Consider the following 288,358-nt stretch of genomic DNA (forward strand, 5'->3'; position numbering starts at 1 on the left):
CTGATTCCGGTGCTCCCCCTCCCCTGCCAACCCAACAACCCTGAAGGCACTGGCCCATGGGATCCCTGGAGCCAGCCATGTGCCCTGTTCTCAAGGTGCTCAGGGCAGGGCTTGTCATGGGGACGATCAGGAAACCCTGGCTGCCAGGAGTCTCACTCCCAGCCAGACCCCGGTCACAACGCAAGCTCCTGGGCCCAGAGGCTTCTGGACTGCATTCCGCTCCTGCCTTCCGACTTCCCTTTAACCTAGCGTGCTCACACTGCGTCTCTTTCGCAAAGAAAAATAAAAGGAAGAAAAGAACTTACTTTCAAGTCATCGATATTTTGTGCAACAGCTCTGCAGGGTATCAATAAACTTTTCCAAAGCTGTAAATGTGTAAACTTCTAAAGCAGTAAAGCTGTAAAATCTTGTTATTGGACCTTCATTGCATTTTATATTTTGGGCAGCTGATTCTAAACTCCAGAAAACAATAGGAAGGCTGGTCGACACTGCGTGGTTGGAGGGTGGGAAGGAGAAACTTTGCTGACCAAGAAACCAGCTGAACCGTAGGAGGTTGGACCCAGATGGACCAGTGGACTTTGCACATGGCTGAAATCTGTCTCACCAAGAGGGAGGCAGGTGTGGGCTCCAAATTAGTTTTATCTGGATGGAAACCAGTCTGCCCAGCATAGTGGTAACCTAAACAACCAGGCAAATAACGCTGGAAATGAAAGAAATGTGGAACCAGTCAGCTCATGGCAGATGAGGTGTGCCCAGTGTGCTGGTTTTCTGTGGCCCTCCAGGAGGTAGAGGCTGCTGGGGGAAACGTGGTTTGGATGGAATGCAAGCTTCAGCTGCTTCTCATGTGACATCACCTGTTCTCACGGGGAGCTAATGAACACCATGGCTTATTTGAGCAAAGACGAAGTCTGGTCCCAACCTCCCCGAGCCATTCCTCAGACATGGCTCTGCAGGGATGTTTGGCTGTGGGGACCTTGCCCTCTTTCTGCCATATCCCTCAGAGGCACAATTGGGATGAACCGGGGGCAGGGGCTTCTTCCCCTGGAGACTCCTGCAAACTCCTGCAAGGGCGTGAGGACTTGTGGGGAAATCCTTAATGAGGACTCTTCCCTGTCATCAGGTGGGCGATGGCTGTGTCTTAGCTCAGAGCCCTTGTCTTTGGTGGCCAACTCTGGGGTGCCCAGGGCATGGGGGCCGGGAGCCTGGGGCTGGGAGGGGTAGGACAGTGATGGAACTCGGAGTCTGGCAGCTCCTGATGTGGGAACCCAGGTCATTACGTTTTCTCTCCATTTCTACATGTTTGAGAAATTCTATCATGAAAATCCTCCAAGGCCCTCACTCCTCCCAGGCCGATGTCCCATTGAGTAAATCAAAGAGTTGTCCAGAAAAATTAAGGAAAAAGGTTTCAGATGCAATCATGACCTAGTCTAGGTCTTCTGCAGGTCAAGGTCAATCGCTGACCTTCAGAGTGTCAGCCTCACATCCCCGGGGTCCGGGTTTCCAAGTCTGGGTCTGCGTGAAGCCTTAGGCCTCCGTGCACTGGGCGCACCTGGGTCCGGCTCCCGAGTCTGGGTCTCCGTGCAGCCTTAGGCCTCCGTGCGCTGGGCGCACCTGGGTCCGGCTCCTGAGTCTGGGTCTGCGTGCAGCCTTAGGCCTCCCTGCACTGGGCGCAGCCGTTTCTTGCTCATGGGCCAGGGTGAGTTATTGCTCACCCAGCTAATCACGGCCTGATTAATACTCCAAGCTCAGTTAGTTCCCGAGTTAAGGAACCTAGAGGTAGTCAGAGCCCACTGGAAATGCAGCCTCTCCAAATCCAGGCCCACGTAAATCTCCAGTGCTCAGCCTGGGGGGCGTCCCCTCCCCTCCCTTTTGCTTTGCTCCTAAATGTCCTCTCTGTTGGTGCATCATAGCTGAAAAGGTGATCAGTTTATGAAACACCTACAGAGATAAGCAGGCTTCCTCTACTTCTGTGCATTCAACAAGGCCTCTTGAAATGACCTTGTTTTCTTCCCCCATTGACACTTGGAGGAGGCTAGAAGACAGCGCCCACCTTGCAGTTCCCACCGGGATGCAGTTCCCACCGGGATGCAGTTCCCACCGGGATGCAGTTCCCACCGGGATGCAGTTCCCACTGGGATGTCCACCTGGGCCTCTGTGCAATGTCTGGCTGGCCCTTTCCAAAGCAGCTCCACATGGAGCTCAGGATGCAGAGCCGAGGACAATGGCAGAAGCGGGGGCCTGGGCTGCCCCCAAATTCTGCCTAGGATGGCCCTTCCACCCCTCTGCAACCCACTTCTGCCCGTGATGGCCCCTCCACCCCTCTGCACCCCAGTTCTGCCCGTGAGGGTCACTCCAATTCTCCGGACTGCTTCTACAGAGCCAGGGGATGGACTAAACAAACTAAGACAAAAAGCTTCTCCGCAGGCCCCGCATCATGAGTCAGGTGAGGGAGTATTTCCTAAAGGCCTTGCAGGAAAAGGCAGGGAGAAGCCGGGCAGTCTGGCTCTGGGGGGAGCTCTGGAGAGCAGGCTTGGGTGGAGGTTGGACAGAAAGGTGGGGTCTCCCCTGTTCTGGCCCGGGGAGGGCAGGAAGGGACCAGCAACTCGTATGGCCCGGGGTGGGGCTGGGATTGATCTGCAGAACCAGGCATCGCAAATGAGCAGCCAGGGGCAGACCTGTTGGTGGGCCAGGTGCTGAGCTTTCTAAGCAGCAGGTACAAGCTCTCTGTCCTTGCACTGTTTCTCTGACACAGAAGAAGTCTGAGAGCTGTCGTGCGGGACAGGCTGTGTGAGTTAGGACTCCCCCACGGAGGCTGCACCTTTGGGAGTGGTGAGCAGGGATCTATTTCAGGAGGCTGAGCCTGTGCCACTGCTGAGGAGGCTGGTTCCACGATCTAGGTGCAGCTGGCATCACTGGGGCCAGGAGGCACAGGGCAGGCAGTGATGGGGGAAGACAGAGGGGAGTGGACAAAAGACCCCCTGGGATGCATCCATCTCTTTACAACTCCAGGCCTGCAGCCTGGACGACACAGCTGTGCTGTGTAGATGCAGACACTCTCATCCCGGAGTGGAGCAGGTGCCTGGCCCGGAGGACAGGTACATTGATGCATGGAACCAGGGCAGCCAGGAGGCAGGACTGGCTATGGCAGGTGCCCACAGGGTGAGCAAGGAAGTCTATGGGAAGGAGCTGGCACCCAAAATGGGAGATGGCACCCAAGAGCCCAAGGGGGACCCAAGGACAGGACAGCTCTAACCTTGCTCTCTGGGCAGGCACCCCCATTTTTGCCTTGGAGTGAGACTGAGTCCTGCCGGGGAGGAGGCAGTGCCTGCTGCTGGGAGGGTGCTGGGTGGGGATAGGGTGGGCAGGGATTCTGGGCCCCGTGAAGCCACCCACCTCCATGCAGTTAGAGAGCCTTTCGGAGCCACGCTGTACCCAGTCTGCTTGTGCAGCTGTGCCTGAGAAGTACTCTGAAGCCCTCAGTATTTTCATGTAAATATGTCTCTAGCCTCACGCTAAAACCACAGATGATCGTGAAGGTGAACACGGCTAAGAGGCTGATTTTTTTTCTGAAGATATTTTCATTATTTGATAAGGATTTAAACAGATTTTAACTACCTCCCTGGATAGTTCTTTCTAAATGTTTTAATTATAAGACCTTCCTGGCTTAATATGTTATATGCTGCATAATCAGGTTATATATTTTATATCCTATCTCAGCCTGAAAAATAAGAAAATAGGATTATAATAATACCGCTGCAGGGGCAATTAAATGCAGCAATCACGGTGTGAAGACAGTCCCCTCTCCTCTCCACTCAGGATGGCTGAAGCTGGCTCCCCATCCCCCATCCCCTCCACAGGGCCTGGGTACCAGCCACGCCTGAAGAAGCCCAGAGCCCAGGGTCCTTCCCTGGTTCCGTACATCAGTATACCTGTCCTCTGGGCCAGGCACCTGCTCTGCTCTGGGATGAGAGCGTCAGCATCCACGCAGCTCAGCTGTATTCTCCGGGTTGCAGTCTTGGAGGCAGAAAGAGACAGATGCATCCCAAGGGTCCCAGCTCCTCATCCCAGCACCTGGGGCACCTTTTGTCCACTCCCCACTGTCTTCCCCCATCACTGCCCACCCTGTGCCTCCTGGCCCCAGTGGTGCCAGCTGCACCTAGACTGTGGAACCAGAGTCCCGGTCCCTTCCTGAGTGATGATGACATGCTGGGGGACAAGATTTCCATGTAGTCCCCAGCACTGCCCAGAGCCCAGGTCCCATCCCAGGTAAAGATGATGACCCCCTTGGGGGACGAGTTTTCCACGCGGTGCCCAGCACTGTCCAGAGCCCGGGTCCTTTCCCAGGTGATGGTGATGCCTCGGAGGACAAGCTTTCCAAGTGGTGACCAGCACTGCCCAGAGCCTGGTTCCCTTCTCAGGTAATGATGATGACCCCTTGGGGGACAAGATTTCCACGTGGTGCACAGCACTGCAGAGCCCATTCTGTGCCAGCCATCTCCACAGGAAACTCCTCACCCTGCTCCTGCAGCCTCCTTAACATGGGCACCCTTCCCAGTGGGAGAAGAATCTGAGCTTCCAAAAGTTTAAAGAACGTACCCCAGCACCCCTGAGAACCACCAGTGCTCTCTGACCCCACAGCCTCCACTTCTAAACAACTCTGACTCATCCGTGGGCTCTGGGGGAAAATTGAGGTTTAACATAGGTGGTTCTGGGCGAGTCGCTTCTCCTGTCTAAGCCTCAGCGGGGCATATGAACGGCCCCCAGAGCATCATAAACGCTGGAGGAGAGGACTGATGGCTGTGGATGGACACAGCTGGTGCCTGTGCATAGGAAGCTGTCTCTGGGGATTGCACCTCTCCTATTATTGTTGTGGGGCCGAGAGCAGTGGCTGGATGTGCGGCTCCTCGAGGCAGCCTGTCTGTGTCTTAGCCTGAGCAATCGCTGCCTCTCTGTGTCTCATTCCGCCTGTATATACAATGGGGCAGTCCCCTTGACTGTGCCACTGGTGTGCATGAGGATGACCTAAGTTAACACCTTGATCGCTTCGAGAACCGCCGGGCAGAGGGCCGGCCTTTGCACTGCTGAGCTGCATCACTGCTGGTGTCCCACTGCCACAGGCTGGACAGGCCGAGCTAGGACGGCCCAGTGCTCACGTCTGCCAAGCTAGGACGGCCCAGTGCTCACGTCTGCCAAGCTAGGACGGCCCAGTGCTCACGTCTGCCGAGCTAGGACGGCCCAGTGCTCACGTCTGCCGAGCTAGGACGGCCCAGTGCTCACGTCTGCCGAGCTAGGACGGCCCAGTGCTCACGTCTGCCGAGCTAGGACGGCCCAGTGCTCACGTCTGCCGAGCTAGGACGGCCCAGTGCTCACGTCTGCCGAGCTAGGACGGCCCAGTGCTCACGTCTGCCGAGCTAGGACGGCCCAGTGCTCACGTCTGCCGAGCTAGGACGGCCCAGTGCTCACGTCTGCCGAGCTAGGAGGGCCCAGTGCTCACGTCTGCTGAGCTAGGAGGGCCCACTGCTCACGTCTGCTGAGCTAGGAGGGCCCAGTGCTCACGTCTGCTGAGCTAGGAGGGCCCAGTGCTCACGTCTGCTGAGCTAGGACGGCCCAGTGCTCATGTCTGCTTTGGCTCTACTTTATACTCTTCAAGGGCAGGAGCCAAGTCAGCTCCATGTCTGACCCCAGAACATAACAGGCTCTGGCATTGGTCAGTGCTCAGTATCTGTTGTGCTGAATCGCCATGTGCAACCCCGTTGTTTGACCATCACAGATGGAGATGAGGTGGAGGCAGGGAATCCAGGCAGCCAAGTGACCCCACTGGAGTCCAGGCAGCCAGGTGACCTCTCCTGGATTCCAGGCAGCCAAGTGACCCCACCTGGACAGCAGTTCCCTTGGTTGTCACCCTGGGTCTGCTGTCCCGCCTTTCTGATAAATTGTCTAGGCTGTTGAAGTCCCAGTTGGCGGAGGAAGAGTGGATGGAATGAGCCAGGATGAGGCGCAATTTACTGCCAGGCTGCGAGCGCCCACAGCTGTGGAGCAAGGGCAGAGCAAACTTCATTCCGCTTCCAAGGCACTGAGCTATGTCGACACATTCATAGCGGAACGGTTGGGGCCTTTATGGGCCATTTCCATTTCTAAAATATGGTGTAAGTTGCAAAGTGATGATGCAAATGGCAAGAGATATTTACTATGTGTAGGACTGCAATGAATATTTCTTTTATGTCCTAAATAAAACCCCAAAATTGTGAGTGTTTTGTGGGCCTCTTTTATGTCTTCCCATTATGGTCCTCGTCTTGTGATTTAGCCAAAATTTGGTGGCAGTGAACATGAGCTACAATGGAGCTATCTCTGACCCTGAGCACAGCCATGCACAGAGCTTGTCTTTCTGCCAGTGTCCTGGAGGGAGCCCCACCCAAGAGAAACAGAAAACAGTCAGGACAGAGACGGGCGGCACCTCAACATACAGGGAAACAGCCACCGAATGCAATAGGCTGATTTCCGCCCTTAGAATCCACAAGTAGATGAGGACTCCTGTTCTCATATCTCAGAGGGCAGTGTATTATATAAAAGATGAAGTAGGCAAAGACGGCGCATTCACAAATACATTGGAATCAAGAGAGCATTTCAATTCCGTTAGCCTGAGCTACAAAAAATTGAGGGTGCAGATCTCTGACTTTGTTATTAAATGTGCATTTTGGAGAAGTGGAGGGAGTTGAAATGGTAGTAAAAATGATTCATTTCTCAGCACACTTTGCCAGAAGGTGATTTATTTTAAAAAGCATATGGACGCCCACATTTCTCCACTTCTCAGGCAGAATTAGAGGACTGAAATGGAGAGATCTGTCTCGGATGGACGTGGAGATGAATCAAGTAAAATCACCCACTGAAGCCAACGCTGCACTCTTTCTAAAAGTCTAGAGAAAGAATTTGTCCTCTGATGGGAAAAATCATCCAGTTTGTTTCCGTTTCCTTGACTTCTAACTGCTTGGGGTAGAGATTATCTCCCCAAATGATGCCAGGCAGGCCCAAGACCGGGTTCCCCAGAAATGAGTCATGGACAGGAGTTTACGGAATTGACACATCCAGGTAGGGTTGCTGGAGATTCAGAAATGTGGAGGCTCTCATGCATTCTGTCTGTGATATAAACCCTCATGCCAGCCTCCCAGGGGAGGGTCTGCCTGAATAGGAGCCACTGGGGGTGGTATGTAGAGAGAGGCAGGCTATTTTAGAGCAATGGGGCTGTTCAGAGACACACACACAGTGCATGCACATACACACACATGTGCACTTACACACCCACACCCACATATGGTGCATGTTCACACACGTGCGCGCACACATACACACATCAGCAGGGAAGGGCTCAGCCCCTGTGGCTCCATACTGCTTTTCTGGGCCCCAGCTCAGTTCCGGGAGCTCTCCCATCAGGCTGGGGATGCAGAGTGCTTGATCCCAAGCCCTGCCCTCAAAGGCACATAAACCCAAGAGGACATTCTTTTCTTGCTAGTCCAACAAAAGTATTTCTGGAATAAAAAGTTCTGTTTAGAACGTCTTCTTGCTCCAACTGGCCAATCCGACCCCTGCCACCTTTTTTCCTTAGACAATCTTGGCTTGCAATCCTGGTGGGCAGAGGAGATAGGGCTGGATCCTAGTTCCAGCAGAGAGGGTGGGATGCTGGAGCAGGTGGCAGAAATGTCATAGTTTGGCCCCAAGCCTGTGTGCAGTGAGCTTCCTTCTTTACAGACAACCACCTCACAGGAAATGTGCCAGGTCATAAGAGCAGAGAAAAAGCCAAAACCAGAAAACAAGCATCGCTCTGAGTGAACATTCTCCGCCTGATCTGAGCGAGGCATGCATTCTCGGTGGGCGGGACAGTCGGTGCTTATGTAGTTGCTACAGACCTCTGAGTGGAAGTCTTGCTGTGACCCCTGTGTCTGGAACTCCAGCAGAGGGGTGCACTCACATGAGCACACATTCTGCAATGGGAGAAGCTCTGCCCAGGAGTGAACTGAGCTCAAGGCCAAGGCCAACGTTCCTTGTTTCATCTTCTCCCAGCAGATGGAGGCTGGAAAGGCTCTGGAGGAGACAGGGCTTGGATTGGGCAGCAGGAAGAGATTCCAGCATTGGGGGAGTATTCAGACCCTTCTTGACCTTGACGGTCAGCAGGGTCTCTCAGCCTGGCAGGTCCACAGGGCATCCCAGTGTCAGTGGCCCCCACACTGGGGCACCAGTCTTTGGTGGCCTTGCAGGGCAAGAGCTGGAGTGAGGCTTGCTGGGCGGACAGGACTGGGAGTGTGGAACACAATGCCTGAGTCTCTGTGCCTCTGATACAGGCAGATGTGGTGGGCACACTGGGCTCCTGGCCTGCATAGCAGGAGGGTCATCTGGGCTGTTCCAACAAGCTTAGTGGCAATTCGTGAAAATGAGAAATCTGACCACGGCTACTTTTTTCTTATTTTCCTTTCCTCTCTACCCCAATTCTGTCAAAAATTTTAAAACAGCAAATGGCCAAGTTCAGTGGCCAAAGAGCAACCCAGCCACCTGTCCCCAGACTGGCCAGTTCCTGCCAGGGTGCCCGGCTGGAGCCTGCAGTCAGGACCTCCCAACCAACGGGAAGGGCACCTCTCTGCCTGAGGTCAGAAGCTGCTGGAAAATCTATGCTGTCCCCAAGACGGAGTCCCTGCAGGCTGCCCAGTATGGGTCAGGACAGGGCAGGTGGAGGAGGACTGGCCAGTGTAGAAGGCAGCATAGGTTAGGGCGGGGCAGGTGGAAGTATAGAAGGCAGCACTCACCTGGCTGGAGGCTGGACTTGTGGTCATAGGGCCCCCGGCCTGAGGCTTTGCCTGATGGATGCTGCTCCCTTTGCCTGGTGGGAGCTCTGAGCTGCTCTGAATGAGGGCATCTGGGATGCTGGGAGTGAAAACCAGTGGCCGGACACAGAGCTTCTCCGTGAGTAGTGGCGGGATTGTGGCCCAAGGCCGGAGGGGTGGCAGGTGGGGCGGCAGGGAGAGGACTGCGTCCTGTGTCAGGCTGATCTCTACAAAGGAAACCCCCTTTTCCACTCTTGGGACACCTCAGATTCCCCCATCGTACCAGCCCAGGGATAAATCCAGGACGGCCACATGGAAAACAGCAGCCCTGTAGTTTAGGCTCAGCCTGCCCATGTAGGAACACTCGTCTTACCCCTAAGCCCCATCTCAGCTCCTCCTCCAAATTCTGGGAGCCTGGAGAATACCCGCTATCATTTCAGCCTTTTCTAAAAGTGTCTGCTTTGGTTTCAGAGACCGGCTGCCAAGAGTTCAGTGGGCATAGGTGCTGCAGGCGCAGCGTCTGTCTGTGTTTGGGCAGGCTGCCCACTGACCTGGGCAGAATAGAGAGGAAGTTGCTATTCAGCTGCTCATTTATGGAACAGCTTCATATCGGCACAGTCTCTGTTTGTGGATTATTCTAGCAGTGCCCAGAGCAAAATGCCTGCACCAGGCTTTGAAGGGAATGAGTTGGCAAAGTCATCTGATTACCAACTTTTATGTGTGGAGGAGATATGCCGGCAGAGCAAGAGAGCAGCTGTTTTCATTTGTGGTTTGCAAACCAAGGTCGCGGCGGGTTGAGAGTATTTGGACGAGGTGACTGGGCTGGAAGTAATTCATCATTTCAGGATGGCCTGGGCCCTTGCTGCACATTCACATGCTGCCCAACACACACTGCATTGGAAAACCCCAGTGACTGTGTGCTAAGTCGATGGAGAGATGGTACACAGCTAACTGGCTTTACAATTCCCATCCCGCTCCAGACAGGGGTTTGTTAGATCGGGAATTAGGCTGTGTGGTGTCCATCTGGCCACACATTCCCCACTCAGGCAATTGATCCATTCAATCACCCATGTGCCCTCTCTTGCTGAAGAGGTTGCTGACATCCCAACCACAGGGAATAGATCCTGTGTAATGGGATGCAGGGCAGGGGCCAAACGCGAGAATGACCCCACGACTGCTCCCCAAACTCAACATGACATGAACTTGGATGGGATGGATCAGAGACGAGATGGTCCAGGTCACTGTTGAGAGAAAGGTTAGTGACCTGCAGGACTCGGTTCCAATGAGGCAGGAGGTGCTCGTGTATCTAAGGAGAGAGGCACCAATGAGAACGGGAAGAGGGAGCTTTGAAAAATAAGGGAGAAAATAGGGCAATTGTCCACAGTGCTGACTGAACTGCTGATTGGGGAACAGAACTGGCTCAACGGCCCTGAGGACATGGGCTCGTGGGAAGGGCCACCCGCACGGTAGAGACGAACGTCCCAGACTTCAGCTTCCTCTGCAATGACTGGAGACTCACAGGAGGTGTTGTCTCTGCTCTGAGCTCTGCTTGCCAAAGAGCCTCTGGGTGGGCCTTGTCTTCTCGTGAGGGTCTGCCCCTAGAAGCCTGAGCAGCCGTCGGTCAGGGCAAACCCTCTGCTTCCCAGGCCACCGGCCTCGTCATCGGAAAGGAAGCAGTCAGATTGTACATTGGCTCTGAGTGCAGTGTGGTGGGACATATCCCCGGAGAGCCAGAGCCACTCTCAGGAGGCAGCTGCATTACGGTCCCCTGCCTGCCTGTCCAGCTAGGGGCCAGACCCCCATCAATTCAACTCCCCTGGGAGAGACACTGGCAGAGGTGACTGGGGTCTCCAGGGGACTCACCTCTGCAGTGCAATGGGCAGTGCTCCACCTGATTTCCTTCTCTATGCCTTGGGAGAAGCTGAAGAGGATCCTCGTGTCTGCCATACCTGCTGGGCTATTCCAGACACGCTTCTGTATCACGCTCGCCAGCGCCCTCTAAGAGGCAGAGCTGTGAGTGCACCCAACGCGCAGATGGGGAGACGGTGGCTCAGACAAGCTGTTGCAGCTCAGGCTCTCCAGCCCCAGGACCAACAGCGGAAACTACCAGGCCTTTACCAGAGCCATGCGAGGCCCTGGGCAGACCAGAGCAGCTCAGGATGATGTGAGCTGGCCCCTCACCTCCAGGAGGGAGGTCTGATGATGGCATTTTGTCTGAGGTGCCCGTACCATCACTCAGGCTCGTCATGAGGATGGGCCGCAGCTCCCAGGGGTGTGCCAGAGCAATTGTCTCAGCCGGTGAGTCAAGGGAGGAGGAGATTCGTGCGCAAAGGCCTGGAGACGCTGTTTGCCCGGCAGCCACGTACAGGAGCCTGCGTCCCGGCCTCTGCTCCCCTCGTGATCCTCATCTCGAATCATGTGATTTGCAGTGGCCTGAGCGCGTCCCCCAAAAACTCACGTGTGAAACCAAACCCCAAGGTAATCATGTGAGGAGGTGATTAAGAAATGAGGGTGGAGCCTTCAGGAATGGGATCAGTGTCTTATCAGACAGGCCCCAGAGAGCTCCCTCGCTCCCTCTGCCCTGTGGGGACACAGCCAGGAGGGCCCTGTCTTTGAGGAAGGGGCCCTCACCAGACGCCAACTCTGCTGGTGCCTTGATCTTCGACTTCTAGACTCCAGAACCGTGAGAATTAAAGTCCTGTGGTTTTAAGCACCCCGGGGTAGGGTAAGGGGTAACAGCAGCCTGGAGCACTGTGCACTTGTCCGTCTGGTTTCCGCCTGCCTCCCCAGGTCCAAGTTCCCCGAAAGCAAGACCCACGCCATCCTGTTTCCTGCTGGAGCCTCTGTGTTGGCGACAGTGCCCGGCATATCTTAGGAACTCATCAGTATTTGTTGAACAAATGAAGGAATGTGACACTTACTATATTGTCTCGCTCTCCATGACGTACATTGAAGGGATTTTGAGAAGCCCCTGGTTGGCCTGTGTCACGTCTCAGCTGTTCAGCATGGGTCCCGTGCCTTTCAGAGGCAGAGCACCAAAGATGCAGCCGACCAGACGCACCCTGAGGGAATGGCTGCTGCTGGCAGTTCCCTGGGCAGATCTTGTTACTGTCCTCAGAGCCTCAGTGTGAGCAGCCCCCTCTGCCTGGAAGGCTCTGCTCCTGAGTTCCCCCAGCTCAGCCTCAGGACTTGTCTGTCCCCCTCACTCTCCCCACTTGCTCCCCTCCCACAGTCCCCCTGCACACTCCCAGGCAGCATGTGCCACCCTGTGTGTCAGTGGCTTGATGATCTCTGAGCTGCTTGAAGACCAGGCTTCCGAGGCTCCCTTCCAGCAGTGCCCGGCCCAGGAGACGCAGAGCACACGTCAAAGGAATAAAGGAATGAGCGCCTGCAGGAAGGGACATTACTTCTCACAAAGCCACAGCCCCGAGTGCCCTGGGAGAGGCCCAGGGTCCAGCGCAGGGTGTGGTTTGCGCATCTGGAGTCAAACAGACTTCTGTGCAAGTTCTGGCTGTGTACCTATTACCCAGACTTTGGACAAATTGCTCACTCTTTCTAAACTTCAGAGTCTTCTGTGAAGTGAGAGTGGCAATAGGATTTCCCTCAAAGGACTGCTGAGAGGACAAAATGAGTCAAGGAAGAAAGGACTGAGCTCCACACTGGTCTGGAATGAGCATTTGCTCAATTACTCACTATGATTAGTATCCGGATTATTTACAGATCAAGGGTCATGGTCATTTGGAAATAGGAGCATGTTCCACTTACAATGACTGTGCACCAATCACCTGCAAACAGTGGCTTAAAACAATGACCCCTTTGATTTTGCTGCTGGGTGTGCGCTTTGGGCAGGGCTCAGTGTGGAGTTGGTGTCCGCCCAGCTCAGTGTCAGAAGGTGCCTTCAAGGGCTGGGAGCTGGGCTCCTAGGAGTCTCCCGCACTAGCTCATGTCGCCTGAGGCCTCAGCTGGGGCCTCTCCATGCAGCCAGGGCTTCCTCACACTATGGTGGCTCCCACAGGAGAATGTCCTGGGCAAGGAGCAGCCAGGCAGAGGCTGCCTCCTTTCAGAGCCTGGCCTGGCAAGTCACATGCATCCTCCTCGTGCTCTCTGGTTGAAAGAAGTCACCAGTCCCTGCTGGATTCACGGGGAGGGAACCCAGACCCCACCCTTTGTCATGGCCATGGCAAGGGGAGCACGTGGGCTGTGGGGTATGTCCATGTGTCTCTGTAAAGCATGCAGCGGTGAGGGGGGAGCACAGCCTGCACTGTGTGGATAGACACTGCTGGTCCTATGCCTGGAGAAGCCACCGGAGCCCCAGAAGAGGCTATTTCCACATGGCTTCCACTCCCTCACCTCCAATACAATAAATACGCATGATTTTAAGATCCCCAAATGATTTCTAAGTGTAATGCAATTTTTAAAGATTGAGTCTTGGAAAATAGAGCTTGGAGGCAGGAATGGATTCAATTGAAGACAAAATCCCTAAAACTGTATGGAAACAATTCTCTGTTTGCTCTGAATTCTGCTCTCCCGAGCAGCTGTCTGAATCCCTGTTTTCTGTGCCCCCTCACCCCACTGCTGTCCTCTGTCCCCCACTGTCCCTGTTCTCATGGGGACGGCCCTACCTCCTCATTGCCTGTGCCCAAGAGCACAGTGACTTTACAAATGCCGATCTTCAAGGGTCTCCTCATGTTGGCAGGCTCGCCAAGGGCACGACTTCATTATGCTGACAGCATTTGACAAATAGGAGTTTTTCACCTGCAACACGCTTCACGTTCTTAATGGAGAAAAGACAAGCAAAAAAAAAAAAAAGAAAGAAAAGAAAAGAAAAAGCAAGTATTTTGGGGGCAATACAATTTCCTCTTATTATTGTTAATGGATTGTTTGAAGCAGATCATTTGAACAAAGCAACAAGAAAATAAACAGTAGCAACAATAAACATTTAGTAAGAAAACGAACAGAACACTGAGTGAACCACGAGAAAGAAATGCGTCCTGACCACCTGTGAAGAAACGGCAGGGGCGTGAGTCCACGCAGGCTCATCCATCTTCATCACGCCACACTCCTCCTCTGGTCATGACTGCTCAAGGCCAGGAAGGCCCAGGGCCCCCTCATCCTCCCTGTGGGGGCCTCCCCACAGAGCAGGGGGTGCCGGGGAGCGGGTGACGGGCAAGGGGCATGCTCTGACGTGCGGAGGGGCTGGCAGATCTGGCGGCACCAGGAGGAGCTGAGAACTCCCAGGCAGAGAGAGGTGGCCGGGATGGGGACCGGGTGGGCAGAGAACCCCTGAGCTGAGACCCCAGGGGCAAGTCCGAGAGAAGGGCAGAGTCTGAGAGGAGGATGAAGGAGGAGCGAGGGGAGGGTGGCAGGGGTTAGTGAAAGGCAAAGGCCCCAGGAAGGTGAGAGGTGGGTGGGCCCAGCCAGCCGACAGCCGCAGGAAGCTCTTGGGCTCTGGAGCTTGGAGGGAAGCTTCTGTCCCGTGACTAGGGCCAGCGACTGCCTCTCCTTCCGCTCTCTTGCTGGTCCTAAGTGGGATTCAGTGATTTCTGATGGACACTCTAATAGAATATTTTAGATTCCTGCTAAATCCTAAGAGGTTATTATCAAGATCATCCAAGTTATGTTAGTGGCATTTAAAATGAAAGTGTAACATGGAAAAATGAAATTATAACCTAATACTGTTTTTCTATAATATCTTAAATACATACTGAAACTAAAAAGGTTACTTATATCTACAGCCCCCAAAGTAGGAAACCATTGGAAATGCACTCCCTATAGACACCACGTGGGGTTTCAGAGCTCGTTTTCTCCCTGAACACGTCCCTAATTACACCCGCGTTCCGCCTTCATCTCCACGGCATTGCGATGGGCCCACAGATGGGCGTGCAGGTAGATACAACCATAAGCATGGAGATAGCTCCATCACTCAGGTAGCCAAGACTTTCAATCATTTAAGTCTCTTAGATTCATAATCATGGCTGTATGAACTAACATACAAGGCCCCCGAATATTTGGATGAAAAGCAAAAATACCTGGGAGTTTTCCTCCAGCCCGGGGGCACTCGTGAATCCCCAAGCACTGACAGAGATGGATCCTTCCGCGTTCATGAAAACAGCTAGAATGGCGCCCTCCCCGTGCGCTCACGCTGACGTCATTTCCGGTGTGCCTGTGTCTCGTCCTGAGCATTCGATAATTACCATCTGGGCGACAATGGAAATGATGGCGGGGAAGGGGTCACGGCACTGACGGCCCACAGATGGCCACTCGCTAGAGGTGACGGAGGAGGGCTTACCAGGGTGTGACCCCGAACACTGGAGCCGAGCTGAGGGAAGTCAGGGAGGGCAGAGTGCCTGGGAAAAGCCACCGCAGATGCTGCTTCTGGCCCAGGCCTGAAGGAGCGGGAAAGGCCGCTGTTGCCAAAGTCCATGTGAGCTGTGGCTGTAGGAACAGCTCCCTGACCAGAGCTGTGGCCTTGGGCAAAGGAATCAATGTGGGCAGGCAGCAGGGGAGAGGGGGAACTGACACCCCAAACTCTCTCCCCGCCCCCCTGCCCCACTGTTTCCTGCTGCTGCCTCCCATTGACAGAACCAGCCAAGAGCAGGAAGGAAGAGGGCCCAGAGCCACGACGTGGGAGACTTGGGGGCCACAGGGCGGGGCAGAATCCCCTGGGAGAGGATCTTTGGGGACGAATAGAAACTATAGTGCTCGGGCCCCTCACCCCGCAGCGCACTCACAGGCATTGGTGAGGATGGGCCCCCGCCCCAACGTGGGAGAATCCATGGAGGCGACACCGCACGGTCCCCAGCAGAGACCCGGGGCAGTGGACCGAGTGAGATAACGGGGGAGAGGAAGGGGGAGACGTGATCCACGGAAAAGCTCAGCTGCTCGGGTCTTATTTCCAGAGACAGCCATAAGCCCTCAGACAAGAATCACTGCTTCCACCTCCGTCTCAGGCTCCTTTTACCCAAAACCACGTGATGGGTGAGCCAAGCTTGCTTTTCTGTGGGTTCCAAGTCTTCTCCACTCCTGACTTTCTGAGTTGATGAGTTTCCTGCTGACCAGTGCCAAGCATTGAGTGGTACTGAAGATGCCCAGCAAATCCCCCAGGGTCCAGTCATGGTTCTCCGAGTCCTCATTATGTGGAAGTGGGAGAACTCGCCCCAGCCAGTAGAGCGGCCACCTTCTCCACCTCCTGCTTCAGAGCCAGGAGGGGTCCGCATAGCAGGAAGCTGCCACAGCCTCCAATTGAACAGAACCAAGATGGTGAGCGAACTCTGCCCTTGGGCAACAGGCTGTTCACACTCACCAGCTCGGGGCTGTGGGGATGGACATAAAGATTCCCTAAGGAAGTTACTGAGTCGAATGACCGAAGGGGCCACTCCCACCTCCCCTCGTTGCACCTGGTTCCAGGGGAGATGCAGCCTCTTGCAGGCTGCTGGGCTCAGGCGGGCACCATAACCTGCAGGCACCAGACCCTCAGGCGGCACTGCATCCAGGCCATCGCAGGTCATTCCAGACTTTATCAAGGCAACTGCTGTGGGGGGGGGCACATGGGAACACCACTGAGTCGGGTGGCTCTGAGCTGACTGTTGCAACGGCTTTCACTTGCAATGAATCCCTTGGTCAACAAGACATCCTGCAGGCAGCCCTGGAGATGGAGGCCATCCTGCAGGAATCCGGTCGTGATCATGGTAGAAGTGCTTCAGGCCGGGAAGGAACATCTGCCTCTGGGGAGGTAATCGAATGAGAAGAAATTGCTTCCTCATTAATGAGACAATTCCACGTGATCAACCCAGCAAAGGGGCCATCGATGAGACTGAACATTGGCCTTTAGTGGCAGTAGCTCCACCCCCTCCCTGAGCAATTCTCCCAAAGCCCATGCAGACCCTGCATCCCTGCCCTGTGGTCACTTTGAAGTTGGCCCAGTGGGTAAGAATCAGGGTAGTGAGGGAAAGACACGGGCTGATGGCCCAGGACCATTGTCTTCTCCCCTGGTATTAGAGCGTGCCTGGTGAAGGGGGTCTCCCAAGCACATGGGAGCTGAAGATCACCGCACTCTGCACCCATCCCAACAATTCCCAGATCTCCTCATCTCTTGCTTGAAGTAGACACTCAGTAAACCCAGCCCATAAGCTGGTGCTCCCCTTTCACAGACAGGAGGGTAAGGTTTACAAAGTGGTGGCTTCTACAGCCAGAGGCCACTCACTGAGACTCCTCCTTCACAATGGCCCTCAGTACCACTCCGGACCAGGCCATGACTGGTGTCTGGAGCCAGCAGAGCTGGGGGCTCCCCCATGAGTCCTAGCAAGCACCTTCCCTCCTCTGTCAGCAGGGGACCAGGAGCTCAGCAGGAGGCAGCACTGTGGGCAGGGGCGGGGCTGGGACCAGGAGCTCAGCAGGAGGCAGCACTGTGGGCAGGGGCGGGGCTGGGACCAGGAGCTCAGCAGGAGGCAGCACTGTGGGCAGGGGCGGGGCTGGGACCAGGAGCTCAGCAGGAGGCAGCACTGTGGGCAGGGGTGGGGCTGGGACCAGGAGTTGAGTCCCCCTGGACTGGTCAGGGCCTGCTTTGCCCATGCTGTGTCCACTCTAAGTGAAACGCTGCTGTGCACCTGTGGTTTCGTGTAGGGTGGATCCGACAGCAGTCCGGGGGCCACGCAGGTTGTAGTCCCTGGGTATTCTGTGCTCGGGTTGTCAGCCTGTACCAGGGCAAGAAGCCAGCAGCAGCGGCTTTGCAAATGGATCACAGTGGGTGGCAGGAGAGGGCACTGCCTTCCTGCAAAACCCACAGGGTCTCCAGAAGCTCCTCCCTTTCAGTCCTGCAGCCCCGCCCTAACAGGTGCCAGCAGCACTCAGCGCCTGCAGCTTCCCCCACCCTGACATCCCTCCCTGGTGGCTCTGGGCAGAGTCCTCCTAATGAGACACACTTACTGTCCGCAGCACCCCAGGGTGGGGTTTCCAGCAAGTCCCATTGCACAGCATTTCAATTACACGTCTCCTTGCGCCAAGCCACAGCTATGCCTTCTTCAAAGGGGTGCAGCCCTCCGCCCTGGTGGGGAGGCCTTTTCCTTGGATGCTCTCTGGAGCCCTGGGGGCGCTGGCTGCTGCTGTCACCTGCTATCCCTATGCTATTCAGTGATCTGAACTCAGCAGCCTCCAGACTCCCGTCCCCTGGGGTAGTCATCCATTACTAAATAGATCTCTGTTCAAATCACAGGGAGGTCTCCCTTTCCTGACAGCCCCTCACTGATCCACAATCGGCACTTGCTCCTCCGGAGTCTGGCTCTGACAGCACCGTCACAGGTCCTTCCAACTCCACAGGTCACGGCCAGGTAGGAGGGCAGCTCGCGTCAAAAATGGCCTGAGCTGAGCGACGGCCCTGAAACCCCCAGGGGCCACCCAACACGGAAGGTGAGGTGTTAACAGCGACAGTGTCGGGACCAGGGCTGATCTCAGTGGAGAGTGGATCCCACCTTGCCCAATTACATCCTAATAAGTGTGGAAAAAAGTGTTCTCATGGGAACTAATTAAGAAGAAGGTAGATGAGGAGGCTGTGTCACTGTTTACTAGGGGACAAAGACATTGTATTTGAACAGAGAACTCCATAAATCTTGAAATAAATGAATGGATGTTTAATAGTTTAAGGAATGCAATTAATTAGTGAAGGTTTTGCCAAACGTGGTTCCACCCAGGACTACTAAGTATGTTGAAAAGTGAGATTTTGTGTGAGTGGCATTTTCACGGCCCTTATTGCAATCATCGGGATTTTTTTTCTCCCTGAATCTTTCAAAACTGGGTATCTTTAGTTGAAACACAATGTTGCTGCTTAAGATCATGAGGAATGTCTTAGTCACACACACACACACACACACACACACTGGTTTAAAATATTTATTGATTAAAAAAAATTAAAAATTTTTTATACAAAGGTGATGAGAAAAAATCTCATGCAAACTCTGGGCATACAATAAAAATAACTCAAATATTAATATGATGATTTTGTACAAAATAATTCTTTTGAAGTAGGACCGGTGGCAACCAGCACGGCTCCCTGCTCCAGGCCGGGACGCCCCTCTGGGAGGAACGCGCGGCCACCCTTGGAAACCTGTAAGTGATCCACGGTCCAGGTGTGGGATGCTCACAGTTGTCACTATGATGAATGATGAAAACCCTATTGCTGCTACTCAGAAACGAGACTGAGACCTAGGGACAGAGTAAGGAATTCCTCAACACTTCGGGAATCCTGGAGGAACGAAGTAATTCACAAAGGTTTTCAGAAAAGTTTTCGCCAATCGTCTTAGGTGATGACACAAATGCGTTGAGATTGTTACAGAGGCTCCCGTTCCTGCTTCCCCACAGTCCTGCAGTGGATTGATAATTTGTGTATATTACAAGTAATTTGCATAATTAAAACAATTAAGGGATCGACGTATCATGGTGATTAGAAATGCATCAAACTCTGAATGTACAAAAGAGAGAGCTTCAATATGAAACAGTAATCCTCTGAGAACGAAGACCCCGCAGTGCCGGTGCCCGCTGGGCCGTGCAGGTCTCGGCCGCCCCACGCCCGTGTCGTCTCCACCGTGACCCCCTCGCCCCCGGCACGCCCAGGGTCAACCCCCGGGCTTATTGCATTTTTTCACAAACTCATCTCATTTTCCGCAGCCTTAGTCTGTTTTCCTTGTCCCGTTTCTTAAGAATAAGTATGAATTGGTTGAAAAAATGCTCCTGGTCCTTTCTTTTTTGAACAAGTCGGAACCTCTGATCCTGGCCGTATTTCTCTGCAAACTCCTTAAACGTGGTCCTGAAAAAGAAAGAGTTTCCTGAGACACCTTCCAGAGAGCAACTCTGGCCTCCCCAGAGATCCTGCAGCAGCACTGCCTGAGCAAGCATCCAGCCCTTCCACCAGGCCTGGCCGTGGGTGGCAGGGCACCCGGTGGGTGAGTGGCTCTGGCCAGCCGTGCCTGCTCCTCACCCAGGTCCTGCAGGGCCCTGACCCACCCTCACTTGCAGGACCCCCTTGTCTCTCCTCTGAGTGGTCTCCGGAAATGAGCGGCCCCCACCAGCCTCCTCAGCCGTCTCATGCAGCTGTCACTCCCCCAGCCGCCCCGATCACAGCTTTGCTTGCCAGGTCTCCTCCGCCCCTCCCTTGCTGCCACCAGGCTCTGCCTGCCACGGTCTTTCTTACACTGTTCCCTCTGCCTGGTACACCCTTCCCTTGTTTCTTCCCCCAGTTAGAGCTGCTCATGATGAGAAACCAGGCCAGGGCGTCTTCTTTGGGAAACTCGCCCTATCTAGAGGCTCAGAGAACTGTGGCTCCATCACAGCCCTCTTCACAGTGGTGATCTTGTTAAACCTCACTTGCGGAACTGGACTCCCACATTCGAATGGGGGAGACATTATCTGCTTCGTTCTCCAATAAACGCCCTGAATGTCCAGCCCAGTGCCTGGCAAGTAGTGAGCCCCAAACACTGATGGAGCGAATCAGAGCTGCCAGGCCAGGTGGTGCCCCCTAAGAAAATGCGAGCGACCCAGCCTAAAGCAGCAAGGCTGTTCTCAAGGCTACGGCAGCTTAGAGGGCAAAACAGGATGCGCCTCTGCTGTGACCAACTGACCTTCACAGGCACCGGGCCCTGCAACTTCCTGTTCTCTTAGCCTTGAACTTGAAGCCAGGGACAGGGACAGAGGTAGAGGGGCCAAGGCCTGGAGCCGCTGGCCTATGCAGACGCACTTGCTTGTCCAGTGACAGTCGGGCAGGGCCTGGCCTGGGCAGTGTGCTCCAGGGTGCATGGAAAATGTGGACATTCTTTGTCCGGGGGATTCTTCTTATTCCCTCCCACTTCTCCTTACAGAGAATTTTATACTTCCTTGCAGACGCGGAATTATTGTGTTAAATTATTATAACTTAATAGCTTCTGAAATATACAAACAACAAGATTACGCTGACATGGCTGCTAGAAGACAAGACAATTAGCAGACTCATGCTCATTTCTGTCATTGAACAATTCGTCTCATTCCTTCCCCAAGGCGCTGCCGCTGCCGTTTTCCTGCTCTCCGTCTGTGGGGGTGCTTGTTTACACATCTCTCGCAAGAAAAGCGCTTCTCTCTGGCTTCCCTCTTCCTCCCTCCCTCCCTCCTGCCCTCTCCCCTGCCTTCCCTTCCTCCTCCCTCCCTCCCTCCTGCCCTCTCCCCTGCCTTCCCTTCCTCCTTCCTTCTCTCCCTCCTGCCCTCTCCCCTGCCTTCCCTTCCTCCTTCCTTCTCTCCCTCCTGCCCTCTCCCCTGCCTTCCCTTCCTCCTTCCTTCTCTCCCTCCTGCCCTCTCCCCTGCCTTCCCTTCCTCCTTCCTTCTCTCCCTCCTGCCCTCTCCCCTGCCTTCCCTTCCTCCTTCCTTCTCTCCCTCCTGCCCTCTCCCCTGCCTTCCCTTCCTCCTTCCTTCTCTCCCTCCTGCCCTCTCCCCTGCCTTCCCTTCCTCCTTCCTTCTCTCCCTCCTGCCCTCTCCCCTGCCTTCCCTTCCTCCTTCCTCTCCCTCCTGCCCTCTCCCCTGCCTTCCCTTCCTCCTTCCTTCTCTCCCTCCTGCCCTCTCCCCTGCCTTCCCTTCCTCCTTCCTTCTCTCCCTCCTGCCCTCTCCCCTGCCTTCCCTTCCTCCTTCCTTCTCTCCCTCCCTCCTTTTCTCCCGGTTCCTTTCTTCCTTCTCTCCCTCCTTCCCCCTTCCTTCCTTTACTGATGTAACCACCTTGGTGTACCTTGGCTAAGCCACACTCCACCCCTGACCTGCGGGGGATGAGTCAAACGGTCAGACTTGCCTGGGCTTGTTCCACGCTCCCCTGGCTAGACAGGCGTCTACACATTCTCAGTTAGGGGCTGGAGAGGGGCAGCTGCTAGACAGGCCCTATTCTGGGCCTCTCTGAAAAGAAGTGTCCCTGAAAAGAAAGGGACCCTCCTGCTTCCGTGGCCACCGAGCCATGCCAAGGGGCAGCACCGGCTTTCTGCTGATGCTGACGAGCTGTGGTGTGAACTCACGAAGGTCAGCTGATTCACAGGCCCTGGATCTCTGCGCTCCCTCTGCTAAGTGGGACTCGGGCCAGCCTGCCATGGAGGAGGCGGCTGCTGCAGCTTTCAGGAAGGAACACTGGGTGGCCAACCCCACCTGGCTAGGACCCAGTCCCTGGTAGCTGCTCTCCTCAGAGGCGGGCAGGGCTGGGGCTAGGGGCTGTCGAGGAGTGTTCTGGACTGTCCCGTCGCCACCATTCCCACAGGCTGCTTAGGACCAAGGCTGAGACGGGCGACCAGGATGGGACTGTATGGCTGCAGGAGGCTACATAGCCTCAGGAGGCTGCTTCTAGGAGGCCCACGTCGCCTGCATGGGGACGCGCCTGGCTCTCCAGCATGTGGTCATTTGAATTGTACATGTTTCACTAGGATGCCTACAGAAAAGTATACAGAAGATCTGGAAAAAGTTTTTGAAATGTCGAAAACTTAGCTACTTTTAAAATAAAAAAAATAGCTTTATAATTATCAAAGCAATATATCCCAGTGTAAATTTTAAAATAATTTGCTACATTATAGTAAGCATCTTATCTCTATGTGCCCTATAACATTATGTTGTATAGTTTAAATATACACAATAAAATTTATTTTAAAAAATAGCAGGCAATTAACTCTCATTTTAAAAAGAGTCAGTTTAACTCCCTTCTAATTTCTACCACTCGTTTTCCTTCTGTGTGCGTGTATGTGTGTATGTCATCTTTTTTAAATGGCTCAATGCATTCCGAATATTTTTTCCGTTGTCTTCATGATGTATTCATGGGAAGGGGAGTATGTGGCTTATTGCTGCTAGTTTATCAATAGAGAGAGAATGCTGGCCAGATGTCTTTAACAGTAATGACGGTCTCAATAGCAGTAATGACAGCTACCACTTTCGGAGCTCCTCCTGCCTGCCAGGCACCGTCGGGGTCCCTCCCTGCAACCCCTCACGCCATCCTCCTCGTCACTTTCTGAGGTGTGTGTGGTCATCCTCCCATTTGGAGGAGGGCTCAGAAGCACAGGAAGGTCCGATACTTACCCTATGGCCGGGAGAAGATGGGCCAGGGCCAGGGCCAGGCTGTGAACCAAGGCAGACAAGGGGCTCCAGCACCTTTCCTGAGCCCTTGCCTCCTCCGCCTCTGTCCCATGGCTCCCTGGTGGGTGGACACAGCTAGGCCATGGCTAGAACCCAGCATTCTCATGACTGCTTTAACAATGGAAAATCACAAGTTGCAGGCAACGGGACACACATTTCCTTGTCTACATTAGCACTTGTGATAAAGATAATTCATGCTGTTTTTTTCCCTATTCAGAAAGTACCTGTCCTTAGGATAGCTAGAGAAGTTTTATGAGGATTTTGTAACTAGCACTAACTTAGGTCACCTAATTCTTGATCAACCAAATCACAGGTCAAACAAAGGGGGCCTATGCCTTCATAGAAAGCATCAATTAATGTCCATTTAAAAACCGATGCGGGCCAGGCGCGGTGGCTCATGCCTGTAATCCCAGCACTTTGGGAGGCCAAGGCGGGTGGATCACAAGATCAGGAGATCCAGACCATCCTGGCTAACACGGTGAAACCCCGTCTCTACTTCTCTACTAAAAATACAAAAATTAGCCGGGCGTGGTGGCGGGCACCTGTAGTCCCAGCTACTTGGCATGTACCCAGGAGGCGGAGCTTGCAGTGAGCCAAGATTGCATCATTGCACTCCAGCCTGGGCCACAGAGCGACTCCATCTCAAAAAAAAAAAAAGAAAGAAAAAACTGATTCTGGCTGGGCATGGTGTCTCACGCCTGTAATCCAAGCACTTTGGGAGGTCGAGGTGGGTGGATCACCTGAGGTCAGGAGTTCAAGACCAGCCTGGTCAACATGGTGAAACCCCATCTCTACTAAAAATACAAAAATTAGCTGTGCATGGTAGTGGGTGCCTGTTATCCCAGCTACTTGGGAGGCTGAAGCAGGGAGAATTGCTTTAACCCTGGAGGCAAAGGTTACAGTGAACCAAGATCGTGCCATTGCACTACAGCCTGGGTGACAGAGCGAGGGTCTGTCTCAAAAAAAAAAAAAAAAAAAAAAAGAAACAAACAAAAAACTGATGCTGCATCTTCCAGTCTAAAATAAAAATACATTGTTAACCATTTTTATGCTTACGAAACTTACAGTTTTATAGTTCTAAAAGTAGTACATGTTCATTACTTTTTATTTATTTCTTTATTTTTTGAGACGGAGACTCACTCTGTCGCCCAGGTTGGAGTGCAGTGGTGCGATCAAGGCTCACTGCAAGCTCCGCCTCCCAGGTTTACACCATTCTCCTGCCTCAGTCTCCCAAGCAGCTGGGACTACAGGCACCCACCACCACGCCTGGCTAATTTTTTGTATTTTTAGTAGAGACGGGGTTTCAACGTGTTAGCCAGGATGGTCTCGATCTCCTGACCTCGTGATCCACCTGCCTTGGCCTCCCAAAGTGCTGGGATTACGGGCGTGAGCCACCGCGCCCGGCCCATGTTCATTACTTTTTAAAGATCAGTCAATTAAAGCTAATTTTTAAGAAAGAGTTAAGCTTATGTATTCTTCCAATGTCTAACATCTATTTTCTTGTAAGTGTGTCTTATTTCATGGAAATAATGCCTCATTTATTATTTTAGTAAGTTTTGGCAACCTAGTTAACTCAGTTCACTTGTCCGGTGTATCAAATCTTCATTTTACTCTGGGACCGACTGTGAAGACATCTGGAGCCAAGGGGTGTGGTAGGGGTTATGGCGTTGTTGCTTGTGGTCAGTTTTGCATTGTTGCTTCTTGATCATTAGATCAGAAACTAGACCTCATCTCATGAGTGCTCACGTATTGATTGGTTATCTGGGTCAGTCAGGGCTGCTGACGTTTGAAATGCATGCAGGGTAGGAATAAAATGGTTGTGATGCATTTGGTTAGCAAATAGCCCACTTTCCCAGGACTGATGAGAGGGACATTTGGAAGCTCGGGACAGGCAGCATGATAGAGGGGAGCCAGGCTGGTCTCACCGGCAGGTCTTCAAAGCTCACACTTTCGTGTCTGTGGAAGGCTGGGTTACACGATTTAACAAAAACAAACCTGAAGAGTCCTCTTGTCACTGGTAAGTTCCCAGCCCCAGAAATCATCCGGTATATTTCTCTCTCCATACCTGGGAGACACTTTAGATTCCTCTAGAAGTTTCTTGAATTCTTCTTTGGCTAGCAGCAATTTACTTTTCTTTTCCTTGTATTCTTCTTTTATTCTTGTCTTGACAAACTGTTCAAATATCTTAAAACACAGATACAGAAGAAAAACATCATGAAATTGCATATCAGAAATGAAATCTTGTATTCCAAGCACAACATGAGAAAGCAGCAAGAATCTATGGCAAAAGCTGTTCTTGTTTACAGCTGCTGGAGTTATGAGCAACAGCCTTTCAGCATAGCTCTCAAGGATCCAAGCAGTCTGAATAATTAAACCTGGGTGCCCACACGGCCCGGCGTTTCTCTACATGCAGGCGCCATTTCTGGGTCAAACGTGAAGCAGCCCTGCTGGAGAAACCCGGAGAATGACTTGGCTGCCCTCTCTGCAGGCGTCTGGAACCAAGTGGCGGTTTGGAACCCGTGCTGTAGGCTGCAGTGGTCCTCACTGTGCCCTCTGAGCAGCATCTGTAACGCGTGGCCTCCCACTGTCTCATCACGGCCGGTGGCACCAGAACACAGCAGAGCACTTAGTTCGTGCTAGTCACTTCCTAGGGTGACGTAATTGACATTCGAGTCTCCCAAAAATGACCTTAACTTGTGGAAAGAAAGTAAATTCTGCATCTCTGATCCCCACTTGTGAACCTGGGCGTCTGGTGCCTTGGGGAGGACTCAGGGTGCATAAGTGGTCTCTTCTGAGGAGGTCACAGGATGCCAGGCTGCCTGGGTCATCAGTGTGGAAACAACTGGCCAGGAGGCCTGACCCTCAGGCACTGGGCACTCTCCTGTCTGACCAGAAATGCATCTCAAATGCTGCCCCAAACAGGAAAACCCTGCTCCTCAATGGGAGGAACACACACATCAGCTGGCAGGCAATTCTGGGCAAGGCCCCAGGGCACTTCTCCTGGAACCTGGCAGCCCGCATAACGAGATGCAATCTCTTTGTGACAGGCCACAGAACCTCTTCTCTGTCAGGGTAAGATAGATCATTGTTCTAACCAGCGAAAAATGGTCATTTATAGACTACGGAGTCAAAGAGGGACAAAGTTCTTTCATTCCTAATGCTACCCCAAACTCAAGAACGTTAAAAATAAACTGAAGATAAGTGTTTACGCAAACATAAATAAAAATATCAAGAGAAAGTCCACATAGGATCCTATCAGGCCAATAAATAGCAACTGTGCACCAATCCAACCAACGGCCAGGCAGATCCTAGAATGTGACCGAGGACCAAGCAGGCAGCTTCTTCTACACTCATGCCAAGTGAGTGGGGATGAGAAAGCAAGGGTGGGCAGGTGAAAGCCTCGACCCCAGCACGGCTCAGCCCCTTCTCCGGAGCGGCTCTCTTCCCACTTTGTCTTATTGTTTCAGATTCCATGTCAGCAGTGGCAAACCTTTACAGGATTATGAATACAAAATGCCACTGGTCCCCTGAAGATACAGCAGCAAAATGAAACATCCACAAATATGACTTAAATTGAGAATATGTGCATGTATATGTAAGTAAGAATATGATTGGCTTCTTTTTTCTTTTCTTTCTTTCTTTTTTTTTTTTTTTTTTTTTGAGGCAGAGTCTTGCTCTATTGCCCAGGCTGGAGTGCAATGGCATCATCTTGGCTTACTGCAACCTCTGCCTCCTGGGTTCAAGCAATTCTCCTGCCTCAGCCTCCCAAGTAGCTGGGACTATAGGTGTGTGCCACCATGCCCAGCTAATTTTTTTTGTACTTTTAGTAGAGACAGGGTTTCACCATGTTGGCCAGCCTGGTTGCGAACTCCTGACCTCAGGTGATCCACCTGCCTCAGCCTTCCAAAGTGCTGGGATTACAGGTGTGAGCCACCACGCCAAGCCATAATTGGCTTCTTATACCTTCAAGGCAAATAGCAATGTAAGTTCTTAGTTATCTTACATTTAACTAATAAAAAATTAATGCAGGGTTGTTATCCAAATAAAAGCATGTGGCTCCATCATTAGCTAGAGTTTTGCTCTATTAATTTTAGACCTAGAGAGAAAGCCTGGCTGGCTGTGGGGTCAGGGCTCTTCAGAAACGCCTGCTTCTCTCTCTGCCTAGAACCATTTCTCCATCTCATCAAATGCTTCTCTCTTTCCTCTCCCTTTGCTCTGTTACTTTATTTTATGCTGCTATAATTTAACATCGCAGGTTTTGTTTTTCATCCTTAACAAATTATACCAGCTTTATCCAAAGTGGAGCATGACTTTTCAAAAGAGATTCCATTGGCTGTTATATCATTGCTGTATGTTCTAGCGCAAAAAAACAAAACACTATTTGTTGCCATAGAAACAGGCCTGATTCACACTCCCTCGACCCTGATTCTGTGTAGGATCACCCTCTTCTCCTGTGCAGCTCCCCCGGCAGAGGAAGGGCTGTGATTTTCACACCAGGGGCCTTAGCTTTCCCCATGAAAACGCTGTGTGACACCAGGTCCTGTACAGATTCTATGTCTGATACTTCTAACCCAATTTCTTCCTAAATAGGACTGTGGTCTTTGGATGGGGTCCAGCTATGATTTCTTTCCATCCCACTCCTCATACGAGCTGCCAGGCTCCCCTTTGATGAGCTTGCAGGCACTTCTTCTGAGCGCTCTCTGGACCCTCCAGTGCACTGGCTACGGCGTGGCCTGCTTCCTCCTCTTTCCCACTGGACCTTCTGCGACCAAGCTGCAGGACGTTAGGACAGGCCCACAGTTTCCTCTGGGTGATGTCACAGGGACGTTTAAAGGTTTTTCCCAGGCCATGGGTACTTAGCATGAGCTATATTCTCATCTCATCTATTTGCAGAGGACCAGCCCAGGCAGGCCCAACTCCATCAGGGTTGGCATCTGCTGTCTCTGACGATGGCCTGAGGAAGGTCCAGCCTCACAGTGCTCCCTTGGATGAGCCCTGGGTGGGATGCCCATGTCCCCCAGACATCAGGGGACCAGCGCTGCCCTGCCCACGAACCACGTCCATCCAGCAAGCAGACTGGGCCCCTGTGTTCCCAGCTGTTCTAAGAGATGTGCCGTAGCATGTAAACGAGAACATTTGGAAGGGGCTTGATCATAAGTTGGAATTTTCTTTTTGCGGTGAGAATGATCTTACTTATTCAATGTTTTTTAAAGGGACTAACGGCCTCAAAAGGTATCCATGGCACAGAGAGAGAACAACTGGCAACAGCAAACAAGTCAGTGGTGGCACACGTGGCACGTGGCACACGTGGCACGTGGCACACGTGGCACATGCCACGCACGCCACACACAACCCACACGCCACACACAGCACACATGCCACACACGCCACACACGCCCCAGATGTACTGATGATTTTAGACACTGCCCGGTTTATGGCTCCTGCCTATGCCCTCCAGTGATTCTGTCACATAAAATCACAGGCTCCTTGTTATGCTTTTCCATAGCTGATTTTTTTTTTTTTTTTTTTTGAGATGGAGTTTTGCTCTTGTTGCCCAGGCTGGAGTGCAGTGGCGTGATCTCGGCTCACTGCAACCTCTGCCTCCCGGGTTCAAGTGATTCTCCTGCCTCAGCCACCTGAGTAACTGGGATTACAAGCAAGCACCACTACACTTGGCTAATTTTTGGCATTTTTAGTAAAGACAGGGTTTTGCCATGTTGTCCAGGCTGGTCTGGAACTCCTGACCTCAGATGATCCGCCCACCTCGGCCTCCCAAAGGGCTGGGATTACAGGCATGAGCCATCGTGCCCAGCCCATAGCTGAAATTTTTGATTTTTAAAATTGCAACAAAAGGGTGAAATATGACCAGTTATTAATGTCTATGGTTTTCCTTTGCTATAGGAAAAAATTATATAACACCCAAACTCAGCTAACTCTATTGTAGCATTTTTTGAGGCTGTGGTGACACATTTCACATATTTTAAAATATTTCTTTATAGAAAATGAAACTCAGCTAGAAGACAATAAAATACTATTAATTCCAAGTTCTTGAAAGGTTCAAGTTCTGTATTCCAAGGCAGTCAATCCCGGGAACACGTCACACTGCCTGGCCTACCCCTGAGCCTGCTCCAGGGAGAGGGTCCAGTTCCAGTGAGCAGAGTGGTGGCTCGAGGGCTGGGAACGGGAGTGAGGACAGAGCGGGAGTTGGTTACAACGAGCAACGTGGGTCCATGTGACTGAGACTCTGTGGGTTCGTGGTTCACTGACACCATCTCAGGCATTTGCTTAAAGGGATTTTATGAGCAGAGGACAGAATTGAAAATAAAATGGCAATTCCCATACCCTCCGTCTGGGGCTTTATCAGACTCTGCTGGTGTGAGAAATCCAGTGGACACCAACATGGGGGCCCCTGGTCACAGAACCCCTCCTCCCCTAATTAACTCTGGCTCTTCTGTTTTCAGCGGCTCTTCTTGATAGCTCCCCTTCCACGTGCATCATTTCTGAACTCAAAGGGCAAAGAGAGGGCAAGATGTGACCGCACACATGGAGTCTAACTGGGGCAGGGAAGTCCGGACCTTCCAGAGTCTATCTCAGGGCCCTTCTCAGACGCGATCCACGGGCCACACAGACCCAGGCTGTGCCCGCTGATGCTGTCAGACCATCGGTCCCTCTCCCAGCAACAACAGGCCCCTCCTGTGAGCCAACACCATCTGTCCCTCGTCTGTTTGATATGGAAAGCAGTGTTGGCTCAGGGACCTACTTTGTGAAAAGCTGGGGCAGAGCCCTGGCAAGTCTCTCCTTAAAATAGCCCCCAGAGAACCCCCTCTAATCAATTCCATGTTTTCTGGGTGGCGTTTTGTAGAACTCCACCCTTCACTGTGCTGCTCGTGTTCTCTGGACCACTCCTATTTCATCACTATTATTGTCAACCTGAAGAACAAGCAGAAAGAGGCTCTCTGAAATGAAATGGATACCTATTTGGGAAGAGAGCGTTGCAACGGGAATACACATGCCATCGTAAATGACAAGAATATTCAGGGAGGGCGTTGCAACGGGAATACACATGCCATCGTAAATGACAAGAATATTCAGGGAGGTAAAAAAAAAAAGACAATAATTTTTAAGGAAAAATAAATGAGAGGATTAAATCATTGTTTTGACATAATTATCTTTGGCTACAGAGATCCATAACAGGACGAGGCCAGTCTGAGGATGGACAGGCAGTTGTTGGGCAGGTGTCCTTGCAGAAGTGCTTTTTGTGTGTATAAGGTTGTGATGAGCCAGGTGCGGTGGCTCACGCCTGTAATCCCAACACTTTGGGAGCCCAAGGTGGAAGGATTGCTTGAGCCTAGGAGTTCAAGATGAGCCTGGGGAATATACAGCAACCACATCTCTACAAAAAGTACAAAAATTAGCCAGGCGTGGTGGCTGGAGCCTGTAGTCCCAGCTACTCAGGAGGCTGAGGTGGGAGGATGGCTTGAGCCCAGGAAGTGGAGGTTGCAGTGAGCCAAGATTGCACCACTGTACTCCAGCCTGGGCAACAGAGTCAGATCCTGTCTAAAATAAAATGAAATAAAATAAAATGAAAGGTTTTGATGGCCTTGTGTGCAAGACTGTGGTTCTTGTAGAGTCTTTTTAGTTATCAGGTATACAAGTATGAGAACCCTCTCTTCATGGCCTTCCTCCATTCTATTTGTTAGGGGTTTCTTAACATTAGTGACTTCATTTTGATTCTGACAACTTTCATATTATATAAGATTTTAAGCATATAAAACCTTAAGGTCTTATGTAAGACCACCTCTTTCACTATCTTTAATAATACCTTAAGTATTTCATATTTTTAACATACGATTTATAGTCATTTGGAATGAGGGTCAATGTTCCTAAAATTTACACGTTCATCTTTAAAAGTATTTGTCTTCCAGGGTCATAACCAAATACTGAGGTAAGAATAATGACCAGAATAACCTTCCTCAGTCCCTCTAACTCTTTTGTTCACAAGCTCGCAAGCCACTGGCCAAATTTACAACATGGGTGTCTGTTATTCAGCAATGAAAAGCTCCCCAGATCCAGGATGCAACAGTCGCTTTCATGCCATGTCTCTGCAGTCAAAGTGCCTTCCCACCCCGTTACCTGCTTTCGTTCCTCAGAGTTGAGCAGGAGATAGCGTGGGTCAAACACGATTTTGTGTAATTCTTTCTCCCAGGTAGAAAATGCTGATACCTAAAGAAAGATATTCAATAGAGTTGCTGTTAGCGTCTAATGCTAAGCCTGAAGCCGCACTGAAATGATCCACAGTTAAAAACAAATGAACAACAAAAACCAGCATTAAAGTACAATAGATTCCGTGATGTGGTGCAGTATAAGTGTTAGACATGTCAGACGCTCCAAGAAAACCAATACCTAGAACATCAGAAAATTTAATTTCTAGACTCATGACTATTTCTTTCTTGGGTATCTTTCAGGGGTGTGCCCCCCGATCTGAAACCCCAATTATACCTGTGGAGGCATGGCATTCTGGAACACCCCATTTCAAAAGGGGAAATTATATTTGTAAAAATTTTCAGAACCCCTACAGACCATAACAAAGAGTAATGTCTTGAAAACAGGCTGAGTTTAGTTGATTTGTAATCAAAGTTTAACCTCTTTTAGGTAGGTCATTTTAAAAATAAATTATTTTGTTTGCAATAGTTTTAGACATACTAAAAATTTGCAAGAATATTACAGAAAGTTACCATATACTCATACCCAGTTTCTCCCGTTGTTAACGTACTAGTAGGCTAGATTCGTCACCACTAACCATGACGCATTATTACTAACAATAGTCTGCATTTATTCAGATTTCTTTAGGTTTTACCCAATTTTCCATTTCTGCCCAGGACCTCATCACATTTGGCTGCCATATCTCCTTGGACTCCTCTTGGCTGTGACAGGGTCTCAGATGGCCCTTGCCGTTGATGACCTTGATGGTTTGAGGAGCCCTGGTCAGGTGCATTGCAGGACACTCCTCAGTTGGGATTTGTCTGAGGTTTCCCTCGTAAATAGCCTGGGGTTATGGGTTTGGGGAGGAAGACCACACAGGTAAATGCCATTCTCATCATGTCATAACAAGGGTACACACACTGCTGACATGACTCTTCACTGACAGTGGTGGCCGTGGTCGGCTGGCTGAGGTCTCCCCACTGTGAAGTCCCCCTCTCCATGCTGTCCTCTCTGGAAGGACATCGCCATGCACAGCCCACACTTAGGGGTACGGGTTGTGCTCCACTTCCGAGGAGAAGTAGCTACATGAGTGACTGGGAAATGTCCTGGGGGGGATACTCCTCCAGGCCTCCACATTACTTATGTACTCAATCTTTTATTTATATTGCTACGGACTCATGGATATTTAGCCCATGCTCAGGCTGGACTCCAGTCATGAGTGACTGGGAAATGTTCTGGGGGCGGGAGGTGATGGAATACTCGTTCATGCCTCCACGTTACTTATGTACTCATCCTTGTATTTATATTGCTATGGACTCATGGATATTTAGCCCATGCTAGGGCTGGACTCCAGTCATGAGTGACTGGGAAATGTTCCGGAGGGGGGTGGGAATACTCGTTCATGCCTCCACATTACTTATGTACTCAATCTTTTATTTATATTGCTATGGACTCATGGATACTCAGCCCATGCTTGGGCTGGACTCCAGTGTGACTTTGCTTCTTTTCCTGCTCAGCTTCTTTGAGGTTGGCCTTGGCGAGCTCCCGTGGTGGGTTCCTGGCTCCTGTGTGCCTCTGACAGGTGCTCATCACTTGGCTTTTTGGGCATCTCCTTCATTTCTGCTACTAAAGATGCTCCAGGCTTATCTTCTGCATGTCCCGCCTTTGCCCTTGAATCAGTCAATTCTCCAAGAAGCCCTGGCTCCTTTCCTAGAACGGTGTTAGAAACCAAGATCCGGGCACTGGTGTGTTCATTGCTAGTGAGGTGGTGTTGCTTCTAGACTCTCTCAGCTGACAAAGCAAGGGAATGTTTAAGCCATTTAGAACATAAATGCATTCATTTAAAAACATGGACTATGTATTCACTGTGCCTTGGGCCCTAAGCTGGGTGTTGAGGATCTTGAGAAAATAAATCAAGGAAGCCCATGGTCTAAGGTAGTGCCGGTCTAGGAGCTAACAGACTCTTGAGATGGCACTAGGGCCATGGCGGAGACAGACCTGGACACTAGTGGGACCCAGCAAAGACCCACAGCAGCCTAGGGAGGCGGCTTCCAGAGTGCTGTGACTTTGGAACATGAATACTCCTCAGGGTTTACAAAGGAGCCTTGGGGGGTATTCCAGGACCAGCTGGTGGTGGGGACAAAGGCTGGGTCATGAACTATGGGGAATGCAGGAATTGCAAGAGGTTGAACATGCCTGGGGGTGCCAGAGCCCATGAAGGTGCAGGGAAGAGGCAGCAGAGACAGAGGCTGAAGTGTAGGGCAGTCTTGGATGTGGTTAGGAGACTGAGCATTGTCTTGAGAGACAGGAGAGAAGAAAATTCAGATGGGGCCTGCGTTTGAGGAAGGCCACCCTGGGATCTGGGCAGATGAATACCTGGGCAGGGTCAGGGAGGGGAAGGTAATTGAAAGTTTACAAAAACAAAACCCCATTCACATTCTTAAAATATTCTTCATAGAGGTACTATTTCAATAAACACATGCTTTATTTGTATATTATAAGAGATGAATTTTCTTCACTGGCAATTTCTATCTTTAACTGTCAAATTTAAGCCTTTTCTGTAATACCCACGAGCTCTTTTATTGGGTGGGATGACCCAGGGTCCAGCCAGGATTCTCCTCCACAGAGTGAGAACCCGGTGAAGCATAGCTGGGACTCAGGGCAAGGTGGCAACTCTGGGAGCATCTCCAGACAGAATGGATCCCTTTAGCTTCGACTGAGTGCCATTGCTGGGACTCAGGGCGAGGTGGCAACTCTGGGAGGGTCTCCAGGCAGAATGGATCCCTTTAGCTTCGACTGAGTGCACCTGCTCCCGGGAGCGGGTCTCCAGGCAGAATTGATCCCTTTAGCTTTGACTAGTGCACCTGCCCCCAGGAGCATCTGGGGCTGTTAGAGAAGCTATGGGCAGCCTCCACTCAGCCCAATCAGATGGCACACACCCACCTCACGGGGACCTGTGCACAGCCCGATGGTCCCAGCTCTGCAGGGAGAGAGGATTAGACCCTGTGTGGCATAACGACACCAGTTTCTGGAAAATGTTGGAGTTCTAGAAGTATAATAAAATAATTTTTCAATGAATGATGTGTAGTTTTTGCCCCCGAAGGGATTTATAATCTCTATAGAAGGTCAGATAAGCCATCTCTACAATGATTACAACTCATAATGATAAAACCAACTGTGTCATGTCAGGGACAGTTCAGGGAAGGGTGAGAGCACAGTGGCTGGGACCCGGGATGGAGGTGGGGGCTGAAGTGAAGGCTGCACAGCCATGTGTGAAACAGGGTCTTTCCCTGCCCTCCAGGTGGGCGCAGGACTTCTCCCAAAGGGTCCTGACAGCTGTGGGGACAAGGAGTCCTATGAACTGCTCCTGAGGGAAGCCTGTCATTCCCGAGCCTGCGTGAAACACTTACGATGCCCAGAGAGTACGTTCCATGGGGCCACGATTGCACACATGTGTGTGACTATACACACACACATAAGCAAACACACCACACAAACATCCACAGAGGTGCATGTACACATGCAGGTGCACACACATGCAAACACATGAACACACCCAGGACACGCTAAGATATACATACGCAGGCACACATGTACACATGCACATGTACATAGTTGCACAAATGCACACATACGCACAAAGATGCACACATTGATACACACATGCACATGTGTGCCTACACACACACACACACACACACACAGAGTAACACTACCACCACCAAGGAAGTCCAACATTGTAGAACAACCAGGGGAAGAAAGCCCGTCAACTGAGTAGACAGCAAGCTGCGTATCTCTTTTAAGTCCGTCTGTGTCGTGGGACTGTTCTCTAAGTGGCCGTGGACAAACCCGGCTCTCCCTGTTTCCAGCTGGTACCTGTCCAGAATGACTGGAATGCACTGGGAATGCAACAGACTGAGAACAGCCAGGCTTTGTTTGGGCCCCACCCCAGAAATAAGACATCCTTCAAGCTTTAGCCCAGCGTTTCACAGGACCCCAGGGTAGAAAACCCACTGTGGGCTGCTTTCTGGGATCCCTCGGTTACAGCGAAGGGTAGATGAGACTCTGTCCCCTCCTTGCAGCTTTCCTGGGCCTGGGGGACTGGTTCACAAAGCACCCTCATCTTCTACCACCCTTGCTTCCTGTCTGCGGGGAATAAACGCACTTCAGATGATTTGCTGCTCATCTTCTACCACCCTTGCTTCCTGTCTGTGGGGAATAAACCCACTTCAGATGATTTGCTGTGTGCGTGGGTGTTCTGTCTCAGCAGCCTCACACAGGCGGCTGACCGGTGCCCAGTGAATCTCCTTCACATCTTAGTTTCTATTGCTGCATAAGCAACGCCTTCAAACTCAGCGGGTCACAAGCACCACCTCGGATCACTCCATGGGCTGTGTGGGTCCTGAGTCCAGAATGGAGGCATTGGGCTCCTCAGCCCAGATCCCACTGGGCTGAGATGAGGTGCCGGCAGGGGCTTTGCTCTCGTCTGGTGCTTGGGGTCCTCTTCCAAGCTCACTGGATGTTGCGAGAATTCAGGTCTTGTGGTTGCAGGGCTGAAGCTTTCCATGTCTTCAGCCAGCTAAGAGCCAATCTTGGCTCCAAGCGGCTGCCTGCAGGTCCTTGCCCCAGGGCCCCCACAGTGGGGCAGCTTCTTCAAGCCAGTGAGAGAATCTCCCCCTGGCTAAGGCAGAGTCTTAGACAACACAGTGCAACATCGCCACGGGTGTGACATGGGCCCCGTCCACGCTCAAGGAGAGGACCACCCAGGATGAGCACAGTGTTGTCGGGGGGGGTGGTGGAGGGTGGTGCTTAGAACCCCATCTGCCCAGCACGTCCCCGAGACCAGGACACGCTGTTCCTCTCTCAGCAGAGATCTCTCTCTCTCCTCTTGCCTAACACTTCTTTGATTCTTTGGCATTTTATATGTGACTTGATCCTTAAAGACCTGAATTCTTCTGTAAACTTCAGACCCTTTCCTGCAGAAGTTTGTGATCCACCCCCTTCCTCACCCCGCTGTACATCGTCACATCACGCCCTGACGAACAGTGACAGTGATCCTGGTGCCCGTCTCAGCACGCCTGTTGTCTGTCCCCCTGTGGATGACGTGGCTGTGTCTGTGACTGTGGCCGTGTCTGTGACCGTGGCCGTGTCTGTGACCGTGGCTGGGTCTGTGACCGTGACCGTGTCTGTGACTGTGGCTGTGTCTGTGTCTGTGGCTGTGTCTGTGAATGCTGGAGCCGCCTCAGTGGGAGAACAACAGGGTCTTGTTCTGTCTCCCCGGCTGGAGTGAGAGTGTTTGACTCTGTCCGAGGACCGCGTTGCGGGTCCCTCACTGCACATTCTCATCTGATCGCTGTTTCAGGACTGTCCCTCCGCCCTGTCTGAATCACGAGAGTGGGAACTGGAGGTCACCTGGGCTGGGCTGGAGTTGTGCCCTTTCTTCCACTCTCAGCCTCCTGCAGCGGGACTCTCCTCTCTCCCTGGGCACGCCGGCCGGAGATCCTCTGTTCCCTCATTAGTGTCTGGGTTGCAATCGATTCCCTCCCATTTCCACAGTGGAAGAAGCCAGAGCTGGTTGTTAGAAACGCAGGTGCCAGAAGGAGCTGCAGAGGAGGCGGTGTGGATGCAGGCCAGGGCGGCAGTTTCCAAACTCGGCAGATGCCTCATTAAAATGGACATCGCCCAAGCATCACTCTGCAGATAGTGGCCGGCTGGCAGCAGGTGTCCTTGACTGCAGGTCGCGTGTGGCACTGTCCCAGCCCGCAGGCATCTCGCTGGAGAGTGGACAGGCACCGGGAGTCTGAGGTTCAGGAAGGGAAACTGCACCTTCTTCACAGCCAAGGGAACTGGACTGTCCCTTTCACAGCTGTTTTCAACATCCTCTCAGTGATAAGGACGTGGTCTGGAGAACCCGAAAGTGTTTTCCAGATCAAGTGGCAAGATGCAGACCACGCGGGCAAAGCATTTGGTCATGGTCATCTGGTTCTGAGACAGACACAACTGTCTCCTAACCACCCTCCTCCCTGCCGTGTCACCTCCCTCAACTCACACCCTCTAAAACTTCTCCTCCTTGAGGCCTCAGGTGAGTCCACAATTCAGCTGAGTGCCTGTGGCCCTGGTGGTCTCACCCCAGCTCCCTCCCAGCATTAAGGGGGCAGCTTCTCTGGCCAGCTGAGCTATGAGCGGCTCCCAGGAGCCCCAGGTTTCCCTGAGCACCCACACCAGCTTGAGCAGACTCTCAGCAGGGAAGAGACCCCAAAGCACGGCCCGAGCCCAGCACTGTCCACGCCTCCTGCTGTGGATGGGCCAGGGTGAGCTCCTGCCTGAAACGGGGCACCTCAGACCTGGGAAGGCAGCCAAGACCTTGGGCATGAAGAAAAAGGTCACCATTTATAAAACAACGCCAGGGAAAACTAGATCTAACTTCAGTCCCGGCTTCACCAAAAGCCTCTCTGGAGACTGAGAAACTCATCGTGCATTGTTCCAGTGGATGCGTCAGCCCTGAGAAAAGGGGGTTCAATTCAAGTAAAGTGGCTGAGAGCTTGAGGATGGCTCAGCCACATGTGGGATGCCGAAGTCCTGGAGGTGCCCCATGCGTGTGATGGCTCCCGGAGGTTATCACGGACAGGACAGGACTGGATTGGCAGGGAACCTCCGACAGAAGCAGAATGCTGCCTTCCATCTCTAAAACCAAAAAAAGGCTCTTTCAAGTAATTTTCAATCCCCGGATCATGGAAAAGGCCAGCGATCCTGATGACCAGAGAAAAGGGCGAAAGCTGGCAAAAGGATGGCATCTGCCGAGTCCTGAACTGGAGGATAAAGCCCCAGCCTCGAGAGGGCCTCAGATCAGGGGCGCAGTCCACGGCCTCTCCAAGGAAAGCTGGAGCCATGCCCGCTCCGACCCTGATGCTGGGGCTGGGCTTAGCCGGGCACACTCACGTGCATCTGCAGAAACGTGTGTCTGTCTGTCTGCACCGTCCGCCCCCACCCACCCTCATGGCTCCCTGCTGTGGTCCTCAGGGTGTCCCAGGGATAGCAGCTGCAGTCTCTGCCCCTCAAGGAAAGCTGGGTCATACAGGGCCCCCAAACATGGCGAACTTCCATCTCAAACACAAACCTGGTTACTTTTGCGAAAGTCCTGGAAGCTAATGTTTTGACCAAATTTGACTGTTAAACAAAATGTATTTATTTACTTTTACTTCCTTGTACCTTAAAATGGCCATAATAGACCGGGAGCATGAAGTGTTAATCGAATTAGAGGTGATTTTTCCTTCTGGCTTTTATGAGTGCAAACGTCCTAAGGAAGGAAGCAATCTGTCACAATTACCCTCTCTCGCTCGATGACCCTGCAGCTGGACCTTTGAAATACGGTCATGATTTCCTCGCACAGCCTGCCCTTCCCCTCGTCCATGCCCCGTGGGCAGAGGACAGGCTGCGATTAGTTATCTTGGGCCCTGCATGGAATTCACTCATGTAAATAATGAATAAAGCTCCTAGGTAACACTATATTTTTTCATGTTGTGTTGAAAACACAAGAAGGCAGATAGACAAGCCAGACTGCTCCAAGGTGTTGAGGGCGGCCTGCCCTTGCAGCTGCCAAATAAGACACCGGCAGCCGAAAGGCATCTCCAGGTCCCTTGGTCCCTAGTCATGGGCCCTGCCCCCCAGCCTCTCTTCTCAGCACAGGCTGCAGGCTGCTTGGCCAGTGTCAGGACCCTCCCTCCCTTCCTGCCATCTTCATCTCTCCTGTTTCTTCCTGCCTCCCCTGGTCTCAGGAAAATTGACCAAAGGCCTCCGCTGGGGCTGTAGAAGTTCAAGACCCCTGAGAGTGGGGGAATGGGTCTGGCCACACGGCACTCCCAGTGGCCACATGAAGAGGGTTCAAAAATCTCCCTGGGGCCTGAGCCCAGGGTCTCTGCTTCCAGGGCTGGGGGCTGACGATTGGGCCACGCCCCTGTCCCCAAGCTCTGTCCAGATTTGCCCGCGCTATTTCTCCAGCTCTGACTCCCACACTGTCCTGGAGATGCCTGTCTGGATCTGCAGCCCACCCGGCCCCTCCTGGGCCCAGATGCCCCAACCTACCCCCAGCGGACTCCTTCCCAGGACTCTCTCCCCCTGTCCCCCAGGCCCCCACTGTGCCTCCCACAAGCCCTAATGATGATGCCAGCTGCATGTGGACAGACTTCATTTTTGAGAAACTGCCTGGCTATTCTTCCCTTTCAACCTGTCCCACTCTGCGGCCCTCTTCTCCTGGCCTCTGGACTTTGCCTGCTCGCAGGGATGGGGAACACTCCTGGAGCCTGCGGCTGTGGCTGCTCCAGAGTCCCCGACCGTCAAAAACGCGGCAGCCCAGGGCGGAATGACCGGGCTCCCACCTCATCCTTGAAGATGAGGCCGTTGCCTTACGCTCAGATCCCTAAAGAAACAGTATGGCAACGGCCCGGCTGCAGGCATTTGTTTGGAAGGTGATTCCAGGCAGTCCTGGGAACGGACACATGGAAGGAGACGAGCTAGTAATGGAGGGTGGGCCGTGGGGTGAGGAAGGTGCCCAAATTTGCCGAGCGGTAACCTTACCAAGAACTGGGAAGCAGGGTTTTCACCTACTAACCCGAGGACTGGGAAGCAGGGTTTTCACCTACTAACCCAAGGACTGGGAAGCAGGGTTTTTACCTACTAACCCAAGGACTGGGAAGCAGGGTTTTCACCTACTGACCCCCGTCCCTCCTCGGTTGAGGGTCGCCCTTGTGGTGTTCAATCCCTAGCGTTTAGAGGTGGGAGTGGCCAGCACAGGCAGAGTTCCCGTGAGTCCAGGTGGCCCCGGGTGGACCCGGGTAACTGTGGGTGAGCGTGGATGGGAGGCTGGGCCTGCAGGCGAGGCCTCCTTCTGCATCCCTGCGTTACCCTACCTCGTGGCACATCAATGCCTACTCCCATCTTCAGTGCTCAGAGTATTTTACCAGCTTTTTGTTTTCATTTTTGGTGAATAAATGCAATTTTACACGGTTATCCCACAATATAGCCAGCTGATTTCACTTACTTTTGAGGGTTACTTTCACATTAAGCATAATTATAATCCCATTCCAGAAATTAGAGCGGGCAGTGCCAACTCCCCAAAGGCACCTTCAAGGATGCTGTCCCCACAGGCACCTCCCCTTCCCTGGCGGCCAGCCTAGCCCTTTCTGTGCATGCGTGCCCTGGCCGAAGGCTGGTGAAGCTCCTGGGAGGCAGAGCTGCCTGTGTCTGAGGGGAGGGAAGGGCACCAGATGTTACTCATCCGGGGAGATGGACAGGGCAAGGCTGCCCTTCCTTCTGCCTGGGACTGTAGAGGCCTCTGTCTGGTTTGTACCCACTCACCCCACAGCCTCGCTGTCAACACCCATCTTAGCGCAAGGAGAAATCGTCACAGCGAAGCCTGCAGGAACCCTGCTCTGTGAATCCCTCACTCCATCGCAGACGTGGTACCAGGGCTCTCCTGTGTAGCCCACCACAGTGCCAGCCAGGGTCCCCGAGGCTGGGCATTGCTGGGAAGCTGGCCCAGGATCACCTGCAAAGGGACCCCTGAAAAGGACCAGGACAGCCCCTGAGTCCCTAAGTCAAAATAGAGTGTTCTCAAAAGGGCTTTCTCTCCTGGCCCCTGGGTGAGCATCACCTGCTTGTGAGAGATACTTTACAGAAGGAAAATGTTCTCAATAAAATGTCTCTAATGTGTTTACCTAAGCAGCAGGATTAAATTAATAACCTGCTGTTCAATTAAACTTGCTCCTGATGGACTAAAGTTTTAAAAGAAAGCTTCTTTGGGATTTGTACTAGCAAGGAAAAACACAATAAAACAAAACAAAAAACAAACCTTCTGCTGAACCATCATTTACATGCCACAAAACCACAAAACCTTCATCCCGCTGCCCCAGGGCACAATCCCCATGGCAGGGCCCAAACTCTGCCCTTTTTAAACTACTAAAAACCGCAGGGTCTGCCCTTCATCACTCCACAAGTACATGAATTTCTGAACTGAAGTATTGAACAAATGCAATAAAAAATCTTATTAATCACTCAGTCCATGAAAAAGTGACCTTTCTATGCCTCATTGTTAAGCAGCTAGAAACCTTATGGGTTTAGCTATCAAATTCTCCTCAGCCTGAGCAAATCTGCCAGCATATTTTACAAAGCTGAAAAGTCATAAATGGTGGCACTGCTTTATAATATTAGCAGTAAATTTGGATTGATCTTTTCTACTCATGAGGTCTGTGTATGTGGGCCTCTCCTGAAAATCCTCATAAGACACGGAACTAGGCTTCACCCTAGTCCCTTTCTCTCGGGGTAAACACACAACCTGGTGGTTACCGCTTCACGTTCAGATGATTTTGCTGATTCCTGTATAATAACCTGAGAAGAAAAAGTTGAAACGAATCACCCACCCTAAACGGGGTAAAAAGGCCCTGAAAATCTCATTAGTAAAATCTCTCAACCAAGGCCATTTAGAGAAATTCAAGAGGCCATGTAAACTGAGTCTGATAGCATCCCTGCCCGGGAAGGGAAGGCCGGCCTCTCACGCAGGTAGGTTAGTTTAAAACTGTGTTGGTAAATTGGGCCTGGCTCATTTCCAAAACAAAGAGATGAAAAACTTGGACGTTAGTAAGATAAAAGGAATGTTTATTCCTCTTTCCCAAATGTTCACGATGCCATCATGTTTCAGCAAACACGAGTCATGTCTCCTGCCCGATAATCCAACCAGGCCAGCCTGGCCAGGCCTATCCAGAAACTCAGAATTACGGCCATTTCCACAAGGGCCGTGCAGTCCGAGGGACACAGCAGTAAGGACCGGGAAACTGCCTGCACGTGGACCCGTGGGTCACAAAACGGCCTCTCCTGCCTCTCGCCCAATGACACCCCTGAACCTGACCCTGCTCCCAGGCAGGGCTCTCCTAGAAGGTGGCTATTTTGGTAAGACACTGCCGCCAGGGCATGTGCCGATATAGGCAAGTTTCCTGTGAGAGGGCCGCCTAGTCACTGGCTGGACACTTGGACATCAGGCCATCCACCAGGATAAAGAAGAGTCCGTGAAGGCACACGGTGATCACCCGGCGGCACCTCCCCTGGAGCCCCTCGGGGCAGGGCTAGAGCTTTTCACCACTCTGCAGAGACCAAGTTAGGAGAAACTACAACAAAGACCCTCATGCCAAGAGCAGGAGGAGGGCAGGAAGCCCCGGGGGCAGAAGAGGGAGGGACTAAAGTCTTGTTTTCAAACAAAATTTGAGCCTAGTAAAAATAGCTTTTAAAGTAACATTTTTTGAAAAACAAACCAACACCCAGGCGTCCACATCGCGCCAGGGCCAGATCCACACGCGCGCGTCCACATCGCGCCAGGGCCAGCTCCACACGCGCGCGTCCACGTCGCGCTCTGTGCCTCTCAGCACGTGTGTTAATTCAGGCCTGACACGGGGTATTGCAGTCACCAGCTCACACCCCCACTTTTCCTTCTGGTTCCCTGAGACCCAGGGCTGTGTTTCGCCTTTGAGTAAATGATGAAATACATAAACAGGTGCACACATTCAAATTCAAGGGGCTTTGGAGGAGAGGTGTCCCTAGGGGTGGGTGGGACCAGCTCCTTCCTCCATAAAATTCCTAAGGGGTAGGACCTGCTCAATGTTCTCTGTTCCCCCAAGGCTTAACCCAGACCCAGGACAGCACCTCAGCCCTAACTAACCCTGTGAGGGTTCTGCTCAGACCTCTCTGTTCTGCAGGGAGCTGGGTCCCCATGGCAGCTCCACCCTTGCCCCCTCTCCAGCTGTGGGAGGGAGAGGAAGCAGCCTGGGGGTGGGTGCTGGCTGCAGAGGAAACCTGCTCTGAAGTCTGAAAGGCCATTTGCGTGTTCATTATAAACATCCTCACACGTGGGGCCCACCACTGCCGCCTGCAAGTCAGCCTTATTTTGTAAGGAAATCCAACTGGGCTGAAATACTGCCTCTGGCTCATTTTATACCCAAAGCCAAAGCAGGAAATGATAGTCATTGAAAGGAGATCTGAATACAAAATCCCCCCGACCCCCAATTCAAAGTGAGATTTGGAAATCAGCTACACTGAAGATATCTTAATTTTATTTAAAAAACAGTCACGTTCATCTGAAGGGAGGGAGTACCACTAGGTAGGATGGATAGATAACCCCATGGGGAAGCTGCACAGTGAGGTCGGGCACCGCGACTGGCCCAGCTCCCACAGGAACCCCATCTGTGCAGTGGGTGCTCCCTCAGGCCACCCAGGACCCGGCCACCCGGTGGACCCCACCTGCCGGCCTCTCAGGCCTCACGCCCACAGGAGAAACCACAAAGGCACCTTCCTCCTTTCAGAGGAGAAGCGGGACCTCCTCTCCACTTTGGCTGCCCCTCGGCCTCCACTCACTTAGCACCTGCCCCTCACTCAGCACAATCAGGAACTTAGTAAGGGGGAGGCATCCCTCAGGCCCTGGGATGGTGACTCAGCCTGAACAGGAACTCAGTAAGGAGGACACATCATCTCTCAGGCCAGGACAGTCACTCAGCCTGATCATGAACTCAGTGAGGAGGCGACCCTCAGGCAGGGACGGCCACTCAGCTGCTGTTCCCCAGGGTCTGCCGCAGAAGTGCAGCCCCTCAGCCGCTGTGCCTTACCCCTCTCTCCAGCAGCATGTCTCGGAAGTGGGTCACACGCTCCTCCAGGGGCAGGAGGATCTGCGGGGGCGGCGTCCTTGTGCCTTTGTCCTCTCTCTTTGCCTCCTCTGGCTTGGGACTCCCACAGCCTTCGGTCCTTCAGGGATACAAGACGCAGAGAGTTAGACACACTCATGGGGACCCAGCTGGTTTTTATTGCAACCTTTACAAACCCTCCTTAAGGTAACTCTTTCAGAAGCACAGTCTCCTTGACAACTCTTTATAAAGCCTGAGGCGGTCTCCCTCGCAAAGATGGCACATTTGCTCTTGGCAGGCACGGGGCTTGGCTGTGTTCAGGGTGGGAGGCTGGAATTGAAGCCCCAGCCCCGGGCCCGGCTGTGAGAAGCTGCAGCTCAAGTGCAGGTGGAAACATACACTGGCTGCCAACCGGCATGTCTCCTGGGCAGGCCCTCACTCCAGGTCCTCATACTGCCCACGGCCCACGGCAGGGAAGCCGGGCCTCAGGTGCTGCTGCAGAGATGGGGTCATGGAGGGGTAAGGAGCAGGCTTTTCATCCGAACAATCATTTCACTCACTCATGGCCCCTTCATTCTGGACAAATGCCTGGAAGACAGTTATGTGCAGAACCATCTATGTCCTGAGATCTAACCCCAAAGGGAAACTTCAGTGACAAAGAAGGAGGCTGGGACCCCTCCTCAGGCACAGAGGACAGTGGAGAATGGGATCACCCAGGGGCCCTGGAGAAGTTCCCTCCCGCAGCAGAGGGGTGGCCCCTGCCAAGGCCCCGGACACTGTGGGCAGCAGCAGGAGCTGCACAAGGTGGAACCAAGGGTGGGGAGGAAGGGAGGGACCCCACGAGCTGACCATGCCGGGCTGGGGAGCTGACCAGCACTCCCTTCCGAACCACACGGGCAGGGAGGCGGGACCCTACTCCTACAGAAGAAATGCTAGAGGCCTGCCTTTTTTAAGTACCAACTCTCCCCCTTGCATTATTTTAACTGCACGTGGATAGATCTTTATGGTTCTACACTGGATTCTAAGAAGCATCTAGAAATATCCTTTTGAAAAAACGAAATGTTTGCTGCTGGAAGAATGTGTCTGGCCAAATGCAGACGCCGTTCTTCTTGTGTCTGGCTTCCCCTCTTCCCAACCCTGGTCCTGCCTGGGGGCAGGTCCGTCGGCTGCCACCCGCCCCTCAGGATGCAGCCTGTTCTCCAGGACGGGCAGACTCAACCCGCGCTGGGTTGGCGCACCCTCACTCTGACCATGCTGAGCCCTCGTGGGCCTGCTCCCTGGCCTGGCCCTGCTCCCACACCTACCCATGGCATCAGACCACCCATTTGAGAGCTCCCTTATTTTCAGCTGCACTTAGGTCAAGCTCAGCCAGCAATCATGAAGAGCAGTCCTCTCACAAGCAGTGGCTTAGGGCCTCCTACATTCTGGGAGCTCCCTAAGTGCTTGGAGATGTGGGAATGGCATGTACATCTAAAGGCATGGGCCTTACCCGCTCCTTTCAAAACCAGCTCACCCTGGGATCTGGATTGTGAGTTTCTCGAACCGTAGTCTGGGCTTTCTGATTTGGTCTAGAGGTAAGAGTCTCTCCTGGGCCACAGTCTCCCCAAGCTCCACTGAACTTCTTAGTAGGCCTAGGATTCTGAACTTCATGCTCACCTTTGCATTGCCCAATGTGAGCAAGGGTCCTGCTAAACTGATTAGTCATAGTCTTCCCTACCCTTCCCTTAATCTGCTCACCTGGACACCTTACCAGATTTCTCATCCTCTGCCATGCCCCAGATCTGACTCAGCAAGAATCTGCTGAGGTTGGTTCAGCCAAAACCCCCCGATCCCTGAGGTCTGCTCTTGGTAATTTTCCATCCACTGACCCCCAACCCTGACCGTGGCTATCAAATCCTGCTTTTCCATGCCAAATTTGGAATTGAGCCTGGTCTCTTTTCCTCCTTTGCAACAGTCTTGAATATAATCTGTTTTTACGGCTTTAACTACTGTCCAGTTCTGGTTTTGACGATAGCACCATGTTCTCCACTGGGGATGATTTTGCCCCAGGGGACATTTGGTAAGGTCTGGAAACATCTGTGGCTGCCACAACTGGGGAGATGTCACCAGCACCTGGGAGTGGAGACCCGGGATGCTGTGAAATGTCCTGCAATGCACAGGGCAGCCCCCACCACGCAGGCTCATGTGGCCCACGTGGGTCTCCCCCAGGAGGTCTGGATGCTAGGTAAAGATTACACTACTTCCTCATTTGGAGAGGAGGTAAGGTGGCAAACAGGAAAAGGTCATCTAGTGGCCAGACCCAGCCGTCCAGGCCTCCCAACACCTGCCAAGTGAGAAGTGTTTCCTCACTTGGCAGGTCTGTCCAAGGTCCTGGGAAATTCATTAGTACCATGTTTAGGATGTACTGAGAATATGCAATGCCTTATGTCTAACAAGAGGTTTTCATTCGCAGGGGCTGTAATATGGATTAATCCCAACGAATACAAAATGTGCAAAGAAACAAAAAGATTGCTCAGCCCATTAGAGAACTGTATTTATAGACCCACTATTCCAGGAGAATTTACATTCTCTGCTTCTTATGTGATTACATGGAATTTTGAGAAAAGAATATTACCAGTGGATTTCCAATTGTATCATATTCCAAAGGGTATAATTAGGATTTCCCTGTAATAAATTTTCATTAGTTAAAAATAGAAATGTGAAACAAGGCCTGTATTGTTGCAACTTGAAATAAGAAGAACAGGCGCATTCTGACTGTGCGATGATGGTGTGTTGGAGCTTATTCAGCACCATACTCTGTGTAGGGCTGCTGCACGCCTTCCAAACGGCTATCCGTTCAGTTAGAATCGGTCAAAAGCAAATGCAAACTAGCTAAATATATTTTTGATATTCTTATGGCTGAATGAGTTCTGTACCTTTAACAAAAAGTAAATTCTAATACTTTTAGTAAAGATAGCTCAACCCACGGTTTTCCTGCTGGTAGAGGCAGCGTCCCCGAGGACACGCTAATTGGTGTGCACCAGCCCTGCAGGCTGCGAGCCAGGGAGGTAGCCTTACTGCATCACAGAAGCCTCGTTAAGGGAACCCATGGATTTGGGAAGTTTCCCAGGTCCAATGTATAGGTTGAAAGGGGCCTGGTCTTGGCCAACCTTTAACCAGGCTAGGTGCTCCTGAAATCTGGGCACCATAGCCCTGGGCGGGGGTCCCTCACGCCCAGGGTCAGCCCCTCCCTGCCTTCTTCCCTTCTGTGTGGTGACCATCCCTACCCCTAAGCAGGGGTGCTCTCTTCTCCTGGTTCTGTCCCTTCCCCCAGCCTCTGAGCTTGCCAATTGATCTGTTAATGATTCGTGTGTGTGTGTGTGAGCTTGTGTGTGTGCGCATGCGTGCATCTGTCCCATGCTGGTAAGTCTGCAAAGCTGAGGTTTTCTGATTTTGCCCATGTGCAGAGGGCAGCACATTATCCGGTAAAATGCACAAATCCAAGACCCAGTGGAGCTGAGTTCTGGGCACTGCAACCCCCGCCATGACTTTCCCTTTGTGAACAAGACATTTTAATGATCCATCTGAGGTTGGGGAACTCAGGCCCTGGGCTGTGCACACCTGCTGTGGGCACAGAGCTCACCTCTAAACCCTCAGAGGCACTTCTCTCCACCCAGATCCTTTCTGCAGAACCATCCTGAGGTCAGAACCATTGCCCTGGCAGAGAAATGACAAACACCAAGTAGTTGTTGGCTCCAGGCTAGAGGAATGGGATGTGTGATATTCAGTTTCCCCAGCCAGGCTGAGGCACCCACCCATTCCCTCATAGGCTGACACCCAGGTGCCTCATCACAGCACTACCCAGATGGATGGAGGCTCAGACAGCCCAGCTGGATGGATCAAGATCCAAACCTCTATGTGGGCAAATGCACTGATGCCTTCAGCCCCAGCATGCTCCCCTGAGGTGGTCCTAGCACTCACCTAGAGCTGTCACGTGGATTCAGTGAGATGGTCCACATCGACCTCTCGGAGCAACCCCTCCTGCTCCTTCCCTCCTTCCCTCCCTCTCCAGCTTGCAGGTGCGGTGTGTCCACCCATACTGGGCACAGCGGGGCTGTAGCTGGAACAAGGAGCCCCTCACTGCCCAAGGAGCTTACAGTCCAGTGGGACATGTATTAAACAGTTACACACACGCGAAGCCTCAGCTGCCACAGGTGTGTCAGGGCTGAAATCCACAGTGCAGAGACTGTCAGTGCCAGAGGGGCTTCTGGTTGGTGTTCCCGCTAACACAATCATTTGAGAGACTCTGCAGAAACAGCAGACATTCTAGTGGACCATGGCTCCAAGACAGAACATGAGCAGGGAAGAGACATAGACGCTGACACAGGTTGAGATGGTGTCACTCTGCCAGGGTGCTGCCATGTGATGTGGGGAAAGTGCTGACATGTGAGTGAGGACCTGATTCTGGAGAGGCCTGTCTGCAGGTGTGATGAGGTCAAGGTGTTTCTGAGCCTTACAGGTGAGGATGACTTGCTGCACAACCTTGGCCAAAATATGGAAACTCTCTGGACCTTACTCATGGTAAGATACATGCTTCCGACCAGATGATCTGAAAACGCCTCGCAATACCGCAGTTCTATGATGCAAATGTGATCCTGTTAATTTCATCCTGATGAAATATTTAAACATCTTGACTCTGCCATCAACTTATTAGCTCTGCCTCCCAACTTTGCAGTTCCTATAAATTTGATGAACAGGCCTCCTGTGTCTTCATCCAGCTTGTTCATAAAAATGTTCCACAGGAAGCGCCAGACAGATGCCTCTAGCAGGTCTCCCAGCTGCAGTCCTGCAGACGGACAGTGCCACACACCCATGCTGGTGATGAGCTGTGAGGCCCAGGTGTGGGCACAGTGAGAGAGATGCCCCCTCAGCCCTGGCCTGCCTCTGGTATAGTCTTGTCTCAGCCTGCAGGTGCCACACCACCATCAGGGGTCCCCACTGACAGACAGTCTGTGGAGGGTTCCAGAGGCTGTGCCAGCCCTCACTCCAGTTTTGTTTTATCATAAATGATGTCTCTTGCAGCCTCACTTCTAACAAGTGACCGCACCGTGCCACACACTGCCAGCCTCCCCAAGGGCTTTGGCAGAATGGTTTGCTGGGAAGAGTGGATTCGGAACCTAAAATGTTAGGCCTATGATATAATAAATAATTAATCTGGTCTTTACTCCCAGTTCTTGGCAGAGAGCTCCAAAAGATTCTTGGAACGTCCTAAGCACTAGAAATGACCTTTGGTATTCATAAGGAAACCTCTCCACCATACCACACCTCAGCTGCACTAATGAGGCCACTCACTGGGTTCTTAGTTTCAAGGAAGGGGCTGGCGTGCCAGGAAACACCAGCCCTGAAGATTAGAGAGTTGGAATGTCCAGGCCCACCCACCACCTGACATCCAGGATGAGGAGAGGGGTTGGAGATTGAATTCAATCTTCCCACCAATGATCAATAAATTAATCAATCATTTCTCTGTAATAAAACCCCAATAAAACCCTTGAACAGTGAGGTTCTGGATTGCGCTGGTTGGTGAACACATTAGCATACTGGCAGCAAGACAAATGCAGAGGGACAGAGGCTCCTGCCCTTGGGACCTTTCCCAGTCTCACCCCATGAGTCTCTTCCATTTGGCTGTTCCTGCATTGTCACCTCGATCATAAAACTGTAATCGTAAGCATATCACTTTCTGTGAGTTCTCTGAGCCATTCTAGCAAATTATCAAACTTGAAGGAGGGTGGTGAGAGCTCCATAATTTGTAACCAAGTCAGACAGATGTGAGGGTAGACTGGGGACCCACTTACAGCTGGTGTCTGAGGTAGGGGTGGCCTTCTTGGGGCTGAGCCCTTCCCCTGTGGGGTCTGCAGTATCTCTGGGTGGTTGGTGTCAGAATTAGACTTAATTGTAGGACACCCAGTTGGTGTCAGAGAATTGCTGTCAGAACTTGGGTGCAATCAAATTTGCTTCAATTGCATTCAGCAGGCATTTCCAAGGGGTCCTCCCATCTGTGGCAACCTGCTTCGTTTCTCTGAGCCTCCCAGGTTGTTCATCTATTATAGAACCCACCGGCCCCACACAGCTGTCAATGAGACTGAACAGCACTGCTCACCTGCAGGGTCCTGCTGAGGGCTGCATGGGGCCCCTTGGTTAGCACGCGGCTGCTGATGTCTGCAGCGGACCCTGCTCCAAACCCCAGGATCCCAGGCCCCTGCCCTCGCCAGGCTCACATTCTAGAGGCAGGGACAGAGAGTAACAATAACCAATACCACCAAGTAAGTAAATTGGGTGGTGTAATCAAAGATGCTGGATGCTCAGGAAGTCACAAAAAGCAAACAAATGAACGCAGCTGAGGGGAGGGTCTGAGACCATCACAAGGCAGGCAGGACACCCACAAGCAGATCCTGAGAAGAGGTGAGGAGCCCTGGGGGTATCTGGGAGAACATTCCAGACTCAGGGCTCAGCTATACAAAGGCCCTAAGGTAGGAGCATCTAAGAATATTCTAGAGACAGTGGCAAGGAGGCAGTGAGGGGAGGGTGTGGGGGGCAGTGCTCAGAGGTCTGCGAGGGTGCAGATCCTGATGTCTCCTCATCCATGGCAGGGCTGTGACCTTTCACTCCCAGGGACACGGGAGCCCAGAGCCTCTGAGCAGAGTGACGCATCCTGGCCTCCGACTGCCCTGAGTACTGACTTAGCGCTCGCTTCTCTGCTTGCCCGGCCAGGGGCCGCTCTGAGCCTTGGAGTGCAGAGACAACTCTGGCAGCACCCGGGGAGCCAGGGTGAGAGCAGGTTCCTGCCCAGAGCTGCCTCTGGAGTGCACGGTTATTCCCATTAGGACCCCACGGAGCCGAGACCCTGCCCCTGTCTTCTCAAATGCATTTTAGACATGTTGTCCTGGACATCCAAGACTGCCCCGTGACGATTTCCTTGGTGGATTTTTGAACATCATGTGTTGTTCCAGGTAGGGCATGAGTGGGTGGAGGCCACCTGGAGGAAAAGATGCCTGACCAGGTAAAGCCATGACATCAGGCTGTCCCCGCAGCAGAGGCTCCTGTAGAGTGGGGGACACTTTTCTGTCAGTCACTGTGGCGTAGACCAAGGTGCTCCCTTCCTTGCCTTGCTGATGCTACAAGAGGATGCACATCTGCACACACTGCCTGGCCCTTTGGTCAGGGTTTGACCATCCCATAGATCTCTGGCCTCTGACAGGTCTCCAAGGCTGTAATTACAGGGCCCACTGTCAGGCTCCTGAGCTGCGGGAGGCCCACCTAAGACCCACTAGCATCCTATGCAGCCGAGCTCCAGATTCTACTTTCTAAAAGAACAAGGTTCCAGGGTCTCTAGCCTTCCTCTCATACCATTAGGGAGTCCCCGTCCCCAAGGCTGGCCCCACCCCAGCCTTTGTCTTGGCACCGCAGACCTTGCCCTTCGGAGCGATGCTTCTGGAATTTGTCCAGCATGGAATTATTGCCACATTTCTGTGAGTCTTCTGAATGAGTGGCCACTGAGTTCTACTCTCATTGAACAAAATTGTCAGAAAAATTTATAAAACAAGGTGACTTTTTGCAAGTGTGCTATGGTTTTGATATTTTCAGCTCTACGCCATGCAGGAGTGGAGAGCAAGACTTTGAGACCCAAGCAAGGCTGGACCCCGGCTGGCTTGGCTCATCATTGCTGCCTGTCCGTGGATGTGCACTGCACTGGCCTCTACAAGCTCCACCTTCTTTATCCCCCAAATGACAACAACAACAACAACAACAGAATCTGCATCGCAGGGGTGACCTGAGGAAGGAACGCTGGGTGCTAATAAAATGCGTGGTCTCTGAGCTCGGAACCTGGGTTTTCCCACTGTGTGGTCTGTGTTCTCGAGCAAGTCTCTTCATTTCATCAACCCTCCATTTCTTCCTCTAGAAAGTGGAAATAATAATAGTCACAACCACTTGGGATTTGCTTGTAAGAATTAAATAAAATAAGAAGAATCCCTTACATCCACTGATGGCTCACTGTGTCAAACCTTCTCCTCATTTCATCACCAGCACAACCCCACTGTCCAGGTGGAAAAACTGACTTAATGCATTTATGGTATTTAACACAATGGCTGGTCTAGAAATAGTTTTGATGACAATGGTGATGATGATGACACAGTGATGATGGTGAGGAAGATGGTGGTGGTGGTGATGATGATGATGATATAGTGACAATGGCCATGATGATGGTGATGAAGATGATGATGATGGTGATGATGATGATGGTGATGAAGATGAAGATGATGGTGATGATGATGATGGTGGTGATGATTCTTCACCTTCATCATCTCAGGCAGCTTCTGAGCATCCACATCAGTTCTTTCCAGGCTGGGTTCCAGCCCTCTGTTCATCTGGATGACATCTCATTATTATTATTTTTTGTTTTACGGATGGGAAGAAACTGTTCTTTCTTCCAGCAAAGAGGGCTGGGAATTTATCATCAAAATACTGCCAGACTGTAAATCTGGTGTTAGACACAATGTGAAATTCTGCAGGAATCAAAGTTTCTGTGAATCTTTTGCCTTATGGGGCCTCAGACATTCTAACGTGTGGTTGTAACAAATGGTCTTCAGATGAGACAAACTTTGAAAGATCTGTATTCTCTAGTTTTTTAGCCTTGACACTGTGCAGTGCAGAAACGTGCCTCTGGCAGCTGTAAGGAAGATTGGCACATCAATCAGGGTGGGCTGCAGGCCCCTGGGTGAGATGGGAGCACAGCGGTGTCGGTTCCGCCGGCTCTGCTCTGCTCACGTGGATGGTCAGGATTCACAGCCAATGATGGCATCGAGATGGATGCCTCCCCAGGATGGATCATGGCCACCAGCAAAACCCTGGCTGTGGGGCTTGGTGCTGGCCCTGAGTAGGAACCCTGAAGGCAGCTAGGTGAACTCAGCAGGAGCAGCTGTTCCTCTGCTCTTACGCAGAGATGACACTGCCCAGTGCACAGAGATGCAGAGATGACACTGGCCAGTGCACAGAGATGGGGCTCTAGGATGGGCAGAGATGCAAAATCCTCCTGGAGGAGCGATCGTGAGTTCCCAGCTGGGGTCTGGGCTGCCTGGAATCTCCAGGGACCTGTGCCCCAGCCACAGACTCACTGTTGGCCTTTCCGGCTTGGTCAGCTCCTGACTGCCTAGCACTCCTGTTTCTGCCCTGCTCGCTTCACCTCTTCCGGGAATCACAAACCAATTACTGGCTCTGCCTAAGGCCAGACAGGCCCTACCGTGGCTGGACAGCTCACTCCCAGTCTTCAGTGTGACCACACTCATCTGTCCCGTGTGCACTTGCTGTCTGTGTAGCTGTGGCACATGGGCCATGCTGGGGAGAGGTGGCAGAATGAGGAGTGATCAGGCCATGGGAGCTGTGGCCTCCTGGACTGTCCACCATGCTGAGAGGCAGCTCTTCACCAAGGGGGAAGAGCTGAAGTCTCTCCCAGCTGAGGTTTATGAGCCACTCAGAAGGTGAAACACCTGCTGAAAAGGGTTTGCTGGTGGCCTCGTTCTGGCTGGGGGCAGAATCCCAGTGAGCAGCAAGCTCCAGCTCTGAGCCAGCTCTCAGCTGCGGGAGGCAGGGCAGCTATGTGCTGCTAGGCGGCAGCTCTGGCCTGAGCTCCTGCTTTGCGACAGACTCTGCTGGGGACTGTGTTCATCCGGCTTCAGTGCCGGCTGCCAGGCTTCCCCAGCAATTAATTAGGAGGCCCTTGAGCACCTCCCCAGGACGTGTTTCTGCACCTGTAACTTGTGCAGTCTCCTCATGTGGGAACTCACGCTGGTGGCTCCAGAGAGGCAGCACCTACCTCCACCCAGGACAGCACAGACACCAGGCCACGTCCTGTCCTTTGGCAGGTAGTTTTCTGGTAACATTTGCAAAATTACCAAAGCTCTCAACCTGAGATCTTGGTCTCAGAGCTCTCAAAACTCTGGACGGGGCCAGACAAGAGCTGAGGGAGACGGTCAGGGCACCTTGACTTGAGAATTTGGGGCATAGCTGACGGAGGCTGATTAATCACTGAAAAAGCAAACCCACAACAACAAAAACCTATTTTCTTGTCTCTACTTGCTGCCTCCAGGTGTTGATTTTAGGTAATATTGAAGGAGACACATCAGCCCAGTCACAGGCATCTCAGGACACAGGATTCTAAGGAATTCTAAGATTTAAAACAAAAACAAATGGCAGGAAACTAAATACCACTAAGGCAGAGGGGAATTGTTTTTATCTCTCCAGAGTCTAAGCACACCGAATTGTTAGAGAAACAGAACAAAAGGCCCATAGACAACATCTTCACACACTAATGAGTGAAGAACCCCACAGGAGCACCAGTGTGCATGGGCAACTCCAGGCCAAACCCTGACAGAGACAGAGACTGAGGCACGTCCCAGGCCCCGAGCACCAGCCAGCCCGCGACCCTGTCATGAGCAGCATTCCCAGGCCAGGAGGCAGCCCCCGGGCCTCTGCGGCTAAGAGGCTGATGGGAAGCAGAGGCAGACGTGAGCAGAAGCCTTCTGGGGTCCAAACCTCGGAGAAGCCCAGGTGGCCCAGGAAGTTCGAAAGGGCAGGGCCTGGGAGTATCTCATGCCAGATAAAACTGGGCCCTAAACACAGACTGGTGAGCTCAGTACAGCAGCTGCCTCAACAGACAGAGATGCCAGGGAATGGAGGGGCAGGTTCAGATAGAGTGCAATGCAGAGCGAAGGGACAGGTCCCTAAAACACAGCCCCCCGTCACAATCACAGACTCTAGGAGGGAGTCCCGGAACCACAGACCTGGAGACAGGTCCCCCAAAGACACAGCCCGTGTCACAATAGCAGACTCTAGGATGGAGTCCCAGAGCCACAGACCTGGCACGCTGCCCGGGGCCACTGCTCTTATCACCGTCTCATCTAAACAGGGATGACAGAGAACCACCACGGTCCCAGCCCACACACCACTACCAAGACCACTACCAAGAGGGACAGATGCTCAGAGAAACACCCCCAGGTGGCAGAGGAACCACAGGGAAGCATACCCAGACGTTGAATGACAATTCAGCTGACTATTCAAAAAGGAGCTAAATAGTAAAAGAAAAAAATAGATGTTATAAAATATCAGCATATGTCTTATTTTAAAATGAGTAAAAAAGAATATTGGTCAAAGTAAAGACTTGAAAAACAGTCTGAGAAAATCTGGGAAATAATTAGAAATGAAAGGGAAAAAGTGGAAATGAAGAATAAACTAGAACGAACCCAAGAGTGAATAAATGTCATAAATGATGTCATAGAAGGAATAGAAAGTGGGAAGGGAAGAGGAAATCCAGAAAGAGCATAATGACGAAGCGTCAACAGCGTGCAAAGGAGGCGACCCAGGAGGAAGCCGAGGGAGAACCAAACAGTTCACAGGTGACTCCAAGCCACGAAACAGAACAGACATGAAAGCAATTCAAGAAAATGCCCTTACAGAAGAAAGGCCTCCACCTACATTTTTATAAGATACACCTCATATCTGGGAAAACGAACCAAGAATCACCAAGATTTAGTTCTATCATTGTCTTCTAAAGGATAAAGATAGTAACTAAAATCGACTAAAACATCAGCTGTGTTTACATCCAATTCACAGTAAGTTGGTCACCTTTCGAGGATACTGGGGAACCGATGCAGTATTTTGGGAATTGATATTTAAAGGAAAGAATCAAGTGTTTATTGTGTGTTTTCAGTTTAAACGATACCTTGAGGGAGCCAATAGTTTATGAGGGTGAGTTTCTCTTTATAAAAGTAGGCAAGCTAGTAAATGTGAATAAAATGGCAGAATTAAGAGATTAGCACTTAGCAATCTCTAAGGAAGTCGTAGATCAAGATAAATCATCTGCTTGCATCACGAAAAGACAGACGAGCCGACATCACCCCTTCCTCATGGAAGGAACTCAAAGCCACCATTAGTCCTGCCAGAGCACTAATCAAACCTGACCCTGATAAAGCTCGGATCTGACGGCAGATTTACCAAAAATACAGGGGACAGAAGAAGAAGCCCCTAAACCATGCCCCAGGCATGATCTATGTCCAAACCATGCTCCAGGAATGCGATGATCTATGTCCAAATGATGGGAAATGCAACATTTGTAAAAAATCTCTTGCTTCTTCAAAAACAAATGAAGAAAATAAAAATGAAGCATAAAAGGGAAAACATCAGCAGGTTAAAAGAGGCTTAGGAGAGAGAAGCAGAGGGCAATACCCGAAACTGACTTAGTCTTGATATGAAAGCAAACCTCTAAGAGGAAAAAAAAAAAAAAAAAACAGTCAAGGAAATTTAAACCATGGCTGGAAGCCCATTTGATAATGTTAAGGAATTATTTGTTTTTTAAGATGTGACTACGTTACCATGCTTATATTTTAAAATTCCTTATATTGTACTATTATATTCTAGAATATTTACAAGTAAGATTTATATGATGTTGGGGGTTTGTTTCAGACTAATCTAGAGGGGCACTGACCAAAGCAGAAAAACGCTGGCGTTGAGTTGATGCTGGGAAATGAATGCGTGGAGGCGAACTGTGTTATTCCAGCTTTTATGTTGAACTTTTCCATAATAAAAAGTTATAAGTAGGTAAAATAACGATTACCCTTTAATTGGGTATGTTTGTTTTTTCATATATTTGTAGAGCCTTTTCAACCCAGTGTCAGGCAGCTAAGCACACACTGGACCATCTTACACCACCTATCTCTCCTATCACAATGGAACTGTTTGGCTTTGATGGAAATCACTCGTCTCCTGGGACCTTTTGAACTGACCTAACCTGTTGTATTAGTTCATTCTCACACTGCTGTAAAGAACTACCTGAGATTGGGTAATTCACCAAGAAAGGAGGTGTAACTGACTCACAGTTGCGCATGGTTCGGGAAGCCTCAGGAAACTTTCAATCTTGGTGGAAGTTGAAGAGGAAGCAAGGCCTGTTTTCCATGATGGCAGGAGACAGAGTGGATGGGGGAGACTTCCACGAACTTTTAAACCACCAAATCTTGTGAGAACTCATGCACTATCATGAGACCACCATGCAGGAAAATGCCCCCATGATCCAATCGCCTCCCACAAGTCCCCTCCCCTGACATATGCCACTTTCAGTCTGCTGATAAAGACATATCCGAGACTGGGTGATTTATTAAAAAAAAAAAAAAAGGTTGAATGGATTCACAGTTCCACGGGTCTGGGGAGCCTCACAATCACAGTGGAGGTGAAAGACGCATGTTACAAGGCGGCAGGCAAGGAGAGTGTGTGCATGGGAACTCTCCTTTATAAAACCATCAGATCTTGTAAGACTTAGTCACTATCATGAGAACAGGCAGGGAAAGACCTGCCCTGGTGATTCAATTACCTCCCACTGGGTCCCTCCCATGACACGTGGGAATTATGGGAGCTATAATTCAAGATGAGACTTGGGTACGGACACAGCCAAACCATATCACATAGGGATTACAATTCCAGATGAGGGTTAGGTGGACAGCCAGAGGAAAATCACGTCACCTGTGTCCCCCTCATGTGACCATTTCCTCTTTGGCTTCTTCCATCCTGGCTGTCCCCTCAGGGCCCACGCCCCTGTGTCCCTCTGCCTGTCATCCTGTGATCTGCTCTGACCCTCTCTTCCTCCTCGTTCAAGTTGAGCATTTCTTACCACAGAAGTGATGATCACGCTGCAGAGTTAACCTGTCATTTCTCATAATACAGAACAAATACGTTCTCTTAGGGGAGAGGAAACTACCTGAGATTGTGATAAATTTATACCTCCAAGTGGTGATACAGTGAGCCAAATATTTGACAACCAGCCTTGTGGAGAAAGTACTGAGTTTTGGGGGAAACTGACTCCCCCACTGATCAGTGGTGGGGGAGTCACTGACTAATGGACTAATACAACAGGTTAGGTCAGTTCAGTGGGGGAGTCACTGACTCCCCCAGTGATCTCTGCATCCCTGCAGGGACAGGCATCAACCCCCCGCCAAACCCTAATGACACCATAAATATGGGGTAACTGAATTATATGAAAAGAGTACTGAAAACATGCCCACCTTCTGGAGAGGAAGCAAATTGGTGGGGCATTCCCGTGAGCACGCATGCAAGCTACACTGTGCATTTCACAAGCCCTGGGCCACAGCCGCACAAAACAATCTGATGACTTAAGAAAATATATTTCCACTTCAAAACACTGCAGCAATTCCAGAAATCACAGGTGTGATTCGAGCCACGGCGTCCAGGTTTCTGATGCTCAGGCGTTCATTCTTGGGAGAAGGTGGGAGGCAACTGCAGTGATACCACTCAGCAGAGACCACCATCCTGCACACGTGAGGTCAGAGGGATAGGAGGGAGGGAACTGTTCACGGGAATGCTCCCCAGAGCCCATCTGAAACAGTTATAAAGTCAGAAGATCAAAGCAGGTCTGAACTATGAAAAGACCCATTCATCAGAAACTGGCAACACCTCCAGGCCCTGAGCAGAAAGGGGCTGAGCGGTCATGAATCTATTTTCCAGGCCCAGGGAAGATGCATGGTCTTCGCCAATGCATCCCTCTAAATAGTAAATAACAAGCTATTTGAAGTGACACTCACCACGTAGATTAGAATATTTCAGTAATTTGAATGCTTGTCATTGTGACATATTTCTCCTCCGAGAGAATTTCAGGAAAAGTTTCATGTGGACCTGAATCACTGTCACAATCGATTTAATTCCATCTGTGCATGAATGCCCAAAATGTGTATCGATTGTGCCAGGGTTCACAAGAAATGTGGGGAGTAGAGGCCGGTGTCCAAAACAATCATCATCACAGCTTATTTGCTTGTTTCTTAAACAACATAATCAGGCTGCTGATGAGTCACACATTGCAGGAGAATTTTAAGTGCTCTTTGATGAGGCAAAATTACGCTATCCACACAAAAAGGGCAGGTCCAAATGAACAGATTTCAGCAGGCCCCCTGGAGGCATGTTCTCTAACTATCTGGGCCAGATTCTGCGACATAGAAATACATAAAAGCAGCTAGGAGCTTGAGGAGTACATGGACTTATTGACAATAACCTTCCCAAAGAGGGATCAAAATGCCACGTTGATGCTGATGGTTCACCCGGCCTGGGGCGATTCGCTCTGAGCAGGAGGCGTGCAGGTTGGTGCTTCGGAAGAGCTTTGGGAAAACCTGCCCTATGGTGAAGCTTCCAAACAGAGGGCATGGCTTTGTGAACCAGCTCATGAATGAATGCGCAGGACGGGATGGGCGTGCTCAGTCCTCGGGCTGGCTGCAGAACGAACGCCAAAGCATTTCCTCTCAGATCTGAGGGGGCCCCAGCCTCCCCGAGAGTCTTCCTCTCCCACGGAATCTTCAAGGCTGGAACCAACATGGAAATGAACAGCTGCCAAAACGGAGGCAGCTCCATGCAAAACATCCGTGCATGTTTCAAAGTTGGTTTTCAGTGACGGAAGTCATTCAGATGATTAAAACTAAAATTAGCGTTTCAATGTTGTTGAAATGCCAACTGTTGGGAACTGAGGCCAGTCCCACGGGATGGGGAGTGCAGCCGGGTGATGAGGCGGACAGCCCAGCTGCTTCGGATCCCGCCTCCCACACAAGTTCAAAATTCATCAAATCATGGCCACATTCCACGTTTCCTGTGCCTCAGGAAGCTCATCTTGTGTTTTAAATTAAGCACACATATCCAAAGATCAGCAGAGACCAGCTTAGCTGAGGTCCACGTGTGACGGTGAAATCAGAGAGGCTGCACTGGGCCGTTTCCTGGAGCCCTTGGCCCCCGTCAGAGGTGCTCCTTGTCCATCCCCTGTGGCCCACACAGCATCCTTTGGCCCCCAAAAGTGACTTTCTAAGGAGGAGATTTGGGGTAGCAAGAAGACAGCTGCCCAGGAGATTGTGGGTAGGAGGCGTCCTCCTTCCACAGCCAGTGAGCCTCTGCCCTGCCACGTGCGGCCCTAGACCTCCCCACTTAGTGGCTCACAGGCTTCCACGTGCTGTGGGGCCAGGCGGCAGGAGCACTGGGGGAGGAGAGCCCTTTACCTCCTACCTGATCACCTCCCTGGCTTGGGGAAGACACTGTTATTCTTCTTTGCATTGTTTCTGAAAGTTCTGTGGTGTCTGCCTATTATCGAACCACTCAGGTCTAGTTCTACGTGTTTTGTTCATGGCTCCATCAGCACCCAGCAGAGAGAAGAGTCTGCCCTGACCGCCCTGGCTGCTGGGCCTGCTAGGTACCCTCAAGCCCAGCTCTTGCTCCCTCTTCCCCTCTCTTCCTTACCATCCTTCTGTCCTTTGCTAAAAAGTCAAAAGGACTGAAAATGTGAGAATGCGCACTGGCTCTGAGTCAAGATTTTGTTTTCCCTTCATTGTGGCAAATACTTTTTATTGCAAAACTACATTTTTTAAAAGAGAAAACGCATACGACACTGAGATTCCTGACCACTTCATTTGGGTTCCTGTTGCAGGCCTAGGGTATCCCATGAGCAGGGCTGATGCAGGAGCCTGGTGCAGGATGAACGCACCTGTGGGCTGTGGCAGGACCCAGGGTCCAACGGAACATCCAGGCATCATGGGGCCAATAACAGCCCAGCTCAGGAAGAGCCTGGGAAGCGTCCCTTATTGATTTGCCTTTCAGGGTCCTCCCCACCCTTCTCTGCCAAACATGGGGCCCAGCAGCCACAACATTCCTTCCGTCTCCCTGTTCTGGGGAACTTAAACACACACTTCCACATTCACCCCCTTATCTGAAACTCACAGGCAAGGCAGGGCAGACCAGCAGCCACACAGGAGGGGTTAAAGGGCAGGAGCCAACCCCCAACTTGATGGAAAACAGGGATTCCCTACCTCAGTGCATGGCAACTCCCAAAATCAAACCGTGACCAGCGACTTGGAAGGAGAGCTTCCCACTGGCTGTGTGCACCCTGCAGGAATGCAGGCATCATCTCCTCCACCTGTCCCAACGCCCACTGGGGCCTCTGCAAAGCCTCATCTTATACATGAGAAATCTGAGATCAGGGTTGGCTGACTTTGCCCAAAGTCATCCAGCAGGCAAGACATAGAGCTGCAGCACCAAGCCAGGGCTGCCTGACCCCTAAACTTAACCTCTGACACAGCACATGGCACCTCCTACGCACCTGGCCCCCATGACCACTCCTACAGGACTCTGGAAACACAGCAGGGCTGAGCATGTGGGCGCCTGGGTAGGCTGGGGGTGGCAGGCCCTGTGTACAGTGTCTGAAGTGCCCCAAGCCTCCGAGATACCTGCTTCGGCAGGTGCCCAGGACACTGCTAAGACAGAACCTGAAACCTCTTACCATCTGTCTAGCGGTTGAATTAGCTCTTTGCTCATAGTCAATGTGGTCAAAATGATGCCTTTTCTTTCTACACCACCTGAGTACACAGTAGGGAAAGATCTGCTGGGGAAGAGCACGGCCACCTACCGGTTCCTCTTGGTTTTCACATCTTGGTCTTCCCTGTTGTCTTCAGAACTGGACCCATCGCTGTTATCAGCTGAAAGAAAATCAGATGAACAGGGTTAGAGTTGTCAGAGCTCAGGGCTTTGGCAAAACCACCAGGTGACACTCACTTTCAAGTAGACTTATCTAGAAATTAAGACAACAGGCTTCTCTTAAAGATTGATGTGAAATCCTACGAGTTTCCTCTTGGCACACATGCTTTTACATTTCAGCAGAACAGAAATCTGACTGTGCTGTTCTGCAGAGAGGTCCTCTTTAGAGACTGTCTGTTTAGCAGGTGCTGGGCCTTCCAGAGGGGCTGGGGGGTGGAGAATTACAGGTGGGCCTCTGCTCAGCCTCAAGACGAGGCCTGGGGATGAGCAAATCTATGTCATGTTCTTGAGAGGGAACCATGAGACTGGGGCCACCTCTGCGGCCACTGCCCCAGGGAAGGGTGGCCCCCAGCAGCACCTCCAACAGGCCCACGCTCAGCTCCTCTCCATCCACTGCAACAGATAAGGAGATTCCCCTACCCCACATGTGGCCATGCCTCACTATGGACGCCCATCTACTTCCAAAAGCCAAATTGATTTTGAAGACATGATCTCTTATTTCCATTCTGAAGCAGTCAGCCCTGAAAATGTTTGATGAACTTTTGAAATGAAAAAGTAAAAAGGTGCTTTGGTGTTTCCTGTGGTTCTCCAGGAGGGAAGAGGAAAGATGAGCGTGCAGATGGTCTGGAGTGTCATCGCTTCTGCCCTGACAGGTGGAGTGACTTCCACATGTGCCGAGCCTCACAACGGCCTCCCACCTGCTTCTCATTCTGTGTCTACCTCTGGCTCATTCCGCCCCACCCAGCTTGGGTGGCCAACTGAGCTGGGCTGGGCTAGGCTGAACTAGTCTGGGCTGGGCAGAGTTTCTCTCCATCTTCCCATCCAGCCTTGGGCCACCTTCCCAGTGACCGCTGAGCCTGCACCTCCTTCCTGGGAGGGTCTGCAATGAAAACAGCGCTCAGCTTAGGATGAGCGCAGAGTTGATGAGAAAAGACATCAGTTTCAACAACTGCAGGGGCCTCCGCACATTTTCTTTCTATAAAACCCGACAATTCTCCCTACACCTGTTTTTAGAATCTCAATAATGGCTCTGTTACCAGCTCACAGTTCAAATCTATTTACAGGCTTGTTTTCAATGTGCAGCGTGGGGCCCTTGGTAAGAGGAGAGGGTCAGGCTCTGGAAGCCCCGGCTCATCGCAGTCATGCTGCATCATCCTTGTGGGGCCTCTGCCACCTGAGCTGCCCAGGCAGCTCATGGTCACCCCTGCCCACGAGCCACAGGACCACAGAGGCTGCCGTAGCAGGACCAGGGTGCAGTGTGTCTGCCCTGCACCTTCCAGCAAGGCTGCAGTATCCGTCATGCACACCCTGTGTGGGTGCTCCACCCTTCTGAAAGGATGCAGGCCTAGGAGGAAGGAATTCCCGTGGGCAGTGCAGAGCGGGGGATGAGCAGAACTTGGCCCTGGAAGGGCGGAGGAGCCACAGCCCAGGCGGAGCTTCCTGGCTTTTCAGCAGCCCCTGGTCCTGAACCTGGCAGTGCTGACTCCGGAGCTGGACTGCTGTGCCCTGGGGGCCGCCCTGTGCCCTGAAGGTGTCTTTCAGCCTCCTTGATCCCTGCCCCCTCCCCACCATGCTAACGAAAATGCCTCCAGAAGTTCCCAAATGTCCACAGGGGTAAATTTGCCCTCCCCAGTTGAGAGCCACTGGTCTAGAGCCAAGACCATTGATAATAACTGAGGGGCCATGGAAGGGAAGAGAGGACACTGGAGGGTATCCACTTCCTCCTCTCTGGCTGCCTTCTGCGCGTGCTCCACAGCCCAACACAGCCCTCCAGGCTGGGACCCCAAAGGACACACTTTATGCCCCCTGCTTCCCAAGCTTCACTCGTGCCAAGCCCAGCACCTCCAGGCATTTCTGGCTTTTTTTGAGACGGAGTCTCACTCTGCCCAGCTTCAGGACGAGGGCCTTGGGGTGAGCACTTCTGCGTCATGTTCTTGAGAGGAAACTATGAGACTGGGGCCACCTCTGTGGCTGCTGCCCCAGGGAGGGGTGGCCCCCAGCAGTGCCTCGCCCAGGCCCACCCTCAGAGGCTCTCCATGTTCAGCCTGTCACCCAGGCTGGAGTACAGTGGTGTGATCTCGGCTCACTGCAACCTCCACTTCCCGGGCTCAAGCAATTCTCCTGCCTCAGCCTCCTAAGCAGCTGGAATCACAGGCACCCGCCACCACACCAGGCTAATTTTTGTGTTTTTAGTAGAGACAGGGTTTTACCATGTTGGCCAGGTTGGTCTTGAACTCCTGACCCCAAGTGATTCGCCCCCCTCAGCCTTCCATAATGCTGGGATTACAGGCGTGAGCCACCATGCCGGGCCACCTCCAGGCATTTCTACTTCCTGGCTGTGGGAACCTCCTCTTCCCATTCAAACTGAGGGCACTGGCCAGGTGCGGTGGCTCACGTCGGTAATCCCAGCACTTTGGGAAGCAGAGGTGGGTGGATCATGAGGTCAGGAGTTCGAGACCAGCCTGGCCAGCATGGTGAAACCTCGTTTCTACTAAAAATATAAAAATTAGCCGGGTGTGGTGGCAGGTGCCTATAATCCCAGCTACTCAGGAGGCTGAGGCAGGAGAATCACTTGAAAACAGAAGGCAGAGGTGGCAGTGAGCCGAGATTGTGCCACTGCACTCCAGCCTGGGTGAAAGATCAAAACTCTGTCTCAGAAAACAACAAACAAACAAACAAACAAAAAACCGAGGGCACCCTGGGCACCCTGCTCCCTGCCTCAGCCTCTCCACCCCAACACCCTCCAAGGAAGTGCAGTATTCCTTGGCTGTGCCCCTGAGTCCTCTCCCGCTGGGGCGCTGGGTCCTGAGCTCTCACTGTGCCCTTCCGGTTTTCCCTCCCTGGTGCCCTGGCTTCTCCCTGGTCCCTCCTGGTCGTTCCTCCCTGGGTCAGTGGGCCTTCTGGCCGTCTCATCCGGAGGCACCGGGGCCTCACAGAGGCTCTCTCAACTCCCCAGGCCCTCCGCCTGACTGCCTTTCTGCACCTCGTGGCGTTTGAAATCTTTTCCAAGGTGTGCCTCCTGCCTGCTGTGTCCGGGGAGGGAGCATTCCAGCTCTGCCTGGAAGAAGGCATGGGAGTGGCACCTCTCCTCCACCCACACCAGAATGTACCCAGGGAGGCCATGGGGGAAACATCCACATTTCTTACAGCTTAAAAAATGAGGTCATACAATTACACACATATTATTTAAAGTACATGTGTATAATATTGGTAATTTTTTAGGGTTTTAAACATTGGTTTGTTTCGAATAGTTTCAACATGGGCAAAGCTTTCCTAATTATGATCCAGACTCATAAACAAAAATATGTATAAATTTAACAGACTTAGAGAATACAAAACCAGAGGGGTTGCCGTGCACAACGGCAGCATAGCAAGCTCTCTGGTTGGGTCTCCACCAAGACTGCCGTCAAGCTGTAGCGGGATTAGAAGTAAGTATTTCAGCTCTCTGGAAGCAGATCAGACACTTATAAAAGCTAGGGCTGGTGTAACAATAATGCTAGAGGCCGAGTGCGATGGCTTATGTCTGTAATCCCAGCACTTTGGGACGCAGAGGTGGGCAGATCACCTGAGGTCAGGAGTTCGAGACCAGCCTGGCCCACATGGTGAAACCCCGTCTCTACTAAAATACAAAAATTAGCCGGGTGTGGTGGCACATGTCTGTAATCTCAGCACTCAGGAGGTTGAGGCAGGAGAATTTTGTGAACCCAGGAGAGTTCAATTTTTTGAACTCTGTAGTGAGCCAAGATGGCACCACTGCACTCCAGCCTGTGCGACAGAGTGAAACTCTGTCTCAAATAATAATACTGAAAAAAAAGAATAGCACTAGAGAGGCTGCCATTCTCTGCTGACTGCAAAGACAAGGGAACAGAAGCTTCAGTCACCACACACGGTGAGGAATACAGGCTTCACGGGCATCACACATGGATGGCTCCAGCCTGCACAAGCCCACATCAGCGATCTCTGGGAAGTGGGAGAATCTGATTTCCAGCAAAGTTGCCCCGTTACGATGCCTAGCATATCTACTTTTCAACAAAAAACTCAGAAGCACGAAAACCAGGAAAGTAGGGCCGATTCATCTGACAAAAGCTATTTCACAGAAATCATCCCTGAACAAGTCCATGTGTAAAAATTAACGCAGACGGAGCTAACTGTACAAGTTACAAGTATAAGGGTTGTTGAAGAAAACATAAGGGAAAAATCTTTGGGACCCTGCTTCATCATTGCAGAGTTCTGCTATGGGTGAGGAAAGAGTTGTAGAAATAGGTAGTGTTGACAGCTCTCCAACATTGTGAACATACTGAACGCCACTGAATTGTACATTTACACATGGTTAAACGGTCAGCTTCACGTTATATATATTTTACCACAGCGAGAAAAAAAAATCAAGGACAACTTGTTCTATGGCAAAAAAATCGAAAGACCAGTAAAATATTATAATAATATTGTAGCCAAACACTGTTAGCCTTGATCTTCAAGTCCAAATAACTCAATAAGAAAGATAAGGAACACAAACACAAAACAAATGGCCAGCAAACCTGTGAAAAACTGTTCAATTTCACTCAAAATGAAAGCAATGCCAACTGAAGCAAAGAATGGCTTTAAGAATTAAGTCTCAAGCTCTACAGTGCTAAGGAGATCCTGCAGAATCTACCAGTACAAGTGTGAACTGATCAGTCTCTTTGGGAGAAGATTCGGCAGTACCTGCCCAAAATCTAAAATGCACGTACCTTTTGAGCCAACAATTCTAATAATGTGAAATTACACAATCGATATGTTTGCAGAAACACTCCTAAGGTAAAAACCTAGGTACAAAGATGATCTTTCCAGCACTGTGTGTGTGAGCACAAAGCATATGACCCAGATGTCCATCCAAGAGGAGGCTCTGAGGAAGTCATCATGCATCCAGACAGGGCAAGGGTGGGGGGACAGGAGATGGATAGGAGAGAAAAGCAGGGGATTGGAGGGAGAGGGAACTGGGTGCGGGAGGCAGGGAGGCTCTGAGTCTGAAAGACAGCCAAGACGCATTACAGGTGCGGTGCAGACAGCGTGCAGCAGCATGTCAATCTCTAACACGTTTTATTAATGCACACACACCAATATCTAGGTATGTTTTAAATGTATTGTTTTTTATGCATTTGCCAGCAAGGCTATGCATATGTGTGTGTGTGTCTGTGTGTGTGTGTGTGTGTCTGTGTGTATGTGTGCCTGTGTATGTGTCTGTGTGTATGTGTACGTGTGTGTTTCTGTATGTATACGTGTGTCTGTGTGTGCTTGTGTGTCTGTGTGCATATATGTGTGTGTATGTGTATGCATCTGTGTGTGTCTCTGTGTATGTGTCTGTGTGTGTATATATGCATTTGTGTGTGTGTCTGAGTGTGTTTGTAAGTCACTGAGTTCAGGGAATGTGGCTGGCTGCATCAGGTAGTAGAAGTCCTGAGTCTCTGAGTCAAATGTCTTCCTTTCTGTGAGTGGTGGGGAATATACCTAATTTTGTCAGTCTTCTTAGAGAGGGTAGGCACAACCTTTGGTAAAACTTACTATGGAATCACAGGAGCTGAATGTTGGTGTGTAAGGCAAATTCGCATTCAGATGGGATCCTAGGCACGCCTAAACTTCCCACGCATCACATTTCTCTCATACGCAGAATGCACCCTACGAATACAGAGAGGTCCAGTTTTGGTATCTGTGGGTGCCTGGCTGGACCTGCTGGTGGACCCAGCCCCTGCACAGCCAGGCCTCTCACCTCCGGTGCAGGTGATACCCCCACCCCTGCTCCTGGCAGGAGCTCAGCCCCACAGGACCCTGCTGCCCAGTGGCCCTGAGCTGTGTGCTCTGCCCTCTCTGATGGGGCCTCCTGCTCTGCATCCTGTCCGATGTCCTACCCTACTCGCTCGGATCCTGAGTCCTGAGGAGGATGGGGCTTGGTAGGTTAGAAGGTAGTGTCATCCTCCCTCCCCCAGAACAGCTGCACTCAACCCTGTGAGTTGGATGTGAACCCCAGGTCACGCCTTAACCTCAGGTCCCCCCCATCTGGGCAGCACTCAGGCTCAGCATCTTCGTGGAAAAGTCAGCGTTCTCCCAGGACTGTGGCTTTCCTGGGCACAAAGAGGGGCACAGTGGGGGGTCCTCCTGCACGGGCCAGGACCCCAGAGAGCACCTTGCAGGGACTGGGCCAGAACTCATCCACAGGCAGGCAGCGGTGCGAGGGGTGCCCAGGAGGCAAACAAGGGCGGGCACCAGGACGAGATGGAGAGCCGGAGCCCTTGGTGGAGAGGGCAAGGCACATGGTCCTGTGCTGCCACAGGGCAGCAGGGTCCTGTGGGCTGAGCTCCTGCCAGGAGAGGTGGTGGAGGTGCCGCCTGCACTGGAGGGCAAGAGGCCTGGCTGTGCAGGGGCTGGGTTTGATCCACCCCACTCCACCAGCAGGTCCAGCCAGGTGCTCACAGATGCTGAAACTGGACTTCTCTGTATTCCTAGATTGCATCCTGCGTATGAGAGAAATTTGATGGGTGTGGAGTTTAGGGATAGAAAGAGCCGTAGCAGAGCTGCAACTACCCCGAATAGGACATGGACCTGACACGGCCACTTTGCATTGCTAGGCCTGGGCTCCCAGCTGAAACTCAGGGAGGAAGTTCTAGATTTGGTCAATAATCATAATGGGGAACCTCTCCGTGGCCACTTGGAAATGCCACACCACGGGTGCTGTGATCTCTGCAGGGCTTCCCCGAGCCTTCCACTCTTTGAGGCTCACTGTCCCCAGACAGCCATCCTCCAGCCCTCTCAGCTCAGACTCAAGCGCACCTTCTTCCTCCTGCCTTAGAGCTCAAAACACACCCTTTACCTCCCCTCCCTGCCTCCTGGGGTCCAGTGTGAGTGACCGTGCCTCAGGGAGAGGCCCCTGGCTGCTGCACGGGGTCACCCCACTCCACCCATCCATTGTTGCTTGCTTCTCTTCCCCAACCCGCAAGGCATAGCGCTCCCTGCCCAACATCTGCTCATCTTTGGCGTCCTGTGTCTAGCCCAGTGCTTGGCCAGTCACCAGTCCCTAAATAAAGGATTGGTTCAGAACAAAATGAACTTCCTCTCCTCCCTCCCTTCCCTTGCTCCCTTCCTTCTTTCCTTTCCTTTCCTTTCCTCCTTTCCAACTTCCCCTCCCTTCCCTTTCTTTCCTTTGCTCCTGGCCCTGGAGGTGGTTGGTGGCTTGATGTCTTAGGTCCTGGCGGAAACTACTCTGAAAAACGCTATTCTAGCGTCTCTCTTTCTCCACCGAATTCACTGGTGCATCCAGGAGCCTGGCTCAGCCCCTGCCCTGCCCACCCAGCCTCCCAGCTGAGGCCAAACACAGCAAGCTGAGGGGTGAGTGTGATCAGAGTGTCCTAGAGACTCTCCCAGCTCCCGCACATCCCAGCTCACTCCTTCCCTTGCACCGGCTGCCCTGCAAGCTCCACCCTCACACTCGACTTTCTGCACAGTCAACTCAGGATTCTGCAAGGAAGAGACACCTGTCGCAGCTCACCTGCTTCATCTTGGCATCACGTTACAGAGACTAAACAAAGTGGGCACTACAATGGAGCTTAGCAAACAAGCCACCTGGATCATTCATTGTGCAAAGAGGAGGCTCAGGCCCCGGAGGCCAGCAGAGGGTGCCATGATATGAAGGCCAGGATTTCTCCCAGAGAGCCTGGGGCAGGTGGGATCCAGGTGGGCAGAGCCTCCCACATCGCCCTGAATCCTCACAGACAGAACCACACTAGCTCACCACCCTCCAGGGCTCTGGCATTTGTGTTTTCAGTGGCCCTGGGTACCCCCAAGTGCCCTGGCTGCCTGGGCCCCTGGTGAGATAGATCCAGTGTGCGCTGTCTACTCTGACAAACTCTTAGGAAAGTGACCCATTCACCAGTCACAGCTGTGTTTACTCACCGGACAATTTTACATCCTACTTGGTGAAATGAATGTCATTATCAATTTACATTGGTCTTGAATATAAATGGCTAAAGCGTTTACAGAGCAATTAAGCCCAGTGAAGTTCACATCATCTGCCCGCAGACTAGGGAGGGACAGTGTTGAGTACACGGCTGCTGCAGCTGCTGCCTGGTGAGCTCGCACCAAGAGTCACCTGTGTCCATCACAGGCTGCCCTCAGGTCTGGCATCAGACCCGCCGGGGTGCAAATCCCCATTCCCCTTCAGTAGAGGTGTGGCCCTGGGCAAGTTAGATAAGCTCCTTTTTAAATTCCCTCTTCTGTAAAGCAGGCATGAGACACAGATTCATGCCCCCCACCATTCCCAAGCAATGTCCACATCTGAATCCTGGAAGGTGTGCATACACTGGGCTACCTGGCAGAAAGGATGGAGGCTGCTAAACAGCTCCCCTTGAGGTGCGAGACCATCCTGTCATCCAGGTGGCCCCATAGACCACAGGGACCCTTCAGAGTGGAAGCGGGAGGCAGAAGGGCCAGAGCCAGAGAGAGAAGAGAGAGAGGCAAGAAGATGGATGAGGGGGCCAGGAGTCAAGGAAATCTCCCCTGGATCCCCTAGAAAGAACACAGCCCTGCCGATGCCAGTGAGGCCTCTGCTCGACGTCTGCCCTCCAGAACTGTAAGATCATCACCTTGTGTGGCTTTTAGCCCCGTGGTGATAATTTGTTACAGCAGCAAAGGGGTCTCCAATGCTGATGGCACCTGCTGCATGGGATTGAGGAGGGAAGTCCACGGAACCAAGTGTGGGGGTTGCATGCACCCAGGGTCCCTGCAGGTGGTCCCTCCCCTCTCCAAGGCAGTGAGAAGGCCCTCTCTTCACTTCTTACCCCAGGGCTCCCGGTCCTCCTCGACCCCTTGGAGGCACTAACAGAGACAGCCAGGCAGCAGGAAAGAGGCCGGGGTATGTCTTCCCTCTCTCTCCCTCGCCTCTCCTCCCTCCAACCCAGAGGAAGAACTCGAGGGCCCCAGCTCCAACAATTCCCACCAGGCTGCACCAAATGTCCCAGTGAAGTGACAGGTGGCCCCCGTGGTCAAGGCAAGCAGAGCGGGCCAAGGTGGCGGGGCTACAGGTGCACAGCCAGATGGCAGGGGGGTTTCTGCCGTCACTACCAAGAGAGGGTTTGGCTGCTGCAGGCGAAGACAGCGAGAGAACCACGCCTCTGACAGGCCTGGGAAACGCGGGCACGGGTGGGAACACAACAGCCAGCACCCTCCAAACTGAAATGTTGGTAAGATCCCCAAGAACCGCATGGCATGGAATGGATGGGGCTGGGGGTGAAGCCTGGCACTTCTCATTTTCCTCCAGTCCTACTGGCATTTATTCTCAACTAATAGCACAGTTACTACAGCTATAAAAAATCTGGATGCACTGCAAGGTAATTAGAAAATAATTCAAGACTTCGCTGGAATCCTTCAGCAGTGCTAACAGAATGACAAAGCGGACTCTTTCCTTATCTGTGGAATGACGAACGTCTCAGCACTTCTGGAGGCGCTGCCTCCTGTCTCCCACAGCTGCCTGGCACTGTGAGCCACAACTTCCACGTCTCCTATCCCCACTGAAGACACACGCACACGCAGGCACACACGCTCACACATACACACACGCTCCCGAGACCTAAGAGCAGTTAAATGTGGCAGCCATGTTACAAAATTCTTCTACTTCATTTGCCTCTTGAAAAATAATGGATGTCGACTGAAATGCTTAATTGTCCCATTGCAGACTACAAATAGGTATGAATATATTCAAATCTACAATGACTGATAGTCAAACAAAATGGGAAAAACAAAACTCTCCACTCAAACCATCTCCCCTAGGCTTGTTATCATAATTAGGGTTAAATATCTGACGAGCCGCGACGAACAATCGGCCAGGGAGAATGCCAGTCACTGCTGCTGGTTGCAGGTCATCAGCTCTGCTCCCTGATCATGAATTAACCCTCTAGAAACACCTCCTGTCCTAATTGTGTCGCTGCGAAGCTCTCTGAGTGCATTTTCGGGAATGGGAAGTTGTTCTCTTAAACATCAATGGCACCCTGGCAACCGGAAGTTGAGAATCGAAGTCATTTGCATATCCTTAAGATTCAGGCTAAAAAAAAAAAGACTGGTTGAAAACAAATCTCTTCCTCTCTTTATATGAGGAGGGAAGTAAGATTAAAAATCGTTTTATAACCACATGTAATTTTGTAATGTCTAAGTAGAGTACTTAGGTCTACCATAATAAAATGGGTATCAGACAAAATACCATAACATGCTAAATCTAAACTAATCAGGTATTTCTGGTTGTAAAACCTTAACTGTCTACCTTTCAGAGTATAACATGAGATTCTTGTTAAAAGAAGGAGACAGAGCATCGAGCTATGAGCCAGGAAATCCAGGCCCCTGTCGTCCACCCACAGTCCTGGCGAGCCCTGAGACCGCATGTGGCCCAGTGGGGGCGTTTGCAGACGCCTCCCTACCTCTTTTCAGACCTGACCTGATTTGGTCCAAACAATAGAAATGAGAGAGCAACTATGCATTGCCTTTAATAAGTTCATTTCTTTCTCATTACTACCAATTTTGGGGGGGAAAATGAAACAGCACCAAATTATCTACAAGAACGCAAGCTAAAGAAAGGAGTGAGGAATCTGCCAGCATGATCTGCCTTTGCCAAGCAAATAAAATCATTGTTAGGACAAACTGTGCCTTAATGTTTCCCGTGGGATCTGAGGGTGTGCTGATTTCCCTAAACTGTGCACCATCTTCTTGTCCATGAGTAAGAACCTTGAAAGGGTGCTTCCTGTCATGATTTTAAAGCACTCTTTCAAGACGTACAAGGCCCTCTTTTAATAATGAATGTGACCTGATCAAAGGAGGAAATGCAATTGCCAAATTCAATCTTCATTGTCTGTAAATACAGCAACGTTTTACAGACTCAATTCCATATGGACCTTGGAGATTTTTCTTTTCCCAACATCAGTTGATCCAGTCTCTGGATAATGCTGTTACTATTTTAAATGGAATAAACATTTTAAATGTGTGATGTCTCAATCTTAAAAGACTACCACCATGTCTCTTAGCATGGTTAAAAATGCTGATAAAACTTGTATAATACTGTCTTCTGAAGCTTCAGTCAAATACCTCTGGATCTGACACAAAGTGTGAATTGCCATCATCTAGCATTAGCCGTCAATGACGTGAAATTAAAAATGCCACTAAGAACCCAATAGAATACCATACAAAACTAAAACAAAGAGTCAAGCTCCCCTTTCACTGGCCTGGCCTTGTAGCCAGGCATCTCTGCCTCTCAAGTTGGCAGGGGGCTCCTGCTCTCAAATGTCTGCAGTGGAGTCAAGTTACCGTTTGAATCCACATGCTCCGGGAGGAGGGCTTTCCCCACGCAGCAGCTAATAAAATATGTATTAGATCTAATCGGAAAAGATCCTTTGTGAAAATGCTGAAAGTTCCTCTCTGTTTCTCGGCGAAACAAGATTTACAGGCATTGTCAGAAACAACTGCGTCTGCCAAGCACCCCATTCCTCTGCAGCCGAAGAAAATCTCTTCCCCTGTCCGTGACCAGGGTTTTATGGAATTGAGGCATCCATCCAAGCACAGCAGCAGATCAATGTGCTGCAAAGGTCTAAAGTGAATGTAAGGTGGAAGAAAACACACTCCCATCTGCGTACATCTGGTCTCTGAAGTGGCGTTCATAAGACATTTGGAACAAGAATAAAATGCTGGGTAACAGTGATGCTGGATGGAAGCTTTGAGGGGTGGATGGAATGAATGGCCATCTCTGCGTTAATCACCTTACGTGATGCAAAAAGACAGCCAGAGCCGACCTCTTGGAAGGATCAAGGTTTCTGCAGGAAGTGCCATAAAAACTTGATTACTAAACTCTGCAATCGGGCACAGGATTCCTTAATAGTCAATTTTCAACATAACCAAGAAGAAACATGCTTTCACTTTACGTTCATTAGAAATAAGCAGCTTAAACACTTCAAAGGAGGTGTAAATAACCCGGGGCTTAGTTACTTGCTGGTGCCTCCAGCTTGCGTTTGTGGGGCGGGTCCTCAATGATCCTGTTGAGGTCTCCGCGGTCCTTCAGGTCCATGGGCTTCTCCCAGACAGACAGGTGCATCGTTGGGTTGAAGAAGAAAACTCGGTCATCGCCCGTCCAGACCACACACCTGTTTGAGTGGAAAAACTCATCTCAGTCGCTCTCGGAGACACTTAATTAGAAAGTCGTTAGCATGAACTCTCACTGAAAAAGCCCCTCAGGACCGAAATCCACACATTTGCAAAGCTTGTTTATGGATAGTATGAATACTAAAGACAAAGCCTGCCTTTTTAGGTGACCTTATGGATCTGACTCATTTGATTAACAGGTAGACATTCTTATCACCAGCCTTACACCAGGAAGAACAACAACATTCAGAGAAGCCAAGCAGCTCATCAAGGTCACACGCAGGCAGGGCTCTCTCCAGCCCACCAGCTGTCACTGCCTCAGTGAAATTCCATTCCAGATGCAGAGCACTCTGGGGCGCCTCTGGCCCTGGTTCCGGCAATGGAGTAATTCGCAGAGCGGCTCCCTACACCTCCCCAGTCGAGCTCTGCATGGCCATCAAGCAATGCGCACGGCCACAGGTCACTACCCTCTGGCAGCAGCAGAATTAAAAGGGCTGCTGTCATTAGCAACCACAGCCTGGTGTCGTGCTCATTTGTGGATGGGCAAATAAGGAAGATTTGTATTTTCATACATGGAAATTGAAGACATCTAAAAGGAATTATGTGCCCTTTTTAAGCCCCGTATCTGTGAAAAGTTATCAGAAAAGATTAAAAAGCAAAAAAAATGAAGAGAAGAAAAATAATGAGAGGGAAGGAAAGGAAAATGTCCCTCCCTAAGGAATGTGGGTCCGGGAGCCTGTGGCATGGAGGTGCACGGGAGACTCTGTACTCTGACACTCTGACCCCACGCTGTCCCCACGAACGAGCGCAGCAGATAAAGGCCAGCAAGGCCGGCCTGGGCTCTGGGTTTAACCCCTAAGTGGTGTCAGGGTGCTGTTAGAGATTGAGGCCTGTGCTGGCACCGAGGCCCGTTCCAGGTGTGGACCTCCCAGAAGGTTCCCCTGGGGCAAGCCCCCTCCCCTCTCTGGGCCTCGGCTTCCTGCAGTGACTTCAGAAGGTCCCTCTGGCTCCGCAAGTCTCCTGGGACTTTTCAGATGTGCAGAGTGAATGGGTGGGAACACCCACATACCCACCTCTAGCTATTGACTTCCCCGAGGGAGGCCCCCGACCTGTTGGGGGTACTGTCGGGCACGGCCTGGGCCCCCGGTAGCCCACTCACGCCTCACTCCGGCCAGCCTCGCACAGGTTCGGGAGGAGCTGGGGATTCGTGCCAAAAGAAGCCACTCTGTTCTGCATGCAGAAAATCACTGCACACTTCACTCACCCAGGCACGTTCCATGGGCCAGGCAGAGGGCTCAGGGCCTGGGGCCCTGCATGTTGGCAACCCTGGGCCGACCAGGACCCTTCCCAGAAATCACCCTGAGAAGGTGTGCCGGCTCCACTACTCAGCCCAGCCATGCTCAGGAGTGTGGGAGCCAAAATGATGGCCCCAAAGACGTCCACGTCCTGATCCCTAGAACAGGTGTGCATCACCTTACATGGCAAAGGGTCTGTACAGTTGGGATTAGGACCCTGAGATGGGGGAATAGCTTGGTCATCCAGGTGGCCCCACATGTAATCACAAGGGTCCTTCTAAGAGGAAGGCGGGAAGATCAGTGAGGAAGAGATAGGAAGATGGAGGCAGAGGTGTTTCACACAAACACACTCACGGAGACACACACAAACACACATACACACAAACAGACACACAGAGACACACATGCACACATATACACATACAGAGACACACACATAAACACACAGATATACAGAGACACACATGCACACAGAGACACACACATGCAGAGATACACACATAAACACACACAGACACATACACACACAGAGACACATGCACACATATATAAACACACACAGGGACACACATGCACACATATACACATGCACAGAGACACACACATGCAGAGAAACACATAAACACACAGACGCATACACAGACACACAGACACACATGCACACATAGACACACACAGAGACACACGTGCACACACACACGGAGAGACAGAGATCGGGAGATGCCTGGCCTTGAGGCTAGAGAAAGGAATCACGAGCTCAGGGTTGCAGGGGCCTCTAGAAGATGGAAAAGGCAGGAAATGGACCTCCCCAGAGGCTCCAGAAGGATCCAGCCCTGCCCACACCTTGACTTTAGCCCAGTGAGACCTGTGTCAGACTTCTGATCCTCCCAACTGTAAGAGAATCAATGTGTGTCGCTGGAGCCCTGAGTCTGTGGGAGACGAATCAATGGGCTTCCCCCTCGGGGCCACTCTGTCCTGAGCGCCAGCATCTGGGAGCCCTGACCTGAACCCCAAGTGTTGTGCCTGGAGGCCTTGGCCACAGCTGGCCTGGTCATCCATGTGGGAGAATATGACCTGCCCTTCTGCCTGGCAAACTTTCCAGCTCCAGCCCTGCCCTTGACCTACCAGGTGACCCTGAGAAGGTCGCCTCCCCTCGCTGGTGGCCTCATGCCCTCAACCCTTCAGATGGGGGGTGGAATGGGAATTTGCTTTATCTGGACAGTCCACCCCACTAGGGAAATGGACCAAGATAGAGTGTATCACACTCCCATGCCAGGCCCTGCCCTCAGGGGAGGCGGACTCATGGGCCCCTGGGGTGCTGCCCAGGCCCATGCTGGAGGCTGGAAAATGAGGCTGGCCAACTACAGCAGACTCCATGCCCAGGTAGCTGGATCCCTTCCTGCTCTCAGATCAGGCAGACCATTGTCCCCAAGAAGCCCAGGCCAGGGATACCTGACCTCTGGGGCCTGCAGGGAGGCTGTGGGTATGCATTTATGGTGCAGAACCCGGCTAGCATAGGAAGTTTTTATTGAGTCTAAAGCTGAAGGTAACCACACTGTGCTATAAATTATGCACAATTCAGCTACTGTATGAACTCTGCAGACAGCGTGGGCCAATAGGGAACATAAGCCCAGGGTAGGGACTGACTCCTTTCCTCCAGACGCAGACCTGGTGATGACCTGCTTCCCGGGTGGAGCTGTGAGTGAGTGGGCCACAGGCAGAGCCTATTATTAGCTCCCCACGAGGCCTGGGCTCTTTGGGAACACGTAGGACGTGGACAGTTTTACTACTGCGACACTGGGCTCTGTCTCCAGGCACCCCTCTTGCAAGGAATGCAGCTAGACTCATCGATGAGACCCTGATGCCAGCGGGGGTGCAGGGAGTGAAGAAACCCTGAGCCCGCCTCCTCATGCTCTATGTCTCATGCCCAGCATGTCAGGACCAGAGCAAGCCCAGATCCGGCCCCTCAAGGGCTTCAGAAGCTTCCATGACTGGACGGTGGCTGGAAAGGCAGCTCCAAGCCTGAAGCTCCCAGCAGCAAGAGGGCCCATTTCTAACAGTATTGCTTGGGATGTTTTTTCATGATGTTTTGCTGCAACTGGTCTGAGTGGCAAATCCTAGAAGCGTCCTTGGCTCTCTGTGTTCCTCTCTAGCCACTTAAGACTTAAAACCTGTTGTGTAAACCCATGAAGGTCTCACCAGGAGCCTGACCTCACCTGGAGAACACAGAACAACTTACTGTGACCTGGGTACAGCAAGATGGACCTGTTGAGCACCATGTTTCTGGCAGGAGGCCATCCGACCCCCACGGTTCTATGCACACCAGTGATCTGGGCATAGCACCCCAGCCTCCAACGGCCTCACCCAGAGCTGGGGGGACCTGTGTGCTCCTCTAGTCACTGAAATGTGGGGATACTCAGCCAGGGGCCAGATGCTCACTGAGGCATCTCCAGTTCACTAAGAGCTGCTAGGTGCACACAGTGTCAGGCATTCATACTGCATTCCACAAGCAACAGGGCCATGGGAGAATTATCCGGAAGCCAGAGGCCTCGGGACACAGGCTCAGACTGGCTGAGTGGCCCCATCCAATCCCAACCCTCCCACTGGCTTGGGGAGCTTTCCTAACTTGGTAACTCGCCAGCTTTCCTGAACACCCAGGGGTGAGCCCTGAGCCAGGTGAGGGCCAGAGGACTGGGGGAAGAAGAAGCTGAAAGAGGTGAAAGGATGACCCATTCCCTGGCAGGGACCAGCAAGAGCTCTGTTCTGCCCACTGCAGAGTTTAAGAGAAACAGGACTTCAACTTTGGGCCCCGATAGCACACGTGGATCTCCTGTCATCCTGCGCTAGGCTGAGGGCAGGTCAGTGGCTGTATGAGTCCATTCTCACATTGCTATAAGGAGATACCTGAAACTGGGTAATTTATAAAGAAAAGAGGTTTAGTTGACTCACAGTTCCTCATGACTGGGGAGGCCTCAGGAAACTTACAATCATGGCAGAAGGCACCTCTTCACAGGGCAGCAGGAGAGAATGAGTGCCAGCAGGGGAAGTGCCAGACTCTTATAAAACCATCAGATCTCATGAGAACTCACTCATTATCACAAGAACATCATGGGGGAAACCGCTTCCGTGATTCAATTACCTCCACCTGGTCCCACCCTTGACACACGGGGATTACCATGAAGTGAGATTTGGGTGGGAACACAGAGCCAAACCATATCATTCCACCACTGGTCTCTCCCAAATCTCATGTTCCTTTCACATTTCAAAACCAATCATGCCTTTCCAACAGTCCCCCAAAGTCTTAATTCATTCCAGCATTAACCGAAAAGTCCAACTCCAAAGTCTCATCTGAGACAAAGCATGTCCCTTCCACCTATGAGACTGTAAAATCAAAAGCAAGTTACTTACTTCCAAGATACAAATGGGGGTACAGGCATTGGATAAATGCTCCTACACTAAATGGGAGAAATTGGCCAAAACAAAGAGGCTATAGGCCCCATGCAAGTCCAAAATCCAATACAGCAGTCATTAAGCCTTAAATTTCCAAAATGATCTCATTTGACTCCACATCTCACATCCAGGTCATGCTGATGCAAGAGGCATGCTCCCTCAGCCTTGGGTAGGTCTTCCCCTGTGGCTTTGCAGGGTACAGTCCCCTTCCTGGTTGCTTTCACGGGCTGTTGTTGAGTGATGGTGGCTTTTCCAGGTGCATGGTGCAAGCTGTAGGTGAATCTACCATTCTGGGTTCTGGAGGACAATGGCCTTCTTCTCACAGCTCCACTAGGCAGTGCCCCAGTACAGACTCTGTGTGGGGGCTCTGACCCCACATTTCCCTTCTTCACTGCCCTAACAGAGGTTTTCCATGAGGGCTCTGCACCTGCAGCAAATTTCTGCCTGGACATCCAGGCATTTCCATACTTCCTCTAAAATCTAGGTGGAGGTTCCCAAACCTCAATTCTTGACTTCTGTGTACCCACAGGCTCAACACGTGAAAGCCACCAAGGCTTGGGGCTTGCACCTTCAGAAGCAATGGCCTGAGATGTACTTTTGCCCCTTTTAGCCATGGCTGATGCTGAAGCAGCTAGGATGCAGGGCACCTTGTTTCAAGGCTGCACAGAGCAGGGTGACCCTCCTAGCCCTCCAGGCCTGTAATGGCAGGAGTTACCATGAAGCTCTCTGACATACTCTGGAGACATTCTTCCCATTGTCTTGGTGATTAACATTTGGTTCCTTGTTATTTATGCAAATTTCTGCAGCTGGCTTGAATTTTTCCCCAGAAAATGGGTTTTTCTTTTCTATTGCATGGTCAAGCTACAAATTTTCCAAACTGTTATGCTCTTCCTCCTCTTGAATCCTTTGCCACTTAGAAATTTCTTCCACCAGACACCCTAAATCATCTCTCTCAAGTTCAAAGTTCCACAGATCTCTAGGGCAAGGGCAAAAAGCTGCCCGTCTCTGCTAAAGCATAGCAAAAGGGGCCTCTACTCCAGTTCCCAACAAGTTCCTCATCTCCATCTGAGACCACCTCAGCCTGGACTTCATTGTCTATATCACTGTCTATGTTTTGGTCAAAGCCATTCAACAAGTCTCTAGGAAGTTCCAAACTTTCCCACATCTTCCTGTCTTCTGAGCCCTCCAAGTCTCTAGGAAGTTTCAAACTTTTCCACATTTTGCTATCTTTTTCTGAGCCCTCCAAACTGTTCCAACCTCTTCTGCTACCCATTTCCAAAGCTGCTTCCACATTTTCAGGTATCCTTATAGCAGCACCCCACTCCTGGTAAGAATTTACCATATTAGTCCATTCTCACATTGCTATAAGGAAATACCTGAGACTGGGTAATTTATAATGAAAAGAGGTTTAATTGACTTACAGTTCCCCATGGCTGGGGAGGCCTCAGGAAACTTACAATCATGGCAGAAGGCACCTCTTCACAGGGTGGCAGGAGAGAGAATGAGTGCCAGCATAGGAAATGTCAGATGCTTATAAAACCATCAGATCTCATGAGAACTCACTCGCTATCAGGAGAACAGCATGGGGGAAACGGCCCCCATGACTCAATTACCTCCACCTGCTCCTGCCTTTGACACATGGGGATTATGGGGATTACAATTCCAGGTAAGATTTGGGAGGGGACACAGAGCCAAACCATATCAGTGAGTCTGGGCAGGTGAATTAATTAAGGGGTCCTGAGCAGGCATCAGTATTAGTGGGTCCAGGAAGAGGAGCAGCAGAGTTGAGAATCCCACAGAAGCCTCCCCAGACACTAGGCTGAGTGGTGTGTGAGGATGCTGGGTGCATGGCCTCTTCTAGCAGAGGGAGGAAAGGGCAGGGCTGCCTGGCTTAGACTCATCTCCAGCCAGGGCAGCAGGACCCACCTGAATTTCCCCGGATGTCCTACTTTCCACAGAAAACCAAAGCACCTTCACCAAAGGTCAGGGCAGCATGAGGAAGCTGGGTTCCCTTGCTCCTCTGCTGGGCTGCTCACCCTAAGCCCCACGTGCTCATTCCCTAGAGAATCAAATGCACTGAGACCCTAGAAACCTGTGTTCCAGAGTCCTGGTGGAATGCTCCAGGCGGCCCTATCCACTGGGTCTCATCATTTTCTCATTGACTTTCTGAGGGATTTTCCCAGCTGGCCTCCAAGCTTTGCTATTAACTTAAGAAAGAGGCTTTACATTTGGGGATTTATATTTATTCAGCCAAATTTTCCCCAGATCCTAGGCCAGCATTTGTTGTAAGTGCAGTGCCTCAGGATGCACTGACTCTAGGTCCCCGGTTCTCAGATGCAGAGACATCCAAGGTGCATTCCGATGCTGGGAGCAGCCAGCACCCTGGAATGCCCCAAAGTGTGGGGAAACAGCTTCCAATTCCCAGTGAAGAGCGGAGCTAATTAGGACTTGGTAAGAGATTACACCCAGGAGGAGGCCGACTGACGGCAACTAACACGCCACCCATTTATATCCAGGCCACAAAGAGCCCAGCTCCCGAGCCCTGGGGAAATGCATGGAGTTGAACCAGAGCGGGTATGGAGTTGAACCAGAGTGAGTAGCTGGTAAATAAATGCAGTTTCCCTGGAGAAATCCACCCATCCACTCGTTACGGTTGGCTTCCACTAGACGGGGCCAGCTGTAACACGCAGAATTAATTTTATGTACCATTTTATGCCCATTCTAAGTAATATGCAGGTGTTCCCCTTCTTTAATCGCACTGTATAATTTCTGGATACCTGCCATATTCCCTCTTCTAACTGTCCCCATATCCCAGAGGATATAGTTAGTGCATCAGCATTATTTAAGTCTGGTACAGTACATCCACACCAAGCAGCCGCAATATAGGAAGATCTGGGTTTCATTGAATGAACACTGGGGTTGTTGCTTTGTTGTATGAAAGGATTCCCACACTCATCCTGCAAATAGCAGGACCCCAAGCTTCAAAATCAGCTGGCTGGTTGGGAGGGAATGCTCCCCTCCCAGTCCCCCACTACACAAAGGCTCTCCCTGGATCCCTGTCTCCATCCATCTTTCATCCCTGAATGCCCTGTTCCAGGAGTGTCCTGGGGATGGACAAAGCCACACACTCCCTGGGGCCGGGCCACCAGGGCTGAGCTCTCAGAATGAAAGGGCCGCACCCAATGCCCTTCGCCGTCTTCTCTCCCTCTCCTGGTCCTCCCCACCTTTTCTGGGGTTTTGTATCTGGGAAGGGCCCAACCTGGGCAGGACTGAGTGGCCCAGGCCCCTCCACCTGGCAGCTGGGTGAGGGACTAGGGCTTATAAGGACTCCAGGAGGAGCGCAGGGAGACCTCCCTCCCACCTTCCTTCCCTCCTGAGTAGGTTCTCCAGCCCAGCCGTGTCTGGCCATGGTTGCCACCACCACCAACCCTCACTTTGAGAAGGTGCAGATATCCAAGACAAGGACACGAGCATGCAACAGGCGTGCTGTGCTGGAACTGAAGGGGCAGCCTGGGCCGGGCACCTGCTGCGTGACTGTGTGGCCTCTCCGCTTCGGGCTGTGGGCCGTCTTGCTGTCCTTTCTCATAAATCGATAGGGGTAGTGACGTTCTAGACAGAAGGTGCTCCAGGCGCTGGCGGCTGCTGCACGGTGAGAGTCCAGGAGCCTGGGGACACAACCTTGGCCTCCCAAGAGCACGGGCTCCCCTACTTCCTCCTTTGAGGTGAAAAGACACGAGGAAAGAGTGCCAAGGAGAGACTGGAAGTGAGACGGTGGACAAGCTGGGTGGGGACGTCCCTGCACGGCACCAACAACGGAGGCTTCTTGGCTGAAAACAAAATTCCCCTTGCCCTGGGCTCAGGTGTCTGTGCTCCTAAAGGCATCACTGTTAACTTCCTGGCATAACTCTTAAAAGATTTTACCAATCCATCTTTAGTTATTTCACACAAATGGATGTTGTCATTGTTAAATAATGAGCCTCAGGGAAAGACCACTCCATGGTCATGTCGAGCCGAGTCCACTCGGGGCCCTGCCAGCTCTGCCCAGCCTTGCAGCACAGACACAAGTCCCCGGAGGCTTGCCGGGAGGGCAGCATCTGCCCCAGGCAGCCTCTGAGAACACAGGTTTCTGAACACAGGTTCAGCCAGGCTCCACCCGGGCTGGGGGCTGCCGGGAGAGCCTGTCTTTATGGAGTTCAAACGGGATGTCACCCTGCTCTTGCACCCAGCAGTGTCCCAGCTTTCCTCAAACCCAGGGACTCATCTGATTTCTGATCTCCCCGCCAGTCGCCAGTGGAAGATGGACAGAACTGCCACCGGCCCCATGCAGGCAGGGGGCTGACAGCACGTCTGGGAGCCGGTAGCTGCCTGGGAACGAAAGCAAGGTGGCCTGAGGACCAGTGAAAATCAGCTCAGAGGGAACTGGAGGTGGCACAGCCCACGGCCCACCCCCCACTCCCTGGGCTGCTCCCACCAGAACTCTCAAACGCGAGCTAAATGGCAGCTTCCCCGCCAACTCCTCCTCCCTCACTAAACCACACTGACATTTCATTCAACATTAGAGTCCCCTCCCTGACAAGTGACTCCTCCTGTCCCTTCTCTGACATAATAAAAGACTCAATTATGCAAAAGGGCCGAAGTGACATTTGGTTTCTCTTCAGCACTACTTACTCAAAGAAGACCGATGCGTCCTCCCTCAGCTTAGCGAGTGCAACTGCAAGTCAGGGGACTGTGCACGGGAGAAAGTGACACAGGCTGATGTGACTGAGCCCCGCATCTCTCGTAATCACCATCATTTCTAATCACCTTTTTCTTCTTGAACATCATCCACATGTATTATGTCTTGGGAAACTTTTCCTTTTTTAGAAAAGTTCTGCCAACTTCATCTCAGAACATGATTTTGATACTAGTTTTTCAAAAGTCAAACATGCTCAATACCTGTATTTAGAAAATCCAGAGAAACATTTTTTTAAATGTCACGCCCAATAAATAATTATGAACTAATATAAAAAGATGTTACCCACGGGTACTGAAATAGAAAATGAAGCCAGAACTAAGGACAAGTCATTAGCATAAAATCAGGAGAGCCAAAGCATGTCCCTGGGATTTGAAAATACAAAACAGCCCTTTGAAAGATGCTTACACTAAGGGAGGAGACCACCCCTCATATTGTCTTATGCCCAATTTCTGCCTCCAAAGAAAGAAAAAGTAAAAACTAAAAGGCAGAAATGAAATCCACAGGCAGACAGCCCGGCGCCACACCCTGGGCCTGGCAGTTGAAGATGGACCCCTGACCTACTCGGTTATGTTATCTATAGATTCCACACATGGTATAGAAAAGCACTGTGAAAATCCCTGTCCTGTTCTGTTCTGATCTAATTACTGGTGCATGCAGCCCCCCAGTCACATACCCGCTGCTTGCTCAATCCATCACCACCCTCTCACGTGCACCCCCTTAGAGTTGTGAGCCCTTAAAAGGGACAGGAATTGCTCACTCGGGGAGCTCAGCTCTTGAGACAGGCGTCTTGCCGATGCCCCTGGCCGAATAAACCCCTTCCTTCTTTAACTCGGTGTTTTGTCTGCAGCTCATCCTGCTACAACACCTACAACAGCTCACAAAGCACATCTCTAGGCTGGTGTCTGCTCATAGCTCTTACCTCTTTAGGCAGAAATGCAGAGTCAGCCCCTGGCTTCCGGGCTAGACACACCTACTAACATCAGAGGAATGCACCGTACTCATTTTGATAATCCGCCCTATACTTCTTACCTTTTAACGACTTTTGCCTCTTAGGATAAAATGTGAATTAGCTTTGCCAGAAAATGGCGCCTTCCGACACTGTCAACTTCCTAAAGTGCGCTTTCGTATCTTTCCAAGCCATCTTAAAAAGAACTTTGATCTGTGCTATTAACAGACCATGACATAAAACCTGCACTGTAGCAATCTGAATTTTTTTAGAAAATAATATGTTAAAACCAATATTTAATATATATTTTTTAATTTCACAAAAATAGCTAACTACTCGTAAATCTATAGTATTTTAAATAATTTAAAGATGTTGATTAATCATTGTTTTTGACATTTATTGTCATTTAATCCAAAAGCTATGGATTTTACACTTTGTCGAGCAATTACTGTTGAAATTTTCCCATGTCATCAACTCTCCAAAAACATTTTTATTGCGAATAAGTGGGAGTGGTTTAATTCCCTCAAAATTACTATTTGTGTCTAAAGCCAAATTGCAAAAAAAGAGACGATACAGAAATTCCGAAGGAGACTAAAATAATAATAATGCTATTCTACTGTTAACATGCCTAAAAGTTTAAAGAAGATTTAAAAAAAAAGTAATTCAAGTTTCATTGCAACTGTTGCCATGACACGAGCTCTGTCTTCTCTAGAGGAGGACCGGATTTCACCTGGCACGAAAGTAAACGCACTGTCTTCATTTCGTTTATCCTCCTTAAAATACCAGGCCTGGGACACGGTATCCTTGAAAGTACTCCGCAGTAGAATGTGGAATAGGTTTTCAGATAGCAGAGTTGGCTACAGAAGTTACTCTGAACTTCGACACCATTTTCAATGGTTACACTGGCCCAGGCCATTAGACAAGAGTGAGTAGACGGCTCTTTCTTCATTTTTATTCCCTGTCAGGGTGTGAATTTTGCATTTCTCAAGTGCTTAGTATTACATTAATGCTTTCAAGGAGGCCCTGCGTCTGGCCACCTCTCGGCAGCGACAACAGCAGAGAAATTCCCACATAGTTAAGAATAACTAAGGATGCCGCCCGTCCGCTGCCGGCATTCCGTATGGATTCACTGAGCTCTAGCAGGGAGTACCAGCTCCTGCAGGGAATGGGAGAAACATCACCCTTCTGCTCTCATCACTTTTAAACCAGTTTCTACCACCTCATTGCTTTCTAAGACGCTTTCCCAAGAGCAGGTGCAAATCAGAAAAATGCTGGAGGAGTTTCACCTTTGAAAGTGAGTTTCTTCCCTATAACTGTACACAGGAGATGGAGGGTCTTATTCAGTCTGCTGTCTTCTCAAACACTCCATTTCTTAGCCGTAGTTTTATTCAAAATGTATTTAATAACTACATGAAAAAGTTAACCACGAGTAAGACTAATTTGATTTTTGTTGCACATGTGTTGAGCGGATTCCAGAACTCCTTACATCCTTATCATCCCAATTCCAGCTGCCCCCAGATGGCTCTGTGACATGCAAGAGGAACTCTTTCTGAGCCTGCTTTAGCCCAGCCTGCTTGGCTGGCCCACCTATGTGGAAACTTCTAGAAGCCAAGTTTCCTCAGGAGAAGGTTGAGGTCTACACTTACGTAGACAGAGGATCTAATTCTGGGATCTGACCTGAGCTGACAGCCTGGACCACCATCCCTGCCTGGCTGAGGGCGGCCTGGTCTCTGAGTGCCAAGCAGACCATCGCAGAGAGGATGCACCGTCATGGGACAGACAGAAGGAGATTCCCTGAGACATGGGGAGCGAGCTCTGGGCTTGGCCGTGAGAGGGAGGAGAGTCAGCGGAGCCATCAGAGCTTCCTCTGCAGCCATGCCTGCTCACCCCACCACCAGTTCAGCTGGCAGTGCCCGTGGGGTCCCCCAGGTGACCCTGAACTGGCCTTCTAAGACTCGAGCCCTGCCCACCATCCTTCCCACCCACTTCCACTGCAGCCCCGAACCCCAAGCACAAGACCTTTCCCCGCTTTACACTCGGCCACGAGGACCTTCTGCGGGGCAGGTGGGTTCTCACTCACGGTTGGGGGCCTCGGCAGGAAAAGGGGCAGTGTGCCCCGGGGAGAGGGCTCCTTTCTCCTTTCTGTCAGCTCAGGGCAAACAGGCAAACCACATTGTGCCCTGACAGCCATGTGCCAGAGACTTACCGAGCACCGTGGGCTTGACCTCTCCGTCTAAGTATTCCAGGGCTGAGATGAAGACCTAGGAGGTCGTCTATTTGGGCAGGGATGGGCTGTTGTGCCTCTGGCAGAAGCTGTTGTTGAGGCCCCTCCCCAATGCCTCCTTAGTCCTGGGGGCTCTGCCAAGCTCCTGCTGAGACCCCCTGTGGTCTTCTTAGAAAGTTCAAGGCGGCCACAGTCTCTGAGACATTCTCTGTCTGGGCAAAGACACCCTTTCTAAGCATGGGTTGTTTCAAATGGGTGAGGGAAAATGAGACAGATGAAAGGGCCCCACTCCTGTCCCTGGAGCTCCCAGTGTGTCTCCATGAGACCCTGGCTGACTCTGGGGAAAGGCTGACTACTAGCAAATCTCTAGAAGGGAGACGGAAGCAGATGATTCAGCTAATCAGGTGAAATAGGCATAGACCCACCCCCCAACCCCACCCCATGGCAAAGAGAGCTTTTCCTAGACGCAGGCTGCAGTGTGAGGAGAGTGTGCTGTTCCCAGGCCTGCGTGCATCATGCTGCCATTAGTGAGGATGTCACATCACGAGGCACACAAAGCCCTCCTTGACAGAGCACGCGGCCACAGGAGAAGCTGAGATCTGGAGAGGCCCCTTCACTCTGCAATGTCGAAGGTGCCTCCACCTTTAAGGGTAAGTGCAAACCCACCCTCTGAGGTCCGGTGGCGGTCTGCCAATACTCACATCCTTATTCCAACAGCTGCTCAACCAAGCCTAGGCTCTCTCTGCATTCAGGTGGGGCTGAGATTAGACTAAACACTAAACGAGAAACGCAGTGAAGCAGCAGCCACCTCTCCCTCCCTCTATGGTACTGCACAGGTCCCAGCAGGCAAGCCTAGATCTGATTCAAGCAGTGTGCTCCCAGCATGAAGCTTCTCCGTCCACTCAAAGGTATTAGCTCGTTTCGTAACACAGGAGGCGCCCACCTGGGGCTCCCTGGAGAATTCCCTCTCATCCTCATGCTTGCCAGTTAAAGACGACATGGCCAGGAATCCACACTGCACCTCTGCCTTAGTGGCACCAGTCACTGTGCAGACCAGGAAGGCCTGTAGGTCCTGTGGGACCTTGGCCATCCTTCCTCTGTGCTCCCAGGCCCAAGCCCTCACCCACCTCACCTGAAGCCTGTGGCCCTACACCCCGCCACTCCCTCTGACCACAGCCACCCTTACCTCCCATGCCCAGCACCTGCCATTCATTCCCTCATCTGCAAGTACCCCTGGCTTAGCTGCTCCACTCTCAGAAACCCACAAGGACCTGCTAAGTCCTCGTCCTGCATGGGGTCTGCCACGTGGACCAAGCTGCCTCCCACGTGGGTCAAGCTGCCTCCCATGTGGGCCAAGCTGCCTTGTTCTGCTTCTGTGCCCGAACGTCTCCTACCGCAGGGATAATCCACTTCCCGGTGAGATCACGCAGCAACCAACAGACTCCCTCACCTACCCACGATTCATCGGCAAAGACCCACGCCGAGGGAGGGGAGTGCAGCAGCCAGGGCACCGTTTTCATTTGCTGGATCGCACGAAGCCTTGCTCATGGTAACACAATATCGCTGGAGAAGAAAGCCGCAGCTTTCACAGTGAGAAGATTCTAGGGCTCAAGGTCAAGTCTTCTGGATCCCTGCAACCCCCCAGGGGAGCTTGGCGGAAGCTGTGTGAGGATTCCACAGGGTCTTGGGGAACGTTTCCCCATCCTGCAGCGTGATATGCGGCAGTGTGCCTGCCTTGGAGACACTGGAGAGTTTGCCTGTAGAAGCTCTCAACCAGTTTGTGGCATCGTAAAATGTATATGCAGTCATGTGCCGCAGAGTGACATTTCTCTCAACCATGGACTGACCACACATACCATGGTGGTCCCGTCAGATTATAATATCAAATTTTACTCTACCTTCTCACATTTGGATGTGTTTAGACACACACATCCCCACCACTGTGTCACAACTGCCTCCGAGCAGTCAGCGCTGTGTGGTCTGCAGCCTGGGAGCCACGGTCTACACCATGCAGCCCAGGCATGCAGGAGGCTGTGCCACCAGGCCTGTGTGAGCACACCCTGTGATGTGCATAAAAGGATGTCGGATGCCACTGCCTAAGGATGCCTTTCCAGAATATACCCCTGTCGTTAAGCAGCAGAGGGATGTATACGGTCTTTGTTCCAGATTCCTGACACAGAGCTTCCCAAACTCTTAGAATTTCCTGAGCGAAGAAAGCATCTTGTTATTCCTACCAAGTCCCTGACCTGGTAGGAATAACACCTGTGCCTGAGGCTGCGCAAATGAAATGACTTCAGGACCCCTGAGTAGCTTCAGGGAGGGTGCTGGTCTCCAGAGACACCAACCATGTGACTTCAGGACCCCTGAGTAGCTTCAGGGAGGGTACTGGTCTCCAGAGACACCAACCATGTGACTTCAGGACCCCTGAGTAGCTTTAGGGAGGGTGCTGGTCTCCAGAAACACCAACCACGTGACTGGAGGGCCGTCACTTTCAGCGCTGCCCAATCCTCTGAGTCCTTTCACTTGGCCGATGATTTCATCAGTCATGCCTATGTAGTTACATCTCCATTAAAATTCTAAAACACTGAGGTTCAGAGTGCTTCCAGGCTGGTGAACGCTGCAGCACTGGGAGGGTGGCGCCGGCGAGGCCCAGAAGCTCAGTCAGGTCCACACCTTACCCTGAGCATTGCTTCCACTGGCTGTCTGAATTGTATCCTTGATAAAACAACTGTAATCATAAGTAAAGCGCTTCCTGAGTTCTGTGAGTGGTCCTAGCAAATCACCACTGAAGTGGAGAGGAGGTCATGGGAACCCCAGATCTGTGGTCAGCTGGGCAGATGTGCAGGCAGCTGGGGGGCCCCATTTGCAGCCAATGTCTAAAGCAGGGCAGCCTGAGGGACTGACCGCAGCCTGTGGGGTTTGACTCTAACTCCCAGTAGTTAGCATCAGAATCGAGCTAAATTGTAAGGGTTGGAGAATGGGTGGTTAGAAAACAGCATAATATTAGTACAAAGAGGTCTTACCCTGAGGCACTCCCAGGGTACAGAGGAGCTTTAGCTACAAATGGAAGGCTGGAGGCACCAGGAGCCTGCCACCGACACTGACCATGGCATAGAAGCCAGGGGTGCCAGTCTGTCCAGATTGGAGCCAAGTTCACCCGAATCATCAGAGGGCCAGGGCATGGCACAGCAGGCCCAGTCAGCAGGGATGTGCTCACTCACTATGCAAGGCTGGTGGGGGCCCTGCGCTCCTTAGCCGGCTGCCTTCTGTACCTGGCTGGCACATTGAGCTGACACAAGTGGTTGCTATTTCTGTTCTTTAAATTAGCTGTGCCTCCCAGCTGTGTACTGCACTCTCATCTTCAGGCTTGAAACTTAATTTTTACTGTAATAACCTTTTATTCTGCTTCCAAATGACTCCATTATAAAAGGGCATTTTTAAAAACCAAAAACTGTGGCTCCCTCGTGGAGGGTGTCTGGAGTGTGGCATATTCCGAGAGCAGGCAGCCACGCAGGGCGACAGAGAGAACAGGCACGTCTTTAATTAACAGCCATTCAGTTACGATTCTTCTTGGAGTGGAGGGAAAACAGATATTCTGCAGCATAAGGCATGCTACACTTTCTTCAGCCACTGCCTTTCGCTGATAGACATGCAACAGCATTATCATTTTAATATATATTCACAGATAGATCAGAGCAGGATAGCTCGTCGCTTAAATGCTGTTTTTTTCTTTCTGCAGAATGTGACCACAGTGCAAAATTACACCTGCCAGGAGTTGCAAGTTCATTGTTTTTAAGACACAGGATGCCTGAGAGACATGCAGTGTCTCTTTGGTGACATCAGGCAAATGCCAGGACCAGACAACGCCATTGCTAGTGGCTCTCGGGCTTTGGGGTGTCTTACCAGGGGGATCCGGGCACCGGGGTGGAGGCCACCGGCCTGTTGCCTCTGGCTGTGCTGTCCTCTCCTCCCCCCAGCATCGGTGGAGGCTCCTTTCAAGAGAAAGAGACAGGAGAGTGGCTTTTAATTTTAAACACTCATCTTCAATTACAAGCAAGGAAGGGAGGAATAAACAAATCTCCTGCAGGCAGGCGGCTTATAGTAGCCACGAGATAATGACCTCAGCACAGCAGCGCCTAGGCTGGGAGGTTCTGCCAGGAACAGGGAATCAGTGCAGGGCAGACTGGGTAGAATCACCTGGACAAAGCCACCCCCTCATTGTCCCAAGTTGTCTAAGCTGCCTGCTTTTCCAGAAGCAGAGACGGCCAGAGGCAGCCAAGAGAGGGCATCTGAGGTCTGAGGTCTTTGGGACAGAAAATCTCACTGGCTTCATCCCCAGAAATGAGCTGACCCAGCGGTGGGAGTCACTGTGCCATGAAAACAACAGCATTTAGTGGCAGAGAGCCTCAAAGCTGGGGCTGCCACATCCTGTTAAGGCGGGAGGAGGCGACAAACCCATATTCCTCAATAACGACTCTGCCACATAGAGTCTAGTTCCTCCCCAGGCTCCCGCCCTTCCCAAACATCCAGCTGGGGGCATGGCTCATGGGGCTGTTCTGCATCCTGGGGATGATTCTGATTCTGATACTCAGTTGGTCCACATTTCCATTAAGAAATAAGAAAGTTTGAAATGCCAGGCATGGTGGCTCACGCCTGTAATCCCAGCACTTTGGGAGGCCGAAGCGGGCAGATCATGAGGTCAAGAGATCTAGACCATCCTGGCCAACATAGTGAAACCCCATCTCTACTAAAAATACAAAAATTAGCTGTGTGTGGTGTGCGCACCTGTAGTCCCAGCTACTCGGGAGGCTGAGGCAGGAGAATCACTTGAAACTTGGAGGCGGAGGTTGCAGTGAGCCGAGATTACACCACTGCACTCCAGCCTGGGGGACAGAGTGAGACTCTGTCTTAAAAAAAAAAAAAAAAAAGAAAAAAGAAAAAAAAAAAAGAAAATTTATCACCTAGAATAAAATGAAGATCTATGCCCTAAAATTAAAAAGAGAGAAAAATAAGCTATGGTTAGGACACTTGATCAGTATTCATTAAGAATAAAATTTGGAGAAAAATAAAAGTTGCTTGAGATTTAAAAATATGGCCCATCACAATTCTAACATAAACAGAGGCCCACAATTCAGATGAACTCCTTTAGCCATATTGATGTATGACAGACAGCAGGTCTTTGTTCAGTTAGTACTGAGCCGAAATAACCAAATTCTTACCAGTAGAACCATATATCACAAAGAGAAATAAAAAAATCAGGAAGTATCACCAGAATTTTGGAAGGCTACAAGAAAGAAATAAATTCACATGAAGTATAATAAATTCTAGTGTGAGAAACTTTTTTCTTTTTTCCTCTTCCAGCTGTTTCCATGGTTTTAATCTCAAACTTAGAATGCTCTGAGAGATTATGTTCTCTCTCTGGGAAAATTAGGTGGGATTAAAAATACCGGTGCCTTATTCAAAGCAACAATCTGGTTCTGAGCTGAGAATGGCAGGTGCAATTAGAATACTCAATTCATTAAAAAAATTGAAAGTCATCCTAAAATTTTAGAATCTGTTTCTACCATTGTTGATGTTGGTACTTTATGAGGCAGTGGAGGTGGGAAGATGATTAACCATTCGACCACCAAAACTAAATGAAGTCAGTGCTCCAAAGTCCTCGTGGGGAGCCGTCAGTGCAACATCAGCCATGCACAGGAGGCTGGGGATGCTGTACCAAAACCCAGCACATGTGGGTCCCTGAGGGCTGTGCTGGGCCAGGCCCATCTGCACTGTGTCAGCTGCTTTCAAACAGGGTGCTTAGGAAGGAAAGTGCTAAATTACAGAGGCACAGAAGCATGAGATTAGAACAAAAATTAAAAGAATCTCGCGTGTCTGTAAGAGACAATGGTGAGATAAAGCTCAAACAAGTAAGTCTGTCTAATGTGGCTATTTGGCAGAATCATGGAAAACAGAGCGAAGCTGCGTCTTGGTGACCGAGTTATCCAGAGTGAGTGGCCCATGTTGAGAGATGCCAGCCCAGAGGGAAGGACAAGAAACACAGAGATTAAAGCACTCAGCCAGAAGCATCTCGCACAGTCTCCAGCGTGAGGGTGAACCTGGGAAGGGCATCTTCTCGAACATCAGGCAAGGGACTACCAGGAAGGAAGGGGCGGTCTGTTTACGTATGTTCATCCTGACATTTTGGTATTTTACACATGATTTGTAATGTATATTATAACATTATCTTTAAGTTTGTAAGTTTACGAATAAAATTTTTATAGGTTTTCTAGTAATAGGAAATATCTTTGTTTCTTGTGAGAAAATAAGGTCAGGATAAATAATTGGCATAACAGAGCATTCAGAAACACTTGTCTCAAAAAATATATATTAAGACTAGAGCTTATATTAGCAATCCAGTTAGAAAAACTAGGGGGGACTTTCATTATGAAGTTCATTGAACAATAGAAACTCAACAAGAAGTCTCTGAGTGGTAGATTACCTCAGTTAATTATTCAAGCAAACAGAGTAGGATGTAATTTGTGATGGGGACTAATGTTTAAATTTGGCAAGCCTGGGGTTCTCTACTGCTAATTACCGAGGTCTTCTCCACGAGATGCATGCTGGTTATGATTTCCTGTTGGTGATAAAAATGGCTAATCATGGTATAAAACTCTTGTTCCACGTTGAAGTCATAAAAGTGAATTAGACTCGAAGAACCATGTGATGAAGAAAGGAGTTATTTAAGGCACTAGAAAGGCTATCTGTGTAATTAATATGTCATTCTGGCCTGGATGTTAATCTGGAAAAATTGGGAAAATCATATCTCAGGGGGCAAAAGTTTAATTTGCTCTATTTGTGATCAATTTTCACCACTGAACACCTGCACTGATGATTGAGGAGGAGACGTGAACAACAGGGTGACTACATCCTGGCAGAACTCAGAGGAGAGACGGAAGCAAAACCAGGGAGAACAGAAAGCTTGCAGCGTGGCTTTAGGCAGAGAAATACCTTGGAAAGGTGAAGTAAGAGATAATGTTGACAAATAACTGAGTCCCACCAGCGTCTTCAGTGTATTTGACAGATGAGAGCAAATTAAGTGTGATTTGTGATTTTGAAATGCAGTAATAAAAATGACTCCCTTGGGTTACTGAGAGGAAGGACTGTACTATTGAAAACACGAAATGCTTCAAATGCACTGTCTTGGCCAGTCTTTAAAACGCCATTCGGCAAGCCAGTGAAGAGAAAGACCTGAAATTAGAACGAGTGTGTTGGCTCTTCTTTCCTCTTGCCTAAGTGGTGTCTGAGTTTGACTACCTTGTGTGTCTTCTCTTCCTTCTGAAAATGGACAAAGTTCAAATGGAAGCCAAATCCCTTCCCAACAGAGTCCCCCAGGGAGCTTCAGACCCAGATCTGGCAGGATCAGCAAGGGTTGCGTCCCTGCTCTCTAGGCCCCGCCTGGCCCCTTCAGTGCCAGGTCCTGCTGCTTCACACAGCAGATGGCAGTCATTTCACAAACACCATACAGCAAACAAGCGTGAGGGTGTCCTGGCCCTGGTCCTCCACACCCAGGGTTTTGTGTCTTTAACACACACACGAGCCCCGAAACTGACCTTGTCTTCTTTGTCTCCATCCCGGCTCTTCTGGGCCCGCAGCATCAGGGCAGGAGGGCGGGCCACTCGGCCCCGCTCTGTCCTTGTATCTGTTGGGCCAAAGCAGTTGTCATTAACATTTCATTTGTCACAGTAGTTTGGAAAACCTAAGCAATCAAAGACAAAAAGTGGCCCTGAAGATTAGAATTGGTCAGTAGACACTGTGCATTCCACAGAAAGGTGGCATTGCCCTGTCCTTGGGTTGAAGTCTAGTGACAAAGTTCTCATCCCAAAGCGAGGATGCACCTGACGATGGGTTTGCAGGGGCCAGAGGCCTGGGCACACACATGCACCTCTGGACTCCCCAGCCCGACCTCCCGGCATCCCTGTCCTGTGCCTGTGTGTGCAGGCAGTGTTCACTCCACCCTGGACTCAGCCTCTTGGACAAGCAGGAAACAAGCCCCAAAGTGGGAGGCCCGAGACTTGGCTGTTGTCCATCTGGTGACAATCACCAGGGTGAGGCCGTGACAACCCTCACACTCGCAGCCCAGTGGGCCCAGGGTGGGAGTGCTGTGCCCAGGTGTGTGGGTGTCTTGGGGCTGCTCTCTCGCATTGTGGGGCCCCCAGTGCACTGGGCAGTCAGGAGCCTCCTCCAGTGATGCCAACCTGCCCCCTGGACTCCATCTATGCCCAGGCTTGGTGCCATCTAAAACACTGTTGGCCAAGCCTTGTGAACTGGGCCACGTGGGTCACAGATGAATAGGACACAGGCCCTTCCCAAGAAGGACAAAGGGCCAGTGTAGGACAACAGAACCAGCCTTGCTGAGGTTAGGCCAGCTGGTGGCCATGATGGGCTGCCCTTGGTCCTGGCCCTGCCAACGGGACAGGAGGGGCTCTGTGCAGGCCACACCGCCAGTGACCATGGCTTACTGGCCACCATGGTGGGCCCTGGTTTTTCCAGGGGACCGGACCCACAGCACTTGGAAAGGTGCTTGTTTCAGGGGAGGAAGGGATTCTGCAAATTCCCAAAGATTGTTACTTTTTTGTCTTCTCCAAAAATGTCTATCTAATTCTCAAAATTTTGCAAGTAGATTCAAGGAAAAACAGTAAAGCAAGGTTGAGCTCTGTTTTAATACCAAGAATAAAAAGAAGGACCCAAACCATCTAACCACACACCAACCTAAAACAATAGATAAGTTCTCAAAGGAAAGCCCTGGCCAGGTCTCATGGGTGTGCAGGGCAGGACCCTTAGGAAGCAGAGATTTGTTTAGCTTGATCCAGAGCTCAAGACTGGGCAGTGCAGTCAGGGAGGCCTGGGTATGCTCCTTCCTGGCAGACGGAAGGATGGCGAATTAACGTAAATCACTTTATAAGTGTGTGCACACAACACACAGATGCGTATATGCACACACACACACATAGAAAGGATGTCCTGTGGCCCCTTCAAGCTACACGTCTGTGCTTGAAGGGGGTGAAAGGCAAGACTGGGGGTCCCACTGGCACACCCCACCTTCTAGCCTTTCTTCCTTGCCCCACCGCAAACTGGGGCCCCCCTGCAGCTCCGGGAAGGAGATTTGCATAGCTCTACATGGGGCCGGCTGTCATGTCCTCCGTGGGCATTGGCACCTGTCTGGCTTGTGGCTGCAGAGCCAGGTGGTCTGCAAGGCATCCCTCCCCAGCACCCTTGGGAGGAAGCCCCTCATTTGAGTGGGGTCAATCAGCAAATCTATTTCAGGTGCGGAGCAGCAACACTAAGGCAGCCCAGACGTGACCCGGAGGCCCCATCCCCGGAGGTGCTGAGTTCGGATGAGGCAGAAACACAGCATTCCACCCCTGACTCCCCTCCATCCAGTGAGTGGGTGGAGGAATGCCCAGCCTGTCCACCTCTTTCACTCTGCACAGCGCCCTGCCTGGCAGGCTCTCCCCAGGGCTGGGTGGCTGGTCTGCCCTTAGTGCCGGCTGCCGGCAAATAGGCTGAGCAGGGACCCCTGAGGGCGCCGGCCTCCTCCGTCATTGCCACTTTACGAGGGTGTCCGCACAGAGTCTACACTGCACACTCTTCCTTCACAAGAGGCCTGCCAAGGCCGACCACAGGGCTCCCATACAGCCATGACCACCCCAAGAGACGCCCTCAGGCCTGACAGCTGCGTGCACAGGTCTATTTCAAGGTTGGCCTTGGGGAAGGGACTATCGGCTTTTCACTGAACCAGGTAACCAAGCCTGAGTCAAGAAAAGATTTCAGGACAGTGGAAATATTTTACTGTCACTCAGGAAGAGAAGCAGAGTCCCTGGATTGCATTAAGATTTCCGGAACTCTGTTAAGAATTACTCCCAGAGCCCATTCTTGTCAAGGTGCAGCGGTCATCAAGCAGCCTGGACACCAGGTCTCTGTCCTGATCCTGCAGGGTCGTCCTGTCCCCACCCCATCTCTGCCTCCTCATCTACAAGATGGGATTAGCTGGTCACTACCTCTATGCCACAGAAAGGGGCAAGTAGATGGGGACACAGCCACGCCCTGGGGAACCCTCATTAAAAAACCCAGGGCTCTGTCCCTCTGCCTCCATCCTGCAGACACCAGAAGCAGCCCCCTGACTGAGGGACAAGGGGGCACACAAAGGAAGCTGAGCCCACTGTTCCCCTGCCCTCACAGACCCAACGCAAAGCAGGCCCAAGCGATGGGACGAGGGAAGTTAAACTTGGTGATTCAATGACCCAGCACTCCACATATTTCACGACTGCTCTGAGACCTATTTTTTGACTGGATATGAGTGGATGGCTTTTTACTACCTAAGAATGAGCCAAAAGTGAATTGGTTTAAATTTTATCTAAAGTACAGCAAAGAGCAAGTCCCAGGGAGGAAGTCTGGAGGGGTCGTGCACGGAAAGCTGAGGTTGTGTTTTAATTTTATGCCACACACTCTGTTTTCAATATGGCAGGTGCCTATAAAACACACAGCAATCTCAGTAGCAGAAATGCATGTCTGTATCTTCTATGAGCATGTAAATAAATACACATTGTGAAAAACTGTGTTAGGAACACTGGCAGCCCGCGAGGAGGCCGTAAGCCCATAATACTGTTCTCAGATGACAGCATTGCCTAGTTTACTCCCCATTACCTTGAGAAAACATATGAAGATATTTTTCATATTGAAAACAGCTGATCTTGTAAAAAATCAGATCTTAAAGTCTGGCTTTTGAGATAAACGGATTTACATTGTTCCTCATGAGTGCTTCTTAGAGAAGATATTGTTGATGATCATTTTAAAGCCCCCAGTCACAGACACACACCCCGGAATACCTGCGACAAATGTTTGTGCCTTGCCCTAAATAGTTTTCTTAATAACTGGCACTCTTTAACAGTCATTGATTTTGCAGGTACCTTGGAGGTGTGTGGGTGGCACCAGGGGCTCACACACATAATTGGGTCTGCGTGTCAGCCATTCCACCGTGGAAGTGCTTATTCTACGGCTCTCCGGGGGCCACTTCCAGGGTCCACTCTGACATGCTTAAGTACTCTTTGCTTTGGGCCTCTCCACAAACTCTGATGATGTTGTCATAAACTCCTCCTTTGAGTGGCAGACAGAACTACTTTATGGAGGAAAATCAACAAGCGTAAGACCATGGGCGCTAAAGTACTTCGGGGAGCATGCAATGTATTTCCGCCCTCCGAGAGAGGCACGGCGGTAATACCTTTCTGTGCAATGCCTCTATTGATCAAACCCAGCTCTGAGATGTGAAGTGCTCCCCGGTGGCCCTCAATGTAATTTTCCTCCTGGCAGTGATGAGAGACAAAGAGAACTGAGAAGGTCGCATGAAGTCTGGAAGGAAGCAAAAAAGGCTGTGCTAAAAACTCCCACGCCAGTCAGCTGACAAGCATTTATTCACTGCTCTTATAGAATCCAGCACGACCGTCCTTGCTGGTGGGGAAGAAGTGAGAGGAAGTACTGTGAGCAATTAGACACTCCTCTCCTCCTCTCTCAAAGGGCCACAGGGACTGGGGAGGGCATCCAGGGGTAAAGTATTCAACACCAGCCTCTTGAAGTCAAACCGGGCAACGAAATATCTCTTTAAGAAAAGTGTGGAGGCCGGGCGCCGTGGCTCACACCTATAATCCCAGCACTTTGGGAGGCCGAGGTGGGCGGATCACGAGGTCAAGAGTTCAAGACCAGCCTGGCCAAGATGGTGAAACCGTCTCTACTAAAAATACAAAAATTAGCTGGGCATGGTGGTGTATGCCTGTAATCCCAGCTACTCAGGAAGCTGAAGCAGAGAATTGCTTGAACCTGGGAGGCAGAGGTTGCAGTGAGTTGAGATCATGCCACTGCATTCCAGCCTGGGTGACAGAGCGAGGCTCCATCTCAAACAAAAACAAAAACAAAAACACACACCAAAAAAAAAAGAAAGGAAGAAAGAAAAAAAGAAAGAAAAGTGTGGAAAGAAAAACTGTCCTATCTCCTGGGCAAGTCTTAGCTTCAGAAACTCTTGGAACTCAGCAATCAATTCGCCCTGTTTCCCTGAAAGAAGGGGGAGGTGGGTTTGCTTGTGCCTGACCCGGGGTCAGGGTCCTGGAAGCTTTTCCGTATTGTGCTTCTCAGTCATTAATCCAGGCCCGAGGCATCTGTTCTCCTAGAGTGCCTGGAAGGTGAAGACTCAAAGGTATCATCATCACCTGGGGTCAGGCCTCAGCTCAAAGGCAGCACCAGGATGCGGGTCCAGTTGATGGCATATGCCATGTAGTCATCACACACCCTAAGACCAGCAAATGCTTCTTACATTGAATGAAGTATCAGGAATTTATTTATTTATTTATTTAGAGACAGGGTCTCACTCTGTCATCCAGGCTGGAGTGGGTTCACTGCAACCTTCAAGTGATTCTCCTGTCCTTCAAGTGATTCTCCTGTCTCAGCCTCCCGAGCAGCTGAGATTACAGGCATGCGCCACCACACCTGGCTCATTTTTGTATTTTTAGTAGAGATAGGGTTTCACCATGTTGGCCAGGCTGGTGTCGAACTCCTGACCTCAGGTGATCCTCCTGCCTCGGCCTCCCAAAGTGCCGGGATTACAGGCGTGAGCCACTGCGCCTGGCCCAGGAATTTATTTTAACATTCAAAAGAGTTTGTTTCTTTAAAAATTATTAAAATAAAGAACTACTCTAGGAAGTCAAAAGTGTCTAACTCATCAAAAAGTTATTAGAAATATATCAGTATCTCCCAATGCAAAAAGTAATTCTGAAAGTCAGTCCAATTTTAATTCCATAAATATTGACCTCCTTTGACCTCAGTTTCCTCATCCATAAAAGAAACTGTCTTGATTCTCTTCCAGTTCTGGGATTCCAAGTGTCAACATGATATCTGGAAGCGTGTGGAGTAAATCCCAAAGGAACTGGAGTTGCAGCCCTCACCATGAGGCTGTAAGAACATGTGTCTTCTGGTTTCCTGCTGGGGGAGGAGGCGAACCCAGGGAAATGAATGGACCCCACGGGGGAGGAGGCGAACCTGGGGAAGTGAATGGACCCCAAGGGGGAGGAGGCGAACCCGGGGAAGTGAATGGACCCCACGGGGGAGGAGGGGAACCCGGGGAAGTGAATGGACCCCACGGGGGAGGAGGGGAACCCAGGGAAGTGAATGGGCCCCAAGGAACAGGGAGAGAGAATTTCACCTTTCTATTCTGAAAGCCGAGAGCAACCGCTCATGCCTTTGAAACCAACCTCCTCTGATGATCTTGGCACTAGGCAGGAAATCTCTTAGGCTGAGGAGTGCGTTGACCCACAGATGGTCTCCACCACCCCTGAGGCTGGAGGAAACTGGGAGGGTTTGGAGTTCTTGATTGTTGTAGACTACAGCCATTATGAAAAGGGTTCACGAGGAGCATCCATATCACGCGTGCTCCACGTGCGCTGGCTCCACTCACAGCTGGGAGCAGACCCTGAGACCAGCTCATGGGAGCCTTGCTTGGTTGGACATTCACGCCTGTCCAGTCGCCTCCATTCTTGGGGAGAACACCCAGGCCTGTGCCAGCTATGATGGTGGTAGGGTGGCAGGAGCCAACCGGGAGTCACTGGAGGAGCCCTGTTTCTGTGTTTGTCACAATCTAGTGACCCCATTTCCATATATGAATGGTTTCACCTCCAAGAGCATATAAGGTCTCATCCACTTGCAGAATTGTTGTAGAGAGAATAATCAATGATTTTTTTTTTTTTTTTTTTTTTTTTTGAGACGGAGTTTTGCTCTTGTCATCCAGGCTTGGAGTACAATGGCAAGATCTTGGCTCACTGCAACTTCTGCCTCCCGGGTTCAATTGATTATCTTGCCTCGGCCTCCCGAGTAGCTGAGATTACAGGGGCCCGCCACCACGCCCAGCTAATTTTTGTATTTTTAGTAGAGATGGGGTTTCATCATGTTGGCCAGGCTGGTCTCGAACTCCTGACCTCAGGTGATCCACCCACCTCAGCCTCCCAAAGTGCTGGGATTACAGGTGTGAGCCACCCCACCCGGCCTGAATGATATTTTAATCTTGCCTACTGCCTCCCTGGAAGCACCCTTCTGAAATAATTTCCAAGATGCTGAGATAAAGTAGGCACAATGACCTCATTTAACAACTGAGAAAAGCAGACTAGGTGAGCATTTTCTAGATTATAAAGTAACCCAGTAGGGAGGGCAGAAATTATCTGTCAATTTAACCGGTACTGAGCTCCTTTGAAAAATTTGATAATAAAATAAGGGGAAAATGCAATTTATGCTTCAGATAATAAAACTAACACACTCAGGGCCCGTTGTATATGGTCCTAAATGAGGCGTGGTGACTGCATTGATTTTCCGAGTCGGCCTCTTCAATGAGAACCAAAGTATCTAAGGGAACCCTGTCCCTGGGAAGGTGCCTGCGTGCCATCTTCATGCTGAGTGTCAGATTCACAAGAGTTGCCAGCCCCGGAGCAAGGCGGAAGCAGGAGAGACATAGATTTCAGGGGTTAAAAACAAGAGAAGCCCAGGGGCCTGAGGGGCTCTTGAATGGAAGGGGTGCCATGTAGTGCAGGGAAGGTTGGTGGCAGCTGGGAGCAGAGAGGCATGGCCTGGAGGTGCCTCCTTAAGTGCCCTTCTCCAGGGCCTGGCCGTCTAGACAGAACCTGGCACAGTGTCCTCCAGATGATGTCAGGAAAGCCAAATCCCGCTGGTGAGGAGCTGGTGAAAGGGGAGACTGTGCAGCTACCTGGACAGTCTCCCCCTGTCCAGAGCTCCCCCTGGCAGCTCAGGACTGGGAAGGAGGGAGGGGGTGGGGGACCAAACCCCTCAAGAAGCCCCTCCCCCAGCAGGGCTTTTGACTGCTACAGGAGGGGATGGAGTCGGAGTGGCAGGTGCTCCCTAGGGGTCCGGAAGAGCCAGGGTTCTCTGGTCCATCCCCACATCTCACCACAGGATGTACAGGTGGCGGCCTCGCTCCCCTTAGTGTCTGCTGCACAGACCTGCTGACCTGCCTGGAATATGAGGCCACAGTCAGATGCCTGCTGCCGCCTCAGGAGGACAGCACTGGGGGCTGCCAGCACTGGGGCAGGAGGGTGGTGGCACCTCCGACAGAGCACCACACCCCAGCACACAGGACAAGCCCAGCATCAAGCCCAGCCACACAGGCTGAAACCCCACAGTGGGGCCGTTTCCCTGGGAGCCTCCTTGAAGCTGGCGCAGGTCTTCCTGGGCCCTGCTCAGTAGGCCAGGAGGACGCCAGCTGGCTGGGCTGCCGTGCGGTTGGAGAGGGCTCAGGTCAGCCAGGGCTCCAGAGGTCCCGTGGTGGGGGCTGGGCTGCAGGCAGGGCCCACCGCTGCAGCTCCGCCCGCCTCTCCCTCTCACCCGCCCGTTCCCCAGCAAAGGCTGGCTCCTGAGATCCCACAGCACCTCGTTGAACTCCACTATAAATGGAGATAATTTTCATATAAACAGCAAATCATTTCTGAGTCCTCCTAAATTTTTCATGGGTAGTGATTTCAGAGTTGACAAGCTGCAGAGAATTAATTTTCCACCCATTTTTAACATCCTGAATTTCCCCTTGCAAGAACAAAGGGTTGTAAAATGCTCAGACCAGAGAACCAGAGCGTGGCTTCCTCCACAAGAAGGGGTCTCAGTACCGAGAGGCAACTCCACCTTTTAACAGGACTCAGCCCGATCATGAGAATTTGCCTCATCATGGGACTCCACCCCTGCAACCTGAACTCACCCTGTTACCTGAACCCACCCCCCTAACAGGACCTCAACCCTGCAGCCTGAACCCACCCCTCTAATAGGGCCCCACCCCCGCAATTGGTCTCTGTCCTCCATCCCCAGCCGGAGTCCAGATTTTCTCTGTGGGTCTGTCTGACCAGCAGATCTGTTTGACCAGCAAGAGAATCTGGTGTCACGGCTAGACAGAATGGCCTGCGGAGGTGGTGGGACACTTTCACCAGCGTGATCCAGGGCCTGGGGCACTCTGCTTCTCTGATGAAGGCAGGCTTCCCACAAAGAGGCCAGCTCCAGGTTGGAGATGCAGGAAGTGCTGCACCCAGCAGAGTGAGCTTTGGGTTCCCAGGGTAAAAGGAGTGGAGATGACGGCACCAGCAACCTGGCTGTCAGCAAAGGCAGTGAGGAGAGCCCAGTGCCTGCCTCACCCGGTGCGGCACGCTTGCACGGAGGCATGCCTGCAGGGTGGCATATCAGGGCCTATGGGGAAAACCATCTTCAATGCTCTGTCCCTCCAACAGAGCTATTCCCAAGTCACCTGGGCACTGCAGCCCACCGCAGAGGCAGGCTTGTCCCACTGGGTCCAGAGGAAGCTGACACCCGAGCGCCAGCTCTGCCCCAGGAGGGAGCCACAGAGCCAGTTCCCTGCCCACCTCTGACCTCAATACACATGTGTTTAATGAGTAAATGAATGAGCTGATGGTGAGTCCCATGCAATTCACAAATTACGCTCAAAGTTCTCATCTTTATCCAAAGTAGGGATGTTAAAAGCAAAAGAGACATATTAAACCAGACAATTTCTATAAGAAAAGAAATAAAAATTCCAAGCACTCTTGTGTCAGGTACATAGTGAGCCAAGTAGGACTTTACCCCAACCTTGGACCAAGGAAAGAAGAGATGGCTAGATGGTGGAGGAGGAGAAGGTGGAGGTTGGGACAGAGACAGAAACGAAGACAGGGACTGAGATAGAGGTGCGGATAGGAAGCGGGGAGGAAGGCAGGAGAGATTCATGTGAACTTGTAGCCATCATTTAAAACATTTTCCTGAAACTTTTTTCAAAGCATAAATCCATTTCACAGTACCAGGCTGAGTTATTTAAGCAACGCCCACCTTTCAAGGCAGTGAGAAAAATACAGCTGCCGACAGACGGAGAGCTTCAGTCTGTCACTTTGTCAAGCTCTCCGGGTGCTAGAGCAAGCACCCAGCAGTGGGTGTCCCTCCAAATGGGTTGTCACGAAAGTCACAGCTGGGCTCAAGACTGCTGTTACTTTGGGTGCTTGAGCTGGACCGGGTCCTCTGGTGCCCATCCGAGAGGCCAATGCTGCACACACAGATACCCGTGCACACACACAGAGACGGATGCACACACAGACACATGTACACACACCAAGAAACATGCACACACAGAGACACATGCACACACAGACACGTGAACACCCACAGAGATAGGCACATACAAAGAGGCATGTGCACACACACCAAAACACATGCACACACACAGAGACATGTGCACACACACCATGACATGTGCACATACACCAAGACACATGTACACACAGATACGTGTACACACACCAAGAAACATGCACACACAGACACATGTACACGCACCAAGAAACATGCACACACAGAGACACATGCACACACAAACACGTGTACACCCACAGAGATAGGCACATACAAAGAGGCACGTGCACACACACCAAAACACATGCACACAGAGACACGTGCACACACCATGACATGTGCACATACACCAAGACACATGTACACACAGAGATATGTGTACACACACCAAGAAACATGCACACACAGACACGTGTACACCCACAGAGATAGGCACATACAAAGAGGCACGTGCACACACACCAAAACACATGCACACACACAGAGACACGTGCACACACACCATGACATGTGCACATACACCAAGACACATGTACACACAGAGATACACGTACACACACAGAGACACATGCACACACAGACACGTGTACACACAGAGAGATAGGCACACACAAAGAGACACGTGCACACACACCAAAACACATGCACACACAGACACAGGCACACACACCAAGACGTGTACACAGACACATGCACACAGAGACACGTGCACACACAGACATGTGTACACAGAGTGTACACACACAGAGATAGGAACACACAGAGACACATGCACACACCAAAACACATGCACACACAGAGACACATTCACACACACCAAGATACATGCACACAGAGACACGTGAACACACACCGACACGTGTACACACAGAGACACATGAACACACACCAAGACACGTGTACACACAGAGACACATGCACACACAGATACGTGTATACACAGACACATGCACACACACAGACATGTATACACACACAGAGACACATACACAGACGCATGTACTCACAGAGACACATGCACACACAGACACGTGTACACACAGAGACACATGGACACACACAGACATGCACACACAAAGACACATGCAGACACAAGCACACATATATGAAGAGACACACATGTACACTACACACACACAGGCACACACATGCCCATGCAGACACAAAGCAAAGCTTTTGCCTGATGATGGCTTTTCGGCCACCTGTCACAGCGGATAAAGGCATTGCTCACAAGCTCACTACTGAGGTCTGCTGCTCTGTGCCCTCCGTGTGCCAGAAAAGAATGGAAGAAAAGCTGATACATGTACGTAAACGTGAACAAGCAAAATGTCAGTATTGTGACTTTTTCTAGAGGTGACATCAAAACAAGTTGCTTCTCTGATGAGAACTGTGTGTGCCCTGCACTGCTCCTCCCAGCACAGGGCCATTGCACTGTCCCCAAGTGCAGCATGCCCATCTGCAGTGGTAAGTCCCCTTGGCTACCACACTGTCTCCCCTTTTACGGGCGTTAACACGCCCAGCACATGTCAGAGGGCAGCATGTGTGCTGGGACCCCCATCTGGACAGCCCCTCACAGAGGCAGCCAAACACCCTCTTCCAAGTCCGGCACAGAGCAGCAGGCTCTGGGCAGATGTCAGCTAAGGTCACGGCAGGAGGCTGAAGGGGAGGCTCCTGGCACGTGACTCTGGATCGACGCCCCCCATGTCTCCCCTGACCTCTGACTGTTCTAGATCCACAATCCAGCTTCTTCCCGTCTCGCTCTCGCATGACGCTCGCACTGCACACAGGAGCCGTCAGCCCCTCGAGTCCCTGCTGTAGTTTCAAGTCTGTTTCCACTTTATTTTTTCTCTAGAAACGGACCCTGGCATGTTGCCATTTTGATGGAAGCGGCCTCCACATTCCGGGACAGTCACACAGGCTCTCCCTCCCTTTACTCCCGGGGCTTTCTCAGGAGTGGGGGGAGCCTGCGCACTGGGCGTCAGCCAAGGTCTCACCTGTGCCCCCTGAGGACCCTGCCTCCCTGCTGAGCGCTCTGCAGGAGGCACCACGTGAGGCCCCGAGCCCTTGCCCGGGAGGTCGCCAGCTTTGCCTTTACTAGAACTGCAGGGTTAGCACAAGACAGTGTCAGCGGTGACCCTGCCAGGTGCTCGGAGGGGACTTTCCCTGGAAACAAGGAAGCCGACTAGCGCGGGGCCCTGGACGTACTTTTGAAACAAGACGAGGCAGGTTTGTATCTGAATGTCTCTTGTTCCTCTCAGCTGAGCTGTGACAAATGGGGTAACGAGTATCTCATGCCCTGAGTGGTCTTCAAACAGCTTGAAAGGTCTACCAGATGGCGGCATGTGCTTTCAAGTCTCACCAAAAAAGGTGAGGCCCCCTAGCCATGCAGGTCAAGAGACACACCTCTCAAGGACGTGCATCTGTCTGTCTGTCTGTCCTCAGGGCCTGGGAAGAGGCACAGGCCCTAATTTGAAAACTGGGTGTGGAGACCTTCATTGCCTCTCCCAGACCTGAGGTCTCCCCAGCACCTGGGAGACATGTGGTCTCGCCTGTGGGTTCCCAGCAAGCACTGAGTTCAGGGCCATCGCTCGCCCTGCCCCAGGTGTCTCCGGGATCCCTCGGGACCTTCTCCCCAGGCATCTGCCCGTTCTATGCGCTCCAGGATGAAGATCTGGCTCTCCGCACTTGATGAGCCTCTCTTTCATCAAGTTAAACAACAGAATCAACAGATGGGACTCCACTGTACACTCCGCAGAGCTGCAAATGAATTGTTTAATGAGAAGGCAAAGCGTTTCCAGCAGAGCCCCGCTCACTACTCATGTATGCTCATCAGTGCTCGTGCGGTCCCTCAGGGACACACTCCTACGTATCATCACGGAGGGTTCCATCTCATGACAGCACCAGCCCAGCCTCCAGCCCCTCTGACAGCAGGGGAGGCTGAGCCCGCATCGGCACCATGCTGGTGGAAGCCGGAGCTTCTGTGAACACACCTGCCCGGCTCTCTCCACAGGCTGCAGATCGGGCTGCCCGGATCAGGAGGTGAGCAGCACTCCCTGCCCACCCCCCCAAACTAACAGTTGCCGGCTGAGGCAGAGCAGCAGGGGCAGCCCCCACGCAGCCACGTGGGCAGCACCTGTGTGTTTCCCAGGTCACAGCGAGAGGCCAGGCCACGCCCAAGTCAGGACCATGGGGCTTCTCGGCTTGAGTTATACATATAGAAACACCAAAACTCAGCACCATTCAGCGGCCTTTTAAACTTTTTTTCAATCCAAGAATGCCCTAAATAGAAGTAGGAAGAATGTGCCCCTCAGGGCACCACATCCCACATGAGCCTGGTCTGCAGAACACAGCCCTGCCCTCCCTCGGTGATCACCAGAGTAGCCCTCAGTACACCCTCGGGCACCACCTTTTCCAACCTGGACAGCAGCCAGGGGGACTGAGCCAGCCCAGCCGTGTGACCCTGCAAAGTTCACACAAAGCCATTCCTACTGACACGACCACCATGGAGGGCTGGCGGGGAGGGGCTTCCACTAATTCTTCTGGCCCTTGTGGTTTTGTTTTGAGGTCAATGAAAACATTGTTCTCCAGAGCCAAGAAGTGGAACACTAAACTTAAACTACACTTCACCATGACAGAAGTAGCTGCATGCGTCGCTGACGGTTTTGTCCCCTTGCAAATAGTGAGGGATAGTAGGCTCTGCGAAGTTAAGGCCCAGGCACCCCCTGATGCCCCGCACCCACTTCTGGGTGGAGAGAAGTGGCCACCAGCAGGTCTGGAGTCCTGGAATTCTCCATTCTGCTGCTGGTGACAGCAGTTGACTTCCAGACAAAGAGCTGGCAATGATTTCTTCATGCTTTAGTTAAAAATATGTGCCAAGCTTTGCCCTGCTCTGAGCATGGCCTGAGACCTGAGGGAGGTCGGGAGAAAGACAGACATGGTCTTCCTGGTCTGGCAGGCAGGTAGTGACCAAGCTGCTCGACAAGGGACAGCACACAGCTCAGAGGGGAGAGAGGCTAGGGGATGGTGACATTGAAGTGAGACCCCAAGGATGGGTAGGGATGCGATAAAGAAGAATCTATATGATACGGGAGTGGCAGGTAGGGATGCAAAGTCCCACCGCTAAGACCACAGTGGCCTGGCTCACAGGCAGGGGCGAGTGACAGAAGACAGGCAACGCAGGAGCGAGGCCAGCTCAGGCCCAGCCGTAGAGACGGCTGCCACTGGGCATTGCAGGGAGCTCTGCAAATTACAAACTCTAAGGACACCAATGTATTGCATTGCTAATGTCATATACAACATATATGGGATATTACATTCTGTTTCATTAACGTAATAAAAATGAGGACATTGTATTTTTACGTTCACATTCATTTTCGGCTACTATCCACTGCTAATATTGTTTCACATTAACATTTATTTTAGGCTACCATCTACTGCTGATACTATTGTGTAGAAGAAAGAGAATTTCCAGAGGAGCCAGTACTATTCCTACGTGTATTTTGACCACGTTAAAATGAAGTGTTGGAGCCGTAAAGTTAAAACATTGTATTTCACACATTCGTTATCTCAGCCTACGCATCCAGAACTTCAGATTTTAAAACCTCAAAATACCTTTTAATATAACCTTCCGTTCTATATGGAAGATAAATGCATGATTAAGTATATTCACATTCTAAATTACATCATTAAACTTTATCAAATAAGAACGTTTTTTGTAAAAAAAAAAAAAAGGATTCAGTATTAAAGTGATTATAATATAAAAGGGAGATGTGTGAATCCCCACGCTTCCCATCGCTGACTGCATCCTATTATTAGCGACGTCTATTACCTTGAAGGGAAGTCGCATCCCTGGTGTCTGGGTTTGATGCTGCTCTTCAGGAGAAGCCCCTGCTGCCTCCATTCTCATGACCAGGGAGTTTTAAGGCTCAGGCAGGGAAGGGCACAACCCCTGCCACTGCCCGCCACAGACCATAACCCCAGAGTCCAGGCCTCCCCGCTGCTCCCTGATCTGCGTGGTTGAAGCACAGCCTCCAGTTCTCCAGCCAGAGCTGGGACCTCCCCACAGTGGAGCCAAGGCCTGGAGCCTGAGGGCCACTGGGGCCAGAAAGAGAGAGTGGGGCCAGGCTCAACTAAGGCCCACCTCTCTCCCTTCACCTGGCCTGGGAGGATGGAATCAGGCCAGGATGAGACAGCACCACCAGCAACACCAGGGGCCCGGGGGTGTCTGTGCTCAGCACAGAGGCGGAGGGCTGCGATTGGGTGGGCCTGGGCACAGCACTCAGCTCAGCTACTTCCTAGCCACAAAGTTGGGGGAGCATCACCTACCTTCTCTGAGATTCAATTTCTCCATCAACTGAATGGGAAAAGTAATACCATATGGAAGATTCAGGCTATGGACAGAGACGCTAAACATTCAGTGCCATGCACAGGTGTGCCCCTGGCAGGGCTCATGGAAGTAGATTCTAACAATTGTTTGGACAAGAGCCTGCTGAGCCAGCCTCATCTGCTGCCAGCGTCTGCCTGTGGCCAAGCAAGCAGGGAAAACCCTGGCCCGGAGGAGACCTGCAGTGGGCCAGGTGGACCAGGAGCAGGGAGAGGCTCTCTGTGTCCCCCCTCGCCTCCTGAGCACACTCAGCTCCTCTGGATCCACGTATCTTTGCAAAATGCACTTGTTCATCCAGCGGGGCATTCCAAAAACTCGTGGTAGCCACTATTCTATTCTGAACATTTTAAGGGAAACCTTTGCAAACCTTCTTTGCAAATACATTGGGAACAACCATTCATCCCTCCCAAGGCAGCATTGCTCGTGTTAAGATGCAGCTTCAAATCACCAAACAGAAATCAAAACCAATCTGAACAGCAATGTATCTGTGTGTGTGCACATAGCACACCGTGTGTATGTGTGTGTACATAGCACTCTGTGCATGTGTGTGTGTGTACACAGCATCTGTGTGTGTGCATGCATATGTGTGCACATAGCATGGGTGTGTGCATGTGTGTGTGTACACAGCATCTGTGTGTGTGCATGCATATGTGTGCACATAGCATGTGTGTGTGCATGGGTGTGTGTGCACACAGGACGTGTGTGTATGAGCATGTGTGTGCATGTGTATATCAAATATTCAGGTCCCTTTAGAAGCCTTGAGTCTGCCGTGTGAGTAGGCATGGGAAAAAGACCTGAAGAGTGTTCTCTTGCCTCCGTAAAAATGCATTTTGCATTGTCACTGGGTGAAAGGGAGGAAAAAACGCACATTAAAGTTACACCAAAGACTGGGAGGTCCTCAGGGCAGGGCCGGGGTCTTTGTGTCCCTGTCCCTAGCTGGGGAGCTAGCACCGGGAGGGCGTCAGTAAGCAACTAATTTAAAAGAAATAAACATTTATTTAAAACATCCTCTTTGATAGAAATCAGGATTTGTGATAAATCCATCCTAATCTGACCCATCTGCATGATTTAAATGAGTAGATACTTAGAAGGGCACCTGCCTTTGCACAAAAGTGCACTCATGCTTCTCGGAACTCTGCATGACCAAAACGAAAGATAACGTCAGAAGAACTGTATGGATCCCTCTGCCGTGTTGTTATGGTAGCCTGTGATTTATATACACCCTGCTTTAGCATTTGCAGGCCTGTTAGTCTTCAAAAAGCTCATATCAAGTCGGCTCTGACTTTTTGCAGACTAATCTATGCGAAAATGCAGTGCTCACCTAACTGATTTATTTTCACATTTAGAAGTAATAAAATTAATAGTGCAGTTCTCATCTCAGTTGATAAAATTAACTCTTTTTTTCTAACTAACTTCTTTCAGTTATTTTCTTTATTTCTAAAGAGAAGTTATTCCAGTCATTTGATACAAATGGCTTTAATTAGTTTAAGGCAAACATAACCTTTAACAAATCCAGGCTTGGGATTGCTGGTTGTGCGCTAAAGGATAAAAACAGTGCAGTGCTTATGGCATTGATTTGTAATGTCAGGCTGCACAATCCAATTTGGGTTGGCATCAAAGCAAACCACCCATCACTTGAAAGAATAATTCCTCTGCCAAGGCCAGCCCCGAATACACACAAAATGCATTTTATGACAAGGGCAGGCACATTTTTCAAACGACGGGGAGGGGGAGACTCACCATAACAATGTTCTATTTGGCACTACCCACCATAGGGGCTTCTCTGACTTAAAGCATAGCAGACATTTTCTAAGGAACTTGCATTTTTAATGACTATTTCTTTGTTTTTGCTTTTAAATAAATTAAAACTTTTAAAATAATCAATCCTATACTTACAATGAAGCAACTGATACAAAGAGACCCTTTGTTGGGGAAATACTCAACTGAAGGGTCTTGTCTGAGATTTACCTTTTCCCATTTCGATTGAGCTACCTGTCAAATGGGTCAGCCTTTGTCAACTAGAATCAGAATTTCTGGTCCATCCACCAGAACTTGTATTTGCAGATCTGACCTGGGGCTTCTCTCGTATTTCAGTGGCCCCTCACCCTCTGTAGGATATAATCTAATCCCAGTTCTTCCTCCTAAATATCTCAGTTTTCAGGAATTCTCTACTACCTAAGACCGCTCCCAGAACAAGCTCAGAATACAGTTTTATGCACCCGCTCTCTCTAGAATACCCTACACCCATGCCCCGCCACTGACTCCCCCATCATCTGAGCTCAGGGCCCAGGCTCTCTGGATACTGTCCCATGGTGGGGAGGGGGGACCCCTGTTCTGTCTCCTACTCTGTGCATTGCTCTTCTTCTTACACGTGATGCTAACATGGCACACGTGTCTGCCTCCTCCTTGGGAGACAGGCTCCTTGGAGGTGGGTGTGGCATGTTGAGCATCGTGTCTGCCACGCACTTGCAAAGGCATTGATAGCAGTGAGACTCGACTCACCTCCTCTGACTGCTCACTTCCCCATCTCAGCGACCAGCCCTTGTTTCCGCAGGGCCAAGCTTGGGGGTTGCCCTAGAACCCACCACACTCTCTGTCACTGTGTCTCCACCTGGAAGTGTCTATTTCTTGGAAGCTGCTCTCCTCTTTGCCCAGCAAAGCCCTTCTCTTCTCAGTAGAGCACTCCAACACCCCCTTGCCTTGGGAAGCCCACACTTGGAGTGTGCACTAAGCGATGACTTCAGTGTCCTTCCATGTTTCAAAAAACGTGACCCATATTTCTATTCTAGCATATCACATTTAAATGACCCGTTTCTTATCCGCAAGCTCTCTGAAAACAGAAGTCATGTCTTTCAATCTTTAAATCTACTTTAAATCAACTGTGTGATTGACACAAAATAGACATTTAATAAATATTGGATGGCTGACTAAATGTATATATAAATGAGGGAACAACTATCACTGGAGGAGATAAATGGGCTTGTCAATCTGCCCTTCCCAGGCACAGAGCAATCAAACAAAAGACAAACAAATCAGCAAATAAATTTGCAACTGCATGCAATATTTGGCAAGAGTCAAGGCAGCTGGAACAAAGCCCTCCACACCAGTCAGCGAGGGATCCCACTACCAAGTAGTTGGCCCCTGGCACATCCAACCTCAGGTAGAAAATGCGTCTCCAGCAGCTCTGCGTGCACACATTGGTCACGATGGAAACTCTCCTGCTACTCGCTGATTCTAAGTTGTGAACGGGAAGCCCAGGAGCTCCAGGCACCAGAGCAAGCCTCAGCATCAAACAAGGAAATGGCAGCAACAGGTGCACAAGTGCCCATCAGCCTCTCGCCTCACAGAGGAGGCTGTGGGCCCTTTTAGCAGGATCAACACAGTGTCCTCAAAGGGACTGAGAAGGACCTTTAGCCACGAGGCAAGAACAAAATGGCACCAAAGTCACTATTACAAAACACAAATAAACTCTAGAAAGTCATGTATACATACACATAATATATATCCTACTATATTTACAGGTTAGCTGGGATTACTGTAGAGATTACAGCAGGCTGAGGTGGGAGGATCACCTGAGCCTGCGGAGGTTGAGGCTGCAGTGAGCCATGATAATGCCACCACACTCCAGCCTGGGTGACAGAGTGAGACCCTATCTCAAAACATAGAGACATATAGATATACATATAGATAAAAATATAGATGATATAGATGTGGGTATAATTTTAAAATAATTAGATAACAAGATGCATCAAGAATATAAATGCATATGGATATATTTTAATTAGAAAAAAATAGATGTTTGAAAGACAGTATCAAGTAAATGTCCCAAAACACAGAAGAATGTCATAAAGATTTTAAGGAGAAAGAGACATAATCTTGGATTTGGCAATAGATTCTTAGATATAACACCAAATGCATGAGCAACAAAAGAAAACATTAATAAACTGCATCTCATCAAAATTAAAAACCTGTGCATTAAAGAACACCATCAAGAAAGGAAAAAGCAACCTTCAGAATGGGAGAAAATATTTGCAAAATATGTATCTGATGAAGTTCTGGTCTGGTATCCAGAATATGCAAAGAATTCTTTACAACTCAACAAGAAAATGACAAACCACTGAATTTGAAAATGAGCAAATGACTCAAATCATCATTTTGCCAAAGAAGATACACGAACGGCGAACAGGCATGTGAAAAGGTGCTCAAAATCACTAGTTGCTAGGGAAATGCAAAACCAAACCACAGAGAACACATTAAACTCACTAGAAAGGAACAATTTCAGAAAATAAAGGAAAATAACAAGTATTGAGAGTACGGTGAAAATGACGGCTGAATGTAAAATGGTTCAACTACTCTAGAAAACAGTCAAAAAGTCAAACATAGACTTAATGTGAGACTCAGTGATTCCACTCCTAGATCTATACCCAAAAGAACTGAAAACGGATATTCAGATCAATACTTTTAAACAAATGTTCACAGCAACACCATTCATAATCACCAAAATGTGGACACGATGTACATGAGCATCAATGGATGGGTGAATAAGCAACATGCAGGCTATCCAAGCGATGGAACGTTATCTTGCGATGAAAGGGATGAACTGCTGATATATGGTACCGTGCAGATGAACCCCGAAGACATTATCTTAAGTTAAAAAAGCCAGACACAAAAGGTCACCTATTGTGTGGTTCATTTACCTGAAATGTGCAGAATAGGTAAATGCATAGAGACAAAAAGCAGGTTGGTATTGCCAGGGGCTGAGGGGAGGGGAAACTGGGGAGAAACTGATTAACCAGTAAGGAGTTTTTTTTCAGAGTGAGGAACATGTTTTGGAAGTAGATGGAGGTGGTGGTTGAGCAACATGGTAATTGCACTCAATGCTGCTGAATTGCTCACTTGAATATAGTTAATCTATGGTATGTGAATTTCACCTCAATAAAGAAGAGAAAAGGTAATAAAAATAGACATACAGATTATCAATCCAGGAAGTTGAACACCCAACTCATAAGAGGTCCAGAGAGATAACAGAGACTGATAGAAAAGTTCTGGGAGCTCCAGAGACACGAGGCTGCAGATCTGATGGCTGCAGAGTTGTACCTGTGCAAATCAGAGACGTCTTTTGGAAGACCAGGGATAAACATTGATCTAGAAGGTTATAGAAAGAAAAAGAAAACTGATTCTCCTGCAAAGGATGGGGACAGGATGCAGGTGTCTGAGGGCCAAATGTGTCCCCGAGGAGCCCCCTTTCCTCGTGCCTCTGGCGAGAAGGCAGAGGGCTGCGGCGCTGAAGGCTCTGGCTCTGGGCCTGCCACTCGTGCACCGGGCACTCCGCACCACCAAGCTGCCCCGGACATCTGTTTTGTCATTGGTTGATTTTTGTTTTTTCTCATCGGCTGGTTTTTGTTTTCTCCTCACCAAGGAGGAAGATAATGCCTCGATTTACCCCCACAGAAACATTGTTAGAATAATGGAAGGTGATATCAATGAAAGAGCTTTGAAAAGCCAGAAGCTATGAATCAGAGCTGCATCTGACCTTGACCCCACACCTCCAGCCCTTAGGTTGGCTGCCCTTCATTCCACAGGGGCTCCTTGTCCTTCCAGCCCACTCTCTCACCCTCCAATGCACTCGCTCTGCCCCTGTACAACAAGGCAAGTCTGCCAGAGCTGGCATGAGCTCCGAGGGAAATAGAGAAGTCCAGGCCAAGAAGTGGGCAGAAGACAGAGGCTGTGCTACCAAAGACAGTGACCTCAGTGCCAGCAGAGGCACGTCGGTCAAATCACCACTACCCAGCCACCACCCCAGCTCCTGGTGCATGATGGTCTATTGAACGAAGGAGTAATTAAATGATGAAGCTGGTATTCGATAGAGCTGTGCAACCTCAGAGTCAGAGACCAAGCTAATCCAAGGCCCAGCCATTGCAGAGAGCTGAGAAGTTTGCCCTCCAGACTCTCCAGTTGTACTAGACATGAGGGTGGGTGTCCAGGTGGCCCAGCAGGGAGCATTCTACCTGGCCATCCTGCTCTGCTGCTATCCAAACAGGACAGCCTCACCCAGGGCCGGCCCCCATCTCCCACCCGTGCTTGAAAATGGGGCAGATCTGTGAGTAGATGGCCTCCCATCCTCTTGCATTTCATTCTTAAGAATGGCACGGTGGAAAACCAAAGGCCAAAATCAATAATCTGCCGCTTCTGGGGCCTCCTTGGTTCTCCCTCAGGTCTTGAGTTCTGACTTCCTGCCCCGACCTAACTGAGCTGCAACTACAATACTGCCCCCAAGAGAGGACGCTGGGGTCAGTTTGTTCGCCTGGAGAGCTTTCATGACAGGCCAATGCAGCTGGCACGTACTCGGCACTCCATCCTGCTGCACTGGGAGGACTTGGTGTTAACAGATACAAAGAAAAGAAAAACATCGTCTGCAGAGGGGAGGGCCCCACGTGCCCTCACTCAATGGCTGGGCCGGGTGCTGCTCCCATGCTGCTGAGCCTGTGCCGGATGGAAGGGGTAGATTTGGAGCTGAGTCGCACAGAGACTCTGCATCCTGGGTTACACTTTCTCTGCAGAAAGGCAGCCTCTCCTTGGCTTGGTCCCCAGCACACTTCCCAAGTGACAGTCGGGCAGGGCTGGGCCCTTTCCCTGACTCTGGTGCAATTAGAGCTGGGAGCACACTGCTGCTGACAAGAAGATGGAGGGCTTGGCTGTCCCAGCAGTTAATTGGTTGTGTTATTTATGTGTTTTGAATGCTTGTGAAGTTCCCTGCCTGTTTCTGATACAATTAGTCTCATTGATGGCGAGGTTTATGAGTGGAAATAGTGGGTACTGAAGTGCCGCCTGACACAAGAGAACACAGTAAAAACGGGCACGCGCTCCTCGTTTCCATGCAAACACCTAGAAAATGGGCTTCTGAGTTTTTACAGGGAGATAAAAGATTCATCTTGCCCACACAATTACTCCATCCACACTGGAACTGTATAGACCACAGTCTGAGAGAAATGAACTTCTAAAACAAAAGGCCAATGTTTACAAAAACATTTTTATTTTTGGCAGCCTCTGGTCTCTCATTAGTATAGCAGAAAGAAATCCTAATTTATACATTTCCATTACTCCTACATTCAATAATGGGCACACAATTAGCATTAATTCAGGACAATTATTATGGAAAATTTAAAGATGTTTTGCACAAATTCTTCAGTAATACTGACTTGGGATATTTTTCGCATGTGTAAATTGTGTCTACACATGGGCCATGACTTTGCACTTTTCTTTTAAAACCAATTTAATTCTGAATAGACCATATATTCACTATATTCACATGATTCAAATTTCAAAAGGTACAGATGGATATAATGTGAAATGTCTGCCTCCGCTCCTAAATCTGGCCACACAACTGTCACGGAAAGTAATAAATGTCACCACTTTCTTAAGCGAGTTTCCTTAGTTATTCTACGCATTTTCAGGCAAATATGAGTGTATATCTTTTCTATCCCTTTTTCCGTACACAAATGAACCATAGTATATACTTTCTTTGCACCTTTAAAAAAATCTAGTAATATATCTTTGAGATACAGGCAAATAAAGCAGCATCCTAATTTTTAATGGCTCACAATATTCACTGTGTGGATAGATGAGCATTCATTAAACCCACCCCATAGGAAAGGACATGTAGGTTTTTCTAGAAGTTACAGATTTTTGTAAAAGAAAGTCTGCTTAGATTTGCCATTTATTATTTATTTTTCCTTTTTTATTTTTATAAATTTATAGGGCACAAGTGCAATTTTATGACATGCATAGATAGGGTAATGCTCACGTCACGGCTGTTAGTGTATCCGTCACCCAAATAACACACAGTGTGCCCATTACATAACTTCCCATTATCCATCCCTCCCCACTGCCTCACCTCCAAGTCCCCACTGTCCACCATTCCCCTCTCTATGTCCATGTGTACACATCATTTAGCTTCCACATTGAGTGAGAACATGTGGTATCTGACCCGCAGTGTCTGGCTCATTTTACTTAACTTGATGACCTCCAGTTCCATCAATGTTGCTTTGAAAGACATGATTTTATTATTTTTTATGGCTGAATAGTATTCCACGTAATCTATATATACCACATTTCCTTTATCGTATCTTCCATTAATGGACACTTAGGTTGATTCCATATCTTTGTTATTGTGAGTAGTGCTGTGATAAACAGGAGTGCAGGTATCTTTTTGGTATATTGATTTCATTTCCTTTGAGTAAATGTCCAGTAGTGGGATTACCGGGTGGCACGGTAGTTCTCTTTTTAGTTCTTTGAGAAATCTCCATGCTGATTTCCATTGAGGTTGTACTAATTTACATTCCCACCAACAGCATACAAGAGTTCCTTTTTTCTGAATCCTCACCAACATCTGCTATTTTTTATCTTTTTAATAATAGCCACTCTGAAACAAGAATAAACTAAACCTAAGGCTAGAAGAAGAAAAGGAATAACAAAGATCAGAGCAGAACTACATTAAATTCAAACAAAAAAATACAAAAGACCAATGAAACAAAAACCTGGTTATTTGAAAAAATAAACAAAATTAATAGATCATTAGCTTGATTAACCAAGAAAAGAAGAGAGAAGATCCAAATAAGTTTAATTAACAATGAAGCCGGAGACATTACAGCTGACACCAGAGAAATAAAAAAGATCATTTGAGACTCCTATAAACATCTCTATATGCGCCAACTAGAAAACCTACAGGAAATGGACAAATTTCTGGAAACATACAACCCTCTTAGAATAAATCAGGAGGAAATAGAAACCTTGAGCACACCAAAAAACAAGCAGTGAGATAGAATCAGTAATTTTAAAATTGCCACACAAAGAAAGCCCAGGACTAGATGGATTCACAGCTGCATTCTACCAGACATTCAAAGAATTGGTACCAATCCTACTGAAACTGTTCCAAAAGATTAAGAAACAAGGAGGCCTCCCTAAATCATTCTATGAAGCTAGTATCACCCTTTTACCAAAAAAGGAAAGGATATAACAAAAAAGAAAACTGCAGACCAATTTCCCTGATTAACACAGATGCAAAAATCCTTAAGAAAACACTAGCTAACCAATCCAACAGCACATCAAAAATATAATTCCTCATGATCAAGTGGGTTTTATTTCAGGGAGGCAGGGTTGGTTTAACACACGCAAGTCATTTCAATAGATGCAGAAAAAGTATTCAACAAAATCCAGCACCTCTTTATGATAAAAACTCCCAACAAACTAGGCATAGAAGGGACCTACTTCAAAATAATAAAAGCCATATGTGACAGACCCACAGCCAAAATCATACTGAATGGGGAAAGGCTGAAAGCATTCTCCCTAAGAACAAGAACAAGATAAGAATGCCTAGTTTTGCCACTCTTATTCAACAAAGTTCTGGAAGTACTAACCAGAGAAATTAAACCCGAGAAAGAAATAAAAGGCATCCAAATTGGAAAAGAGGAAGTTAAACTATCGCTGTTTGCAGATGATATGATCGTATACCTAGAATATTCTAAAGACTCCTCCAAAAGACCCTTAGATTTGATAAATGAATTCAGTAAAGTCTCAGGTTGTAAAATCAATGTACATAAATCAGTAGCACTGCTAGACACGAACAAAGACCATGCAAGAATAAAATAAAAACTCAGTATTTTTCACAACAGCTGCAAAACAAAAACAAACAAACAAACAAAAAACCCTAGGAATATACTTCATCCAGGAGGTGAAAAATCTCTACAAGGAGAACTACAAAACACTGCTGAAAGAAATCATAGATGACTCAAACTAATGAAAACACATCCCATGCTCATGGATTGGAAGAATCAGTATTATGAAAATGACCATACTGCCAAAAGCAATCTGCAGATTCAACGCAGTTACCATCAAAATACCAACATCATGTGTCACAGAATTAGAAAAAACAATTCTAAAATTCATATGGAACCAAAAAAGAGCCCAAATACCCAAAGCAATCCTAAGCAAAACAAACAAATCTGGAGGCATCACATTACTGGACCTCAAATTATACTATAATACAAGACTATAGTCACCAAAACAGCATGGTATTGGTAAAAGTAGGCACATAGACCAATGGAACAGAATAGACAACTCAGAAATAAAGCCAAATACGTACAGCCAACTGATCTTCAACAAAGCATAAATTGCAAAGGTGCTGGGAAGACTGGCAAGCCACATGTAGAAGAATGAAACTGGATCCCATTTCTCACCACGTAACAAAAACCAACTCAAGATGGATCACAGACTTAAATATAAGACCTGAAACTTGTAGTCCCAGCTACTCGGGAGGCTGAGGCAGGAGAATAGCGTGAACCCTGGAGGCAGAGCTTGCAGTGAGACGAGATCGCGCCACTGCACTCCAGCCTGGGGGACAGAGCAAGACTCCGTCTCAAAAAAAAAAAAAAAAAAAAAAAAAAGAAAAAAGAAAAAAGACCTGAAACTATAAAACTTCTAGAAGACAACACTGGAAAAACTTTTCTAGACATTGACCTAGGCAAACAATTCCTGACTAAGACCCTAAAAGCAAATGCAACAAAACCAAAAATAAATAAATGCGACCTTATTAAACTAAAAAAGCTTCTGCATAGCAAAATAAATAATCAGCAGAGTAAACCGACAACCCACAGAATGGGAGAAAATATTTGCAAACTATGTATCCAACAAAGGACTAGTATCCAGAATCTATGAGGAACTCAAACCACCAAGAAAAAAAACAAAAAATTCCATTAAAAGGTGGGCAAAAAACATGAACAGACATTTCTCAAAAGAAGATATACAAATGGACAACAACCATGAAAAAATGCTTAACATAGTTAATCATCAGACAACTGCAAATTAAAACCACAATGAGGTAACATCTTACTCCTGTAAGAACGGCCATTATTAAAAAGTCAGAAAACGATAGATATGAGGAAAAGGGACTCCTTTTACACGGCTGGTGGAAAGGGAAATTGGAACAACCCTGATGGAAACAGTATGGAGATTCCCAGATTCCTTAAAGAGTTAAAAGTAGATCTACCATTTGATCCAGCAATCCCACTACTGGGTGTCTACCCAAAGGAAAATAAGTCATTATATGAAAATGACACCTGCACACATATGTTTATAACAGCACAATCCACAATTGCAACCTAAACGCCCAGCAACTAATGAGTAGATAAAGAAAATGTGGTATATCTACACCATGGAATACTACTCAGCCATGAAAAGGAATGACATAATGTCTTTTTTGCAGCAATTTGGATGGAGCTGGAGTCCATTATTCTAAGTGAAGTAGTAACACAGGAGTGGAAAACCAAAAACTGCATGTTCTCACTTATAAGTGGGAGCTAAGCTATGAGTATGCAAAAGCATACAGAGTGGCAAAATAGACACTGGAGACTAAGAAACAGGGAGAGTGTGAGGAGCTGAGGGACAAAAAAACTACACATTAGGTATGACATATACCACTTGGGTGACAGGTGGACTAAAATCTCCAAATTCACCAAGATATAATTCATCCATGTAACAATAGCCACTTGTACTCCAGAAGCTATTGAAATAAAATGATAAATAAATAAATAAATAAATAAATAATAGTTATTTTGACTAGGGTAAGATGACATCTCATTGTGGTCTACATTTGAATTTCTCTGATGATAAGTGATGTTAAGTATTTGTCATATGCCTGTTGGTTTTTTATATGTCTCCTTTTGAAAAATATCTATGCATGGCATTTACACACTTTTTAATGAAATTTATTGTTGTTGTTGTTGTTGAGTTTTTTTGAGTTCTTTGTATATCCTAAATATTAGTCCCCTACCAGATTAATCATTTGCGAATACTTTCTCCTATTCTCCAGGTTGTCTGTTCACTACGTTGACAATTTCTTTTGTTATGCAGAAGCTTTTTAGTTTAATTAAGTTCCATTTGCCTACTTTTTTCTTGCCTATGCAAGTCAGAAATTATTTGCTTAGACCAATGTCCGGAAGAGTTTTCCCCAGGTTTTCTTATAGTATTTTTATAGTTTCAGGTGTTATGTTTAAGTCTTTTATCCACCTTGAGCTGACTTTTGTATATTGTGAGAGATAAGGGTCCAGTTTCACTTGTCTGCTCATGGCTAGCCAATGTTCCCAGCACCATTTATGGAAAAGGTTGTCCTTTCTCCAATGTCTTGTCAGTTTCATCAGAGATCAGTTGGCTGTAAATATCTGGCCTTATTTCTGGCTTCTGTACTCTGTTCCATCCATCTATGGGTCTATTTTTGTACCAGTACCATGCTGTTTTGGTTACTATATCCTTGTCATGTAATTTGAAGTCAGGTAATGTGATGCCTCTAGCTTTTTCCTTTTGTTTCAGATTGCTTTGTCTGTTTGGGCTCTTCTTTGATTCCATGTGAATTTTAGAATTTTTTTTCTAATTTTATGAAAAATGTGCTTATGAGTCTTGCTGGAAAGCACAGCCCTCTGTACCCCTCACTGAGCCCCCACAGGGGGATTATGAAGATAAACCCCCAGAAGGGGAGTGGCTGGATCTAGGACACACACCTTTGAGATTCTGATAATGTTGCCGCATTGGCCATCTCACGCACTGTGCTGATTAATAGCCACACCTCCAACCCCCAGCGGCGTGCCTGGCTTCCGGCACTCCGGCCACACCACGCGGCATGGAGCTTTGACCCGTGCCAAAGCAGTGGGAATGCGTGTCTTCATAAAGGTTCGCTTTGCTTTTTGTTGCTCCATTCAACAAACATTGGGAAGCTACCATGTGCCAGGCACTGTTCTTGGCGGTGCAGAGTGAGTGAGGGAACAAACAGATGTCATTCGCTGTCCCGCGGAACTTACACGCTGACGAAGGGAGACAGGTGATGTCCCCACCATTGCCTTCAGCACCTTTCCAGGGATTAAAAAAGGCACCCGAATTCCTCTTCTGGAAGCTGCCTATTCATGCCTAGTGCCTAGTCCTTTTGGACTGTGGTTTTGTTTGGATTATAGAATTAGAGGGCCCTTTTGTCTAAGATAAGGTTTGTGGCATGCCGTTCTCCTTTTGACTTTGCTTGTGATCACAGTTTCCATGCCTCAAATTTTTATTGTTAGGTGGTCAAATTTTCCATTATTTTCTATTGGAGCTTCCAGGTTTTCTGTTATATTGAGAAATGTCCTCACTCCAAAATTATATACTAATTCTCTCATGATTTCCTCTGGAAGTTTTATGGTTTCATTTTTTGCATGGTAGTCTTGTTTGCACACGGAATTTATCCAGGAGAAGGGGCGAGATGTGTATTTTACCAGGCGGCTGCCCTGTTTTCTCAACAGCATCACCCGAATAATCCATTTCGCCTGTTGATTTGCAATATCTTCTTCATTATAAACTCTGTGCCTATGGATATCTGAGTCCCGGAAACATATGCACATATTTACATATTGATCATATGTTTTTGCCTGTATATACACACATGCTATTTTAAGATCAAGGAGCAATAAATACTGCTGGTAAGATTCGGCTGCTGATACACATGTGCCACTAAATCCAGCCCATCAAAGTTTTCACTGTTCCATTTGCTGAGGTCACTGGTTGTGGCCAGACCCTTTTAGTGCCCATGGACTCCTTCCTTCCCTCCTGGCCCAGGCTGTTCCAGGTCCCAGCATGCTTGGTTTTTACAAGCACGAGGAACAGATGTGAAATGGGAAGCAGGTGAATATTTTTATTTCTCATACTTTGATAAGAAATGGAGCATGACATGAGATCATCGTAGCAGGCACATCCAGGAACCGGAAACCGTGTATGTGAAGCCTGATCACAGCTTTTATCTGCCCATACCTGGCCGGTGGGTGTGGCTGTCTTCCTTTTGCACCTGTGCACATCTCAACCCAGAGACAACAGACACAGGGGCAGAAAGGCCTCGCTTACTTGGTTTCCCCATCTGAGAGGCTCGGGGCCCTGCAAAACCAGAACACGACTGTGGCACCAGACAGAAACCAAAAAGGAGGAAATCTCCGCTTTTCGAGGCTGACGGCTATCCACAGCAGGCCACAGCAGGCCAGCTTATCTGCAGGGAAGATGTGCCCCTTGCTGCTCTTCCCAATCCCCCTCCCCTGTACCCCGAGAGCTTTCTATGAGAGGGGTCCAAGGACCATGGCAGGATGGGAGGCCTCTTTCTCCAGCCCGACCGCACAGGACCTCTCTGCCGGGCCCAGGCTCCCTGCACGCTCAGGGCTGTGGTCCTGGCACATGTGCTGCTTGAGGTGGTCCTTCCCTCGGCCTGCTGTGTCCCACCACCCTTCCCACACCCTTTTATCTTCTGGTGGATGCCCCTGCCATGGCCGGCCATGCTTAAGCATCTTGTCTTCTGCAAGGCCTTCCGGGCACTTCTGGGTGGAGACCACGCTCGGCCTGCAGGGCGCGGCTCTCCTGGCTCCATCCACACAAGGCGAGGCAAGCACAGCCCCTGCACCCTGTCCCCACTGGCCTGGAGCTCCTTGGAGAACACAGGATGCGGGAAGCTGGTCCCCAGAACTGGGCGGCGGGGCTGGCACTAAGTGGACACGCAGAAAATCTGTGAGTGACACACACTGGCTGGTCAGCCAGCTGAACAGCAGTGAGTACCCCCATTGCCAGCAGCCCCACTGAATGTCAGTTCCTTTAGGGCCCAGTATTCATGGTACTCCCATTGCAGGGGACAAAATAAGAGAAATAAAAATTAACGGATCTTGGCTTTGATAAAATGTTCAGACACCTGTCACACACAGATGAGATCGGACTTCTGCCACTGGAGGTGAGATTTACTTTATCGGCATGGCACCCTCTGTGAAATATCCTCCAGCCACCACTTCTTGAAGAGTTCAATGATCACTGTCCCTGCTTGAACCAGAGACACAGGCACATACACAGCCGCGTCGCTCAGTGACCCTGCGCATTTGCAGGGAAGGTGGTGGGCGTGTCGGTTCCTTCCAAGAGAAAGAGGATTCAGGATGCCAGGACGCCCCAGGCCAAGGGATGCCGGCTCAGCCACGCTGACACTCACAGCCAAGGCCTGAGCACGTTCTGAGGACAGCCTCGACGTGCAGGTGCTCCTCTCCTCCTCCAGTCTCTACCACTGCATGTTCAGTCTCCACTGTCCTGAAAACTCTGTGATCAGTGCCTGGACTTTCATGGGGAAAGACGTAGAGGAGAGGGCAGGAGGAGCCCTGGAGCTCGGAGGCCACCTTGGCACACCTGGGGCTGCGGCCCAGAGTCTCCGCTTTCTTGCTGCCTTAACAGACTCCCATGACTCGGCCTGACTGGCTGGAACACCACCACCAAGCAATTCCCTACAAGGAATAAACATTCTACCAAAAAAGTAGCATTGACCTCTGCTGTCATCATGCGCTAGCTGCCATTCACTTCTTAGTACTAATTGATACCATATTTGCATTGTTGATCTCAGCTCTACTAAGAGAAGAAGGAGAATCAGAGAATGGGGTACTTAGGGAGGGCCCCTGACCTGCCCCCTAAAATGAGAAGCAGAACAAGGGACCTGGGGATCAGGTCCTTTGCAAGGGAAGAGTGGGCTCCAGGGAATCAGAAGGACAGGAAGAGGCTGGGGAGTCCACGCCCGCCTCACCCTGCCCTTCCTCTACAAGACACTCCCTGTGTGGTCTGTCAGTGCCAGGGACCAGAAGTTTTGTTGCAGCTTTCATCTGGGACCCTGCTCAGTTTTCTCTTCTTAAATAGAGCCAAATAGCTTCCTTCTCTCCTCCATTTTTTTTTTTCTTTTGAGATGGAGTCTCACTCTGTTGCCCTGCCAGGCTGCAGTGCAATGGCAAGATCTCGGCTCAGTGCAAGCTCCGCCTCCCAGGTTCACACCATGCTCCTGCCTCAGCCTCCCGAGTAGCTGGGACTACAGGCGCCCGCCACCACGCCCGGCTAATTTTTTTGTATTTTTTTTAATAGAGATGGGGTTTCGCCATGTTAGCCAGGATGGTCTCGATATCCTGACCTGGTGATCCTCCCGCCTCGGCCTCCCAAAGTGCTGGGATTACAGGCGTGAGCCACCGCACCTGGCCTTTCTCCTCCATTTTTTTTCTGATGCAAACTTCACAAAGTGTATAAAGGTACAAAACACAAAATGCAGGAAATTAGCCATGATCGAGTACCAGAAGGCAACTGCAGTCATCCGGGGAATTTTTCATTACATCCCAGTCTTCACCAACAAGCAGGTCTACCCAGGGAGATGGCCCAAAATTGAACACGTGCATGCAGATAGCAGGACACACCAGCCAGGGCCGACCTGAGGTGAGGAGCCCTGTTTTAGAAAAATAGCATAAAATACAAAAGCAAAATTAAATATAAATGTGTATCTTTACCTTGAATGAGCAAAAAATCACAACACATCCCAAATACAAAAAAGTTTAAACAATTGCAAACATCACATAATCAAGGAAATTGGCATAATCTTTAGATGAAATTCCTGTTATGTTTTAAATTATTTTTGCTCTTACATTTTGGGGCTGTGTCCTTGTCAAACATCTCTGCATACAAAACAATTTTGTAACATCATTTTCTATAGTAGAATAGATATTTAATTCAAATTTTCCTGTAGCATCTATGCTCAGAATTGCTGTTTCTTACAAAAATTCTTCATAATTGCTGCACCTGAGGATGTTCTCACCTGTGGTGACATGCCCATGGGTGCAGCGCTGCTGTGTCTCTGCCCAATGGTCTGGGCATCCTGGTACGTTCTATTTTGCGGGATTATCATGGGAAATGACAGCCAGGTGTGGTGTGTGTATCACTATGTATGTGGCATCATCAAGTCTATTCTGAAAGAAAAGAACTCAAAAGTGACTAGCTGTTGAGAAATTACACATCCAACTTGGGAGGAATTTCCCAGACTGGCTTCTGGCTCTTCACGCTTCAAACCAGGTCCCCTGGTGACCCATTGCCCACCTGCTCCTGAAGGCCAGGCCTCACGGGAAGTGTCCCTCAAGACAGAGCGTCTGGCCCATGCCTTCCTTTTATGACAAGAGGTGTCTCTGCCCATGCTGCGCTGCCGTAGCAAAACACCACCGGCTGAGTAATTTATAAAGAGCAGAAGTGTGTTCCTCACCGTCCAGAGGCTGGGAAGCCAGGGCAAGGCTCCTCCAGTTCCACCATCCAAGGCAGGCTCCTGGCTGCCCCTTCCCGTGCAGCGGTGCTGGAGCGGCCCCACAGCTGCTCTCCCAGGTGGCAGTCTTAGGCCTGTGCCCCTCCCAGGCTGATGCTGCATGCTGGTGACTCTACAGGTCTGGGGTCTTTGTGGGGAGCCCTGCTCTCATGTATCCACTAGGCATTACTCTAGCAAGGGCTGTCTGTGAAGACACCATCCCTGCAGATGGGTCCCGAGCCTCTCTGAGGCATCTTTTGCAATTTGGGTGGAAGAAGCTTGTGCCTGCTCAGCTCATGCACCCCGTGCACCTCCAGAGGCAGCGCCACGTGGACACCACCAAGGTCACAGCTGGTACCTTCTGGGGCAGCAGGTCCAGCCTCTCACCTGGCCCACTTGAGCCACAGCTGGGGCAGCTGATGAGTGCTGGGTCAGAATGAGGGGAATGGAAACTTGAGGCAGCCCTGAGCAGTGAGCCCCAAGATCTCATGGGCACCCTGGGCCCCTCCCTGAGCCCTTCCACCCTCAAGGGCCTGGCTCTCTGGGCCTGTGAAGGACTTGGCAGCCCCAGGCTCTCTGAAATGCCTGCAGGATCCTGCTCCCGTTGTCTGGTGAACAGCATCTGGCCGTGGTCTATCTGTACTCACCCTTTGATCAAAGGGTGCCTTGGCTACCCTTGGTGCTCTCTCCCCAACCCCCTTCTCATTCTGTACCTGGCCAGACAGAGGATGTTCCAACTTTAAGCTCTGATTCTCTTTTGATTATAAATTCCATCTTTAACTTGTTTCCCTCTTTTCACATTTTACTATAAGGTCAAAAGAAGCATCCTGAACCCCTTGCTGCTTAGAGATTCCTGACAAATGTCCTAGTTCACTGCTCGCAAAGCTCTGCCTTCACCAAGTCCCAGGACACAGACACAGCTCATCCAGTTCTTGGCCACATTATAACAAGGGTACCCTTCCCTCAGTTTCCAATACCTTGTTGCTGAGAAAGAAAATAAACTTTTAATCTGAGGAATGCAAGCCCCTTTAAAGTAACAGGCCCATTAAATGGGCATTAAAACTATGACAGCAGTCACGTCACACCCCCTTGAGCTAAATAATTACTTCTTGAAGCCACCTGCTCTGTGGGGTCTCAACTGACAGCAAGCAGTCATAAAGGGCCACATGCCAGGCACCATCATCACACCCTGTGTTCAGCGGTGCACAGCCAATCACTAAACAGTGCCCCTCCTGTAAACAGTGGGAAATCCCACCCAACAGCTTTGTAGCAGCCACCCCTTGTTCTCTTTCGCCTTTTAACATCTACTCGGAGCACTCCCCTACACAACCTAGAAGTGTGTCCCAGCGGCTGCCCTCACTCTGGCTCTAGCAAAGGCTGTAAAATTACCTGCTGTGCCTCAGCTTCTCCCTTTAGGTCAACATTCCTCCTTTCCATCTGAAGCCTCCTCTGAATGGCCCTTCCCATCTATATCACTACTTTTCCCGACAGCTCTCACCTCCTCTGAGCTCTCACCAGGATCGTCCTTAATGCTCTGTTCATGGCAATGCAGGCTTTTCCCAGCATTCACTCTGAAACGATTCCAGCCTCTGCCCCATTCCTGGTTCTAAAGCTGCATTCACATGTTGGGTATATTTTATGGCAATAGACCACTTCTCAGCACCAGTTTCTGCCTTAGTCTTGTTTGTGCTGCTAGAAAAACGAGCTGAGGCTGGGTATTTTATGAAGAACAGAGGACAGAAGTCCAAGGCCAAGGCACTGGTAGCTCTGTTGTCTGATGCAAGTTCCTGGCCACTCCACCCCAAGGAGTGTGGAGGGCCCAACCCCTGCTCCTGTGTCTGGAACATGGAGTCAAAGAAGGTGATTCTCAAACCTCAAGATGTAATGCCATTTGCATTGTTGGGTATTGAAATTACTTTGGATCAGCTACTCTTTCCTTCTTGCCTATGTCTCCTTTTTGGAATCGGGATGTTTATCCTATGTGTGTTCCACCATTGTATTTTGGAATCGGATGACTTGCTTGATTTCGCAGGCTCACAGCTGGAGGGAAATTTTCCTCGGAATAAATCACACTTTGGGTCTCACTCATATGATGTTTAAAAGACTCTGTGCTTTTGAGTTGATGCTAGAACAAGTTAAAACGTTTGGAATTACTGAAATGCAATGAACGTATTTTGCATGTGGGAAGGACTCAAGTTTTGAGGGTCAGAGTAGAATAATATAATTGAATATGTCCCCTCTAAAATTTAGAAGTTAAAACTTAATGGTCATGTGAACGCATTAAGAGGTGGGGCCTTTAGGAGTCGCTTAGATCACAAGGGATCCTCCCTGGCAAAGGGGATGGAGGCCCTTATAAAAGAGGCTTCTCGCGCGGTTATCTCCCACTTGCCTTTCCCCCTCCTGCCAGTGCTGTGAGGACGCAGCCTCCCTCCCCTCGGGCGGATACAGAATCACGGCGCCATCTTGGACGTGGAGGGCAGCTTTTGTGGTCTCATGACCTGTTAAAGGCCGTGCCTCTTGACACCATCACACTGGCAACTAAGTTTCAACACATTAAACGTGGAGAGGACACACTGGAACCATCACAAGAGGTGAAAGAATTCCTGAGAGTCAGGCCCACCACCCGCATAGCTGGCTTTGCCTCCCTGCAAAGTGAGCCCCCAAAACACATCCCACTAAACTCAAACTAAATGAAGCACCTCCCTTCCCCCAGCTGGGTCCTGCCACACCTACAAACACTCCACCACCACCCACAAGGCAGGGACAGCGACAGAGAGGGTCACGCTGGGAACAGACAGCAGCCTTCCTGAGGCCATCGAACATCCGCAGATTTTACACAGACACGTGATCGTGGGAGCACAGCGCCAAGAGTTCCCCGGGGTCTCGTAAGGCGCCAAAAAGGAGGGTCCCAGTACTTCAGTTTCATTCACTCATTATGGACCCGTCACTGAAAATGTAGAATTGTTTGCTTTACTTACTATTTTAACAAACGCCACACTCTTAGAAGCTCTTAATAAGCATGATTTAAATGGCTGCAAATAAATAAAGATATAAAAATAAAATAAATCAATGGCTGCCAAATATTTCTACAAAACACGGACTGCAATTTGCTCTGCTGCTGCTGTTGGGCATTTGGACTTCTTTTTTATATTTAATCCCCGAATTTTACACTGTGGCATCCTGTGGGATGTCCTCATGCGTCCTTCTCTGCGGGACTGTAATGGCCTTCTAAATGCTCGGCTGTGAGTGCGTTTTTCAGAGCTGCCGGCTTTGCTAAACATGGCTGCTCTTTTACCCCACGGCCACCACCACGCTGTGCTGACGGCGCATCCATCCACCTTCCTCAGAGACGAGGAAAGAGCCAATGAAAGATGCTAGAAAGCTCTAACAAGTCCCAGGGCCACGTGGGGGTCACGGGGGCTGGTTCTCTCCAGATCCTGTAATGCGTTTCCGATGACTGCTCCTTAGGAAAGGTCCCATGGACGGAACTGCTGGGTTAAATAGACAAACTAATTAAGAGTCTCGATTTATATTAATCCATTTCTTTCCAGAAGCGTTGTACCAAACTGCATGATCACCAGCTGCACGTGAGCCTCCCGACCACATGAAGGAGCACAGAGAACGTACACGCTCAACTGACTGTAACAGCCCACGTTAGAAACAGCCTGATGCCCCCAAAGCAAGTAGGTATGTGCATGTCTGCACCGTGGGGTACCACGAAAGCTGGTAAGGCCGGAACTTTTTCGCCGGGCGCGGTGGTTCATGCCTGTAATCCCAACACTTTGGGAGGCCGAGGAGGGCGGATCACCTGAGGTCAGGAGTCCGAGACCAGTCTGCGCAACATGGTGAAACCCTATTACCACTAAAAATACAAAAATGAGCCAAGCGTGGTGGCGAGTGCCTGTAATCCCAGATACAGGGAGACTGAGGCAGGAGAATCCCTTGAACCCAGGAGGCGGAGGTTGCAGTAAGACAAGATCATGCCACTGCACTCCAGCCTGGGTGACAGAGCAAGACTCCATCTCCAAAAAAAAAATAAAAATAAAAAACAGATTTTTTCAAGTTCACTACATTTTGGTCTTTAAGGTACACTGCTAAGTAAAACAGTAAAGTAGCGGAATTCAAGTCAATAACATCCTCTCCACATTTTCAGGAATCCATAGGTTTGCATGGAATACACTGGAAATATTCTGATTATCTGATTATCAATAGAAGTTTCCAATATGAGAAGAATAGGGTTGGGAGGAGCTTGGTTCTATAAGCTTCTAAATTGTTTCCATTTTTAAAATAAAATATGTTCATTTTTTACAGTTTATTTAGAAAAAAGAAACACTTAAATAATTAAGTCTGCCATCTGTGGAAACGTACACCTCAGTTTTGATTGCTTCATGATTCATATTAACCAGGTGCCATCCTAAGTGGAAGTTTGAGTGAAGAGGTTTATTCTGGTTCACAGATTGTGGGGACAGAAGTCAAAGGTCATGCCGACACCGACGTGCTTGATTTATCACACAGCTGCCAGGAATTCCACTTACAAATTCAAGAACCATAGACATCAGCCCTCAAAGCTTTTCAATGACAGCAGTGACGCCTTCTCAGGAGTAGTGACAGCGTTCATGGATATGCGTATACCCGTCTTCAGCCCTCCGAGCTGCACTCTCTGGGTTACTGAGCACAGCTGGGTGGTAGATGACCTCACTTAAGACTTCCAGTACGTCCCACTGCACTCTCGCATGGGTGACAGAGCGAGACTCCGTCTCAAAAAAAAAAAAAAAAAAAAAAAAAAGACTTCCAGTATGTCACAGTGGTGACCTTCACGGTCTCGTCACTTAAGATCAGCTCACTGTTTAATGAGGCTGATGACAAAAAAGCACCCTAAGACCTCTTTGACCAGACAGCAAACCGCCTCTGGTAGAACATCCAAGCTGGCCCCGATCACAGGTGCTCACGTCTCTATTTTAAGGGAATGCATGCGCAGGACTTCTCAGCCTCATGGGAAAACGCCCCCATCATGTCAACCGTTCACATTCGAAGATGGTGCGTCTCTCCCATGAGGATGAATGTGGGTCACTGCAAATGATTCAGGGACACATCTGCTTCTGGTTTGTGGCCCTGCCATACCCAGTTTCAGAGAGGTTGGAATCCAGAGGCCAGTAGGGGCTGGGAGGTGGAGAAGGCACTCTCCTAACTGCTGCTTCTGCTCACATCCCGCCGGCGAGCGCTGGCCCTGGGGGTGGCCTGGGAAATGTGATGGCAGCCTCCCCAGCCACTTTCCACTTCAGACCTCCTCCAAGTGGGGGGTGGGCATCTTAAGGGGACAGCTGGCTGTCTCCACCGCAACCCAGCTGGGAGGGGAGAGGCGTGATGTCACATTAGGTCACACTAGGGCATGAATACGTGAGTCCCCGCAAAACCCCAAAGTAGGAAGCTAAGCCCCAATAGGACGATATGAAGAGGTGAAACCTTTAGGAGATGTGAAGTGATGAGAGCAGAGCCCTCATGGATGGAATGAGCGACCTCATGGAAGGCCCGAAGGGAACCAGCTAGGCCCTCTTAGCCCTCACTCTCTCCTGCCATGGGAGGACACAGCAAGGAGGCGCCATCTTGGAAGCCTGGTGGCTTAGCACTGGGCCTGGGCCTAGCTAGGGTCTTGGCAGCTCTCATCAGGCACCAGATCTGCTGATGCCTTGGTCCTGGACTTTCCATTCTCCAGACCTGTAAGAAAAGCACTTCTCATCTCTATAAATTGTCTAGTCTAAGAGTATAGAGGAGCGGGAACAGACTGAGACAGGTCACAAACCAGCAAGTGGGCTGGCCCGATGGCCCCGCCACAAACAGGCTCAGGAAACTGGCACCTGCCCCCCCACCCTGCCCCCGCATCTACATGGCCTCCATATGCACAGCTTGAAAATGGGGATGAGGATGAGTCCATCCACCCCAAATGCCAGAAAGCACCTGTCAAAGCCCTTTCCCATGTACAGTGGAGAAACTGTCCGTGATGGTGGGTCCTGGCTTCCCAGCAGCGGTGGCCACAGTCACTGCGTGGGCTCCAGCGGGGCACGGAGCCAGCTCAGATCCAAAGGTGTGTGTCCTCAAATCAAAGGACATCTGTCCAGTGTCTTTCCACTAGAGGCTAAAATAAACCAATGAGCCTGCGGGTAAGGGAAGAATGTTTCTTGGGGCAGAAGACTCCCTTCAGGGAGAGGCCCCGATGGCAGTGGACTTGTCCCTCAGCCCCTTCACAGCCTGGCCCCAGGCAGAACAGGTTGGCTGGAGAGGAGAGCCCACCTCTCGGTTTTATGAACAGGCAGAGGAAGGGATCCTTGACGGAGGTTCACACCATCTCTGACCACAAGCCCAGTGGCCTTTCTGCTTGAAGTCCAGGGTCTTGACCATGGGGTCGGGGCTCACGTGCTCTGCAGCTGGATCTGGTCTAAGGCCCCTGTCCCTGGACCTGTCATGCCCTCAACCCCTGCCACCCGGCTCTTTCTGGGGCTGCACTGAGAATCCAGCCTCTCCCAGACCAAGCGGCCCATGGCATCAACTCAATGGCAGCCTCTCCCGAAATCCAATTTCATTACACCTGGCTTTACTGCCGTTGTGACTGACAAGTGGTTCCCTTAAAGAGGGAAAAAGAAGGTTAATGCTCGCAATTTATCCTTTTATCCCAACAGCTCTCCTTTATGGAATGCCACATAATTAACCAGTGACGTGCACGCCTCATTGTGAGGCACAAATCAGATGCATCCCAACTCTCTGCTGTGTCACTTGCTTCAGAAATGTGAAGCTATGAAACCTAAATAGGTTTTCAATTTCTCCTAATGTAAAAAAAAAAAAACAGCAATAAAATCAAAAAGTGAGAGAAAAAAGGAGAAAAAGTTAGACTCTGGAAATAGCATCCTTCATGAAACTACATTAGATGTGAATTATTCCCACAATGATTTCTCTGTGGAATTGCCTCATTCCAGCCTGTATCTCACATTAGGGAATTTTGTAACAGGCTGAACCTTTATTTAAAAATGCTTCTCTTAAGTAGCTCCAGTGCAGCCCTGGGGACGTGGAGGTAAACGCCACCTTCCATGGCCTTCCCTTGGCAGGGCACATCCTGGCCTGGGGTCATGGGGCCACCCTGGCATCTCTGACTGCCACTTCCTGGAAAGGCAGCATGTCCACAGCCACCTTGCTGAGGTCACCTGGTCTTGGAGGCTCAGCACGGCGGACCTCATCCTTCCTAAGAGGCTACAAAGGTTGTTTTATCCAAAAGATGTTTTATGCAAAGGGTGCAGGAGACGGGAGGCTGTGGGAGCCCCTGGGATGGACCCAGAGTTGGGAAGCTACGACAGAGGGCCGAGGTGGTGACTGCCCTCCACCCGGCTCCTGTGCCAGGTCTCTGTGGGGTCTGTGGGCAGACAGCTTGCCATATGAGCAGGGGTCCACGGGCAGATGGTTTGCCATATGACCACAGAGGTCTTACTACAGCTCTGTAGCTCCTTTGTCTGGAAGGCCCTGAAAGGGCAGGAAAATGGATGCTGCAGACACGAAGCCCTCAGGATTCCCAGGCGGGAGAACTGGCTGGTGGCTCTGGAATAAGAAGTACAGGCGGATTTGAAGGATGTCATGGACAACGAATGAACTGCCAATCTGGTGTACGCCAAGGTCCGCAGAGGCAAATCCTCATGGAAACACCATCTTGGGTCACCAGAAGGGCTGGTCCTGCGGACCGGCTGGCAGCCTGGGAGTGGACTCAGGGCACTGGGCAGGGAGGTCAGCCCAGGACACACCCTCCAAGGGGGTGCTGGAGTGAAGACCGGTGTGGGAGCTCTGCCCAGGTCTCCCAGGCCCTGGGGCCCCAGACAGCCAAAGAAGGGAAGAATCCACCTGCCTCACCTGAGCCTTCCTGGAGCAGTCCTCAAAGGAAGGGGCATGAGGAGAGGCAGAATAGAGGGCGTTTTATCCATGGAACAAGCGCCCCTTGTGGGCGGCTGCCCGCCAGGCCTTGCACAGGCCCTGGGTGCAAAGTCCATGCAACCAAGGACCCCGTGGCTGAGCTCAGTGGGCAGCATGTGAAGGAGGGGCAGAGGTCACGTGTTCCCAAAGGGACGACTGTGATGAGAACAAGAGCATCGTGAGGGGTGCAGGGTCCTCCTGGAGCCCAGAAGTAGCAGCTGAGCTCAGCCAGGGTGGAATAGGGGCTGGGGCAGCCCCGACAGCGATTTCCCAGGGATGTGGGGTGTAGGACAGGGAGGCCTGGTCCTCCTTGAAGAGGACAAGATCATGAGGAGAGGGTGGGGTGTGTCCAGGGAAAAGCCAGATGCTTCTCTGGCCAAGCGAGTGGTGAGGGAGGACGTGGAAGGATTTGGTACAGTCACTTCACTCCCAGAGGGGCCAGGGAAGCAAATGGTCTTTGAAACTCTGTTTGTTCCTAATTCTCAAATAGGCCTTTCTTGGCGTCCCCGTGGCTGGTCCCCTCCATCAGTGCCCCTCTTCAGAGCTGAGCCTGGAATCAGAAAGTGCTTTGTCCTTTTAGGCGAGCATCGGAGTGGGCGCAACTCTGCTGGCCACTGGCCAAGAAAGCTGCATGGAGATCTTCAGGGAGGTCCCCACCCCAATCCCCTCACTTGCCCCCATCCCTTCCCCTACCCTGATCCCCTCCCCCACCCAATCTCCGGCTCCAGGCACAGCGTGATTCCATATCTCCAAAGGGAGGTTCTGTCCTTGGAGACCCCAGAGGTCACAGGAGCTTTCCAAATGGGCTGAAAGCCAGCATGAGTGTCACCTGGTTTCACGCACAGGCCTGGTGGACAGGCGTCTTGCTGCCGAGGCTTTGCTGCCCAGGAGGGAGCCTGCAGGGCCGGCACTGCAGTCATGCAGGGCAGAGTTCAAGTTCACTGTTTACCGGTGACACAGCGGCTCCAACATGAAGACAGATGTTCCCTTGAAGTGGCAATGCCGGCTTCTCCCTGCAGCTCTCCCTTGAGTCAGTTGCTACCATTTTGTTCTCCCCTGGCTCCAGTTAGCAGACCAGAAACAGCTACATCAGGTTTAAGAACATTCATGGGGGAAAACCTGAATATGGAGAAAGCTTCCCCCTTGGCCTGGAGGCCTCAGGCAGATTGGGAGATGTGTCCGCTTCCTGTGAGGACAGGGCGGGCCTCTGCAGCAAGAGGAGGGGTGTGGGGCTGAGGTCCATGCGACCTCAGATGCGCCAAGCCCGGGAACCAGGACCGCCCTGACAGCTCGGGCTTCCCATCAGCCTTGAAATACCGAGCAGGTGGTCCCTGACACCGAGTGGGTCTTAGGAGGACAAGCACCATGGAAAGAAGAAAGAAGGTACCAGGCTCAGCTGGAAATAGGCTGTGTCAAGAGTGAGAGACCCAAGGCTCCAGGCGGCTTCAGGGAGGCAGGCAGGGGAGGCTGTGCTGAGAGGGAGTCAAGGTTCCCCGAACTCCACTTCCACAATGAGCCAACCCACCAAGGGACCCTAGGGGCCAGCCCAACCACAGAGAGGCCAGCCCTGCCTAGCCCACTATCCCACATGAGGACCCCAAGGACCAGCTCAAAGACCAAGAAAGGACGGGACTAGGTGGAGTCAATATGACCGTCACTAGCCACCTGTGATCTCCTTTGATGCCTGAGCCAAAGCGGTTCCTCCAGGGGAAAGCTTCCAAATTCAACACCCCTCCTCCATGACGGATGCCCAGGTTACGTCACTTGGAGGAAGCTCCCTCTCATGTGACATGAGGATGCCTATCATCTGTGTCACCCTCTGGCCACAGAGTGCGAAGCCTCAGAGGGGGCCTGTGAGCCTGGCTTTCCTTAACATGGCCGCTCCCCGGCTCCGAGCCCACAGAGCTCGACAGAGATGCATGTGAACGATGGGGAGCTCCGTGGAGACCAGCTGCCGAGAACGCCCGGTTCACAGGCTGCTTCCACGTCCTCAGCATCCCCTTCTCATGTTGTGTCTGAGCAGACAGATTTTCGTAGCTGGAGTTAAATGATAAATCAGAGGTCATGTGCTAATGCTCCACAATCTGTCCCCTGCCCCACCGTTTCTAGGGAGGGAGAAGCCATTGCCTTTCTTAGGATGTAGGTTGAGCGCTTCTAACCTGAAAACACACAATCCAAAATGCTCCCAAATCGGAAACTTTCTCCGTGCTGACCCCAGAAGTGGAGAATTTCACATCTCACCTCATGTGGCTCGTCTCAGTCAAAACACAGTCAAAACTTGGCTGGGCGCGGTGGCTCACGCCTGTAATCCCAGCACTTTGGGAGGCCGAGGCGGACGGATCACGAGGTCAGGAGATCGAGACCATCCTGGCTAACATGGTAAAACCGCATCTCTACTAAAAATACAAAAAAATTAGCCAGGCGTGGTAGCGGGCGCCTGTAGTGCCAGCTACTCGGGAGGCCGAGGCAGGAGAATGGCATGAACCTGGGAGGTGGAGGTTGCAGTGAGCTGAGATTGCACCACTGCACTCCAGCCTGGGTGACAGAGCGAGACTCTGTCCCAAAAAAAAAAAAAAAAAAATCATAGTCAAAACTTTGTTTCAGGTACAAAATTAATAAAAATACTCCATAAAATTACTTTCAGGCTATGTGTATAGGGTGCGTAGGGAACATCAGTGAATTCTGTGTTCAGGCTTAGGTCCTAGCTCCAGGATACCTCAGTAAGTATCAGCAAGTGTTCCCAAATCTGAAACACCTGTCGTCCCAAGCATTTCAGATCAGGGAAACCAAAGCTGGAAAGCATTCTTTCTCAGTCTGGCTCTGACAAAGAAGCCGAAGTCTGGAAAATCAAGAGTCATTAAATAGAAACGTGGACCACGTTTACTGATAATGTCTAGTGTAGCAGTAAGGGGAAAGTGGATACCTGTATACTGTAATTATGATTTTAAAATAGGAGTTTTATTTTAAAAGCATTAGGGAATCACTGTTAGAACTTTAATGAACAGATATTTTTATATGCACGCAGCATGACTAGTAAAATAATTCTTTTGCCACAAAGTAAATGTCTTAGATAAATGCACTTATAAATGTAAAATATATATAGCCTTTGCCATTTGTGAGGCATGCTAACCTTCTCTGAATAACCACTTTAATTCTATAGGATCTGGAAACTGAATGGTCTCATGTGTCCTCCTACCAGTGACAAACACAGTATCATAGTAGGGCAATAATTATTATATTTTATAGTTAAGTAGTTTTTAAAATAAATGATAAAATAAAGCACTTTGTAATTATCTAAATAAATATAACTATTTAAATAATTTTAAGCTTAAAGAAGACTTTGTAATATTAATTTACCAAGATAATGCTTTTAAAATGTTACTTTTTAATATATCAGAATCTTGATGTGACACCCAAAATAGCAAGGTTACAAATATATTTTACACCTAGAAATAGAGGCTTCACTGATTAGGCTGCATTTTGATGCCGTCGTAATTTCGCTGTGCCGGTCATACCAAAAGAAGCAAGAACGCAAGCATCTAGAGGATACTTTCTCTAGCTTACAAAAATGAATGTTTTTTGCAATACAAGGAACAGAAGTGACATAAAGATCACCTGGAGAAGAAGAAAATATTCAACATGAAATCCATTGCAGATTTTCCAGCATTTTGTCATCATCTCTCCCTCTCTTTTGTTATTACCATAACTTCAAGAAAAATAATGGGAGCTGTTGTGCCCATTTTCCAGATGATGAGACTGACAAAGGGATCCAGCTCTCCCTGAGGTCGCCCAGCCTTGCAGACAGTGTCAGCTCAAGGACCAAGGCCACTGACTCCAGGTCCCTGTGCCCACAGTCCCCCCAACCCTCTGCCTCCAGGGCCATCCTTGGCAGGAACTAAGAACCTGCCCACTTGCCTCACTTTTGTCCCTGCTGGGAGAGAGCCAGCTCTGACCAATCCACTCTCCAAAGACCCTCTGGCAGGGAGACATCCAAATGACCAGCACTCCGTGGGCAATACCAAGGTGAAAATAAAAAGAAAGAATTATCTGGGAAAAATTCCAGGCTTCACCATTCACAAGTGGCACAGCTTTGCCAAGTTGTTTTTACCTCCAGACTGTACAACTAAGAACTCTTAGGCATTGCGGGAACACACTACATGTCTTGAGCTGTCCCGCAGGCCCGCCCTACTGTATCCAGCCCCCGTCTCCGCCCTTCCCTCAGTTTCCTCCCTCCTCTCCTCCTCCTCCTTCTTATTCCTTCTTTGCTAACTACCCCATCAGGCCCACTTTACAAACATATTTTGCTTATTAGTAATAAATTATATCTGCAGTCAATAACTCATTTTCCAAAAATTAATTTGGGAGCAACAGTACACAGTTCCCCATGTAAAATCAGGGAGGCATGGCAAGCCACCGAAACAGCAAGTCATTACTTCATGTCATCACTATTTCATCGTTTTCCTCCAGTGAAGATTTACACCTTCCACGAGGCGCTGCCATGCACTTCAATGTGTGAATCAAAATCAAACGTCTAAGGACATTGTCCCATCTCCCCTTCTGTCTCACCCACCTGGAGACCTTCTGAACGTTTGTTCTCTGAAGCTGCCTGCAGCCTGTGCATCTGTGCTTTGGGGACAGCAGCAAAGGGGTGTTGGGATGGTATCTGGGTGGTGGGGCACGGTCAGGGCCGCATGGCTCAGCCCTCCTTGCTGGAGGCACCATGGCTCTGGTCCCACAAGTGCAAGAAATAGGCCAGCCTCTCAAAGGAGGACTGAGGAGGACTGTCCCTGGCCTTCAGGCCCCCAGCAGATGAGGCTAGAACAGGATCAGATGCCTCACATCAGGAAGCATGTGGTGAGTTGCGGCCAGGGCTGGGCCCCTGAGCACGGGGCTCTGACTTTCCCTGCCAGATTTTTCCATGGTGTGGCAAAGGGCTTCCTACTACAACCCCCTTCCCGGTGTTCTGGGCCCATGCTGTGGCCGGAGCTAGATGTGCTAGAACCCCTTCTATTTAGTTACACCACGAGAAGTAACGTCCCAGGATGCAGTTGACTTCTCCATCCACATCCTGGGACAAGTGAAAGCAAAGCCCCAGCCAGAGAGCCAGTTTCAGCCAAAGGAGGAAACTTGCCAGAAATGTCATAGGCAGCTCCTTTCATGAAGGCAACCTATTTTATTAACACTTCAACCTTCAAACAACATAAATGCAGCATGAAAATTGCACACATGGAGGAAAGAAGCGGCTGGGCGGTGGACTCGGGCCTGAGAACGAGCCCCACCCCAAGAAGCACCAGAGCACCAGGCCTGCCGGGCCACTTGCCAGCGTCACCTCTAGTGCAGACGGCGGCTGGCAGCATCCATTTCTCTGATGGAAAAAGATGATGTAAGAAATATAAATAGAAAAATAATCAGATAAACAGAAGTTTCCACAGCATTAGTTCCTATCTAAGATCATTTTTATGCTGTTACTGAGTAGACACATGACCATCCACAGATCTTTTCTTATTTCTTCTCCAGATTAGCAAGCAAGAATTAATGATAAGATTGGGGTGATTCTAAGGTTTTGTGACTCAGCTGTGCTATGGGGCCACATTATCCTCATCTCCCACATGTATGAGAGACCATCTCATCTCCCCAGGTGACGGTGTGGGAACCATCCCTGCCCAAAAGTGCAGGCTAAGGTTGTGTCTGCCTCTTCATTCACACGCTCTACCCACTGGCACCATCTCAACTCAGACTCAGACCCGGGGCAAGACAGCAGCTCTCCCACTGCCTTCAGGCCCATGCAGAGTTGATTCTGTAAGGCTGTGACACAAAGGTCTTGAAGGGAGCATCCTTTTTGGTGTCCACATCCATGGCCTGAAGTTAAGGGTATACCAGTGCATGATCAGAAACTCCATTCATCCAGCCCAAATGCATGATGGGAAACTCCATTTATCTAGAACAAATGCATGATGTGAAACTCCATTTATCCAGCCTAAATGAATTATTTGAAACTATTCATCTATGCTTGGCATCTGTAAGCTCAAAATAATTAGGCCTTACCTAAAGCATCTATAATTAAAAGTGGAATGGTAAATGAAAGAAGTGAGGGTCCAAGTGATTTTACAAATATGTAAAGATAATGCTTTGAAGGGTCTTAGGTACTCTCCTGAAATTAACGTCTCTAGTTTGCACATCCACAAGTCTACAGTTCCAAAATTCTCAATTCAACCTGAGACTACCAAATTAGTTCTATTTGTGAGTGGCTAATAAAACAAAGAATTAACTTGTGAATGCTAATAAGCAACCACAGATGCAAATAAAAGCTCATTTTACAGTAAGAGAGGAAAACAGCCAAGGCATGAATAGTTTAAAACAGGACTGTGGATGCAGCTGCCCCATGTGATATGCGGTAGGAAGTGTGACACAGGCATTACATGGGGCTAGCACCGCTGGAGTGCTTCTTACCCAGAGGTTCCCCACAAGTGCTCCTCCCACAGCTGCGGACTGACCTGCACAAGCATGTTGAATCTGAAGACTTCAGTCACCCATCAGCTGAAAATGACCCTCTCTGCCCCATCAGGCAGGCAGCCAAGCAAACTGTTCCCTCAGCAACCTCCATCAGAGGCTGTATGGGCAGTGAGGGGGCTTGTGTTGGCCACCCAGGGCTGAGGACTGGCTGCAGCCCCCGGAGGCTATGTGGGGCCTCCCTCCCATGGCTGCCTGGTGACCAGAGGACAAGAGTTCTATCAGCCCTGAGCTCCTGGCACACGGGAAGATGGCACATGCCAAGAGGGGAAAAAGAGCGGCCCAGACTCATCAGAACCCACACCTGCACCCAGGCTCACCCGTGAATGTGGGAGGGCTTGAAACCTGGGACTCACTTCCTGGAAATGTCTATGGAAATTCACACACAGAAAGGTTTGACTGGAATAAGACTTCACGTTATAAAATTCCTCTGCACCAGGACCGGATATTAGGAAACATGATTCTGCTCTTCAAATTCTTAGTAAAATATCATTGAGCAGCTAGGCACGTGGGATCAAGACACCCCACAGCCTCCGTTCAGATTCCAGCTCAGCTGGGCCACTCTGTCTGGCCCGGCTGCGCCTCAGTGTCCCCGTCTATGGAATGGGGACAACCCAAGCTATCTCCAGCACTGCTGTGGAGATGCAGCTACTTAATTATGCAAGCCGCTTCCATCAGCCTCAGGTTCCAGGCAGGCCCTCAGCAGGCACAAGGCGGGCCTCTCCCTGGACCCTGCTCTCCTGTGTTTGCTGAAGGGACTCTCAAGGGCAAGGGCACTGGCACACACAGGCAAGAATCCCCTCAACCTGAGCTTAGGGCCCTGTGCTGGGCCCTCCTTCAGGAACTGGGAGAACACAGGAATAAAACAAGAGCCCTGCCCTAGCCACGGCCCAGCAGGGAACCCTGTGTTTCCCAGGCCCTGAGAACATCCTCACCAGGATCAGACCATCCTACAGTCCCGGCAGTTCCAGTGGCTGTGGACGTCAGTCAGTTTAACTCAGCAGAGGCGCACTGCTTATCCGGGGATACAAACATGCTTTTAATGTTACACACGCACACACACACGCACACACACGCACAACAGTTACCACAATGACTAACTGGGCAGTCATTTATGAATTCACAAGCCCTTGAAGAACGTAGAAATGCACAGGCCTCCTGACATCCTCTGCAGGGTCCTAGAGAGCCTGCCCAGGGAGGGGTGGGAGCCTGGGGTGAGGCTCCCTGGGAAGCTTGTCCTAACATGGCTGCAGAGTCCCCTCCATCTCCACTGCACGCCCTGCCCCCTGTCCAGGGCACAGTCCCCATGGGACCCCCAGGGAGTCTGGATGGGCCACACATGCTCCTGGCTGCTCATCTCTTCCCTTCCACAGGATCTTGTTCCAGCTGGTGGCATCTCAGCCACTCTCACAGCTGTCTCCAATACGTCTTTAACTCTTGATTAGCAAGCCTACCCCACCCCAGAGTTTGGAACCCCTTCCAAGAAAATTAGTCTTTCTATATGCTTTTAAGAAAAGGCTCGTCATCATCATTTACACCTTCTATTTTCACTGAACCATGAGCGTTAAGAGGAAAATAGCACCTTCTCCTGCGTTTCAGCTGCTCCCACAATGCCTGACACCCAGGAAGTGACAGACACGGTTCAGAGAGGCAGCTTCAGTTCCACTCATACAGGGATTTCCAGCGTTTCCACTTATCTGAAGGCGGAGGGGTGCTGAAGGAAGTGGGTGGTGTCCACACAGTGGGAACAGGCCCCTGGAAGGTCAGCTCCACAGATGCCCAGCTGGGTGGGTCACACCTGCTGACCATGTGCCCACTGAGAAAGACATTTGACAGTGAGAGCCAGCAAACATGTACTGATACACTGATACTGAACTGAATTTATTTATTTAATAAGCACATTAAACACTTATTCCATGCCAAGGACTCCTCTAAGGCCTTTGTGAAGCTCATCTCATTGAATTTTCACCATGGCCGTGTCGGGGGCCCTGTTTCTGCCCTCACTCACAGGCGGAAACGGGGGCACTCAGAGCTAGGCTGGGCGGTCCCCGAGATCGCAGGTGAGTGGGAGGCAGCCCAGGCCAGATCCCACGCTTGTACTTCCTCGCTGTGACGCACTCATACTCTGATACTTTCTACTCAATGCCACTTTATGTGAAAGCAGTGCTGGTCCTTACCTGCCAATGATTTCCCTTCATTTGAAAGCCTCCAGACCATAAGTTATCCAAGGCTCACCCCAAGCCCGACACCCACGTTTCCCATATTGAATCCACGTCGCCCCACAGGGAGCCAGAAACAAGCGGCTCATGAGAGAAGATAGTCCTTAAGTCTGAAGAAGCATTCTAAATGGGGAGCTAGCCACTAGGTAAACATATCAACTGCTGAGAGGAAATTACCTTAAAATGTATATTTAAATAGAAATGGAAATTTTCAATCCAATCCAGTTTGATTAAAATGGAATCCACGTAATTGGTAAAAGCCTGAGTCTCGGCAGAGGCTTCCTGTTCTTGGAGGAGGTGAATGAATCCAACCCGAGGAAACTCGGAGACCTGATCTGCACCCAGCTGGAGGAGCAGACCCCAGCCTGAGGTCAGAGTTCCCGGGACAAAGGGATTTCGGGAGAGTCAGGCTCTGAGGACGCCTGGTCCAGCCCATAGCAGACCCCAGCCTGAGGTCAGAGTTCCTGGGACAAAGGGATTTCGGGAGAGTCAGGCTCTGAGGACGCCTGGTCCAGCCCATAGCAGACCCCAGCCTGAGGTCAGAGTTCCCAGGACAAAGGGATTTCGGGAGAGTTAGGCTCTGAGGATGCCTGGTCCAGCCTACGGGAGGGTGTTTGGCTACAGCCAGAGAGAGGGGCTGTGGAGAGGGAAGAGGAGGGGAAGTCAGCCCTCTGGAGCTTTACATAAAATCACTAAGGACAGGGAAGAAAGTTGTTGCGGCCAAGAGTCTACCCTGACGCCTAAGTCCCCTAAGAAGTGTCCACAGAGAAGGACAAACTGACCGTGCTGAAGGGAAACAAAACCATTTTCCATGGAAAATTACATAACCAAGAAAAAGAGTGAGCAAAGTAGAAAGCACAGAGCAACCAGCTTGCCACTTGTGCAGAAGCTCGAGTCTGAAGCAGAACTCACCCACGAACGTGCACTGCGGGGCGGCCACAGCTGAGCCATGCTGCCCAGACTCCCCATGACACAGGACCTGACCAGCCACAGGGAAGGGAAGGGCAGGTGAGCAAATGGCCTTGTCCCTGCATCAGCCTGGACATCAGAAGCAGACTGGAAGATAATCGATTAAATAAAAACAGTTTCACATTAGCAAAATCCAGCCAGGTGTCATCAGCTAGTCAGTTTCTGCTCACTCTGCCCTTGTTGGAGATGGAGAAATAGAAAAATCATCTCACTAGTACAAAGCCCAAAGAGAGGAGGTGGAGAGAGAAGTGGGTCAGGTGTAAGACAATATGGAAGGGTAGAGACTGGGGCAAAGAGGAGCTCCCAGATCCCATAGGCATCACTTTGGAAGCATCAAGCTGAGAGCCTTGTACCATCTACTGTCGCAGATCCTACAACTGCCTGCCCTTTTCGCTATAGTGAGGCCTTCAGTTTGGACAATATCTTGCTTCTTTTGAGGTTGTTTTAAGAATCTTTGCAGAAAATGGGGATAGACCTGCTTTGGAAACTCTAAAGTAGATTTTAACATCTCATCCTTACGTATTACATAGGAGGAAACTGAGTCTCCTCAGAGCCAGGAACAGGACAAGGACAAACTTTTCTGAAACTCAATAACTACCATTTCTTTTTTATTTAAGCTCTAACCAGGGACAGAATTGGAGAGGAAAGAAAACATAGCTAAGAAAATAGCCTAAGAATCAGCCCAGGACAGCTGGATTTCACTTTCACTGACTACAGTGGGCAAATAGATATTGGTGGCATTTATAAGAAGATGTGTCTTGTGCTGGCTGTGGGCCAGGCATGGGAGTGGGGTGCACACAGGCATCGGAGCCCCCCAGCTGTCCGCAGAGGGAAGTGCCCCTGTGGCAGCTGGGAGAGGAAGAAGCTATGTCTCAAGAGACTGCGGGGTGGTTCCCAAATCCCACTGAAACCGAGGGTGGCATCTCTACCCAGGGCACAGGACCAGGCTGGCCATGGCTCATCCCTTCTGGCTGCCAAGCTGTCTCACTCCTCCTCCGTCCCACACCCACAACGCCCACAGTCTACAGGGTTGATGTCCCTGGCTGGGTGGTGGACGCAGTAGAACAAGGGTGATATGGTTTGGATCTTGTCCCCACCCAAATCTCATGACAGATTGTGATCTCCAGTGTTGGAGGTGGGGCCTGGTGGGAGGTGAAGGGATCCTGGGGTGGATTTCCTGCTTGATGCTATTCTCGTGACAGTGAGTGAGTTTTCCTGAGATCTGGTCGTTTAACAGTGTGTGGCCCCTCCCCTATCCTGCTTCTCTCCTTCCTGCTCCAGTCATGTAGGATGCCTGCTCCACCTTCACCTTTTGTCATGACTGTAAGTTTCCTAAGGCCTCCGCAGAACACCAAGCAGATGTGGCCATGCTTTCGGCACAGCCTACAGAATAGTGAGCCAATTAAACCTCTTTTCTTTATAAATTACCCAGTCTAGGGTATTCCTTTACAGCAATGGAAGAACAGACTCATACAAAGGGGAAGGCAGGACTCAGCAGCAGAGGGCTGGATCCCAGACACAGGCCTGGTCAGCAACAGGGCAGTCCAAAGAAAAGCCTCTCATCCAGCTACCCTGCCTGGCCAACAGCAGCCACTGTGTGCCCAGAAACCAGGACGGTGGCCAGGCAAGGCCCAGGGAATAATGGGAAGCTCCACTCCTTCCAGGCTGAGTCTTGCTTCAATCTGACCCTACACAGTAGCTGCCCTTTTTTTTTTTTTTTTTTTTTTTTTGAGACGGAGTCTCGCTCTGTCACCCAAGCTGGAGTGCAGTGGCACAATCTCGGCTCACTGCAAGCTCTGCCTCCCAGGTTCACACCATTCTCCTGCCTCAGCCTCCTGAGTAGCTAGGACTACATGCGCCCGCCACCACGCCTGGCTAATTTTTTTTTGTATTTTTAGTACAGACGGGGTTTCACCGTGTTAGCCAGGATGGTCTCGATCTCCTGACCTCGTGATCTGCCCGTCTCGGCCTCCCAAAGTGCTGGGATTACCGGCGTGAGCCAACGCACCCGGCTGTAGCTGGCTTTTAAGTTAAAGGATGCACAGTGCCTGCCACGAGAGCAGGAGCCACAGCCAGTCCCGGCGACCCCAGCTGCCTGGTTGGACACAGCCCATTTTTTCCCACTTGTGTCCCTTCCTGTTCTCATTACTGTGTTTCCTGGTGCATGGACTGCCACTGTTTTAATAGCGCATGGCTTCTGTTGATATTTCTACATAGAGTACCGTGAGTGCTGTGTAAGAAAGCACCAATACATCTAACCGATACGTGCATGACATGGATAGAAATGCTGTTTTTAAAACACAGGAACAATGCACAGCCCTGTGGAAATGCCGCATAATCCTATCAGTTGTCCATCTCCCACAGTGGCCCTGCAGTCCTTTCTGGCTTGGGTGGTGTGACCTCACTGCATGTTGATTCACAGCTTACAGATGGCAACTAAGTAAGTCCAGAGCCAGATCGCTTCTGCGATCCTTTTTTTCTATTTATTTATTTATTTATTTGAGACAGAGTTTCGTTCTTGTTGCCCAGGCTGGAGTGCAATGGTGCGACCCTGGCTCACTGCAACCTCCGCTTCCCAAGTTCAAGCGATTCTCCTGCCTCAGCCTGCCGAGTAGCTGGGATTACAGTGCACCTGCTGTCTGCCCATAGGCGAGTGACTGGAGATGAAAGGAGGGAAGTGGATGTGTGTCCTGAGCCTCCGGGAATCATCTCGAATCATCTTCCCTTTCCTCCGGGAAGCAGCTGGGCTGACGTGGGGAGGGAACCACGGTGCTGGCCAAGGGGGATCCTTGCAGCTTGGCGACCTCCATGTCCTGAGACCAGTGTGGGGCCGTGGTCATGTGGCCTCTGCGGAGGCCAGCCGTGCCCTGCTGTGACCTCTCCTCCTCCCTGGCAGCGACCTCCAACACATAGCAAATCTGGTCACAGCTCCCTCCGGCCCCTCAGAACCATCCCTCCTGCCTTAGCCAGGGCACCAGCCACTGTCACTCCTCCTGGGCACTGGTCACCAGCTCCTTGCCCAGCTCACACCTGTCCAGTGGTCATGGCTGGCATGGCTCTGCCAGCAGCTCCAGCCTCCAGGACTCCTCTCCGTTCTGGCTCTGCCTGCAGGCTCCGTCCCGCAGTCATGATGGCCCTCCCTGGCCTGGCTCTGCCCATGTCTCAGCCTGGCTGCCATCGTCCTTGCCCCCAACTTCCCCATGGGGCCCCTCCAGTACACAGGGGTCCCTGAGCCACAGGGCAATTCGGGAGCCTCTGCTTCCAGGAGAACCCCTGTCCCCTGTCCTTGAGCCAGGCAGGTCCCATCATCCTCAAACTCTTACTCAGCTGTCACTCCCCAGGAGGGGCTGACCCCTGGCTGGCAGACCCCAGGACCGCCAGCGGCTTCGAGTTGTGCATGTGCTCTTGCCCCCAGGCCAGGAGCAGGCTCTGGGGATGCCAGGCTGTGGGTGGACCCTTAGCTTACCCCTATGGAGCCTAGCACATCGCTGGGCTCAATACATACTTGCGGGAGGGCTGAGTGACCGTCTACAAAGGCCACTCTGCAGTCCATGGTGACCTGCGGGCTGCAGTGCAAGGAGGCTGCCTCTTCACTGATCCTCTGTCCATGTCTCCCCCCTCCCCAGGGAAGGTTGCCCAGCCCCAGGGCCTTCCCTTCCGATGCTCTGAGGGGCTTCCCCTTGAAGCTCACTGTGGCATCCCTGGGGCGTTCGGGGCTGGATATGGGCCCTGAGTGGCCTGAGGGACCATTTATCCCACGCTTGGCAATTTAAACCAGGGCTGTTTACAGTACAACAGTGTTAACTAAGGGACGGGAAGGTAAAGTCAGCATCCAGTGTTAAGGTGGGATGCTGGAGTGAGGCTGTAGTGGGAAGAGGCTCACCCTCGGATGAGCGTGGTTTGCTCCCCGGCTTGAGCTCTGAAGCCTCCCAGGGCCTACCAAAGCGCGTAGAACAGAGGGGCTCCATTCTAAGGGTCCTTTTCCTGAGAAACGAGCCCAACAACAAATGAGCCAGCCTACGACCTCTGCCTCCCTGAGGTTCCAACACACATCACAGGCCCTGGACCCGGGCTGAGCTCCACCCTGGCACCCGCATGGACTTTCAGAGCCTCCAAGCCTGGTCCATAGTGAGGCTTCTCCTGGTGACTGTTCCCTGCCACGCGAAGGGGACAGCCCCCCAACATCCCCTGGCGCTCGGGCCTATTGCCCCCAACAGCCTGGAAGGGGAGACCCACCCAGGTGCCGCAGATGCCTCAGGTCAGGAGGGCTTGGTTGGTCTCCACTCACCCCAGCCCCATCCTCCAGGGCTCTTGGCTTAGGGCCCAGGTTAGGGACCAGGGAGAGCACAGCCCTTGGGCCTCTGGCTCTGTCTGCAGGACGCAGGACTGACCATTCAGAAACCCTGGTCAGTGTTTGCTCCTCCTGGCGCCCTGACTCACAAGGGGCACATGGGGATCCCAGGGCTCCATTCCTGCATTCTTTGGCTTGGGCTACTCAACTCTGGCTACTGACCTTACTTGGTGTCTTGTGGGGCCAGGGAAATGGGTTCAGAGAGGGAGGGAGGAAGGGGCATGGAGACCCCATGGGAGCCACCCTGTGCTCCTGCAGAGCTCTCAGAGCAGGGAGCTGCTCCCAGGACTCTGCCTCAGCTGTAGAGAAGGGCTTGCCTGAGGCCCCCACGTGGGCAGCCAGGCCGGACCAGGCTGGCTGCAGATCACTGAATCCCCCCAGCTCCTCCGTCCCTGCAAAGCTGCCCAAACCCTTGGCAGTGGTCCAGAGCCAGGATGAGGAAAGGGGGTGGGGGTGGAGAGCAGCACCTCGGGGGCTCTGAGGGTTTGCCAACCACTGTGCCCGGTCCGCCATGCCCTCGTATGTGTGGTCTTAGTTCTGCCTTGGGGCCAGGGCCACCACCATCCAGCGGCAATGAGCAGCTGGGCACCTGCGGTGTGGTCACTGAGGCAGCCCCACCCCCGGAGCAACTGGACACCTGCAGTGTCGCCACTGAGGCCCCCCCAAGCAGCTGAGTACCTGTGGTGTGGTCACTGAGGCAGCCTCCCTGAGCAACTGGACACCTGCAGGGTGGTCACTGAGGTGGCCCCCACGCCTGCCCCCAAGGGTCTGCCTCCTCTCCAACTCCCTGCAGGCCACAGGGGCAGCCCGGAATGGCAGGTGGGAAGTGTCTCTCACCGTGACCCGCCAAGAGCCGCAGCTCCCCTCCCTGCTGCTGTGGGGTGGGAGGCCCCTGGCCGTCCAGGAAAGGCAGGAGGAAGTCTGTGTTCAAATCACCGGTGGAGTGGGAGAGACTCAATTCAGAGATGGCAACACCATCAAATTTCCTTCTCCATGTTTTCTACAGAAATCTCCAAGAAAGTGCCCAGTGGGAGGTGGGTGGGAAAGGTAGTGGAGAAAGACCCCACCTAGGGTGACAGCACCCTCTCCCAGGAAACACCCTCCACCTTGAGCAATTAGAAGGCAGCGAGGAGAGCGGGGTCTTCTAACTGTGCCATGAGGCTCCAAGTAGGAAGTTTCTGGAAGATGCGCTGAGGGGATGCGGCACTCAGAAGATAACACGCTTTTTAAAGGTGCCAGGTGTATGTGTGAAACTGCATGTGTTATCGCCGTGTATTGAACACGGATCCCGGCTCCTCTCTAAATGAACATTTTGTCACCAGTTTTTGCAGCAGGGGAGGTCCCCATGCTATGACTTAGCCACGTGACAGACAGCAGAGCACGTCGTAATCACACGGAGGGCAGCCCGGTCTGCTTTTCTGCGGTGTGAAAATTGTACAGGAGAAGTGGCGTCTTTCCGCAGACCACTGTCCCGCCACTGCCTCCGCGTTGGGAGTACCTTCCCGCACAGGGCGAATGAGAATCTGCGTGGGCATCCCAGCTACAGCCTCCGAACCTCTAGGTGATGGACGAGGCAGACTGCAGTCATGAGGCTCTCATTTTCGCTTGTTTACTGCGGTTTGCAGAACTCTAAATTCCTATTCCTCCAGGGAGCATGAAAACACACTAAGTGTCTCCAATTCTTGGGGTTAATCCACATTTCTCAACAGTCTCAAACCACAAAGAGAACAGCCTCCCTCAGTCTAGCAAGCCAGTGAGTAACATATTACACCATAAATATGAAATGGCCTTAGGAGTTCCAGACCATGAAGGTGGCCGCTTCTCCGCGGCATGCGAGTTTAGCATGAGAAATACAACTATTCATCAAAAGAGTGAATTATTGGTGCATACTCAGGCATCCTGAGTGCCCCACATCTGACAGATGCTTCAAAGTTATCCATACATGATATTTTGTGCGGACAGTGACGGCTGCGTTTTGAACCAGGCTCTGCTTACTATTCGTGGATGAATTAGTGCTGCCCCGAAGGGCCATGAGTTAAAGAATGTGTCAACTTCTAGAGCAAAATTCAGCACCCTGAGAGGGATGCATCTCTCTATTGGCAGATGTGACACTCAATGAAATTTCTCCACCTAAGTCAGAAGGCAGCCGCCACACTGGTGTGAATGCCAGCCTGGTGCTGGGACTCCCAGATGGGAAAGGAGAAAGTTCTAGATTTTCACATGGTTTCTTCAGCAAGGTGGATTTTTCACCAAGGCTCCCTGAACTGGCCCCATTCAGAGGGTCCAGGAGATAGTGAGGATATGGCCGAGCCTTTCGGGATCACCCTACTCAGGAAAGACTATGTCTAAGCAGTCACGGCAACAGCCTCATTAATGTGGCCATGCCTGTCTGGCCCCTTCCTGTCCCCTCTCACATGTGGTTTAGAGGGTGGATAAGGCCCCTTCCCAAGCCACCGCTCTCTGGGGAGGGTCATGAGAGAAGGCTGGGGCCTCTCCCAGCCCCAGCTGCCTTCCAGTTGCTCAAGGCAGAGGGTGTTTCCTGGGAGAAGGTGCTGTTACCCTAGGTGGTTGTGGCCGGTTTAACCCCACCCCGCCTGTGGGAAGTCTGCACAACACAATGGCCTAGTTCTGGTGGGGACAGTGAGTTCCATCCCTGATGGTGACCTTTCCCTTCCCTGGGGTTCACGAGATGCAAGCACCATTCTTAGTGCCCCCGATCAACCGGCGGGGACGAGATCCCAGAGGATGCCGGTCAGCCTGCACGTCCAGTGAGCAGAGGCTAAACCTGGGATTCAGGCACTTCCTCGCACCAGGAGACCAGGAGATCTGCCACCTGCACCAGCAGCCGCTGGACTGTGCAGCCTTGGGACCCCATGGGAACTGGGTGCCTCTCTCCCTCGGCCCCCAGGGCAAACGTCAAGCCCGGCCGTGTCCCCACCCTGGTGCAGACCCCAATCCAGGCGTCGAGGTGGATGGGACCGCATGCTCTGCTGCCTGTTACCTCCAGGTGGGTTTCCATCCCAAGGGGCTCCTTTTGGTTGCCAAAGCTTGGTTTGCATTTTGCTCCAGAGAGAGCTAGATGCCGACCCATCCTGATGATTCAGATACTGTTTTGGGTCCACCCTTTCCTATATCTACCGTTTCTATTTGTTGGCTCTTTTCCCTTACATTATAAACATACTTCTGTGCCTTTTAACTTCAAAACCAACAGCTACAAAAATAAAACAAAGCACATGTGCGCACACTCACCCACATGCTCACACACACTGACATGCTCACACACACTCTCACACACATGCTCACACAGACATGCACACACATATGCTCACACACACATACACGCACACACACATGCTCACCCTCACGCATACAGACACACACACATGCTCACACACAGACATGCTCACAACCCAGAAGCCTCCGGGGTCCATCACTGCACATCTCCTTCCAGCTCAAGGTCACTCCCTGAAGTCTCCTTTGGCAAGCAGCTCCCCACGCACCCACGAACCCTCCCCTGGCCCTCCCCCTGCCCACTGTACATGGACATCTTCAGGACGCAGCTCACTAATAGATCCCAGCTTGACCTGCTGAGCCCTGTCCCCTCCCCAGGCCACATCCCCACCTTCTCCCCTCCCACTTCTCTCTCTTCACTGCATTCCCTGTGGTGAGAAGCAGCCGCTCCATCCCACCAGAGCTCCACCCTGGAGGCCTCGTTGTCACTTCCAACCGTTTCCTTTTAGGGCCTGAATTCCAGTCGATTAGGAATTCTGGAACCCTTCCTGTCTCCTTTCCCCCTGACCCATCCTCTCCCTCTGTTTCCAGTTATCCCCCTTCTTCCCAGCTGAGACCTGAACTCTGGAAACTCTCACCCCATTGTTCCCTGGGGCTCCTCTCCAAGCCTCGGATGATGCCCCTACATGCTCCTGCCCCACACGCCTTTCCAGCCGAAGTGTGCTGACCCTGAGGTCGCTGCACGTCCCATTGGGAGTGCCCTCCCAAGCCGGCCTGGCCCCACTGTCCCATCCTCCTGGGTCTGCTGCCTCCTGCACTCTGGCCTCTTGAGTCCCCTGAGCAACGAGCCACATCCCTGGTTCAGATTTACCCACTAAAGTAGCTTTGTACGCTTCCCTTCCCCTAGGCTCTAGGACCCAGGGAGTTAGGGGTTTTATCTAATTCACCAGGGATCCTTGGTGGGTATCCCAGTGTCTGTTGTTTGATTGACAGCGAGATGTCTGTGGCTAAGTCAGTCACAACTGATGGCATGTCCTCGGGGCTGGACTAAGCTGTGTGGCCTGGGGAGTTACCTGAACTCTCCAACTTCAAGACCGAAGTCACGTCCTCCCTCACTGAACCCCTGGGAGGATGGCACAGGCCAGGCCTGGGAAGTGCACGGCCCATCGCAGGCTCCTGTGGCCCCTCATCCCCCAAACCCCACCCCCTACTCTCCCAGATAAAACGTGGGAAAACACTGACAATCTGTGGAAATGAAAAATAACAACCTCTGGCAAGATCTCATTTTGATGAAAACACACTTTATACTCTAATTAGCATACCTGGACGTTAGGAATTCTGAATGGAATAATAAGTAGAATGTCTCTCTTTACTAGTGGAGGTAATAATGTAGTTTGTAATCATGACCATCGGCCCACAGTGTGGACCTGCCGTGTGCTGAGCACTGGCCTGGGCACTGAGGCTCATGAGTGCCGTGGATGTGTTGACTGAGAAAGGCCTGAGTATTGTCTCGTTTTGCAGATGGGAACAAAGAGGTTCCCAAGACCCACAGAACCAGGAGTCCGACTCACTCCCACCCTGTGCCAGAGCTCAGGTGCTCTTCTGCATCATGCACTATATTAGTTTATCAGAGGAAAACAATTAAGCAGAGAGCAAAAATGCTACAACCTGATAAGGTTTCTTCTAGGATGGGCCCTACAAACCAGACATCAACATCCAATTGCTAAGTCCAGAGAAGAGACGCACAGCCCTGCCACACAGGCTGGAAAAGCATGCTACAGCCAGGATCACGCAGAAGGACCTGAGAGAAGCGGCTTAGGGAAGACCATTGCACCTGTGTTTGTAAGTGCACCATTCTACCCACCTGAGAAGGGAGGAGGACAGAGGCGTTTCTCATTTCTAAAATCCAAAGGTATCCAGGACACCAGCTGGAGGCGCTCCCGATGCCTCCGTGGCATCCACATTTCTGGATTCATCTCAGACCCAAGATGCATTTCGATTGATTTCAAGACCGAGTCCCTATTTAATGCTGAAGGAAAACCCCACCTGAAGGGAGACCCCAAATCTCACGACGGCTCCAGAATCATCCCACTGAAGTAGCAGAGGACACAGACCACGTGGAACGCAGAATGAGAAGGCTCTCCACATCAAGGCACAGCCTGCACCTGGCACCCCCAATGTGAACCCCCCCCCAACTCCCTGCACACAGCGATGCCCCAGGCTAGGTATCCGATAAACACAAGTGTGATTGGCCTCACAAATGCAGTTTCAAAATTATTCAAAATTAGAGACTTCTGTTCAGTCATCTTAATGATATGAAACGACTTGAAAAATACACATCTCAGAGCAGCACGCCCTAGACGCCAGGGTCAATTTCCTTCACGTATTTATGTATTTATTTGAACAGGGTCTCACGCTGTCATCCAGGCTACAGTGCAGTGGTGCCATCATAGCTCACTGTAACCTTGAATGCCTGGGCTCAAGTGATCCTCCAGCCTCAGCCTTCTGAGTAGCTGGGACTACAGGTGTGAGCCACCATGGCTGGCTAATTTTTAAATAGTTTCTTTTAGAGATGGAGTGTCACTAGGTTGCCTAGGCTGGTCCTGAACTCCTGGGCTCAAGCAATCCGCCCGCCTCAGCTTCCCAAAGTGCTGGGAATACAGGTGTGATCCTCCACACCCGGCTAATTTTAAAATAGTTTTTTAGAGATGAAGTGTCACTAGGTTGCCCAGGCTGGTCTTGAACTCCTGGGCTCAAGTAATCTGCCCGCCTCCGCCTCCTGAAGTGCTGGGAGTCCAGGTGTGAGCCTCCATGCCCGGCTACCAATTTCCTTGAAACACCTAACCTGACCAGTAAGTTTTCTCACTCAGCAGAGCTCTAGTCTGTCCCAGAAACAAGCCACCACCTTTCCAGAAAAGCAGAGAATCCAGGAAATGATTGAGTTTTCATGTTTTCCTTAAGAACCATAAAAATTAGGATTACAGCCATGACGATTAGCATTCAGCAGAAGCAAGCTTTCTGCTCAGCAGCACAGTCTTAATAAGCCACTGAAGGAAGGGAGAGACCGTCCGTGGAGCAGCTGGCGTGAGGGAGGGAAACACAGCCCCAAATCCAATTGAAAGACATTCAAGGTAAATTAGCCACATAGTAAATACATGTAATCAAAAATAATTATAGTTTAGAAGTGTAAACACCCAACCAACAAAAACTGGGTTCATTTGGAACAAAACGGGATACTGTTCTTGCCTGGGGGCAGACGGACAGATAAAGTGCTGTATTTTCATGTTTGTGTAGAACCTGGAGGAAAACGAAGTATCCTGCTTCAACCAAAACACACAGAAGCAGAAAGAGAAGCAGAATGTGCGGGCCCTCCCACCTCCTGGAGTCGCTGTCAGCTCCCCCAGCACGAGAGCAGCTGCTCAGGGCCAGGTGGGCTCTGGGCAGGGAGGCAGCCCCCTCGCAGGCACTCTCCAGCCCTGCTCACAACAGCAAGGCTGAAAATCGGTTTTGCCCTCGGCCCTCACAGGACCCTGGAGAGAGCGGCACCCCATTCAGAGACTTGTTCTCCATAATGTCCCATAGGGCATGGCCGTGGGCCCTCGCAAGGGCCTTTGTTTAATGTGGCACTTCAGCCACCATTGGAAGTGACCAGGGCTGGCCGAAGCCCAACCCAGTGCTGGTCGCCATGGGAGGCCCCCAGCTCTATGCAGATAAGTGGTCTGAAAAAGGTGATCCCTGGTTCTTCTCCCAAAGCTGGGCTCGGAGCTGGCCAATTAGAAGAGTAGAGTCCCCTTGGGTGGACACGCGGTGTGGGCAGAGCTGGACTGAGTCATTGGCACACAGCAGCCTCAGGTCTGGCTGGTTCCAGGGCAGCCCAGCTTTCCCTGCTGTCAGGGCTTGGGTGGGAGAACAGCCACTGCCTCCCCCCTTCACCCCAACCCACACACCTAATATAGACCTGAGATGGCAAACACCTGCCAGGAATGTCCCACTCAGACCCCGGAAAGGACCGCCCAGCCCATGCACCTGCATCCACATCGGCCCGACCCTGGGTTCTCTATGGGGCAACCGTCAGCTCAGCCTCACCTCCAGGTGAGCCGAGGGTTTTCCATCTGGCCAGCCAGCTGCCCCACCGAAAAGATGAATGAGTTACGGACATGAGCAAAGAACCCAAGATACACGTCTTGATGATTACAAAACTGATCACAGGCACATTCATTACAATATTGATCACTTATGAATAGTGTTCTCTCTTTCTCATTTTTTAAACAGGAAAGGGAACCCCTTCCCGTGGTCTCTAATATTTAAATTTGACCTGAGCACAACTATCTTCCGGGTCAATATTCAGGAGCTGTCAGGCTGCGCTCAGGCGTCTTCCAGCTCCCCGGCTGAGTGCATTTCCGTCTTTGCCCTCCTCACTCACCCCTCCTCACCCCCAGCACCTGACTTGGACTCTGTCCTTCTTGCCCAGCCCCCCTCTCCGTGCTGTGTTTTCTCAGTGGCATTGCAGGGCTATGTTTCTGGATCTCCGAGCCCCCGACAGGCATTTCCTCAAGGCCTCCAGAGTCTCCTCTCCAGACAGGCATTTCCTCAAGGCCTCGCGAGTCTCCCCTCCAGACAGGCATTTCCTCAAGGCCTCATGAGTCTCCCCTCCAGACAGGCATTTCCTCAAGGTCTCACGAGTCTCCCCTCCAGACAGGCATTTCCTCAAGGCCTCATGAGTCTCCCCTCCAGACAGGCATTTCCTCAAGGACTCCGGAGTCTCCCCTCCAGACAGGCATTTCCTCAAGGACTCCGGAGTCTCCCCTCCAGACAGGCATTTCCTCAAGGACTCCGGAGTCTCCCCTCCAGACAGGCATTTCCTCAAGGACTCCGGAGTCTCCCCTCCAGACAGGCATTTCCTCAAGGACTCCGGAGTCTCCCCTCCAGACAGGCATTTCCTCAAGGACTCCGGAGTCTCCCCTCCAGACAGGCATTTCCTCAAGGACTCCGGAGTCTCCCCTCCAGACAGGCATTTCCTCAAGGACTCTGGAGTCTCCCCTCCAGACAGGCATTTCCTCAATGACTCTGGAGTCTCCCCTCCAGACAGGCATTTCCTCAAGGCCTCCGGAGTCTGCCCTCCAGACAGGCATTTCCTCAAGGCCTCCGGAGTCTCCCCTCCAGACAGGCATTTCCTCAAGGCCTCACGAGTCTCCCCTCCAGACAGGCATTTCCTCAAGGCCTCACGAGTCTCCCCTTCTGCTTTGACTCTGGGCCGTCCTCAGTGGCTGTTCCAGCCCAGGCCATTCTCCTCCAGCATCCAACTGTCCAACATCAAAGCCCTTGGTGCTAAATCTGCCTTCAGATTCCACTCAGACTTTTTAGTTCTTTCCAATAGATGACGGGAGGAAATGAAACACCTTCAAGATCTTTCAGAAGAAACCCCAGCCGTCAATGACACGCAGGTTTTATGCTTCCTGCCCACATACAGGTCTCCAAAATGCCCCTGGAACGCTCAGCTCCTGGCAACAGGCTGCTTAGCACCACCATTCCAGTAAGCGAAGGTCAACATGACAGTAAAATATAAGAAGTATGAACTATAAATACCAATTACCAATTAGTGCAGCCATCAACTTCTGATTCTAGGAGGTAGATGAAATCCCAAAATAGCCCAAGACACATAGAGATATAGAATATTTACCTCCTAGGCATATAGAATATTTACCTCCTAAATATTTAGAATAGTTATAGAATATTCACCTCCTAAATGTTTAGAATATTTATAGAATATTTACCTCCTAAATATTTAGAATATTTATAGAATATTTACCTCCTAGAGGTAAATAAAAATTTTAAAAGTAATCATAATTGAGAATAAAGGCATAGGGTAAGTAACCTTAATAAAATTTAAAGAAGTGATAATAATAATAAAGAATAAAGGCACAGTGTGAGTAACCTTCTGAACGAAATGCTGAGGAGAACGTGATTTTGTTTCACTGCACTTCTCTCTTGTGTGGCACTGTACAAGGATGAGGCAGCTTCCCCTCCGCAGAAGCAGCTCTGAGCGTTGAAATTTCCTGAAGCAAGGAAGGGAGCAGCAGGTATGGGTGCCCCAGACACTCAGCTCTCCACTGCAACCCGACTGTCCCATGAGGGTTTCAGCATGACACAATTTTCACCTGCAGACTCCCAGAGTGCCCAGCCCGGCTCCAGCCAGGTGTCAGAGTGCCCAGCCCGGCTCCAGCAGGTGTCAGACCACCAAAGAGCAGAGGGGGCAGAGACGTCCCCCAGGACAGCAGACGCCCTCCTTGGGTCCTTGTGTTTCATTTTACGAGGACAAGGCAGCTTCCCCTCCACAGAGGCAGCTGTGAGCTGCTTGCGCACCCCTCCTGGGTGCACTATTCTGAACAGCGCATGCTGCTGTGGTGATCACTGCGTGCCTGTGACCCAGCTTTCCCGTGGCCCCTTCCGTCTCCTGGGTGACCGCAGCAGGTGCAGGCCCCTTGCTGCCACCTCCAATGTCCACCCCAGAGGGCACCGGCTGAAGCAGTGGATCCTGGCCAGTGCTCACCAGCAGCAAGTCCCAGCACACTGAGGGACGCTGGGGAAAAGAACCATTGTGCCAAAGACAGAGACATCTTCTTCCCACTGATGAGCCTGGCGGGCCCAGATTACAGGAGAGGCTGAGTCAAATCGTATCTCAGCTAAGCCTCGGTGTGGATGTGAGACAGTGGGACAGTGGAGATGGGTCTGTGGCTCGGGTCCACTACTCCATGTGTGACCAAGCTCAGGGCTAGAGAAAAGCACGGATCTCAAACCTCAGGCATCTCCAGGGCCACGCATGGCTACTCACAGCCAGACAGCCTGGGAGAGTCTCTGGCACCTGAGCTCCATGTGCCAAGGGGAAAAGATGCTGCTGCTACTGGCTCCAGGCAGGCGGCTCTGGACAGATGTGCAGTAGTTAGTCCCCAGTGTGCCCCTTGCAGGCCAGCACAAAGGGGCCTCTGCAGGGTGCCGTGCCAGAGCTAGTGATAGACTTCGTAATTGTTTAGGGACACATGCCCTGAGCACCCTTCATTGTTTAGGGTACCCCTGAGCACCACTCCTGGAAATATGAAAGACTGAGATTTAGCCTGAACACTGCATGACTGTTAGTATGAGGACCTGGAGGGGGGCAGTGGCCGTGTTGGCCGGCCCGGCCTAGGTGAATTAGCCTCCAAGTGTACCGAGTTCCAAGCGAGTGGGTTCTGAGCAGGCCGCTGCCCTCAGACTGCCCGAGGGCTGCCACTCTGACTGTAGCACGGCGGACGCTGAGGGTTGCGACAGTGATGAACCAGCAGGCTCCGGTGCTTCTCAGGATGGCTCCTAAGCTGTGATCATAGAGCTACGCCATTGGAAAATGAGCACAACTGACTCAGTCACGAGTGACAGCTTCCTAAGAGCCTACCGTGTGCTTCCTGTGCCTCCACAGCCCCACCCTTACCGGCCCCTCCAGAGGCAAAGGTCGCCAACCCCAGTTAGAGAGAAATGACTGAGACTCCAAGAATTGCAGCCCTGGAGCCGGCTGGCATCCCCTGCAGCTGCCATGGCACTGACTGCAGAGCTTGTGGCTCTGCCGAATCCTTCTGAGGTGCAGCCTCAGGAGCACGCAGATCCGAGCCCCTCCGGCATCAGAGGGGTTCGGAGCAGGGAAAGCCAGCACATCGTGAGGTCTGCCACTGCCTTCCCCCTTTGCACTTCTATGCCTGTGACCTTCCTCCTGGTTCAGCATCCAGCGCTGTGGTAGAGAGATGAAGCCAATGAGGCCGGCACGTGGGGGGAAGTCAGTACTAAGATTTTATCCAATAAAATACGATTTTACTTCCACTTAGCAAAAAAAAGACCGGGACAGCTGAGTCTCAGGGCTCAGTGCCTGTGGGGACAAGGGGGGCTCTCCCTCTCCACATGTGGGAGTCTGGTGGAGAGGGGAGAGCAGCTCCAGCCACTGCAGAGGCTGAGGGTTCCTGCTGAGCGGGGGCTGATGCAGAAGGAAGGCCGTAGGAAGTTGAGGAAGCTGCTTTCCATGTGTGAACAATGGCAGAAATGGCCCCCGTTCCTCCCATCCCCCAGGCCAAAGCTTTGTCCCTTAATGCTGCAGTGTCTGCCCGCCCCAGAAGGGGCCATTCTGCCACCTCCTCGACTCCAGTCCCAGCCTTGTGCTCAGGGCCAGTGGCATGTTAGCCAAGGCGATTCACTGGGACTCCAGTCACTGATGCCATTAGGCCCATTCATTCTCACGTGCTGTCATGCCCATGAAAACATGGCTGAGTGGGCCTGGGTGGGACGTGAGGAGCACAAGTGAGTGACCCCATCACTCCATATAGGCACTCCAGACCCCACAACAGCCAGGCAACCCCTGAGCTGGGAGGAGCCCAGCAGGATGAGCAGCTGCCGCCTCAGCAGTGGCACACGCCGGGGCACTCCCTGGCAGCCGCCTCCAACAGGCTGCTTTTGTTTTGCAGGAGCGTTGGCAGAATCAGTGGCTAACAGGTGGTGCACACCCCAGACCGTACACGCACACGCTCACCTGGCAGAGATGCCCCGAGATGCCTGTTTCACTGAATCCATCTCATGTGCTTTGGTCCATAGCCAATTTGTGTTCACAAAAAATGGGTAAGAGAGGTTGATGAATCTGAGAAAAGTTTTAAAACAGGTTTTGTTCTTTCTCTTTAAAATTGCAATGTGAAAATTTCCAAAAGTGAAGTTTTCACGTTCCAACAGTGCGGACAGCTCAAGTAGTATTTGGGATTGAGAGCCCTTTCCCAAAAGCTGCTAAAATGGGCACAAAACCCCTCCCCCATCCTTGTTCCACCACACAAGTGCCCCCCAACCCTTCAGCTCACAGAAAGACAAGGGCCTGGAGCCAGAGACACCTGCCCTGAAAGCGCCCCCCAACCCCACCTGTTTCCAATCTCTACATCTTCGAAACTCAAGGTGTGGTCAGCATTCTGTTATCCCATAGTCTTTGTAAATAGGTTTTTACAAAGGCTACATAGAGAGTTACTTCAAAGAATAATTTATACACACTACTATTGAAGATGTAAGTGGCTGCCAATTTTAAATATCACAAGTAGGTCTGGCTAGAGCAAATGTCCTGTATCACAAAGCTAAACTCCCTGAGGGAGAACTGTTGGTCAGACGATGTTAGCATATGTGAGGCTCAAGACACAATTCCCAAAGTGTTTTCAAAAGGTGACTTTTTCTATTAATGTGTCTGCAACTCTTCTTACCACACCTGTTTTAGTACAGATCATACATCGCGAGACACAGGAAGAAAGGAGGGAGTGAGAGAGAGTGGGAGGAAAATGTAGTAAAATATTGAGATCTTATTGTTGCAATTTGCTTTCTGTGATGATTAATGAGGTCACACTTATTCTGTGTTTTCATTAACACGTATTTCCTCTGTTTTGGTCCCTTTAATCACAGCCATTATATTTTTACTAATAAGGGATGGTGTTCTTGAATATCCATTACACACACACATATATACACACACACGCATACACATGCATGCAGGCACACACACACACAGACACGCACACACGCTCACACACACACACACATGCACACACAAAATTTGATGATGCATTGCGGCTTTTGTTTCATTTCTACAGTTTACTAGTCCTTTTCCCTCTGGATATTTTCCCTAGTTAGCACTGATTTTTAATATGTAACTTTATAATCCATTTTTAATGCTACATTAAAGCATACATTTTGAAACTATCAAAAATATATTACAGTGAAAAGAAAATGTCATTTTAATCTCCATTAAACGTTTAAGAAGTTACTTAACTCCTGCTATGCTTCGGCTATGGTTTGTCCCCACCAAAACGCATGATGAAATCTGATCCTCAGTGTGGCCACGTTGGAGGTGGGGCCTGGGGAAGCTGGGTCAGAGGGGTGGATCCCTCATAAATGGCTTGATGCTGTTCTCTGTAGTGAATGCATTCTCGCTCTGGACAGACTAGATTATTTTTGTGGGAATCGATTAGTTCCCTAGAGAGTGTCTTGTTATAAAGCCAGGATGCCCCTTGGCTCTTGACTCTCCGTGTGTGTCTACTTCCCCTTTGACTTTCTGCCACATTGTGACACAGCAGGAAAGCCCTGGCCAGAAGCCAAGCAGATGCCAGGGCCATGCTCTTGAACTTCCCAGTGTGCAGAACCATTTCCTTTATCAGTTACCCAGCCTCAGGTATTCTGCTGTAGCAACACAAAACAGACTAAGACAGCTTCTTGAAACTTCTTGGAAGAATATCATCAGGTATTTTTGTTTTGATTTTATTTCCTATCCTAATCAACCCCAACCCATTGCATCTGTGAGAGTCCCTGCTACCTTTTAAGTAAGCTGTTGAAAAGATACTTCATAGTAAGATAGGCTAATTTTACTAATGTAATTTCATGAATCATTGCTATTACAAATAATATTTTTTTCAATTTATCACTAGCTGTTAGGCACACCAAATTCTCAAAATGATGGAATGCAATATAAAAGCTGTGGATAAAAGCTATTAAAACCTTTTTTTTTATTTTAGAAAAGTATGGAATAAACTAGAGGCTCATGGCTTGAAGGCAGGATAGCTCAAGGGGTCATAAGAGCTGACTTCAGATTAGCCCACAGCTTACATCACGGGAGAAAGAGTGTACTCATTTATTCTTGATCCCAAGGGCAAAAAATAACCAGCACCTTGGAAGAAGTCGTTGAGAAGCATGTGTGGTTCACTAAGCTGAGGATAATTTTGTTGTTGTTGTTTGTTTTGTTTTGTTTTGTTGTGTTTTTTTGAGACGGAGTCTTGCTCTATCACCAGGCTGGAGACCAGTAGCGTGATCTTGGCTCACCGCCACCTCCGCCTCCTGGGTTCAAGTGATTCTCCTGCCCTAGCCTCCCGAGTTGCTGGGACTACAGGCGTGCGCCACCATGCCTAGCTAATTTTTGTATTTTTAGTAGAGACAGGGTTTCATCATGTTGGCCAGGATGGTCTCGATCTTTTGACCTCATGATCTGCCCACCTCTGCCTCCCAAAGTGGTGGGATTACAGGCGTGAGCCACCGTGCTCAGCCGGATAATTATTTTAAGCAGAGGGCAGCTGCCACATGAGGTGGTGAGCCTCCAGACAGTGGGAGAGTTCAAACAGCACCACAGGGCCCAGGGTACCACAGGCAGGGTCCTGTAGGTGCAGGAGGGTCACTCAGATGGCGCCCAAGGTCGATTAAAATTCTAAAATCACCAACCATGAAAATGCTTATGCCTAATGTAGTTTACGCTTACCACATGTACCAACAAAGTAGTTTTCTAAGGCAATTTCAATGATGATGGCAGAATGAAAGACTTATATTTCACGTTGGAGAAGAGTGGAAATAGACAACTCTAGAAAATGAACATGCAGGGAATGGCTCTTCGTTGCCAGTGGTGAGCAAGGAAAGTCCGAGCCTTGCTAGAAAACCACAGGGCAGCATCTATAAAAGGGAGAGGGGTGTCATTTTGGTCCAACGGTTCCATTTCTAGGAGTCTCTCCTCAAGATACTGCAAATAAGCACCAAGATGTGTTTGCATCATTTCTAATGATAAAGAACAACTAAAAACGATATCGATAGGCAACTACTATAATTTAGTAAAGCATGACAGCTCAAAACTATGGAATACTCTGGTGCATTAACAGAATTAGATCAGTTTCTATCTACTGATACAGAAAACATTCTCATAAAAAACAGCCAAGTCTGAAAAATCAACATGTAGAACAACATATATAATATAACCCTGTTCATGCAAACCAACCAAATAGATCTGTACATGTCTGTGGGACAGAAAGAGATAAGCCAGGGGCCACCAAAGGCAGACAGTGAAGCCAGCACCAGCAGGGGCTGGTGGTGGCCAATGAGCACATCTTGCTCTGTACTTCTGTTGCGTATAAATCTTATAAAATGAAGATGCATTCATCTATTTCTTTGAAACAATAGGCAAATCCCTTTAAAACAACAGATAAATCCCTATAAAATGTCTTTACATAATTAAAGAAATAGACAGTAAATACAGTGCCTGTAATGCAAACAGTGCTCGCTACATGAGCAAATGCATGGAATTACATTACATTTAGGCTCACCTAGTGTGTGTGCCAGGCAGTGAGTCACCTTCAAAATCCTAATCTGAACTTCACATGGCAGGACGACTCTTGCACTCCCATCTCCAAAGATACTGTGTGTCTTGCCTATATGCAAACACTTAGCCTTTCGATCTTGTTATCCCAGTGGGGACATTGATCCTCCAGTCCTATATAAAAGGGGATCATATGCTCCAACCTGTGATCTATGATCTAATGAATTTGACCATCAAAACCACACAATTGTTCTCCATAAATTAGCTATTGCTACCTTTTTTCCCCCAAACAATTCGATTAAAACAGCCATTTGTTCATCAGCCATGGAAATCAGCCTCAGACAGGCAATGGACCACATGACACAGCCATGCTGACATTTCAGGGTCACCAAGCCGGGGCCACAAACCGCATGATGTGGCCACATCAGCATCCCAGGGTCACCGTGCCCTGTGGCTACCGCTGCTCACAGAACTGTCTTTGAAGGTGAAGTTCCACATTCACCAACATCACTGAATCTTGTGGCACATCCCTTCATGTTTAGATCGTTTGTAGTTAAAAATGACATCTATTCGATGACAGCCATCCCCACTGGGTTGAAGCCCTCTGAATCTTATTATCAGCTCTCTCCCTCCTTGGAGCCCAGCTGGTCCTATCCAGGGGTGGGAGGCTGAAGAGAGGTAATTGTCTTTGTAAGGAGAATCCGCCAGGAGCCTCTCCTCTGAGAAGGAAGGAGTAAGGCAGGTAGGTAAGAGCAGAGAGACATGAGTCCCTAGAAGTGGGTGAAGATCCAGCCTTCATCTAGTCTAGGTGCTTTCTGAGAATGGACCATCCACTGTCCCCACAAAAGCCACCCATTCAAGCTCGCATCATCCTTTGCCCCAATGTCTTATTCTCGGTAGCCAGAGGGACACTTTTAAAGCCATCCAGTCTCCCATGGTGCCCCTTTGCTCCAAACCCTGAGTCATCCCATTTCACCTGGAGTAGAGGAAAGTCCTAGGAATCCCTAGGCAACCCAGCTCTGCCCTCCGCCTCACCCCATGCCCTGCCGCTGCCCCTCCTCTCCTTGCTGGCCTGTGAACATGTCAGGCTCACTCCTGACGGAGGCTTTCTGTGGGCCATTCCCTCTGCTGGTATATTCTTCCCCAGAGGCCCACTTAGCAAAACCCCTCACCCTCCAAGCTTTGCCCAGAAGGTCATCTTCTGAGAGCCCACATGGAGACCCTGAGTGCCAGCTCCCTCCAGCCTGAGCTCCCCTCCCTCCCCTGCTCTGTCCACTTCCCACGCTGGTCACTTTCCACCACACCACAGGCAACTCACAGACCTCATGCTCGGCATGTGCTTCTCCTACTAGGGTGCAGCTGCACCACCTCAGAGATTTTTGTTTCTCAAGATTTTCCACTTACCAAAAACAGTTCCTGGGACTCAGTAGGCATGAGTGTTTACTGAAGTGAGTGGAGGAGATAAACGAAGCAATGAGGATGCATTAGTGCACTGCTAGTTTAATAATTCAGTTGCATTGTATCAGATTCGATAAAATTTCAGATACTCACATACAATGTCATCATTTTTTACAGTATATTAAAAGAGTGTTAATGATTTCCAAAAGGAAGACGTTCCTAGGAGGCAAAATGTGATCTCCACGTTGAACACCCTCTGCACCTCTCGGCTTGAGAAGCTAGTCCAGGCATCGGCGGGGTGGAAAATGTCAACTCCATGGTTCAGCCAGTCCAATCGCTTCTCTCCTAAATACTTCCTTGCAGGCAGCAAGGGCCTTGAACCCGGTAACACCTAATGGGTTGCAAGTCTTCGTGCTCTTTGATCACATTGACTGAGAGTTGGCGGGCGTATGCTCATTACTTGTGTGCTCCTTGCTTCGGTGTTTCACTGATTTTTGAGTTGGAGTATTTTAAACAACCTTTCTCCCCGCAGAGCCCTAATGTGGAGCATCCCTAACTGACGTGTGGTACAATCAATGGCCGTCTTTTCAACAAAATACTCTTTTGTGTTTTGAAAACTCAAGGAACCCTCCGTGACATCAGGGCCTGCCCAGTTATCTTCCACCTCACAGCCTGGCCTCTCCACCTGCTAGACCCCGCCCCTGTTCATCCCCTAGATCTGCAGTCTGGAAAGGCCCACAGTTCATCCCCTAGATCTGCAGTCTGGAAAGGCCCACAGAGCTGGGTCCGCTCCGGCAGGATCTCAGGAAACGGCCCCCACGTGCTGTTCCGTTGGGCAGCCATCTCGTTAAGGAATCCACACTGGAGTACACATAGTGATGGTCGTTCCCCCGGGGATAATATTTGGAGACAATTTGCAGAAGATACGAAGCTTCCACCAAAAAGAAGTCCTGACGGAGGAGGTCAGCCCTCAGAAGGGGTGTAACACGCAGGGCGGGGGTCTCCCCACGGAGCCAGCCAGCTGCAGGGCTGCCCACACTCAAGGCAGCACTGGGGCCAGGGGCCGCCCCAGCAAGCAGGGACCGGCTTTATTTCACAAGCGGACACAAGGAAGCAACGGGCAAAGCCTCCCCTGAGGGAACGGCTCCTGGAAGTTATGTGCTTTCCTATTAGGAACCTTCCTCCATGTTCATTATCTCTGGTGCTTGTTCAAGCTTGCTGCGGTTCTTTGTGAAACAGGAAGTCGCCCTTCCATGTGCAGCCCTGGCAAAGATTGTTCTGGAAGTGCTGATGGTCTCGGGCTGGAAATGGGACCTGGTCCTGTTGCCAAATGGTCCAAGCCACTTGCCCATCACGCGGGCAGGGCTGAAGGGGAAGAAGAGGCTGGGCCGCAGCTTTGACTCGGCGCTCAGGCATTTTCTCTGCCTGGCAGTGCTGGGAAAAGGTACACTGTGCAGAGGGGGATCTGTCCTGGTCATAGGTGTCCAGGGCAAAGCCTGGTCCATGCCAACGTCCCCATGCAGTGGGTGGTGTGCCTGCTGCTCTCCTGCCTCCCTGCCTCCCTGCCTGACATGGACTTAAACTCCGAGAACATAAAAGCCAAAGCCCCAAGTAGCACGTGTGCATTTTCATCAGCTGCAAACCAAGCCGAGTGCTGTTCCCAAGAGACAGCCCATTTGAGGCTGCTGAAGCCCAGCCAGCTGGGTGTAAGGAAGCCCAGAGCTGGGCCTGGGACCCAGCCTTGCACCGGCACCCAGCAGCAAAAGGCAGACCTGCAGTCTCCTTTCCCAGGTGTAATTCCACACCTTTGCTTGAATGCAGCCTCTAATGCACATTTAAAAAAATAAACAACCACCCATAAATTGTTTGCTGATATGAGAACCAAAGATAAACAGATAGAAAAGAGCCTGCTGCAGAAGAGGTTGACAGCGATGCCATGAATAAGAATGAGAATGAAAAGTCAGCATATATCTTATCTCCTAAAAATAAAGGCATGTCAAAAAAAGAATATGTTCCCTTGTTATCTGCTTATTTATTTATTACCTCAAAGAAAGCTTTTTACAGATTTTGACAAGTGGTCAAATAATGAAAACAAGTTTGGTAACAATCAGACATCTCAACACCACGCTGCACGCTCCAGGTGTGTGTTTGCAGGGACTCTCAGACGCATCGGCCCTCAGACATCCATCGTACCAGAGTCAGAGGTGAGGAGGGGCCCACAGGGCAGTGCAGACAGAGGGGCTTTTACAGGATTGGCCGTGAGGGCCTCAGATGCTGGCTACACCCGCGATAGATTGCTTCCGGTGGTATGGAAATCTCGCCACTTGGCCTTCGGCTCAGGCTCCCGCATAAAGGGGATCGTATCCTTTTCCCAGCGTGCAGACACCCGCTCAGCCTCTGGTCAGAGCCAAGACCCTCCCAGGCTGCCTCATGGCCCCTAGAAAGCATGCATTATCTTACTACAGCCCCTAGAAAGGGTGCGGTGTCTTCCTACTGCATCTCAGAATGCAGAGGAGAGTGGTCCTTCTGGGGAGCCACTTTTGTCTGTGGGGTACTTTCTATCTGCTTGTTCAGGCACACACCCCATGGTTTCAGGAAATGGGCCATCTGGGCTTGGTGAAGAAGCCCTTCTCCCTGGACCCCGCTGACTGTGCTGGTCCCTGTGGTGGGATACGACCCCTCCCTTATGATGACCATCCCTGGGAGGACAGTGGTCCCTAGTCATCCCCGCTGGCTTCCATTCTGTGCAGGAATGTGTACTCTGAGCCTGATGTTGTCCTTTTCATGCCCAGTTCTGGGCATTAAATGTGTGTGGAGCAGGCGCTTGGCAGCTGAGCGTCAGATCCCCAAAGGCAGGGTCCATGCCATGTGGCCAGCCACTGCGTTATCCACCCAGGAACTCAGAGTGGTCCCTCCCACCCTGACCCTTCCCCGTTCATTCGTTCATGCATGCATGTATTGGGTACGCTATGGAGCTGCTTTATTTTATGATCTGTCTCCTCTTGCACCCCATAAGTTTCCTGAGAGCAGGGATTTGGGGCTCTTTTATAATCTGACCATCCAAAGCACCAACCACAATCCCTGGAACGCCAGAAGCACCCAGTGAGTATCTGAGGAACTAATGAATGAGTGAGTGAGTGAGCGTCTGTCCCGAAGGCCGGGCCTGCTCGAGGTGCTGGAGACGGGACAGCACCCACACAGGGTTTACGGTCTTGCGGACAGACTGAGCCACGCGTTTTCTAAAAATACGGCACAGCCTGGTCCTTCACAATCCCAGGGAAGGTGACTGAGTCGGCGTCCATCCTGTCTGAGTCTCCTCCTGAATTATGGATCCAGGAAAAGTGAGAAGGGGAAGGAGGGGGCGCGGAGGGGCGCCTCTCACAGATGAGAGAGAAACACGGGCTTCTAGATGGTGAGACCCAGAGGGAGCTGATTATGAGATAGGAGAGGTGGAGAAACCGGCGTGCAGGTCCCCTGCGAGGGGCTGCAGCGGCATCAGGGCCTTTGGCTCAATCCCAAGAGACTCATCCAGGGCAGAAGGGGGCCAAACCAGCTCCCAGGCCTCCTCCTTCACCGGGAAAGCACGGCCAGGGTCTATGAGGCGGCAGTGAGAAGACATCGCAGCAAGAGCGGAAGACTGAGATCATCAGAGAGAAGAGCTCACCCCGGAGATGGAGCAGAGAACTCAGGGCACCGCACAGAAATGGCGATGAAACAGGACAGTGTGGATCCGGAGAGTGGAGGAGCCGCCCGCACGCAGAATGGGTGGAGGGCGGTGGAGAACACGAGGCTGGGGGTGGGGAACACAGGAAAACTAGGAGGTGGAGGAGGTTTTCAAAATGTCAATAGATTTAGAAAACAAAGTTAAGGAAGTCTACCAGAATGTAGGAAAAAGTCAAAGAGGCAAACACAGGAGAGAAAAGAATAAGAGACAGGGAGGGATGACTCCTGACGCCCGGGAACCTGTGGACAGGAGCTCCAGGAACTAAGTGCAGGCGGAGGAGGAGGAAGCACCTGTGACATGCTGCGTGACATGCAACGCATCGTACATACACGACATGAACACAGGGGATAGCGCAATATAAAAACATAAGAGAGGACATGCATGAACGCAGTGGACAGTGCAATATAAAAACATAAGAGAGGACATGCATGAACACAGAGGATAGCGCAATATAAAAACATAAGAGAGGACATGCATGAACACAGTGGATAGTGCAATATAAAAACATAAGAGAGGACATGCATGAACACAGTGGATAGTGCAATATAAAAACATAATATAGAACATGCTATAACACAGTGGATAGGGTAATATAAAAACATAATATAGAACACGTATTAACAGCAGGTATGTCTCTGTGTGCATATGTGTATACATATGCATCTTTGGGTTGAAAATGCCCATGGAGGTTTCCACAGAATTAATATTTTAAAATGTCTAGATGTCATTAGAAAATCACTGAACATCCGAGATAAAACGGTCACAATTACCGCAGCATTTCTACAGAAAGAAAACACAAGTCACCTGTACAGTAACACAAACTCAGTGAGTCTCTCTCATGGTAGGGTCAGATTTTAAAAGGTAGTAGAGCAATTCCTTTAACATGTTGAGGGAAAACAATTCAAAGTAACATTGTACAACTTGGCAACCTATCAATCAAGTTTGAAGGGCAAGAACAGAATTTTCAACACTGAAGGGATCTGGAATACTTTTATTAGGAGGTTGTTTTTGGCTGTGCTCCAGCAAGTGTGATTGTGAACTGGGAAAGGTGGAGATAATACATTCGGGGAACGTGGCTCCCAGCCAGCAGAGTAATGGCACGAAGTTCCAGCGTTGCAGCCCCCGGGAGGAGCTGCTGAGAGTATAGACATCTAGAATATGGATGCTGTGAGGAGTGAGGGGCCTCCAGGGAAAAAAGACGAGAAATAGAATAGAAAAGTACAGTGAAGAATGTGAAAAACATCTTGGCAATGTGTAAGAGAAAGAAAATGGGGACTGGCTGGACAAACAAGCAGAAGTGCATGAGAAAGTCGCCATCTAATCTTTGGGCAAACGACAGAGTGGCATGACTGGGAGCACTCAGAGAGTGGTCAAGGCGCGGATTTCACTCTGATATTAGATCACGGCACCAGCAACTTTCAATGGAACAACATCTACTTAATTATACTATTGAAAACCTACACAGTGAGTATCCCTTATAGGAAATGCTTGCAACCAGAAGCGTTTCAGATTTCAGGGTTTTTTTCCAGTTTTGAAATATGTGCAGAAATACATACTGGTTGACCATCTCTAGGCTGAAAATCTGCATTCCAAAATACTCCAAAGTCTGACTTTTTGAGTGACAGCAGGATGCTCAGAAGAGAAGCTCACTGGAGCCTTCTGGATGAGGATGCTGCACCTGTGTCTGTGTGTTTATTTATTGACTCATTAACCTGTAGGATCAGTCTAGGAACAAAACTAGAAAATCTGGTGGTCCCTGTAAAAGCGAATATAATTATGAACACCCTTGAAAACAGAAAGGGAAACGTGTTAACTGACAGAAGTTAGGACTCAGAAAGTTGAAGAAATAGGGACGTCAATCTCCATGTGTTATAAAAAAGAAGGTCACCATTTTGTGAAACTCATCATGTTATTGAAGAAGAATGAGGGGCTTAAGTGTTCTATTTACATTACGATTTATTTAAAGAATAGTTAGTTCTGAATATCTAAAGTTAGAAAATACCATTGTGTGGGGCTGTGCAAGATTTTGGTTCGCCTGCACGATAATTACAATCGCCAACTCGCTCCTGCCTCTCCACACTCACACCCTGTGAGTGTCCCTCCCACGCTGACCCTGGACTTCACCATGGACCTGCACTGGCCAGTGAGACAGGAGTGAATGTTACATAAGCAGAGGCTTAAAAACTGCAGGCATGGCCAGGCGTGAGGGCTCACACCTGCAATCCCAGCATTCTGGGAGGCCGAGGTGGGTGGATCACTTGAGGTCAGGAGTTGGAGACCAGCCTAGCCAACGTTGCAAACCCCGTCTCTACTAAAAATACAGAAATTAGCTGGCTGTAGTGGTATGCACCTGTAATCCCGGCTATTTGGGTGGCTTGAACCCGGGAGGCAGAGGTTGCAGTGAGCCAAGATTGCGCCACTGCACTCCAGCACTCCAGACTGGGCAAGAGTGAGACTCTGTCTCAAAAACGAACAAACAAATAATATACATGCACACTGGGGCTGTCCTCTCTGTCGTTCCTAAAACCAACCCTGCAACCTTGATGTGAGAAACATGGTCCTGATGTGAGAGGCACGTGACCAGACACCCTCTGTTCACCAAGACGCATGTAAGTGACAACCATCTTCAGCCAGTCAGCCACCAGGCAAAATGGCAGATGACCTGATGCACAAGGGACACATTATTAGCTCGTGACTTGTGGGTCAGCAATTTGAGCTGGGCTCGAAATAACAAAATCATGAGATAGGTCGCTGAGAAAAGCCCAAGAACTGTCCAACTGAGCCCAGCTCAAATTGGAGATTCACAAAATCGTGAGCTACATAAACAGCCATTATTCAGAAGCTCTCTATTTGGGGATGGTTTGCTGTCCCACAAAAGCTAAGGTTTCGGCTGTGCAGCAACAGACAACGAAAACTGTCTTCCTCTTTCACAAGATGTCAACAGCCATTGTCTAAAATGGACACACCCAGAGATCAAGATATCAGCTGTGTAATTATAAAGGAAAAGTTAACTCGCAAAAACGCAAGACATAAAATAAAAGTTGCATCGATCGGAAGAGGCTGCCCGTGGGGTGGAGGCCCGGGGTCCTGGGGCAGGAGGCCCTCGCTCATCACCAGCCATCTCCCTCCATGGGTACAGGCACATGAGTAAAAATAATTATGAAAAAGTGTGACCGTGAAGCATGAGAAATGCCAGGAGCAGAAGTCTCAGGTGCACCCACATGGAACAGGCACGTGCTTTCATCCGGGGGTTCAGGGAGTTCATCCAGGGGAGAGGGAGGTTTACGTTCAGAACAGGCAGCCCTGGGAGAGTGGAACATGCAGAGTGGGAGTGCTTTGGGAGTAGGTGGGGAGGGGCCTCTCAGCAGCTGGCTAAGATTCTTTAAGGTGCGCTGGAAGAAACTGCAAGAAGTATGATGCCCCCATGGTTGAGGTGGAGGGGACAGTTAGAGTTTGTCTCCAGAGTACACGGCAGTGAGCTCTCACTCCCTGTGGTAGCCCCTTCCAGCCATGGCCAGGACTTTGGTCTCAGCAACGCCCAGGGTGCCGTGGAACTCCCTGGGGAGGGTCTGGTTAGGATGGCCAACTGGGGAGGGCTTCCAGAGCTCACAGCCATTGAAATCCTGGCCCAGGGTGAAAGAGTTTTACCTGTGGACGAAGTCACCTGCGCACTTTCAACAGTGCCATGGACTAGTGGGCCCAGGTGTCCCCCAGGGAGAGAAGACATCAGCAGCTGCCTAGAGTCTCCATGCCACCACCCCCTAGATGGGCAGGGAACTGTGAAATCCCATGTCCATGAGCACAGGCAGGGCCAGGTGTCTTCCTGCCCAGGACACTGGAGAACAGGAAGAGCATCAGTAACAGAGGCAGATGCTGCAGGGGGACTGGGTGGGAGTGTGCTGGGCACAGGGCAGTGGGGGAGCCCCTCAGCTGCTGGAAGGCACCTGGACAAAGCCCAGCTCCACCCAAGAAATTGGCTTGCTACCGTGCCCCCGGCCACAGATCTTGGCTGATGGGAGCCTGGTGGGATCTTTTGAGCTCCTGAAAGGTTTCATTGGTACTGCTGCCACCAGTGAGCAGAGCAGGGCACTGTGACCCCAGCACACACCAGAAAAAGTGTCAGCAAAACCTAATTAAAGAGTGAGATGAAAGGAGCCTGCAGGAGCAATGATAATTACAGCATTTAATCCACCAGGCAGCGTGGCCAGGCCTACCTCTTTGGGATTCTCTGAGTTTGTTTATGATAAATTATTTTTGGGAATAACAGCCAACATCATAGCTTGTTAATTGGTTTAAAATAATAATTAAAAAAAAAAAACTGAGAAGTTGAAGTCGACATTAGCTTCCTAAAAGCCCACAGTCACTTCCCTTGAAGAGGGCTTCCCTCCCTCTAGCCTTCTGCATTTCCACCCAAAACGAGGGGGCTGCTCTCCGGGGGCAGCGACAGGAAATATGACCAAGCCCGCAGCTCACGGTCCTCCCTGGGAAACCACGTGTCCTGCCCACAGGCTACCGCCACATGTGGCTCTCTGGTAACCTTCAGTGGCGACAGCCCAGAACAGGCAGGGACCTTCCCGAGGGGCTCCTGCCACTGCTCCTCGGTACAGGTTAGTGTATCATCCTCATAAAGAGCTGGTCGAGTTCGGAGTTGGCGGGAGGGGTGCAGTGGGTGGGAAGTGCGCACGGGGCCTTTGTATCAGAGCTCTGTGGGGTGGGCTGCAGGGCCTCATGGAAGGGCTGGCCAGGAGTCCTGCAAGGGCCTGGGTGGCAGAGGCCTCAGGTGGATGGGAGTGTAGGTGGGAAGAGTTCCCAAAGCAGGCAGCGCCAGGGAGCAAGGTCCAGGGCCCTTGCTGAGTTGATGGGAATGACGGGGTAAACAGAGGCCGAGAGCCCCCCAAGTGCCGGGTCTTCTGGAAACACTGAGGCTCTGGTGAGACACAGAGAACCAGCCCTGCTGGGTTCACGAGAGCCACAGCCTTGGTTGGGCACCTCCTGGGTACAGGGCCCATCCCCTGGCTGGAGGGGGGATTGCACCTCAGCCTGGCTGTGTGGCTCAAAGCCTAGCAGGGAGATGGCACCTCGTGCATGACAGTGGCAGAGGGGTGGCTGCACTCAGTGAGGCTTTTTGGGGGTGGCACGAGCTGAGTGCTGGAGGATGAGCAATTGTTGGCCAGAAGCATGGCGAGCACCATGAAGGAAGGCTGGGGGCCAAGAGGCTCAGGAAGTGCTGAGCGAGGAGAGAAGAGGGGCAGGTGTGTGCTGGAGAGGGCGGCCATGCTGGACTGGGAGGGGTCTGCTGGCCAGGCCAGGTGGGACCCAGTGATGGACGCTGGGAGGTGGGCAGGGCAGGCCCCACATGACTGGGACAGCACACTACAGTCTCCACAAGGATGCGGAAAGTTATGGTGAGAGGAGGCATTTCCCAGTTGGAGAAGGACGGCAAAAAACAGAGGACAAGTTAGGGGCTTGTGAATCTCCTCCTCTCCCTCCCCTGCCCCACCCCACCCCACAGGGAGCTCCTCCTCCCGCGGTGGGTGCCTGCCTGAGCCAGAACTCCGGGATCACTCAGGGATGCGGCAGAAGTCCGTACCAAAGGAGCTTGGTCCAAAGAGGAGGAATTGGGCAGCCACCTTCCAGCCTTGAGGCTGGGCTATCCCCAGAAGTGAGACGGCCTCCCAGCCACACACCCCCACAAGGCATCCCCCTGCCAGGAGCATAGAGGTGGGGGCCGCACACTCAGCGGACAGGACTATGAGACTCAGAGTTCAAACCAAATAGCAGGCGCCCTCTCACCCACGACCCTGGAGCTGCGGCACAACAGATTCCCAAGCTGGTGGGGTGAGATGTGTAGGGAGGGAAGTATGCCAGCTCGTTCAGCAGCCACCCAGCCCAGGTGCCACAGTGCCATCCCAAAACAGGAAAGTAAACTGAATTACACACATAGGCACACATCCACACCACACACAGCGACGGGCACATTTTCACTGGAGGTGGTTGCCCACGCTGTGCCTACTCAAAGGTACCCTGTGCTGGGCAGACACAAAGTGGCTTGCATGTGTATATTAGTTTCTATTAATTCCTATAAATTGAATATTAGACATTCAAGTGTTACACACTCGCCACAGCAAATTACATCCTCGCCTTCCTTGCAACCATTATCACATTCTGAAACACGCATATATAGATCAGCATCACCTACCAGCCCCAGGCTGGGTTTAATTCCTATTCTGTCCCCAGGAGCTCCTTCCTTAAGTGTCCTCAGTCAAGAACCAAATGATTCTTGAACTCCGGCAAGACCCACCCCTGGTCGAGCCCCTGGGGCTTATGAATGTGAGATAAGGCTTTTGTGGCAGAGGAGTTATCAGATGGGGAGAAGGACAAGATAGAACACATGTGGTGAAAAGAACCCTGGATGAATAACCACCCTCGATGGTGGCAGCACACCCAAGAGATTTTAGAGGAGATGAGCTTTCCCTTCTCTGTCCCCATCGTCCATCCTTGATCAATTCACACATCTGGTCCATTTACCCTTTTCCAAATGATTCTCAAACCTGATTCTCAAACAAGGCTCTCTCTCCCTCCCCACCACCAGCAGCACCACCTCTCCCCTGCCTCCTGCCATGGCCTCAATCAGATCACTCACTCACAAACACTGTAAATTCACACCGACACGCCCATGTGACTCAGGTGCACACACGCACACACACATGCATACACACGACTCACACACAGGTAAACTCACATACACACACTAAATTCACACCCACATACCCACATGACTCAGGTGCACACACACACACATGCATACACTCACACACACAGGTAAACTCACACACACACTAAGTTCACACCCACATACTCACATGACTCATACGTGCACACACACATGCACACACACACACGACATACACACGACTCATACGCACACACATGCACACACATGATACACACACTGGTAAATTCACACACACACGACACACACATACGCTGGTAAACACACCCACACACCATGACTCACACACATACACACAACTCTCTCACACACAACTCACACACACATGACTCACACACACTGATAAACTCACACCCACACACCCACAGGACACACACACACACGACTCACACACACACGACACAGATGCCACCCAGGACTGGACCCAGGCCTTGGCAGGAAATGTCAGAGACAGGACAAATGACAGAAAGGTCTCCATGTCCCTAGCACTGAGGCCGTATTAATTATGAACTTGAGAGAGGTTAAGCCACAAAGCACACCAGGCTGATCTCTCTCTCTCTCTGCCCTCCTTGGCTCGGAGGGCCACACTCCACCCGTCAGCCACACCTGGTGCCCAGTACCTTCCCGTAGCCTTGCCTCCCCCACGCAGGCCAATGGACTCTTCCTGTGACCCCTTAGACTATCTCTGCCTTGGGCTGTGTGTGGCTGGAGGGCCATCTTAGCCTAGTTCGGGACAGGCAGGAACACAGGGAATGAGAGCCCCCGTGCTGCCCTCAAACACATGCAGCTGAGAGTCACTGGGAAAAACATAGCTTTGCTCCTTGAGTGGGACACTCTGAACATGCACTAGGCTTTCTGCCCAAGTCTCCGGCAGAGCTGAGCCCCAGTGCCATGGGGTGTCACAGCCGGCAGAGGCTCCTTCTGCTCCCATCACAGTCCCCCCAACCGGTGCTCGCATCCAGTCTTTGTCTCAGAGTCGGCTTCTGACTGGGGGTGCCCAGCCCTCCAGGTCATGCCCATCCCTGGAATGGTGCCCTAGGCCAGCCCTCGGCAGGACCAGCTGCCCCAGGGAGAGGCAGGATGGGATGGAGCTGACCTGGTGCAGAGGCGATGCCTCTGACTTGGGGCACTGAATCCTCCTAAGGGAAAAGGTTCCCTCTCGCGCTCACTTGTAAACAGCCAGAACCCAGCCTGATGCTGGGAATCCAGCAGGGACTCAGCGAAAGTGGGGCGGCTGACTGATTCATCAGGTGGGGGCTGGGACAAAATGATTTATTTACAAAAGCTCAGGTTTACTCTTTGCATTGTGCTACACTCCATTGTCTTAAGCAGATATAAGTGATTGTTCCTGCCTTCTTAGCAGAGGCAATATCACTGTTGAAGAAAAATAAAGGGGATACAGCAGGCTCTGGAAAGCCACCCGGCTACCCAGCATAGGGGCTTCCACGGCCCTGGCAGTGGCTCCACCCGGGTCCCCAGCATAGGGGCTTCCACAGCCCTGACAATGGCTCCACCCGGCTACCCCAGCGTAGGGGCTTCCACAGCCCTGACAATGGCTCCACCCGGCTACCCCAGCGTAGGGGCTTCCACAGCCCTGACAATGGCTCCACCCGGCTACCCCAGCGTAGGGGCTTCCACAGCCCTGACAATGGCTCCACCCGGCTACCCCAGCGTAGGGGCTTCCACAGCCCTGACAATGGCTCCACCCGGCTACCCCAGCATAGGGGCTTCCACAGCCCTGACAATGGCTCCACCCGGCTACCCCAGCGTAGGGGCTTCCACAGCCCTGACAGTGGCTCCACCCGGCTACCCCAGCGTAGGGGCTTTCACAGCCCTGACAATGGCTCCACCCGGGTCCCCAGCATAGGGGCTTTCACAGCCCTGACAATGGCTCCACCCGGGTCCCCAGCATAGGGGCTTCCACAGCCCTGACAATGGCTCCACCCGGCTACCCCAGCGTAGGGGCTTCCACAGCCCTGACAATGGCTCCACCCGGCTACCCCAGCATAGGGGCTTCCACGGTCCTGGCAGTGGCTCCACCCGGGTCCCCAGCGTAGGGGCTTCCACAGCCCTGACAGTGGCTCCACCCGGCTACCCCAGCGTAGGGGCTTCCACAGCCCTGACAATGGCTCCACCCGGCTACCCCAGCGTAGGGGCTTTCACAGCCCTGACAATGGCTCCACCCGGGTCCCCAGCATAGGGGCTTTCACAGCCCTGACAATGGCTCCACCCGGGTCCCCAGCATAGGGGCTTCCACAGCCCTGACAATGGCTCCACCCGGCTACCCCAGCGTAGGGGCTTCCACAGCCCTGACAATGGCTCCACCCGGCTACCCCAGCGTAGGGGCTTCCACGGTCCTGGCAGTGGCTCCACCCGGGTCCCCAGCGTAGGGGCTTCCACAGCCCTGACAGTGGCTCCACCCGGCTACCCCAGCGTAGGGGCTTCCACAGCCCTGACAATGGCTCCACCCGGCTACCCCAGCGTAGGGGCTTTCACAGCCCTGACAGTGGCTCTACCCGGGTCCCCAGCAGCTGTTTAAAGCAGCATCCCTGAGTCCCTGGAGGACAGTGGCCGTCGCCAGCCATGGCAAACACACACTGGGGTCCTTGCAGCCCAGTAGCATGTTTCTTTCTTTCTTTTTTGTTGTAATTATTATAAATTTCGTTCATTTTTGAAAGCCTCAGAAGTAAGCTTTCTTTCTACTTGTGCAAACTTTCAAAATATATATCGCCAGTCTAAACTGGAATCCCATATCCACTCTCCCGCTCCTGGTTCTACCTGGCTGGGAGCTCCATGGGTACGACGGCCACACTCGCTGGCTCACACATTACTGGCTTGCTTAACCTGAGCAGCCAAGGCTGTGCTCCCCTCCTTTTCAAATCGTTGCAGGAAAACAAAAGCATTCCGCCTGGCAAATAAGAACCTGGGGAGAGAAAGCAGCACTCTCTGCTTGTTCACAGAATAATTCAAACACTGTCTCCTCCCAGCAAACAGCTCTGCTCCCAGAAAGGAGCACACACCTGCCCCAGCATTCAGAAAGAACGCAAGAGCAAACACTGTTCGGGGCAGCCAGGGACACCCTGGAGGAATAAAGCCGCACGATTTGAGTCATGGGGCACCAAGGAGGTATCACAGACCAGGCAGGAGCCCAGCTGACTCACATGAAACTGCATGCGGTGTGCACGCCTGACAGGGGCTGGCAGAGCCCACCTCGCTCCCCTGCAGATCCTCCCAGAGGCTGTCAAGGAGAATCACCAGACACTGAGACTGGCTGGGGTTTCTGCAAGTGGCCTGGAGGGTCATAATCTTGAAAAAGTAAAATGAGATTGCTAGTGCTTCCTGCGAGATGAGGAGTCACAGACGCAGGCTAATCTGTCACTCACACGCCGAGCGGGAGCCTTTGAGAGGTTTGCAGATGTTCACATGAGGTGGAGGGATCGTGGGCTATTTTCCTTTTCTTATTTATGCTTCTCCACTTCTTTATTTTCCTTTTCTTATTTATGCTTCTCCACTTCTTTCCTCGGGGTTCTAAGTCAGCGCTAATCATTTCAATAGCATCAGACCCTCCACAGGGAACGGTGGCCGGTATATCCTAGTTGGGGAATCTCATTCCACGAACGCAGGGAATCCTGAGGAGACACACATGGGTTGTGAACCGAGTCCTGGCCGTCACTCATCGCTTGCCTAGATGTGAGTGGAGCCAGTCTTGAGCCACAGCAGGGATGGGACAGTGAAATGGTGGACAGCAGTGCCTGCCCGGGGCCTGCCCTAAAGCACCCTCTTAGTCTCTCTTCCTCCTAGCCCGGGAGCCCAGCGCCCTGTTAGTTGACTTCTTAGGGAGTGAGAAGTTCTGCCTGCTATGAGCTCACTCAGCCTTCTGGTCATCAACACTGACTAAACTTTCAGCTGCCCGCAGAGCATTTGACACATGGGGTCTCCTTAGCTGGGTGGTCTCCCAAGCCACATTCCTCTTTCTCACGGCTCCATGTGACATAGGACGTGCCAGACACATAAAGTCCTTCCCTCTGCAGCTCTCTCATTTCTCCACCGACACTGGGCTCCGCTTTCCACCTGTGCTTCTAGATGGCTCATGCCTGGGAGAGTTGGGGCCCAGCCAAATTCTCCGGCTTGTCGGAACATCATCACGCTCTCAGACCGTGGGTCCATCTCAGAGAACCCACTCATCTTTGCTGTATGGTGCCCCTTTCAAGACACTGAGAAATTCCAGGAAACACAATGACAGCAGAGGGGTCAGATTCCACACTGCCACCTCTTCGTTCCCCTGGAGCTCTGCCGTGGCCCTGACCACTCCCAAGCCCTTCTGCCCAGGCCAGCAACCCCAGCTCACTGGGCTACCTGCCTGTGCTGGGAGCCAGTCCTGACTCTCTGCCCCCTCCCCCCCGCCCCTCCTCCCAGCCCAGCTCAGAACAGCCCCTCTCCCTCTGCTGCTTCCTTCATTGCGAATCCTTGCAGTCACAGACCTCAGGCCAGCCCCCAGGCCCTGCTCTCTCCTGCTCTCTGCAGATCCCACCCAGTCTGCCAGCCACCTCCAGGACAGCACATGCCCTTTGCACCAGCCACCCTCACCCAAGCTGCCGGGCCTCCTTTCCTTTTCACACCTCAGCTTCTACCGTGTTCCAGACTGCTGATGTGGCCAGAAATCCGGTCGCTGGAAAGGCCATTAGCAGAGCTGATCAGAGGAAACGCAGAAATGGAAGGCACCATGAAGGGTATAAGCAGGAAGAGGTTTTCACTGTTTCTTACTTAATGCTGTTCTTCTGACCCTCTCCAAGCTCCCTCAAATAAACTTCATTCATGTGCATATGAGAACACGCCTCCTTTTCTTATTGTTTTTATTGTGGTAAAATATACATAACATGAAATTTACTGTCTCAACCATCTTGAAATATACAGTTCAGTGGCATTAAACACATTGGCAGTACTTAATGCCAGCCGTCACCACCATCCACACTCCGAACTATTTTACCTTCCCAAACAGAAACTGTCCTGGTTCAACAATGACTTTCTGTTCCCCTTCCCCTAGTCCCTGGCAACCACCCTTCTACTATCTGTCCCTGTGAATCCGATGGGGGACCTCGGATAAGTGGAATCCTATAGGCTTGTTTCACTGACCATCGTGTCCTCAAGGTTCTTCCATGCTGCAGCAGGTGCCAGCAATTCCTGCTTTTTTAAGACTGAATAATATTTCACTATATAGATATGCCACATTTTCTTTATCTATGCACCCATCAATGGACGATCGGATCACTTCCACCACTTGTGGAAAAATGAATAATGCTGCTATGAACATGGGTGCACAGATATCTGTTTGAGACCCTGATTTCAATGGCTGACTCACATGGTAATACTACGTGTAACTGAGGACCTGCCACACGGTTGTCCACAGCTGGAGCTACTCTGAAGCACCAATGTTGCTTTAGGGATGTTCGTTCAGAGCAACTGCCACGTGGTCTCTAGAGTTTAAGTATGGACAGCAAAATGTCAGCTTTCTCCCACCCAGACCCCTGGGAAACACAGGCCTGCATGTCAGCTTTCTCCCACCCAGACCCCTGGATGGAACACAGGCCTGCATGTCAGCTTTCTCCCACCCAGACCCCTGGGAAACACAGGCCTGCATGTCAGCTTTCTCCCACCCCGACCCCTGGATGGAAACACGGGCCTGCATGTCAGCTTTCTCCCACCGAGACCCCTGGATGGAAACACGGGCCTGCATGTCAGCTTTCTCCCACCCAGACCCCTGGATGGAAACACAGGCCTGCATGTCAGCTTTCTCCCACCCAGACCCCTGGGAAACACAGGCCTGCATGTCAGCTTTCTCCCACCCAGACCCCTGGATGGAAACACAGGCCTGCATGTCAGCTTTCTCCCACCCAGACCCCTGGGAAACACAGGCCTGCATGTCAGCTTTCTCCCACCCAGACCCCTGGGAAACACAGGCCTGAATGTCAGCTTTCTCCCACCGAGACCCCTGGATGGAACACAGGCCTGCATGTCAGCTTTCTCCCACCGAGACCCCTGGATGGAACACGGGACTGCATGTCAGCTTTCTCCCACCCCGACCCCTGGGAAACACAGGCCTGCATGTCAGCTTTCTCCCACCCCGACCCCTGGGAAACACAGGCCTGAATGTCAGCTTTCTCCCACCCAGACCCCTGGGAAACACAAGCCTGCATGTCAGCTTTCTCCCACCCAGACCCCTGGGAAACACAGGCCTGCATGTCAGCTTTCTCCCACCCCGACCCCTGGGAAACACAGGCCTGAATGTCAGCTTTCTCCCACCCAGACCCCTGGGAAACACAAGCCTGCATGTCAGCTTTCTCCCACCCAGACCCCTGGATGGAAACACAGGCCTGCATGTCAGCTTTCTCCCACCCAGACCCCTGGGAAACACAGGCCTGCATGTCAGCTTTCTCCCACCCCGACCCCTGGATGGAAACACAAGCCTGCATGTCAGCTTTCTCCCACCGAGACCCCTGGATGGAAACACAGGCCTGCATGTCAGCTTTCTCCCACCCAGACCCCTGGGAAACACAGGCCTGCATGTCAGCTTTCTCCCACCCAGACCCCTGGATGGAACACAGGCCTGAATGTCAGCTTTCTCCCACCGAGACCCCTGGATGCTCCTGAACACAGGCTGTCCTCCCCTAGGGCACGGATCTCATTCATGCACCAAACGGGTCTATTTGAGTGCTGGGACCGGAAGACTCTCCAGTGTGAGCTGCAGACCAGCCGTCTCCAACGAGCGCCCATCAGGGACCGCCTCCTCTACCGAGTCCTGAAACACATGTCACTCTCCCCACTTCTGACAGCCACCCACCATGGATACTATTTCCAACAGTGCTGTTATCACAAATTAAATAAAGTGGCCTGTCCCGGGAAGCAGCTGCTGCTCCTGTTGCAGTGAGTACACTATGACATGTCCTGTCTGTGGCTACAGCAACATGATCTGCACAGTGACCAGCCTCCCTGCACGATGTTTTCATTAAAGCAGCCATGGGTGACTCCTTCCTCCCTGATCTGTCTGCAGACCAACTATCTCCCCACCCTCCTTCCAGGCACACTTCTAAATCTGGTCCCTGCTTGAAGACCTCAGGGACCCCCGGGGATGGCAGCACGTACCGCCATGTGCCTGATTGAGGCCGTAGCGCCTTCCCTGCTGGGCCGGTCACAGACTGTCCCTGAGGGTCCTCAGCACAGTAGGCATCCAGCCTCTCATGGGCTCTTGGCCTGTGCCTGCCAGGCGGACCCAGAGTGTCCCTTCAGCACCAGGAGCCCGGCCACCATCGCAGCCACTGGGTGATTGATTTTAGCACGGTGGCTCTGTAGACGGACAGGAATTACAGCTGGTGGGTGGGACTGACAATGGTGTAGAAGAACGACATCCTGGGAAAATCCTTGGAAAAGGATTGCTGAGTCCCACCCTCACTCTGCCCCTCACTTGTACTGGGATTTAGGTAAACTGGTCTTCAGTGGCCTTCGACCCTGCCCCCCAGCTTTAAGTAATGGAATCAGTTGCCCAGAGTCCACAGGCCCTTCAGCTTGAAAATTTTGGATTCTGGGAAATTCGAATCCCTAAAGATTGTGGTGACTGGGGCACGATCACCTCACTCTCTGCCTGAGCTTCCCATCAGAGATTCCGGTTAATGCTGAGCTGACCAGCATATTCAGCGGCTGGGTGTTGCGGCATTCACCGTGCTGAACGCTTCCTGACTGTGTTTGTCTGTTTGTTAGGATTGGGCTGGGTGGGTGTGGGATGAACATCTGCGGAGTAGGGCAGCCATCTCTGCACCATCTCATAGAGAACACAAAGAACTGTCGACCAACACCCCAGAGCATCATTGAAGAGGGTCCTAACCACAGTGCACAGGTGTGGCTGGATGCTGTTCATTCAGCAAAGAGTCAACGAGAGGTAACTTTGTCCCAAGAATTGTTCCTGGCACCAGGGCCTCAGTGGTGAATAGATATGGGAGGACCCTGCCCCTGAGGGTGTGACATGCCAGTGGGGGAGAGAAGATAGGCCAGGAATTGACACCGAAGAGAATTGCCGGCGATGATAAATGCTGAAAAGCAAAAGCAACAATGAGGAGAAGGAGTTCGTTCCAGGGGCCACTTCAGGATGGGAGGACTCAGGCCACGTGCTGGAGCTGAGGCCTGAACAGTGGGGGAACCACCAGCCACATGAGACACCAGGGGGTGGAGGAGAGCGTCCAGGCAGAGGGGCTGGCCGTGTGAAGGCCCTGGGGCAGCCCTGGCCTCACAGACTGGGAAGGCACCATCAGGCCTGGGGGACAAATGGAGGGCTGCTCAGGAAGTAAGGGTGCAGGTGGGTCACACAGACAGTGACCCCAGACTCCAGAGGAGTTGGGATTTGTTCTAACCTCCATAGCAGGCAATCACTGGATTTAAATATATATATATAGTAAGTATTGATTTATTTATTTATTTTTATTTACTTATTTATTTTTAGAGATGGGATCTCACTATGTTGCCTAGGCTGGACTCCAATTCCCAAGCTCAAGGGATCTTCCAGCCGCAGCCTCCGGGGTAACTGGAACTACAGGTGGTGCCCCTGCGCCTGGCTCCTTGGGGGCTGTAAGCAAGGGCAGACTTGGCCTGACAAAGGTCCTTGAGAAGTGAACTCCGGCTCCTCTGCAGAAAATAGGGCAGAGTGGAAACAGAAGTACTTGCGAGAGCCTCAGTCCACAGATCTTGGTTTGGACCAGGAAGGTGGGCAAAGAGAGGAGGACTCGGTGTGGGTTGGGAGGAGGACGGCAGTGCCGAGGGGCTGGAGAGGAGGCATCAGGCAAAAGGAGGCATCAGGACGACCTCTGGTGTGAGGCACGAACTCCTGGGCAGACCCGGGGCAACGTACTGAACTGGAGAGTCTTTGTGGCAGGGGGTGAAAAAGTTTACTTGAAAGACCACAGGAGAAACAAGTGTTTTTGTTTTGATTTCCATAAAGAGAAGCGTGGGTTGGGACATCAACACTTCCTTATAGAGCGGTGAGGCTTGAGGGTTCATTGGAAAGTGGAGGTGGTTGCATCCGTCAACCTAGAGCTCCAGGAGGAGGCAGAGGCTGGGCTGGAGACGGCCTCATTCTTATCCATGGAACACTGCGGGAGAGGAGGGACCAGGCTCCAGAGATCTGTGCAGAGATGCCCCGGGCGGAACACCAGCAGGGTGTGGCTTCAGAGAGTCCTGAGAAGATAGTGCTTCCAGCAGGAAGGAAGGGACAACTGAGTCTGACCTTTCAGGTGGCAGGAAACATTCCCCACTGGCAGAGGGGACAAGGTGTTATATGACTTCACACAAACAAATGCTGCACAAAAGTGAACAAGATGGTACCACCACTGCACATACCAGCAGGGACGACTTTAAAGAAAGCATATATCTGAGTGAAAAGGCCATTGCAGAAGAATGCGCAAACTATGTCAACATGTATGTGAAATTAACAAAAACTAAAGTATGCAATATATTGTCTAGAGATAATGCATATGCATATGGTAAACATATATTTTTAAAAATAGCAAAGGAATAATTGGCACATCTTCAGGGGAGCAGTGACCTCTGGGGTGAGCAGGAGGTGAGGCTGGGGTACTGGGAACATCACGTTTCTCAGGCTCGGAGGGAGGCACTGGGTGTCTATTGTATTAGTATTCTCTACACTGGACACAACCTTAGGCACGCTGTGGCGTGCATGATATATTTCCACACTTTCTCTTCAAAGAGAGGGTGAATTGGAGCTAACGGTGGAGATGGCTAACGGCTAACGTAGTTAAAGTCAGGGTGATTCTCAGGGTAGGCACAGGGAACGGAGCAGCTCAGAAAGAACGCGAGGTCCCAGGAGCATCGTTTTCTAGACGAGTGAGCCAGACCTTGCTCATAGGAATGATTTCCCTGTGAAAGCAGCTCTCCTCTTTCGAGCCCAACAGTGGGAAAGTCTGCACCTTATACGACTATATGTAATAATGCCAGCTCAGATACTTGTAGTTGCATTCTCAGTAAGAATTCACTTATCATGCGTAACAAACTCCACAAAAGGGGTTTGTTGGTTTGTTGGTTTAAATCCAGTAAGTGTTCCACTAGAGGTAACTCAATCCTCCATTAGAAATGAACACGTGTTTCCCACACACGCCAGATGAGTTTCAGGAATCTTGAGGTATAAGCAATTATGTTGTTACAGTATTTTTGTCTCTGAAAATCTTTAAAATGTTAATATGTATTATGACATTTTTGATGATAGTGGAGGAGGAAACAATTCCCGGATGATTTAAAAAAAAGACCTTATTCCCAAATGTCTGAATTACTGTTGTTATAGAACCTGCTTCAGCATCTGCAGATTTTGCTAATGAGGAAAGCCGACAGCCACATGAAAGGCTGCGTGGTAGAATTCTGGCTTGGAGACTTTCTGACTTGTTATGTAGCTTGGCTGGTAAGTTACTGATAGAACAAAAAAATAGTCACTTCCCAGCTGTTCTGTGGCAGGACAAAATGTTAAATTTAAACCATTAAACAGTTCTGGAAGCAAAGAACAGGTGGCAAATGGCTTCCCAGGCAGATGGCCCTTTTTAATATCTGTTTGGTAGTTACCTGCTCTACCAGAGACCGAAAGTACTCACTCATATTTCACTCTTCTGGCCTGGATACTTCAGTCATGGTGGGCCAAATTTTAAAAATAAATGCTGTCTTTCTTAAAAGAAGAATCACTTTGGCTGAGCACAGTGACTCACGCCTCTAATCCCAGCACTTGGGGAGGCGGAGGTGGGCGGATCATGAGGTCAGGAGTTCGAGACCAGCCTGGCCAACATGGTGAAACCCTGTCTCTACTAAAAATACAAAAATTACCTGGGCATGGGGGTGTGCACCTGTAATCGTAGCTACAGGGGAGACTGAGGCAGGAGAATCACTTGAACCCAGGAGGCAGAGGTTGCAATGAGCCGAGACCGCACCACTGCACTCCAGCCTGGGCGACAGATCGAGACTCCATCTCAAGAAAAAGAAAGAGAGAAAGAAAGAGAGAAAGACAAAGAAGGAAGGAATGGAAGGAAGGAAGGGAGGGAGGGAGGGAGGGAGGGAAAGAAAGAAGGAAGGAAGGAAGGAAAGAAAGAAAGAAAGAGAGAGAGAGAAAAAAAAAAAAAAGTTCTGTGAGTAAGTGGAACAGGAGCAGGCTCTGCCCGGCCTATCAACACTCAGAAGGGAGCGCTGTCCCTGGAGTCAGGGGAATTGCTGTGTTGGGTGCAGGCAGGGCGGGGATGGAAAGATGCAACCTCTGCTGGAGACCCACTGCCTGGGAGGGGCCAGCCTGATAAACAGATCCCCGTGAAGCAGAGGCCAACGGACACAAAGGACACCCCATCCCCTGGGAGGGCAGCAGGGACCAGCCTTCCTGCCCATGCTGACACCACTCTGAAAGAGAAGCCCGGTTCACGGCTGAATCTGGACCTGGTCACGGGCTCTTTAAGTATTATGTGGCATCTTAGGTAAGCTAAATCTAGTGCAAGGCACCGAATTCAGCACAATCTTTATGACTGTGGACTCTTTCCAACACAGAGCCTGCTCCTTCAGGGTCAGGGTAGTGCCACGTTAACTCTCCCAGATGAGCTTAGCCGGGTATCCAGACAGGTTTTCACAGTGCCTTAAGCAGAGTTCTAATAATACAAACCCAGGTTTCTCCACAGAGCCACTACCTATACTTTGGGCCAGATGATTCTCTACCATGGGGGCTGCCTGGGGGTTGTAGGATTATGGCATCTTCCCTGGCTTCTACCCACCAGATCCCAGTAGCAACCCTCAGGTCATGACAACCAAAACACATGGATAGTCACACTGCCAAACACCCTCTGGGTTGCAGAATTGTCTCCAGTTGGGGACCATTAAGCTAAACCACGTGGAGCTCTGAGGTTACTGACTTTTATATCAAAGTCCAGGATGTAAGTAAAACAGTCAAGCTCATTTATATAAAGTGGGACTTATCTTCCAAATAAAAACAGGATTATTCTTCTGTAGATAAATTAAAGGTCACATCCTTTTATAAAATCAGTTTGAATATAGAGCAAACTTTGGAGTGAGCTGTGTTCTTCTGAGTCCATCAGCACCTGCTTTGCATTGATGTCCTTCTATTTCCTCTCCGCCAGGCCGGGGCCACTCCCTCTACCCACCCCTCCATGGGATAGCTCATCCTTGTCCTGCCCCTGCCCAGTTCATCTATTTTAAGGGGTATCAGAAATTTCCTAGGGGGCTGCCTGGGCATTCGCTGAGACCGCCCATCAGCAGAGACAACGCCTTGCTCCCATCGTCCTGTGGGCCTCTTGCGATGGTTTAGAAAACAGCCCGAATGGCGCAGATAGGCCAGCTCTCTATCCCATCTCCGTCAAGTCTTGGTTTTCGAAAAGTACCCCAGGGACATGTTAGGATGGTTTTCTTCATGGGCATGAGAGCCTTGCCCCCGAGTCCAGAGGAGGCCGCCAGGGCAGCACTGCCAGGCAGTCCCACCTCCCAATGGAGCCCTCACCAGGGGCGCCCCTGGCAGCACCACACCCACCCATGAAGCCTGGGTTGGGCCACGCTGCTCACAGCTCAGACCTGCTCATCACCGGTCCAGACCCAGCCTCCTGATGGTATTTCAACTTCAACCTGCATCCTGTCCTATGGGCGGGGTTTCCAGGTCGGATGGATCAATTCCAGCAACGGGAAGGCAATTTTAGGAGCTATCTTCTGAGTAACGCCCCTTTCATCTTCCTGTCAATCCATTTTTCCAGTTATCTACAGGACAGATAACGTTGGTGCTGGCCTCGTTCTAACTGAACACGCATTATAGCAAATTTGATCATGGAACCTTATAAAAGGCAAACAAGAGAGGATGCCTAATTGTTATGTCACCTTATAAATCATGTCAGAGATATGGAAAGTGAAGCTGCCCCTGAGGTACACAGCTTTTGGTTCTAAGATTAATTTTCCTCTGAAAACAGTAAGTCACCCCTAATACATGTCAATGGACTGGTAGGTTTAACCAAATTCTTGACACAGCTGTAATTTATGCTCCACACCGAGATTATCCATGTGTTTTATTTTCTCCATCACACCCTAAATGCATGTTCACTGACATGCTGAAATAGAAATACGATTTGGATCTTGAGAATACAATATCCGACTTATCAACTAATTCATCAAACCAGCATAGAAATAGTGAACGCCAAAGGTCCATTGTTGAAAAAGACCACAATAGATTTACTAGCAACAAAGTCAACAAACTGCAAACACTCCAAAAATTGGAAAGTCATGGAACTAGGCTGTTTGTCTTTCTACCATAAAGTAGTAGGTATATATTTATGTGTGTGTGTGTCTATCACAGTCTAGTGATACATTTCCTGCTACTGATAATCTAGCAATTAATGATATTAATACAATCTTCCATGGAATTTCTCTTCAAGTTTTACCATCTCACATGAAGAACTAAAACCAAAATAAAAGAGTAAATCCTCAGTTCCTGGGAGTTGGTACTGTCATTTCAAATTAATGGTGCTGTTGCTAAGTTTGAAGAAACAGGCATTTCACAAGGATGTCTGGGTCACGAAGCGTGCAGGTTACAGTTAATGGATGGACACGCATGCCTGTGAACACGCAGAGACAATAGAGCTGCAGATGGGACCCAGGACCTCCCATCTACCCTAAGTGCCTCATCAATGCATCTCACACCTCTCAGGACACCAGAATGGCCACCCTCCCAGCCCCTGCCCTGAGGACATCTCAGAAAGGGAGCACTGTCTACTGCACTAATGAGCTCAAATGCATTTGTGGCGGCCCAAGCCTCTGGTACTCCAAGCTGTCACAGTGGGTGGGACCCCAGCCCCTGTGTCCAGCCCAGGGCCAGAAGGCATGCCAAGTGGACTGCCTGGGGGGAGCAGCACGCGGCTTGGCTCTGCGCTCACTCACCAGGCTCCACTCCAGCACGCCAGCCTGCACGTCCCGCGCAAGAAAATCACAACTTCCTGGGGTGCTTGCACTCCCAGACGCATGCATGACTCCCCCTAAATTCCAGTTAGTAAAGAGAAGTCTCATTTCCTCAAACAGAAGCTTTCACCTTGGCTTTACAGCAGGAAGTGCCAGGGTGGACCTGACAAGGTGGCTCAGCGGAGTCGGGTCGATTTGCAGGGTCTGAAGTCAAGCAAAGCCCAAACGGCGCCAGCTGAATGTTTCCCTCAACCGGAGCCGGGCTTCAGGTGCCACAGCGCCTGGGCCCAGGCCAGGGGCATCTAACCAGGAAGCCTCCGTGCGCTCGCTAAGGCAGCACCAGGCGTCGGGACGGCGCTCCGAGCCTACCTGAGAAGGGGGACGTCCGGAGGGGTATTTTGATGGGTGCCAAGGTCAGGAAGTGGCGCGGCTGCACGCTGGAGGGGGATGGGCCCCGGAGGTTCTCAGGGTCCACGGAGACCATGGCAGCGGCGGCGGCGGTGGCGATGGCAATGGTGGGGCTGCTGGTCGGCTTAAGGCTGTTATGGCAGCCACCTGCGGAAAAGGGATGCAGAGGGTCAGCAAGGGGACGACCAGGGCCATGGGTGACAGATGCCCATCTCGCTACCGCAAGATATCAGCCCCAGAAAACAGGTGAGGGGGGCGCTACCCCTCTTTAATGGAGGCCCACAGTATGTGCCACCGTCCGCAGAACAAATGCTTCTGATGAGTTCTCCATCAGTCAAATGCTGCCATGCAACCAGTGCACACACACGGCCGTGTGATACTCAGTGAGCTGCAAGGCTTACAGTCACCAGGGGACGAGCCAGGACCCGGGTGCCTTAAAGAGAAACCGCTTGTCCCTGGTGCCAGTGTGTTAAGTACCTAATCAGAAGTGACCATGAACAGCCCTCAGTGATTTGGAGCAGAAACCGGTGAAGGCCCAGGAGTGCCACATAAAAAAGTGGGGGGGTGGTTTGGAAGAAGGGGCAGCTGTGGGCCAGGGTGGAGAGAGGTTTCCAGAGGACACCAGGCTCAGCTGGGCCCTGCGGGGAGAGGGTGGAGAGGTTTCCAGAGGACACCAGGCTCAGCTGGGCCCTGCAGGGAGAGGGTGGAGAGGTTTCCAGAGGGCAACAGGCTCAGCTGGGCCCTGCAGGGAGTGGCCGGTCACCAGACCAGCTGCTGCAGGAGAGACACCCACACCCAGCTCAGCGTGGGTCGCTCCTTGAGAGAAGTCAGACTGCAAGCTTGGAATCAGGCATCTTTTCTGACATCAATGGACACATCTGAAAGTTTGCTTCTTCCTCTGCCTTTTCAGTAAAACATTTTTTCTTTTAAAAGACTCCTCAGTTTCCCAAATAAATGTGGTATCTAAGAAGTATTTTGTAGGTGCCATTTTATATGGATGGTGGAAGCTTAGTCTGGCCAGCTCTGGACAGCAATTTGGAAATATGTTTTTAAAACCTTGATATAATTCACAACTCTTGATCTGGCACGTCCTGTCCTGTGACCCACCCACATGCCCAGTGCCTTAGGATACAGGTGTAGAATGAGGAGCTAGAAATATCAGCAAAAGCAGGACGGCTGCATGAAGGATGGTGCGCTGTGCACAGGACGGTCAGTGGCCAGCACGATTACATCAGGGAAGATCGTTAGTGCCAGAGCGAGGTCTCATGATACAGTAGGCAAATAAAACAGGCTAAAAATCATATAGGTTCCTGCAATGTATCATCATTCAGTCAACCAGTCTTTATTTAGCTGACAAGTGCCAGGCATTTTCCAGCAGTAGCTCTTTGGGACAGAGCAGCGAACAAAACACTGGGAAGGCTGGCCTTTGGGGAAGGTTCCTCCCAGGTAGGGAAGAGGCAGGGTGCTCATTCTTCTTGTTGATTTTCTGTACTTTCCAGGCTGGTGGGCATAGTGGGAAAGCAGGGAGAGGGCATCTAGCCTTGGTGTGTGGGCCTCAATTGTGACTGGGGTGGCCAGGAAAGTCCTCACTGGGAAGGAAAAAATAGGTAAAAGTCTGCATGAGGCAAGGCGAGACTCCCTGCTGACCCCTAGAGAAGAAGCAGGCGTGCGAAGGCCCCGTGGCCAGTGCCTGTGTGGTGCCTTCCAGGAGCTGCAAGGAAATCATCAGGGATGAGGCACAGTGTTCGAGGCACAGAATACAGGGAGATGAGGAAGTGGCGGGTGGGGGGACAGCCAGGCTTTGCCGGCAGACATAGGCGGGGGATGACTTGGGTTGTACTCCAAGCGAGGCGAGCCACAGGAGGGAGCGGAGCCTGCGGAGCAGTGGAGAGACCAGCTCTGAGTCTCATCTGAATGTCTTCATCCTGCCTGCTTGAATGGGAACAGATGCGCAGGGGACAGCATCGCTTCCAGATGGGCTCAGTGCCATACCCTATAGAGTCCCTATTTCAAGGAAGACATCCAGGCTAGAGCCAGGAATTTGGAGGCATATAGGAGGTACTTAACACTATGATGTCAGATGTGGTTAAAAAATAGAAGAAAGTCGTGATAATGAACATATCTAGATGGCAGAATTACGGCTGATTTTCTCTCCTTTCTTTTGGAATTGCCTATGATGAGCATATACAGCTATTTTAAATTAAATATAATTTGTTATAGAGCAGCTTTAGGTTTACAGAAAAAATGGGTAGAAAGTAGAGAGAGTTCCCTAATGGATGCTTCCACTTCCCTCATTGTGAATATTTGGCATCAGTGTGGTGAGTTTGTTACAGTTCATGAGCTGACAATGGCACCTTATTAACTATGGCCACAGTGTTCACTGGGGTTCACCCTTTGTGCTGTGCATCCTATGGGTTTGGACAGAGGCATTGTAGGATCATTGTAGAGAGAGTTCCCTAATAGATGCCTCCACTCCCCTCATCATGAATATTTGGCATCAGTGTGGTGGGTTTGTTACAGTTCATGAGCTGACAATGGCACCTTATTAACTATGGCCACAGTGTTCACTGGGGTTTACCCTTTGTGCTGTGCATCCTATGGGTTTGGACAGAGGCATTGTAGGATCATACAGAGCATTTTCACAGCCATTGTACCACCACTGTGGTATCATACAATGCATTTTCACAGCCCTAAAACTCCCCTGGCCTCCGCCTGTTCATCCCTCCCTCCCCCAGCCCCTGGCAGCCACTGATCTTTCTATGGCCTCTCTAGCTTTGCCTTTTCCAGAAGGCCATTCAGTTGGAACCAAATACTATGTAGCCCTTTCAGACTGCCATCTTCCGCTTGGCAATATCCATTTAAGGTTCCTCCATGTCTTCTCATGACTTGATAGCTCATTTCTTTTTATTGTTGAATGATACTCCGTTATCAGGATGTGTCACAGTTTAGAAGCACAATTGTTGGATTTTATGGTAAGAGTGTGTTTTGCTTTTTAAGAAACTGCCAGACTGTCTTCCACGGTGGCTATGCCATTTTGCATTCCCACCAGCAGTGAATGGGAGTTCCTGTTGCTCCACATCCTCAATCTGCATTTAGTGATGTCGGTGTTCTGGATGTCGGCTTTTCTAAAAAGTATGTCATGGAATCTACTTGTTGCCATAGACAGATTTGAAGTCAGAAAAAAATAAGCACTGTTCAAAATATATCATCTTAATAATAACACACTTTAGAAAATTTATAAGATAAAGTAATTATGTGGATAAAAAGGTCCCTCCTGAACTCCCCCACTGAACACTGTCCATCTTTTGTTATATTGCAGTTGTTTGGCCTGGCTGTGTTGGAAACGTATCACAATCACACCACATCTGTGGCTTTTTCATGAGATGGTATAAAATGAACACTTCCTTTATCATTACATGGCCTTCGAAAGTCCCACTATGAACCACAGCCTTGTATTCCAAGGAAGGCACATGCCCCATACATTTGCCATATTTTTACCCACCCCCATCGTAATAGGTGCTGTTCTGATAGATAACGACGACATAAACAACTGTCTGCAAACAGATTCATTTCTGTATTTATTGCTATGCAGTAGATTGCAGGGTCCAAACAGTGTAAGCATGTGTCAGTGTAAGGAGGGAATTTTCCAGAAGTTTTGATGCACTAGAAAGCCCTACACAAATTTATTAGCAATGGCTTCTCCCCTTAGGATCTCTGTTTGCATGCTGCCTCTCCACAGCTGTTTCCACTGGAATTTAACCACTTAGTAGTTACATTTAACCTGCTTAGTGGGCCTCTGAGTGAGCGCAAAAGTTAAAGTCCTTGCTGGGAAGTTATTTCCAGTTGAGGAAGGAAAAGATGGTATCAGAATGACCTGGAGTTTTCCAAACCCCAGGAACCACTGGGAGCCCCAGAAGGGCAATGGGTGGGTGGGACGGAGGGAGGGCTGTAAACACGCAAAGCCCCTCAGGCCACTGTAACATCCCCCCTGCACTCCCCCTCCGCCCGCACCCCTTTCCTGTGCCCAAGTCCTGCCCAGCCAGAAGCTTCTCCCTGGTCTCAGCCCAGGCTGACCTTCCTGCCGGGGATGCTCTGACTCTCATCCCTGAAGCTCCTCCTACCCAGCAGAGAGGGACTGGGGCAACACACCCTGCCCTTGCCACTTAGCAGCCCTGCCAGAGCACAGGTGCAGCAGTGCTGGTGGTCAGGCCCAAGCTGTGGGCTCCTGGGTCGGGAAGGGGCTGTCGAAGACCACCCACCCACAGGAAGGAAAGGTTGGATCTCTATAGGGTGTGATATGGGTGCAAACAGATACAGAGAAGCCATACAGCTTGGTACTTAGTATACAGATTTGCACCTGAGGAGTCGGGCTCCTGGTTCAAAGCCTGAGTGTGATACTTTGGGCCTGACCTGAAGGCTGCACTGGGCAGGTCTCAGGGGGAAGCTGCGTCCCCACACCAGGCTCTTGCTTAGCCAGGCATGGCAGGCTTGAGGGAGCAGCAGGGAAAGGCTCGGGCCCTGGGGCCAGTCACGCTCCCAGCACATCTGCACCCCTATCTTGGGGACACCTTCATTCTCAGGTCTCATTATCTGAGGCCTCGGGCAGAGGTCCTCCAGGTGTCTCTGCTAAGACCTCCTTGTTGGCGGGGGAGGGCAAGAGCTTAAAGCCACCTCCACGCTCTGACTCAGTTCCCAGGGAATTCCCGCTCCAAGCCCTTCCCAACTCCATGACTTCAGGGCCCCTAAAACTGCAGGAGCCTTTTGTTCAGGGCTCCCTGACAGCGTGAGGGCCCCACGTCTGTGTAGATCACTCTGGCTCTAGACCTGTGTGCTGGTCAGTGAGGGAAAGAGAACGGGGAGTTGACATGTCCTCCGACTTCAGACTCTTGCCTGTCCCAGCTGAGCCCTTAATTAAGAAGACAGGACCAAACTTCACAATGCTGGCGAGAAGCCACCGAGTCCATTTTTTTTAATGAACTCAATCTGTTGTTTGAAATGAAGATGGCCTTTCGCAATGAGTGAAAAAGCGACTGATGGTGTGTTAAAAGGAACAGATACTAAGGTGAGAGTGGTTTGTATATGGAAGTGAGAAAACGTGTTTACCACCATGTGATTTTGTTGCAAAAAATCATGGGTCAACTAAACAGAAAAATAAATAAGGAAACTTTCTTATCTGTCTCTTTAAGAAAAATAAACTTGAAAATATACTTTTTAACCTGCTCTGAGATCACATGAAATTTTAACACTCTGATTCATTCACAAAATCAGCTGAATGATATCAGTGAAGACAGAAAGTTAATCATATCAACAGAATGATTTACATCATTGGTAGATGAGATCGAAAGAAGAGGTCCTGGTATTATCATAAAACTTCTGCCCAGCTCCAGGCCCTTGTGAAGGGTGAAGTTCAGTCATGACAACCATCGGAATTGAGTACCAGCAAACCTCAGAGATAACGCGGGTTCAGTTCCAGACCACCACAATAACGCAAATATTGCGATAAAGAGAGTCAAGTGAATTTTTTGGTTTTTCAATGCATACGAAAGTTATGTTTACACTATAGTGTAGTCTGTTAAATGTGCAATAGTATTATGTCTAAAAATTGTACATCCCTAAATTTAAAAATAGTTTATTGCTAAAAAATATTAGAGATCATCTGAGCCTTCAGCAAACTGTAACTCTTTTGCCAGTGGAGGGTCTTGCCTCGATGTTGATGGCCGCTGACTGATCAGGATGGTGGTTGCTGAAGACTGGGGTGGCTGTGCCAATTTCACGAAAGAAGACAACAGCAATGCTTGCTACATTGATGGACTCTTCCTTTCAGGAAAGATGTCTCTGTAGCATGCAATGCTGTTTGACAGCATTTTAGCCAGCCCCAGTAGAACTTTCAAAATTGGAGTCAATCCCCTCAAACCCTGCTGCTGCTCTATCAACTCAGTCTATGTAATATTCTAAATCCTTTGTTATTATTTCAACAATGTTTACAACATCTTCACCAGGAGTAGATTCCATCTCAAGAAACCACTTTCTATGTTCACTCGTAAGAAGTAACTCCTTATGCGTTAAAGTTGTATTTGAGATTTCAGCAATTCAGTCACATCTTCAAGCTCCACTTCCACTTCTAGTTCTCTTGCAGTTTCCACCACATCAGCAGTTACTTCCTCCAAAGACGTCTTGAAACCCCTGAAATCATTCATGAGAGTTGAAATCAGCTTCTTTCAAATGCCCGTTAATGTTGATATTTTGTCCTCTTCCTATGAATTATGAATGTTCACGGCTGCAGAACGGATGTTGGGTTAGCAGGCATGAAAACAATTCATCTCATCCCCATGTGACCAGGTGCGTTGTCAATGAGTAAAAATGTTACGAGATCTTTGGGGTGTTGCTTTTCTGGCTGGAAACCTCTGGCCAGTGGCACCTTGGTCTGACTTCTTGAGTCCAGAAAGAATGAGGTACACAGACAAGTGGAGGGTGAGCAAGACAAAGAGGAGCTTTATTAAGTGTTAGAACAGCTCAGAGGCTCTCAGCAGAGAGGAGGCCCTGGAATGGGTGGCCCTCTCTGCAGGCAGGTCATCCTGATGAGTGTTCAGCTCTCAGCAGAGAGGGTAGCTTCTGTCTGCAGCTGGTCAACTGGACATCTGCAGTTCTCAGCAGAGAGGAGGCCTTGGAGAGGGTAGCTCCTCTCTGTGGCTGGTCGTCCCTACATCTGCTGCTCTCTGCAGCGGATAACTCCTCTCTGCAGCTGGTCATCCTGGCACCTCTCTGTCCTCTGCTCTGCTCTGGCTGAGTCTTTTATGGCTTTTATGGGCCTCAGAGGGGAGGAAGTGCCTTCCAATTGGTCCATGGGTGGCCATGAGAGGGCCTGGAAAAGGCACAAGTCCCTACTCCAGTCCACAGGACTGGCAACCGGCCCCCAGCCTTCAGGTCCTCCCTGGCCTGAAGGTGCATCCTCATCTGGAACCCACTCCTTCACACCCAGGAGCCCGTCTGCCTCCTGCCACCACTCATCATGCCCAGGCTGCTTGCACCCAGGGGTACCCGCAGGCCAGTGCTGAGTTGCCACCAGCGCCATCTCAGCCTCCCACCTGCGCTCATTGGTGCCCAAAGTCCAGAGAATCTGAGGCAGCAGGGCACTGCACATGAGCACTGCCCTGAGTGTGCACACACCTGGCTGGACTGCAACAGCACCCAGGCTTGGCCCCAACCCTACTCTAGGATCGGAGTAAGCACTGGAAGCAGGGAGAGGCCAGGCAACAGGAGCAGATACACCCAAGCCTAAGCCCTGAGAGCATCGGGAGGCCCAGGCCCACAGCTGCAACCTGGGTGGCTGCAACTGAGCCTCGGCAGCTCCCACACTGCCAACTTGAGGGGGGTCATGGCTCCTGCCTGTCCCAGCTCTACAAGGTGAGCAGACCTGGCTGTGCCCTTCTCTGCGTCTCCCTCTGCCGCAGTGGTGGCCCTTGCACAAGTGAACCCGATGTTCCTGGGGCTGGTCCCATGAGTCCTGGCTGCAACTTTAGCCGGGTGCTTATGGGCTCCCAGGACATGGCAGAGCGTGAGGTTGAAGCTGTGGTAGAGGCTCCAAGCCTCGGAGCAGGTCCTGCCCAGCCATGCAAGGGTGGAGGTGGCACAGTTGGCTGCCTTGGGGACATGGGGCACAGGGGACCCCACTGCTGCTCCCACCACCAGTCCTGCTGCCCTGTCCACCTCCTTGCAGACTTCGGTGGGGGCTCCAGGGCCTTGCCAGGCCCGTGCCAGAGTCGAGGGCAAGGGTGATGTTGCCACAAGTTCCCCTGGGGCCCTAGTGCTCAGGGGTGGTCCAGGGCTCCCCTTTGCCCAGCTCACAACCCTGCCAGGGTTGGCTCCTCTGGGAGCGAATTGCAGGCCCTGGGCCCAGCTGCCAGGAGTGCCAGGCTCAGCAGTGGGAGCAGTCACTTCTGAGCCTGTGGGGGGCAGGGAGGGATTCCCAGGCCCCTAAGACCACGGGAATGCCCTGCTCCACAGCCGGCCTTGAGCAGCTGCAGTGGTGCCCAGGGAGGGCTGGGCTCCTGCCTGCTCTGTGGAGTGGAAGACCCAGCTGCGCCTCCCTGCTGCAGCTGGCATCTTGGCAGCAGCCACTCTAGATGGACTGCTGCCATTCATAATATTTTGATAGGAATCTTTTTTATTTTTATTTTTTCTGAACAGTAGGTCTCAATAATGGGCTTTAAATACTCAGCAAACCATGCTAGAAACAGATGTGCTGTCACCCAGGCTTTGCTGTTCCATTTATAGCACACAGGCAGAGTAGATTTAGCATCGTTCTTGAGGGCCTTAGGATTTTTTGAATTGTAAATTAGTCTTGCCTTCAACTTAAAGTCACAAGCTGCACTGGCCCCTAACCAGATAGTCATCAGTCCTTTGAAGTTTTGAAGCCCATCACTGACTTCACCTCTATAGCTATAAAAGTCCTAGACGGCATCTTCTTCCAATAGATGGCTGTTTCATCTGCATTGCAAATCTCTTCTGTAGTGTAGCCACCTTCACTGACGCTCTTAGCTAGGCCTTCTGGATAACCGGGTGCAGCTTCTCCATCAGCACTTGCTGCTTCACCTTACACTTTTATGTTATGGAGACAGCTTCTGTCCTTAAACCTCATGCATCACCTCTGCTAGCTTCAAACTTTTCTTCTGCTGCTTTCTCACCTCTCTCAGCCTTCACAGAGTTGAAGACAGTTAGGAGCTTGCTCTGGATTAGGCTTTGGCTTAATGGAATGTTGAGCCTGGTTTGATCTTCCATCCACACCATTAAAATTTTCCCCACATCAGCAGTGAGGCTGTTTCACTTTATCTTTTTGTTGTTGTTGTTCACTGGAGTAGCACTTTTGATTTCCTTCAAAAACTTTCCCTTAGCACTCACAACTCGGCTAACTTGTTGGTGCATGACACCTAGTTTTCAGCCTATAATAGCTTTCAACACGCCTTCTTCACTCAGCTTAATTATTGCTAGCTTTTGATTTAAAGTGAAACATGCCACTCTTCTTTTCATTTGAACATGTAGTCGCCATTGTAAGGGATTAATTGATACAATTTCTATTTATTTGTTTGTTTGTTTTTTCATATAGCGTCTCACTCTGTCACCCAAGTTGGAGTGCAGTGGCATGATCTTGGCTCACTGCAACCTCTGCCTCCCAGGTTCAAGTGATTCTCCTGCCTCAGACTCCTGAGTAGCTGGGATAACAGGTGCCTGCCACCATGCCTGGCTCATTTTTGTATTTTCAGTAGAGACAGGGTTTTGCCATGTTGGCTAGGCTGCTCTCAAACTCCTGACCTCAAGTGATCTGCCCGTCTCAACCTCCCAAAGTGCTGGGATTATAGGCATGAGCTACTGAGCCCAGCCTCAATTGATCTAATTTCAATATTGCTATGTCTCAGGGAAGAGGGAGGCCCAAGGAGAGGGAGAAGGATGGGGAAAGGCTGGTTGGTGAAGCAGTTAGAACACACAGGACATTGATAGATTAACCTCCCCATCTTATACAGGTGAAGTTTGTGGCTCCCCAAAACAATCACAATAGTAGCATCGATTATCACTGATCATAGATCACCACAACAGACATAACAATACTTAAAAACTTTGAAACACTGAGAGTTCCCAGAATGTAACAGAGACATGAAGTGAGCACACGCTGCTGGGAAAATGGCACCCACAGACTTGTTCCACCTGGGGTTGCCACAAACCTTCAACTTGTAAAAACACACTATCAGCAAGGCACAAGAAAGGGAGGCACAATAAAGAGAAGTGTGCCTGTGCCTACTGGGCAGGTGAAGCCTCGCACCAAACCCGCAACCCACAGAGAGCCCACGGAGCACGGCAACCCCACGTGCACATCACAAAGGCAAGAGGAGCGCACTTCAGGAGGATATCCAAATCCGTTTACTGATAAACATGCAATGGTAACACAAGGAGCCCAGTGTTGGGAAGAAGAGGTGTGGGTTGCTTTGTGTTTTCCTTCCTATGTCCTTCTCTGCACCCCATAGTCAGACATTTATGAAGCCAGATGGCACCTGGCTCTGGGAATGGAAAGATGATATAACGTGGGCACCCAGGCAAACAGAAGAGTGCCTTTGGGTAGGAGTTGCCTGAGGACACAAGCCAGGAAGGGCGCAAAGCCAGCCAGAGCCTGGGGAACGCTAGCTGCTCCCCTCGGAGACGCCTCCTGAGCTGAGTTTGAAGAGCAGCAGGCACTCAATACACTGCGTGGATGGATAAATACCATAACTAACTTTCCCCAAAGGACCACAGAGAATCCCGTAGTTGAGTAAATAAACAGTGAGATAAGACAGGTCCAGCCAAAGAAAACTGCTAAGCCAGCTCAGAGATAAGCCAGAAATCCTATCCCACAAGGATGGCTTACAAAAATCAATATTTTAAGCAAAACAGTAATTAACCATGTGCTTCCCTTGAGGGCAGGTTGAGGAGAGGGTGCGGAGCCAACATCTCCAGAAAACCCACATGTGCTTGATGCCCAGCCCCGCATGGCTGCTGCCGTTGCTGGTGTTTGCATTGTTATTGCCACTCCTACCTTCTTCTCTGATTATCAAACTTGCAAAAAGAGTTTTGGTTGCATGTTTTTTTTCAAACACTTCCTTTAATATCCACATGCAGGCAAATGTCCATTGTCCCTGTGTGTCGTGGGAGATATCAGGCTTGGCGAGGTTTGTCGAACCTGCACAAAGGCCCGCAGTGATGATGGTGCCGACATTCCTGTTCCAGTGTATCTGGCCTGAATCCCACCCTGCCAGGCTGGGGCCAGGCCCCCTCCCCACATTGGCTGAAGTCGTGCCTCATCTGTCTGATGCATCTGAGAGGAACAGGGCTTCCCAGAGACTCTCCTGGGCCTCACTAGGTCCCACCCTGGGGCCGTGTGCACTGAGGCATTTGGCTGGGCTCCACATCGTGACTTCCTGAAGACCCCACTGGCCTCAGCAACACCAGGAGGGCAGCCCTGCCACCGCCTTCTCTGCTCAGAGGCTGACCAGCTGTTGAGATGCTTCCAGAACCTGCCTCCAGAACCTGGCACCCAACCAGCAGCTGGATTTGGCTTTTCCTGGGACTCAGTAAAGAGGAAGGAAGAAGAGGGACAGTAGGGTGGGAGCCCGGTGCAGTGGCAGGTGGCTCCAGAATATCAGGCCTAGTGAGCCAAGCCCCACCGTGCCGGCTCAGCACACCCACACGCAGCTGGGCGGCTCTCCAGGTTTTCCCTTCCTCTCTGGGCACACCCTAGGTAGGAGCCAGCCTCAGTCCAGAGGACTTCCGTCTCTCCCTGCACTCTGCAGAGGAGGTGCCCACAGAAGGCACGTGGCTGGAAAGGCCTGCTGACCCCAGCCAGACCCTCCCTGCCTGGCCCAGGCATCTGACCACTCTGCCCAAGGGATGCTCACCCAAAAGGAGCGTGCTGGCGTCATGGGCTCTGGGGCCTGAGGCTTGGAAGACTTGTCAAAGACTAAGCTGGGAATTATGCCCGCCGGTGGGGTGCAGAACAGATAAAATGCTAAGCATTTGCCTTCTGCATCTTCACCAGAGATCAGGAGGAAGGCCAGGACAGATCTGCCTCTGAGAATGCCCATGTGGAGGGAAGGCCTGGAGGCCTCCCTGAGGGCAGAGGGTTTTAGGCAAAGCCCAGGATAGCTGGTGAGGGTCCCTGTGACCGGAGACTGAATCTGACAAACACCAGCTGCCATGCTGTCTGTGCTGAGCAACACATTCAAGAAAACAAACAACCATTAGTTTATTATGCTTGTTTAGCAACTGATTTCAGCTCCAGTGGAAATCCTTCAGGCGCTGTAGCTACCAACTGTACCAGAAATAATGGGTAACCATTTCTGCAGAAATGACTCTTTGATCAGGACAGTGACTTCAGGCACAGAAGACAGGCCCAGCAAGCTTCACAGGGAGATAAGCCTGGGTCCACAGCAGGCACACGGGGCTCTGACAACACGGTGGGCAGCGGCGGAATGAGCTGGTGCAGGGACTCCGTCAACAGCACGGGTCCTTCCCTCCGTGACCTCTGAGAACACCGTGTCTTGCGCCTCCACACACAGCTCCACACACAGCTTGCAAGAATCAGGAAATCCATCAGGAATTAACTATGCTCCTTGTGGAAGACCAGCGCCAGGTGTTTGCATATCTGACTGAGGCGCCCTGCAGATTCAGGACACATTGCGTTTGAACTGCTGTTGGATGAGGTGGCCAGCATTTGCAATTTCTGGTGTTTGTTGTTCTGGTTGTTTTCTGAAAGGCATCCAATGCCTGCTATAGTTGCAAGTTTTGAACGTGCCAAATAAATAATCCTACAAACTGGGCTGGATCATGGTCCAAGCTCCACCGGCCCCTTTCATCTCCTTGCCATGTTAGGTGTTTGACTATCTGGCTCTTGCTGGGTGGTGGAGTCCCCAAGGGCCCCCACCATTCTTTCCTCCCTGCCAGCCCTGTGCCTGGGGACCCCAGTGCTCAGGAAGTGTCCGTGTGGAGCCTCACCTGGCCAGTGGGAGAGATGACCCTTGGCAACCCTTCCTGATCCTCCCACGCCGCAGCCTGGTCTGTGAACTGTGCCGTCCAGCATGGATGGGGGTGGAGCCCTTGGCAATCTCCCCACAGCAGGGAAGCTCAGGCCCTCAGTGCTGCCCACCCTGCCGGGATGTGGAGGCACGAGCCATCACCTCAGCAGGCTCAACACACCAGCTTCCACGGGACCTAGAGGGCACAGAGGCTCCTCACCCCGGTTTCTGCATCTGTGGGGTGGGGAGAGTGTTGTTTAGAGGACCAAATGGACAAGGTGCCCAGCCAGGAGCTCTGTAGCTTCCCTGTCATTCGAGGGTGATCTGGCGCCTTTGCTGATGGGGAGGGTCTGTCCATGGAGTGAGGCTTTGGAGACTGTTCTTCAGACAGAGCAGCAGGGAGTTGGGGTCCACAGTGGAGTGGGCCCGACCTCACCCTCAGGCCTGGGGCGCCTCACTCAGGCAGCGCCACCTTCCACTCCCGGCATTCCTTCCATTACCCTGGCCTAGGTCGGGTCCCTGCCCCATGGCAATGGGTCCTGGACTCCCAGGGGCTGCCCGTGTAGACAGCCTGGGACCCCCATGGTTGTCAGGACATAGCCTGGATGGCCAGAATGGAGGCCCCAGCAGTGACCACACACAGTGGTGATTCTCGGGCAGTGTCTGTTGGGGGCTCGGGCGCGTCCAGCTGGCCTCCTCCCTGGGTCTGGAGTCACCAGGAACCCGGTTCCCAAAGCACTCGCCTGCCTCCTGGAGAGTCCCTTGGCCAAAGCCCCGGGCTTTGCTGCCACAAACTCAATGTGGAGCCTGAATCTCTGCCACAAAACGCCAAGGAAAAGTTTCTGAGGAATGAGGCTTTGGGAATTGTCATTTAAAAGGTGACTCTCAAAGTGAAACGCAGCGGTGGGGGCTGACCCCAATGGTGGGCCTCAGCTTTCCCGCCTCCGTCCAGGCCCCTGGGCTGACCGAGGCTCCCTCATTTGCCGAGAGGAGGCTCCAGGGCGGAGGGCGTCATTTCCCGCAGAGGAGACGCTGCCCACACCTACCCCATCTTCGCAGTGGGTGGCACTGGCCCAAGGTCTCCAGGGCGGAGGGCGTCATTTCCCGCAGAGGAGACGCTGCCCACACCTACCCCATCTTCGCAGTGGGTGGCACTGGCCCAAGGTCTCCAGGACGGAGGGCGTCATTTCCCGCAGAGGAGACGCTGCCCACACCTACCCCATCTTCGCAGTGGGTGGCACTGGCCCAAGGTCTCCAGGGTGGAGGGCGTCATTTCCCGCAGAGCAGACGCTGCCCACACCTACCCCATCTTCGCAGTGGGTGGCACTGGCCCAAGGTCTCCAGGGCGGAGGGCGTCATTTCCCGCAGAGGAGACGCTGCCCACACCTACCCCATCTTCGCAGTGGGTGGCACTGGCCCAAGGTCTCCAGAGGTCACTCTGAGTGCCTCCAGGAAGCCCCAGGGCCAGGCTCTGGGCTTCCAAAAAGGCTCTTGGAGCCAAACGGAGCTCTGGTGAGTGCTGGCGAGTGGATGCCGGGAAGCCCCACTTCTCTAGGCTTTCCAGGAAATATGGAAACAACAGGATTTACTCAAAGTGAAAGTCAGGAGTGAGAGAGAAACTATTCCCCCGTGAAAAGCTTCCCAAATTGAAAGAAAATAATTTGTCAGGGAACATGTCACAGGAGAAATGAAACTGCTTGCTCAGGTCTGTTTTCTTCTCTTCTGTTTGGTTGAGAGAGGAACGGGGCCTGGGCGTGTGATGGAAGCACCACCGCCATCGAACGTCTGCTCAGCGCCCAGGAGGAAAGTGTCCTTCCTTTTCCTGCTCTGCTGTCTTGCACACAACTCATGGTCATTGATCCCATAGACACGGGAAAGGAAAGATTCTCGTAAACTACATTTCAGAAAATATCCACATTTTCATATTCTAAAACGATCATTCTGTTTCTTCAAAATGAGATTTAGCAAGCAGAATGCAGCCTTTGGGCGGCGGATGGTGCCTGCACAGCCGCTGACCTCCAGAGCGGCACCTGCTCAAGGCAGCCAGGGTCAACGCCATTCCCAGCTGCACTTGTTCAGTTTTGCTCAGCATCCTATGGCCATGAAAACTGAGATCAGCCGACGTATGAGTCTCGGCTTTAGGACTCTTTCTGCCTCTCCATCCTTGAAGGAAGTATGAAGGTGACTTTCCCAGGCACATCCCTTTCATTTCATCTGCGTGCCCCTCCTCTGCTGACATCACAGGTCTGTGCACCAAGACTGCTTTGCAAAGGGCTTCTTCCACTCCGGTTGTTTCGTTAAAACCCCCTTAGGGCCCAGCTCCCCCAGCGCAAGGCATTGCTGCTGCATGGCTTGTTCATGATCTGGCTCTGCACAGGTACTCACAGACGCCAACTTTCCCCAAGCTTCCTCCCAGGCCCCAGGAGGGGAGGACCCACCTGACCCCTCACATTGCCCTTGTGCTTTTCCAGCTGAGCTAAGCCCAGGCCGTGTGACACCGTCCCTTGGCATCACCGCTTCGCTTAGCAGCTATAAAAAATGTGGAAATGGCTCCATCCAGTCTGCCTGCCTCCATCCACAATCCCAGTTCTGCAGTTTGGATTGTCACATCAGGTGGAGTCAGGCAGGCTCGAGATCTCAGAATGCAGCCTAAGCCTGTGGGCACAGACCTGGAAGACCCCTAGGCCCCACATTCTATGACTGATGCTCCTCTCGGGCCACTGACTCCTGATCCATACTCAAAGGTGCCCACATTGCCCTGCTCTCAGCATTGAAGGGATGCAGCCAAGGTTCACCCTGTCCCTCCACCCCATGACACAGTGCCTGGCAGCTGGGCCTCCTCCCACAGAGCTAAGGAGCTAAGAGGTGCAGCTTTGGCATGTGTCCACGGAGGACCCTGATGATGTAAGCTCAAAATGTCCACTGGGCCCCACCGCATGGGTATGAACAAGCAGCCCTGCTCTCCACACACTGGACAGAATGTCTAATCGAGTCACCGGAGGTCTACAAGCATGGACATCACTCTCCCTGCCTCAGCAAAATGGACAGGTACAAGGTGAGAGTGTGGTACTCTCACTAAGAACGGAGAAAATTCACTTAGCTTTGTACGTCAGTTTAGGGATACTAATGCCTTGTTATTATTGTGATTTCATGTAATTTGTTGCACAATAATTTGAATATTCATTTTATTATAACTAGAGATTAATGACACTACCCAGGAGAACAGATTGCTGTGAATACCTGGTAACGTAAATGTCCTGATTACTTTAAGGAACCAGATCAGAGAGGGAGAGAGGGGGAAAAGGCAAGCAGCAGTTTCCATCATTAAGAAACAATGGACGGGTTCCCTCAGGTTCCAGAAATCACCCCTCAAAACTTACCCACGTAACCAACACCCATCTATACCCCAAAAACTACTGAAATAAAAAAATTAAAAATTATCTTTAAAAAGGAAGAATGGATGGTTTTAAAGTAACTTCCAATGAGCACCAGGAGCCCAGCCTTTCCCCCTGTGCCAGCATCAGCTGGTGGGGCAGATGGCAGTGGGCTCTCTGGAACTGGAGATCCAGCACAAGGTCTGGACGTGGACGCCTGGGCATGACAACGTGCACGCACCCCCAGGTTGGCTGAGAAGATCCCTTTGCCTCCCCCAGACTCACTTTCTATCAGAATCTGAGACATGCCTGCCTCCACCACACACACAGAAACTCCTCAGGCAGGATCCTGCTCCAAGGCCCATACTGTGTATGCAGCTGGTGCTTAACACATACATGTTAATTGGGTGGCTGCTGGACAGCATTCTCCTCCTGAAAGATCCATTCAATGTGTGGCTTTCATGAATTAAAAGGGTCCACAGCTTCCTCAACTTCCAAGGGTCCTCCTGATATGGGGTTACCATGGGGGGAATCCAGCAACATCCCTCTAAGTACAGTCCAGAGCGTCCATCTATTGCTAAAAAGATTAACCCTCTGCCCTAGAATACATGTGTTTACATCACGAAAGCTGCAGCAGACAGATTCTATTCCCAACCAGCAGCCCAAGGCTTCATTGACCTTGAGAGGAGGACAGAAGCCTATTTGTTTGCACAACAACAAAAGTTTTGTGAAGAGGTTCTTTAATGCATTAAGCAAAACTCTGCCGTTTATCATCAGGCAGCTGTTTTCAAACCACTTCATTATGTTCAACACACATGCAATTGACACTCCCCTCTCACCTGCCTCGTCATATCCCTCGGCAGTAACAGAGCACAGGAAATTATTCTCAGCCCGTGCCTCTCTCTTTGGAGATGCATTTAGACAGCGATGCAATCAGCCAGCTGACAATTTTCAGGGATTCTCCTGCTTTGCTGAGTCTATCTTGGTTATGAAATTAAGATGATTAAATGCCTCATCATTGAGATACCAAATATGCTTTTCTCTACACCACCTGCCAGGGTGGGTTCTGTTCCTGAATCTTCCCAGGTAAGTGCATGCTGCTTCCTTCCATGACTGTCCGGGACGGTAGACAGGTCTTCAGTGGATCGCGGATAAATGTGTCCACACTGATGACTTTATTCCTCAAAACCCAGACTCTCTCCCAGGAAATAGCCGCTGGACCAGGATTCCCTACAAACTCCAGAATGAATATGCGCAGTATTGGAGAAGGAAAAGCTAAGACAGATATGCTCAGAAAAACATTTCTCATCATATGTAGCTGCTGTTGAGTTGTCATGTCAATATGACATAGCAAGACGCGATCATGCCTGTCCTTGCAGAACTGCTATCCTAAGCGAGACGAGAGTTTGAGATTACAGAATCAAGGCATTGGTGGGGACTGAGGAAAACAACATCACCACTGAGCTAGGAGCTGTGAGGAAGAGCAGAGACCGGGCTTGGGAGGGCGGGGCCACACTCAGAACTGTCTGCTCCTCCACCCCACGAGTGAATGGTGACCATGGAGGTCACAGAGGGCTTAAAGCTGGAAGGTGGATTGGCGAGGTTCTGGAAAGTACAAAGGAGATGTGAGTTCATTATTTGAACCCAGCCCCTGGACGCTGAAGATTCCTGACAGTGCACGCCTACCCCAAAGCTCTAACAACCGGAGCGGTCACTGCAGCTGCCCAGATGGACAGCCAGGAAATCTCCCGCAGGCCTGCGCCGGGGAGATAGTGGCCTGGCCTAGACATGAGCCACAAGAGAGGGCCGCTCCCCACCTCCTGGCGAGCACACTGATGCCCACAGGCATGTCCACACACTTGGCTACTTAATGACGTTTTTGGAACCCTCCCAGATGCAGGCACTGTCCAGCAGACGGCCCTGCCCATCTGGCTCAGGTTCTCGTCTGGGGAGCAGACCAGGGACAAGCTAACAGAAAGCTTGAGGGTGCAAAGTCAGTGTTGGAGAGGACAGTGCCCATGGCAGAAGGATAAACACAGAGGCAGGCATGGGCCTCTGAGGTCAGGTCTCAGCGCAGATCTCAGGGAAGCAGGGATGAGCCCTGAGGACATCTGGTCAACAGGTGCCCGGAGGAGGGCACAGTGACTGCCCAGGCCCCAGGCAGAGGCCTGGAGAATGGAAAGGAGCCAGTGGCAGGTGCCTCCTGAGCCGGGAGAGCCACCGACTTGGGAGGGAAAAAGGCCAGGTGACCAGAGCAGGGGGCTCAGGGGCCATCCTGATCTCTGGATTTCATTCCGCATGTGGGGAGCTTCAGCCACTCCCCAAAACAGGGCTCTGGAGGGAGGAAAGTCTGAGGAAACCCAGCAGGCTGTGGGAGATGGAAGCGGAGGGAGGCAGGGGCTCCCGGCTCCTGCCTCCCCCAGGGCCCACTGGCCTCAGGAACAGGAGAACTCAGATTGATCTGGGCACCGGTGGGGCTCCTTCACCTGACTCTGAAACCCCAGGCAGAGCCGCGTGACCCCGGCCGAGTCGCATCCTCTCCTGGATCCTGCTCGGTTTCCTCACCTGTAAAATGGGGCAGCGATGCTTCTAGAGTTCACTGGTGAAGATGAGACGAGGCCCCCCACTCCTGTCCTCTCCACTTGAGCCACATTGTCTTGTCTTTTCTTTTTTTTTTTTTGAGACAGAGTCTTGCTCTGTGTCACCCAGGCTAGAGTGCAATGGCCTGATCTCAGCTCACTGCAACCTCTGCCTCCGGGGTTCAAGCAATTCTCCTGCCTCCACCTCCCAAGTAGCTGGGATTACAGGTGCCCACCACGATGCCCAGCTAATTTTTTTTTGTACTGTTAGTAGAAACAGGGTTTCACCATGTTGGGCAGCTTGGTCTCGAACCCCTGACCTCAGGTGATCCACCCGCCTCGGCCTCCCAAAGTGCTGGGATTACAGGCATGAGCCACCGCACCCAGCCCACATCGTCTTTTCAAGATATGAGAACGATCATGTCTCTTCCCTGCTGCGGAGTCACTTCCTGCCAAGGCTGGCCTGGGGGGTGCCCTTTGCTGTTGGTGTCCTTGCCTGCCCAGGAGTCACCATCAGGCCCTTGAAGGCCCCTGCTCTTTCCCATCCTGGGGCTTTGCAAGGAGGAAGTGCTCCTCCCTCCCATGGGAGCTCTCCTGGGCTCATGGGGCCTCGGGTCCCCTGAAAGTCCTCCCTGATGACTGCTGGACCCCCACAATCCTCCTGCATGGCCTTCAACCCCACACCTCCCTCCGGGCCCTTCTGCTGCCACTGTGTGTGCCAATCACATCTGTTTGAGAAAGTCCGTCTCCCTCACAGGCCCCCAAAGCTCCAGAAGCCCAGAAACCTCGCCTGATTGGGTTCAGCTCTTTCCTTCCTGAGCCTAGTCCAGCCTCACAGCTGCGTGTGCCCCCTCAGGCAGAGACAGGGCTACCTAGTTCATGGGAGCCCTAGATTAGATGAGATGACCACAGGGAAGGCCCCGATACAGTGCCTGGCACACAACTCATCAGTCATTTTTCCTTTCAATTCCAAGCCACTCTAAACATGGGTTGACTTTACGAAGGGACAGAGGAAAGGTGAGAGGGGGAGGAAGGAGGGATGGAGGAGAGGGAAAAGGCCTGGGCAGGCAGGTGGGCAGGAGTGTAAGACACTCAGTGCCATGCATTGCCTGCAATTGACAGTAAGCAATGCTGCTAACCTTCAGGACTGTTTAGGACAGTGGATGGGTCTTTTCCAGTGAGCCCATTCCAGGCTTCACATCATGCCCGGAGTCTCTAGGACTTAAAGCCCCAGCAGGGGCCAAAAAAATCTAGCCTCATCAAAAGCCAAGTGACAGAACCCTGGAAACAGTGACATCTGGTGAGACAAGCTCCTGTCCCACCATCCAAGGCGCCCAGATGAAGAGAAGACCATGGGCCATGCTGGCCTGCAATCCAGAAAAACAAAGGAGAGAGAAAGCCGAGAAGGATCTGGAGGAGCACAGGCCACCCAGCCGCCCGGTGAGGATGGCCACACCTCCAGCAACCCTTGACTGAGCCAGGGAAATGTCCCCTAAACATCTGTAGGGATGGGCAACGCTTCCGGGCTTTGGTGGGTGACACTCACGGATGCTGAGACACCCAGAGCAAACCCTGCAAAAACCACCCATAGCTCCTCACTCTGCCTTTCACTGCAAAGGTCCAGCTACTCTCTCGGGGGCACACCCTCCTCTCACCAGCAAATCCCACAGGAGTGACCGGTGAGAGTTTCTCCATGTGGAATGCGACCCAGCAGAGCCAGCTACACCCTTTCGTGAGCCCCGAAAATCAGAGAGAGGTCTCAGTTAATTTAGAAAATGTATTTTGCCAAGCTTGAGGATGCATGGCTGCGACACAGCCTCAGGAGGTCCTGGTGACATGTGCCCAGGGTGGTCAGAGCAGTTTGGTTTTACACATTCTATACATTCAAAGCCAAGGTGGGAAGACTGGAAGCAGGAGGGGCTTCCAGGTCAAAGGTAGATAAGAAAGGAATGGTTGCATTCTTTCTATATGCAAGGAGGCATACAGAGATGCACTTATCTCAGTGAGCCGAGTGGTGATTTTGAATAGAATGGGAGGCAGGTTGGCCCTAAGCAGTTCCCAGCTTGACTTTTCCCTTTAGCTTGGTAATTTGGGGGCCCCAAGATTTATTTTCCTTTCACGTTTCAATATGAAGCTACACGACTCATCTGTGCCTGCCTAAGATGTGCACACACACACACAGACACCTGTTCTCTTTGTGGTTGTGCTTCCTGCAAACAGCCACATGTATACCCAGGTAGTCTCAGAGATGCACCCGACAGGCTCAGGGTGGACAGCTCTGAGCCTGCACCAGCGTCCCCACCACCCCAGGCCAGGCCCTCCTGGGAACCCAAGCTACTGTCCTTTTCGCCTGTCAGGTATAAAGTGAAGAAATTTTGCTATCCATGGAACCTGATCAAGCCTGTGGCTGCACCTTCCCCCTCTGACTCAATATTCATCATTTGACCTTTTAGAGTCAATCACAAAATGTCATTTTTAAAAGGCATTATTCAAGTTATCACTGTGGTCCACAGTGAAAATTCTTTTTCTCTTATCCAAAGCCTGCATCAATGTTTATATGCCTCTTTCTCATAATCTCAATGGCAATAATCTACTAGCAACAGTCATTAAATTTCCCACTTCTATTGCAAATTGTACAATACCACGCTCTGCATTCCAAATCACATTCAATCTTCCTTTCACGAAACCAGCAGACATTGCCTGCATGTCTATCACGGCGGCTTTGCGGCTGAGCATGCTGAGGAATGCCCTGCACGCCCTGTGCTGCCCTCTGAGCGTGTCCACCGTGCAGCTTTGTCTGTATCACAGAACACCAATGCACATGGACTAATTAGATCAAAGGAGATTCAAGGTCCATCTCCAAATTTAAAAAAAAAAAAAATCCATTGCAGTAAAGACAATGCTACCTGAAATGAATGCTTACTTTCCTCAAGAGTGAGCACCACCTTGTCCATATGAAAGGCATTTGTGCTGATGCAGGAAGGAAAAGGAAACTTTGAGTGAAGCCCAAGCCCCCAGATCCTTAGGGAAAGAGCCAGACACAAAGTTTGGCCACTGGGAGCTGCCTGTTTCTATTCTTCCCAAAGGCAAACCCTCCCTAGAGAGAATGCAACTGAACCTCCACAGTCCCCCTGGCAGACTCTCCCGACGCTCCGTCCTAAAGTCCCTATTGGGAATTTCGTGTTCTTGTTCTTTAAAAGGACCCCTACCCATCACAATTTGTATACCAGTCAGGGTCCAAAAAGACTGATCCGCCCCCTGCTTACCACCTCCAACACCTAAAAGTGAGGACTGCCTGAGACCAGTGAAAACCCTTCTGGCCGGGCGCGGTGGCTCACGCCTGTAATCCCAGCACTTTGGGAGGCCGAGGCGGGCAGATCATGAGGTCAGGAGATCGAGACCATCCTGGCTAACACGGTGAAACCCCATCTCTACTAAAAATACAAAAAATTAGCCAGGCGCGGTGGCGGGCGCCTGTAGTCCCAGCTACTTGGGAGGCTGAGGCAGGAGAATGGCGTGAACCCGGGAAGCGGAGCTTGCAGTGAGCCAAGATAGCGCCACTGCAGTCTGGCCTGGGCGAAAGAGCAAGACTCCGTCTCAGAAAAAAAAAAAAAAAGAAAAGAAAACCCTTCTTCTGCAAAGCCACTTAGGAGGAATTTACCCAAATCTTCACCTCTGAAAGCACATCCAATAGCTAGGTATTTAGACCCCACGCTTTCAAACGTCTCAGAATTATATTGAAGTCACATTTTCAGGAATTCAAAAAAACATTGTTATGGGAATTATGATGGTGACATGCATGGTGTTTTAGAAACAGACATTATTTTTTTAAGAGTCCTGATGCAATTGTTTTACAAAAATGTGTAGTGGTTGGTGATACCAAACAGGCAGATGGGAACTAATTCTTCCCTACAGAAACCAGCGAAAGTAACCTCAGCCATAGCAGCAGGAAGACAAGACCTCCCTCTCTGAAAACTTTTCACTAGAAGTTGATTAACTTACTAATACAAGTTAATATACTAAAATGTTAATAAAATAAATGACTGTAAAAACCTGTGGAAGCAGTTTTTAAAAATAACCCTGCTTTGTTCACACCTCTATCCCCCAGCACATATACCAGTACATGCTACAGAATAGGCACTCAATCATATTTGTGATATTGATAATTGATCGATATTTATCAAGCCCTTGTTATACCAGACACTTTGTCAGGCTTTGGAGAACCAGCAGTAAATGAGACAGACACAGAGGGCTTCTGCCCTCCAGGAATGTACATTCTTACCTGCATGATGTTACCAGAGTTTTAAAGGAAAAAAAATGTAAAGTAAGCTCAATATTTAATTTTTATCATAACATTACTTCTCATAAGTTCATTTCTTATGGGTCTTGACCCTAACTTTCTAAGAAAATTAAAGTTCAGGTGATATCTGTAATTCAGTAGGAATCTATTGAATCTATTGTGTTGCGTAATTTGAGGGTATATAATTTGAGACAAAAATGTATTTTCTCTTAGAAGAATATCTCTTATTACACAATTTTAGAGCTAAGTGCACGTAGGCTACAGAAGCTGAAGTGAGTCATGTCTGCCACAGTGCCGTGAGCAAGGTTCTCTGAGAGGCTCTCCAGCTACAGTGAGGAACGGCCTTAGGCGGCATGCATTGGTACAGTTGCCAAAGGTTGATCAGGGCTCCAAGAAGTCGACTTCTTTCCATTTCCCAGGAAACCTGTCTTAGTTAGGTCTCCCTGAGAACCAGGCAGCAGTGACGAAGGAAGCTGAGTGCAGGATTTTAGAATGAAACAGAAGCTTTGCCTTCACGGGGGACTGGTCTGCTCCTGGGTTGATGGTGCCCCTTAGTTCTGCAGATGCAAATGTAAGGCTTCCTTAGTGAAAAGCGTAACCAACTGAGCTTACTGAAGTTCCACGTATTAAGAGGAAATGTTAAGCTCAAAGTTAAAGAACACCGGATAAAAGAAGTAAACCACCATACAGAGAGCCAAAAATAACAAACGACAAATTTGGACCCACAAAAATTAGAGATATAAGAATTTTCATGTATATAATATACTAAGTGTATATGAAATGTTTTCAAGAGGAGCAAGGACCAAGACATTATAATGAATGAAGAAAAACTGGAAAACGAAGACGATGAAATTTCTAAAGATTAAAATAATTGTTGAAATGTAAAACTTCATAGGAAGTTGAAACAGCATATTTGACATAAATGAAGAGAGACTTGGCAACTGGAAAACACAGCTAAAGAGATTGCTTAGAATAAGCATACAGAGCAAAGAGATAAACAGTATAAAAGAAAAACTGGCTGGGCGCGGTGGCTCCCACCACTTTGGGAGGCCGAGGCAGGCAGATCACTTGAGGTCAGGAGTTCGAGACCAGGCTGGCCAACATTGTGAAACCCTCTCTCTACTAAAAATTCAAAAATTAGCCAGGCATTGCAGTGGGCACCTGTAATCCCAGCTACTTGGGAGGCTGAGGCAGGAGAATCACTTGAACCCGGGAGGCAAGGTTGCAGTGAGCCAAGATCGAACCACTGCACTCCAGCCTGGGCAACAGAACAAGACCACATCTCAAAAAAAAAAAAGATAAAAAGAAAAAGAAAAGAAAAACTAAGAGATATCAGGCCATAAATCAAATCTCCACACATTTCAGAAGAATTGTTGTATACAGCCCACAGTTTACTTCAGTTACAAATGAATAACAAAAAGAAAATTTTAAATCTGCATACATTAGAAATTAATTGAATGGGAACTCCTTTAAAAACCATAGGACATAAAACTACACTGAAAATTTAAAATTTAAATATGAAACTGAGTGATAACAAAAATAGTACATTAAAAAATTTACAGAAAGCAGTGAAAATTGTATTAAAGAGAAAGGGATAGCCTTAAATCTTTTATGAAAATAAAGACAGATAATTAATGGGCAAATATACAACTTGAGGATTTAGGGGAAGAAAAAAAACAATACATCTGAAGAAAATGGAAGAAAATTGAGATAAGAGCAGATTTCAATCAAGTTGAAAAATGTCCCCAAAATGTTTTTAAAGACTAAAAGTTGTTTCTTTGAAGAACTAATAAAATGGACAAACCTCTAGTGGAAATGAACAAGTACATTTTTTTTGAATGAGGAGGTGCAAATAAGCAAAACTATATATTAAAAAAGATAACTATTATTATAGCATATTAAAAATATAAGTAGGTACAGAACAATCTTATACCAAAGGCAATTTGCAAACTTAGATGCAAGTATAAATTCTAGAAAAAAAATATAACTTGTGAACCCTACCAGAATAGGAAATAGAAAGCATGCATAGTCATATAACAACTAAATACATTATATCGGTAGTTAAAAACCTTTCCACATAGGAAAGACGAGGTTCTTATATTTTAAGAGGAAAGTTCTACAAATTATTTTTAAGGAATATTCCAATCTAACATTGTAAAATTCTTCCAAAACATTAAAAAAAGAGGAGCCACTTCCCAGCTTCTTCTATGAATCCAGTATAGCTTTCACACTAAAGCCAGGTGAGTCTAGTAAAAGAAAATGAAGCAGCCAGTCGCAGTGGCTCACACCTTTAATCCCAGGACTGTGGGAGGCCGAGGCAGGTGGATCACTTGAAGTTAGGAGTTCGAGACCAGCCTGGCCAACATGGTAAAACCCTGTCTCTACTAAAAATACAAAAATTAGCCAGGTGTGGTGGCTCATGCCTGTAATCTCAGCTACTCAGGAGGCTGAGGCAGGAGAATCACTTGAACCTGGGAGGTGGAGGTTGCAGTGAGCTAAGATTGCACCACTGCATTCTAGCCTGGGCAACAGAGTAAGACTCTGTCAAAAAAAAAAAAGAAAGGAAGGAAGGAAAGAGAGAGAGAGAGAAAGAGAGAAAGAGAAAGAAAGAAAGAAAGAGAGAGAGAAAAAAATGAGATGGCAGGGCAGCTTCACACAAGAACGTGGATTAAAGACGCTAAACACTGTAATAGAGATAAGTGCAGCATTGTGTATATGAAAAGGGCAATTCAACATGAAGATTTTGGGTTGATTCAAGAAATGTAAGTGATTTAACATTATAACAGTTTAAAATATCATACACCACAATAACAGATTAAAAAAAGAAAAATGTGGCTATCTTAATCTAAAAAGGTAAAACATTGAAAAAAATTCATCCCTAAAATATTATAACAAGAAATGAGCACCAGGAAACTCAGATGGAAGGAATGTTCTAAGCCCAGTGGCGGGTGCTAAAACCTATAAGCATATTGAGAACAGGATACATTTGAAGCATCTGCTCCAAAACAGGACCAGCATGGGGTACCAGCCATCACTACCACATCAGACACTGTACTGAAAGTCCTAGATAATCAATATAAAAATAATATTTTAACATTTTAAATTTTAAAAAGCACAAGAACGGAAAAGAAGAAAGAAATCTCACTCCTGAACATTAACACGTCCGTGGCTCTTGCACAGTAGTCTTCTCTTTGTCCCTTAAAACAGGAGAAATACTTGGACAACTTGGGTTAAGAGGCCTTTAAAACGTCTGGGAAGTTCTTATAACAAAATGATGCTAAATGCCTAAGGAGTATTTAGGCACTGTGAATGTTTGGAAATAGTTGTTTCAGTGTCTTTATGTTAAGTGAACTCTGATTCATCAGCTGGATTTTTAAAATTTATTACAGATGGCATAATAATTTATAATATCATGGAAAATCTATATTAAAATATTAAGTCAGAAGTGACATACAAACCTGTGGTTACAATACCGTATTGTGTAAGGTAATGCACCTGCATACTAGCGTTATTTGTAAACATTAACCGGAGCTAGGAGTGACTTTTTTCCCTTCCTTCCGCATTCTAATATTTTATAAATGTTTCATATCTAACAAATATGAATTATTCTTATACTGGAAAAAATAAAAAGCAAATCATTTGTGTATATAAATACTATATAAGTGTACACCATTTAAATACCATATATGTAGCTTAAAATGGATCCTTTAGCTATTCTCATAAGATCAAAGAAATAGGTCACATTTGGGTTCCATTTGGTAACAAATGGGCATGAAGTAAATTTCTTTGAAATGCTGTCTTTAGGCCTCATTGAATTATCTATAAACTATACTCACAAATAGATCTCTGAGATCTTCGCAAATGAGCTTGGTTGTCATCTTCCGGCACCACCGTTCCCACACGGGAGGCGTTAGCTCCATGTGGCTACAGAGCCCCTGACCTGGGCTAGCCCAGATCGAGACGTGTTGCGAATATCAGATATACACTGAATTTCAAAGATAATATCAAAGAAGGAAGGTAAATATCTCACCCATAACTTTTACATAATTACACGCTGGAATAATGTTCTGGATATATTGAACTAAATTAACAAATTATTAAAATTCACCTGTTTCGTTATACTTTTACAAACATGAGTGCCAGAAAATTTTAAATTCCATGTGATGTTAGCATTATATTTCTGCTGGAGAATGTTACTTTGGAATAGGTATCAGAGACGGGAAACTTCCAGTAAGAAGAAAGTAGGGGAATAATAATCTCACATTTAGATGCTAAAGTCCATAGTTGTCATGGAATTCTGACCTCTCCATACTTATTTTCTTAATAGTCTCAACACTAACACAGTGATTCTGTATCCTATCTGTAAGTTAGAATTTCAATCTTTTGGCAAATCGATTCATTATTTTGTGGCTTGTCGCTCACAAATTCAAGGAATATAATGGTCACCAGGACAGATTCCTAGTTGTTTAAAATGATATGAATTATGTTGGTAAATACAAATCTCACTTAATTTCATTACCTATGCAGACTGCCCATTTTAGTTGATGTCTGAATAATTTGCCAATGGGTCTGGGGGCATAACCATTTTTTATATAAATGGCACCTTGAAGTACAGTCCAGATACAGAGAAAATATAAAGTGATCCAAAGGTCTGTCTGACTCACTAGATTACTTCCAAGCCAGTGTCCACCTCCTTGCCATCTAGAGCGGGTACTCAGGGAGCATCTATGGGAACAGTCTAAATAGGCCGGGCATTGCGGATACCACACAAGCAGCAGCCATTAACATCAATTATTAAAATAAGCATAATGCAATTAACTCTCGCAATAATCCCACTTCACATATGAGAACACTGAGGGACAGGGGTGCTCAGTCAACTTCTCAAGGTCAGGCAGCTGGTGAGTGACAGGCCATTTTGAACCCGGCAGTCTGTGGGCAAAGTCTGTGCTCTCAGTAATGACATGATGTCACTCCTTCAACAACAATTTTAAACGATAGACTAGAACGTGGCTCTGGACAAATGTTTTCCACACACAAGTATTTTTCTGACTTCTTCCAGATGGTGTAATTTACAGCACTTTTTTGGATGTGCTTCTCCATAGCTTTCTCTGGAACTGGAGACCTGTGACGATTCCAGCAGGACAAGAGGCAGAGCCTGAACCGGCCACCACAAGCCTGCCAGTCTCTGAAGGCTTGTCTGTGATGGTAAAATCAGTCTGTTCTTCCATAACACAAAAGAAGTGTTTCTCCCCCAACTCTCTAAGGAAAAGTGCAGATTCAGAATGATTTATCTGTTCATCCTACAACTTCAGAAACCAGTCGGCACCAGGCACCCAACCTGGTTTGAGAAACCAACCCCACAGTTTAATCTCCTAGTAAGCAGGTGCTTCCTCTTGACTAGGAGTAACTAACCACCAGCATTTCACTCTCCCACCCTTATCTCATTATGGTCACGTGGATGCAGACCTTCAGGTGGGACCAGACCGACCCTCTCAGGACAGACGCACTGTGGGATACCCGCTGTGCCGGGAGGTGGGTGCTACCCCCCAGGGCCTGCCCTCCACCCCACTATCAACAGGGTTCTCTGCACGGAGAAAATGGAAGTCCCGTCCAGACATCAAGCTCTATGCCTATAAAAATTACCTCGGAACGGGCCCTTACTTGAAGTAGAATCTTTGCAGATGAAATGAGTTAAGATGCTATCATGCTGGATGAGAGAGGGCCTTACATCCAAAGTGTCCTTGTAAGAAAAAGAGGTCACGCAGAGACCCACAGAGAAGGCGGCCCCGTGACCACGGAGACACAGAGGTTGGAGGATGCAGCTCCAAGCCAAGAACTGCCCAGGAAGGCAAAGGACACCAGGAGCCGGGGGAGGGCACCGGACAGACCCTCCCTCAGCGCCTCGAGCGGGAGCCAACCTGGGACTCAGACATTTCCACCGTCTGGCTTCCCAAGCTGAGAGGGAACACGTCTCTGTGAACTTCAGCCACACCATTTGTGGAATGTTGTTACCGCAGCCCTAGACACGGAATCCACTATGCATTCCCAAAAGTGATACAAAATTTCAAAAGTCAGGGTTACAGAATTATTAAAAGCTCTTCCTATTTCCTGACAAAACATGATTCAGATAAACTGAATTTTAAAAACAGATTGCTTCGCTATAGTAAAAGTCTTGATTTTTTTTTTTTTTTTAATCAAGCATCGCCTTAACACAGGCGTTTCTTTTCAGAACAGATGGACAAGACAGCATTATCTTCATTTCGTGAGCGTCACGTGACGGAGAAGAGTCTAACAGCAGGTGATACTCTCATTTTCAACAGCATAAAGAAAAAAAGATGCATTTTCATATACTTATGGCATGTTTCTGATTATAAAAGTAATACAGACTCATTAAATACGAAAAATAAAAGATACGATATAGTTGGAAATAAAAGTGCCCACTTATCCCAGCATCCAGAAAGGCACACCTATGATATTGTGGTACACTGCCTCCATCTCTTATCGGTGTGTGTGTGAGTGTATGTGTGCACCGCTGTGTGTGAGCAGGTGTGCACTGCCTCCATCTCCTATCGGTGTGTGTATGTGTGCACCGCTGTGTGTGAGCAGGTGTGCACTGCCTCCATCTCCTATCGGTGTGTGTGTATGTGTGCACTGCTGTGTGTGAGCAGGTGTGCACTGCCTCCATCTCCTATCGGTGTGTGTGTGTGTATGTCTGCACCGCTGTGTGTGAGCAGGTGTGCACTGCCTCCACCTCCTATCGGTGTGTGTGTGTATATGTGTGCACTGCTGTGTGCGAGCAGGTGTGTACATGTTCACACGGATATACTGTTCTCCAAATTTGGATCCTATTGTTCAATTTGAAGCCTACTTTTAAAAACTTAACATTAGGCCGGGCATGGTGGCTCCCGCCTGTAATCCCAGCACTTTAGGAGGCTGAGGCGGGCAGATCACCTGAGGCTGGGAATTCGAGACCAGCCTGACCAACATGGAGAAACCCCTTCTCTACTAAAAATACAAAATTAGCCAGGCGTGGTGGCGGGTGCCTGTAATCCAAGCTACTTGGGAGGCTGAGACAGGAGAATTGCTTGAACCCGTGAGGCGGAGGTTGCAGTGAGCTGAGATCGCGCCATTGCACTACAGCCTGGACAAGAACAGCGAAACCCCATCTCAAAAAAAAAAAAAAAAAAAAACCTTAACATTAAAACAAAACAACAGCATTTTCTTTTGTCACTGTAAGTGATGTTCTAAGTATGATTTCATTCATGACTGAAGGCCATCCATTTTTTAATGTAGATGTACCATAATTCACGTAAACACTTACCACATTGGAGGTTTTATTTTTCCTTTTTGCATTATGAATAATGTCGTGCACTACCACGGTTCATACACACATGCTCCTTCCCTAACCTCCCTGGAGCTAGAATCACTGAATGAAGTCATATTGGCTTATTTAAAGGATCTAAAAGTTATGCTGCAGGCGTGGCCCATTGCATCCCACTTCTCACAGAGCACGAGAAAGAATTCACTAACTACGGCATTGTTGTGAATGCTGAGTAAAGAGCCAATGTGTTCTGATATCTGTGCTAATTTAAGGAGAACATTCCACTTGGTGGTTTAAATTTACATTCCTTGAATGACTTATGAGTAAGCCACATATTGCACAAGGATCATTTATAATTATTCTGTCTTCCATTTATGTCTATTTTTATTATAATATTAGAATAAACTGTCATATATAACAATGCTTGTAAAATTCATTACATTGACCTATGTGTAGATTACTATGTCAGTACCACATATTTAAAAAACTGATGTAACTTTAGAATAATTTTAATCCCATATATTTCATATATATCTGGGATCCTACATAGCCAAGATATATATAGATAGATACCTTTAATAATCTCATGTGTATATTCCATAAACAGCATTTCTAAATGCACCACTTTCCCATCCAAGACCATAGTAACTGTAAAAAAAAAATTACTTCTCAGAATGTTCTTGTCGTTTTCTCTGTTTAGATTTCACACATAAGTAAAGGTTATGATCCATCTACCTGTGTTGATAGTTGTTCATAGGTATTTTGTGCAGTTTGCTATGTGAATAGAGTATTTTCTTCAATTACAGCATCTAAATAACTAATATGTAGAAAATATATTATTTTCGTATGCTAATATTTTATCAATCCATTTGTTGGTCTTTTAATTCTGAGTTGTTAAGTTGACTGTCTCCAGTTCTCAAAATGTAAAAGTATATAACCAAGTAGGATTTCATATTTCTATTTTATTTCTTATTGCATTGGCTAGAACTTCCTGAAAACAGTTTCAGTAAAACAATAAACAGTGACTCCAACTATCCAAGGACTGGTAACAGTGTGGCGGTTTTTAGCTAATTATTCTGTATCCGTTTCACCTTCATTCTTTAGTTTTCCGACTATTTAAATGGCTGTCACATTTGCATTTTTATCAAACGATGCATCTTCCTGTGGTCGATTGATGGGATATTGTTTTTCTTATAAACACACACAGATGATACTATTGTCACTGCCTTTCATAATATGATGCTGTTGATGAAATGCATATTCTACTGGATTCTTACAGATGTTACTGTTACTGTTCTGTTACATTTTCCCCAATACTTTGTAGGATTTGTATAGCTATCTTTATGACTGAGATTTGTCCGTATAATTTTAGTTTCCATTTTTTCTATTTTTAAAAAACATTGGTAATCAACTTCTATTTACAGTTTCACCGTATTCCATGTTCAGAAACAAGCTTTCTATCTTGAGAATGTTCTCCTCGGAGTCTGGGAGATTTTACCACTGAAACCTGTGGCGTCTCAGGTGCAGGTGGAGCTTCTTGTGCAGCTGCCACATCGTGGTTCGAGTTGAATTGCCCATTGTGTCTCCCAAAATCGTTTATCTAATTACTTAAAAATTACAAATGTGGAGCAGTGATAGCTCCATTTATTGTTTTTTTTTTCATGTAATTTGTTTTCGTGTCCATGAGAATTTTTAATCATTTTAATTTATTTCTGGGATTTTTTTTTTTGAGACAGAATCTTGCTCTGTTGTCCAGACTGCATTGCAGAGGTGCAATCTCAGCTCACTGCAACCTCCACCTCACAGGTTGAAGCGATTCTCCTGCCTCAGCCTCCCGAGTAGCTGGGATTACAGGTACACACCACCGCACCTGGCTAATTTTTGTATTTTTAGTAGAGACAGTGTTTCGCCATGTTGGCCAGGCTGGTCTTAAACTCCTGGCCTCAAGTGATCTGCTTGCCTCAGCCTCCCAAAGCGCTGGGATTACAGGCATGAGCCACTATGCCCGGTCTTATTTCTGTTTTTAAAATCGTCAATGCCTGCCTTTATTTTTTATCATATGCTTCCCCATATTTTCCTTTTTCTCCTTGAGTTTTCTAATGCCTGGATTTGAAAGCTAACTTCTGCATTGCTGATGGTTTCATGTTTAACATCATCATTGTTCCAGGCTTTAGACTTGCAGTGCTATTTGACTGTGACAGTGCAGGAGTATCGCCGTCTTGGACAAGCACCATCATGCTAAAGTTCACCTTGATCAAAAACCGCCTAAATCCAAAGGGCTAAAGTCAGTATGACCATAAACCACAAATTACATCTCCTACCAGAAACATTCCAAACCCCTCCCCGACCAGAGACATGCCAGCCCTGAGATAACCCCCCTCCGGCTGGGAAGATGTCAGCCCCAAGATAACGTCCCCTCTGCCCAGAGACATTCCCACCCCACCATAAAACTTCTCCCTCACACAGAAACCTCCCAAGCTTGTGATAAGCCCCCTCACCCTAAAACCAATCTGTACTCTTAGCCTGTAAGAGAACGTGCTCCTGACCGAAATCCACCAGAAACCCCTCTCAGGTTTATTTTCTCTAAAATAAATCTGTCTTTAACTGTTAAGCCACATTTCATGTTTCTTTCCTCTTTCTTTAACTCTTACAGACTGCAAGTTATTAATTCTAATAGAAGCACTTCAGGTTGGGTAATTTTATTTATGAGTTTATATTGTAATTTTTACTTCTGTTTCACTCATTATTTTTTGTAGCCTTTTAACTTCAAGGTTGATAGGCATATCCCTATAGTCCATTACTGTCTTTCTGGTTCAGACGCATGGTGGCTGTAGGTAAGGCCCAGGCAATTGCTCTCTGTAATTTCCTGAGTGTACTTCCTGGTGTTATGTAGAATCTCATTTTTTACTTTTTTTCTTTAACTTTTATTATGAAATCTTTCAACAATAGTAAATCATAGTGTAAGGAACCGGTATCCCTGTTTTTACACTGTGGGAAGAAAAAAAACAAAGGAAACTGTATATCTGAAGAATGGGAGCCCCTTTAAATGATCAGGCCCAGAGAGGCTTTGGAATGCAACAGCAGTCACCTCCCTGCCCCCGAGCTAAATCATGGCTTCCTGAAGCCACCTGCTGTGCCACCAAGTCTCCATCAAAGGCCATACACTCTACAGTGCCACACGGTGTAGCCCATCACTAACCAATGTCACTTCTGTAAACCAAGCAGAATCTCTGATGAGCCACTTCTGTAACTGCCCCCTCCTGATGATTTGTCCATTATCTCTTTAAAAATCTGAGCCTTTCCTTCATTCTCCAGAGCACTCCCCAAAGCAACCTGGAAATGTTCCTTAGGGCAGCTGTCCTCAACCTTGGCCCAAATAAACTCTCTGTATTAATTTTGCCTCAGTTTCTTCCTTTTAAGTCAACACCACCAACCTAGCTCCCATGCCAGGATTATTCTAAAGTAAACCCATGACATTTTATCTCACCCTTCCATGTTTCAGAAGACATCTCTAAATTATGAGTTCTTTTGAAAAACATGAGCATAGAACTCATCACTCCAACAAATTAACAGTAATTACTGAAAATTACTAAATACATAGTCGGAGTTTTCTTCTATTGTCCATTTTTTTGTTTGGTTTTATTCAAACCAGCATCAAACAAAATCCCGGCATTTTGTTGGGTATGTCTTTTAAGCCTTTTTTTTTTTTTAAGTTGGATGCACTCAGGTGCTATTTACATTGTGTACAGTCCTCTGCTTTTAATAAATGTATACACTTATGAAACCACTGAGGCCAGATAAACGTCCACCATCCCCAAACCTGCCCTCTGACCTGTTGTTGTCAAAACCCTTGTCCCACCCCCACCTCCTGGAAATCACTGTGGTATTTTTTGTTCTTATAGTTTTGCTTTGCCTAGAATGTCACAAAAGTGGAATAATATATGACATAAATGATCCTGAATGCCTTCACTGGCATAATGCTTTTGGGATCCACTCACATCATTGCACATGTAAGAAGTGTGTTCCTTGTTATTTCTGTGTCACAGTCCATTATTTGGATCTAACCAAGTTTGTTTACCCATTCACCAGCCAACATCGCTTAGGAATAAAGCTACTACAAACGTCTGTGTGCAGGTTGCTATGGGCATCTTTTTATGTTTCTAGGACAAATACGTAAGAGTGAGATTACTGGGAACTAGGATAAGAGTGTTAATAACAACCTGCTCAACTGACTTTCAAAGTGACTGTTCCGTGTTGCATTCCCACCAGCAAGTTATGAAAACTTCAGCTGTGCCACATCTTCACCACCACGTGGTATTGCCAGGTTCTGTCTTTGTTTCATGATCACCATTCTAATAAGTATGTAGGGACTCCGATCATGGATTCAACTTGCATTTTGCTAATGAAATATGATGTTGAACATTTTTAAAAATTGTATTTAATTTTCTTTAAACTCACATAAAATAACAATACATATTCCTGGGGTATATAGTGATAATTTGAGCCATATGAAGTCTAGTGACCAGATCAGGACAATGAGCATATCCATCATCTCGAACATTTACCATTTCTTTGTGGTTGGAAACATTCAATATTCCAATAACCCTCCTTCTAGCTATTTGAATGTATATATTGCATTGTTGTCATCTGTAGTCACCCTACAGTGGTAATGACCTCTAGAACTTATTCCTGCTCTCTAGCTACAATTTTGTAGACTTTCACAAATACCTCCCTATTTCCTGTGCTTATTGGCAATCCATCTTTCTTTGTTGGTGATGTGTCTGGTCATATATTTTGTCCACTTCTGTTGGATTTTTTTTTCTTATGACTAAGTTTTGAAGGTTCTTTGTATGCTCTGTTCTTTATCAGACATATGTTTTGTGAGTATTTTTCCCACTGTGTGCCTTTTCTTTTTCTGCTTTTTTATTTTATGAAAAGTGATTTCAAAGACCAACAGCTTTTTTTAAATTTTGATGAAGTTCAAGTCATCAATGCATTTTCTAATGTGGTTCATGCTTTTGGTGTCATGTATTAAAAATATTTGTCCAATCCAAGGTCACAACATTTTTCTTCAATGTTTTCTTCAGAATTTAGTTTTTGGTTTCACGACTCGATCAACCATCTATTTTGAGTTCATTTTTATATATAGTAAAATGTATTCATCAAGGATTGTTTGCTTATTTTGAAGACAGACAGATGTTCACTTGTTCCAAAATCATTTGCTGACAAGATGGTCTTTTCTTTATTGATTTTTCTTTGTACCCTTGTAAAAAAATCAATTGGCCATATGTGCATGTGTCTACTTTTGGATGGTCTACTACGATGTTCTACTGGTCTTTATTCTTATGCTTTTGCCAATTGCACAAAGCCTTAGTTCCTGGTGATTTGTCATCAGCATTTAGATCAGCTATGCCTGTGTCCTCCACACTCGTTTTCTTCGTCAGAACTATTGTGGTGATTCCACTTCCTTTGCCTGTCCATATTAATTATTGCATGGGCTTGTCAATTTACATGAAACTGGGATTTTGTTTAGGGTTGCATTAAACATGTAGCTTAATCTGGGCAGAAGTGAAATCTTAACATTATTGAGCCTTCCAGTCTATCCCTCCATTTATTAATGTCTTATTTGATTTCTTTCATTAATGTTTCATGATTTTCACATATTTTGTTAGGTTAATCCCTAAGTACTTCATGATTTTGGTGCAATTTTAAAGGTACTTGTATTTTATTTTAACTTCCAATTGTTTATTACCAGTAATACAGGGGTACAATTGAATTTTGTACATTGACCTTGCATCCTGCAACCTTGCTAAACTTCCTTATTCGTATTAGTAGCTTTTGGTAGACTCTTTGAGATAGTCTATATCGTCATTTGTCTGCACATAGAGACAGTTTTGTGTCTTCCTTCCCAGTTTGTATGTTTTTCTTTTCTTTTTACTTTTTGCCTTGTTGCATAACTAGGGCTCCCGTCACAAATCCTTGCCTTGTTTTTCATCTTAGAGGGAAAACATTATCCTTCCACTATTCAGTTTGACATTAGTGGTAGATCTTCCTTAGATGTCCTTTGTCAGTTTGCGGAAGTCCCTTTAATTCTTAGTTGAGTTACACATGGTTTTTTGTATTGTTTTGTTTTTAATCTGAATGGATGGTGAATTTGACAAATGCATTTTCTGAATCTATTGAAATAAACTTATTACTTCCCTTGTCTTTTGATAAACAGCATTGATGGATTTTCTAATGTTGAACAAGCATTGGATTTCAAAAAAATAAAAAATAAAAAACTCTTGGTCAAATATATTATCAACTTTAAATATGGCTGGATTTGATTTGTTAATGTTATCTTGAGCCTTCTTTGCATGTATGTTCAAAAATTGTATTGGTCTGCTATTTTCTCTCTGTAATAACCATTTGGTTTTTGTGTAAGGGTAATGGCTACCTTAGAAAAAAATTACTTAGGGAATATTATTTCATTTTATTTTCTGAACAAGTTTATTTTAATTTGTGTATTATTTCTTCCTTAAATATTTGGTAGACCTCACCAGTGAAGCTGTCAGGGATTGAATGTTTTCCTGTTGGAAGAGTTAAATCATAAATTTACTGTTTTTATCAGATACAGAGTTATTCATGTTTTCTATTCCTATTTCTATTTATGTTTTCTATTTCTATTTCAAATAACTTATTTCATCTAAGCTGTTGCATTTATGATTATAGTTTATATTTTCCTATTGCATGGTTAGTGTTAAGATCCATAATAATGTCTTTTATTTAATTCCTGACATCAGTAATCTGTGTCATCTTTCCTCTAATTTTTTATAGCCAGGAGTTTATAAATTCTATTGCTCTTCCTAAAAAATGAAGTTTTGTTTTCATTGATTTTCCTTATATTCTTGTTTTTTAATTTTTTAATTTCTGCTGTTATCTTTACTATATCCTTAGATTTAATTACTTCTCCATTTTCTAGTTTCTTAAGGTTAAGCTTAGATCATTAATTTGAGGTATTTCTTTTTTTTTTTAATATAGGCGTTTTAATGCTATAAATGTCCATCTAAGCTATGTCCCACAAGACTTTTTTTGTGATATTGATTTTGATTTTCTTTTCATTTTCATTCTATTCAAAATATTTTCTTATTTCCACTGTCACTTTTTCTTTGACCTATGCATTACTTAGAAGCATTCTGTTCTATTTTCAAACATTTGGAGGTTTTCCGGATATCTTTGTTACTGATTTCTAACTTAATTTTGTTGTGGTCGGAAAATAAATTGTGTAAACTTTTTTTTTTTGAGACAGAGTCTCACTCTGTTGCCCAGGCTGGAGTACAGTGGCATGATCTCGGCTAAGTGCAACCTCCACCTCCTGGTTTCCAGTGATTCTCCTACCTCAGCCTCCCAAGTAGCAGGTACTACAGGCACATGCCACCACGCCCGGCTAATTTTTGTATTTTTAGTAGAGACAGGGTTTTGCCATGTTGGCCAGGCTGGTCCCGAATTCCTGACCTCAGGTGATCTGCCCACCTCGGCCTCCCAAAGTGCTGGGATTAGAGGCATGAGCCACGGCGTCCAGCCCTACTTTTAATTATTTAAAATTTTTGACTTGTTTTATAGCCTATAATATGGTATGGATGAATGTTTCCTGTGCAGATAAAAATATATGCCCTGTTACTGTAAAGTAGACTGTTCTATACATGTCAATCAGGTCAAGTTGTTGGACAGTATTATGCAAGTTCTCTAAATTCTCACTGATATTCACAGATGAGCTTCCATGCTGCATCAATCACTAAGAGATGCTGAAATCTCCAACTGTAAACACGACTGTCTATTTTTTTGTTCTGTTCTATCAGTTTCTGTGTTTTCTATTGTGAATTTATTTTATTAGATTAAATTATTAGGTTTTATTAGATTAAATATATTTGATTAGATTTTATTAGAAATTTTTATCCCTAGTAATACTTTTTGTTCTGAAATCTAATTTGTCAAATATTAATACAGTCACTTCAGCTTTCTTTTGATTTATATTTACATCTTATATCTTTTCCAGACTTTTGCTTTTATGCTCACTCTGTCTTCTTATAAAAAGTGAGTTTTTTATAGACATCGTATATTTGGAACTGAAAACCTGCAAACTTCTGTCTATTCATTAGGGAGGTTAGATCTTTATATTTAAATCTACCATTTTATAGTTTTTAAAATATTTGTTCCAACTTTATTTTGATCTTTGCTTTCTTGTTTTGTCTGCTTTTGGGTTGTTTATTATCATATCATTTTAATCTCCATAATTATTTTACTAGTTATAACTCTTTTCACAGTTTTAAGTGTCTGCTGCTCTACTGCTTTATATCTTTCGAAGATAAAGTATATCTTCATCTTAGAGGGAAAACATTATCCTTCCACTATTAAGTACAACGTTAGCTGCAGATCTTCCTTAGATGTCCTCCGTCAATTTGAGGACGTCCCCTTTAATTCCTAGTTCATTTATAGGCAGTTTTTTGTATAGTTTTGTTTTTAACCTGAATGGATGGTGAATTTAAAGACATACTTATATCTTACATCTTCAAAAGGTATAAAGTATGCCTTTAACTTGGCACCTTCAAATAATACTATAGCACATAATGTATAGTACAATAGCCTTACAATTCCACACTTCCAATTCCTTCCTTACATTCTTTGTGAAATTTTTGACACACATTTTTATTTTGTGTATAATTTTACGCATTATATAACTATCTTTTGCTCTTTATACGGTCAGTTATCTTTTAAAACAATTAAAAACAGAAAAATATATATTTTACCTTAATGTATTCCATCTCTAGCACTCTTCTTTTGTGTAGAGGTAACTTTATGCTAGTATATTATTCCTGACTGATAAGCTTCTTCGTAATTTCATGAACTGCAAATCTACAGAGAATGAATTCTTCTCAGCTTTTGTTTGCTTTTTAAAAATCTTTATTCCACTTAGCTTTCAATAATTGTTTCTGTTTGGTATAAAGTTCTTTGAATCAGAAGTTTAAATGTGATTCATCTAGTTTTCAATTTCAGCTTTTTCTTGTTTTTGCTATTTATTAGTCTTACGGTTTGCTGAACTTCTTGGATTTATAGTTTCATAATGTCCATTTTTATTTCCTTTGATCATGTCTTCAAATATTCTATCTTCTACGTATTCTCTCCTTGCCCTTTTCAGACTTCAATTATACATAAGTTAAACCATTTGATATTCTCTCCTGGCTCTGGAAAAGGGTGTTCCACGTTTTCAGTTGCTTTCTTGTTTTGTTACAGGTCTGTTGATCTATCATTAATTTCACTAATTCTTGGCTGTATCACATCTATGCAGGAGTTCATCAAAGTAATTTTTCATTATGCCAGGTTTCATTTTTTCTAATATTTTAATTTGACTTTCTTATATTTTTATATTGCTGATGAAATTCTCCTTCTGTTCATTCATGTTGCTCTCCTTTCCATGAGTTAATTTAACATGCTAATCATGGTCAATCATAGAACTATCTGATAATTCTAACATCTGTGTCATCTTAGGGTCTGATTATGTTGATTATTTTGTATCTTGTCAATAGTTTATCACTTCTTGCTTGGTTTGTGTGTCTTGTAACTTTATGTATTAAGTGCTAGGCATCATAAATAGAACAATGAATGAGATAAATATGGTTTACTCCTGAGAATGGGCACATCCCTTCTTATGTCAAGCTGTTAGTGAATGCAATTTTGTCAGTGTATTCAGGGGGTGGACCTGGATTTGGATTTTGTTGTCATGGTTGCCTTCAATGCACCACAAGCTTCAAATCCTTTAAAAATGTATTTTGATTAAGACAAATTCTGGCATGTATGAAAATCTTTTTCAGTATTTGTACCCTTACCCCAGCTTTCAGCCAGCCTGACATCCCTGCACCACAGAAAAGGATTCCTATATGTCCCTCTCCTTCCACCAGTGATAGGGTGTTATTGCTTTTTACTCAGCACTTGCAACTGGTTAGTGGGAAGAAATCCTTGTCAATTTCAGTCCTAGGTAACTTTGTTCATTTAGTCTTCAAGACTGAGGGTTTCTTACTCCTTCTGCTTTTAACAAACGTGAAGGATTTTTAAAGGCTTTATACTCTCATGATCCGTCTTTCTCACCTCCTCAATTTTACTGACATAATTTATGTATCCAGATTATAATTATCATAAAAAACTCTTGTAAATAAAAATATTGCTTTAAATTTTTCACTCATTCCTGCAACCAAATTAACAAATACTCACATATATCCTAAAGGATTAACAGAAATTGTTGATAATTACAGATATTTTGAAAACTGACATCTCCATTGTTAGTTCTTGTTTTAGCTGTATTTATCACTTACCTGAGAAAATTAAAAGAAAAAATGAAATTTGATAAAATAAACTTTTTCCAAATGTCTCATATTTCATAGAAGAATTCTAAAGTAATTGTGTTTCAATGATTTGAAAACTGAGAAAACGTAACCTCGTCTGCTTTTTAAAAAAAAATCATACTGATAAGTGCTTGAGAAAATAGGATCAGTGTGAACACATTCAAAATAACCATATAAAACAAAAGTAAACAAAATGAAATAAAATGTGAATGTCACCCACAAAAATAAAAACAGAATAAATCAAAAGAATAACAAAAGAAAATAAAAAAGCCGAATGTAATAATTACAGATAAATATATGTATAGTAAATCAAATATAAATATGCTAAACTTCGTTTTCAAAAAGCAAAGGCAGACATTGTACATTTAAATAACTGACCTGAGCTTACAACAAAAATAAGGAAAAGTTGATAAGAAGAATAAAACACAAGATGTAGACAGAGCAGCAGCAACATTAATTTTAGACGGAGAATTTGAGGTGAAAACATTAGGTGTGGTAAATTCAGTTGATTGCTTTTTTAAGAACATCTTTTCCATACTAATGCATTTGTACGACTTTCTTGCGAGGCATAAATTGCTTCAATCACAAGATGCTTTCCTCATAATTCTCTAAACTTTTCCCCATGAACCAAGCTTGTCTAGTACTGCAGAATGGCCTGAAGCCGTGTCAACTTCTGTGTTCTTTTAAGTAGTGCCTCCAACATTCATAAAATGCCTCCAGGATACAGTGAGCAGGATATATGGCTTGCTTTGCCCCATTTACTACTTCTGCTGAAATTTGTTTTTTTGGTTTTTTTTTGAAAGGGGAGATATATATTTTTTCTTTTTCTCATCAGATGGGTTTTATTTAACCTTACATATATTGACTTATTTTCCAACCTGACTCTGGTATGATATTATGAGACAAGGAAGAAAAACCAAAATATTTCCCCCAAAACATGTTTCTTTGCCATACCTTGAAACGGCCCTGCAAGCCATCTTTGGTAGGAGAAAATTTGCATCTGTAAAGAATCTCTATTAACATAGCTAGATCTTTTACTTCCAGGCCCTCCCAATTCTTTTTTTTTTTTTTCATTTTTTTTTTTTTATTATACTTTAAGTTCTGGGATACATGTGCAGAACTTGCAGGTTTGTTATATAGGTATACATGCGCCATGGTGGTTTGCTGTACCCATCAACCCGTCATCTACATTAGGCATTTCTCCTAATGCTATCCCTCTCCTAGCCCCCCACCCCGCAACAGGCCCTGGTGTGTGATGTTCCCCTCCCTGTGTCCATGTGTTATCATTGTTCAATGACCACTTATGAGTGAGAACATGTTGTGTTTGGTTTTCTATTCTTGGGTTAGTTTGCTGAGAATAATGGTTTCCAGCTTCATCCATGTCCCTGCAAAGGACATGAACTCATCCTTTTTTATGGCTGCATAGTATTCCACGGTGTATATGTGCCACATTTTCTTTATCCAGTCTATCGTTGATGGGCATTTGGGTTGGTTCCAAGTCTTTGCTATCATCAACAGTGCTGCAGTAAACATACGTGTGCATGTGTCTTTATAGTAGAATGATTTATAATCCTCTGGGTATATACCCAGTAATGGGATTTCTGGTTCAAATGGTATTTCTGGTTCTAGATCCTTGAGGAATCACCATACTGTCTTCCACAATGGTTGAACTAATTTACACTCCCACTAACAGTGTAAAAGCATTCCTATTTCTCCACATCCTTTCCAGCATCTGTTATTTCCTGACTTTTTAATGATCGCCATTCTAACTGGCATGAGATGGTATCTCAGTGTGGTTTTGATTTGCATTTCTCTAATGACCAGCGATGATGAGCTTTTTTTATATGTTTGTTGGCTGCATAAATGTCTTCTTTTGAGAAGTGTCTGTTCATATCCTTCACCCAATTTGTAATGGGGTTGTTTGTTTATTTCTTGCAGATTTGTTTAAGTTCTTTGTAGATTCCGGATATTAGCCCCTTGTCAGATGGATAGATTGCAAAAATTTTCTTCCATTCATGAAATCTGTGTTTTTAAGGAGGTCAAAGCAATATAGGTTTGTTGTTTGCTTTCTATTTTACACAGATCTCACCTTCTTCCACTGTTACAATCTGATTCTCACAGTCACATCTATTCATGCTTAAGAATCTTTCTATGTTGTCTTCTATCATCAGATGCATAATTAATTCTTCTCTTCAGTGATTTTAGTTGCTAGTTTTCAAAAGTTTCCTTGCATTCTTTTCTCATTTCCTCAAACTGTCTTTTCACATTGGCCAACTCTCTTTTGAGTTTATCTTTTACTGCTTTTCTATATTCTATTTTCTTTTACCTATTAAGATAGGCAAAAGTTGTTTTGCCTAAAATGGTTACTAATTCCTGTGCAAAATCCATTTCTCAGATATGTTTCTCTTCTGGAGCTTTTGAGCAAATGAATCTCTGATGAAGCAGAATACTTCAGATGCCCTCATCTTCCACTTTCTCTCCCTGTCTCTCTCTTCATCATCTTTGAATGAAGAGAGGTACAGCCAGTGGTTTGTTTTGGTTTGGTTTGTTTTGCCCATCATGGTGTCTGTTGGTAGAATCAGGCTCTTTGATCTTAAGCTGGCAGGCAACGGGACATGGACAACTTTTACATAAATCTCTAGTTTCCAGCAAGATCCTTCTATTTCATTTGCCTTTGCTGGACAGAAGCTGAATTAATTACTTTCTCCTCCCACTGCTTGATATTCTTGATATAAGTTCTTTAATTCCTGAATGGCTTGAAGGACTCCGAAGCTCTTATTTTCAGAAGTAGAAAACAGAGACTCCTTGGAGGGTACTCTTACCCCCCAGACCCTTCTCCACGTCTGCCTGTGATGAACCACATGTCCTAAGATGCAAGGTGAGCCCCTTCTTCCTGGGAAGAAGAGGGACTGACAGGACTGCAGGGAGTGGGGAGGTGTTGACAGAGATGTGGCAGCTGATGCACAGGCACTGCTGAGGAAGAGGTGGTGACTGTGGGGCAGGTGGCCTCTCCCTGCCTGTCCAGCCCTGAATCAGCTTCTGAGGTCTGGGAATCAATGGGTCCTAGATAATTTCTCCATTCAACCCATTCACAATGATCAGGAAGAATTTCTTTGAAAGCTGCAAAATTATTAATTGGAGACCTTAGTTTCCAGTGCAGGTGTAATTATTTGCATGCTTGGATGTATTTGTCTGTGAGAAGGCTCTGCCTCTTCTGTGGCTCCTCTGCTTCCTGAGAACAAGTTCACACTTTCCTGGAGGAGCCAAGAATCCTGAGTGGAAGAATGATGTAAAGTCCCCCAACAGTCCGTGAGGATCCAGGGGACTGACTCACCCCACAGGTCTCATGTGATGGGACTTGTTTGAAGAGGCCCCAGAGCCCATCCCTGCCACGTCTCCTCCGGCAGCCCACACTTGGCTACTCGGAATTGCCTGATTACAAAATGCTCCCCTTGATTTTGTGTCTTTGGACATTCTATGTCCTTAATTTGGAATTCGTTCGACTCTTCCTGCCTCAAGGTGGCATTGGCCACAGAGGCCTTACCTGAGGATCCCCCGCTAAGGTTCTCCTCAAACACCTGCAGAGAGCATGCGCCACTTGCATTTCTCCCCCAGGTCATATATTGACAGGCTAGCCCCCGAGGTGATGGCATGAGGAGGCTGGCCCTTTGGGAGGCTCAAAAATGGCCAACAGGCTTGTTTACAATGGAGCGGGATAACAGGCGACCATCATCCTCCTGGTCACGAATGAGTGCAGTGTATATAAAAATGGGGTCCTTTATAATGACTATTAAAGCTTAGATAGCTTTTCCAAATTCATCCAAATTGTGCTTTTATATTATCTGAGACTCTGTGCCATGCAGTTCATTCTTAATCAACAGTAAGTGAGGGGTGGTCCGGTATTAGTCTCACCCCCATCTCTACCAGAGAGATTCCAACTTAGCTCAACAAACGATCCAGTTCATTCAAACAAACCTGCCTTCTGGGTTACATCATTTGAGTTCATAGTATAAATTGCTATTATCCCTAAAACAACAGTGCAAATTTTAAAAGTACTTAAAGAATGATCATTACAGAAAAATTACTACCTCTCCAAGAAAGGAAAATAAGCTTAGCTCACTAGACCTGTTTAAAATGAGTGAGTTTGATTCACTCTTCCAGCTCTTTGGGAGCTCTATTTCTGCTTCACTGATTAACTTGAAGGGGATCGAGAAAATATATCTGATTCTCAGGCCACTTATTTCTGAATATAAAACTTTATAACACGATTGATCTTTGTAATATAACTATTATATAATAGATTTATACATTATATATTTTATATGTAGTACATGCATATATTTGTAAATGCGTACTTTTATAATATATATTTGTGATACAAATTATTATAATATATAAATTTATCAATTCATAATAGGATATGAAAACTTAATAGTAATTTTTAGTAATTACAGCATATATGAACATTTACGTGTGAGTGTCTTAATAAGGTTCTATTTTCTCATTAACTGCAGTAAAATTAAAACGATTTACCTGAATTTTTAACTTACTTGGAGCTTACCCTACCTACCACCTTCACTTGTCCCCGTTCTTATCCCATTTCTCTGTTAAGCAGTTAGTAACACATAAATAACCCCTTAGATGCTTTCTTTGGCCTAAGAGACATTCAATATGTGCATTCCAAAGTTGGGTAAATTCAAAGAATTCTGAAATTTATCAAAAAAGTAAAGTTTTCATGAAGCAACTCAGAAATTACCATCTCAAAACAAATACATTTGATTATTATTACATTACCTTTGGTGTCAGGTACACTTCTCGCCAAAACATAATTAAAATTGTAGGTGTTATATTCATATATGATCCATAAATTTAAAAAAAGGGCAGAGAAGAGAAAAATCTAAGCTTTGTTGAATAGTGGACTAGGTTAGAATGAAAGGTTGTTCTGCTATTTATCATGTTTATAAGAAATATTATTTTATTTTGTTCTTAAAAATAGATCCATTAATGGATACCCCATTCTCCATGATGTGCTTATTTCACATTGCATGCCTGTGTCAAAATATCTCACGTACCCCACAAATATATACACCTACTATGTACCCACAAAAAATTATAAAAATAATTTGTAAAAATTTTAAAAATAGATACATCCAAAAATCAAAGAAGGTAAAATCAATACAAATATGTTTCTAATGAAGTATTGCATATTTGCCACACAATAGTAAGTAAACGATGTCCATAAGATGGAAAATCTATGAGAGGTGGCCATAAGCTTCTCCAACTAAAAGATATTTAGCACATTTATATATGAATTTCCTAAGAAGAAGGTGAAGGCATGGTGGAAAATGTCTGTATTGTACTCAGGGGTGAACTGAGAGAAGGGAAGTTCACATAAAGACTTTGTAGGAACAGGTGAGCTGATTTCACCATTTTTTAAACTACATTTGCTGGTTATTTTCATGACAGTTATTACCAATGCATTAGGAAATTAAAATATTACCTTTTCATATACCAAAAGAACCCTCCAAAGTCATGTCATCCTCATATAACACATGCCACTGAATCACCTTTTATCATCATTAAATTAAATAGGAAACATGATCATCTCAGTGTAAAATGTTTATAAATGTGTGCATGTACCATGCTCACTCAGATTTCAATTAATCCCTAATGCATAATTACAAGGACGAGTTGCAGTCAGAAATCATTTAGGCCTATGAGAAACACAAATAGTTTAGTTGTTCTTCCTGACTTATTACTAAACAAGATTCATAGCAAATTGGAATAAATGTGTAGGCAAACAGAGAACAAAATAAATACATCTCCTAAATCAGCACTGCATTATTCACAAGAACATCTTATTACTAAATTTTAGAGACACATATTGAGACAAGCTTAGTAGGTAGGAAATTACAAGAAGGTAATGTAATTCTGAAGCCATAAAATATTCCATAATGGAAGGTGTTGCATGACAATTTTGGCACGGGCAGCATTTGCTTTTATAAAATGATCTACATGTTAAGGTGATTTTAAAAATCAATTTAAAAATTCATAAGATGATTATATTCCCCTGTTACTATATAGGTTTATTATACAATCTTTCATCCAGGCATTGTTTCATGGGAGTCTGTTCCAGGACAAATGTTCTTTCAGGTCACTAGACTCCAAAGACAGAACAAAATCCATCTTTCAAAGAGGGCATTTTATAGTCCATCTCACTATCACCCGCAACGTGAAGGCAAAATTCAGAGATCACACATGTTCCTGCGTCCTACAGACCAGCAAACCTTATTCCTTGCACGTCGCCACAGAGAGGCAACATTTTTTAAAGAGTAGACTGATCAATTAGTGCCCCTATTAAGAGCTATCAGCAGGAAACCTGGTCCAATCCTAAAAACAGAGCACTGCAAATACAATTCTGTGAAAACCCCTTCAGCCATCTCTTCAACATCAGATCTCATATCCACCCACCCCAGAAAAAAATAGTGGATAAGCTATCCAAGACTAGTTTTTTTTAAAAAAGCTTCATGCTTGTGAAAAGAAATTATATTTTACCAAGATAATTGTTTCATTAAAATGATGAGTATGGTTTTCATATCTAAAACTAATTTATGATTGAAGCAAAAATAAAACACACATTGTCAATGTTATTTGGGCACCAACCTGGGATGGGCTGAGGTGCTAACACCACCGTGGGGAGCGGCCTGGAGGCAGGAGCCGGCCTGGACAGAGACACAGCTACTTGATTTGCCAGCAAATGAGGCTTTTCATGCCCATGGAAAAATCTTGACTCCTCAGGATGTATCCACGTTGAGTCCAGAGCAAAGGAATTATTAAAAAAGATCTGTCGAAAAATAATGCAAGCATAACACTGAAGGCAAGGTGCATGATAAAAGCTGAACATGACCATGAAAATATTTGTGTTGCCTTACGTTGATCCAACATTGAACATTCTATTATTGGGGACTCTATAAAACCATCATTCTAAAACTTAAAGAAGTTCCACAGGGCTTCGATACCAATCACCATCTAGCTAATGTCTTCTGGGCCGGCCTTCAACTATTGACTTGGTCACTTCAGCCCAGCAGTTCAGTTCACTGATTGAAGAATCACCCCAATGAGATAATGACTAAGCTGTACGACAAATCAATAATTTACTTCTTTAGTTTCCTTGTGAACAAAATGTAGTCAGTAAATTTGAACCCGAAAGCCAAAACAAACCATTAGAAAGATGAAAACTTAAAGCATCATATGAAGAAAAACTGACTTTTAAAACTTCAACTGGTATTGTGTAATGTTCAAGTCTAGATTTTTGATCAATGGTTACAAATTTAAAAAAAAAAAATTTTTAAAAAGACTCTGATTCAAAAATTGGAAATTTTACATTGCCCTGTGGAATCCAAATATCCTAAACTAAAACAAAATGCCCCCCACCAGCTGATATTTTTGAACAGATCAATCTAATCCTGAAATGATTTATTTCTATACCTAGATGGCCAATTTATGGCAACAAGAAAATACATGGGTATTTTTGTTGTTATGTCGATGTTCGACAACTTAATCATTAAAAGCCCCTTATCCAATTAAATCACTTGCGTTTTTACCTTACAGTTAGGAATCCTTTTGTCTATCCAACTTTTCCCAATAGGGGTTGCAAGAGCAGAAGGGCAGAGATGTGGGAAGACGGGCACCAGCTCCACTGTGGAAGAGGGGGGCAGTCCTAGGGACGGAGAATGGCCACCAAACAGCCACTGCAAGCCAAGCAAGAAAAGACAGCTGCATTAGCCTGAATCCATCCACTCGACTTCATGCCAAAACATGCTGGAATAACTGCTTTGAAAAGGGAATTTCAAAATGTATGTATTTGATTATCAGATAAATTTCCTCGAGAAAAACTATAAGTATGTACCAATCAAAGAAAAAATTATAGAAGTTTTCATATCTGAATCATCACAAAGCATTACCAACATTGCATTCTTCAATACGGAAAAAGAACTTCTAAGCACAAAACCACAAGCACGCAGTAAGAAATGGGTTTCTGCTCTGAGATAATGAGAAACCACCATGAAGAAGAGAAATGCTGGGTATTCCTTTTCTAATTCTTAAATTATTTTTATAGGCAGGCTTAGGGCTATATTTTATAATATTCCTTTCAGCATTGCATTTTGTATTAATTACTTTTGTCGTTTTACAAATAACTAATACTTTCAAAATGAAAATATCTAGGAAGTTAAGATTCCAAGTTTCACCAATACAAGGTTCACCAATACAAATAGATTCTATGGCAAAAAAAAAAACAAAAACAAAAAAAACTAAGCATCTTATAAGTTGAAGATCTCAATGCACAGAATAAAACATCAGTCATGGAAAGGGGCTGGTAATTCAGGGCACCATCTCTCTAATTAAAATAACTGAGACCTCATAAGGCACTAATAAAATGCATTGCTCAATGACATGGAACGTTTCAGTACCTATTGTTTTAAAATCGTAAAAGCATTTGTGATGTTCCTGTTACGTGAAAATGTTCTTCTGGCTGTACACATTCTTACTTTACAGAAGCTGGGTAGCACAAAAATATTTAAAAGATTAATGCTAAGGTTTTTTTAATTTTCTTTTAAATTTATACAAGTGAAAAAATGCAGTTTTTTAAAACAGAATTTAAAAAATGTAGTTCCTTGACATTATATACCTCTAGTGGCAGCACTCTGATATAACACCCCTCCAAAATAACGGCAAAAACTACCAACGTTTCTCGAATAAAATCCAAAATAAACTGCATCACACATAAAAATACAATATCCAGTGCTGCATATGTGATGTATCATCAAGTCTAAAGACCAATTTAGCAGGAGTTTAACAACATCTTTTAGAAAAGCTCACAAGATAATATTGGAATTAAATTAATCAAATGGTGTATTCTAACATAACACCCATTTGAATATGCTAATGAGGTCAATCCTTGGAATAAAATGCACGCTATTCCCTGATTTAAATGCATCTGCATAGTTAGCTGACAATGAATCTTGCCCAAACCAGCCCGCCTAGCTCTGCTGCACCATTTATCAAAGGTTCAGTCACTTTTTCTTTTTAATTCCATGTCTTAAAAGCCAAACTCTAGTTCTAAAGTGCAGTGTGGCATTAGCGAATGTGGTGGACTCCGGCAGGCCTGGGGCAGGGGAATCTCCGGTAACATCCCTCAGTACCGAAGGCAGGATTTCCCGGCCACTTCCATCGGTTGGAATTCTCTTAAGCATTGCCCTGAGTCTATTTTCAAATGAAAGGGGGAAAAACCCAAACCAGATTAGAATCTGAAACAGCTGAAACAGCTATCGATTTCCAGCTTGCTTTCAAGTCTGGCAGAGACTGTGAAAGTCCTAACTTCTCCGCGATGTCAGCCACGGCCCGCGGCGGTCACGGAGCCACTTCAGCACCTCGCGGTGGACAGTGACCCCCGGCGTGGCGCGAGTTCCCTGCGGTCCCCACGCGGGCCTGGGCGGCGGGTCCCTCCACGGCTCCGTCCAGACACCCGGAGGCACCTGCCAAAGCTGCGGAGGTGGACAACCGGGCGTCCAAGCATGAACTTTCTCGCCGAGGCACGGCTGCCGGGCTGCGTTCTGAGGGTTCGGGGCGGCGAGGACCGCCGGGGAGGAGGGCGCGCGAGCCGGAGGCCAGAGCCGGGCCGGGCAGGGCGCGCCCAGGAGCGGGGGAGCCGGCGACCCGGGCCGAGGCGGGACGGGGACACGTTACCTGCCCGTGGAGCGCGGGGAAGGGGTGCGCGGCGGCGGCGGCGGAGTCTGGCGCAGAGGGCAGCGGCAGCAGCGGGAGCACCGGCTCGCTCGGGGCCGGCCAGCCGGGGAGACCGGGGAGCAGCGGGGCCGCGGGCGGCGGGGCCGAGGCGAGCAGCACCGGGGGAACCACGACCCCCGCGCTGAGCCGGAGCAGCCCGGCCGAGCCCGGCACCATCCAGACCCAGGGCGGCGGCGGCGGCGGCGGCTCTGCGTCCATCGGCCAGAGGAGAGGCTGCCGCCGCCGGGGCTGCTGCTGCTGCAGCTGCCGCCGCCGCCGCTGGAACCTGGCGCCCGCCTGCATCCTACATCCCCGCGCTGACGGCGGCGGCGGGGGCGGCGGGCGCCCGAGATGCTGGGCCGGCGGCGGCGCGGCTCCGGAGCGAACTCACTTGGCTCCGCGGCGCGGCCGCTCGCTCCGCCCCTGCCCCGCGCGGGAAGCTCCTCCTCCTCCCGCCCGCGCCGCCGCCGCCCCCGGACCCGGCCCCCGCCCGCCCGCGCCCCTCCCCGCCGGACCCCGCCCCGCCCTCGCGCTCCCTGGCCCTGGCCGGGGTCTCCTCCCCGCTGCGCCCCTGGACCCGGGCGGCCGCGGAGGACGTGGGTGGGAGAGGGCCGAGGGCGCGCCCGGCTGGGCTCCCGCCGATGCCGGCCCCCTGGTGGCCTCTGGCCCTCTGGGACCCAACGCACCGCGAGGGAGGCTCCGGGCTCCACACTCAAGGGCAAGCGGAAGCCGAGGTGGCGGCGCCGGAGCCAGGCATGTCCCGCTGCCCAGCGCGGGGCTGAGGGCGCAGACGGGGACCGCGCGAGCCGCTCTCTACCTGGCCTCCTCGGAGTCCAGGGCGCGGGGCCAGGAGGGTACTAGGCGGCGGATCCGGCGCGGGCGGATTTCTGTTGCACAAATGGGCCAAACACGTTCGTAAGGCCCCCGCGGGTCCCCTGGCCCGGAAGTTGAGCCGCGGGTGCCTGGTCTAAAGTTCCGCGCCCCACAGTGGCCCGCGGGCCTCGGCGGCTCCTGCCCTACGCCCTCCAAGGCACCAGGCAGATGGCCCCAGGGCCTTTGCCCACGACACCCCCTGGGTGGGGCAGGACCACCCCTCTGTGAATTCGTCCTGGATGCCCCCAGGCACAGTCTGTACTCCTCCCTCCCCCAACACACGCGGCCTCTGACGCTGCACGCCGAGCTTGCTGGGACCCAGGACGGAACCGGGCTCCGAGGACCCTCGCTCCGCCCGGACCACACGCAGGCAGCGCCGGCCGAGCCGAGCCTGGGTCCGCACTGGCCACGCGCAGCCACCGCCAGACGGCGCTAGCCCTCCCCCTGCTTCGGAGGCCGCCAGCCTCCTCCCCATCCCGGGCCACAGCTTCAGTGCAGCCCCTGGCGACGCGCGCTGACAGCTGGGCAGAGACTTCCGTGCGCTGTAAACCCCTTAGGTCGCTAAACCCAGGAAACCCAAGCACAGCTAATGCCAGCGCGAGACCAGTGTTGTTAGAGGCATTTGAAGGGTCTTTCTGGATGCAAAAGGCAGCATTATGATCCATGCATTTAAGAACTTGCATGAAAAACCCTCCCTGACCTGGGTGGGAGAGCAGGCACCCACCCACCCAGCGGCACTGACACGCCTGGTACTCCAAACCCGTGTTCGCATCACCTCCCACCCGTCCACTGCCAACCTCCTGAGATGGCCTAAAGCACCCGAGTGCTTTTCATTTGCGTCTAGGGTTGTTTCCTTATTATCCTGATTTGCTTAATTTCCTCTTGGCCTGGCATGATTTCTTTTAGATCTGGGCATATGCTGATTTACATAGCTGGCGCCTCCATATTTTCCTCCACGAAAACCAGTTTTCAATTAGCAAGTTTATCTCTCTCTTTGACGCAAAAGTAGTGGCATTTTTTTTATTCACCTAAAATCAGAAAGCTCTGCACATTAGAAGGCTGTTACTATTCACTTACACCCTTAATTTATGTGCATATATTAGTATGCGCACATGTGTTATAAATGTGTTAGTTTAATGGTCAGAGCCAGATCAGGATATTGGGGAGGCGTCTCCAGGCAGGCTCACATGCCCCTGCCACCCCCCACCTCCCCCACCGCATGGTCCCTTTTGAACAGGAGATTCTCCTGCCTTCTGCTTGGAGGCAGAGAGAGAAGGCCAGGGGTGCTGGTGCCTGGCTTGCATGCTGTTCTCTGCAAAAGCAGGGTTTCACGTGTGTGGCCCCCAGGTTCCTGGGAAGGTAGGGTTGGCCACAGTCTGTGGGAGCTGTAGCACTCCTTTGGGGAATCCCAGCCCCATCCCCACTGTCCTAGAAAGGGTTCTGCTGAAGTCCGTTTTTGCCAGCGCCCCTCCGGGCTTCCTGATGCTCTGAGCTCAGGACCCCTTGAGCCACTACTTGGCTCTGAAGAAGAGCTGGAAAGTCGAAAGCAGCCCTTGACTCAACCACAAAGCGGCCTAAACTCTTGCTATTTCCTGCCACAAGCTTGACTCTCCTTTTGTATGACAATGCTTGGGAGCCCTTTTCTGTACCATTCTGTGTGCTAAATTATGGGAAAACAGCCCTCAACGACGCAGGCACGGCCATTTCCACTAATCGTTGCTAGGGCCAAGGACCCAGCACAGGGCTTCTCCCCCTCCTCCTGGCTCTCATTCCTGTCAGATTCTTTTCAAGGTTTGCCTCTCATCCCGTTTAACCCGGGAACCTTCTACACCCTCATGGATAGGAGAAGCCCCCTCATAGATACACTCATTTCAATGATTGTTTAGAAGGACTGCCTCCATGAACCGGTTCTGCAAATGTCATTTGTACATCTTGAGGATGGTTGAAAGAGCGAAGGCAAAGAAGATGCAAAGAAGACAGCTGTCACACAAACAAGCAGGATGCCACCTTCTTCCTGGGGACCAGAAGCCAGGTGAATGTCTAGCTTTGAGCTGGGACTCTCTGCCAGAGAGATGTGTGCTGGCAGGCACGTCTCCCTCCCTGTGAGTGCCCCCAGAGGTCAGCCCTGGGCAGACAGGTGGCAGGCACCCCCATAAACTCGCCCTTTGTTTCCCTGTAAAAATCAGTGAGAAATTTGCTTTATAAAGCATCTTAGGTACAGTCTAGTCTCCAGCTCTCCTATCCAATAAAAACAACCTTAAGTCTTTCCATGTTATTTGGGCAAAACCAGCAGAAATTTCCTGCTAAGCTGAGACAGGATATCACCTAGGAAGAGGAGATCCGCAGCAGGGAAAACGTGTGAATTACCTACATGTGCTAATGAGTTCCCGATTGTTTATTACCTTTCAGGAAAAAATCATGTGGAAGGTTTCAGAGACATCAGTGGAATAAGATTTTGAAGCCCATAGAAGATTTTTTTCTTTTTGGAAGTTCTTTTATTTTGTTTTTCTAAGTAAAACCTAATAGAATCCCAAAATGGGAGAGATGAAAACATTTCCTTCCAGCCCTGCAGAGTTAAAGTAAACACCAGGGAAACAGGAGGGAGGTCAAGGCCCTGCATATCACCTCGGAGATTCCCTGCACCGCCCACCGCCCACGCTGCCAGAACTTCTTTCCAAAGCAATTGCCAATCAGACCAACTCCTTTCTGAACACTCGCCAGCTGCGCGATGATGAGGCCCTGAATGAAAGCCGTGCCAGCGAGGACCCAGAGAAGGAATCAGCAGTGTGACACCTGACTCAGTGCAGGGTGAGGAGGAGGAGGGTGTGAGAGTGGCTCCCCCTGTTCTGTGAGACTGGGGAGAGCCTGGAAAGTCTGTGCTCAGAGATGAGGAGCCCTCTGGGATGCACCATGGGCCAAGAGGTTGGCGAAGACGTGCTGACCTGGAGGGCTCCAAGGTCACCTGGAAAGACTTAGCCTCTTCACAATTGAAAACTTCAGCCAGGAGTTCAGGAGCAAGGTCTTGGATGGAGCCACAGAACTGAAATTAACACAAAAATCGAGAGTGGCAGCTGTCCGTAGTGATTGTGATCAAAGATGTGGGTGGGATCGCCCAAGGCAAGCACAGAGTGGGAAGAGGAGAGGCCACTCATGGAATCAAGTGACGGGAAGTGAGGCTCCCAGCGAAAGAGAGAGCGAGGTACACTGGGCCCACAGGCCGCCCGGGCAGCCAGGAGCACGCTTGTCTGATAAAGGCTGTTATTACTGTTATTTTTGTTATCAGTGTGTTACTGTAGCATATCTGGAAAATACTGTGGAGCATTATGAGTCAGAACCCCTCAGGGAGAAGCAGTGCTAACCTTTCGGTGACCTCTGTACAATCATTTTTTCTCCTCACTTCTCTCTCTCTCTAACGTGTATACGTGTGTGTGTGTGTGTGTGTGTGTGTAGTATGAATAATATATTGCATCTTGTAATACAGTATTACATTTTATATTAAATTGCATTTTCTAATAAATAGCTTTCATGCAGCCTGTACTATATGTAAACTTAAATCTTATTTTTCACCCAGTATTGCAGCATAAGCATTTCCCCACGTTATTTAAAAATCTTAGAAGAACCCACTTATCAATAGCAGAGCAAATACCCCACGGAGGACAGATGGAGGTTCCGGTCGGGGCACCCTGCCGTGTGAATTCGCATCCACTGTGCCGACTTTCTGCAACTGTCGAAGGACCACACGTGTGAAAAGAGCCACCCAGAAGCTGGTGCAGAGCAGGCGCTTAGTGCACATCGCTCCCCCTAAGCCTTCACCAAGGCAGATGAGTAGTTTGTGGCCTGTTTGTTTAAACAATGTGCACCTGTGTTCATAACTGAGAGACAGGGACCCCCACATGGAGTCAGGCAGGAAAAAGGCAGCTGCGGAGAGCACCTCGCCTGTTTGGCCTGTGCCTCTGCCTACCTGGTTTGTACCCTCCGAGTCCTGGGACTCCCTGGCCTCCACGCACTCACTGTTTTCCTTCCAGGGCAGCTACAGGCCTGGAGCCGGGAGCCCCCGGACTCGCATGTGGCGTTCAGGTCCACTTTGGCTGTGTATCTTCATAAGCATCTTTATGTTTAGAAATGCATGTTCCCCGGCCCTCAGGAATCCCTTCCTCTGAAGCAGCTCTCCAGCCTTTCTGGGGCCCAGCCCATGTGTGCACGGAGCAGCCCATGTTGGCTGAGGGACAGTGAGCTCCATGGAGCCCGCTTCCCAGCGCCCTGTCCCTCTACCAGCCTGAGGCTCCCCGCACAGTCGCTGCCTGCTGCCTGGTGCAGCCCTCGCTGGTCTGGCCCTCAGGCCCTGGGTAGCACTGCTGCCTACACAGACCCAGTGGACGCAGGGCTCCTGGGTCCCTGCCTGCTCATGATCATGCTGCCCAAACCCTGGTGACATTTCTGAACACATTTCTTCCACCTCCCCTGGCAAACATACCTGAAAGAGGCACCAAACTTCCTTCAGTCTTCAGCACTCAGAAATGCGATTACAGAACAGCCCCGCTCAGGATTTCCTCACGTCTCACTTTCCCCGCGGAGGGCTCAGGCTCCGGCAGCCGCCAGCCCCAAAATGTCCCCCTTCCCCTCTGCCCCAGCATCGAGGTCCTCTTGAGGCCTGACCCCCTTCATGAGGCAACTCGCCTAGGCCCTCCGCTTCCTTCTGTGGTCCAGGATGCTGGCCACAGACTCACCATGGTGGGTTGACTGTGTCCTCCTCCAAACAAACAAACAAACAAACAAACAAAACTGTCTACCCTATAACTGTGTTTGAAAAAATGGACTTTGCAGATATAGTTAAGACAAGAATCTTGAAATGAGAACAGGCTGGTTACCATCATATCCAGGGATACATTTAATGTTAACAATTTATTTTTGAATATGTTAGAATATGTATTTTGTAGTATAAAAATTAACTTCATAATCAAAGGCTGGTGATATAAATGATAAAATATCTATATGATGAAATACTCTCTGCCATGAAAATATTGTTACAGAAGAATATTAATTGAAGTGAAAATAATTACATATTCTATTTTTAAGTAAAAAAGTTAATCAACCTACCCATCTACCTATCTATAGATCATCTGTGAGACATACAAGAAATGTCCCAAATCATGGAGTGGGCAGAGGTTGCATGGGGCTGGAGTGACTGTGATAAAACCCCAGGCCTGGGCTGTGGCTCCCGGGATGCTCAGGTCCAGATTGAGCCCCTGGTGGGAACAAAGCTCCTCTCTTTACCAAGCCCTCCACCCTCCATGCCCCTATTCTCTCATCCCCCACCTCCCACCCTCCACTCTCCAATCGCCACTCTTCTTCCCACTGCCTGCCCTCCCATCCTTCACCCTCCATAAGACGCTTCCCAAGGCCCTCACTGTGCCAGGGTCCTGCCACACATGTGCCCCTCTGTCTGGTTCAGTGGAGAGTCCCTGGATGGCAAGAACCATGTGTTCTTCCTTCTTCTCTTCCACTGCAAACTGTAAGAAGTTAATAAATGCTCAAGGAAGGGCACAGAAGAACCCTCGTGCTGTAGGGAAGACCCAGGCCGGGATCCCTGGGAAGCTCATGCCTGAACCCTGTGGATGAATCCAAGAGGAAACTGCCTTATGCCCACATCCACCCAACAGAAGTGCAGCAAGGCTTTGCAGGTGAGCCCTGTAGGGGTTTCCTAGCCAAGGGGAGGACGGGGTCCAGCCAGGCCACTTGCCCAGCCACGCCCAGTATAGGGATGTGCCCACCTAGAGGGCACCTTTGTGAGAGCCACATCAAGGCAGCCTGGGGATGGATCCTAGCAAAGCCCAGCCCTTGCCCACTCCCTCATTTGTTCTGCTCCTTAGACCTGGGAATACCTGGGAGGGCAGGGAGCTGGGAGGGAGAGGGAAGAGGAGAAGGAAGGGCAAAAGCCTTTGGGGAGGGTGCAGGAAGGTCAGAGACTGAAGGAGAAGCTCCTGGCTCTGAGGGGGGCACCCTGAGCCTGCCCCCCTCACCCACGACTGCTTCCTGTGCCCTTTACTACCCCACTACTGCCTGGCACCATCCGGCTGCTAGAGGAGGGGACGGGGGTCTTTAATCTTATCCGAAGATAACTTACAGGACATAAAAGGAGAAAGGACGCAGCGTGGTGCGGGGCATTCTGACAGCCACGCAATTCTTCTGCCTCCTGCTCACTGCACACATATGGTGGCATGATTTGTGGGGTTTGGTGACATGAAATCATTTGCATTTTCTCTACAAACCTTGTGCAAACAACTAGAAAGCTGCACTGATTCGTGTTAAGCAGGCATTTACCAGTCAGAAAACACACAAACTTCCCATTTTGACACAAACGTCTCTACTCCCATGTAGTAGCTTCTGGTGCAGGAGCCTGCAGATCCCGTGTGGATGAAGCCACTGTGTTAGCCCTGCTCGCATCTGTCCCGCTGCAAGGTGCACCTGCCTGATTTCTTATCTGGAGCTAAGATGGCGATGCGGCTCCCTGCCTCCAGGTTCCATCACTCTGTGGGCGTGTCACACCCGGACACCTAAGAGGGGCTGCAACTGGGAAGCAGGTGACAACAAACCCATTGCTTGGAAATAATTCAAGAAGAAAAGTGGCTTTGTCTGACTTGGGGGTACTGTCAAAGATCGAGTGTGTTTTTAACATAGTTTCACTGTTTGGGGGCAAAACTAGCAGCACAAGGCCCCCCGTGGCCAAGGAGCAGCCTGCTGTGCCTGCTCTGAGCAGGTGGAAGCTTTGGCAGAATGCGCTCTGCAGTGTCTGCTTCTCTCTGGAAGCCAATCAGCCTCCTCTGCACATGGATTCCATTCTGCTAGGAGACTGTTATCACCCTACAGCCCCCAAACAGTGGAGAGGCAGATTCCCACCAGGCTCAAATTAGCAAATCTCCAATGCACAGGGTCTGAATTCACGACCGAACCCCAAACACATTTCTTTAGAGGCACCAGAAGAACTAGAGTGGTCTGCACATTTCTGGTAGCTCAGTTTCTGCAGCCTGTGCTTGAGCTGATCAGACTTCTAAAGATATTCCCACACCTCCCATTCTGCCAGTGACATCTAAGCTAGCAGTGCCCGTGGTGCAGCCTGGCTGTACAATAGGATTATCAATGCCCCAATTCGGCCCACAGTGTGTGCTGCGGATGGGAGCTTAGAGCACAAAGAATAAGAGTGGAAGAGGTATTCCTTCAGCAGACCCAGCTATCGACAGGCCTCATCAGGCCAGGGTGAAGCCTTCCCTCTGTGTGTGCAGGAGTCCCCAAGAGCTTGGTTTAACATTTGGTCATGATATGCGCAGATGAAGGGCCATGCGGCTCGTGGTCATTAGACATGCACACAGAAGCCAGATATTATCCTAAGCTATTACACACATCACTTCACTAAATCCATCCCAAAGTGCCATGAAGACGGTATGTTCCTGTTCCTGTTTAAAGGATGAGAAACCGAGGCAAAGAGAAATTTGGCAATCTGCCCAGGACTCCGAGGCTGATCCTTAGTGGGGGCTGGGATTCAGACTCAAGCAGCCTCCCACAGCCCAGGCTTTCTAGGAAAGGAGGCCAAAGGATCAGAGAGTAGCTGAGGTGGTGGGGACACCTGGTGACCGAGGACATATCCGTACTAGCCCTCTGCACACGCTCCCACTCTTCCCTTCTCTTTGGAATCATGTCTGTGACTGTGGAGCTGCACATATTCCCAAGAGGTGGCAACTCTGGATGCAGCAATCCTAATCCCTTAAACCCCAATCTCTACATCTCTACTCTCACTAGTCAATTTTGTCTCAACAGAAAAAGAGGAGACTAAGTATGTTCTCTTCACCATCGATTGTCTTAATATGTTTCACCTTGATAAAATAGTCTTAGGGTAAGAAAAAAATAGAATTTCATAGAAGATAGTCTATTTTTTCTTTCCTGAAGAGTTAACTTAAATAATTCTGTGCATTCAGGGAATTCTGCCTCTTAACCTTTCCTTTGACTCTTCCTGCTCATTAATAAATACATTGAGATATGCTTGCCTTGGGACCAGTCCCTGGGGCATCTGACTTCTGACCTTTTTCCATGTTCAGAATTAGATGGGGCAAGAGTTTTGATTATCTAAGGAGCTAAGTGGTAAAATAGAAATACGCCCATGAGACCGTGGGGCCTGACAGAGAATAGGGTTTCACGGGGATCTGGGAGGGCAGCGGGGCCACCTCAAGCTGAATCACCTGCTCTGTGGCTTCTGTGAAACCAGACAGGGTGGGAAGGACTCCAGCAAAGAGCCAGACCCCTCCCTGCACAAGAGCCAGCCCATAAGACGTCCTTAAACCATTGAGGGAAGATTCCCAGTGGCTTCAACTTCCAAGCCCTCAAGCAGATCATAAGGATCTGCCTCTCCTACGAGCCGGGAGTCCATGGGCCAGGTCCAGGGTGTGTCAGCCTTGACCACCTCCCTGGGGCCTTAGAAGAGAACACTTTTCCTTGGCACAGTCAGAGAAAAATGCCAAAAAAAAAAGAAAGAAAAGAAAAGAAAAATGTGAAATGTAAAATGTCCAGGGCAGGGAAGAGAGTGAAGCCTGTTTCACCCCATGCTTTTTATCCTGAGAGAACAGTTCCTTTCACCCAACCAGACACAGCCTCATGCATCCCAGAGCCGAGCCCCAGGCTGGGACTGAGGCTGGCAGCTGCCACAGGCCTCGGCTTTGTGGGCCAGAGTTCTGCACACCAGACTGAAGCCCACCCACAGGCAGGGGAGCTGCAGGAGCTTCGGGACCCTTGGCTTCTCAACAAACCCCTGCTGCTGCTCCGAGGGGCTGGCCTGGGGCGCCCAAGGCCACTCAGGCAGCTGAGGTGGGGCCAGGATCCTGGGCCCCTGGGCCCAGTGCAGTGCTCTTCCTTCTATCAGCAAGACGAGGACCAGTCACTGCTGGACAAACTGGTTTTGGAAAGAGAGGGCACCCTTGTGGACTATCACATATAAAGGTCCTGTCCCTGCCAGAGCCAGCCAGAGCCGCCTGGGGTGAGTCCACAAGGAGTGCAGCGTGGGGGCTGCAGCCTCTTTCCAGCAGGTCCCAGCACCCGCCTTTCTGCAAGTCGGCCTGCTCGCATTTGGGAAAGCGAAACACTCATAGGAAGCGACAGCCACACCGCATCTCAGTAAAGAGGCGGGAGGGGAAAGAAAGCCTTCCTGTTATGCACCTTCTCCCCAAAGCCTTCTGACTAAACACAGGGAATGAAGAGAGGGAGAGAGCCTGCTCCTGGGAGGCTCCTCTGCCCTCAGGGCAGCCTGAAAGCAGCCCCGCAGGGCTGAGCAGAACCGAGTTTTCTGATTTTTAAGTAATAACCTGCTCACTGCCTGCATTCCAGGCACCAGACACGGCGCCTTGTGTAGCTCACCCTGGCCATCTCAGGGCCCAGGCAGCCTTGGAGGAAAGTGGGCTGCAGTAGTCAAGGAAGTTAACTGGGGCCTGAAACTCCCGCCTCAGCTACACAAAGCTGGTTTATGTATATTACCAACAAACCAAGTGTACTTTAGTGCAAGAAACATTATTTGAGATTAAAGAGGGCAGCACATAATAAAATAACAGGAAGATGTAAGCGTTCTAATCGTGGATGTACCTAACAATAGAACCTTAAAATATATGAAATGAATATCAGCAGAATTTTTTTTAAAGTAGACAAATTAATCAATTTTCCTGGCGGGTTTGAATTCCAGTGAGTCTGACGTCCCACGGCTCCGCCGCCCCTTCCCTGCCTGTCGGGTGCCTACTTCTCCCCTAAGCTTTTCAGAATGAGGAAAGAGAGAGGATTTCTTTTATCCTTCCACTCATACCACTTTCAGAGATATTTTTCCATATCCTTGTCCTAGTTTTACTTCTCTACAGTTCCAGGAGCCAGCTGGGTCACCACACGCCCTTTCTCCTGCTGGGAGGGGAGCCTCGTTCTTCTCTTCCCCCTCCCAGCAGGGGAGCCCAGGCAGGTGCCAGGGCAGCCACTCCCCTGACTGCCACTGGGGAGGGAGGAGAGAAAGGCAGGGGCAGGCTAGGGGTCCGGGGCTGTCCAGAAACCCCTCCCATCCTACCCTGAGAATCACTGAAATGTGAGCTGCATGTGGCAGGGTGTGGCTGTGTCCTCAGAATCTGGGACATGACAGACTGGCACTTCTATATGCCCTTGCTGAATGAGGATCTTATCAGGTACATGTGTTGAAAAACCTTTCCAGTATGAAACAGTTTTTCAATGATATGGTTACAATGTTTAAAAAGTGCAAGGCTGAATTGGCCAAGAAGGAGAGGAGATCCTGAGAGAAAACCTACAGTAAAGAGAGGCAGAGAAGCAGAGCCTCCATCCAACCAGCACAGGTGCCAGCGCCTGGTGACCGAGCCCTCGTCTCGGGGAACCTGTGTCCAGACCTGGAGGCTGCCCGGGAGACTCCCACGTTAACCCACCCCATCCGTGCAGGTGCCAGCGCCTGGTGATGGAACCCTTGTCTCGGGGAACCCGTGTCCAGACCTGGAGGCTGCCCGGGAGACTCCCCCGTTAACCCACCCCATCCGTGCAGGTGCCAGCGCCTGGTGATGGAGCCCTTGTCTCGGGGAACCCGTGTCCAGACCTGGAGGCTGCCCGGGAGACTCCCACGTTAACCCACCCCATCCGTGCAGGTGCCAGCGCCTGGTGATGGAGCCCTTGTCTCGGGGAACCCGTGTCCAGACCTGGAGCCTGCCCAGGAGACTCTCACGTTAACCCACCCCATCTGTGCAGGTGCCAGCACCTGGTGACGGAGCCCTTGTCTCGGGGAACCCGTGTCCAGACTTGGAGGCTGCCCGGGAGACTCCCCTGTTAACCCACCCCATCCGTGCAGGTGCCAGAACTGGTGACCGAGCCCTTGCCAGGGCAGGAGGCTGCCCGGGAGACCCCCCAGCATCCCAGGAAAGCAGGGTCCTTGTTGTGGGCCAGGAGAAAATGCTCTACAAAGGAAGACAGGAAACATGCCCAGCACTGGGCGGAGGGAGAAGCCTCCTTGCAAAATGAAGAGCCACAGACCATCCACATGTGATTCTGGAGTCAGTGTTCACACTACCTGTGTGGAAAAAAAAAAAAAAAAGTGGTTTGAAGTGGTCCCTGGTGGGAAGTGGCTCCAGGCAGCTGACAATGAGGAATGGAAAACCTCTGCAGGGACGCATTTCAAATCCAGTCCCTGAAGAGACTCCATAGAAACAGATCAAAGGGACACATTCATATTCGAAAGCAGAAGCCCAGGAGGAAAGAGGCCACCATGACTGAGGCTTACAGGAAAAAATCAAAACAGAAGGATCAGACTCCAGAAGACAAATGGTATTAGGATTATGGGACACAGGGTATCAATGTGTGTGTTTGATATGTTTAAATATAATTTAAAAGTTTTAGTGTGCTCTTTGAAGGGTGTATTAATATATTTTAAACTATGTTAAAGTTAGGATGGAAGGATAAGAATTTCTTAAAATAACCAAGTAAGTTTGTAAATGAATATAATAAACCTTTTAGAAACGAAAGACGCAGTGTTGAGGTTTGGAACACAATGTGTGGATTAAAAAGTAGATTAGACACAGTTGAAGAGGTGATAAATGGACTAAAAGAGAGATTTGAAGGAATTATTCAAAAAACATCCCACAGAGGGAAAGCGTTTGGGCAACGTGAAAGTGAAGATGAAGAACACGGAGGCTGAGGTAAGAAGAGCTGGGAAATGTCTAGAGAGCCACAGAAGAGCTGAGAGAGAAGAGGCATGCCCAACACAGAGAGAGAATGACCAAACGTTTTCCACAATTGATGCAAACCCCAAGCCCCCAGGTTCCGCAAGTGTGGAAAATCCCCAGCCCAGCCCGTTTCCTGCGTTCTCTGGAGACGTGGTTCATCCGCAGCCCAGCCCGTTTCATTTCCTGCATTCTCTGGAGACGTAGTTCGTGGCTTTCATCAAGGAAGCAGGGACACAGTCTTTGGGAGGCTCTGAGGAAGTCAGTGCTGAGGGACGAGGCTCCTGGAGTGAAGAGGTAGCGGGCGCCACGCCAACAGCATCAGCGCTGCAGAGGCCGGGAGACCCACAAGGTCTCCTGCGAACAGGATCCCAAGGGCCCTGCCACTGTGAGTCTCAACAGGGTGGTCACCTTTTTGTCATGTTGGGAGATATGAAATCAGCCAGGAATGGTGCACTTGATGATAAAGAACATGAAGAGGGATTTCTGGACCTGAACAGGAGGAAACGGTGTCTGGACACTGGGAAGAATCCCCACGCGCAGAGACTCACCCAGTGAGTGTGGAAGGATCCCCAGGACACCGCTCAGAGAATCACCCAGTGAGTGTGGAAAGATCCCCACGTGCTGCTCAGAGAATCACCCAGTGAGCGTGGAAGGATCCCCACGCACGGCTCAGAGAATCACCCAGTGAGTGTGGAAAGATCCCCACGCACGGCTCAGAGAATCACCCAGTGAATGTGGAAAGATCCCCACGCACAGCTCAGAGAATCACCCAGTGAGTGTGGAAGGATCCCCAGGACACTGCTCAGAGACTCACCCAGTGAGTGTGGAAGGATCCCCACGTGCTGCTCAGAGACTCACCCAGTGAGTGTGGAAGGATTCCCAGGACACTGCTCAGAGACTCACCCAGTGAGTGTGGAAAGGTCCCCAGGACACTGCTCAGAGACTCACCCAGTGAGTGTGGAAGGATCCCCACGTGCTGCTCAGAGAATCACCCAGTGAGTGTGGAAAGGTCCCCAGGACACTGCTCAGAGACTCACCCAGTGAGTGTGGAAGGATCCCCACGTGCTGCTCAGAGAATCACCCAGTGAGTGTGGAAGGATCCCCATGAGCTGCTCAGAGACTCACCCAGTGAGTGTGGAAGGATCCCCATGCACTCCTCAGAGAATCACTCAGTGGGTGTGTCCCTCTGCTCTCCTTCTCATTCTAGGTCTTCAGGGATAAATGATGGCACCCCAGGTGGACCCCCGCATCTTCTGACACATTTTAAAATCAAATTATTTCTCTAGACAGGGACCCCACGTAAAAGATTTGCATAGGATCTCACTAACACTGGGGGCAGCTCTACACACAACACTAGGAAAAGAAAGCTGCTATATGTATATTAACAACAAACCAAGTATACTTTAGTGAAAAAAACATTATTTGAGATTAAAGAGGGCAGCACATGATAAAATAACAGGAAGATGTAAGTGTTCTAATCGTGCATGTACCTAATAATAGAACCTTAAAATATATGAAATAAATATGAGCAGAATTTTTTAAAAGTAGACAAATTAATCATCATAATGTAGATTTTAATATAGCTGTCTTAATAACTGATAGTATAGCCAGATGAATACATAAATCTGCAAGTACACAGAAGATACACACAAGAGGGTAACTAAGTTTACCTTTTTAAATAAGTATTCAATACAGTACCCAACATCTGTAGAATATAAAGGCAAAGGCAAAATAAACAGGTGAAAAGTTAAAAAAAAAAAAAACAGAGATTTACTCCAACAGACTCACTAACTAACGTTATAATGCAGTTCTAGAGAAAGAAAAAAAAGTCATCCCAAGAGAAAAGTCAGATGCCTGCAAGAATAGTGAGCAAAGAAAGCACTAAATATGGCAAAATATGAATCTGCCTTGATCTATGAGCGAACAGTAATGAAGGAACACTCTGCGGGGTTAAAAATTAAGACTAAAGTGCTGGACGAAAACAGCACATAAACTTGGAGCGAGGTAAACAGCCTTATTAAATTTCAACTGTCAAATTAAATATGCATGTTAGTATTTCTAGAATAAATAATGAATAAAATAGTTTGGCAAGTTAAAAAATCAGTATATAATTGTTATTTGCATTTCTGTAATACATGCAATAAAGGGAGCACACAATGTAAAAATATATAATATACAATGGTAACAAAAAAGATAACGGAGACCCCAAAGTGTAATCTAACCAAGAATGTGAAATTTATTTAAGATAAAGTTTTATAAGTTTATTGAAATGTTCAAAAACAAACTAAAAAGTGGGGAAATAGGCATTTTATGGATAGAAAGACTCAGTATTTTAAAGCTGCCCATTTGTCCCAAATTTATATATAACTTTAATGCAATCAAAACAATCGAAAGATTTTTTTATAGACCTTGATATACTGATTCTCAAACACATTATGCAAGGGCAAAGGGTACAAAGAGTTAATAAATTACATATTTTAAGATCTTTTCAACAAATGGGATTAGAATAAAAATATGAGAGTACAAGAAACAACAAGATTGAACCCCTACTTCATACCACATACAGACTGTAAAGCAAAATGTATCCTAGAACTAAAATTAAAAACTAAAATGTATAAGTCTCTAGAAGAAAGCATGCTTGAAAATCTTCCCAACCTTGGAGCAGATAAAAATATCACAACACAGGGAAAGCCTGAACTGTAAAAAGAACAACGGATACATTAGCTTTCAACAAAATGTGGAGCTTCTCCCTTTGCAAGACGCCGCTATGAAAACGAAAAAAGCAATGCACAACCCAAGAGGAAAAAAAGCTCGTAATTCAGATGTCTGACAAAGGCCCTGGCATATAGAAAGGACTCCAATAACAAAAACACTAACAACCCAATAAGAAAAGACTCGACCTGCAGTTTCACAAAATAAGGTATTCAAATGGCTAGTAAGTATATTAAAAGGTGCCAAACATTGTTAGTCACCAGGAAAATTGCAAATTAAAAACCCCTGAAAAATGTCATTTCACACCCACAAGGATGCCTAAAATGTTAAAACAAAACAAAACAAAACAAAGGACTGATGGTATCAATTCCAGTGAGGCTTGTGGGGTAACCAGAGCTCCTATACATTGCAGAGGAGAGAGTTGCATTGTCCCAATATTTTGGAAATCTGTTTGGCAGTTTCTTGTAACGTTAAAGTGCTAAACTTGCACCTGTCCTGTGATGAGCTCTTCCACTCTGAGGTACTTAGCTCAGATGCATTAAAACATACGTCTGCAATAAAACTTGTACAAAATGTTTTAGCATATTTAGTCCTAATAGACCCCAAATAGTAACAGCCCATAATAGTTTGCCAGAACTGTCATAATAAAGTACAACAAACTGGGTGGCTTCAACAACAGGAATTTATTTTCTAAGTTCTGAGGCTGGAAGTCCAAGGTCAAGGTGCCAGCAGGCTTGGTTTCTCCTGAGTCCTCTCTCCTTGGCTTCCAGGTGTCCATTTTCTCCCTTTATCTTCACACAGAATCCCCTCTGCATGCCTATGTGCTAATCTCTTCTACCTGAGACACCTGTCATGTTAGACTAGGGCCCATCTTATTAACAACCTCATTTGAACTTCATCACCATGTACAGACCTTATCTCCAATTACATTAAATTCTGCAGTACTTGTGGTTGAGACTGCAGTGTACAAATTTTGGAGGGAGACATAATTCAGTCCATAACACACCCCAAATATCTGTCAACAGGAAAATGCAGAAATGAATTGTCTTATGTTCAAGCAGTGGAATACTACTCAGCAATAAAATAGTCTAAAGAAACACAGATCAGTATAACATTATGTTGAGTGAAAGAAGCCAGCCTGAAAGAGTACATAGGGAATTATTCCAGTTTTATTAAATCCAAAAGTAGGCAAAAGTCATCTGTATTTCTAGAAATTAGACCAGAGGTTGCTATGGGGAGGGGGATTGACTTTTCAGGGGGTGATGGGAGTTCTCTGTGTCTTGGTGGAATGGGGGTTACAGATGCATACATTTATCAAAACTCACCAGTTTCCACTTCCAATCTCTGTCTTTCACTCTATGCAAACTTTATCTCACACAAATAAACATAGATATTTAACAGGGGAGACATTATCTGTTAACACTTAAAAGCATTAAACAAGTGTCTTATGCTTTTAAACATTAAACCTTTCATTTGAAATTATTGTGGATTCACAAACAATTGTAAGAAATAATACAGAAAGATCTAGCGTATCCTCATCCAGTTTCCCCAGTGCAAAACTGTAGGATGATATCACCACCAGGATATTGGCATTAATATAGTCAAGAGAATGAAGGTTTCCATCCCCACAAATTCCTAATGTTGGGCTGAAATGTCCACTTCAGTCCAGCCCCCATGCCCTCCTTAACCCCAGGGAATACTAATCTGTTCTTCATTTCTATACTTTGATGATTTCAAGAATGCTATATAAATGGAATAATGCAGAATGTAACCTTTTCAGTTTTACACTCAGTATCATTCTCTGGAGTTTAATCCAGGTGGTTTCATACATCAGGGGTTTCTTCTTTTTTTACTACTAAGAATTCCACGGTAAGGATACACCATGGTTTAAACCTTTATCTTTTGAAAGACATCTGGATTGTTTTGAGTTTTTCACTATGATGAGTAATGTGTCCATAAACATGTCTACACATTTTTATATGAACATTAGATTTTCTTTTCCCTGGGGAAAATGTCCAGAAGAGCAACTTCTTGTTAAGGCTTGTCTGCCACTTTGCTTCTTGTTTTCTATTTGTTCTCTGTGTTTTAGCTTTCTCTATTTCCTTTTTCCTGCCTTAATTTGGGTTACTCAACTATTTTTTTTTAGAATCCCATTTTGATTTAATTACAGTGATATTGACTCAATATACATGTTTAGCTTTTAAATTGGCTGCTCTAGGGATTACATTTTATATACCTAACATCAAAATCTACCGATATTTTTATTTTACCAGTTCAGGTAAAGCATAGAAATCTTATCTCTCTTACATCTCTTCATTTTCTCCTATTAAATTATAGAGAATGTTCAGTTTTGTGAGAAACTGACAGATTGCTTTCTAGAGCAGCTGTACCATTTTGCGTTCCCACCAGTGATGTATGAGAGAGCGTTTCTCCTCAACCTCAGGTGCATTGAGTGTTGTCACTGTTTTAAGCCATTCTGATGGATATGCAGTACTACCTCATTGCGGGTTCCATTTGCCTTTCCCTAATTTGTGATAATGTTGTACATCTTTTCCTGTTGCCTCTCCGCCATCTTTATGTCCTCTTTGGTGAAATGTCTCTTTATACCTCCGTTCATTTTCTAAGAAGATTATTTGACTAACTTTTGAGTCTTGAGTGTCCTCTATGTATTTCAGATAATAGTCCTTTGCAAGATATGGTTTATGAATATTTTCTGAGTCTGAAGCTTGCTTTTTCATCCTCTGGAGACTTTCACAGAGAAAAATATTTTCATTTTAATGCAGTCCATTTTATTCTTTTTCCTTTTTTGACTCATCCTTTTTGTGTCCAGTTTAGGAACTCCTTTCCTAGCCATATACCCAACAGTTTACTCATATTTTTTTCCCTAACATTGTACATTAAATCCATGATTCATTTTGAATTAATTTTTGTGTAAAATGTGAGACGTAGGTCAAGGTCCAGTTTTGTTTCTTTTGTCCAGTTGCTCCAGCGCATCTGTTGAAAATGCTCTTTCCCACATCGAATAGGTTTTGTGATTTTGTCAAAAATTAGGTAGGTAGGTGGAAATAATCAAGTGTTCATCAGATGAAAACATAGGTGGAAGATGGTGGGAGCAACCAAACGTTCATCAAATGATGAATGGATGAGCAAAATGTGTTATAGCCATACCTGGAGCATTATTTAGCCTTGAAAATAATAAAGTACTGATACATATTACAACATGGATAAACCTTGGAAACATTCTACCTTTCACTAAGTGAAAGAAGCCAATCACAGCAGAGCACATAGGATTCCATTTATATAAAATGTCGGGGCAAATCCCTAATGTTTGCTTAGGGGTGGCAGGGATGTGGTAATGGGAATTGACAGCTAAATGGTTAGGGACTTCTTTTTGAGATGACGAAAATCATCTGAAATTGATTGTAGTGATGGTCGCACATATCTGTCAATATATTAAAAACTTAGGGATTATACATTTTAAATGAGTTGTATGGTGCTTTTTTATCACTGCTTTAGCTGTGTCTCACAAATTTTAATACGTTGTATGGGTATCTCAATAAAGCTGTTGAAAAAATCAGTTGGGGAAATCTCTGTGTATCAGGTTTGGGGATCTCTTTTGTTTCATTGATTCAATACCACACTGCTGACTACTATAACTATATAATTATAATAAATCTTAAAATCAGGTACAATAATTCCTCCCACTTTCTTCTCTTTAAAAAATTATATTAGTTATTTCCCTTATCTCTTCCGCATAAATTTTAGACTCATCTTAAATGTATCTATAAAAATCTTGTTGAAATTTCAATAGGAATTACATTAAACATGTATATCAATTTGGAGAGACTTGATATCTTCATTATGTTGAGTTTCCCAATCACTGAACATGGTTATTTAGATCTTTGTTTTATTTCTCTCATCAGCATTGTATAGTTTTCAACATACAAGTCCTGTTCATGTTTTGTTAAATTTGTCCTTAAATATTTTATTTTATTTATTTATTTATTTATTTTTTTGAGATGGAGTCTCACTCTGTTGCCCAGGCTGGAGTGCAGTGGTGCAATCTCGGCTCACTGCAAGCTCTGCCCCCGGGTTCACGCCATTCTCCTGCCTCAGCCTCCCAAGTAGCTGGGACTATGGGCGTCCGCCGCCATGCCCGGCTAAATTTTGTATTTTTAGTAGAGACGGGGTTTCACCGTGTTAGCCAGGATGGTGTCAATCTCCTGACCTCGTGATCTGCCCGTCTGGTCTCCCAAAGTGCTGGGATTACAGGCGTGAGCCACTGCACCAAGTCACATATTTTATTTTTTAAGCAATTGTAAATGGTATTGTATTTTAATTTTGATAACCATGTGTTCATTGCTAGTATATAGAAATAAAATTTATTTTCATATATTTTCATGTATCTTGCAATCTTGAATTCACACTCAGTTCTGGGAAGTTTTGTTTGGGGCATGTGTGTGTGTGAGAGACAGAGAGAGAGAGAGAGATTTGGTATAATGGTTACACAGCTTCATGAAATTAATTAAGAAGAGTTCTCTCCTATTCTATTCCTTGGAAGGTATTGTGTATAATCAGTATTCATTCTTCTTTAAAGTTTTGATAGAATTCTCTAGTGGATTTGATAGAATGCTCTAGCAAAACCACTTAGGAATGGAGATTCATTTTGGGGATGCTTTTAAAGTTATAAATTCTATTTTTTTAATGATTATAGGGCTATTCAAATTAGTTGTTTCATACTGGGTGAATTGTGGTAGTTGGTGTTTTTTAATAATGTGGTCCAGTTGATGTAAGTTGTCAAATTTACGCATGTATTGTTGTTCTTAGTATGACTTTATTATCCTTTTGATGTCTTCAGGGTCTGTAGTGATATTCCATGTTTTATTCCTGACATTGGTAATTTACATCTTCTCTCTTTCTCCTTTGTCTGTCTTGCTAGTGGTTCATTAATTTTATAGAGCTTTTCAAACCTCTATGTTTCATTTATTTCTCTGTCATTTTCTGTTTGCAAGTCTATGGATTTCTGCTTTTATCTTTGTCATTGCCTTCCTCGTCCTGGATTTGGTTTACTCTTCATTTTCTAGGCTCTTCAGATGTGAGCTCATGTTATTGATTTAACAGTTTTCTGCTTTTCTAATTTGTGTACTTAGTGCTGCAAATTTTATTCTCATCACTGCTTTAGCTGTGTCTCACAAATTTTAATATGTTGTATTTTAATTCTCATTAAATTCAATGTATTTTTAAAAATTTCTTTTCAGATTTTCTCTTTGACCCATGGATTATTTGGACATGTGCTGTTTTGTTTCTAAGAGTCTGTTGATTTCCCTATTATTATCTCTAGTTTGAATTCATTGTGGTAGAAGAACACACCTACATTGTGGTAGAAGAACACACACATGCATGGCATCAATTCTTTTAATATACTAAGATTTTTGAGGCCTAGGATATGGTTTATTTTGGTATATGTTATGCGGATACTTGAAAAAAAATGTCAGTTCTGCTGTTGTTGGATGAAATGTGCTATAAATGTCTATTAAACCTATTGGTTTAATTGGGTTATGCAGTGGTGTTGAGTCTAATTGGTTTGCGTCAGGTGGTGTTAAGTTCTCATATATCTGCTGCTTTTTGTTTGCTTTACCAATTGGTGAGAAGTTTATTTAATTTTCTTGTCTGTTGTTGGGAGAAGTTGTTAAAGACAGATTGTGATTTGTCTATTTCTCTTTTCAGTTCTATCAGATTTTGCTTTACATGTTTTGCAATTTTCTTATTTGATACATACACATTTAGAATAATAGCCATATTATCTTGGTGAATTGACCCTATTATCATTATATAACATCCTTCTCTGGCTCTGGAATTTTTCTTATTTTTAAGCCTATTTTATTTGATTTTACTAAATCTACTCCTGCTTTCCATTGATAATCTTTGCATAATGTGGCATTTCTATCTTTTTACTTTCAATCTGACTCTAATATGTTTGAAGTGAGTTTCTTACAGACAGCGTATAGTTGGGTCATGTTTTTTAATCCACTCTGCCAATCTCTGTCTCAGAATTAGTATATTTAGATAATTTACATTTAATATAATTGTTTATATGTTAAGGCTTGTCTGCCACTTTGCTTCTTGTTTTCTATTTGTTCTCTCTGTTTTAGCTTTCTTTGTTTCCTTTTTCCTGCCTTAATTTGGGTTACTGAACTATTTCTTTTAGAATCCCATTTTGATTTAATTACAGTGATATTGACTCAATATATGTGTTTAGCTTTTAAACTGGCTGCTCTAGGGATTACATTTTATATACATAACATGAAAATCTACCAATATTTTTATTTTACCAGTTCAGGTAAAGCATAGAAATCTTATCTCTCTTACATCTCTTCATTTTCTCCTATTAAATTATAATTGTCTTAAATATTCCATCTACATGCATGCAGAGCCACATCAGATAATGTTATAATTTTTTGTTTCAACTGACGAACATAATTTAGAAAACTCAAGGGGAGAAAGAAAGTCTATTATAGTACCCATACATTGGCTTATCATATTCTTCCTTCCTGATTTTACAAGATTTATTATTTCATCATTTCCTTTCTGTTTCAAGAACTTCCTTTAGCTATCCTTATGAGGTTAGCCTCCTGCTGACAAATTATCTTCATTTTCCTTTATCTGCATATGTTTTGATTTCTCTTTTATTCTTGAAGGATATTTTCATTGAGCATAGAATGTTGGGTTGACAGTTCTTTGTTTATAGCTCTTGAAAAATGCTATGCAACTTCTTTCTGACTTCCATAGTTCTTTTTTTTAATTTTGAATTGAGTTTTCCCAGTGGTGATTGGTTGGTTTTCCTCTAGCTGCTCTTAAGACTTTTTCTCTGTTTTTGGTGTCCAAAAATTTGACCATGACGTTTCTTGGTATAGATATCATTTGGCTCATCATATTTGGGATTTTCTTGGCTTCTTGACTCTCTTGTTTTATGTCTTCTTTAAAAATTTTTGAGAAGCTTTTGGCTACTATTTTTCTGAGTACTTTTTTAACCCAGTGTTCTTTGTCTTCTCTATCTGAGATTCCAATGACATGAATGTTAAATTCTATGTCACAGTCCCACTGGTCTCTGAGGCTCTTTTCATTTCTTCGTCAATTTTCTATTATTCAGAGAATAATTCTCATCACCATGGGCAAAATGCATCCAGGCTATGGCTGGCTTTTACCCCCAAGGTCATGCCCAGCTGCCTGTGGGGCTCATGGGAGTACTCAGAGCACACTGTCCTCCTGGCCAGCCACTGGCTATTCATGAGGTGAGAAGGGAGATCCCTAAATCTTTCAATGCAGAGTAATATTTGAGGGCATTCTAGGGACACATGAGTTAAAGGAAATCTGGCCCCATCCTTCATAAGTTGGCTAAGTTTAGAAGAGTGATAGAAAGTACAGATGCTGATATAAAACTTCCAGTGTTCAAATCATGGCCTTTCCAATGATTAATTGCATAACTATGGGCAAATTACTTAACTTTTGGACATCCATACCTCCTCATCTACAGAGTCGGGATAATAATAGAATTTACCTGGAAGGATTGTTTTGTATTAGGCAGTGTGAAATCCTCAGGGCAGCTTCTGGGTTGCTATAAGCCCCACGTCAATATTTGCTATTAAGATTTTAAAATTTCTTTCATCCTTAGTTTTTTCATCTATTAAATGGCTAATTAAACTTTTTTCACCAGGTTGTTGTAAAATGTAAATGGTACAATTTGTCTAGAGTTCTTAGAGTGATACGTAACATGATTCAAATCTGGAAAATCATTTTTTAATTTTAGTGTCATTATTTCTGCATTCACTGCTACCACGTGTTTACTCAGTTTTTCTCCACATAACAGCTGAGATGGACTTGTTTTGTGGTGTGATAAAAGTTTCTAATGAAATAACCCTAGAATCTTTTTATTTTTTATTAAATTTTTTCTCTTTTATGCTATTTTGACAGCTGTGGTGCTGTGAGCATGTAAATAGCATAGAGTAGGTTTTACAAACCTCAACAGTATTGATGTTTTTGGGGGATAATTCACCTAGTGGTGAAGGCCATCTTGGCCACTCTAGCCTCTACCAACTACACACCTGCCTCAAGTCATAATAATCAAAAAAATTTTTCCAAACATTGACAAATATTCCCTATGAGGAACCCTCCCTGCCCTCATTGAGAGCCAATATTGTAGATTAAGAGAATAGCAAAAAGAACATTGAAACCATGTCAAAAGACCTGTCATCAAGATGGCCAAAGCAGAACCACCATCCAGAGTCTAGAACAGGGTCTGCTAGTTGTCACACACTCTGATATGCCTGCCTGACACTTATGTGAACTGGAGCACCTTGGACCACTTTGGTAACCATATCTTAAAAAGACACCTTCAGATATTCTCACCAGTCCCTGGACTAAAGCTCTATCTTTCTGTGTCCATATGCCAAGCACCAAGTTGTCAGCAAACAGATCCCTGCATCTGTGGGTCGCCGATTTCATGAAGTGGTGGGCATGCATCTCCACTATGACATGGGCCTGCACTGCCCCCATGGCCGTCCATCCTTTCCAATCCATCTTGCCAGGATGACTGACTCTTCTCAGGGAGATGAAGCATCAGGCTCTGAAGGGCCAAGCTCTGCTCTTCTGACATTTCCACATTGTCTAAGAGCAGCTTCAGTTGATGCCACACAATGTCCCTGCTCTCAGGGAACATTAGGTTGCATTCCTGCTACAGCAGAAGTGCCATCCACTGAGCAACATCCATAAAGGAAAATCCTTATTCATAGCCCTCATAGAAGAACATCAAGGAAAGCCGCAATCAGTCACCAACAATGCCATTCCTATTATTTCACTCAAACTTGACCTTCTCTAGCAAAAGCATGAAAAAGCCAAAGTTAGAGATTGATGAGTTGGACTACAAGAATACTTACACTTTTACTATCAAGTGGCAAGATGCTTTAAAATAACATCACTCATGCCATTGTTGATGTCCCCTGGGAGCCCAGTTCATGAAGAACCTATGAATAAAAGATGCAAAAGCAGCCCCATCTTCCTGGGCTGTGCAGAAGCTGGCCAGTGAAGTAAGGGTGAGGTGGAGGGGGCATCATGCAGGCAGCCTGAGCACCTTTAAACACCAGCAATCACCTGGCCCCCAAGCCAGTGGCACTTCTGCTGCTGGAAGCCCACCACAGTAGCTTTGCTGTGAAAGAAAGGCTGTTTCAAAGCCGATCACCCTCATGTGAGTGAGGCGTGTCCCAGACTCCCAACTGTGGGACGCAGCCACACCTCCTGGTAGCAGCATTTAGGAAGGGTGCCACTAAATGCACAACGATCAGGAGATTCTCAGGCAGTTGTTGGTGGAGAGCTTGCTGTGTGGTCACCACAGCATGGAAACCTGTCTCGGAAGTCACAAAGAAGCCAAGTGGGTTTGAAACTGGCACTGCACTCCAGTTAGATTCTGGAGCTGGAACTTCCTCTCCTGCTCCTCAGACTAAGGCTGGGCTGTGCACTGATTGTGACTCCCCAAAATACATATGTTGAAGCCCTAACCCCCAATGCGAAGGTATTTGGAGATGGGGGCTGTGGGAGTGAGAAAGGTTATATGAGTTCCTGAGAGTGCAGCCCCCATGATGAGATTAGTGTCCTATACAAACAGGAAGAGAGAAGTGAGCCCTCTCCACCAGAGGAGGGCATGTGAGGAGGCAGCCCTCACCAGGAACCGGCCTGCTTGCATCTTCATCTTGAACGTTCAGCCTCCAGACCTGTATGGAGCACGTGTCTATTCTTATAAGTAGCAGCCCACACTGACTCACACAGTCTGCTTCCACAGGACAAGAGTTCCCCTCCAAGAAACCACTGGTGTATTAAATGGCAAACAGAGAACGCATGTCATTACAGAAGGAGGATCCAACCTCAGGGGCAGAGAAGTGAAAAGACTGGAGGAAGTCAAGTGAGAAGGAGGAGGACAGCTTTGCCCATTGCAGGGAGAAATGGGGCAGAGCCTGAGCAAAGCCTCCTGCTTCCCAAGTGGGTCACAGGGGTATCCAAAAAGGAATTTCTCTGTCCAGGTTACCAGGCTTTGACTGCTTCTCAAACTGCAGAATGTTGGGTTTTGTCTTGGTCTTGCTGTCCTCTTTACCTGGAATGTGTTACTCCCACCCACATGTCTTCTCCATTCAGACAAACCCTCCTCTTTCTTGAAGGCCCAGCCCAGAAGTGGTTTCCTGTGGACCTGGGATATCCAGGCAGGACTGGTCACTGTGTTCTCTGTGTTCATATAGCACTAGTACAAGTTACTGTGAAATATCATAGTGCTGGTCATTCCTCCCTAAACTGGAAGATTTTCAATTCCTGTAGGACCCAGCCTAGGACTAGAATATAGTAGGCATTTCATCAACACATGATACATTAATGCATGGATGAGTGAGTAAATGAATAATTAAATGGACACATAAATAAATGAAACAGTGGTATGCTGTCAACATAACACATGTAACACATGGCTAGTGATGCAATCATCTTGTTAAATAAGTACTCATCTATATTCTATATTCTATTTTAATAAACATAATGAAGCAAATTAGAAAGATGCAAAGTATCTTTAAAAATACCTCCAACAATTAAATAGAATGACACTGTCCCTCTTTTAATCTGTCAGTCTACATACAAAATCCTTTCTAGCACATATAAGTCAGCTTTGTTGCAACCATAATGCAGCGTACCCAGACAGAGGCAACTTCAAAACCAAAAACTATCCCCAGGGCTGCTCTAGGTGTTAGGTGGGAAGGTTCAAAGCTTCTGAAGCCCACCCACCAAGCTGCACCACCAGCACTGAATAAACCTACACTTCCTCTGCTGATGAGGAGGGAATCCTATTTCATGCCAAGGACAGACTTTTCCTGAGGCATTAATTACCATCAACCCACACACTATTTCATCATTTCTCACAAATTGCCGAGTAGGGGTTGCCATGCAAAGCCTCAGCATTAAAGGACAGTTGGTACTCAGATCGCTAGAAGTTATTTAGAATATTTTATGGAGGTGGATAGTGGGATGCAAAAGACACTGAAAAAAATTACGTGTACCTGTTTTCCAAATCACTTTTACAGTTGCTTCTGTCCACTCGCTGACCAATTCCACTTTGGCAAAATGCATATGAGTTTGAGCACTTCATGGCAAGTGACCTCACCCCCTCATTTTTCTCATTTTTCCTCAATTTGCCGATCTCTGTTTCTTTTTTCTCTCTGCATCTTTCTGTGGGGAAATGCTAGGTTCAATGCTTCCATTTACCTCCATTTGTCTTTTTCCTAACTTTTTACAAATAGTTTTGGCGAAATATGCAAAACATAACATTTACTGTCTTAAAAATTTTTGAGTGTATGGTTCAGTGGCATTAAGCATATTCACATTTTATTGTGCAGCCATCCCCACCTCCCATCTCTAGAATTCCTTTCATCTTGCACACTGCAGTCTGTACTCAGTAAACACTGACTCCCCACCCTCCTTCCCCAGCCCCCAGTACCCAGGATTCTACTTTCCGTCTGTGAATTTGACTCCTCCATGTAGCTCACATAAGTGGAATCATACAGCCTTGGTCATTTCGTGACTGACATTTCACATCAAGTTTCATCCGTGTTGTAGCTTGTGTCAGAATCTCCTTCCTTTTAAGGCTGAATAATGTTCCATTGTAGAGTAGACCACATATTTTTCTTACCCATTCATCTGTCAGCAGACATTTGGGTTGCTTCTGCCCTGTGACTGTTGTGAATAATGCTCTTACGAACATGAGTGTACAAATATTTCCTGAGATCCTGCTTTCAATTCTTCTGAGTGCATGCCCAGAAGTGAAATGGCTGAATCATATGGCAATCCTGTTTTTCATTTCTTGAGGAACTCTTTCCTATAGCAGCTACCCCATTTTACATTTCCACCGACAGTGCACAGGAGTTCCAGCTTCTGCACATCCTTGAGAACGTTCATGTTCTGTTTCTGTTTCTTTTGTTTATAATAGCCATTGTGATGGATGTAAAGTGATACCTTATCACGGTTTTGATTGGATTGGCATTGCCCTAATGATTTTGTGATGTTGAGCATTTTTCACGTGCTTACTGGTGATTTGTATATGTCTTTTGGAGAAATGCCTATTCAAGTCCTTTGCCCATTTTTAAATAGGTTGTTTGTTTTGTTGTTGTTGAGTTGTAGGGGTTCTTTATATATTCTGGATGTTAACCTCTTATCATATATAGGATCTGCAAATATTTTCTCCAGTTCTCTGAGTTACATTTTCACTTGGTTGAATGCATCTTTTGGTGGAAAGTGCCCTTTGACCTCCTTCCCATTAGCCTACCCCGGGTCCCAGGCAAGCACTCACCTGCTCTGTATCTGATTAGTTTTACTGCCCCAGAATTCCATGTAAAAGCAATGTTGCAGTATGTACATTTTTGCATCTTTATTCTTTTGTTCAGCCTAATGCCTTTGAGGCTGCTACATGTTTTTAGGCAGATCAGTGGTACCTTCCTTTTTATTGCTAAGTACTATTCTGCTATATGTAACCGAGACTTGGCTATCAGTTCATCTTCTGATCGACTTTTTAGTTGTTTCAAGTTTTTTGGCCATTATGAATAAAACTGTTATGATCATTTGTGTGCAGCTCATTGTGTGGCTATATGTTTTCATTTCTTTTTAGAAAAGATATGAATGGAATTTCTGGGTTTTGTGAAAAGTGTATGTTTAACTTTATAATAAGTTGTCAAACTGTTTTCCAAAGTGGTTGTACCACATTTAATCTCTCCAGAAATGTAAGAGGGTTTCAATTGCTTCTCATCTTCACCAAAAATGTGATTTTAAAATTGCATCCATGATGATGTTATGCAGTTCTATCTCCCTGGGGCCTTAACTTGCCCTTTCATGACTGTAAATGATACTAAGCAGCTTTCTGTGTGCCTAATGCTCATTCATGCATGTTCCTTCAACAAACCCCTCTTCAAATATTTTGCTGGGTTTTTAATATCGAAATTTAAAATCAATTACTTGAGATGTAATTTACATAGGGTGAAATGCACTCATTTAAAGCATATACTTTAATGTCATACTTTGTTGAAGTGTCCGTTCCAGTCTTTTGACCATTTTTTATTAGGTTGTTTATCTTCTCATTGAGTTGTATGGGTTATTTATGCTTTGGATTTAATTTCAAGATTCAGATATTTATCACGGATAAATTGCTCCTAGGATTGTTGCAAGCTTGTGGTAAATTTACAGAGACCTGAAAAAATTGATTTTGACAATACTATAGAGTGTTCTGATTGCCTTTATGAAGCAGTGGATTTCCAGAGTTCCCAGCCCCTCTGGAAGAGGCTGCTTAAAGAGTGTTCACTGTCCATGAATTACCTTGGCATTGTATTCTGTTCACTGGGGCTACTAGTCTACCCTTATGCAAATTATACATTTTCTTATTAAGGTAGCTCTATCTTAAGTCTTAAAATCAGATAGTATGATCACATGAAAATTAAAACTACCTAGAAAAATGAAAACAATTTTTTTTTTGAGATGGAGTTTCACTCTTGTTGCCCAGGCTGGAGTGCAATGGCATGATCTCAGCTCATCACAACCTCCACCTCCCAGGTTCAAGTGATTCTCCTGCCTCAGCCTCCCGAGTAGCTGAGATTACAGGTGCACATCACCATGCCTGGCTAATTTTTTGTATTTTTAGTAGAGACAGGGTTTCACCATGTAGCCCAGGCTGGTCTCGAACTCCTGACCTCAGGTGATCCACCCAACTTAGCCTCCCAAAGTACTGGGATTACAGGCTTCAGCCACCATGCCTGGCTGAAAACAATTTTCTTAAAAGAACAACAGTAGAGAATTTATGAGTGAATTTAGTAAGGTCAAAATATGCAAGGTCAGTATTAATAGTTTTCTTTCACTGCTTGAGGAGTTTCCATCTTTTCACAGTTTGCTGATAGTTTTCATCAAGAATGGATGTTGGATTCCATCAAATGCATTTTCCACATTCATTGAGGCCACTTTTTGTTCTTATTGTTTTAATATGGTGAATCAAACTGAATTTTTAATGTAAACCACTTGCATTATGTGAATAAGCATTATTTGGTAATAATATATTTTTATAGAAAACATGCCTATTTAAAATATCACGACCAATCTTCTACTAATATACAACTTTGCATTTAATGTAAGAAACTTACAACAGTAGGCTTCAATTTCCACTTTCCGTTCTGTGATTGGAACACATTTTGCTCCATTTGTTATAAGCTCCACAGTATCTTTCCTGAACATTGTATTTTCCCAGGTGTTTGGTGAATGCCCTGGTGCTAAACAAGGTCACTCTTCTTTGTTCGACTGCTCAGACCCCAAATATCTTCCAGCTCTGCTTGAGCTCTGGGAATTGTTCATTTTACAGCTACACAGCAGTCATTCTTTCACCAGTTTTATAAAGTTCCGCGCTGTGCGTGTGCAGCTTCATATTCAGGAGAATACCTAATGGCAAATATGAAAATGTCTGGAGGTCTTTCTATGCTCCACTTCCTTCCTTCTGCTCTGCAAATTCCAGCTACACGAAGAAGAAGATGAAATTCAACCCTAATGCCGCCATATTCCAGAGAGGATGACTGTTACAGTTTTGGAGGGCATATATATTTTTACTCCAAGGATGTGTGGCTGAGGGTTTGTGGTCTATGCAATGGCATTTTTCTCTACTCATGGTTCTTGCTAGCAAAATTATTGACCTTTCATTTGGCCCAGATTGTGTTCCCCTAAAATATATAGGTTAAAACCCTGACCCCCAGCATGACTGTATGAGGTCAAAAGGGTGTGGCCCTAATCTAACTTGACGTGTTTCCTTACAAGAAGAGATTAGGATACAGGGAGGAAACAGTACCTGCAAGCTGAGAATAGGGCTCAGGAGAAACCAGCCTTGCCAACATCTTGACCTTGGACTTCCAGCCTCCAGGACTTTGAGACAATAAATGTCTGTTGTTTAAGCCTCCCAGTCTGTGGTGTTTTGTTATGGCAGTCCAAGGTCACTGGGGACAGTGCATTTTGGAAACAGGGGCCCCTCTACACTATCAGAAAGTCAACGTTGGCCTCGTCCTGTCTCTTCCCATCACCATGGGTTGGCTTTGGTGTGGATATATTGCACCACGGCCACAGAAATTTGAGCTGGAGGAGACCATCTCCTGGGGAGCTGTTTAAAGAGTTGTCATGTTTGTGTCTATGTGGAGAAAAGAGATAAGGAAGAATGATTGTTTTCTGGGTAAAATCTTGACATGGCTATGTGAGTCCAGGATACTGAATTCATCTCCTGAGCAAAAGAGACCACACCCGAGGATGGGCCAAGCAACAGGAATGGCAGAGAGGAAGAATAGGAGTGCTCAAAAGTGCTCTGGGCTAATTTTAGGGCCACTGATGTCCAAATGTCTTGTTCTGGATGATCATAAACCCCTATGGCGTAAGACACCCTGAGTCGCACTTTGCTACTTACATCTAAAGGCATGCAACCTGAAACACAACTTTCATGTAGCCACGATAACATGAGTCATGCATTTTGGTAACAGAACTTTCTGTGTATACCGTCATGATTTTTCATGTCATCCAACATTTCTCATGAGCCTGATTTTTCACAGTCAGATAATCATTCATGCATGAGTATTCTCTATTCCTGTGTTGAGCACGTGGAGCATCCCAGCTTTGCTAATATGCCCAGTCCTGTGTGACAGTCTTGGAGTATGAATCTTGGTCTTCAGATGATATAAGGCTGAATGGTATGGACCCTTTTAAAATTCCTGATCCATATGGCTCAGTTGGTAGTGTGTGAGTGCAGCCAGTTTATCTCATTATGCCATCATGGAGTATTATTTTAAAATGCTTCTAACCTGCTTGGCCATAAGCAATGTTTTTTTGTAGTTTTAATTTACATATATTGGATTCTTCTTGAGGTTGCATCATGTTTTCAAAGCTGTTGATTAGCTGGGTGTCCGTAGGTCTTCTCCTGTGAATTAGGGGATGATGTTCCTTGCTCACTATTGCATGGTACAAGCACTTTTTCCTCATGCAAACCCTGCCTGAGAAACCTACCACACCATTTTTTCCTTGCAGACACATACTTCAAGGGCTAAATCAAACACCTTCTCCTCTGAAAAGCATTTATTCCCTCTGTGGCATCTCTAACCCCACACCTTACTATACTCCCGTAGCTCACTGTGTGTCTCTATTATACACTGCACGTGATTTCAGATGATTTTTTGAGGACAAGAATTCTCCTTTGTTCTGCGTCAGTGGGCCCTCAGTCAGCGCTTCCTGGATGAATGAATGAATGTGTGCATTTGTGCCCCTGCTCAGCGCCCACAGGCTTGCAGTAAGGGCACAAACAGAGATGCCTGGTTCTTCATCCAAGGAGGAGCTGATCAACCTTCCTGTGCGATAAATTTGAGGCAAAATGGAGAGAACAACCTTCAGCAGGGACTGAGGCAGAGATCTGGGTAAAAAAAGAAAAAGCGTCTCTGAGCAAAGTGTGTTGTTGGAAAGCTGACACTGGCTGCTTGTCAAATGCAGCCAAAACGGACAGCCTGGGTGCCAGGACTCCATGGGCACTCACAGGCAAGGCCACAGCAGGTGCAGTCAGAGGGAAGATGATCGGCACACAGACGTGAAATCCCTCATGCCTGCAAACCACCGCTCCCCAGGATGCCTCGCTGCTGGGCTGCCTGGCCGCGCAGACACCAGGCCTTTGAGGCAGACCAGTGTCAGCCTGGGTGCTCAACACACTGTTAGGAAGAAAGGGGTGCATACCCTCCTGGAGAATGCTGACCCCCAAAGCTTCTTTGCAGGTTTAATGGGGGCTCACCCTCTTCTCCCCCTGCACTACCTGAAGGAACGCATGTGCTCCGTGATCATGATTCTACGGGAATTTTCACTTGTTGACTTTTATCAACGAGAAATGTACATTTGCTCTTTATTTTTCCTTTCTTTAGATTATGGAAAAGTAAGGATTATGTGATATTTTTCTGGACTCTGAGAAGTAGTTTTGAATGTCAGCTGTGGGAAAGGAAAATGTACATCAGATGACATGAAATGATGCAAGGTTGCACGCGAGGTCAACAGTGTATGTAAATTTTACTCATTAAGATAGAGTCATTTTTATATTTTCCCTTGGCACTGAATAGTTAAAAGAAAGCTTTTTTAAATTGTCAGCTTGTCTCATTTTTAAGAATAATTGTGATCCTGAAATAACTGGATAAAATATTTATAAAAAATATACAGAAATGGTTTTTCTGTAGCTCAAATAATGGGATGTCTGTTTCTGTTTCAGGTTTTTGTTTAATTTAATTCCACCAATCTTGCTCTTTTTTTGGCTCATCACTGTCCAAATGCATCATTTTGTCTTCTTAGTATTGATTATTTTAACATCAGACTGCAAAAGCCATGTCAAGTCACATAGCTGCATTTACGGTGAGGGCAGACAGTCTACTTCCGAAAGAAAAATTGTGGCTGCCTTCCCCCCATTCGGGGCCAGGATTCATTCTTCCCTGCAAGTGTGGTTCGCCCCCAGGAAGTGCCATGCGTTGTTTCCTACAGGGAAGTAGCTTCACTCCTCCGGCAGCTCTTTCCCCAGAAACACTCAAATGCTTTTACTGAAGCCGCAAAGCAGGGAAGAAGTCAGTCTCTCAGCTCCACAAGCTGAATCTATAACAGAAGGGCTTAGCAGGCAGTTTCCTCTCTCTTCCTCCAATAAATGCAGACTACTTGAGAGCTTTTGCCAGGAACGGTTCGTGCCAGGCAGGGCAGGCAACTCCACAGGGTCCCAAGAGTCAGGTGTCTCTCATCACAGTTCCTGTGGCCTTGATCATCAGCCTGGCCCCAGAGGGAGAGGCATCCGGGCGTGCGGTTCCAAGTATCAGCTCAGATAAGTGCATCCGTTATCTATGATCACAGGACCACTGTGGAACAAATGGCCCCCACACTCAGCGACTGAAAACAATTAACGTTTATTTAGTTCGTGAATCCCTGGGTTGGCTAAGTGGTTCTTTTGATCTTGGCCGGAGGTTGTATGGCGGTCAGTGGGACTACAGCAGGTTTGTCTGACACACCTTGGAGGACCTGCTTCATCCTCTGGCAGGTGCCTGGAGCCTGGTGCTGATGAAGGCAGAAAACAGCCTGGGAAGCCGAGCCTCCATGTGCTTTCTGGGCTTCTGCTGGAACTACAGTTGCTGGCACCCCATCGCCAGGGCACTTCCCTGCCTGGGTCTGGAGTCAGAGTTGACAGAGGAGAGTTCCACAAGTGGGAGGGAGGGCGTGTGGGGCCATTTTGAGATCCGTCACAGCAGGTCTGCTTCTGGCCAGCCATGGCAGACTCAATTCTGAAGACCTCCTCACCCTCTCATGCATGGGCCTGGCCTGATGCAGCTGAGCTGGGGTGAGCGAGCCACCTCTGCGTGGTCTCCATGGCACTCAGCGGCTTTTGTGACCCAAAGTCGCAGCTTCTTGCCCTCCGCATGCCTGTCATGTGGGCCAAGACGCCCAGCCTGGCACATTGATGCCATATCTCAGTTAGCAACAGGAGGGACGGTGGGAGGGATGGACCCTGGGGAAATAGGGATGGTTTAGGAGAAGAAATACAGAGCGCCACTTTGGGAGGCCAAGGCAGACAGATCACCTGAGGTCAGGAGATTGAGACCAGACCAGCCTGGCCAACATGGCCAAACCTTGTCTCTACTAAAAATACAAAAATTAGCCAGATGTGGTTGTGTGTGCCTGTAATCCCAGCTACTTGGGTGGCTGATGCAGGAGAATCACTTGAACCCAGGAGGCAGACGTTGCAGTAAGCTGAGATCGCACCATTGTACTCCAGCCTGGGCCACAGAGGGAGACTCTGTCTCAAAAAGAAAAGGGAAGAGAAGAGAAGAGAAGAGAAGAGGAAAAGAAAAGAAAAGAGAAAAAAGCAAAGAAAAGGAAAAAGGAGGAGGCAGGCCTTCTACGATGGAGGAAGGGCATCTCGGAGGGGGAAGCCAGGCTTTGTGTGCCCAGTGGTGCGGTCTGAGACTGACCTTCTGCAGGTGGAGATGAATCCTAGGCGGGAGCCATCTTCTCAGTCCTGGGCCACACAACTGTTCCCTGGGATGGCAAGGAGGGAGACTTGCCAGGCACCAAGCTGACAGCAGCACCAGCTGGTGAAGGCCCTTTTTCCAACCGCACGTCTCCTGGAAGAAGCTCGCCAGCCCGGGGCACCAACTGGGGCTTCGCCTCCGTCCTCCAATCTGACTCTGCAACCCCCAGTGCTTGTCCAGGGTTCCCAGGGGGCACGGGCTCTGTCATCACGGGGGAAAAATTCCCTTTGGATTCAACAGCTGCTCACTGTTAATTCTGGTTCTTTCAATATAGGTTTTGTGAATTTGAGCAAATTATGTAAGATCTGCCACCCTCCTCTACTCAGGTTCCAAAACGGCAGTTGTAAGTTCTGCTTTTTAGGCTCATTTTGAAAAATAGAGATTTGCATACACATTCCCTAGATGCCATGCAGGGAGTTTTACCTACATGTGACATAGAGCAAATAAAATATTAATAGCATGTTACTGTAACCTCCAAACTCACAGTGTCCTCCAGTAGCCTGGGATGGACACGCTTCCTCAGCCTTGGTGTTTGTGTTTTCTTTGGTGTTGTGTAACCACAATGCTGGTCCAGAGATGTTCCAAGCAGACACGCTGCTTACAGCAATGGGACATCCTGCACCTGGGCCTCAGCCTGGACAGCCCCTTCCCAAGTTGCCTGCCGGGCCTCAGGAGCTTCTGCAGGAATGTCACATGGGGCTCAACCAGGCATGGGGATGGGGTGACAAAATCCCCACCCCAGAAGCCTGCAAGGCTGATGTTTTCTCATGGGAAAGAGCGCCTCCAGGTAGATGTCAGGGGCACTGGGCCAGCCTCCCAGACCGGGCTCTGCTGGTTTTGTTTAGACTCACCTCCTGGCACCAGGCACAGAGCTAAGCAGAAAGATGTCTGTTAACAAATATTTGCCGGACATCAAGCTTGTCTGTTCAGCACCAGCTGCTCATTAAACACCTACTGGGCATCAGAATCTAGGTCAGATTCTTAGATCCTCAAGAGTGACAAGTGGGCTTTGAAGAGCTGACAGGCAGTGAACATCCCTTCTTTTTCTGTCCTTCCTTCCTTCCTTCCTCCCTCTCTTCCTTCCTTCCCTCCTTCCTTCCTTCCTTCCTCCTTCCTTCCTCCCTCCCTTCCTCCTTCCTTCCTCCCTCCCTTCCTCCTTCCTTCCTCCCTCCCTTCCTTCCTCCTTCCTTCCTCCCTTCCTTCCTCCGTTCCTTCCTTCCTTCCTCCCTTCCTTCCTCCCTCCCTTCCTTCCTCCCTTCCTTCCTCCTTCCTTCCTCCTTCCTTCCTCCCTTCCTTCCTCCCTCCCTTCCTTCCTCCCTTCCTTCCTCCTTCCTTCCTCCCTTCCTTCCTTCCTCCCTCCCTTCCTCCTTCCTTCCTCCCTCCCTTCCTTCCTCCTTCCTTCCTCCCTTCCTTCCTCCTTCCTCCCTCCCTTCCTTCCTCCTTCCTTCCTCCCTCCCTTCCTTCCTCCTTCCTTCCTCCCTCCCTTCCTTCCTCCTTCCTTCCTCCCTTCCTTCCTCCTTCCTCCCTCCCTTCCTTCCTCCCTCCCTTCCTCCGTTCCTTCCTTCCTTCCTCCCTTCCTTCCTCCCTCCCTTCCTTCCTCCTTCCTTCCTCCTTCCTTCCTTCCTCCCTTCCTTCCTCCTTCCTTCCTCCCTCCCTTCCTTCCCCCTTCCTTCCTCCCTCCCTTCCTCCCTCCATTCCTTCCTCCTTCCTTCCTCCCTCCCTTCCTTCCTCCTTCCTTCCTCCTTCCTTCCTTCCTCCCTTCCTTCCCCCTTCCTTCCTCCCTCCCTTCCTTCCTCCCTTCCTTCCTCCTTCCTTCCTCCCTCCCTTCCTTCCCCCTTCCTTCCTCCCTCCCTTCCTCCCTCCCTTCCTTCCTCCTTCCTTCCTCCCTTCCTTCCTCCTTCCTCCCTCCCTTCCTTCCTCCCTCCCTTCCTTCCCCCTTCCTTCCTCCCTCCCTTCCTCCCTCCCTTCCTTCCTCCTTCCTTCCTCCCTTCCTTCCTCCTTCCTTCCTCCCTTCCTTCCTCCTTCCTCCCTCCCTTCCTTCCTCCCTCCCTTCCTCCGTTCCTTCCTTCCTTCCTCCCTTCCTTCCTCCCTCCCTTCCTTCCTCCTTCCTTCCTCCTTCCTTCCTTCCTCCCTTCCTTCCCCCTTCCTTCCTCCCTCCCTTCCTTCCTCCCTTCCTTCCTCCTTCCTTCCTCCCTCCCTTCCTTCCCCCTTCCTTCCTCCCTCCCTTCCTCCCTCCATTCCTTCCTCCTTCCTTCCTCCCTCCCTTCCTTCCTCCTTCCTCCCTCCCTTCCTTCTTCCTTCTTCCTTATCTCCTTCCTTCCTTCCTTCCTTCCTTCCTCCTTCTCTCATTCTTTCCTTCTTCCCTTCTATCCTTCATTTCTCCTTCTCTCCTCTTCCCTTCCTTCCTTCTTTCCTTCCTGCAACACCTCATTTTCTCCAGCCCGGGGACCAGGCCCAAGTCAAGGAGCTCACAAGAATGCAGATGACAAACCTAGCAGGCAGGTGATGGCCATACAACTGAAAACAATTTTTTTGAATTTTGTTTTTTCTAAATGATGTTTATGATTATAAATTGCATCTTAAGAAACACTCCACAGCCAAGTGTCATGCAATAGAAAGGTTCCTGTTGAGCTGTATTTCTGACCATGTGGCTGGCTGTAATGTATAAGGCTTTGGAAATTGAACTACTGTATTGAAAAATCTGGAGTGCAGATGATGCTGGAATGTGGGTGAATTACAGGAAAGGTGAGGATCCTAAGCCAGGCAGCACACTGCTTGTAGGTGTGACCAATCACCTTGCATCAGGGTAGAAAACCTTCATGGTAATGACAGGGCTTCCTGCAACCCTCACCCACGAGCTTCTGGGAGGCTTTTGCTGCAGGAGAGCAAAGGTGGTGGTCTTTTCATTGCCAGCCCCTGCAGAGCCAGGAGTCACTCACTGCAGAAGGGCTTGGCAAAGCCCCCTCCTCCATCAGACTTTCTCTCACCCAGTCCTCCCACAAGCAAATCGGCTGGTGGAGACCGAAGCCTCAGTGTGTGCCTGGCACAGCAGCAGCAGTGTCTCCTGGGACCTTGTCAGAAAGGCAGATGCTCGGGTCCTCCAAGACCACTGAGCCAGACACTGGAGGCTGGAGCCCTCCAGGGATTCTCACGCCCCTGCAGCCTGAGAGCCCCGCCCTCCTATTTTAAGTCATCTTTAAAGGACCCAGAGTGTGAAGTTTGCTGCAAGTCGCTGGATTCCGAGTCTGCTCTTTTAAGGGTATGTGGGTTTTTTGTTTTTTTTTTCACTTGATCGGTTTCCTGCAGCCTTGAGATTTCCTAATAGAAATTGCTCCTCCAGGACCGTGGACCACCTTCCCTTAACCTCATCGTAGGAAGTCACTCAGACACTCAGACCTGGCCCATCCCACACCAGAAAATGAAGGATGGAAACGACGCAGGAATCGGCAGAGGATGGTCAACCCACTTCGTCCCCCAGGTCCCGGGGCGAGGGCAGGCACAGCGCAGTCCCCCCGTGCAATGCCACCACGCCTCACTCCCTGGGCATCGGTGACCCTGCAAGAAAATGAACAAGCTTATTAACATTTGCAGATGTTGGTGAGGCCTTTTTCATCCCTAAGGTGTGAAGACTTCACCAAAAATAAAGGATTTTTCTGATTTCACTGAGAGAAAATCACATAATACAGGGACGCTACAATTCAATTCTCGAAGTCCAGTGGTAAAACTCTTTGATGATAATTGTGTATATTTACGGAGTCTTACCACATGTGAGGAACTGTCTTTTGCCCCGTAAATTTAAGTCACCTGGTGCAAACCTCCAGCAGGCTGTGGAGATAGCTGCTGAGACTCCACTTATTCTAGTGATGAAGAAACTGAAGCAAAATGCTGAGTGACCCAACCACCCATCTAAGCTCCTAAGAGGGGAGCCCAGGATTAGGAAGAAGCAGCCAGACCCTGGGAGTCACACACCCCCCCCATGGTCCCAAGTTGCCAGGGCAGAAAGGAGCAGGTGACGGCACTCAGAAACCCTCACTGTGTGCACCTGTGCAGAAGCTCACCTGCACACTCCAGATGAGGCTGGGGAGGAGGAAAGGGACAGTCTTCAGGCACTGGCTCAGTGTGACTGGGGTCATGTGTCTGTGGTCAGGGCCTGGTCATCTCCAATGAATCCCTCGATAGCGTCATGATAATGGTATGATGGTCAGGAGAGCCCCCTCCATCCAGACTGGCCAGTTTGCCCCTGGTTGGATCCTTCTACGAGGGGTTCTGGCAAAGACCCAACACCTCGCAGGTGAACAGAGTTCAGGTTGACTCTTCTCAACTTGGGCTCAGTCATCACGAGCCAGGCAGAAGCTCTGGGCATAGTTCTCGTGAGCTATCAGCCTTCTCTTGCCAGGGCCTGGGGAAGCCGCTATCTCCAAGAAAGCCAAGCGGCAGCTGAATGCAGAGCCCTGGGAGTGCTGATCTGCCAGTGTGTGCCACCTGTGTGTGTCACCTGTGTCATCTGTGTCTACCACTTGTGTGTCACCTGTGTGTATCACCTGTGTGTCACCTGTGTGTGTCACCTGTGTCATCTGTGTCTACCACTTGTGTGTCACCTGTGTGCCACCTGGGTGGGCCACCTGTGCACCAGCTGATTGTGCTAACTGTGTGTAACCCCCATGTGCCCTCTGCATATGCATCTCCTGTGTGTCACCTGTGTGCATCACCTGCGTGACATCCCACCACCCTTCCTGGGCTATATCTCCTTCTCCAAGATCCAGTGAAGCCTCTGGAAAAAGCCTGGAGGTAGGAGACCCAGGGTGGGCTTGCTCTGCCATGGTCCAACCCCTGACATGCAGGCCTTACTCCAGCAGCTCCTGCTCTGGGTGCTTTGCCATAAACCCCCAGTTTTTCCCTCCAAAGGGCTCTGTAGTTGGTGCTCAGCAAAATCCCAAACTCCTCTTCATCACCCTAAGCTGCATTCGCCCTTGGGAGATTCCTAGCAGCGTTCTCTTCACAGTACCTCTTGAGGTGGCCTTTAAGGTGGGGACAGTCTCTGTCATCTCCCCACCCAAACTCCCCAGCATGGCTGCCCATCAACCACCCTCCTTCTAACCACCTTCACTGAGCAGCCAGGGCTTCTGGTTGACCTGTCGCAGACACCTGGGTCTGGTTGTCTCCGGGTTGCAGCAGTCCCTCTGTTCCTTCTGATCCTTGGACCTCAGGCCCTCTTGCCTCAGAAAGACAGACAAAGGAGGCTGCTTCTCCACCTCATCCTCCTGTAAGGCAGCAGCACTCCTCAGTGTGTCTGCTGCTCAGGAGTAGATTCGCCTACCTGGGCACTCATTTGATGGCATATTTCCGGGCCCCATCCCAGGCTTGGAGGGGCAGAATCAGTATTTGAGTCCCAGGTACTTGTCATGGATGTTACAGGCTTGGAGTCAGAGCCCCGAGTTCTCATTTCCCCTTCAAGCAACCCCTGCTCCCGGGAGTGAAGGAAGAGAGATGCATTTAGTCCTCAAGGCAGTGGGGTCTTCCAGATGCAGAGGCTGGGAGCTTTGTTATGCATTAATTCTTGGTGCCCCGTTGTGAGGGCCAGATACCAGCAAATGTAGCAGCATTCAGCCAAAACCCCCATTTGGAGGTGGTTTTGCAAAGGGAAAATTCATGTAAGTTGTGTGGGTCACCTTTGGGGGAAATCTTTGTGTTCAATCTTTGTTACCCAAGGATCAATTGCACTCCAGAGATTTGCTGTTTGATGTAATATTTATCTACAGACTCTCGGCTATTGTTTTGTTGGGCTGGTTCCCCTCCAGAGCCCTCTGATTGTCCTCCAGCTAGTGGGATGGCTGAATTAAGATGCATTTCCGTTCTTCTCCATGGATGCAAACAATACACCCAGAGGTTGAAAGGTGGCCGGGATAACAGAACGACAACACGACAACGCTGAGGAGGAGACTTTTATCCTCCTCTGCAGTCCCTGCCAGACACGCCATGTGGCTGTCGTGAGCACTTCTTTATGTGTGCGGGATGTTTTATTGTCCATAAATCTCAAAGAGCCAAACTGCAGTTGTCCTTGCTGGAAGGAAATAATCTCTTGGTAAAAGCTCAGCCTCTGAAGGCATTGCCTATTCCCAGAGGTGAGAAAGTGAGATGCGCCAGGATCCAGAGCATCTGAGGGTTGTGGAGGGGAAAGTGCTGTCTTTGGGGGGGTCTCCTAAGCTCCTGTGCACCCCAGAGGAACCACCAGGGAAGCCGTAGTGGGTAGGGGATGAGGGTATTACACACCAGACGATGGGGAACGGCTCAATTCCTCTCATGATGAGGCTGGGGAGGAGGGAAGGGACAGTCTTCAGGCACTGGCTGGGTGGAAACACCACCAACACAAGCTTTGTTCTGGCTGGGCAGTGGCCTTTGGGCAAGGCCAACTGACAAAAGTGCTGGACTGAAGCTGTTGACTTGCAGGAAAGCCCACCTCTCTCCCAGCTGAGCCCTGCAATCCAGGTATTCGCTCCGATACCAACCTGACCTTCCTTCTGGGTCCTTCCCAATCCAAACTCCCACTTATTCCTCCTGGAACCTGATAACAACAGCTGAGCCCAAATAAAGTGGGAGACATTGAGCTATCAGTGGGCAGACATTGTGTGCCGTGAGCATCTACTAGAGAGACAGACACCTGTAATGAGTAACCAGTACATGACCACATATATGGAATCTCAGTGGCCTCCTACCCTTCCTTCCCAATCCCGTCCCCAACTTAAAAGGAAGAAGGCTTCTTAAAGATCAGAATTCCCTTTTTTCCTTGCTATTTCCACCTCTGATTTGCTACTGTTTCTGTGACTGAGACATGTGATTGAGAATGTACCGCAGGGGATGCTATGGCTTTTCGGGGTTGCTCTGGGAATATGGGGGATTCGATGTCCACATTAGGACTGGAGGTGTGGCTCCCAGCTCCACCTTGCATTAAAATCCTTTCCATAATTTGCACCATAACTTTCAGACACAGAAAAGGGCCATGAAGATCAAAGTTAATCAGAACCTGAACTCTGATGGGTCCAAACAGTGACAGCAAAGAGCAAACAGCAGGTGCGTGATCACACCAGGCACCATCCTACCACTTCACATGTGCAGTCAGATGCCACATAAAATGCCTCAGTCAACCATGGACTCCACTTATGACAGCATTCCCATAGGTTATAATGTATGTTTACTGTAGCTTTTCTATGTTTAGATACACAAATCCTTACCATGGTGTTACAATTGCCTTCCAGTATTCAGCACAGCCACACACTGTCCAGGTTTGTAGCCTAGAGCACTAGGCTACACTAGATACCTGGGTATGCTGGAGGCAGTACCTCCTAGAGTATAGCGTAAGTACCCTCTAGGAGGCTTGCACAAGGACAAAATCTCCTCCTGATGCATTTCTCAGAATGTATTCTCATTGTCAAGCAACACATGACTGCACGGCATCTCGGATCCTTGTGGCAGACCTCTGAGGTCCATGTCCCTGTCACTATCATGCCCGTTTGGCAGTGGAGGAAGCTGAGGCAGAGAGGGGCTACGTGCTTTGCAGAGTAACACAGCAGGGTGGGGGCAGGGCCAGGATTAAAACCCCAGCTTAGAATCTGCGTTTTTATCCTACACACTGCAGGCCCCAAACACATCATGAAAAGTGCATGAAGTCAACATTGCAGATTTGGGCAAATGCACGGCTCAGGATCGATGTAGCCCAGCTAAGCAAATTTACCTGGTGCGCAGTGAATTTACTCAATGGAAGACATCAAAAATTGTTCCTGCACACAAGATCCGCACACAGTGGCAGGTCTAATCCAGGCTCAGTGGAGACTGGCTTCCTTAGTAAATGGAATCTTGCTGGGCAGATGAGAAGTCCATTATCAGACAAGTATGGTCTAGTTCAAAGAATCTTCCCATTGCAGCAATGGAGCAGCCTCCCATCCCTGAGGATAGAGTTGCTGTTGAGACTTGAGTTCAGCTGGCTCTGGATCCCACATACCACTCACCACCAGGAGCTGGAGGCCAGTGTGGAGAGAGGTGCAGGGCTCAGGACCACATCTGGAGGAGGGCTAGAGAGTGCCCCGAGTGGGGCATGGGGCAGAGGAACACTGACCATAAGGGACCCTGCACAGGGCCTGGCCACAGAATAAGGAAAGCCACATCCACTGCACTCCACATGGGCACTACCTGCCAGCGTCCAGAGCCGGGAATTGTTAGGAGCTTCTCACACTGGCCCAGGATCACACACAGGGTCAGGTCAGGCTGGGCCACTGTCTCTCTGGAACTGACCCATCCCCGTGGTCGGCCGTGTCCTTACCTGTGCAACCTGAAACTAACACACAAGCAACCTTGGCTTCCCTGGAGGCACAGAGTGGCAGCATGGCCTATCCTCAGTTCTAGTCACCCTGATTCAAAACTAGATTGACATTGGTGGCATTTATGTACTCCAGAGTACAAAAGGAAACAAACATGGTAACTTCTTAGGATGATCATGTAAGAACCAGGTAATGGTGGTGGTTGGTTTGTGTCTTCTTTGTTTCTGGTTATTTTATCAGAAACAAGGTGTACAGCTGCCAACACATCCAATACTCAAGACTTCAGTGGACCATTCACCCCCTAGGAGGGACCCTTGACTTCATTATGGGCCCTGCAGCTGTTACGGGAGAAGTGACTTGGTGTTTCTTCCCTTTTTATGAAAAAAAATATATAAGTAAGTTAGTAGTGGAGTTATCCAATAAAAATTAAGTAAATGAATTAAATAAATATTTGCTTTATTGTAAAATTTGAATTTTCAATGGCAAAATAGCCTTGTGAAAAATTAAATGGTTTGATTGCTAGCTTAATAAAATCCCCCAGAGACAACTTTTAGGGAAAAATTAAGTGGCGAATGAGTGGGACCAACAACACTCAAGCAATCTGTTTGTCATTTTCCTTTCAGAATTAATAATTTGACGTAAAATTCTCTCATACAAGGAAGCATCTCAGAGTTCTGTGGTTCTTTCCAAAGCAGGTGGCAGATCTCTCTGGCTTTCTTTGTGCCTGGACCCTGATGAGGTTCATTTTGACATATGGGCAGATATTTGGGGGGAAAAGTTTAGATTTCTCTGGATATTTGCCAAGATAAAACAATAAAATGTTGGTTTACTTTTCTATGTTTTGTTATGACTAATTGTATCAATCAGGGTTCTCTAGAGAAACACAATGAGAAGTGTGTTCATGTCAGTGTGTGTGTGTCTGTCTGTATATGTGTGCAGGATCTGCGGTTACAGTTTACCCTGGAGTAAGACACAGATATAAACATAGGTGTGTATGTGGGTATACACACAGGTGTCCCAGCTGTGCCCATGGTTCACCCTTTTTTTTAAACCTCCCTGGTTTCCTCCATAGCATTTATCATCTAATTAACCACAGATTTTATTTATTTTCTATTTGTTGACTGTGTCCATGCACTAGAACATAAGCTGTTAGCTCTACGAAGACAAAGATGTGTTGTTGGGGTTTTTTTGGTTTTTGTTTAGTATTAAAAAATTACGCCTTTCTTATTGTTCATGGGTCTACAGGTTAGCATATGGCTCTGCAACTTGGGTGGGGCTCACGTGATTTTGGTTGGATTCATTCATTCATGTCTTGGAAGGCAGCGGTCATTCATGAGGTAGTTTCAGTACCGCGGACAGCGCTGAGCATGCCCCTGGTGTTCGATGAATTTTCATTAAAGGCATCTTGATTCAGATCCCTAATTGAAGGGTGCGCGTTCTTTTCATTGTAACCCAATTTTGTAGCATCCCTAGAATTTGGGCCAGTAGCTTCCATTTTCCATTTTACTATTTAATGATACAGAAATCAAAGAAGGCTGCAGCACTCGAGACTCACTGCTCTGCTCTTTCCCCTGGTCCTTGGCGGAAGATAATGATCATGTTCACAACATCAATTTGGGGCTGAAAGTCACAGGGCAACCCACGAAACACCTAGCTGATCATTTGGAATCCCTTCACCTAACATTTGGACTTATTTTTATAGCAGGAAATATCTAAAAGGATTTTTCATTTTTGGAGTTTAAAAAGAAATTTGGGGTTATTTTCAATGTCATTTTATTAAAATAGAAGCCGAAACTGCTTCGAAGCCTTGCCAAATGCAGTGAATTTCCCATTTATCGAGGCTTTTTTCAGCATGAGCCGATTGCTTATTTTCTCCCCTTTGCCATGTAGTGGAATAATAGCCCTGCTTCCAAATTGGTTTATCTCAGTCCACAGGAGTTTATAGCTCAGTGTCAGGCAAAGAAACCCTTCACTTGGATGCATTTCAGTGTAGAATTGACAATGACAGCCAGCGGGAAAAGAGTCTCCACCAGGACGCAGACACTGACCTAACATAGTCTGTTTCCTCGCTATCTCAGAAATCGCTTTCAGAATGAAGGGGGAGACCCACGACAGAGAGGGGGATGCCACCTGATTCACAAGCTTTGCTTCCAACCTGAACTCAGGCTGCCACATGAAGTGCAGTCCCAGAGCTCCATGCTCCCTCTGCCATTTGGACCCACATGAGTTTGTTCTGGGACTGTGGGCAAGTAATTTCTTCACTCTAGATTTTAGTGCTCAAAATACAAAACACGCTGTGCCATTGGTCCTCTGCCATTGATAATGCCTTCTCCCTTTGAGCTGTTGTCTCTGCCTCTTGCTATACAAGATTCTGATAAGTAGTAACTTGATAAAGATCATGAGAGAAGGGACAGAGCACAAAGGATCCCAGAAGGACTCATCAATCAAATCCTGAACACTGGAAACTGACCCCACTGTCCAGCCAGTGTTAAAATCACTGGGCACAGTTATAGCTTTAAATTGAGAGTGGGTTAAAGCACAACACAGGGTTTGCATTCCTTCGGTAGGAATGGTTTCTAAAAACCGGCAAGTTCAACTGAAATGCAATGGCAAAAATACTGCTCTTGGGGTTTTTATTTTCACATTCATAAAAAGGGTTGTTTGCAGCCTGACTTGTTACTGAGACACATCCAATGTGATGCTCTGTGTGAGGGAGCCAGAACCCCTGCCAAACACTCCGTGGGCCTTGGTTATCCCAGACACTGCCCTTGCTATTAGCTTGATGCTAGACCCAGAACTGATGATGATTATCAAGGATGACAGGGCTCTCACACGGCTATCACATACAAGCTTTTAGAGAGGCCATAGCTGCTCACATCTCAATAAGGGGCTGCCCTGGAATGACCCCCAAATCATACATGCAGCTCACTATAAGGATTAATGTGGAATCCTGACAGCTTTTGAGATGAACCAGCTCTTTTTAGGTCTGGGCTCCCAAGTGACTATTGCAGGCTCAGGATATGCAATATCTTTTACTTTGTAAGGAGTTATTAAAGGCCGAAGCCATTCCCTTTATTAATTATATGTCAGTTATTTGAAAATCAGTCCACCATTCACATCGTTTCTCTGTCCTTTTTCAAAGACGGTTCCTGACGTTTTCCTTTCAGCTGTTTAGTCAGGCTCAGGCTGCCTATAAAGACACTTTTCACTGAAATAATAGGAAGGCAAATCCCAGGGCAAGAATCTGACAAAATTGTTAGTTATTGCACAGAGAAATAAGGGAATAGGTGCAGAAATGCGCTCACAAGAAGCTGTATTTTAATGACAGAGGAACGAATGGGAAAAACGGCATTTCCTACAGTAGCTTTAAAAATCAATTACTGCAGCTTTCAGTGGAGAAATATGTCTACTCAGCATAACTGTTTCGTCCCCCACATTAATAAGAAATATTTTTCTGATTCTCGGACTCTGCAGCTCACAACCAAACATGCCCCGGCTCTGAGGGATAACTTCTTTGCCCCCAAAAAGGAACAGGATTGTGAACTAGTTCCTCCCCACATCACTGAAGATTAATATTCAATTCTGTTAACTGAAGGTTTTCAAGCTCAGCTCCTCACTTTGTTTCAACATAAAATGTGCAACTGCTAGGATGTCACCAAGAGATGGATGGCAGCAGGGACTGGGGAGCACGAGGTTCACCATCTCAAGGCCTCACGTCAGTGCGTCTTTCTTTCTCATTGCCAATTATTTGTAAGCGCAAGAGCAGAATAAAGAATATTACCCTTCAGCGCAGTGACTCACACCTATAATCCCAGCACTTTGGGGGGCTGAGGTGGGTGGATCATTTGAGGTCAGGAGTTCGAGACCAGCTTGGTCAACATGGTGAAACCCTGTCTACTAAAACTACAAAAATTAGCCAGGCATAGTGGTGTGTGCCTGTAATCCCAGCTACTTGACAGGCTGAGGCAGGAGAATCACTTGAACCCAGGAGGCAGAGGTTGCAGTGAGCTGAGATCGTGCCAGTATACTGCAGCCTGGATGACAGAACAAGACTCTGTCTCAAAAATAAATAAATAAATAATAACTATATTGCCCTTCGGAGTACAGGCCCTGGTTAGCCCAGCCTGTCGTCCTTGTGCCTGGGCAAGCAGCAGTGCCAGGTGCATCCTCCAGCCTGTCCGAAGAGGAGGTTTTGACCAAGGAAGAGAATTTCCCCCAAAAGTAAAGACAGTAAAACATTTGGCAAGCGCTCCTGTGTGCCACAAGGGGGCCCCGGGTTTGAGGATTTTCCTCATCTCTTTGTGTTCTCCATGACAGAAATTATCATTTTATACCTAGTAATAAGGTTGTTGGAGTGTGTGCACATTGGAAAATTTTGAGCAGAGAAAACAAGGGGCGCTTCTCTTAATTAAGGAAGTGAGACTCTGCCTCGTGTGAGTTGGCTCCCGCAGGAGGTAGAATTGCCTCTTGGCTAAAGGGAGTCCTGGTGGCCGGGAGCTGACCACTGGGTCTGGCTGAGGACGCAGCTCCAGGCCGGGACATTGTCGCTCCCTGCTCCGGCTCTCAGGGCCTGCCTGTCTCAGCAGCTCCACCTCCTGAAGGCAGGCGATTATCTGTTCATGTGGTCCGCACGCTGACGAGATTGTCTTTTGAAGCTGAGAGGGAGAAGCACTTGGCAGTGTTCCCCGAAGCAGATAACGTCCCTTCCATTAAGTAATGATTGCAGTATCAGAGCTCAGAAGCTTGTCAACATATCACAACGACAACAGCACTGCAGCATCTGCCTAAAGACAGTCCGTGGTCATCCGTGGCTCCCTTGAAGGCTATGGCAGAAATGCTGTCAGGCTGGCCGGGTGCCCTGGCTCATGCCTGTAATCCCAGCAGTTTAGGAGGCTGAGGCGGGTGGATCACCTGAGGTCAGGAGTTTGAGACCAGCCTGGCCAACATTGCGAAACTCCATCTCTACCAAAAATACAAAAAAATTACCCCAGCATGGTGGTGTGCACCTGTAATTCCAGCTACTCAGGAGGCTGAGGCAAGAGAATTGCTTGAACCTAGGGGGTAGAGGTTGCAGTGAGCTGAGATCATACCACTTCTCTCCAGACTGGGCAAAAAAGCAAAACTCTGTCTCAAAAAAAAAAAAAAAAAATTGGTAGGCTGAGGTGGGCAGATGACAAGGTTAGGAGTTCAAGACCAGCTTGGCCAACAAGATGAAACCCCGTCTCTACTAAAAATACAAAAATTAGCCAGGTGTGGTGGTGGGTGCCTGTAATCCCAGCTACTCAGGAGGCTGAGGCAGAAGAATTGCTTGAAACCGGGAGGTGGAGGTTGCAGTGAGCTGAGATCGCACCACTGCATAACAGCCTGGGTGACAGAGCAAGACTCTGTCTCGGGAAAAAAAAATGCTTTCAGGCTCAGCAGCCGCCAGCTATGTCTTGTGGCTCATGGGCACAGTGGACCTGGCAGCCCACTCCCAATCTCTGAGTCCGAAGATGTGTGCATGCCTGCGTGTGCACTTGCACGTCTGTCTGCACATGCATGCATTTTGTGTTTGTGCAAGAGTGTATCTGTGTGTGTGTGCATGTTCATCCATTCTAACAGGGACCCGCTGTGGGTAGATGATCTAAGTAAGCGTATTAAGGACCAGAAATAGAAGCTCCAAGCTTCTGATGACAAGGGCTATGGCTTTCCTGCCAAGATAGCTCAGATGCTGGCACATGGTGAGTCTTCAATAATGGCTGAAAGTGAATAAAATGGCGACTGTGTGGTGAGGAAACAGTTAATACAACCAGAGCAAGGTTTTTTTTTTCACTGAAGACTAAATGAGGCCACCTTTTCATGTGCAGCTCACCAGGTGAGAGGGAAACCCCTCCCCACACCGTTCTTCCTGCCCTCTGAGCCA

The 288,358-nt window shown here is 48.8% G+C and overlaps 1 protein-coding gene and 1 long non-coding RNA gene across 2 annotated transcripts; both read right to left on the reverse strand.

The window, feature by feature from the left end:
• Positions 1–13,728: 13,728 nt before the first annotated feature.
• Positions 13,729–14,929, reverse strand: LOC134807222 (uncharacterized). The gene is made up of 2 exons (XR_010147075.1): positions 14,840–14,929; positions 13,729–14,332 (listed from the first exon to the last, which is right to left on the reverse strand). It is a non-coding gene; the product is annotated as an uncharacterized LOC134807222 (long non-coding RNA).
• Positions 14,930–18,681: 3,752 nt separating this feature from the next.
• On the reverse strand, positions 18,682–240,120 carry TCERG1L (transcription elongation regulator 1 like). The gene is made up of 12 exons (XM_508114.8): positions 239,665–240,120; positions 237,522–237,668; positions 236,581–236,761; positions 189,393–189,578; positions 93,762–93,850; positions 90,073–90,161; positions 73,367–73,521; positions 61,251–61,320; positions 43,769–43,904; positions 31,056–31,145; positions 24,988–25,106; positions 18,682–19,608 (listed from the first exon to the last, which is right to left on the reverse strand). The coding sequence occupies exons 1-12, from the start codon at positions 240,004–240,006 to the stop codon at positions 19,452–19,454; spliced, it is 1,761 nt and encodes a 586-aa protein (XP_508114.6). The 5' UTR covers positions 240,007–240,120; the 3' UTR covers positions 18,682–19,451.
• Positions 240,121–288,358: the final 48,238 nt, after the last annotated feature.

The sequence above is a fragment of the Pan troglodytes genome, chromosome 8 (genome assembly GCF_028858775.2).
Source record: "Pan troglodytes isolate AG18354 chromosome 8, NHGRI_mPanTro3-v2.0_pri, whole genome shotgun sequence".
NCBI lineage: Eukaryota > Metazoa > Chordata > Mammalia > Primates > Hominidae > Pan > Pan troglodytes.

What these genes read in the sequence shown, in the direction of transcription:
- TCERG1L (XM_508114.8), bottom strand. Translation starts at nt 240,006, where the DNA reads ATGCAGGCGGGCGCCAGGTTCCAGCGGCGGCGGCGGCAGCTGCAGCAG. An exon ending in CCGGTGCCCGGATCCCCCTG is followed by an intron (nt 73,522 to 90,072) that starts GTAAGACACCCC and finishes CCACTCAAACAG; the next exon opens with GTGTGTGGTCTGGACGGGCG. An exon ending in GTGAAAACCAAGAGGAACCG is followed by an intron (nt 43,905 to 61,250) that starts GTAGGTGGCCGT and finishes GTATCCCTGAAG; the next exon opens with GACCGAAGGCTGTGGGAGTC.